The sequence below is a fragment of the Zootoca vivipara genome, chromosome 8 (genome assembly GCF_963506605.1).
Source record: "Zootoca vivipara chromosome 8, rZooViv1.1, whole genome shotgun sequence".
Lineage (NCBI taxonomy): Eukaryota > Metazoa > Chordata > Lepidosauria > Squamata > Lacertidae > Zootoca > Zootoca vivipara.
In genome coordinates this window covers 42,898,692-43,187,049 of record NC_083283.1, presented here as the reverse complement: position 1 = coordinate 43,187,049, position 288,358 = coordinate 42,898,692, and the positions used below count along the sequence as shown (strand labels likewise).

Here is a 288,358-nt window from a genome sequence, read left to right as displayed (position 1 = left end):
TTCAAGTTCCATAGGTGCTTTTGTAGCCTTATCAGCTACTAAGGGTCCTTTAAGTTGTGCCCAGGCAGGACAGAGATAGTCAATAATGACACCGGGGGCTGAACTCAGAGAAAGAATTTAATTTCTTATTAATAAGAGACTCAAGGTGAACAGCTCACGACAAGAGTAAAGAAACACAAATTGCAAAGCTTCTTATACACTTCTTGAGATCCTTTCCCCCTCCTCTGTAAATGTGTGCACGCAAGGGGGTCACAAGTACATCTAAGGAAGATCTGTGTCCAGTCCTGTGCATAAACACATGCTGACTCATGCTGCCCCGGTAGCATCTTCCAGCAGCCTTGAGTAAGACTATGTGTCAAGGATAGCAGCTTCCAGCGTCAAGCTGGACGTGCGTCCACTGATAAGCCTTTCTCTGTGATCCAGACAAGGTCAGCTCTTAGCCTTGATAGCAAGTCTCACTGTTACAATGCACTTTAACACACAGAGGCATAGAGGCAAAGAGGAAAGCATTTTTAAGAAGCATTTTAGGAGGAATATTGGGGGGGGCAATGCAAACTATAGGATCATATCTAGCTCAATAACACAATTGGCAAACCCCTCCCTTCATTTTGAGCTCAGATGATCTAATGCAGGCTTCCTCCACCTCGGCCCTCCAGATGTTTTGAGACTACAATTCCCATCATCCCTGATCACTGGTCCTGCTAGCTAGGGATCCTGGGAGTTGTAGGCCAAAAACATCTGGAGGGGCGAGTTTGAGGAAGCCTGGCCTAATGCAACCTTCTCTAACCCAGATGACATTGGACTACAACTCCCACTATCTCTGACTATTGCCATGCTGTCTGGGGCTGATGGGAGTTGTAGTCCAAAACTTTGAGAGGACAGCAGTTGGCAGATGGCTGCACTAATTAATGGCTATTTGTTTCCTAGCATTTGTGAGACATTTTAATTCAGCAGTCAGGAGTTTGCAACCTAGGTGCAAAGTGAGTCCAAATGGCAGGTGTGTGGGACTTTGTCCCTCCAGATGGGCCCATGTACTCACTCCCAGATCTTGATCTTCCCTGAGTTGCTTGAGGAAAGCCAGCATGTGGCTTCTGCAATATTTTTAGTGACTTCAGCATATCAGCAGTTAGTATGAGAACTGTGCACTTGACTCTGAGCATGAAACAAGCCAGTGTGATTGTAGATACTACAAAGTGGCATTTAATGTATGGCAGGCAATCACCATCAACAACTAGACTTGGAAAATCCTTAAACAACAACAACGACGACCCCAAATTATTAGTTTTCATCCCAAGATTTGTCAACCTTGTTTCTCACCTGCTGCTCTCCTTTCAAAACTGGACGGAAAAGAAAGGGTAATGCTGTTGCCAGAATTGTGAGGGGGGAAAGCACCTATCATTCATTCAGTCATGACATTTCCCCCCGTTGAGGATGATTGGCAAATGTTGGCACTTTCAAGTAGTTTACATCAAACAGACGATGAATGCGAAAGATGTACGATAAATAGGGCTGCTGTGAAATTTAATGGCTGTTTTTGAAGCTTCCATGTGTTTTTTTTTAATTGAAAAAAGGTCACCCATTGTCCTAGTGCACATGATTGATGTAAGCACTGGTATTTTTATGTAGTATATCCACAAAAGGAGCTTTGTAAGTGATGGTTTGTTCATCACTTCAGACCCTACCAAGGTCTCTAACTCCACATGAATCTTGATGTGTTGTTGTCTAGAAAAAGGGTCCACCCCCCCCCACCCCAAGCAGGCTTGTGTAGGCTGCCCTACTGGGAGATTGCTTAAACCTTGAAGCCTAAAATACACTCCTTACCCACTTCAGGACAATTTTCCCCAGCAGGATTGCTGGAATTCATGATCTGCACCCTCAGAGTACAAAGCAAATTGCTAAATCCATGCAACAATTCGTTACAAGCACTCACTGAATGTTAAACAGGTTTTTAAAAATCATTATGTTCTTGAAGACGCAGCAGCTTAATGGCATTGATGTAAATTGAAGGCACTGACTTATTCTTATTTTCCCACTTTCTCCGCTAGAATTGAGTGTAGAGGGGAGGGAATAACTATGTGTAGGTGCTGTTCCATAGAAAAGAAAATCAGTCACTGCACTCCTGAAACAACCATCTTAGCCCAGGTCTGCCTATCATGAAGTGTAATGTGGCCACAGACTGTATCTTTAACAGTCGCTGCTGCATTATAAACCCTATCAGCCCTATCAACTTGCCCCTTGTTTCCAGACACCAACCCTCACAGAATACAAGCAATACTTTGCAACTAGTTGGACACTCATCAGTCTCAACCCCTGCCCCCACCCCCAGTCATAGGTTGTTATCATGCATTGTGTTGACTTCAAAGTTGGGCAAGATGACTTCAGCCATCTTAAAAAGGCTTAACCGCCTCCTTGCCACTGTTGCTTTCCGTCACTTGTTGCTCTACCTCTTGAGTAGAGCAAGGGGAAGCAAGCAAGCTACTCTAACATTTGCTGCTGCTGCCCAGTCATTTCCCTGGCCTCTTTCTCTGAGGCAAAGCAGGGCAAGTCAGTGAGCAATTGGCTGTGGCTGATCCCTCATTTCTGTGCATTGGTTGGGGGGGGCAGGTGGCAGTGACTCCTCCTTCACCATGCTGAGATCAGCAGTTGTTCACACACTTGCCCTTTCCCTGGAGAGTGGGTGAACCAGATAGCCGTGAAAAAGTGGACCAGCAGTTGTTGCCACTCCTCAAACATCTCACCCAGTGGTAGAGGACAAGCAGATGGGGAGAAATGATGGCTGTTGCTCTTTTTCCACAGCTCTTTCAGCACTGATGAAGTACCTGGCCAGCTGCAATACTGAGATGGAGAATGCACACAATGCAGCTCAGGGCTTATATGACAAGGATAACCAATGTACTACCTCACAGATATTTGCCCCAGTCAACATGGCTAATGGTTGGGGATTATGGAAGTTGCAGTCCAATGACATTGGGCATAAACATGATGGTTATGTCCCTGCATTCTTCGAATGGTGGGGGGAAAGCACTTTCTAAACATTAAGGCTGTGCGCACACTATCCCTCTAAAGCACATTTGAAGCACATTCTTTGTCTCAAAGAATTTTGGGCACTGTAGTTTGCCAAGGGTTTCTGGGAATTGTAACTCTGTGAGGTGTAAACTACAGTGCCCAGAAATATTTGAGGGAAAGAATGTGCTTCAAATATGCTTTAAAAGTATAGTGTGTATGCAGCCTATGAGGTTCTTCAGAATCAAAGAGCAGCTGATTCTTCCATGCCACTTTGTGCTTAGGCTTTGTTCAGGGCCATATTTTGGGACAGATCAGGCAAAATAAAGGACAGGTTGGGGTGGGGATTGCAGGGGCACACACAGTCTCTCATCACACCAAATCCTCCTCCTCACCTTGGTGGAGGGGGCTTCCCTGCACTCCGCCTCCTGCCTCCCTCACTAAACTGGCCTGCTCTTTCCCCTGACTCATGTAGATGGGTAGGTGCCAGGGGTTGATGGTAAGCTCCCATGGATGACTTGAGCCACAGCTCCAGCCTCTCATCCATGCTGGTGTTGGAAGACACTTAAGTGCATAGGAGGAGGAAAGGTCAGGATGTGTGGCAGAGGGGGCCAAGCGGTGGCAGACCTGAACCATGTTAGACTGGTGGGCGGTGGCTGAGGAAGAGCACCAGCAAGAGGGAAGGAAGGAGGGAGGAGAGTGTAAAAGGAAGTTGCTCCTTTCCCCTTCTCTCTACAGTGGTACCTCGGTTTATGAACATAATTGGTTCCGGAAGTCTGTTCATAAACTGAAGCGTTCATAAACTGAAGCGAACTTTCCCATTGAAAGTAATGGAAAGTGGATTAATCTGTTCCAGGCGGTCCGCAGAGTACTTAAACTGAAGCGTTCATAAACTGAAGCGAACTTTCCCATTGAAAGTAATGGAAAGTGGATTAATCCATTCCAGACGGGTCCACGGAGTACTCAACCTGAAGCGTACTTTTAACCCGAAGCATGGGTGTAATTGGTTCCGGAAGTCTGTTCATAAACTGAAGCGAACTTTCCCATTGAAAGTAATGGAAAGTGGATTAATCCGTTCCAGACGGGTCCGCGGCGTTCATAAACCGAAAATTCATAAACCGAGGTGTTCATAAACCGAGGTTCCACTGTATTGTCACTTGCAGCAGGGTGGGTCACCAAAGCTCAAATCCGGGAGAAATGGTGTCCCATTTGAAGTCCAGGCAGGACAAGGGCCATTCCCACCCCCCAAAAAAATATGGCTATCACATTTTTCTAGGGATGGGTGGCAACCCAACTTTGACCAAACTAGAAGATGCAAATGCATTTTCACAGATAGGGAACAGACACAGCATTTAATCTTCTTCATACCCATAGTATCACTTGTGAATGGTGTGGGATGGAAGAAGATAGCAAAACCAAATGTATGTGTTAGCCAGTATAAGCTGCACATTTCCATTACAGACTGATTTAAGCCAAAGCTGATTTCAGTTTCACACAATATACCTTCAAGGGGCCTAACCTGATTTAAGTACTAGTATCCCAGTTTAAGTGGCTTAAACAGATGAAATTATGATGATTAGTGCCACTCAGCATGATAAAGAAGTGGGTTATTTGCCCACTTTCAAGTGGTTTTCAATCTTAATTCCTGAAAAGGTGCCTTCTGTTTAAAGCCCATTGGAATTCAGGATGTTCAGGATGCATAGACACATGCTGAAGGCAACTGTACCTAAACCTCCATTTACATTACTCAGCAATTTATTACTGACTCATAATTGGAACCAGCAGTTCCAACTGTTATGTCAGTTTGACACTGACATGCAAAACACAAACCAGGAGTAAACTTCATATATTTAGCACCATCCAGAAATGAACAAGGGCATGCCTATGTGACCTGACTACAACATTCTTTGCTGCTTCAAACACTGTTGAAGCCACTAGTCACATGTCCAGACTGAACCTTTGGAATGCTTATCGACTGAAATATTTAGGAGGAGTGGAATAATAACATCACACGCTTACACATCGACAGTAACAAGAAAGCAGAGGCATTAAGGTGAATGAAAAAGTCAAAAGGACCCATTTCACATTTGGCATGTGTAATAATTTGGCCTACGAATAAGAGTGTAGGTGTTTTTCTTCAGCACCCTAAGATCTGAAGTGATAAAGGCACCAGGGTGCTCATAGTTTCCTTTTGCTCTGCCATTTTGCCTCTGGCAACCCTCACTTTGGACTCTTGACACATTGTCCATGACATGCAGCCCCTAAAATGCTGCTCACAAGAGCCTGTGGGCCTCAGGCTGGAGAAGACTCCCCGCACTATGGCTCAGCAAACAGAGCCCTGAGTGCCAAATAGTCTTCCAAGTTACCAACTCAGGCAAACATTTCCCAATCCGGTATCCTCCAGATTTTTTGACTACAGCTCCCATCAGCCACAGCCATTATGGCAAAGTGATAGGGATGATGGACATCTGCAAGGTTGCTAGTTCTGAGCAAAGGAAATGAACACCATTGTGTTCTTGCTTTAAAATGATACAGATTGAAGTGCCTGCTCATTACCTGAGAGAGACCCTCTCAGGATATTGGTCGCTTAACAAGGCCATGTACAGACGGAGAGAGAGAGAGAGAGAGAGAGAGAGAGAGAGAGAGAGAGAGAGAGAGAGAGAGAGGACGGGACACAACAATATACGAACATTAAACGGCAAAGGAATGTCTTTCAGTAAACGAAAGCTTTTACCTAACATCCTGCAGGCTCTTAAAAATATACCTTCCATTAAAATGAGATTAGTTCCTATAGATGCAAAGTGCCACTGAATATGTATAGCATTTATTTATGTGATTTAGAGATATTAAGAGCCTGTCAGAATCAAATCAATCCTCCAGTAAGTAAAGTACATCAGTGATTGCCAGTTGATGAAACTAATATGGATTTTTTTTTAATGGTGGGAGAATGGGGGGGGGAAACAAAACAAACCCCATCATTATCATTTACCTTGAATTATTCAAGGAATACATTATTGATTATAGGTTCTGTATGAATGAAGAAGCAGGATCAGAGCTGAAAAGTGACTTATGGGTGTTTTTTTTTAAAAAAATAGATAAATAAATAAAAAGTAGCTGTGTGTTTTTGTAGGTAGGAAAGGCACTTTGCCTATGAAGGGAATACATTAAGATCTTCCCTTGGTAAGGAAGGAGATAGGATGCCATTAGTGATCCCATCTCAGTAACCAGCAGTATTCAGCATCAACGACACCACAAAACACACATAAATCTTGTCCTTCTTCCTTCTGCTTGCTTCACCCAGTTACTGCTGAATCAGAGCTCTAGGTACCATATCTGAATTTCCACTTCCTGTTTGGTCTAAATGAGGAAATTACAATAGTATTGTAATGCGACACATACATGACCATATTATCATACCACAGCAGGAGCCATTTCACTCACGGACAACAGTTGTCTCTCATACTAAATTTTCTTGCAAGAAAACTATACATTATTTTACACAAGTCACCAGATTATTATTATTATTTTGCAAAAGACAGTAAACACTATTTTGCAGTAAACAGAGCTCTGGAGCGCGTTCAATGATTTTTCCACTATTAAACCTTTTTTAAAGTCCACATGAAAATCCACATGTGCCTTGTCAGAAACTGCCATATTGACAAACATAATGTTGCACAGAGCATATCCTGAGCCAGATTATAATATTGACATTTTCCCTAGAACACATTTCTGAGGCTTAGGAGAATGACATGCAAACTGCTACTTGGAAGATTAAAGGTATATTGATTTAATATTTAGACATAATTACAAAAGCCCCTTGTTCTCAAATTCTGAAAACATTTTCAAAGCTCCTCTTGTTCTTCTTGCATAAATGCAAACCCAATGGGAATGTTGATACCACTTGCTGCAATTTTATATTTCAGGCGATATTAAGACTATTTGCCTTGATGAAGGCAAGCTGTACTGCACTGGTCAGGCAGCGAGAAGAAACCACCAGGTGACAAGCAAGGCCTGAAAGAGGCACATCTGGAATGGGAACTTTTTGTCACAGGTAAGAATAGATGGATCTGTCAATTTCCGTTCTACCAGTTTCTAATTTTTCCAGTCTTACATTCAGTTCTCCACATTCCTGCAGTAATTTACAATAAATAAAAAAATACACACGAAAATTTGTCACGTGTTTCAGCCTAATTTTTGTCTAATAAACATGTTTGTATATAGTGTTATGTTCACATTTTTGCAAGCAAACTCACCTAATAATATACATTTTTGTATGTTACCGTATATTGATATTTATTTATTCATTTATTTTCGTGCACTCTCCCCTAATATAAGCATTTTTGTATAAGGCAGCAACTGAGAGCAGGCTAGAACACAGCCAAAGCTCACAGGAAGCACAAAACGGCGCAAATAGACTCAGAGGGAGTACGTCAGATCAGGAAGAGGCTGGAGCTGATCCACTAAGTCCGAGGAGTCAGCAAATGGGATGGCTGTTAGATAGAAAGTGAAACAAGAAACGTAGAGGTCATAAGTTTGATATCTTCTGTCGCAGCCGGAAGGAGTCTTCAGAAGGGTCATCTTGAGTAATGATGCCAGAGGCTTTGTTCAAGTCGTCCGGAGCTATCTGTTTGTTTTTTTGCAAGAAATCCTCCTTTTTAATTACCAAGGCTTACTGTGTTATCAAGCTGAGATCCTGGACTCCTGACATGGCATGACCTAGCATACTCTTCTTAGGTTCTTATGGCTTGCCCATTGATAGGAGCAGAGGGTGGGAGGAGGTACTGGTAAGTTGGCTGTTTCATGCCCTGGAATATGAGCCATATGCATACTTGTTCAGTTGTCCTCTGACCTCCATAATTTCCATGTAATATCAACACACACTACACTACACTAGCAGTATCTTCCTCAGGATCAGAATGAAAAGACTTCTTTAAATGAAAGAAAGGAAAGAATATATATAATGAACATGACTAACTTAGGTCCATTCATTTTACTGGGTCTACACTGATTAAAGCTTAGTTTGTTGCAACCCATACAGTGTGAAGTCACAGATCTGGACAGTGCACTAAAACTCAGTTTCTTTTTATTAACCTCCCCTTTTTTGTTCCTACCTGGACAACTGCCATTCTTTAAATAGATGTTTTCCACAGTAATAAGTTAATTGGCACTCTCTTCCCCTCCAGTGTGCCTCAAAAGTGTGGTCAAAATTTCACAGCAGTCATTAAAATACAGCACAATAAGCCTACACCTCCTCATAACCGTACGAAAGCTTAGTTCCTGCGGACAGCATTATTAAAGAATTACATTCATTAGGTTTATTGTTGAATCTGGAGCATATGCCAAACAAAATGAATTGGTGCTTTTGTACTAGCTTGTAAAAGCCACACTTAGGAAACTGCCAGGCAGCTCGACTAAATCCTTTTTATCAGTATGGAATTTGAGATGATGGTAGTGCCAGTCAGAAAGCGAGCGAACACCTCCCCCCTGCTTTTGGTTTTTGTTTTGTTCCTGTTGCTCAGATTGCCAGTCGCAAGTTATCCAGCCCATTGCACCTGATCGCTCTCTGGGGTACAGGGTTTTGCGCTGAATGTGGGAAAGGAAAATAATAAAAATAATTAATGATCTGTCGATGCCTGCCAGTTTTGAAGAGGTTACTTAGCTGGTGCTTTCAAGCATTCCAAAATCATTTAACACTGCTGCCTGCACACTGCCAAACCTATGTTTTCATAAGCCTGCTCCGGACTGTGCAAATACATCCCAGGGTTCCCAATTGTTCACCAGCACAACCTGTCAAGGCAGATCTTCCACTCAATTTACAATATTCACAGATGTTCCTTAGGATTTAGCATTTGGTGTGCTACTTTCATAGGCCCCTAATCGCTTCCTCACAGGGTAAGATCCTGGCTCGGGTTTGTTGGCCCATGACACAGACAGCAGCAGTCAAACCACAGGATATTGTACTCATTTTTTTAAAGGATGGATTTTAATGGCTGTGGGGGGGAAATGAATTACTAAGGAGTGAATGCTTTACACAGCAAGCTGTTTTATTTTTACCCTTTGATGGAAGCGAATGTTCTTTGCTTGTCAGAAATGAACGGCAGAACAGCCACATGTTATTATCATCATCATTATTATGAATTGTTTCCTATGAGACCACTCCAAGCAATGTACAATAATAGTGGCACTTCTTAATTTTATAGATGAATTTTAATTTTAAAATAAATAAACTGAAACACAAGTTCCAAGTAAGAAGCCCCCACCCTCCACAAGCTTAATGGTCTATCTACTCTTATGGGCCTCACCACCAGAGCACCCCGCTCAACTATTATATGTAGGGCTGCCTCTGAAGACGGTTCAGAAACTTCAGCTGGTGCAGAATTCAGCAGCCAGGTTGCTCACCAGAGCTAGACAGTTTGAGCATATTACACCAATCCTGGTCCAACTGCACTGGCTTCCGATTAGTTTCCAGGCCCAATTCGAAGTGCTAGTTTTGACCTTAAACGGCTCATGACTGCAATACTTCAAGGACCGCCTCCTTTCATATAAACCTACCCAGTCCCTGAGATCATCTTCTGAGGCCCTTCTTCTTGTGCCCCCTCGAGAGGTTTGGAGGGTGGCAACACGAGAACGGGCCTTCTCTGCAGTGGCTCCCCATCTGTGAAATGCTCTCCCCAGGGACGTTCGCCTGGCACCTTCATTATATGTTCCTTTTTAACCATGCCTTTGGTTAATCCAATTATATCCTATGCTTTTTCAAAATGTGTTTTTTTTGTGGTGGGGGTATTGGGTTGCTGTTTTTATTTTTATTAGGTATTTTGTGGTTTTATATCTTGATTTTATTCTGTGAACCGCACTGAGACCCCTGGGTATAGGGCGGTATATAAAACAATAAATAATATTAATATTAATTCTAGACTACTGTTGACGTCTCGTGTATACTTCTGGTTCCCACTTGTCCATATGCCACTATAGGTAGTTCTGCTGCTTTATTATTTATTCATTTTATATCCTTCCTCCAAGGATCAAAAGCAGTTTACAATATGAAAACACAAAAATGCGAAACATAGTAACAAACCAAAACAATACCTCCCCACCCCTCCCCACCCCAATTTAAAAGGCCATAGATTGTTTTATTAGCTAAAGGCCTGGGAGAAAAGGAATGTTTTTGCCTGGTGCCTAAAGATTATGCACTCAGGGCACCAGGCCTTGTAATGTCTGTAAAGTTGTACCTAAAATATATGTAAAAAGGGAGAAAGTTTTATCCACACCTCTGCTTTTCAGGTAGGTGTGTCCTACCATCACAGAAAAGTCTGGGGTGGGCCACCTGTCTAATTGTTGATGCTTTCTTTGTTCCACTGTAGGAGGTGGTGGTATGTTGGGCATGATCTCCCCAGATTGTAACATTGGTGCTGTAGAATAACAAGCATATCTTCAATATTTTTTACGGTGGTCATTGGTCAGCTCTCCCCAGCCTAGTGTCCTCATGATGTTTCCCATCACCCCTGGTTAGTATAGTCAAGGATGGTGGGAGTTGTAGTCAACAACAGCTGGAGCGCACTAAGTTGGAGGAAGCTACCAAGGGGTTCCAAATGCCTAACTGTTGTGGAGAAGTATCTGTGTGCTATTGGTGTCCTGCTTCAGCTTTTATACTTGCCCTTGCTTGCATTTAGAAAATGAATCAAGCTCTGTCTGCTATCCTCGTTGGATTCACCTGCAACTGGGTGTATCTGTGAGATTGGAATTGCGATATTGGACCACTGAAGAAGAGAAGAGGGGGAGTTTGGACTTGATATCCCGCCTTTCACTCCCCTTAAGGAGTCTCAAAGCGGCTAACAGTCTCCTTTCCCTTCCTCCGCCACAACAAACACTCTGTGAGGTGAGTGAGGCTGAGAGACTTCAGAGAAGTGTGACTAGCCCAAGGTCACCCAGCAGCTGCATGTGAAGGAGCAGGGACACGAACCCGGTTCCCCAGATAATGAGTCTACCGCTCTTAACCACTACACCACACTGAAGACGGCCAACTGATGGCCAAACACCATTGGTGTTCATTACATACAAAATATTTTATGCTTGTTCATTCTAGTGATGCATCAAAGTGGTTTTTAGTGCTTCTAGCTGTAACATTTGTTTTAGAAAGTTGAAGGGTGCATGTTCATTTATTATTTAGACCAGTGTTTCCCAACCAGTGTGCCTCCAGATGTTTTGGGTCTACAACTCCCATCATACCTGACCACTGGTCTTGCTAGCTAGGGATGATGGGAGTTGTAGTCCCAAAACATCTGGAGGCACACTGGTTGGGAAACACTGATTTAGACACTGCGCACACTCCAACTCGATTGGTTCCTTCTGGGTTTTTTATGACCCCATCTATATTTTTAGTGTGCATGTTTGCTGATGTTTGGATATCTGAAGGAGTCCAAGAGAACTATTTGGTCTTGCTGTTTCAGTTTAAGGACAACTCAAATCTAGTTTAATCTTTTTTATGAATGCATTACAATTAGACATTGAGAGCTTTGTGTTGGACTGAATCAAGACTATTTTCTGCCCTAGGAAGGTTCCATAGGCAGAGTTTTGGGGAAACTGAGTGAGGAGACAGCTAAAAATAGTGCCTTTTGTCTTTCCTGAATTACGCACAGCCTTCCAGCATCATTAAGCAAATGAAGAAGAGTGTTGTTTTGGCAGGATATATTCAGTCAGTTTCTACTTCAGATTCAAGTGATCTATTGTTCCCATGGCTCTTTTTATGCTGCTGGTAAAATAATCATGCTGCATTAAACAATGGGTGAGCTTTGGATGCTAAGCCAATTTCTATTTGACATCATATCTAGTGTAATATAAGAAATGTGTCCTTCTTTTCCGTCTTGTCGGAGTAGCAAAATGAGCTGGGTTGCATTTCACTGAAGCCTGCTAGGATATCTCTACTATTCTATGCCACTGACTCTTTCTATGCTATGCTGCAGGTAATTTAATTTTAGACTCCTCATGATTTTTAAGATGTGAACCCTAATTCTGTACTTACGACAACACCGTAATGCTTAGCTGGTTTCTTTCTGAAATGACTGAAATTTTAAAAGATTTTCCTGAATGGATCTTTGTTAACTGTGACCCATTTTGCCATGAGTTGTATAATGTCTTTCCAACTCACTAGCTTCTCTCATGATTGCTGTGATACAGTGGTTGACACCCCATATTACAGAGGGAGTGAGGAACAATGTATTGGAAAGCTGCCAGTGTAGGAAAAGAAAGCTGCATTTCCTCATGTCAGCTAATGCTCAACTTCAGGTAAGCCCTACCCAGTCAGCCATAGAAGGTGAACTGGGAAACTCTCCCAAAGGTAGGATTCAATATGCAGAGTAGATTGAACTAGTTCATTAGCCTCCTCTAGAATTTTTCTTAGGATGACAAAAAAAAATCCTTCCAGTAGCACCTTAGAGACCAACTAAGTTTGTCATAGGTATGAGCTTTCGTGTGCATGCACACCTCTTCAGATACCCATTTTAATGGCTGTGGAAAAAATGAATTACTAAGGAGTGAATGAATTACTAAGGAGTGAATGCATAAGAAGGAATACATTCTTCAGAATGTATCTGAAGAAGTGTGCATGCACACGAAAGCTCATACCTATGACAAACTTAGTTCTTAGGATGACACACACACCAAGTCGCCCAAAGCAGCATCTGGGCTGGGACACTCCCTTTGTGTTTTCAGTAACTAAGAATTGATGTTATTATTATCTACGATGGATTATGTGTTGGTTGGTTTGCAGTCAGAGGTGACAATAATAGCTAGATCAGGGGTCACCAATTTGCCTACCGTCCGTCATGCCCTTAGGTTTCCTCCTCTTCCTGAATTAGGGTTGAAATAAGCAATCTATTGCATCCAATATAATCGGTTGCAGTGTATGCTTGAGTATACATGCGATGCCCATGACAGAGCCTCTGGTTTGCAAATGTGCCCACAGGTTCCAAATGTTTTTGTTTTGCATTTTAATACAAAATTCATTCTCTGGGGAACATCCCTCCTATCTGGTGGTTTTCAATTAGAATAGTGTATAGATAGTTTCAGGCAACCTGGTATCTGTGTTATACAGTGCCCAAATAATAACTTGTATTTTCAAGGTCTGAATAATGCCGCTGAAGTGTTTTATACTTCATATACTCCCAATCACCCATTTTAAAGAAAGCTCATTAAGCTCAGGTTTATCTTTATCTCATTTATATTAGTGGATTTGGACTAACAGATGAGGCAGCAAATTATGCTGCTTTGTTCTATCATTTTTTTTAAAAAATGGCAATTCACTGGGCCCTCAACTTTGCTGCCAGTGCGTTTGTTCTAATTATTTCTCTGTAGTATTCCAGTATTATTAACCAGGAGGAGGAGGAGGAGGAGGAAGATGCAAGACTCTCTCCAGTTGCAGTAGTCAAGGTGGAGAATGTCAGAAACCAGAGTTTTGTCCAAGATAGTATCCTTATCCACAGGCTCAAAGGAGGGCCTGTGGGATTGATTTGAAGCAGGGGTTCCACAAAAGGAGGTCAAAAACATTGAAGTGATCAATTCTGGTGTTGTATTGTGAAGAGGTGAAAACTTACAATGCAATGGCAGAGACCATATTGTCATTACAGACTGGGGTGAACACCAAAACAGCAAGTGTTCATCATTACTGTCTGCAAGAGGCTAATATGTTAAGTGTTAGTTATAAAATGAAATAAAAACTCAAGCTACGTAAACTGGCAACAATAGTCCAATTAACCACCCTTGGCTTAAAGGTCCATTGCCCACCTCCATCCATCTCTCAGATAAGCGAGTAGCTGACAGGAAGCCCTTGTGAGAAGCCTGCTCTCTCCCAACTAACTGAACCAAAACTAAGGCTTCCAAGCAAGAAGATAATCATATATGATCTCATTTTACAGGTCGCACCAATTAGTGCTGGGATTATCTTCAGTACCAGATGGCATTTACAGGCTTTCCGGGACATTTGCACCATTTGGTTCTACACAGATAGTTGAAGGGAAAGACTATAATTTACCCATGCTATATAGGATGTTGTCATTGAATTTCCTTCCTACTCTTCACCAAAAGGACACAGGGTAGGATAAAACAATATAAAAATATAACATTAAGATCAGTTTAAAAATATAATCAAAAGAATAGGATGGGTCTTATTTCTCAGGTGACAAAAGCCATGGTAAAGAGGTGTGTCTTTGGCATAAGGCAGAAGCTAGGTGCACCTTTGTGGGGAAGGGAATTATAGTCTTTGAGGGGCAGAGCTGGACCTACAGCTAGAACCTTCAGCAAGCAGAAGACACCTCTCTGCTATCAAGCAAAGGTGGAAGACCAGGCTCCTAGTAACCATAATAGGCCAAGCCAATTCATACTTGACATAGAACATAAGAAGTGCTCTGTTGGATTAGATCAGGGGGTTGAGGCCTAAACCAAGGGTGGGGGACCTCACCTCCAGGGGCCAAAGGCAGCGCTCCAGGCCTCCTTATCTAGTCACACCAGGGGCTGCCAGTGGAAGGATCAGAAGGTGAAGCCTTGTTGTATGAGTGGAAGTTCTTTCCACTTCCGAGAGGATACCATTAGGTTGCCATCCCAAATGCACTTTCCTCAGAGTAAGTTTCATTGAACTTCACTGGTAGGAAGGATACGACTCAGTTCTTTATGCTCAATCTGCCAGACTGCTAGGCAAGCTCTCCACTGAATATTTGGAGCATTATTCATTCACAAGCCACTTGATGTGGATGCACCCTTCAAATGTGCCTATCACAACAAAAATTCCCTGTATCATAGTCAACATCATTGTGCATCTGTCCTGATTTACCATATTTTTCTGCCAGTGGGTTCTGCGACAAATCAGGAATTACCACTTGTGCCATTATATTATAAGCAAGCATATATTAAAAATGTCATTTGGTTTAAAGTGTTAGTACAGTTGTACCTCGGGTTACGAACACCTCGGGTTACGAACTCCGCAAACCCGGAAGTATTTTCGCCGCACGCGTGGTCTACGTATGTGCAGAAGTGGCATGCGTGGTTTGCGCATGCGCAAAGCGCAAAAATCATGCTTTGCACATTGTCAAAATGGCGCTTCGGTTTACGACTGTTCCAGGTTACGAACTGCGTCCCAGAACGGATCGTGTTCATAACCCGAGGTACCACTGTACTCGGTATTAATAACGTTAATGCAATGGAAATCTATTACAAAAGAAGCATTACAAGAGGTTGTGACCAAAAGCAGTTAAAGTGCATTTTCTCCATTTTATTCAGTCAGTATCGGATAACCTAACACGGTTGTCAATACTAGGTGAGGAGGTTGGCCAGAATAATTCTTTTATCTTTAGAAAGTCTACTAACTGTATGGATAAAAGAGTTACAATCAATAATCCGTAAAGAAAAGAAAACATACTCTCTTGTAACTAAATGTCTACTTTGGGAATTTACAAAGTTAACGTCTTTGGAATCTTAACTGTGCAACAAGTCATGACAGTTAAACCTGCCACTTGCGTTATCAGGATGTCCAGCCTTTTCATAAGGACAGTGAATGACACCAATTGCCTGTCTAATCCAGCATCCTTTCTCCCCAACAACCAACCAGGTGTCTATGGTTAGAATACAAGCAGGACAAGAAGAGAAGCACTTTGAACATCAAACCAAATGGGAGAGCTTCCAATATCTTGCATGCATGCACGAACACACACACACACACACACACACACACACACACACACACGTTTTACAGCAATCCAATTATAGGTGGCAAATATAACCTGAAGAGTTCCAACTGTGGTATCTAAGTACCGTGTAGAACCAATGCATAGGAAGGACATCACAGGGTGAGGCTCTGCCTCAACCTACATGTGTTCATTTCAACATCTGAAATGAATCTAGATTCAGGTAGGTAGCTGTGTTGGTCTGACGCAGTAGAAATATATAAAAATAAATTCAAAAAATGGTCCAGTAGCACCTTAGAGACCCAGTAAGTTTGTTCTCGGTATGAGCTTTCATGTGCATGCATCTGAAGAAGTGTGCATGCACACGAAAGCTCATACCAAGAACAAACTTAGTTGGTCTCTGAGGTGCTACTGGACATTTCTTTTAATTTTTAAAATATATTTCATCTGAAATGTATGTTGACTTACTTTAGACATTGATACAAGTGCCTGCAACATGAGGGCAGAGCCTTCTCCTGTGATGTCCCCTCCATCCATGTTCCTTCTGTCTAGGTGGAACACCTAAAAACGATTATGGATGGCTCCTATGACAAGTACAGAAACTTGCTTTCTCAAGTATTATTTCCCATGCCACCAGTTCTGTACAATAGGAAGCTGCCATTGGGGAACGTGCTGAATGCTGTCTGTTCCAGGGTGACAAATTTTGTTTTTGTATTTTAAAAACTGACCACATGCACCTACATGTCACAGTTCAAAAGGTTTACTCGCTTGGGAGGTTGTGGACTCTCAGTCATTGGAGGTCTTTTAAGCAGTGGTTGGGTGACCATCTGTCACAGATGCTTGAGCTGTGATTTCAGCATTGCAGGGGTTGGACTAGATGACCCCCAGGGTCCCTCCCAACTCTACAATTGTATGATGCCTTACTGCTATGCTAAGCATCCGTTCTAATATGATGCACCAGGCATTTATGCAATGTATAGGAAGTTAAATTCTGTGGAGGTGTTTGCAGGCATATGGACAGAAGAATCCAGATGATTACATGGCTATAAAAGGCTATCAGATTGTACTTACGGGGCTGTGGAATGGCTTGCAGTATTATAGTTATTTTGCCTTTGCTTAACGATCTTTGCAAGCTTCCTGCCAGTTCCTAATTTTAAACCACTTCCTAACTACGCTTTCAGGAATATAAAGTACTTACTAACTAAAAAAAGCAGATGAAGCCATTTTCACCCTCTCAAACATTGCTGGAAAGACAACTTGCAATATATATGTATTGTGTACCTTGTACTCCTGCTTAATTAATTAATTTTAAAATTACATATTGTCCTTTATTATAAAAAAACCCCTCAGGGCAGTGTACAAGAGATATCAACACAACACATTAAAATCCAGAATTTCAATACATTAAAATTCAAAACTACAATGCCAGCAGAAAACAAATCAATACAGAAAGGTTCAGTAAAAAGCCTGATATTAAAAGTTGGCAAACGCTTGGGTGAACAAATTAGCTTTCTCTTTAAAAGATGTCAAAATGATGCCACAGATGGTGCCTACCTTCCCTTAGTAGGAATATTATTCCAAAGGCCACATGGCATGGCAGAAAAGGCCTTGCCCTTGGTTGCAGCAAGGGATCTGGAGAGGAACCTGAAGTTCTTGATCCACAAATTTCAGTGAAAGGGAAAAGGTATCCTCTTTTCTTGATTTAGATTGCTAGTCATGAGCAATACCTGACATACTGGTGTTTGCACCCATGGCCCTTTAAAGCATCTGCTGCAATTTTGATAATTGTAAGGCTGGGTTAAGGGATACGGGTGGCGCTGTGGATTAAACCACAGAGCCTAGGGCTTGCCAATGAGAAGGTCAGCGGTTCAAATCCCCGCGATGGGGTGAGCTCCCATTGTTCAATCCCAGCTCCTGCCAACCTATCAGTTTGAAAGCACACAAAAAAAAGTGCAAGTAGATAAATAGGTACCGCTCTGGAGGGAAGGTGAACTGTGTTTCCGTGCACTGCTCTAGTTCGCCAGAAGCGGCTTAGTCATGCTGGCCACATGACCCGGAAGTTGTACGCCAGCTCCCTCGGCCAGTAAAGCAAGATGAGCGCTGCAACCCCAGAATCGTCTGTGACTGGACCTAATGGTCAGGGGTCCCTTTACCTTTAAGGCTGGGTTAAAGCTGGTTCTCAGGAACCCTGGGAAATTTAGCTTCATTTGAGTGTTAGAGCTTTAATCCTAATCACAGACGGGGAATTTACAATTTTCATTGAAGAAGCTATAGCAGTAAAACAGGTTTAAATGTGTTGTGTAGACATGTACCTGATGAAGAATAGGTTAACAAGGTTTCTTTCGCCATGAGTTCTATCTTGGTCTAGTAAGCAACCATTTCTTCTATTTCCAAGGGTACATTACAGATTCAGAAGCAAGTAAGTTATGTCTCATCCTATGCTTGAAAGCATTCTCACACAGTTCAGGCATGAACTGCACGCCTTGCTCATAATGCCACTTCATGCTTGCTGAGTTTAAATTGCTTTGGCCGAGTGCCACAACAATATTACTTTGGTAGCTTGGGGTGGGGTAGACTGAACTGCAATTTATCATACATTAAAACATTTTTGAACACAACACCTTTCGTACCCGTTGTTTCTGTGTAATGCTTGCTGTCTCTGCCACATTCCCAAATCATTTAGTCAGAAGCAGGAAAAAACCCATAGTGATATATGAGTAACATTATCCACTTGGACCCTTCTTATATTATTACATACAATTTTGCAATTACTGCCATTTTTACAAACAGGGAACTGAAGGTGAAAGTCAAGCAGTTCTCCAAAACTGCCCTGGAATCCCTGATGTATCTAGTCCTGTAGCCTGTTGACTACAGTAGCTGTTGGAGAATAAACATTTCTGAATCTTTAGGAACAGATTCTTCCACATTTTCAACTTCCTAACTATGCTTCCTCCTCCTTTTCAATGAAACCACCAGTGCTTGGAATGAACTAGTTTGGTTTAACGAAGTTCACTGAATTCGTTCAAAAGTATCTAAGACTTCTTGAGTACATTTTATATTTTAGCACAGCTTTTGACAACATTCTGAAAGCTGATTTTTTTAAAATTCTTTTGCTGAGGATCAGTTGGATGAACTTGAATTGAATTGTGAACTGAACGCAAGCCAAACTAGTTTATTTTGAAAAGGGACAGATGGGAACCGGAACTAGTTCTGGGGCGTGGTGAACTTGGAAATAGAACTAGTTCCTTTTAAAATGAACTTTCCAAGCTCTGACAATGATGAGCACTGCCAGTGGTACCTGCAACAGAGTGCTGCAGTGTGAGCTGCGTCTCTTTCAGATTCCAGACATTGCAGGTAGAATTCAACATTGTTCAAAGATGAGTATCTTTTTGACTTGTCCCGCCAGAATGATTCTCCCTTTCCTCTTCCCGGGTGCTGCTCTGAGGGTTCTCCCAACTCCACCAGACCCAGTTTTTCAGGGGATGTGCAGAGGGAGGAGAGGGGGGTAAACCCCAGTACACAAACAGAGGTCCCTGCGCAGGGTTTCCACTGATGGGGCTCATTGGGTGAATCCCACCCTCCACTATCCCTTCCTTTGGTTTTTCCCTTTCCCCACAACCACATTCCACAGCCACTGCTCAGTCCTCATTGGAATTGATATTAGGAGGGAGGTTGCCCTTTGGGGTTTCTTTCTTCATGACGTTGTGTACTTCTGCCGACCTTGAGGTACAAATACCTCCTTATTGTGTGTTGATGGCTCACGAGAACTAGCACTTTGAGAACCAATTAGGATACACAGCTGCCATAATTCAGGCCAGCAACAGAATGCTTTCAATAGGCGGATCTTTCTGTATTTACTTCTCAATTAAAAGATGATAGCCTCTTCAAAAAAATTTCTCCAGGAGATATGAACGCCCCCTTAGTAAATACGCTGCCTTTGGCTACAATGTTTAATAAGCTTAATATGATTGCACAGGCTCATTAGGGATTACCTAGAATACAGTCACCTTTCCCGATATGGAAACACTTGCCTTTTAATTGGTCATTTAACACTATAATTTCTATTTCAATATATTTACTGCAGCACAGCTATCACAGTAAGTAAATACTGTTTTTTTTCTCCTCAATAACACCGGCACATGGTTTCATTAGTTGTCTGGCCACCGACAGCTTGATTGCAACCACCGAATCTGACTGCCTGCTGAGAAAGATATTGCTATTATGCATGTGATAAGTGTCAGAGAGATGGGGATTTTGACTCTGGAGCTGTCAAAGCAGCATTGCCTCCAAACCTCTGCTAGGAGACGGAGCCCTGTCTTAATGGCGACGGTACCTATTTAGGATTATGTGCCACGTTTAAACATTTCTGTTTTCCTTTAATCCCCCCCCCCCGAAATCTGCACAAATTTAATGTACTAATGGTGATTCCCACTTTCCTTCCTCATATATTTTGAGTCCTGGTAGGAGTGCCAGACTGACTACAGACACATGCCTGCATTTTTAAGTTCAAAAAATATACCCCTCAGGGGCTATTGCATTTGTGTGCATGACCTTTCAAAGCAGGCTGCTGTGTAAGAAAAGTATTGCCTTGGAGAACCTGGACAAGTGTCAGAGTTTTCCGTACAGAATGTGTTTCCCTTGTCAGCCTGCTTACAAATAATTATGTTCTTTTCCTGCACAAAGCCTGATGCGGGGAGGCAGGATCCAAAAATAGCACCCGTTGTTACAGAAGTAATTACTTAAGTGCAGTAATTACTGAGCCATTAATTGGACCTTATGCTGTTCTTCTCATACAGAGGCACAAACTATAAAAAAATATTCCTATAATTTACATTCAACATGTCAGGGTTGCAGTCTCCTCAGAATGCCATCTAAAATAGCCTTTCTCAACATATAAGCAGGGTCCCTGTTCCCAGCTTTTCTCCTGTCAACAGCTGCTTCCGTGTTTCACAGCTCAGGAAACATTTGGCACACTGAAGGCCAAACAATTCAGAAATGCTGCTTTGTACATACGTTGCTTTAGCATTTCCTCAACACCTGCGTGTGTCATATGCAGCTGAAGGCAAAGACCGTCTGTTTGATCAGATCGGCAAGCAATTCCAGCACAGAAGCTTCTAGAGGGGTTAGGGAGTGTCGTGTGACCCACCCTGTTACTATTGGTGCACCCATTGAGAGGGCCATGCTAGTGGAAGACCACTATAGCATTGAGCCAGTAGAAGTTACAAGAGGTTTCACTACCACAAGACAGTCCATTCTAAGACAGCACAGCTCCCTTGACTCTTCATCATTATCCATCACCCTTCTCATGAGAAGTAGAATTAATTTTGGAAGTAGAAATAGTATCTATTTATCTGCCAGGGCCTTCAAAACTTGTGAAGAAGCTCATCCAGCCAGAAAACAAAGTTCATACATGTAAAGGCATAAGAGAGTCGTTCAATGTTGCAATAAATAAGCAAAGAGAAAGCGGAACAGTTAAATGCCCCAGTTACGGTAATGGAATTGCACCAAACAGTTTATAGTTTGAAAACTGGTAAAGCTCCTGGCCCAGATGGACTAATGTCGATCCACTATTTTTTTAAAAAAAAAGGAAGATAACATAGTCCTACCTTTAAAAAATCTAATGAATAAAATATTGGAAGAAGGTAAAATTCCAATGTCATGGCAAAAAGCAAATATTGTATTAATTCATAAGCAAGGAACACCTAGAGAGCCAGTAAGTAACTACAGACCCATCTCACTACTAAACAACGATTATAAATTATTTGTGGGCATCCTGGCAAGCAGACTCAAATTAATACTGAAAAATACCATTAATTATGATCAATCGTGCTTTCTACCAAACAGACATAAGAAAACAAACACTAGACTGGTTTTCGATTTAATTGAATATTTTGAATTAAGGTTAGCACTCATTTCTGTGTCATTTGCAAATGAATTATTTCTTGAAACAAAAAACATGAAAATGCATGCCAAAGTTGTGCTACAATCCACTATTTTTCTGGATGTTGCTTTTACAGCATGTGAAAACTCAAATGCAGTTAATGCATTTGTTAATGCACAAATTAACAGCTGGGGAAGCATCAGGAAAATAAAATGAACTGCCATGCGAATGCAACCCAAGTCATACCAGATAACTGATGCATAGCTGCCAAGTTATCCCTTTTTTAAGGGATTTTCCCTTATGCTGAATAGGCTTCCTCGCGAGAGAAGGGAAAACTTGGCAGCTATGAACTGATGCTTACCTAGATGAACAGTCTCAATTCATTCTGCATCACCTGAAGCCACAGGATGGATAACACATTTAAGCATCGTTTTTTTAAAAAATATTCCTATAGTCAACAAGAACCCAGGAGATGAACCTCTGAGGTTACAAAATCGATACACTTCCCTGCAACAAACCATTCCTTTCTTCTACTGTATGGCAAAATTCATGAGAACCAGTTCTTCACTACTTAGATGCTCCCTGAATACATGCTATTAGTTTTACTTCTCTTTGGCTATTTACTTTTCAAATCTCTTTAACACCTGGGTTTTCTTCCCCCAAGAAAAAAACTTTATACTGTGGGTTCATCATGAATATTTTAATGTTCAGACAGTGCTTCTTAGTTTATGGCATTCATATCATAGCAATGCTGTGTTCCTTCCCCAACTGAATGTATATGTGAAAGAACTCGGAGCACAAATTCCAGTGCATGATGCAAATTCAAAAAGCAAGCCTCTGAGAATACTTGCAAATAAGAGAATGAGCCTCATTTTCTGCAAATATCATTTAATCCCCATTTCTTGAAAGTGCACCGAATGCTGGTTGACAGGTGTGTGGGAGTGTGGCCAAACATATTGCTTTAGGAAGTCGAACAAACATTGCAGTAATTGGCCCAGCTGTAAAATAAAAATACATGCCCAATACAAATGGCTGACTATGTTTTGGAAGAGTCATCAACCTGTGAAGAGCAGTAAAAAGCAACTATCACAGACAAGCCACGTCGCTTGGGAATACAGCCTTCATGCTATAGCCTGCAGCCATTATACTTCAGGCCGAGATCTTCTCAGATCTCAAGCTAAAAAGGGTCAGGCCTGGTTAACATTTGCAAGGGAAACATTTAATAAAATCCTGTTACTCCTGAAATTGGCACAGGTGCTTCCAGCAGGCAGCCTCTTTCTTCTGAATTGGTAATGAACCCATGTCCTTTTATAGTCTTCAGAGGCACCAAGTTGCCAAATCAGGAAATATTTTCTTCTTTATCATTATCTCCTTATAAAAAAACAACCCAAAAAGCTTGTTAACTAAACCTGTCCTCCACTGAACCTCAATTCAGGTGTGTGTGTCTTTGTGGATATATGTACTCCAAACCCCAAACCCCACCAACCTGGAAGTGATTTCCCATGGAAATCCATGGAGTGGGAAAGCTTAGTGCTGATGAGCAATTTGTGCCAATCGGTGCTATAAGCTATCTGGCTGCTGTTAAGTGGTAGCAGATGTAGGTATGTGTATACATCATCAGAAACATGGTGGATATAGCTCCCTGCTATATTCCAATGATGTATGCAGATGAAAATATGTAACTGTTGCATATACATATTAAGTTCTTAGATGTAAACATGAATGCTTTTAGATGCATACTTAAGTTGAGAAATTAAACACATTGGGTTGATTAGGTAGGCGAGTGGGATTCTAGGGATAGCTCAAATTGCATTGAATTGGGTTGACTGGGTCAGAGTAATCTGGGCCTGTCAGGGGATGTGGTGCCAGCAGGGCTATCTTAAGCATATGCAGCACTGGGGTGCAAAGACACACACCCCCAAGTTGCCCAGTCCCAGGCAAACAGGAGGGCATAGATGGCCAGCCACCTCAGCTTCTCATTGGCTTGGTCGCCCCCGAACGCGTGGCGCAAAGCCGCCCACAGCAGAAGAGCCCGATGCGGCGCTCTGACTGATGGACGGGCTCTTCCCCAGACTCAACTCTCGGGCCCCAGACTCTCAGCCTGGCACTCCTGAGAACCTGGCGCCCGAGTGCCCCACACCCCTAGCGCCCAGGGGCAAGACAGCCCTGGGTGTCAGGCGAGGCAGGGGACAAGGGAGGAGAAGAAGAAACCATGAAAAAGGAGTAGGAGGAACCTACCTGAGAAGCTGCTTCTTCCCAAAAGAAGGGGGCAGGGTAGATGCTTTGAATGTGGGGTACAGGCTTTCCTGCCCAAACTTTCCTTCATCTTCTACCTGCCCAATCCCAGACCCCTGAAACAGCATCACATATATTTCACCAAGCAAAGATTTTGACCCTGTGGGGTGCATATTGCTGTTCCTTGAAAGCCCTCACAAAGTAGCAGCACAGCAAATAATAATAATAATAATAATAATAATAATAATAATAATAATATAAATTTTATTTATACCCCGCCCTTCCCAATTTGGAAACCGGGCTCATGGCGGCTAACAGCAAATATGAAACATTGATTAAAAGCGACTTTAAAAACAGCTTAAAAACAGCATAAAATACAACATAAATGTAGCATCCATGTCAATAAAATTCAGGGTCATTTTTTTTTGGGGGGGGGAACCCAGTTCAGTAATCATCAAGTGATTGCCAGGGTTAACTGGCCAAGTTGGTCCTGCTAGGGCCAGCAAGGAGACCAGGGAAGAGTTTCAATGTGGGGTCCCAGAAGGGTTTCTTCATAGAAAAAGGAAAGGGAAAAGGGAATGGAGGATCAGGCTAATTCAAATTGAAGTCCAGGCAGAATAGCTCTGTCTTACAGGCCCTGCGGAAGGAGATAAAGTCTCGTGGGACAGAGCATTCCACCAGGTTGGAGCCATCACTGAAAAAGCCCTGGCAGAGGATAATCTGGCTTCTTTAGGGCCTGGGACCTGTAAGCTATTATTATTCATGGACCTTAGGGTGCTCTGCGAGACATACCATATGATAAAGCCCTCTTGCTCCTGGTCAGGAGAGCCGGGAAGGAGACACAGCATCTCCCTGTCCCCGACCCCTTGCCCCAAACTGGATGTTTCATTGAAGTTTTTAATACCCTACTTCAGCTCTAGCACACCATCTGAATTGACCTGGGAACAGATCACCGGTGAGAGGTCCCAAGGTCAGCACAGAAGCCCGGATTGAGGTCGCAGTGCCGGTCAGCAGGGAGCCCTCTATGTAGAGCCCTAGTGTATACTTTAAAATGTAGCATCTGAAGCACCTGTTAAAGGTAAAGGGATCCCTGACCATTAGGTCCAATCGTGACCGACTCTGGGGTTGCACGCTCATCTCACATTATTGGCCGAGGGAGCCAGCATATAGCTTCCAGGTCATGTGGCCAGCATGACAAAGCCGCTTCTGACAAACCAGAGCAGCACATGGAAATGCCGTTTACCTTCCCGCTGTAGCGGTTCCTATTTATCTACTTGCATTTTGACGTGCTTTCGAACTGCTAGGTTGGCAGGAGCTGGGACCGAGCAACGGGAGCTCACCCCGTCACAGGGATTCAAACCGCCGACCTTCTGATCAGCAAGCCCTCCTAGGCTCAGTGGTTTAACCACAGCGCCACCTGGTATGGCTATATTCTGAACTATATCCAAGTGTTAATTTTAAAGAAAAATAACACAAAACAAAAACATGAAGGCAACAGCAGCGGATGGACAAATAATCTGTCCATTTCAGTTTCCTCTCAATTTCTCTTCTTTCTGATCTTAAATTTAACTCTCTACATTTCTGCAGCAATTTGTTGTTGCTGTTTTTAAAAAAGAAAAGCTCAGCATTTCATCGTGAACTCCAAATAGACAATTTTTAATGTGTTTAAAAGAGCAAACCTGAGAGTCTAAGAAGAGCTCTGCGTATCAGGATAAAGACACCGTGGCCAACCAGAGACCTATAGGAAGCCCTGGGTGCAAGAGCGCTCTCTCCACTGAGGATTCTCAGCAACTGGTATACAGAAGCATACTGCCCTTGCCTGACTTTGGAGGTAGAAAAAGCATAGCCATCCTAGCTAGTAGCCATTAACAGTCTTTTCTTTCTGTGCATACTTCCATAATCAACCAAATGGGCAAAAAACACATAATAATAATAATAATAATAATAATAATAATAATAATAATAATAATTTATTTGTACCCCGCCCAGCTGGCTGAGTCTCCCCAGCCACTCTGGGAGGCTTCCAATCGAATATCAAAACAATACAGCAATAGCACAATTACAAAAGTCACAAACAATACATAAACCACATAAAAAAAATACACAACCGAATAGAAAACAATTTCGACATAAATCAAAATCTAAAACTAAGAATACATCCTTAATACAGTTTAAAATAACATAGGTAAAAAATAGCAGGAATTTTTATATAGCAAATGGCCTGTAAATCTAGATTACCAGTTGGCGACAGGATAACCGCCTTCCTTTACTCTAAAAACAATGCATAGACTATGAAAGAAAGAAGCAGAAATGGGGGGGGGGGTCATACCGAAAAATATGTGAGACAAAAGAGAAACATTAAGTCCTTTCCAAGGCTATGGGATAGAAACCCCTTAGCACATCACAGCTGGTGATGGCCTTACAATTGTGCTATAGATAGATCAATAGACTACAAGGTGATGATTGCTTTGCCATCAGGAATAAATGTTGTCACCAGAAGAAATACTGTCAGTGTTCTGTCCACAAAAAAGAGAAGTAATAGAGCAGCTGTGTCATTTTTGTTGTCACTGGGCTCGGCCTGATATATGTAGAGATTGACACTGTGAAATATTCCTGAGAAATTTCCCCTTAGCAGACTGGGAGAGTTTTCACATTTACCCTAAAAAAAAAAATGCTTACTGGGTCATTTGCACTCTGTGCCCTAAGATTTTCTGTCAGAAAAGAGGACACCTGGGAATTTGGGTCTAGGAAAACGTGACTCTGGGCTTTCCTTTTTTCCCTTTTGCTAACTAACTCAAGCTACTGACATGTTAGCATCCTTTAATAAAGCATACAGGTTGAAATGCAAAAATAAGAACCTACAAACAGCTGCAAATGCTCCTGTACACGTATATACATATAGGGGTGTGTGTGTGTACACAAACACACACACAGAGAGAGGGGGGAGTAAGAGGAAATATTGGGGGCATTTAGAATACTTTAACTATTAGTAGAATTTAGTATGCACAACCCCTTCTTGTTTCAAAAAATAATAATAAGTATTTTTATTGTTCACCATGATAAGGAATAGTCCACAAGGCATGATAATCATCTTGTCTTCTTAAGATTTCTCAATCAAATTAAAGTCACAGAACACAATAGAAGCTTGATATTCTATTTGCTAAATACCCTTGTACTTGTTTAGATTCCACTTATAAACAGGTAAATCTTGAGAGCTTATAGTTAACAGACAGAATAATCAAGGGCCACAGATGATCACTGGATCATTTTCAGTAGAGATGAGACTGCTTCCTAAAAAAGCATGAATGCCAAAGTCCATTGAAGAACAACAAACACAACCCTTAGTTGTATTTTGGCATCTGTTGAAGACTTAATTCATTAAGTCTTAAAAAACCATCTGCTGAGTGATATCTGACCTAATTTTCTACTGTGGATTGCTGTGTTTATTATTTTAATTTATTGTTCTTTTAATATATCACCATTTGATAATATAGGGTGATATAGAAATATGAAAATAATGGATATAAATAAAAGCATGAATGTGAACATGATCCATTCCAACTAAGTTTTCCAGGGGTGAGGAAACCAGAAACTCCTGTGACCGAGTGGGACTGAGCTATCAGGCATATATTAAGATGAGGTATGGTGCTTATTACAATGAAGTAACAAAAACCTGGCTGGAAGGAGAGTCCAGGGGTGCAGTAGATGATCAGTAGCCCCTCTAGTTTCATCCAAGTAGTATGGGTATTATTTTGCATATGGAGAAGACCCTTGGCAAGGAGTGTGTGAGGACTGGGTCACTGATGGTGAGGCTGAGACCATTGATTAAAGTGAGTAACAACAACAAGAGAGAGTTAATTGCTTTCCTGGGAACCCGAGCCTCTGCATCTGCCTTTCAAATTTCCACCACTGTTTCTGCAACTACCACTTCAACTGACTTGGGGCAAAGGGACTAAGCACAGGTGATTTAAACACCACCAACTTCAAAAGTTTGGATTAGACACATGCTCAATTGAATTCAAGCCACAGTCAGGACACTGGTCTACCTAACGTTGTGGTCTGCTTCCATTTACTGTAATACAGAAAAGACAGACAATACATTCACAAAATATATTCCAAATATAGTCATGACCTGGTAGCAGCTGTTCAGGGTTTTTGATAAGAGGCTTTTCCAGCCCATCTCTACCTGGATATGCTAGGGGTTGATGTGGGATGTTTTGCATGCACAGCATGTGCTCGGTCGCGTCCCATCTGCTAGTCCACTTATAGAAAGAGCTTCACTGAGAAGAACAAAATAGAGTTCAGAATGATTTGTGGCTATGTGTTGGGCTTGCCTACAGGTTGACTTTAAAAGCAAACTTACAGCCCCAGTCAGTGTGAAATTTTAAAGCAGTGTGTGAATTGGACTTAAATGCAAATAAGCAATTGCATGTTTCCCTACCCACAGGAGGTGACCCTATTTTTTCAAAAATTGTCATGATTCTGTAGAAAAGTATTGCTTTTCTTTTCTGTTTTACACCATAAAATGTGAGTAAGTGAATTTTATTGCTGACACCCAGAGGCAAAACAGGCGCAAAAAGGGTCTAAGGATACACAGCGAAGTTCTGCTGTGAAAGCTAAACACTGGGTCAAAACCTATACGGGAAATTTCCTGGGAACCCCATGGAAAAATGCTTTGCACCTAGTTAGATAAGTGTAGTAAATATATAAAACAAACTGAAGGGGCAATTGTATGGCCTCCATCTCTTCTTCTGACTCCTCTGTCATCAGACTGACCACTGGTTCACAGTCTTCTTGGAGGATCAGAAGGAGATATCCCAAACCTTGAAATCCCAGGGCCCAGGAAAATATAGCTTCTGCAGAGGAAGGCACTAGCTCCTTCAATGGTCGGTTGATGCATTGACAGAATGGGGTCTCCCACCAATTAATACCTAGTCCAGGGTATAAATCCTGTCAGTTCTTCCAGGACATTGCTGGGACAACATGCCCATTGGGCCTCATCTTGCAGGATTACTAGCCATGGTCCTGAAACCCACATCTTCAAGGGACTGATCCTGCTTTACCTTACTAGGTTGTATGTTAGTCCTCCTCCGAGAGGACCCATTAAAATGAATGGGCACGACTCACTTAGGTTCAAGTAAGTCTATACTCCAAGTAAAACTCAAGTTGGTTGCAACCATCTATGTACTTGGGACTACTGACCTCCCCCCCCACCCCCCCCGCTTGAGTCATCAGCTTTCCAAGGTGGTGGGCATCCTCATGAATCAGGGCAGTGGGCTGAAACACAAGTTCAGTGGTAATTCCCTTTGACATATGCTTTTATATGCTTTTATTACTTTAGTATAATGTTAAGACAATTTTATAATAAAGCACTAGTGTTAAAAAATGGATTGTTAAAGGCACGTCCAACTGAAATATATAGAATTCAAAGAGCAATCCCAACTATGATGTAAATCACAAATTTATACAACAGACCAGAAAGCCTCTCAGACTTTCATGCCACAAGTACCTATCTTTTCTTTTTAAATGGCTCATACACATTTATTCCTTTGTACTTCTGTGCTGCATTTTATTTCTTGGTACTTTTCCAAGGATTGGGAGCACAGTAGTTGTTGACTTCACAGGCACTTGCCAATAGGTGCCCTTGGCAGACCCCCCCCCCCCCCGACCGGGTAGAGTTCAAACTCAAGTATTCTGCAAAGTTGCAGAATTACTTTTTCAGAGCTGCCCCTCTGAGGAAAAAGAAAGTAACATTTGTAAGAAATACCTGTATGCTGAGATGCTTTGAAATTGGGGAAACACAGAAAATGCATCCAGCCCTATCTAAAAGAAAACATTCAGTTGAGATCTGAGCACAATATGTATTCTTCCACAAAACATATTTTACTATTAATTTTGCAAGCTGTAACCTTTCCCTTTCATTTGCATTTTATGGTAGCACAGCTGTATTAAAATGATTCACATGTTAATATACAGTCACACTCTCCCCTGTTGACAATCTAGTTAAAACATATCTTCTGCCCTTAAGGTAAGATATCTGTGATGCAAACAACCTGGTATTTCTGGTATCTGTTGAATAATTCTATGCTGCCTACGAGTTGCTCATCAATTTAATCACTGCCTCAATTGTGGTAACCTCTTCACTGCCAAAAGGCAGGAAATTCAAGGATGCATTCTCTTACAAAATGTTGCTGTTTATAAAGAAGGCAATCCAAACCACACACATACCAGATAACATTCATTGGGAAAATGGAAATGTACAGTCATATTCAGCACAGTAGCAGAAACGGTGTCTCCAAAAATTTTACACATCACTTGGGAAGACAGGCGAATTAATATCAGTGTACTGGAAGAAGCAAAGATCACCAGTGTTGAAGCAATGATTCTTCAACATCAACTTCGTTGGACTGGTCATGTTGTGCGGATGCCTGATGATCGTCTTCCAAAGCAACTACTCTATTCTGAACTTAAAAATGGAAAGCGTAATGCTGGTGGTCAACAAAAGAGGTTTAAAGACTGTCTCAAGGCAAATCTTTAAAAATGTAGTATAAACACTGACAACTGGGAAACAGTGGCCTGTGAGCGCTCCAGTTGGAGAACAGCCTTTACCAAAGGTGTCATGGGCTTTGAAGAAACTCGATCTCAGGACGCAAGGGAGAAACGTGCTAAGAGGAAGGCATGCTTGGCAAATCCACACCGTGATCAACTCCCGCCTGGAAACCAATGTCCCCACTGTGGAAGGATGTGTGGATCCAGAATTGGCCTCCACAGTCACTTACAGACCCATTGTTAAAACCGTGTTTATGGAAGACAATCTTACTTGGCTACGAGTGATCGCCAAAGAAGAAGAAGAAGCAGTAGCAGAAACTACATGTAATTGACCAGCACAGATAAGGGCACAATCCAAAGTCTTAAACCTCTATCTCTGAAATCAGTGGCCTTTAAAAAGTGCTTAATTTCAATTGGTCTGGTTGCAAGGTGTTTTAGTTCCTAAACCATGCAATAAATCTACACAAATATGACTAAAACCTGATGAGCAAAATGCAAAATTTGCTCTATTTCCAAAGCCTCCCCACCTCCACCTCCACCATGTGCTCTTTTTTTTGGAAGAATGGCTTATATGCTGGCTTCCGACTAGATTCTTGATGCAGATTTGAGAACACTGCAGTTCATGGACGTCTCGTGATGATCCTGACTACACCTTTGCATGCATACATTGACCCGGTTCACACATCATGGTAAACCATAGTTAATGGTTTTGCTAAGTAGTCCTCTCACTGCTTCTCTCGCACACTGCAAGAAAACTCAGCACGATTCCTGGCTTTGTGATACATACAATCTTTACCTTTTCTGATACCAGGCGATTGAGTAGGTCAGAGTTGTTTCACCTACGATGTTCTACTTATTTACTTATGCATCTTTAAAGTTTTATTTCTACCCATGCTTCATCCAATGAGACCCCCAGGTGGAATACAATGCCTGATAAATACAACAATAAAATGAAAAGCCAACATTAAAACTTGAAATGCAGCAGAAGGCTTCAGAAACTCCAAAACATTCTGGTATCTAAACATGGCTCTCACTTGTTCCATTTAAGTCTTTAGAGGTTCCTGGGAGCTTTTGTTTCAGTATTCAGTGCTAGCATAGAAGGCTGATGACCAAACATCTCAAGTGTCCAGAGGCTTGTTAGCAAAGGCTTGTCACTCCTAGAAATCTACGTGTCTCTGTACCAAGTCCTTGGGGCACTGATCCCGATTGTACAGCTGAACTCTGACGAGGGCTCCACATTGTCTAACATGACAAGGAGCTACATTCTCAGGCTAACAGGCAAAGAGTCACTTTCTCATTGGAATGGCAGCTTCCGTAATAGCAGGCGGGAGATAGGTATGTGTCCTACTCTCAGACAAATCTTCTTTGACTTCTCTCAGCAATGTCCAAGCTTATTTTTGGCAATGTTTTCTGACAGGGGTGGGATGGGCGGTGGAAGATGCCGTACTCCTCATGTCACTAGGAGCAGAATTATAGTTCCATATTTGATTCTGTGTTATATTTCCTGCACTGTTTCAGCACACAGCTTAAAAATCTTTGGGCAGATTCACCCATGCATTTAAAGCACATGATGTCCCCAAAGAATCTTGAGAACTGTTGTTTGTTAAGGGTAATGGGAACTGTAGCTCTGTGAGGGGAGGGGAAGTACAGCTCCCATAATTATGACCTTTAAACGTAGATTGGATGTACTTCAAAAGTAAGGTGTGGAACTGCCCACAACGTATGTGGAGTCGTGACATGCTGACTCTAAAGTCCCACTACAATCTTTCTCATGATTGCGGCTGCAATTCTAGTATACACACTTACCTAGGAGACTACTCTAACAGGACTGATCTTTCTAGTGCTGGGACCTGAGCTCCCTGCTAATGGTAGATACTTTTCTCTACCATGCAGATTAATTTCCCTATCACAACATGTGGGAGGGAGGCCCAAGCGAGCATTGCTCCTTGTCATGCCCCCACTTTGAAGGCCTTATGATGCCACACAGCATCATGGCCCTGGTGGTGATTGGTTCAAAAAGGTTCAATATCATGAAACTTTTCACCCCTCCCCAGTTTTCCTTATTTCGTGTGGAAAAGGTTAAGAAAATAACTTTCAGCTCACCTCTGGTAAAATGCAGCTTTCATTGTAATCTACCAGAGTAGTTATGCCACTTTGTACAATGCAACACTATAAATCAATGCATAAACAACTTTCAAGATATGAAAATTGTCCAAATGTCACTGCTTAGGCAAAGATAATTGTCCCTGCATGCATTTCTGGATTCTTTCTTTCTCCACGCTGAAAAGAGCTATCATTCAACCCATCTTTCAATGGTACTTATATAAAGCTGGCTTAGATTATTTTCTCTATATTGGTTTCATATTACTTCCTCAGCCAGCTCTTTATTTCTGCTAGTCTTTGTTGTTCTCTCTACTTCCCTCGGGACTTTGCTTTTAATTTGCATGATACCCATCACATCAGTTTGCTCTTCATTTTCACTACAACTTATTATCACCTTTCCATGATAAATGCAGAAGTCTACAATGTGTCACCCACATTAATAAGTGCCTACAAAACAAAATGCAAAACTATAACCCTAACCGAGATGCTGAGACAAGGGGTTACATTAAGGGAATGAAAACAATGGGGCAGGGAAACAGTCACAAATCCAGATTAATAGGCTGATAATCATTGCTTTAGTTAGGCACATTCCATGGTATATATTAATGTACAGATAGAGAGGAAAATTAGTCATTCCAAATTTTCTGAATATGACTTTCTCGTCTGGACTTAGCTCAATTTGAACCCAGATAAATGACGTCTGTTGATCCTATCACAAAAGCACAAACCCATGGGGTGGTGTTCAATGTTAGTCCTACTCAGAGGAAATTAATAAATGTGACTAAGTTAGGTTCATTAATTTCAGGGGTCTACTCTAAGTAAAACTTAGATGAAACCCATAGTCATGATTCAAGTATAGCCATTGCATTTGGGTATAGCTTACATTCCTGCCAACCTAGCAGTTCGAAAGCACATCAAAGTGCAAGTAGATAAATAGGGACCGCTCCGGCGGGAAGGTAAACAGCATTTCCGTGTGCTGCTCTGGTTCGCCAGAAGCGGCTTTGTCATGCTGGCCACATGACCCGGAAGCTGTCTGCGGACAAACGCCGGCTCCCTCGGCCTATAGAGCAAGATGAGCGCCGCAACCCCAGAGTCGGACACGACTGGACCTGATGGTCAGGGGCCCCTTTACCTTTATAGCTTACATTATGGGACACAGGTGGCGCTGTGGTCTAAACCAATGAGCCTCTTGTGCTTGCCGATCAGAAGGTCGGTGGTTCGAATCCCTGTGACGGGGTGAGCTCCAATTGCTCGGTCCCAGCTCCTGCCAACCAGTTTGAAAGCACACCCAAAAGTGCAAATAGATAAATAGGAACTGTTCCAGCAGGAAGGTAAATGGTGTTTCCGTGTGCTGCTCTGATTTGCCAGAAGCAGCTTAGTCATGCTGGCCACATGACCCAGAAGCTGTCTGCGAACAAACGCCGGCTCCCTCGGCCTGTAAAGCAAGGTGAGCGCCACAACCCCAGAGTTGTCTGCTACTGGACTTAACGGTCAGGGGTCCTTTACCTTTTTTATAGCTTACATTTCTCTTTCTGGTTCTTCTTTTATTTACTTATTTATTTAAAAACATTTCTAAATGGCTTAATTTAAAAAAAAAAATCTGTGTACAAAAATAATATTAAAACAATAGAATGGTATTGTAACAACAACATTATGTTGTTGTTTAGTCGTTTAGTCGTGTCCGACTCTTTGTGATCCCATGGACCATAGCACGCCAGGCACTCCTGTCTTCTACTGCCTCCCGCAGTTTGGTCAAACTCATGTTTGTAGCTTCGAGAACACTGTCCAACCATCTTGTCCTCTGTCGTCCCCTTCTCCTTGTGCCCTCCATCTTTCCCCACATCAGGGTCTTTTCCAAGGATTCTTCTCTTCTCATGAGGTGGCCAAAGTATTGGAGCCTCAGCTTCAAGATCCGTCCTTCCAGTGAGCACTCAGGGCTGATTTCCTTCAGAATGGATAGGTTTGATCTTCTTGCAGTCCATGGGACTCTCAAGATTCTCCTCCAGCACCATAATTCAAAAGCATCAATTCTTAGGCGATCAGCCTTCTTTATGGTCCAGCTCTGATTTCCATACATCACTACTGGGAAAACCATAACTTTAATCACTGCCTTGTCGTGGCGAAGGGGCTGAAATAACTTAAAGAAGTTATGTTTTGACCAAAAGTGATCCACCTGGAGGAGGAACCGGCAAGCCACTCCAGTATCCCTGCCAAGAAAACTCCATGAACAACATTATATAAAGAGCTTAAAAGGGGGAATTCAAAAGTAAGAGTCCAAACTTATGGGTCAGGAAAAGCCTGGATCAAAATATGTGTTTTCACAAGATGTCTGAAGCCACTGATGGATGATACTTTTCATACAGCAGAGGATAGGGCATTCCAAAGTGTAAGAACAATGGGAGAAAATGGTCACCTCCTTGTCATATGCTGTGCCACCTTGAAGGGCAAATGGGCAGGTAGAAAATGTGTGCTGAATACATGCAGTGCAGAGCTGGGTTTCGGCATTGCAAAGCCTTGGTTTTGCCAGCTTGAAGTCCTACCCATGCCATCATTGCAAAGCTGCTCAATGGTGGTAGAATGCTGAGATGAACAGAATTGTCATGTGGGTGTATACAGAACCAGCACCTACCCAGGTTGAAGAGAGTAAATGTTACATTCATTGGGTCTGACATTTCTTCCAAATCACCACTTGAACAGCTCACAAGACCGTTGAGAAGAAAGAAGCAGCAGAATCTGCCCTCACCATCCCAGTGGGCCAATCAGGAGACAGCAGGAGGATGAGCCATTGATTTAATACCAGTTGCTGCTGATGGAAGTTGGAGTCCAACAACTTATGGAGGGCCACAGGTTCCTCATCCTTGACCTAAATCATGCCTTCTGGTGCACCCCAAGGTAGGCATTCTAATCTCTGCTCGAAATACATGAAGTCAAGAATTTCTCCAATATCCCTAGATTACTTCTCCATATAATTCTAACCGAAAATGCTTAGGTAATCTAAATCTCATTTTCTGTACTTTTCAGCCTTTGGTTTCTTGTTCTTCCTGCGATGTCAGAGCTACAAGGGAGATTAGTTGGACACACAGCCTAAGTTAGGGATGGGTAGACCTGCAGTGCTCCAGATCTTGTTGGAACCCAACTCCCATCCACCCAGCCAGCAGAGCCAATGATCAGGGGTGATGGTAATTGTGGCCCAACAATATCTAGAGAGCCATAGGGTCCCCATTCCTGACCAAATCACACCATCTACATCAGTCAACAGGTGCTTCCTGTGCCTAGCAGCCACTTGGAAGCTGACTACTTATACAGAGTATGACCTCCAGTTCAGTAATGTCTACACAGACTGGCAGGGTTTCAAACTGGTGTTTCTCCCAGCCCTACCTGGAGATTTCGGGGATGGAAACGGAGACTCCCTGTTTGCAAAACAGATGCTCTGCCATTGAACTGCTGCTCTTTCCCCAGGAGCAGTGCATTCTTCAGAAAGTTTATGCTAATAGTAAGCTTCAGTAGAATTGGGCAGATTTTAAGGCAGGCCCAGCCCATGGCATGTACGTATATGTCAACTTGGAAAGTAACAACAGCAACAATCCTGGTCTTGCAGCAATAGGGATAAGTGTGATGAACAACCATCCTCTCCTCCTTTAGATACCTGATCCTTTGTAGGACTCAGTAAACATAGCTTGATCCTTCACAGCACATGTCAAGCTGAAGTTGTGCCTTCCCTATGAGAAAAAAAAATACTATTTCTCTGGCAGTGCATTCTTCTTGATAACAGAGAAAGTTGAGACTAGTTCATTTGCGTCTGTGCGAGTTGCATGTAGGGGCGAGTTGCATCATTAAAACTTTGCTTGGGTTAGGAATATCTTTGATAATTGGAGGTTAGCACTGCTGTGTGCTTGCTGCTCAGCAAAAATATTAAAAGCTCCTAAAAATCTTTGATCTAGGTATTGCGTGTACTCTTCTTCTTCTTCTTCTTCTTCTTCTTCTTCTTCTTCTTCTTCTTCTTCTTCTTCTTCTTCTTCTTCTTCTTCTTCTTCTTCTTCTTCTTCTTCTTCTCTAACATTCTCTGGCCATCTAGCAAGTGATAGTTTACAGATAATAGTTTTCCTTTTGACTTTTCCTTTCATGTGTGCTAACAGAGAAGATCAAACTCTGTCTGCCTACTTTGGTAAATTCTTTGACATTCTTTCCCTCCTCCCTCCAGTGTAGCTCTCTTCAGTGCTTGTACCCATCAATACAATAACCATTTCCCTTAATTATTCCTTAATCACACTTACCATGCGATAGTTCTCCATAATTTATGGATTTTATTTATTTGTTTATTGTCAATGTTCCCATGCTTCTTCTTCCTATATTTAGTCACTATTTTATTGCAGAGAAAGCATATTTGTTTATATAAATCACTAAGCAATAAAATCTTCCTAAGTAGTTTAAAGCATTAATAACAACAAAAAGACTTTCCATTTGCAAACCTGTGGTTATCAGGCTCACAGGTGTAGAAGCCCCCTAAGTCCAGTTGGAAATTCATCCATCCCCTAATGTGGTTAGAATGGGGCCTTTCCCATCCATCATAAGGGAGCCAGTGTGGTGTAGTGGTTAAGAGCGGTAGACTCGTAATCTGGGGAACCGGGTTCGCGTCTCCACTCCTCCACATGCAGCTGCTGGGTGACCTTGGGCTAGTCACACTTCTTTGAAGTCTCTCAGCCTCACTCACCTCACAGAGTGTTTGTTGTGGGGGAGGAAGGGAAAGGAGAATGTTAGCCGCTTTGAGACTCCTTTGGGTAGTGATAAAGCGGGATATCAAATCCAAACTCCTCTTCTTCTTCTTCTTCTTCTTCTTCTTCTTCTTCTTCTTCTTCTTCTTCTTCTTCATAAACTTGTGTCCAGCCCTGCCACTCCTTAATCATTGAAGGATCAGCAGCAGCAGGGATTCTAAATAACATGGGGAGCCTCTATAAGTGCAGCCTTTCTGGTGTATGACTGAATGGGCCTTGGGGTGCAAAAGAGAGGGAAGGCCCAACAGTATTTCAGTGATGCCATTCCAATCAAATGGGGAATCCAATAGGACTTCAGACTGTAGAATAGAGGCCAGCCTATAAGCTTCCTGTACTTTATTCTTCCAGCTGATTTTTTTCTCACTGTTGTTCCAAAGTCTTCAAAGCATAGACATCATTTTTGACATCTCAGGTGCCAGCATGAAGACAGAGGATAGATGGAGGCAGGAAATGGATGCAGTGGGTGGTGCAGCAAGCCTGTTAAAAGTGTTGGCCCGAGCCTGGGGAGAGGAGCATTTGTGTTCTGCTCCTGCAGCAAAATGTCTTGACATGTCACAGAGTCAAGTTACACACTCATCTACTTGGAATAATTCCATTTTTTCTTCTTGAAAAGCACGTGCAGTGACAGAGTGTACAGAGTGTGCAGGCAAAACTTAGCCATCTTCATAACTGGATTTCATAATTTATAACTTGATTGATGGTTGGGGTGCAATTTTCAATGCTTAAAAAAACAAGTATTGAGGATTTCAGTATTACTGTCCCTTTAATTAATTACTGTCACTCCATTCATTCACTTTATTTTAAGTTAGCTAATTAGTTACGTGGTTCACATGCTGTAGCCATGAGAGCAGTGGGTTGACTTTAATTGGTCAGTTATTATTCCAGAAGAGGAGGAGGATTATTAGTTTCCTATTTGCAGGCAAATAGGGATGCAGGTGGTCCTGTGGGTTAAACAACAGAGCATAGGGCTTGCTGATCAGGAGGTTGGCAGTTCGAATCCCCGTGACTGGGTGAGCTCCCATTGCTCGGTCCCAGCTCCTGCCCACCTAGCAGTTTGAAAGCACGTCAAAGTGCAAGTAGATAAATAGGTAAGGGGGAAGGTAAACAGCATTTCTGTGCGCTGCTCTGGTTCGCCAGAAGCGGCTTTGTCATGCTGGCCACATGACCTGGAAGCTGTACGCTGGCTCCCTCAGCCAATAACGCTAGATGAGCGCCACAACCCCAGAGTCAGTCACGACTGGACCTAATGGTCAGGGGTCCCTTTACCTATTTGCAGGCAATTATTTCCATTTCTTAAAAGTATTATTATTAATAGTAGTATTAATGCAATGTCATTCCAAGGATCTTATTAGACGTTACTTCAAATGTAGGGCAGTGGAAACACGGAGGTCCACACAAAAAACAATATGTTTGCCAAGCTCTGGTTGGCTATTACATCCAATTCATGGCTGGGTGTTGTGTTATCAATACAAACCAAATATACCCCCTACTCCTGCATATACAGGAATGACAATGGGTTGCATTACCACTTGTTGCTAGATATGTTCAGGAAAAACTGGAACAGCTCTTCCATGCCATCTAGAACATAATGGATGAAATATTATTCAATCCAAGGCTATTGCTGATTGCTGGAAAAATGCCTTGACTGCATCAAGACTAGGTGACTGTGATGCACTTTATGTGGGTCTCCCTTCAAAGCACATCTGGAAACTTCAACTGGTTCAGAATGCAGTGTGCAGACATTTAACAGCATATTATTTCTGCATTATAGCAACTTCACTATTTGTTGCAAGAGTCACCAGTGTGGCATCTGCAGGGACATATGGACTCATTGGTGCTTTTCCTGGTGCTCACATGGTCCCTTGCACCTCCATCTGTTTAGCCAAAATTAGGCTTGAAAGAAGCATTCTGTTGTAGATAGTATAATTGGTCATGGTGTGTGTTTGGTGTGTGTGTGCCCACAACAGTTTCGCCAGTTTGCAAATGTGCCCACCGCCCCCAAAAGGTTGGTAACCCTTGGTCTACTGGTTCATTTGCACAATTCAAAGTGATCCTTACCTTTAAAGGCTAAACTATTTGGGACCATGGTGCTTAATGGTAATCTCTTTCCATTTAGCCTGTCCATCTGCTGTGCTCCTCTGTCTGTCCCATCAGTATCTGAGTCACAGCAGGTGAGAATGAAGGAACAGGCATTTTCTGTGGCAGTCCCAAGAATGTGGAACTGCTTGCACCAAGAGATTTAGCTCACCTCTTTTTATGATCTTCTGCCAGGATTTAAGACTTTGTTTAGTCAGGGTATCAGTATGGTATTTTGATATGTCTCTCTCTGGTATATTATGGGGCAATCATAACAATGTAGGTAAAGGTAGAGGTAAAGGGACCCCTGACCACTAGGTCCAGTCGTGACCGACTCTGGGGTTGCGGCGCTCATCTCGCGTTATTGGCTGAGGGAGCCGGCGTACAGCTTCTAGGTCATGTGGCCAACATGACAAAGCCGCTTCTGGTGAACCAGAGCAGCACACGGAAACACCGTTTACCTTCCCGCTTGGAGCGGTACCTATTTATCTACTTGCACTTTGACGTGCTTTCAAACTGCTAGGTTGGCAGGAGCTGGGACCAAGCAACGGGAGCTCACCCCACCGCAGGGATTTGAACTGCTGACCTTCTGATCAGCAAGCCCCAGGCTCTGTGGTTTAACCCACAGCGCCACCTGCGTCCCATCAACAATGCATGTACATCTCACCAAATTCAACAAGGCATCTGCCCAAGTAGGTGGAGTTAGGATTGCAGCTTTAGGATTGTATTCAATGGACTTCAGTAACTTAGTTCCATTAATTTTAGTGGGTCTACTCTGAGTAGGAGTTAGTTGGACACAAGCCTTCATTTGCAATGCTCCACTGGAGTGGAAAGGGTGGATGAAAAATGCTGAAATCAATGAACAGATGATTTATTTATTTAAAAAAATTCATTTAGGCTATCACGTGATAGCTGCAGCTATCCTGTAAGGAAGTAGCTATTTTAGAGGACTCTCCCTTAGAATACAAAATAAAACAGTATAAATAAATAATAATAATGCTCTGCATTATAGAAGATTCACCCTTCATTAACCAAAGCAATATGTGGAACCTCAGTCTCTCCAAGCAACAGCTTTCTGTCATGTCAGTAATCAGCAGTATGAGCAGAATTGCAGAGAAAATTGCCAGAACATCTACAGCTCCCCCAGTTCTCTCCTCAGTTCCCTGAAGTCATACTTCATGCTATCAAGTACTAAACGTAGGGTGACGTTTAATTTACAGAGCAGATTATCCATCATTCCCAAACAGTGCTATACAACTTCAGGACGTTGCTACCTAACAGTTTGATGGCCAGTTATTGAGAGGAGACTCTATAAACTGCAATCTGGCCAATTTGAAATAATAAATTAAAATGTAGCTCAGGTTCTTCCATCTGCTCCCAAGCTTCCTTATCGTTTTCAGGGCTTTACAATTACCTCCTCAGCTGCCTTCCCTGCTTTCAAATGCATCTCCCTTTTCCCATTTCAGTAAAAGAAAACCAAATAATGAACCCAGGAACTGCTATATTGGGTCAGAGAAATAGTTCATCAAGCTGTCTCAGGAAGTGGCCAGATTCAGATATTTTGTGTAGTTTTAAATGAGCAAGGTTACTTGACTAAACATGGGGGAAATAATGAAAGTGACTGCTAGCCGATTCCACAACTACTTTCCTAAGGAAAAGGGTGTGTTGCCACCAGATGAACCTGCCAATTTTGGTTTCTCTCATTTTTTCATTTTTCGAATCTTAAATTTCTTCAGCAATTTCTGGTTGTTGTTTTTTTAAACTCTCATGCAAATTCACCTGCATTTGCATGCAAATTTCTCATGATATAAGCAATTTATGGTATCCGCATCTCTGCAAGCAATTTCCCCTAATATAATCCATTTTTACGCAATTCCCCCCAGTGTATGATGAGAACTCAATTGCAAAACTAAGAGTTGTGCAAATATGAAAGAACAATTGTGTTTCATTTAGCTAGCAGATTTAATGTTGTTGTGTCCTTACAGGGTAGGTGGACGCACCTTGCTCTTCCTATTTGGCTACACTGCATTGCTCCCCTCCTCTAGAAAAGGAAAGGAAAGAACAGGAAGTTGCTGCTAGTTACAACATTGGATTTACCTAAGGTAAATTGCAGCCTTCCTCTCTGAAACACGAGTCTCACCCCCCCCCCCAAATCATACACAAGCTAGTTTTGGAGGCCAGATTTTTTTTCCCCTCCCCCAAACAGACCATTTCAGTCAACTGGATTGCATACTAGTCAAGTGTCAATATTAAATTTACATACATTTAAATAATTCAAAATAAATGAGGAAAGACCATTTTAAAAAAATACATCTGAGGCATAAAACTGGAACTAACTCCACAAATGCGGTATGAACAAGCCAACCGTTTCAGTTTAGAGATGCACACATATTTTAGGGAATAAAGTTTGCTTAAAATGCCTTGGTAAACGGAAATATCTTGAAAGGAAAGCATTTGTTGACTTAACCTGCATGAAAGATTCATGCAGAAATCTTCACAGTCACAGTGGTAGGATATTTACCTTACACTATGAAAATAATGTAAGAAGGCAGGTGTGTGTTGTTGCTTTTTAGGGGGGGATACATTTCTTTAAAAATAGCATTGCCCAATAAATAAACAATGTTGTACACGTGTGTGTGTGTGTGTGTGTGTTGGGGAGATATTTCTGCATCAGAAAGCTCTGTAGTACAATGAAAATAAGGGTTAAACTCAGAAGCACAATGGGCCAACCATGTGTAGAATTGTAAATAAAATGAAAGAGACCTTTTGTGCCACTGACAACATGGTATGCAAAGTCACAGGGCATAATATTTTAAGAGGATTACAGCTAAAGCTCTGGAGACTTTGAAATGGCCCAGCCAACCTTGTGCGCTTTTCAGTTTAAATGGGTGCACAGGACACAACACAGCTTTGCTAGTCATTCGGAATTCAGCTGCACTGGCCAAGAGGGGAAAAGAGATGGAGAAAATCTCGGGGTATGATTGAAAGTTAAGAACTTTCAAGGGCCGTTGGTTTCCATACGAGAGAGGTAAAATACATGCTTAAGTTCCCTATTGGGCTAGGCACTAAAAAGTGCTTAAGTTCGGCAGAATTGTGCCTTGAAGGTTTCTCTGTGTCTCTCTTTTTCCCTGTAATCTTCCTTTGGAGAAAGTGAAATCAAAAAAGATTGTTACTAATCCAATGCTAATGTTTTTCTCATTGCCTTCCAACTCCAGGGAGGTGACTATCCGCAGCAGTGATTGTCTACAGTGGGGAGATTTTTGTATTCACAGGCACTTTCTGTGCATTTTAGAATCCATATTCTTCAGAGTTCTGAAATATGGGGAGCCTCTCCAGGTACAAAAATCACTTTCCTGGAGTTGGAAGGTGATGAGAATATTAACCAGTGGGCTTGTACAGCAGCTGCTCACAGATGAGCAGCTGAAAGAGTGCGTGTAAAGGAACCAGAAAGAAAAGAGCAAGACTCTATGGTGACTAGGGATGACGGTGAGCAAATGAGGCCACTGACATGTTCTTAGTTTACAGTGGTACCTCAGGTTACAGACGCTTCAGGTTACAGACTCCGCTAACCCAGAAATAGTACTTCAGGTTAAGAACTTTGCTTCCTACAGAAATTGTGCGGCGGTGCGGGGGCAGCGGGTGGCCCCATTAGCTAAAGTGATACCTCAGGTTAAGAACAGTTTCAGGTTATGAACGGACCTCCAGAATGAATTAAGGTACCATTGTACAGTGGTACCTTGGTTCACGAATGGCTTAGTTGTCAAACAAATCAACTCCCAAACACTGCAAACCAGGAAGCAAGTGTTCCGGTTTGTGAACATTTTTTGGAAGCCAAACATCCGACGCAGCGCTTGAGTGCAGGAAGCTCCTGCAGTCAATTGGAAGTTGTGCCTTTGTTTTTAAATGATTTCAGGAGTCGAACGGACTACCGGAACGGATTAAGTTCGAGAACCAAGGTACCACTGTATTGTATGGGGACTCTTGATCTCAAGGGCAAATCTACTACGAAACTAATGAAGCTTGAACCCATGTCTCCCAGATCCTAGTTTGACACTAACCACCAGGCCACCTGGATGCAGGTAATGGAGGCTTATATAGGAATATAAGGAAGAGTGTGAGATGGGTTAGAAGCAACATAGCTTCAGCTACATGGTGTTAGTCCTAGCAAAACATATTGTGAAATGTACTTCCCCAAATGTTTTTATGAACTTAATGGTATTAACATAAAAGGCCCGTGCTTTTGTGTTGGTCCACACACACACACACACACACACAATCCACCTAGGCATAGGGAAAGTAAATAATGGTTGAATGGATATTTGATGGCTGTGTGTTTAATCCAAAAAACACTCAGGCTGGTTGCTTCCAGTTCTCCTTGGTCTTTCCTGTCATGTCCTTTTAGCTTACCAGTGGCTAGCATTTACTCAGACTAATGAAGTTCATGGGGAGATAAAGCCTTGGGTTGACAAAATGGAAAACGAGCTATAAAAGTAACACATTCTCACCATCACCACTGCCATGTCCTCAAAGATTGCATTTTAAAGCAGGTTGTGGCTTCTTCCGAAGACATAATTCACTGCCGAGAAACACAAGAGGAGGAGAACCCTCTCCTTAAAGGATCGTTCCCTGATACGCAGTGCCAAGCAACTCTCTGTGCATTTCATTTGAATAAGAGACACAGTGACGGCTAAAAGCAGAGCTGAAACAATCTGTCACTGGAGGCATGTAGATTTCTCCAGATACAGTTCATTACGTTGCACGGCTACTTCCATTTCCTCATGAGTTCAAAACAGGACAAGGAAGACAGTACATGCAGCAGAGACCCATTCCGGCTGAACTGCTAACAGCAGGAATCTTTTGAATTGGATTTAGAACACATGCCTGAAAGATATGTAACAAACCTCAATGAAGAGACGAGTTCTTCTGCAAAATTAAGTTGAATTGTTATTAATTATTGCAATTATCAACCTTTCCTCCAAGGAGCTCAGTCAAGGTGGCATGCATGATTTCCCCCCTCTTTATTTAATCCCCACAATGACCCTATGAGGTAGGTAGGGCCGAGAGTCAGTGACTGGCCCAAGGTCACCCAATGAGCTTCATGACCATGCAGGGATTCACACTCTGGGCTCCCAGGTCTGGATCTTCTCATTGGTCCAGTGCTTGAGCCCAAGCTCCACTGGTGATGTCTGTATCCCAAAAGAGTTGCCCATTAAACCTGAGATGGTGAGTCCCATGGTCCCAAAATTGCCCTTCTGGAAATGGCTTCCTCTTCTGCTTCATGTGTGTGCACAAGAGGAGGAAAAGGGATGGGGAAATAGCAAGCTGCCATATACTAGTTTGAACCATTGGTACATCTAGCTCAGTATTGTTCATTAGCAGCAGATCCCCAGGGTTCCAGAGATGGTACTCTCCCAGCCCTACCTGGTGATGCTGGGGATTCAAGCTGGGACTTTTGCATGGAAAGCAGATGCTCTACTGAGCTATAGCTCTTCCACAGAAAGTTGTAGCCCCTTTGGCTCCACCTTCTGTCAGTTCTAGCTCCACCCACCACTGGCTGCAACCCACAGTAGACTGCTCCCATGGGTCTGCACCCCTGCATTAAGCACACCAACCACTTTGGGCACTGCAAATCTCCATTTCCTCCCACCCCCCAAAGAGGTGGGATAGCTCAAACACTGTTAAAACGAGAGATATTTCTAAAACAGCATGCAAAACTGTCAAATAGAAAGAGAGAACCATTATATTGTGCCTTTTATAAACCCCATTATAGATTCCTCTTAATTTAGCAACACTTGGAAGTCTAATCAAGAAGTGCTCACCTCTCATGGGTTTCTTTCAACAGCATCTTTTATGTGTCAACAAAGTGCATTTTTCTTGCTTAAACCTCATGGCATCAATATAATAGCACCTAACAAAATGCTTTGAGAAGAGTAAGAAAATTAGCTTCTCTGGGTTTGGAAGTGTATTATGGGTAGCAATTAGGAAATCTATGCATCAACCATAATCCAAATTGGAAGTTTTAGTGCACCTCTGAAATGAATGAGTCTATGTGTAAAATTAAGGTAGAAATGCTTCCTAGGAATTGATCTCCACTTGTGCAGAACAGGAATGTATTAATTTCTCAAAGCACCAGAGGGAGCTTCTTCTCAGTTTAGGACATAGCTAAGATGGACATAATGGTGGCACATCCTCTGCCGCTTCAGCTTTTGAAAAGCAGGCAAAAGAGGCCACAGATCTGCATAGAATTGGAATAGATGAAAAATTGGAAATAATTGCTATTATTTAAATAGAAATGCATTGCTGTCTTGAAGTGCAGTTTCAAGGCCCCTTTATTTTGAAACCAGACTTGGACTTGACAGCCCTTCAAATAAAGGACACTGGACTGTCCTCTGACAGCTCTTCTGAAGTAGGACTGTAAAGACTCTGTAGAGTGGGACACAAGGCCACCCTTCTGGTGGTGGTATAAGGGCCAAACCAGCACTGCATTATGAGGATTCAGTTGAGAGCTTTTGAGTGATCGTTGTGGTCAGAAATCTCAACTCATCTTTCTTTTTTCCCATTATCTCACCCCTCTTTAGTCAGTATCAGGGCCCTTTCCCCATTAACCCCCCTTATTCCTTTCCTTTCCCTACCCAACCTCACCACATCCACATGACATTCACCTAGAAATCTTGTTAATTTCATCTGCTAATTTATTTCAGCAGAAGCTAAATCTGGCTCCATCACAACCCCATCTCAAAGTTCTGTTCCTTTTTTGCACACTTCCGAATTTATACTGGTATGTGGGCGCACAGGTACAAAGCTAGTGATTTCTTAAAATAAATGTGCAATGAATTGCAACAAGGATGCCCAAATGTCCCTTTTCTCCATTTTGCCCTGTTAGCTCTATTAGTTTGACTTTTCTGCGTTGTGAGGATCAAATGAAGAAATACACAGAAAAGTAATGCTGCCTGCCACCCCAAACTCTGAGCTGTGTGAGATTCTAGGGTTCAGTTTCCTTGGAATGAGGGACCACAGAGACTGTGGTGTCTTTGTGATATATGGTTTACCTGAGCCTATGGTGGAGGGGTTCACAGCATTAACACAACATGAGGGTCTTGTTTCTCCTGTAGTCACAGCATTTGGATTCAAACAAACATCAAACATGGTTCTGCCTCTCTGTCTTCACCCAGACTGCTGCTCTGTCCCACATCACTGCAACTTTTAACTCTAAATTCTGACCATACCTGCCAAGTCTCCCGCTGAAAAATGCGGGATCAGCAGCGGCGCAGTACCGGAAGTTGCGTAGAACAGCGGGAAATGGGGGTTTCCCGCGAAAAACTGGATACTTGGCAGCTAAGAAAGACAAGCTAAGATACTTGGCTCTGTCTTTCTCACTACCCAGAGTTGAGGGAGGGGCTCTCACCCATTTGCCATCTCCCACAGAGCCCCTTCCTTTGTTCTCCTTATACCTCACCAGGAAGCTGGCCTGGCTGTTCCAGGAACACTCACTGGATCCCGTGATTAAAAGGGTCTGGCATACATCTTAATACCCCCACCCATACTCATAAAAGTAACATAGTTTCAAGGGCCTGATACTGGCCATTTCAGGGGCAAATTACGCATCATATCTAATGCATAACTCATCTGCAGTCATCTGTTTTGGATGTTGAAGGTTCCTGGTTCAATCCCTAGCCCCTTTAGGTAGGGCTGGGAGGGACCCCTGTCTGAAATCCAGGAAACCCGCTGCCAGTCAGTTTAGATATTACTGAGTTAGTAGGAGCAATGGTCCAATTCATTAGATAGCAGCTTCCTATGTCCCAGAAACATCTCTTGTTATCTCAAATAAATTATGGCCATGAAGGAACAGTTATGATCAGAATCACAGCTGCATGTGAGAAGGTTTATATTTCCCCTTCACAGCTGTGTTCCCCTTATTATGCCCCCCCAAAAAATATCAACTTTCCTCCTTTGGCTACAAAGTTCAAAAAATAGTTTCCTTTGCTTCCAGTTGTGATGCATAGCTGCACGGGCTAAGTGGGGGGGGGGGTGTAATTAGGTGGAAGCCTCCTCTCCCCGACTCACATGCTATCATCCCAACACCACGAGTGCATTAATTAATTAATTTAATTAAAATAAATTTAAGAAAAACATATTCAACACGATGTGTGGCTTGACCCACAGACAGAACCCTTCCCAATAATAAAGAAAAGAGGACATTTACAAGAAGAGCTGTCATGATGGTGCCGCTGTATAAAACACCAGTTTAGAAATAAGCATTGGTGCTCCCACACACACACACTCCCCATTCTCTTGTTGTAATTTCCCTTTCTTGCTCATCGAAGCTATTTTGAGCTCTGCCCACATTTCAGAATCCCCAACACTGCAGACTTAGCCACACACAGCTTTTCCAGAGCACCAACACCTTATTGCTTAGTGTTAATAATGGGCTGGCCTAGGCCAGATGTCCATGCAATGTGAAGAGATTTGGCCCAGGTCACTTGGGGGCATTCTGCATAAGCAAAACCCCAGCACTTATCAGCCATGTCACTCTCCAGCTTGGGGTGGTTTGATGTATTTTTCAGCAGCAGTAAGAATAATACATATAACAATCAACTTTGCCATTTGGCCTAATGGTTTAGCCAAATGGTTTGGAAAGGCACAACACTCTTTCAAACAAACACAGAAATATTTAATAACTTTCTTAAAAGTCACACTTTAACCTTGCCTCGGAATACCGGTAGGATATGGGTGGCACTGTGGTCAAAACCACTGAGCCTAGGGCTTGCTGATCAAAAGGTCAGTGGTTTGAATCCCTGCGACAGGGTGAGCTCCCTTTGCTCAGTCCCAGCTCCTGCCAACCTAGCAATTCAAAAGCATGCCAAAAAGTACACGTAGATTAATAGCTACCACTCCAGCAGGAAGGTAAACAGCATCTCCGTGCACTGCTCTGGTGTTGGTGTTCCGTTGCGGCAGAAGCGTCTTAATCATGCTGGCCACATGACCTGGAAAAACTGTCTGTGGAGCGGACAAACACCGGCTCCCTCGGCCTGTAAAGCGAGATGAGCACCACAACCCCAGAGTCGTTCGTGACTGGACTTAACTGTAAGGGGTCCCTTTAAGGTAAAGGTAAAGAGACCCCTGACCATTAGGTCCAGTCGCAGACGACTCTGGGGTTGCGGCGCTCATCTCGCTTCACTGGCCGAGGGAGCCGGCGTACAGTGGTCATGTGGCCAGCATAACTAAGCCGCTTCTGGCAAATCAGAGCAGCGCACGGAAACACCGTTTACCTTCCCGCCGGAGCAGTACCTATTAATCTACTTGCACTTTGATGTGCTTTTGAACCGCTAGGTTGGCATGAGTAGGGCAACCGAGCAATGGGAGCTCACTCTGTCGCGGGGATTTGAACCACCGACCTTCCGATAGGCAAGCCCTAGGCTCAGTGGTTTAGACAACAGCGCCACCCGCGTCCCCAGGGGTCCCTTTACCTTTACCTTTACCTAAATAGACTAAATAGACTTAGAATGGATATTGATCTTACATTACCAAACAAAAAACAAAAAAAACACCACTCCCAGACTCTTCTGGGATTTCCCCTCTCCCAGCTGGGAAACAATCTGGGTTGCCCTGCCTAGCTAACCCCTGACTCAGCCATAGCCAGGCTCTAAACGTATAAGCACTTTCCAAGCCCTAACTCACTGACAGACAAGCCCTATCTGAGTTCTCACACACAGTCAAGCCCTATCTGACAGTCTTAACTGTCAGGTTCTAACTTTTAATTCCCTACTCTCTCCTGATTAGATGACACTCCACCCAGCCCTGATTGGTTTCTGGGTCACCAGGAGGCTGACCCAAGGTCTATCTGCCACAGATGCCTTCTGACACCCCTAGACAGAAGCCAAGCTTATTATGAAACTACATGAAGCAGTCCCTCTAGGCAATGTCTGGGTAGCAGGCTTGCTATTTTCTTCTCTCTAATCTTCATCTGTGTCATTGTTTGCTGAATAAATCAGTTTAACCCAGAGTGGAAAGGTGTAATTTTAACTTTGGGCTCAGGTATAAAAATTTCTACAGTCACTACTGAATCAAGCATTATATGAAGGGTAATAAAAATTGAACTAAGACTTAACACCCTGGCCTATCATCAAGGTTCCTAAAACAGATCAGATCAGATGCATGCAGAAATGCACCAGGAGTGGATCTGGCACATTGCAGTGGGATGGCGAAGGAGAGAGAGCTCTCATGATGCTCTTGTTAAAATCCAAACCTTTTATATCATGGAAAATATGTAGATAGTCCTTTCCTTCTGAAACAAGCTTCTCTCATAGCTGCCAAGTTTTTCATTTTCTCGCGAGGAAGCCTATTCAGCATAAGGGAATTTCCCTTAAAAAAAGGGAGAACTTGGCAGCTATGGCTTCTCTCTCTCTCTCTCTCTCTCTCTCTCTCCCTCTCTCTCCCTCTCTCTCTCTCTCTCTCTGCATGTTGCCAAATTATCACTGCCAAAAAAGCACCTTTTATCTCCAGGGCTCCACAAAGCTCTTCTGAAGTATGTATTTGCCTTGGTAATGAAACAGATTGCATTTGGTGCAACTTATTAAAAATGTTTTCTGGAATGAACTGGTTGGAATGGATGGATTAATATGAATGTTTAAATTAAGAAGCTCCAAATTTGCCATTTTCTTTTGAGGGGGGATTGCAAAATGATATAAAGTCCTAGCCGGCTTCAACCCAACGTAATTGAAGGAATGTGTTCTTTCACAATGTATTTCTTGCATTCCTCCATGTTTTGAGATTTAGAAGTGACATTTTACCTTATTGAAAATTTCAAATGATAGAGAGCACATGGGAAGGGAGAAGGATCATTGCAGTCGGCCTGCCTGCAACCTACCCATCTTCCATTGAAATGTCTGTGTATGCAACATATGTGTATGTGCAGAGGTTTCTGTGTGGAATCAGAAAAGTGCAGTCCACAACTACAGAGAGAGGACCCAAAACATATACAGTTGTACATTCATAAGCTCCATAGCGGATCTTCAACCAGTGTACACATGTCCCCCCCCCCCCTTATGTGCACTTGCTTAATGTGATTTGAATGACTGCACAGGTTTTGGTTTAGGACAGGCATCCCCAAACTCGGCCCTCCAGATGTTTTGGGACTACAATTCCCATCATCCATGACCACTGGTCTCGTTAGCTAGGGATGATGGGAGTTGTAGTCCCAAGACATCTGGAGGGCCGAGTTTGGGGGTGCCTGGTTTAGGATGAGGGATCCTTCGGGATTAGGGATCTTCTAGTGCAGCTGTGAGGAACCTTTGGTCAGATGTTGCTGAACTGCAGCTCCCACCATCCCTGGCCATTGACAATGCTGGCTGGGGCTGGTGGGAATTGTAGTTCAGAAACATTGGAAGGGTCGAAGCTTCTCCACAGCTGTTTGGGTGCTTAGAGCCAAGCTTTTCCAACTTGCCATAAATCTCCAGTAAAGAAATAAGCAATGAACTGGCTGCCTATTACCTTACTTTTCGGCTGAGTAAACAGACGTGTAAGCCTGTTTGTTTCCTTTTAAACTTCATTGTAATTTTAAATTGTTCCAAACCACTGTGAGGCCAGGACAGACATTGTATATAATACTTGAACTAAAGGAAGCCAGGGATGATGGGGGCTGTGGGCCAAAACATATGTCAATTTTGGTTCTCTCGGTTTCTTATTTTTCCAGTCTTAAATTTCATTCTTTATATTTCTGCATCAGTTTTTTGTGGGGTTTTTTTTAAGTCCTCATGAAAATTCATCAGCATTTTAGTATGATAAACTGCATATATAATGTGTTTATTAGGAGAAATTACTAAGGCATACATTTTTGCAAGCAATTTCCCCTGATGTGATGCATTCTTGTACGTTGCTTAACATATTCATTGGTAAGCACACTTTCCCCTAACTCAGCCTTCCTTAACCTGTTGCATTCGAGATGTTTTAGACCACAACTCCAGTGCTGGCTGGGGATGATGGGAGTTTTAGTTCAAAACATCTGGAAGGCAACTGGTTGGGGGAAAGGCTGTCCTTATGATGCATTTTCATAAACATCGGCTGGTGAACTTGGGCTTCCAAGCCCATTTAATAGGAAGTGTGAATCACTTGTGCTCATCACATGCTCCTGCATGGAAGTATGAATCAAATCTATGCGAGATCCAATGTGAAGCTGTTTTAAATAACATTGCAGTCAAAGGCTGTGTGCTGATCCGACTGGGCAGAAAGGCATATCATGCCACTTTTTATTTATGTTTGCCTTTTGTTTTCCACTGTTTTGCCAAGGACCCTGCAGCAGAGTTCAATGATAGCTGGTAGTGTTTGAGAGAATGGGTAAAGGATGTCAAAATGAGTACGCAAGAAGGAAAGCCCTGGCCTTGACTACCGGCTTGCCTGCTTGGCCTGAAAGTTAATTCAATGATACAAGCTTTCAATCAACTGCTCCAGTGCAAGTATGAGAATATACTCTCCGGCCTGTCTCTTTCCCTACACATGCAGTGGAGGCCTTAGGCACCTGCTCAAATGTCTCCCCCTTTTTGCTGCTGTGAAGAAAGAGCTTCTTACCTGTTGGAAACAGGAAGTCAGAAACCATGGGTCATGCTAATGGCTTGTGAAAGAGGTCCCTGGCTCTTCCTTATAGGATTCTGCTCTTTGTTTTTTATCATGCTCTCAGAAGCATCGGCTTGGATGGCTTCCCCACACCCAAATGTTGCTGAGCTATTCTACAGTTTCCAGCAATTACTGTGAATGCTTCACGGTATGGCGCAGGTTACAGAGGGAGGGGAGTGCTGAGAAGATAAGGCTTTGCTGCTTCCATTCCCTGCACCAATGCCAGACTCTCCAAATGTCCCTATTTTCCAGGGACAGTCCCAGATTTCCCAGTCCCAGAAGCCGTCCTGGTTTCTAATTTGATCCCAGAATGCCATGCCTTTCCTTAGGAAGTTCCTATTTTCATCCGAGAAATGTTAGAAGGTATGGAGTTTTGCTAGGGCAAACCAATCAGATGGGGAGGGTATAAAAAATAAAATTGTTGTTGTTGTTGTTGAATAGGATGTCCCTGTTTTCATCAGAGAAATGTTGGAATATGCAATTTAAGCAATTCCTTTCCTTTTATTTTGCTTCCTCTCTTCATTTACCAGGGTCCTGCCATTGATGCCTTCAGAGCTGTGGTGCTTGATGCCAGATAATTAAGGCAAAGAAGCAAGGCAATTAGCCATTATTACACATTGTTCCTTCCCTTTCTGTGTTAAACCTCGCTGCTCCTACAACACTTCACTTCCTGCCTGTGGTTTGGAATCTCACATTATGGCTGCGCTTGAGCCGGGGTGAACTCCTGTTGTTTGGTCCCAGCTCCTGCCAACCTAGCAGTTCGAAAGCACGTCAAGTGCAAGTAGGTAAATAGGTACCACTCTGGCGGGAAGGTAAATGGCATTTCCGTGCACTGCTCTGGTTCGCCAGAAGCAGTTTAGTCATGTGGCCACATGACCTGGAAGCCGTCTGCGGACAAATGCCGGCTCCCTCGGCCTATAGAGCAAGATGAGTGCCGCAACCCCAGAGTTGTCCGCAACTGGACCTAATGGTCAGGGGTAAAGGTAAAGGGACCCCTGACCATTAGGTCCAGTTGTGACCGACTCTGGGGTTGCGGCACTCATCTCGCATTATTGGCCGAGGGAGCCGGCGTAAAGCTTCCAGGTCATGTGGCCAGCATGACAGAGCCGCTTCTGGCGAACCAGAGCAGCACACGGAAACATCGTTTACCTTCCCGCTGTAGCGGTACCAATTTATCTACTTACACTTTGACATGCTTTCAAACTGCTAGGTTGGCAGGAGCTGGGACCGAGCAACGGGAGCTCACCCCGTCGCGGGGATTCGAACCGCCGACCTTCTGATCGGCAAGCCCTAGGCTCTGTAGTTTAACCCACAGCGCCACCAGCGTCCCATGGTCAGGGGTACCTTTACTAAATTCTGAAGTGCCAAAGGTATTGCCCAAACAGATCAATAGAGAACTATCGTTCGATGAGCAGGTGCTGAGAAAGCCAGGGAATTTGGGGGTGAGGGATACATAGAAATTCATCTTCATCTTCCTATTGCTCGCTGTCAGTGCTTTGTTTTATGTTCCTCCCTTTAGCTACATGGAGGAACCACTTCTAGATGCAAGAATTCTTTCCTAAAGGAATGGGAAGAAACAAGCTGAACCAATGACAAGGCTGAGTAAAAAACCAAAACAGAAAGCAAAGTGTTACTGTGCTGCCCTCTAATGGTCAGCATTTTTGCATTCATTCAAGGACAGAGAAGCTTAAGGTTACCGCTAACAATGAGGCAAAGCATCATTTTCAGCCTGCCGCTGGTCACAGAAAATTGGAAAATCAGGATTTGACACTAAACCCCTTGTCACCCTTGTTAGAGGAAGTCTGCTCACAGTGGAGGCATCAACTGATGTGTGCTCTGCTTCCATAATCCAATTGTGGGGAAAGGGGTGTATTTTTTTTTGTTTTGTTTATAGTGTGCTCTAACTAAATCATAACCCATTGGAGGAGCACCGATGGACTCAGAGCCAGACATAGCTTAGCATAAGAAGGCTTTGGTGCCTTGAAGTGCTAGTCATTGCAATCTCTGTCCTGTTATAGCTTGCAGAGCTCCATTAAACATGATTGCTTCATCTTTTGTCAGGAACTACCTTATGCTGGATTTATTATCCTCATCAATCTTCTTTCCAGTGTAACTGTCTCAGACCCAGAATCCTGGCCATCTGAGTGCTGTGCTTTCAGACAGCCACATGCACACTTTTAACAAACAGCAGTGACTCAGCAAATTATTCGGATCCTGAATTTTTTATTTTATTTTTCAAATAAAAAGTTCCCCAGACTTGGTCTCTGATGTGAAAATCCTAGTACGGTAACAGGTGCTCCCCCTGGGGAGGGTGGAGTAGGAGGAGGGGGACTTTGCACCCAGGAGCACAAGAACAATGCAAGGGAACAATGCAGAGGAAACAGGCAGCAGACTCTATCCAACAGTTGATCCACGCATTCAAAGCTGACAGTGTGGTCCTTTGTTAGGTGGTGGAGATGTGGGAGGATGCTCAACTTCAAAATTGGACTTGCTGACTCAAGACTTCAAAACTCGGACTTTGGCTAATGTGGGTGATGAATTTCCATGTTTTTGAGTGCCACAGCATCAGGGTTAGCCAAACGTTGTAACCTCCATCCCGATGTTGCTGGACTACAACTCCCATCACCCATGGACATAGGCCATGCTGACTGCGGATGATGGGAGCTTTAGTCCAATAACACCTGGAGAGCCCTGGGTTGACTGTTCCTCAGGCACGGAGTCTTTCAGATCCACATTTCTTAGCTTATATTTAAAGTCTCCTGAAATTCAGAACTAAAAGCCTCATCAATACTCACTAGAGAACGGAGGTTTAAAACCTCAGTCAATTAAAGCCACATAGAGGAGTAATAAGAATTTGAAAAATGGCTTCCAACACAGCAAAAGGCAGGACTTGGCAGCACAGGCTTTTTAAAGCAATTATATTTTTAGTTACATAACAATACATCTCCAGACCTCTAATTGCTCCAAATCTCTCACCTAAGGAGTCATTACATTCAATTTTAACCCCTCTCCGAAATCATAATCTAATGTAGTAATTGAACTGTGTTCCCACTGTTCTCAGTTCAAAGATATTAGAATTACCTTTAAAAACAAAAAAAAACAAAACCCTAACCCTGCGATTTCCCTCTTCTTCCACAGCATTTCTCTGTATCTAAATGAGTGAAATGTTACTCACACAAAAGTCACTATATCCTCTTACCTGCAGCAATTTGCCTCATGTAGATAAAGACAGAAACATGTTCCTGGCATTTCTAATAGCAGCTAACACTGGTTATTAAATATAGTGAAGGTGAGTAGCAAAAACAAGATTCTATCATTTTAAACCTCAAAATTTAGTACCTTATAAGAATGGTGTCTTTGCCACAAATAATTTAAAACTTGGCACACATGATCTACTGATGAGTTCTGCAAATGGTCCAAATTTCAAATAGATTAAATGAAATTTGCCACAGATGCAGCACAAAAAAAGTGATGAAAAATGACTCCTTGACCCTTTTTTCAATTTTTGGGAAGAAATTCCATATATTTCATTCTAATTTTGGCGAGAACCTGTTATGTATTTTATTCAGATTTTGTTGCAGAACAAACACTTTCATTAGCTTGGTGAACTTTTGATCAGTGGTTCAAAAGGTAGTAGAGTTTTCCTGCCCCATTAAAGTCTATGGAAAGTTCTGGCAAAACTGTGTTGTGTCTGACTGAACACAAAAGTGAAGCTAAATTTTTGCCAGGAACACAGAGGTAGCCAGATAGTGGATTATTTGTGCTATCCCTATTCCTTTAGTTATAAAGTATCGCAGTGGAGTGGAGTGGTTAGATGAGGGCTTGTCAACTTTTGGGGGCCCATGAACACATATGTACACTTGAGAAACTCTTATGGTAGACGTCACACTACACAACCATGCATGCACCCCCCACACAACCACACACATACTTCCCAGTGCTGAACCTCTCCCCACAACCACTGCATCCCACCTTGGAATATTCACCCACAATAAATACTACCCTCCACACTGAAAGAAGGCTTTTTTTCAGTTGGATGGTGGTTATTCTCTTTAATCTCAGAACAACCCAGCGAGGTTGGCCATCTGCAGAGATAACAACATGGTCAATGTATCCCTACAAGATGCATGCAACTTATTGAGCCAATGACACACACACCCCAGACGATGCTAGCACCATTGAATTCAATGAGACTTGCTTCCGAGTAGAGTGTGCTGAAAGAGATTTAATTTGACACTCAAGTCGTTGCTGTTGTTGTCATTACTTCATCTATGAATCACTTCCTACAAGGCGTCTCAAAGCAATTTCACAACACAATGAACACATCTAAAACAATTGCATATATATATATAAAATTTCAAATCCCACCGAGATAGTAACTGGGATAAAAAAAAAATTCCACTTAGAAGGCTTGGTGAAAGAGCAAAGTCTTCAACAGGCACCCAAAAATGACAATAGAAACTGTCTGTATGCATGTGAGGGAATTCCAGAGAGCAGGTGCTTCCACAGTCCCCACACTGCAAGGCAGACCTCCTGATAAGATGGAATCTGCAGGATGCCATCTCCTACAAAGCACAGTGATTGGTTGGGTGCATAAGGGATGAGATGCTTGATCTTTTGGGTATCTTGTCCCAGGCTGTGTAGGGCTTTATCACCCTACAAGGTACCAGCACCTTGAATGTAGCCTGGTAGCTAACTAGTAGCCAGTGCATGTTTTTTTTTCAACAGCAGCACAATATCATGGTGATTTTCTGTCCCAGTGAGCAACTGGTCACCTTATTCCACAGGAGCTGCAACTTCAAGGGAAGCCCTGTACAGAGTGCACTGCAGTAGTCTAGATTTCAAGAGTGAATATGGATATGGTGTCTGCCCAGGCTCTCATGCCTTTCTGAGCAGGCTATGCATACAGTAAATTTATCCCAGTTAGGAGCCCAAAGGCACAAATCACACCCCAAAGGCAGAGAGAAGGGACAGTGCAGCCATTGTGACAGCCCCGAGATTGAAACACAGAAACGCTTTCTGCTCCAGTGTTTCAAGTAAAAAGGAAATGAGAGAGAGAAATGTTTCCTTCCAGAATCCAGGATTGTGCAGCACTTCATGTCAAAAACTGGAGAAAAATAAATGGGGCCTTTTTTTAAACATACTTTTTATTAATTTTACAGAATACAAAAAAAACAAAAAAAAACGGTACATACATAAACACCTTTTCCACCTCCTTCCTACCCACCCACATGGGTCCTCCCCTGCCACAGAAGTATCCCATGTATGTGAACAGTCAGAGATGTTCCATTTTATGCTTGGATTTCTGTCCTCCTCCCCCTCCCCTGACCCCAAAGCCCCCCCCTGCCACCAGGGAGCTCCAGCAAACCAGGGCAGTACGCAGGAGGCCATCCATCCAACCATCTATTGTCATACCAAAAAAAAGAGAGAAAAATAGAAATAGGAAAAAAGAAAAAAAAGAAAGGGCAGAAAAAGAGAAAAAAACAATACAAAACAGAAAATTTTTTCTTACATTCATGATTGTAAAACCATATTTTGTGGGCTTCCCCTCCCCCCCCTTCCCCGGTTTTCATCCCTTTTTTATCATCTGCAACAGTTTCTTACTTTATAGAAATACACCTTTGTATCTTATACAACTTCAAATCACTGAAAAATCAAACTCCCATTTTATCTTCCCGTGCCTAATTTTTTCTCCCTCTATAAGCCTCCATATTTTCACATTTTCCAAAATCCATTCACTTTTAAAACTATAACTATTCTCAATTTAACCTTACATCCCCGATTACCGGCTCCACCCCCCCAATCCAGCAAATTCCATAATCAGCAGACCAGTTATAAACCTGTTAATCCATCCATGTAATCACAACATCACTTTCCCTTCACCCCACCCCCTGTTTACAGTCTTTTGCCATCCAGGCCACCATACAGGGCCCCTGAATTTCTTCTCTTCTCTGCATATTTTTTCCTTCTTCCCTGTGGGCGTTCTGGAGTTCCAATAATACCAATCGTGCCCCCCTCAAAAGCGGGGCACTCCATCCAACTTTTTGTAGAGTAAAGTCATCATTTTTTTCGTGGTGTGCTTCATTTTGTGTTGAATCATCACAGTCCTCATCTTCATCTTTTCCTTCCAAATCACAGTCATCATCATTGTCATTCTCACATTCATCTTTTTCAGTGTCAAAAGCTTCATCTCCTAAAAAATCATATTCTGCCATCACCATCTGAAATTGTTGCTGTAACTCTTGCCGTCGTGTCTCCTCTTGACATAGCTCTATTCTTGTTTCCCACATTAAGGTCAAAACAGACCGCTGGAACTCAGGGGAACACTTTTTTGTTGACATAATTCAATCCTGCCAAGGTCAAAACTTGTCACGTGGGGTGGAATATGATCACAGTTTATTTTCTCGACTCCATTTTAACAAGCTGGCTGCATTCTTCAAGTCTTATTAACAATAAAGTTCGAACTCACATTTCACAAACATTTAAACCAGAAAAGAAATTCCACAAAGTCCAGAAATACAAAATGAAATAAAAATTGACTCATAAATCCTGATCAACTCACTGGGTTGCCTGGGCTGCCGGCTCCCGAGGAAAAGAAAGATTTTTCTCAGTCTTTACCTCTTGCTGCAGGGCAGTCATAAACCACAGTCTCTCTCCCCTTCTCACCCTGCATCAAAGGGGAGATTCTCTTTGATGCCTTTGAGGGATCCTTTGAATTGCAAATCTTCTGTTTATGGCTTCGGGTTTCTATTTACTGTCTCTTTTGTTGCCGTGGGGGGGGGGTGGCTTCCTCTTTTCTCCCCTCTCTCCCAGATCCAAATTGTTTTATAATCCAAATCGTGAAGTTACTTACAATCTTTTCCAATCGTTTTATTTTCGGAAGAATCCAGCGCTCTCCGCCTTCGGCTTGAAGCTTCTCCCTGCTAGAATAACGTTGCCGCTCAAAATGGCCCCCGCGACTTCTACCCTCCTCGCTCCGGAGCTCTTATTAGAGCTAACCGAAGAGTTGGGGAGTCCGGATTTGGGCTGTGCCGAGCAAATTGCCCCCGGGACGCCCTTCCTGAGGTTCTAAGGGGCGCAGCGTCGCTCTCGCTGCCCTCCCCACTCCTAGCAGGGACGGGCCGTCTCGGAGACGAGACGAGACCCCGCCGATCGGCGCTGGCGCTGAACCCGGAAGCCGAAAAATAAATGGGGCCTTATCATGGAAGGAAAGTGAATGATGACAGGAGCGGCATCATACTGCCCCCAGATCACAAATGGTCTGTGAATGGAGCTTTCCTCTCCCACGTTGGCCAGAGGGAAATCCACATCCTTGGTTTTGTATTAAGTGTAGGAAGGATATTCACAGCAGAGTGGTGAAGAAACGATGGCAAAATGTGTATTTCCCAACCATCCAGAAAAAGCAGCTGTTTTTACATTTACGAGTAAAAAATGGACTAGTTGGGCACAGAGAAATGGTGAGAGGAACCGGCAAGGGAAGAGGGCTCAGAGCCCAGGGACTGGTGGTGGGATGATGGTGAGTGACCAGAGGGAGAAAAGGGAGCAGACTGGGAGCAGAAGGTGTCGGAAGCTGAAGAGGTAACAGGGTTTAGTGAGTGTGGGGAGTCTGTGGCAGAGAGCAGTCCGGAATCAGAGCTAGAAGCTGCAGCAGGAGAGGGGGATGAGGGAGGCCAAAAGGCAGAGGTGAGTCAGGCTCTTAAAGAGAAAAGGGTGGTCATTCCCTCCTGCTGAGACAAGCTCCCCTCCCTCCTCGTCTCCCAGGACCTGGAGAGGCGGGAAGCAGGGGGAGCAAAGACAAGCACACTGTTTTTATGAAGTTCAACCCAGATTGCAAACTACAAAAAGGTGGGTTGCACAGCTCCCCCCTCCCCCAAAAAAGTCCCTGTGAAGCATGGTCAGCATTGTGCCAATCTATATTAATGCATTTTGGAGTGTGTGTCACAGAGACCTCCTTACTGGGCAGAGCTAATGGCAAATATCTCACCCTACCTCTTCAAAACAGTCTTGGAATTTTTTGTGAAGTGGTGAGATGGTTTATATTTGTGTGTGTTTTTAAGTAAAACTGAAAGATATGAAATGATAGAACTATAAAAAAAACATATGAACTATTTTTAAAAGGGAGAGAGATAGAAAGAGTGAACAAGTTTTCCTTTAGGAGGGAATATTTCAGATGCAATCACATGCGATGTGCAATCTCACCACTGCCTTGGCTCGTATGGTTCATGAAGTAGCAGCAGAAGCAACTGGGAAGCTGAGAAAATAGACTTTCTTTTCTCTAGCACAGATCTCCCATCTTCTCCTATTACCTTTATACATTGTTGATGCTAGAAGCATGATAGATAGATAACAAAATAGGAAGAACTCATTCCCCACTGCTTCTCCGAAATAACCATCTGTATACAGTCTTTTTTTTCTCTTTCCCTTCCAATGAGTGGGGGCAATCTGAATAAAATAAAATAAAGTTTCATACATTATTCTGGCAAGAAACAATGTCTCAAGGTTATTGACAGGTTATGCTAGGATAAATATTTTGTTATTCATGCAAATAAGAAATATTAAAGGCAGTAGTCTTTTTAAAGCTCAAACTAGATTATATGTTTTCTTCACTGTAGGGTAATTGTTAGTAGTTGGTAATGCATCCTCAGTTGCAACAGTGTAATTAAGATTCCATTCCCATCAGCATTTCTGTTTTAAATCCAGCCATAACAATTTGCTCAGAGATGCAGCTTGGCATACAAGGTCTCATCACACTAGTCATTTTTATGTGTCCTGTTTTATATCTCAGAAAGTTCATTCGGCCATTTTATAGCAGAGAAAAATAAAATCAAAATAAGACTCTTCCAGATGCTTCGTTCCACTTCTATTCAAACAGTGGTAGCCTGTGGTGTTTAGAGAAAACAAAATAGTAGTTTGAATTTTGCAATAGACATATTATAACTCAGTTTTGAAGCAATAGGGAATGTGTAAATACCCTCACTGAGCTCTGCCAATTCATCTCTTCCTCCCCCCCCTTTTTTTTGAAGATGAACAACCATTACTATGTCTTCTGTAACAAGTGCCTCTGTATAGATAGTGTACCATATACATCTATGTATACTTTCCTGGAGTATTGTTGATGTCCTTTTTATTCAGTATCAATATTTGGATATCAATCCCTGATATCCAAACCTGAAGAACTAATGCTATCTAGTGTGGTTTACAATTTCAGAACAATGGCTTAGATCCTAAGAAAATTAATAGGAACAATATTTTCCTCATCCCCCTGCACCCTGCAGCCACCTACGCCTCTCTCCCTGAAAAGCCTCTCTATGTGGTTGGAAGCGCTTCTGAGCAATACTGGATGAGGAACAGGGAGCTGGTGAGAAGTAAACAGGAAACATCACATATTAAGACCTTATTTTAACTAATCTTTGGATCCAAGCCATTGTATAAACCACACTAGATTGCTTAGTTTTTCAAATTTGGATAATGAAGACTAATAGCCAACTAAACTCCCCTCTCTTCTAGAAGTCTCTGAGACCTCAACCCACATTGTTCAGAAGAGCTCTCTGATCTCCCTGAGAGGCTTTTGTGAGGAGACGCCAATGACGGGTGTGTAGAAAAGCATGGGATTTTCCCTCTATGAACTTCCTTTAGTTAATTTATTTTAATCTCAGTGAAACAAAATGAATCCATCTCAGTATGGAAGGACACCCATTTTTAACTTGGGTGGCAAATATACAAAACTTGCCAAAGAGAACTTCATCCAGTACCCAAGCATTTGTGTGAGGAGTTTCTAGACACATGGGCTTCTGAAGAACCTTCTTCCTACTGCAGTTGCCAAACGCTTCAGACATTTCTCTCAAAATCAATGATTATGATAAGAAGGACCAGGCCAAAGATCTATCAAGTTCAGTGTCTTATTTCCCATAGTGGCCCAACCAGATGCTTCTGAGAGGCCCACAACTAGTGCATGAAAGGAGGAGGCCTCCGCTATTATTGTTGTTGTTGTTTAGTCGTTTAGTTGTGTCCGACTCTTCGTGACCCCATGGACCACAGCACACCAGGCACTCCTGTCTTCCACTGCCTCCCGCAGTTTGGTCAATCTCATGTTCGTAGCTTCGAGAACATTGTCCAACCATCTTGTCCTCTGTCGTCCCCTTCTCCTAGTGCCCTCAATCTTTCCCAACATCAGGGTCTTTTCCAAGGATTCTTCTCTTCTCATGAGGTGGCCAAAGTATTGGAGCCTCAGCTTCACGATCTGTCCTTCCAGGGAGCACTCAGGGCTGATTTCCTTAAGAATGGATAGGTTTGATCTTCTTACAGTCCATGGGACTCTCAAGAGTCTCCTCCAGCACCATAATTCAAAAGCATCAATTCTTCGGCGATCAGCCTTCTTTATGGTCCAGCTCTCACTTCCATACATCGCTACTGGGAAAACCATAGCTTTAACTATACGGACCTTTGTCGGCAAGGTGATGTCTCTGCTTTTTAAGATGCTGTCTAGGTTTGTCATTGCTTTTCTCCCAAGAAGCAGGCGTCTTTTAATTTCGTGACTGCTGTCACCATCTGCAGTGATCAAGGAGCCCAAGAAAGTAAAATCTCTCACTGCCTCCATTTCTTCCCCTTCTATTTCCAGGAGGTGATGGGACCAGTGGCCATGATCTTGTTTTTTTTGATGTTGAGCTTCAGACCATATTTTGCGCTCTCCTCTTTCACCCTCATTAAAAGGTTCTTTAATTCCTCCTCGCTTTCTGCCATCAAGGTTGTGTCATCTGCATATCTGAGGTTGTTGATATTTCTTCCGGCAATCTTAATTCCGGCTTGGGATTCATCTAGTCCAGCCTTTCGCATGATGAATTCTGCATATAAGTTAAATAAGCAGGGAGACAATATACAACCTTGTCGTACTCCTTTCCCAATTTTGAACCAATCAGTTGTTCCATATCCAGTTCTAACTGTAGCTTCTTGTCCCACATAGAGATTTCTCAGGAGACAGATGAGGTGATCAGGCACTCCCATTTCTTTAAGAACTTGCCAAAGTTTGCTGTGGTCGACACAGTCAAAGGCTTTTGCATAGTCAATGAAGCAGAAGTAGACGTTTTTCTGGAACTCTCTAGCTTTCTCCATAATCCAGCGCATGTTTGCTATTTGGTCTCTGGTTCCTCTGCCCTTTCGAAATCCAGCTTGCACTTCTGGGAGTTCTCGGTCCACATACTGCCTAAGCCTGCCTTGTAGAATTTTAAGCATAACCTTGCTAGCGTGTGAAATGAGCGCAATTGTGCGGTAGTTGGAGCATTCTTTGGCACTGCCCTTCTTTGGAATTGGGATGTAACAATAGCGGAATTGGAATTGGAATCCAAAGATTCCAATTCCAATTCCAATTCCGCTATTGTTACCTTCCATTAAAAGTGATTTATTGGCATTTTCCTCTCAATCCAGATATAGTCATCGTGACTACTAACCACTGAGGGAAATGAAATAAAATAAAAACCTAGTGAATTCAGCTACGGCCACCGTGGTCCAAACTAAAGCCAGGAATAACTGCTGCTGAACCAATGCTGAGTTTGTGCAGAGGTCTGTTCATGTGTTACATGGCAACACAGGACCGATACCTTTGCCTCATAAAGCTGGCTTCTCAACTTGCTTAGCTAGACCTGGTGAAGCAAGGCAATATTCCCAGGTAAGGTTACCAGATTTTTTTCAATGAATCTGGGGACACTTTTCAACTTCCTACTAAATAGATGGATTTTGTCAGGGAACTGATTTGTAAATCCGGGGACTGTTCCCGGGAAACGGAGACGTCTGGTAACCTCACTAAGGCTCACTTTATATGAGTAGCAGCCTTCAGCGAAGGCCTCTTTGAGATACAAGTAGGGAATTGAGCAATATGCTATTTACCACTGCGAATAAACTAAAGCACCAATTTTATTGTTTCTTTTCTATCACTTTTCTCTGCACCACAGACGTAATTACCAGAGCATACTCCACTATGCACACCGTCCATTTAAATAAAGGCTGTTGTTTATTCAGCTCTTCTTTCCAAATGAGCAAATTGCAAATGCGTTTGTATCCTGCTAAAATTTCATCCCACAGAAACCTTCACATTAGCTGCTTACATGTCTTAAAGGAGTTAATTTCCATTTTGACTGTCTTATTACGAGTCTACAAACATTTGAAGGGAACTAAGGAAGTGCTTCGAGAATATGCTTAATTGTGCAGCCTTAGAAATTGTGAAGGTGCCCTATTCAGGGCTTGTAAAATACTTGACTACTGTTGAGCTGCGTTTCCAACTGGAAACAAACAAAAGCCCTCTCTTTTTTAAAGGAAACCTAGCTCACTGTTTCAGAAATTCTGGAATAGGGTTGCCTTGTTGCTCTTTAGATAGATCCTTAATGCGGTGAACCGAATATTGACAATGATTTGGAGCTAATTGGCATTACTGTACATGTAAAGTTCCCATAATGCACCAGGGGTGTTGAAAGGAAAAAATCAAATTTTGTTTGGAATATCCAGGATCCTTTCCATTCTGTTGGGGAGACTGGGGAAGACCAATTGCCTGGGAACCATGCGGAATATTTCCCAGTCTCTTCATAGGAGCGATGAAATATTCGTTTTATTTATTTGTTCATTTAAAATACTTATATCCCACCTTTCTAGCAGATAAACAGAAGGCGGGTAATAAAACAACTCTAAACCATAAATATATAAAAATGTCAATAAATTGAGCATCCTTTATGGCTAAGTGTGTCATTTCTTATTCTAATTTCTGTTATAGTTGTCACTATTGGTTATTATTGGTTATATTATGCCCTATGAATGAACCTATCCTTCCTTTATGCCATAATTAAAATTGCTATCATTTTTTTTGTTAAGCGCTTACTCTGGTGTATTTAAGTCGGTGACCTACAGGGGAAAACTTAGCCATGCATTCTGTTAACCAATGCAAAGTATCACCAGCCTTCCCTTGACTCAACTTTTTAATATTTTCTTCGTGACTGCACAATCAGCTTAACTCCCTCCTAAACCTCCTTTTATTAGAAGATCACAGTAAAATGGCCCAGTTCAAACTTCTTTGGGTAGCCAACATAATGAGCTTGTGTGCTGCAGTGTTTAACAAGTCGGTCATTCATTATTATGGTAAGAACATCATAGTCACAAAAAGTGAGTTTACATGAAGCCAAGTCATAAAAGAAAAGGGAGGCAGGAAGAAAACGGTCAGAGAATCGTTGTTATTTTTAGTTCATGTTTTGAAGGGCAATACAGAATGGCAACCAAAACAGCAAGAATTGCTTTTTAAGAAGACTTTAATTTCATGTCATATTCTCATAGAAAGAGCAACCATAATATGGATGGCTGGGAGCCAGGAACATTGGATATAATTAAGAGAAAGAAAAACATGCTTGGATTATATTCAGTGTTTAGAACGGGGCTGAAGCTACAGAATGCAAGCTGGAAGAATAGGAAGGCTGGAACCTATTTTAGATGGAATGCCACACTTAGTGATTTCTCTTTTTTATGAAATGCATTTCCTGCCCAAATAAACATTACCCAGGGAAGTTTGCAGGTGCCAGCTAGTCTGCTGAAATGTGGAATTTTAAGTTACTTGGATGGGAAAGGGAATGTTTCAGTATCTTTATGTCGTTCAGTAAAGTACCATATGCATAGATATCCCTGTATAAAATGTGCTCATCTCTGAATGATGAGAAGTCCTGGCACAACACTGCCTGGGTTCAATTTCTTCTGAATGGCAGAGCACTAGACGTGCATTACAGTTTTGTATATTTATATTATTTACAAATATACCAGGAAAGCAAGGAAGCAGAAACACACATATTCAAGCCGCAGAACTATTATTCCACATCAGATCCCGAGAGAAAAGATATATACCTACAAGCAGTTTCCATTCTTCAACCAACTCATAGCTCTCTGACTCTGTGGGGCAGTGGTACATGCAACCCCATTGAATATGTGGAGGGGCTCCCTGGGGCCCATCACTCAGCCCATCACCCAAATACTTCCCCAAGGAAAATCAACTTGATGTTCATCAGAAAGACTTCTTCTTTACAAAATACTCACTGAGTTGTTTACTGGGCAATGCTCATCAGTCAAACAATTATGGGAAACAGACTTAAACACTGAAATTGGCAAGGCTGATTCGAACAATATATGGGGTGAGGGTGGGGACACCGTTTAAAGTCCATGTAATCCCATATAAGAGAAAATTATTTGAAGTTAATTTATAGAAGGCATTTAACACCTTTAAGATATAGCTACATATAGACAAAACATCCTCACCAAGGTGCAAGAGTAGATGCAAGACAGTTGGTGCAACATTCCACATGTGCACAGTCATGTTAACTTGTACAGTCATTTTGGGAAAGAGTATGTACAATGTATTCCAATTCTGGATTTAACAACAATATTTAAAGAAGATCAGCTCAATCTACAATATAAGGAATTTATCGCTTTATGTCCTGGTAGCTACATGACTACTCAGAGCACCAAACTGAAACAGATTGAACACCTACATATCACACGATGGTGACAGAACATATGGGCAAGGGCCTTATCTTTAAAACCTACCAAAAACAAAGAGTGCATGCTTTGAACTGTGCAAATGATGCATGTTGTGTCGTGAGTGTGATTTCAGCTCTTCGTGAAGTCAGCTCAGAATAGTGATTCAGCATACTATCAAGGAACTACTAGGAGTCAAGTATAACAAGAACAGTCTTCTTTATTGCAGTGGGAATCTTGACTGGACTGGAGGGAAAGGGTGAGCTCCTTTTATACTCTCAGGAGCAGGGGTTGGGGAAAGGATACATTTAGATTTTGGCGGGAACCTATCAGAGTGAGGATCCAAATTGTGCTAACAAGTTAACCAATAGCAACTGTCACCGCACCCATTTGAATTGCCCAGGAGCGGGAAAGGTAGTTACAGGACTAGCAGAGAAACTCATGTACACAAATTAAACCAATACATAACAATGCAGATGATTTTGTTGAAATATGGTACCCTTTTATAAGACATTCAAATGAACATCCAGATGACTGGCATCCACTGAACTCGCAAACAAGCTTGTGGCAAAATCTGGGAAACTGGAGGAGGGGGAAACTGTGTTTTTGTTGAAAATCAGTTTTTAAATCCACTGAAAAGAAGAAAGCGATTCTTTGTGGAATGCATACACAGAAAAGATTCTGTGCATGCATTCCACAAAGAATCGCTTTCTTCTTTTCAGTGGATTTAAAAATTGATTTTCAACAAAAACACAGATTCTGTGTATGCTTGTGAAGAGATTCTGCATGTGAGAAGGGACTTTGGCCAATTGAGATTCCTTCTCATGTATGGAGAACATGGAGCAGATATACATCAGGGGACACAGCAGTGGTAGAGGTGGCTAAGTTACACACCCTCCTCTACTCAGCCACTAGTGTGGAGACAAACAGATATATACAAACACTCTTCAAATACCTGTTGGATATTTTATCCAACAAGAGAGTTATCTCCAACTATCTCCTAACCATTTGCTGCCCATATGCAGTCAGGCTGGGGTCAAGATTGTACAAATTTACAAAGCCCTTAAAAACTTAGGTCCTGAATACCTTAGGAATCACCTGATTCCTTATATCTCTACTTGATCACTGAGTTCTTTCACAGAGTCACTGATAGTGAGGCCCCCTGGCTTGGCTTGGATGTGCAGCCATGCCATGTTCAGTAGATGTGTGCATGCACGTGAAAGCTCATACCAATGACAAACGTAGTTGGTCTCTAAGGTGCTACTGGAAGGAATTTTTTTTATTTTGTTCCGATGTTCAGTATTGTGAGCTCCATTTTATGGAACTCTCTTTCAGTAGAGATTAGACAGGCTCCCTCCCTGCTAAACTTCCGCTGGCTACTGAAGACTTCTTTGTTCCAGTGGGCTTTTCAAGTCATTTCCAATTTTATGTTTATTGTTGAGTATCAAACTCGCAGACAATTGTGATGAAGCAGTATATAAATTGTCTGATTAAATAAATTTGCTCCCATCAGCTGATTCATTCTGTTCTATTAATTAGCAATCTGCTTAAGGATTGCTTAGCTAGCACAACATAGCTGCTGCTAGTAATAATATCGAAACTAAACTGGACTGAATCTGCAGAAGGAACATTCAGGCCTTGTGACAGTAATGTTTCTCACACCCCAAGTTACGTTTCTTTCCATCATGCCACTCCTTTTCCATTCACCCTCTTATGGTCTGCTCCTTTTTCAGTCTCCCAGGAAAGGTTTATTTCCCCCCCCCCAAATATGGCATTTTAATGAGTTTAGGTGGGAATCTGGGCTGCAGTCCTATGCATATTTTCTTGTGAGTAAGCCTCATTAAACTCAGTGGGACTTAACTTCAGCATACAAATGGATTAATCTGTCAATTTTGGTTCCCCTGAAGCTCCTCATTTTTTCCAAGCTCTAATTCAGTTTTCCAGATATCTGCAGTAATTTCTGATGTCTCTCCCTCACTCACTTTATCCTCATCAAAATTCATCAGCATATTAGTGCAAATACCTGCTAATGAATGGATGCAGTTTTATTAACATATACATTTTGAAAGCAATTCCCCCCTAATATAATGCTTCTTTAAAAATGTTCTTTTCATTTGTATGTACACTTTCCCCTCATGTATGCAGTTTTTACACATGGTTTCAATGGAGAACTGCAACCCAAAATCCAGAGAACTGTGATGGACAGTTTGTGTGTTGGTTTGAGAAGTACAAATTAAGTATTTCCTCATTTAAATGCAACTCCCTTCCTCAGATTTCTCCCCGGTCCCTACAGAGTACACCTGTTTAGGGTTGCACCATTAGTATCAGTATTCTGCCTCCAATGATAACCTCCACCCAATCTAGTTTTTCCTTTGATTTTGACCTTCTGTATGCTTTCCTGCTTATCAAAGCACTCATTCAAAGCAAAGCTTCATTTCAAAGCCTGTAGCAGAAAACAAGCCATATAGGGTCATTGTGCTTTTTAATTCTATTTATAAAATCTCAGACAGCGCTGAAAGTTGCTTATATCCATGTATGGTAAAATGCTTGTTCTAGACCCAAATAGTACATTTCCCAAAGGAGGCGCTATCAACAATTAGAGACCCACATGTTAGCCTTTGTTAGCCTCCAAATCCTAATCAGAATGTCTTCATAAATTAAGGACTCATCCACACTTCCTCTTATTTCTCTGCTTTTCCTCAAGGGAGAGCTGCTCTTTTGCACTCTATCTGAGCAAACAGCAATTCGAGTTTTCTCCAAATTGACATTTGCTCCAATTTAGCACTAAAGAGTGGGTTTTCCCTGGGAAAGGAGTAGGACAAGGGGAAGGGGGGAAATAGGACAAGTGGAACTGTGGAGGAGCCCTAAGTCAAGGACATATATGGAATCCTGTGAAGGGGGAAAAAATGACCATTTGTGAACCTATTCAATAATTACCTGAATATGTGAAACTATTTAAAGAGATCATTGTTTCTTATCATCTCAAAATGTTATTTAACAACAGGAAACAAGCAGGGATGTGGTAGGACTATGCATGGATCCCATCCCCTTAAAACTTTATCCCTGCTAGCAACAGCTGATGAATCAAATGCAATTCTGGAAACTAGGAAGCACATTTTGCATGTTCACCTAGCTGGTGTGTAGTGCAATCTTTAACATCTCTGCCCAAAAGTACATCTCAATAGAGCTAAGGGTTTATAGTAATGCAGCTTTAAACCATTTCTTTCCATTTTAGTGCCATGCATATTATTAATAGAATAGGAAAAGAGAAGTTTTTAACTGAATGTAGGTTCTGCATAATTCAAAGTATGCTTTGAATTAGCATTATGGGCCATTCATTGCAAGCAAAAAGCAGTTTAAGCTTCATGTCTTAAAATTACCCTGGACAGGTCAGGAATCAGAGCCTCAACCAGATTGTTCAGGATTCACTTTTTCCATCACAGAAATGTATTAGCCAGAGGCAACCATCGTGATTTGCGCTTAGTAGTTTCTGCCAAGCCTGAAAAGTAGCTGCCACTCATGCTGACCAGACATCCATCAGCCACTGTCATCTGCCTCCCTCACTGTGCCCAATGAGAACTGAGATACAGTACAAACATGGAATAAATAAGAAACTCTGCTAGTCCTCAGTGGGTTGGCTGAAAACAGAATCTTGCTCCACAGTCTCCCTTACTGTGGGAGCTGCATATTGCATAATGCTTTCTGTTTTAAAAAAGGCACCAAGTGAACTGACCTGGTCCCCAGCTAATTTTTCACCAGAAAATGTGAGCCCAGCCTGTTTGCCCTTTTGAATGCAGAATGGTCTGCAAAAATCAGAAGGCAATGCTAGTTTACAATATGGAACATTATTTCCAATTCCTGGCTGCAGAGCAAACTGCTGTTAAAGGCACATTAGGAGGACCACATGAAAATGGTAGGAATCTAATGCTGAAGCCATGATAAAGAGCCACCTTTTGACAACTTGCTGGTCCAGCACCCTGTTCTCACATTTGCCAACTGGATGCTTAAGGGAAGCCTCAAAGCAATACATGAGTGCAACCTTCCTGCAGGTTTCAGCAGCTGGTGTTTAGAGGGATAACAGCAGAGATAAAACATAGACCTAGTGGCTAGTAGCCATTGATAACCTTATCCTCCATGAATTCTTCTAACCCTCTTCCAAAGCCATCACATTGGTGGCCATCACTACTTCCTGTGAGAGTAAAATACATCGTTTATCTATATGCTATGTACTCTTTGGTCTGTTCCAATCTTCTAATGTTCACCTTCATCTTATATTCCCGAGTTCTAAAAACAGGTAAAGGTAAAGGACATTAAAATGCCCAAATGGGGGAAATGAATAAATACTACAGCTTCATTTTAAAATAAATTATCTTAAGTGCATCTTAAGCTGAAAGAAAATGAACCTGAATTTTAGTAATTTTCCGCTCCTTGAGCCATCTTGGTGATTGATTCTGGACCAGCATGTGAATATTTGAAGTTTTTCTAGTAAAGGTAAAGAACCCATGGACGGTTAAATCCAGTCAAAGGCGACTATGGGGTTGCGGCACTCATCTCGCTTTCAGGCCGAGGGAGCCAGCATTTGTCCACAGACAGCTTTCCGGGTCATGTGGCCAGCATGACCAAACTGCTTCTGGCACAACGGAACACCGTGATGCAAACCAGAGCGCATGGAAACACTGTTTACCTTCCTACCGCCACAGCGGTCCCTATTTATCTACTTGCACTGTCATGCTTTTGAACTACTAGGTTGGCAGGAGCTGGGACAGAGCAACGGAAGCTCACTCCATTGTGGGAATTCGATCCGCCGACCTTCTGATCGGCAAGCCCAAGAGGCTCAGTTGTTTAGACCACAGTGCCATCTGCACCCCTGAGTTCTAGTGTTATGAGAGAGCTTAAGTTCAGCTTGATGTTCCCTTCCTCAGAATGCCTCAGAATCAGGGCCGGTGCTAGGGTTTTTTGTGCCCTAGGCAAGATCACCTTCTGGCGCCTCCCCCCCCCCACAAAAAAAATTCCCAGAGTTGTTGACCTTTTTTAGAAAAAAAATAAAAGTGGAATAAAAAATTAAATAAATAAAAATAGAAAATAGAAAAAGTAGAAATAAATAAAAATGAAATAAAAAAACAGCTGAGAGGCGCGATGAGGTGGCCCCAGGCTCGCGCTCCCCGCGTGCCTCCGGAGCTTCGCGCGGGGAGTGCGAGCCTGGGGCTGCCTCCACTGTGCCTGTCAGCTGTTGAGCGGCTTCAGGCCACTCTCCGGGGGCACGCGCGCCTCAGGATGGCAGCCTGAAGCCGCTCAACAGCTGACAGGTGCAGTGGAGGCGGCCCCAGGCAGCACCGGGGTGGGCGGGCCGCGGGCAGGCTGGCCGGCCAGCGCCCCCTCCATTTTGGCACCCTAGGCAGCTGCCTAGTTTGCCTTAATGGACGCACCAGCCCTGCTCAGAGTCTATAGGGATTCAGCCTGTTTTGGATAGGGTGTCACTTCTCTTAAAAAATCAAGTACTTTTGTTGGGTATTTTGATTGGGAAATCAAGATCACTAGGTGACTAGAGAGCTCCTGGAGGTTGAAGCCTGCCTGAACCCTGAAGTCAGAGGAACAGGCTGTCAAGGCTGGCAGAAGGGCTGAGGAGGCCCTCAATAAAATGCCTTCCTAGCATTCCCTCCTCCCTCCCCCTCCATGAAATGAAGATTGTCACAGCTATTGCCGCTTCTCCTAGCCCTCCTTTTCTCAGCACCAGGCTTAGAGTCACCTGTCCCCAACACTGTTGCCTGCCCACCAATCTCCCCCAGTCTCCCCATCAGCTTACCAGGTCAGGCCACAACACTCAGGCCACCACCAAGAAGCACCAGGTGAGGCTGTCACCACCACCACCTTTATTTTCCCAGAATGCCTCTCACCACTGTGCCCTTAAAAAGCTTTTGTGAGTGTGGTTGTGGTTTTTTTTAATGAAGTAAACGAATGTAGGATATCAACATCAGTCCCACTGGGATTTCCGGAGTCCATTGGTTCCAGCATTGTACAACCATTCTGGGTGCTGACACTGGGCCTCCGGGCCCTTCTCTATGCCCCATCACAGGGCAAGGTAAATTGTGGAGCTCCCTGCCCCAAGAGATTCAACTCTTCCCTTCCCTATGTTTATATGTCCTCAAGTGAAAACTCTTTTTTGTTTTGTTTAGGCAAGCTTTTGGCTTTCCCTCTTGTTTTCTTGTTTTCCTTAGTCTTATTATGGCTTGCTCCCCCCCCCCCCCGGGGTGTGTGATTTTTGCTCTCTTGTGTCTTATTATACCATTTTTAATTTTTTAAAGTATACCAGCATTTATGTTTATTGCTTTTGGATATTATAAACCATCTTTAATTGCCACAGGAGTAAAAAACTGGAATTTAAACCCCATAAACAAACAATTAAAAATATGCTCTCATCTTCTGTACCCTTGCTGTTTTCTGTGTAATCCTATACATCTTTACTGAAAAGGAAGTTCCATTTAATTCAGTGGGGCTTACTTACAGTTAAGTGCTGTAGGATTGCAGCCTTAGAGGGGAATATATATTCTTATGGGCTGCAGTTTGCTGCTGGACAACCCGTGATGTCCCATGAAGCAAAACTATGCCAAAACGGAAACCCCTAGTGCTAGCGAAGATGCATCCTCAGGTGGTGAAAATAAGAAACAGCTCAACATCTTAATGAAACTGATCCGAGCTGAAAATCTAGATGACATACAACATCTTGATCATTGGACAGATGGATAATTTAACACTCTATTACCAGAATAAATTACCTTTTAGATAATAGTAGCAGATGGAGCTAGGACTAAAAGGACATTTTGGGAGGGTCAGACCCTACTAAATTTACTTGTAGCTGGAAAGGGAAGTAAATACTTGGCACGACATCAAGAAAATTCCTTCTGCTTACTTTCACAGTATACCGGGTTTAATTACAGCACCTGTTTGCTGCTCTGTGCCAACACAAGGCTGCAGGCAGCCAAAGCAGAGCCAAACTTGAGTACCTGCAAGACCAAGTGCCAGGAAGCTCCAGGAATCCATGCTCCAAGATGGTACAGAAAGGAGCTGTCCAAAACTGAGCTTTTTCCCTCTGCAAGTGGGAGGAGGGAGAGAGAGCAAACAAACAAGGGGCGCAAGCAGTCCACACCATACTTCTAAAGCACTTTCATCCCATTTAACCATCATGGCTTCCCCCAAAGAATCTTGGGAACTGTAGGTGGTTAAGGGTGTTGACCTCACAGAGCTACCATTCCCATCAAACCACAGTCCCCAGGACTATTCATGACTGTTAAAGTGGTATAAGGATGCTCTAGGTGTATGGTGCAGATGTGACCATTTGTTGTTTAGTCATGTCCGATTCTTTGTGACCCCATGGACCAGAGCACGCCAGGCACTCCTGTCTTTCACTGCCTCCCGCAGTTTGGTCAAACTCATGTTTGTAGCTTCGAGAACACTGTCCAACCATCTCGTCCTCTGTTGTCCTCTTCTCCTTGTGCCCTCCATCTTTCCCAACATCAGGGTCTTTTCCAGGGAGTCTTCTCTTCTCATGAGGTGGCCAAAGTATTGGAGCCTCAGCTGCAGGAACTGTCTTTCCAGTGAGCACTCAGGGCTGATACAAAGCCTAAACGTTTCTCAGGAAAAGACACAGAATCATTTATAACTAGGCCAGGTCGAGTCGTCTCAGTAGGACGACTGGGTGGAGCCATGCTGGAACTTCTCTTTGCTCCTGCCACTCTGCAATTACAAGGCGCACCAAGCAAGCAAATCAGATCCACAATGGTCACGTTCTACCTCCACTGCTTAAACAATATGCCTCTGAATACTAGGGAAGAGTAATGTTGCACCAAAGGCCAGCTTTGGGCAAGTCAAAACTGATCTCCTCTAGGCCAGTGGTGAGTGTGAACTGTACCATGGGTGGTCGTTTTTTCATCCCAATGACTCCAAAATGCCCCACCCAGAGCAAAATGGCTATAGCTCAGTGGTAGAGGATATGTTCTGAATATAGACAGTCCCAGGTTCGATCTCTGGCATCTCTAGTTAAGGATGGGAAAATCTCGTGTGAAATTCTGGAGAGCCCCTTCCAGTCAGTGTAGACAATACTGAACTAGATGGACCAATGACCAGATTTGGTATATTAGAGCCTTCTGTGTTCCTAGCTCAGTGAATTACTTCTCATGCCACTTAAAAGTACCTTCCATTTCATGTTAGAATTTGCCACCCAGACACAAACACATTTTTATTTTTGTCCTTTGCTTTGTGTTAGAAGTTCTGGCAACGCCTCTATGACTGCAGCTCCTTGAAAATCATGCAAAACGCGAGGTGCTTGAGTTAAAGTCCCAAGCAATTGATTTAGCCCCCCCCCATTTAGCTTAAATTATATATTAAAAAAGACAAAGGGTGCTATCGACATGGTGCAGCACCTGTGGCCAATTTCCAAAGAGACTAGAGAGTAGAGATGTCTCTTTTTCTGTTTGAAGCCTTTGCTGGAGGAATAAGAGGAAGCCAGTTGGAGGGAGAGATGTAGCAACTTGTGGAATACCGTACCAGCAGTGGCTTTATGAATGATGCATGAAATGAAATCTCTCGCTGCCTTGTGCACAGAGGGAATATCAGACAGTGCTAGGAGATTACTGCTGTGCAGGCATGTTTGATGTAATATTCTGTGCAGAAAGTCTCAGGGAAGCCCACCAAGCCCAAAACTCTCAAAGTAAATGCATCAAAAAGAACTGGGGAGATTATATATATATATATATATATATATATATATATATATATATATATATATATAATGTGTGTGTGTGTGTGTGTAAACAGCTTTAAGATAGTGCCCTGGGTTTTTCTCCTCCTCCTTTTCTGCTGGATTCCAGCCACACACAGCCATTCCAAGGTGAGAGGCCCTCTAGGGCAGATGACTCATTTAAAAGAAACATATTAAAGATGTGGGTGGCTTTGAACTTTTCACTTGCAGGCTTCCCACCGGCATCTGATCCCCCACTGTGAAAACAGGGTCCCAGACTAAAAGGGGCACTAGCTGGATTCTTATGTCCTCACTCTTAAACCACCAAAAGCAGAATGGGGGGGGGCATGTGGGAACTCAGTGTGGCTCCTGCCTCAAGCCCCAACACTTTCCCATTGATTTTTATTTTAAAATAAAGTTCAAAAGCACAAACAAAAAGCACTCTTAACAATACAGCATGTTCCCCAAAATTAACAATAATTTAGGCTGCAATCCTAGACACACTAATCTGGGAGCAAGCCCTGTTGAAAACAGTGGGATTTTGTTCCAAGTAAACAGGCTGCTACTATATAATAGATATGCTTGCAAGACAATGTGATATAAGCAGTCCAGGGAATTTTATCTGTTATTTTTATTGCTTGATGGTTGTTTTTAATGTTTTACATTGAATTTTCTTTAAATATATATGCTTGCATATTAATATTTTGTAGGCTGCCATGAAAATTGATTGGATTATGAGTGTGTAAAATGGACCAAATAATATTTTATAATAAGTATTTTAGAAGAAGAAATGGTTTAAGAAGAAGAGAGCACTATATTAGTCATTAATAGAAACGTGGGGGGGGGAGGAGGAAGTCGACAGAATAATATTGTTATAGAAATATTTTTTTCTTTTGCTTACTTTTTTGGTTTTTCGCTGTTTGTGATTTTTGTATTTCTTTTTTGTATACCCTCCTTTTTTGTACCCTTTATAAAATTAATAAAAATATATTTTAAAAAAGAAAATAAAATTGATTGGATTATAAAGCAGGATATAAACCAGTCTGATGTTCAGGCACAGAGAGCCAGTTTGCTGTGTTCCAGTTGCTGTTGGCCTCTGAGTCCCATCAGCCCCAGCCAGCATGGCCAATGGTCAGAGATGATAGAAGCTGTCATCCTGTAACAATATCTAGAAGCCATCACATTAGCTACTCCTGAGGACCAAAGCATTGGCTCCTACATTCTTCCCCAAACTTCTGTTGCAAACAAATTCTCTGGCTAACTGATAAGAGAGTAGAAGAGACCTCCTTAGGATGTTAGATTCTATTATGTTGTGTGCATTATTATCTTTTGGTGTTCAAGATTATGTCAAGATCTTTCTTTGACTTTAGCAAAACATAAACGAATATTTATGACTGGTCTCTGTTGTTGTAATTTATTACAAATAACTTGAATTTTGGCTGGTGTGTGTGCATTTTTTCTTTCAGTGTTATTGGTTACATTCTGCCAGTATCATCCAACTGTGGTCTGGATTGCTTTGAGGAGAAGAAGTCACAAGTTATAAAGAGATGGAACTTTTAGAACAAGAATACTGGCATCTCAGCCTTGACGGCATCCTATGCGTTCATGAGTTATCATCACATGTGGCTGGGGAGGGGGGGAGGTTGGATTTCCAACAAGACAGAGAGCACGTGCACAAGATCAGTTAACTGGAAGGATCTCATCTATGAATGGATCTATCTAGAGCTGTCAGAATCTAGGAGTGCATGAGTAAAAAAGATCCAGTAAGAGGCATTAGCTGTCAGAGGTGAAGAGTCTTCTTCGGCGATCACTTGTAGCCGAGTAAGATTGTCTTCCATAAGCATGGTTTTAACAATGAGTCCGTAAGTGACTGTGGAGGCCAATTCTAGATCCACACGTCCTTCCACAGTGGGGACATTAGTTTCTGGGTAGGAGTTGATCACGGTGTAGATTTGCCAAGCATGCCTTCCTCTTAGCACGTTTCTCCCTTGCATCCTGAGTTCGAATGTCTTCAAAGCCCATGACACCTTTGGTAAAGGCTGTTCTCCAATTGGAGCGCTCGCAGGCAAGTGTTTCCCAATTGTTGGTGTTTATACTACATTTTTGAAAATTTGCCTTGAGACAGTCTTTAAACCTCTTTTGTTGACCACCAGCATTACGCTTTCCATTTTTAAATTCAGAATAGAGTAGTTGCTTTGGAAGACGATCATCAGGCATCCTCACAACATGACCAGTCCAACGAAGTTGATGTTGAAGAATCATTGCTTCAACACTGGTGATCTTTGCTTCTTCCAGTACACTGATATTAGTTCACCTGTCTTCCCAAGTGATGTGTAAAAAATTTCAGAGACACCGTTTCTGCTACTGTGCTGAATATCACTGTACATTTCCATTTTCCCAACGAATGTATCTGGTATGTGTGTGGTTTGGATTGGCTTCTTTATAAACAGGAACATTTTGTAAGAGAAAAGGTGAGGCTGAACATCAAGGGGGACCATAGCTGAAAGAAAGCAGGAGCAATTAAACTCTGACCAATAATATAATGCATTATAGTCATCACCATTAACTACAGCAGCCCCAGCAGGGCTACATTTTATGCACATATATAAATCTTGTATGATTCACTTTTCATGCTTTGCACTCTGTGTTGAATACCCTCTCTTAGTCTGTGCAGAACCCACTTTACTTTAAAAGCCTAGTCAAGCTAAGGTCATAATGGAAAACACAAATATTTCATCCACATAAAGCTAGGGAAAGATAGATTAGATTGCATGAAAATAATAATAGTAACTATATATTGGCAGAGAGCATCTATTTGCCAGCCAATATTTACAAGCCAATATTGACCCAGGTGGCACTGTGGGTTAAACCACTGAGCCTAGGGCTTGCTGATCAGAAGGTCGGCGGTTCGAATCCCTGTGACGGGTTGAGCTCCCATTGCTTGGTCCCAGCTCCTGCTAACCTAGCAGTTCGAAAGCACGTCAAAATGCAAGTAGATAAATAGGAACCGCTACAGCGGGAAGGTAAACGGCATTTCCATGTGCTGCTCTGGTTCGCCAGGAGCGGCTTTGTCATGCTGGCCACAATAATGTGAGATGAGCGCGCAACCCCAGAGTCGGTCACGACTGGACCTAATGGTCAGGGGTCCCTTTACCCTTTACCTTTATTTGTGCCATGTGCTGATAGATAGATGACAACACTGTGGCTGGAACTAGGATTCATCTTCTTTTCCTGGCTTTGTTGTCGGTCCTCTTAATAACCTCAGACAAGCTGAAGTCATACGTGCTATATAGTCATACATGAAATAGAAACCATGACACTAAAACACTTTCAATAGTACTTCTGCAATAATTTAGTGAGCTATTTAGGCAGCTCTTATTTATGTGTGATGGCAAATAATGTATTTTGGCTATTATTTAAAAAAGAAAAGCAAATCTGCAGTCCTCAAGATCTGAGATATATATGTGATGATAACATTATGCCTGAAAAAGCTTGAGATTCCTAGAAGACAATCCCATCTCTGACTGATTGGTTTTGCTTAAACAGTTGCCTAGCATTAAAAGTGTGCTGATGTGCTAACTGTTGATGGCTGTTCTGGAGAGGACACCAAGTAGCCCCAACAGGAAGTAGATGCTCTGCAGTCATTTTGATGAAGAAACCAAGATACAATCACATTGCTCCAGGTCCCATCTGTGTTGTTTATCTTCAGATCCACAGCATATTTCTCAACTCTGCAAGTAGCTTGAGTGTCCCAGTTTGATAAGAACTCCAGCCTGCTTCTAATTTAACAGAATTAATTGGACTCCGATTATTAAATTCTCAGCAATCCTCATTTGCACTTCGTAAACCTTTTTCTTCTTTATTAAATCTGAATTTGAGATCTAACATCACATGCCAGATTTTGCAGCATGCTCAAATGACAAAGCAGGGGAGATATGCAAACCATTTCAGAGATTACAGACAGGCAACTGAGTTGCTTTCTTTTCATGCTGGCAAATTGTGCTGGCAAAGATGCTTAAAGGCGGTTTGAAATCTCTCATTGTCTAGCTCCTTTTATAATAAAAAAGTATTTTCTGACAGTTTGCATCTTTCAAACATCCTGTTGGTTAATGCCGTTAAAAGGGGGGGGGAAATGGGGGAAAAGTGACACTTCATTTCCACTTTCCCCCTGAAATGCATAGTGAAAGGTGATGAAATATATCGTAAATTCATAATCCTAAGCTTCCTGCAAGAAATCAGCTTTAACATTATAAAACCTTTCCACTCCTTGCACACAAAAATTCTGAAGGTGTGATCAGCAGAGCAGGTTACAGTCAAAAGAGACTTTGTTTGAATAGAATGTGGAAAGTATTATGCCAAGCTGTTTTTTTTTCTTTTACTTCCTTGGAATACCTTGACATCTGGTTATACTAGCACTTCGTAGTATACTGTAAACCTTCCAAGTTTGAAAAGATATGCAGTGTCACCTAGAAAACAGCACACTCTTTCACAGGACAGAGATATTTTCAGACATTACTTCCGTGATTGATAAATGTATGTAGGTGTAGGGAGCGGAATTGCAGTGGTCTGGCCCATAGCTGCCAAGTTTTCCCTTTTCTCGCGAGGAATCCTATTCAGCATAAGGGAAAATCCCTTAAAAAAAGGGATAACTTGGCAGCTATGGTCTGGCCTGTCTTCAGCATGGCTTTTTATTTGAAGGGTGGGGTAGAGCAGGGCTGAGAACCTCAGGTCCGGGGTGAATGTGGCCCTCCAAGACTCTCTTCCTGGCCCTCCAGGTCTTTCTCCAGGCCACTGTCCATCCACAGGCTGTGCCCATCACTGTCCCTGTTCCATGACACCTTTGAAGGTTTTTGCCTGGCTGCATTGTGTCATCTGCTTCTTGCTTGCCTGGATAGGAAATGGAGAGGTGCTTTGTGTTTAGAGACCCTTAATTGTTTGCACAGCTGGAATGTGGCAAAGGTAAAAGTCGCATCCATTGCACTGGTCCTGCCCATCACTAGCATGCAGCACACAAACAGTTTCCCACAAGAGAATAGGCCCTTGCAGACCCTCCAAGTGTCCCTAATTTCCAGGGACAGTCCTAGATTTACAGAAGCCATGCCAGTTTCTGATCTGATCCTGGAATGTCCCACTTTTCCTTAGGACATCCCTATTTTCATCAGAGAAATGTTGTAGGATATGGAGTTATATGACCCCCCCTCCCCCGAGCCAAGGAAATAAATAACTACAGTATACAACCTTTCGAGGACATCTGAAGGCAGCCTTGTATAGGGAAGGTTTTTTAAAACATTTTTATTATGTTTTTATGTATATTGGTAGCCACCCAAAGTGGCTGGGGCAACTCAGTCAGAGGGGCGGGGTATAAATAAAATTATTATTATCATTATTATTATTATTATTATTATTATTATTATTATTATTATTATGGAATAGGACCAGTGCCAGATTTATGTATAAGCTAAACAAGCTATAGTTTAGGGCCCCACTCTCTTGCACCCCCCAATATACTTCTTTTAAATTGTATTTCAGTATTAATATACTTCTTCTTAACTGTATTTCAGTTCAACCATTACTTTGATAAAATACATATTTTGTTATGTGCAAATGGCTTTAGATACCTATTAGGTGTTGGGTTAGGCTAAGCAGAAAAGGAAACAGACTATAGCTGACTGAAGCCAGTAAGTTAAGGATTTTATCAGCACACAAGTGCGCTGCATCTGCCGAAGTGCTTGAAATGTAAAGCAAACACATGGAAAACTACTGAAGGCATTGAATTAAATAATTTAATACACATTTATGCAAAATGCATTTTTTTAAAAAATAAAAAACAACCAAAAAGCAAAGCTGAGCACACACTGTGTAGGGTAACAGGATTACCATAATTTACTCATATCGGGAGAGGGAAGAGTGCACCAAATTAATGTGTTCATCAGAAGAGCAGGGAACTGTTGTTTTCCCCAGCAAAGGCAAAGAGTGCATGTGGTCTCCTCACTTCAAGGGATGTGGAACTTTTGATCGCTATGAGACGGATTATCAAAGGTGCTTCATAGGTATGGCACAAACACCCAGCAGAAGGACTGGTTTGCAGCAGAATGCTGGGTGAGATTTCAGAAGGCAACTGTAGCGATCAGCAACGAGTTAGTCCGGGTTAGTAAGGGTTAACAAAATAGAACAGTTAGAACCCAAGGGGGTGGGCTCTGGCTGGGTATAAAAAGGCAGTTGGAGTAGTCGGTCGGTTTGGGGAGTCGGTTGGTTGTTGGTTGTTAGTTGGGAGTTAGAGATTGAGCTGGTTTAAATACTGAGGGGAGGCATAGGTGGTGAGTTATTGAGAAGTCAGGATAGAGAGTTTGAGTGCTTTTATTTACAGAGACATTTAGTTGACTTTAGCGGTATTAGGCCTGTAATATTTATAATTAGCGGTAATAGGCCAGTATAGGAAACATCTGTTATTTGGAACGTTAATAAGAATATTACTGAAACCATTACACATATGTACCTACAATAAAGCAACATATTTTTTATTTCAAACAACATCCTGGTCTGAAGTGATTAACAAGTGCCAGTTAGAATACTGGTTGGTGGCAGCAGGTATTCCACTTGTCATTGGCGCAGTCATCAATAGGCCGTTAAATGTCCAGGGTCAGTGACCGCGACAGCAACACAGGGACAAAGTTACAGGGGAAGCCTGAGGATTCAAGAACAATCCAAGGTAGTGGTACTGAACCACAGCTGCAGCTCAGTGGGAGAACATCTGGTTTGTGTTCAGAAGGTTCCAGGTTCAATCCTTGGCATCTCCAGGTCAAGAACCCTGTCAGAAGTCCTGGAGAGCCACTGCCCGTCAGTACAATACTAAGCTAGGTAGACTAATGGTATGTCTTCGTATACCATGGCTTCCATTGTTAACAAAGTTTTACACAGTTAGACAACCCATTTCCCCAAAAGGGTCTGAGATGGCCCAATTATTTATTGGCATGTGCATATCAACGGGTAACAGTTTCTCTCTTCATGATGAGAAAACCTTTGCTTGTTAACTGTAATCTCTATGCCCCTAGCCCCAGAAAGCCATAGAAAGTTGGCATTCTTAATAGACTACTGTATGCAGATTGGGGACCAGTTTTCAATGAAGTAGTAAACCCCTATCTCTAATGCGCAATGCAGAAATATACCCTCCATTAAAAAAATTGCTTTCAAGGATAAGGAACTTTGCCTTTCCCCAGATCTATTAGTTTTCTATGTGTGCAGGCAATTTCTATAAAGAGGATCACATACAACAATACGAGTCCATAGTGTGAAGTGACACAGGTTTAACTGCTCTACCACTGGCCTATGGGCCCTGGTAGTTTTTATTTATTTGGTTGCTTCTACACCACTCTTCCTCCCAAAGTAAGCATGCAAGGTATAAGGAAATTGAGGCAAAACATGAATGCAGCCTCTCTGAAGGATACTTGCTGGTAAACAAATCATGTTTTAACATATACACATTTTACGCCTAGGTTGAAATGAACATTTTAATATCTAGCTCAGAGGACAAGAAAGTCTGGACACAGTTTGAATGGCCATGAAACAGCCCCCTCCCCAAAGTCCTTTCCCTGTACACAATACTCCTCTGTGCATGTTATCTCCACACAAAAGCCATTGTGTGGCAGGCAATGACAATGGCAAATTCAAAACACTTCTTTCTCCTCTAGACTTTAGTGATTTGTCCTTGTAGCAGTTACCTTGGTGTGTGTTTTTATACAGCTCTGGCTGTTCTGTGATAGAAAGAATTGCATTTTGCAAAAGTAATGGTATAAACTAGATTTACCCTATAAATGTTTCCAAGATGAATTGCAGACTCACTTAGGTAACAAAGCAAACAATGTCTTTAGAGTTCCCTTCTGTATCAATATTAGTACTGTTGAGGCATTGCTCTTCTTTCTTGATTAATTTTGTTTAATTAATAAATAAGTGGAATCAACATGATGGTTCTACACAGCACATAATTTAATACTCTATTATTCAGCAGTGCCTATCTCCATAGCAAAAGATCCTACAATAATATTTATTTGGAAGAAAGTTCCATTCAGCATAGGTCCCCCACAACTGTCCCATAAATTTAAAGCTTTCTTCTTATGAACTTGGCCCCTATGACTTCCTCTTGTTCGATTGGGACACTGCATTATTACATTGCCCCTTAACTGACTCCAAATATGTCAGTTCCTGTTCCCTGCTGGCAGAGAGAAGGCTTTATTTACTGTTTTGAGAGAAATTGTTTTGTTTGTTTGTTTTACAATGGCAACTGCAATATTGTAACTTACCATAGCTATTTTTATTATTGCTGTTTTAAAATTGCAAAACAGCAATAAAAAAATAAGCTATTGCTCTGGAAACAGTGGTTTATACAAAAATTAATACCCAAGGTCTAAGGACACATGAGGTCACATCCTTGCTGAAGTGAAGCAGACCTGGGTCTGGTCAATTTCTGGATGGATGACCATCTGAAAAGCAAACATATATGTGGCTCTCATTTCCACTTCCATAAAAGTGAGAGTTGGACCATAAGGAAGGCTGATCGCTGAAGAATTGATGCTTTTGAATTATGGTGCTGGATGGGACTCTTGAGAGTCCCGTGGACTGCAAGAAGGAAGTCTGAAGGAAATCAGCCCTGAGTGCTCACTGGAAGGACAGAACCTGCAGCTGAGGCTCCAATACTTTGGCCACCTCATGAGAAGAGAAGACTCCCTGGAAAAGACCCTGATATTGGGAAAGATGGAGGGCACAAGGAGAAGGGGACGACAGAGGTGGTTGGACAGTGTTCTCGAAGCCACCAACATGAGTCTGACCAAACTGCGGGAGGCAGTGGAAGACAGGAGTGCCTGGCGTGCTCTGGTCCATGGGGTCATGAAGAGTCGGACGCGACTGAACGACTAAACAACAACAACAATGTGGCTCTCATACAGTAGTATTTGGTCACAGCAATCTTTTTATCCATCATGTACTACTAACTATAACTGCTGCAAGAAACAGTACATGAGCTGCTACACTAGGGATTTCCTCCTGCGTGCATCCCCCACCCCATCTTTTAAATCTGTTTGGCGACTTTATCCTCCTGCATATTTGGATTAAAATCTTCATCAGCCCTGTCAAGGTGTTGTCAGGATGAATTAATGTTTGAACAGCTCCTTGAAGATGCCAAGTGCTAAATGAATAGTTACTATTCCTACCGCTGTCAGTTTCACGCTCCTTTCCCCCATATTGTGATTACTTGGATATGCTCCTCTAAATATCAAATATTTGTTAATTTTTTTAAAAGCATATTGTTTAATGCAAACCTGTGTTTTAAATGTCATTTACTAAATTTATTCTTACAATTCATTAGACACCTTTTATGTTCATTTCCTAAATTGTTAAGCCTCTGTTTTTAAAAGTAATGTTTATTTGCATTTTCTATAGATAGATCAATGGGTTCAATCTATATATAAACCAGTAATTTTCTTGTTTATTTCTTCTTTTAATACATTTTTATCCCTCTTTCCTATAAATTGTCCAAGGCGGCTTACATTTTTTACACGTAAAACAACTTGAAAGCAATCCAAATCACCATCCAGGAAAACAGCAATAAAACTAGCAGCAGTAAAAGCCAGAGCAATAAAAGCAATAAAAGCAGCAGGAAACTCAAACAGGGAAAGTAACTGAAGGCCGGGTTGTCACAAATGGGAAATATCCAGCTTCAGTGGATGAAGAGAGACAAAGACAGAGAGAGAAGAGAGCACCTCACTGACTGCAAAAAGATATTCCAAATCTAGGAGGTTAGAACCATCAAACTGCCCATTGTCCATTAGTGGAGCAGAGATTCCAGATGTCTCTGCCCTGCTACAGCCCCCACTGAGGACTCAGTGATTGTCTAGAATAGCATTTAGTACAGCAGCCATTCTGGTGCCATTAGGAGCTGCTGGGAGTTGTAGTCCAAAATAGCTGGAGGGCACCAGATTGGCTGCAGAGTGGATGCCTGGCAGGGATGGGAACAGGTAAAGATGAGCGAGATATTTGTACAAGCCAGTGTCCCACTGGAATCAAGCAGAGAATCATCCCGATCTAGCAAAGGAGTCTGTTTCTCCTAAGCAGCCGTCAGTACACTTTGCTGATGGGATATATGTCTTACTATGCAGACAAGTTGGCGTGCTCATGTGTTCCCCATGGAACTAACTTCTTTTGATGCAAATTGGGTGTGCTTGTAGAGTCACTGGTTCTTAGGTGTGACTCATTTCCCACAACTGCAGACAGAGGACATTGTATCTAGAGGTAAACCAACTTGTTTCAGTACTGTACTGACAGCAATTTACTGTATTACAATGTGCTTTACCTTTAAAAAAAAGAGAGAGAGAGAGAGAGAGAGAGCTAATAAATTGTTTCATTAAAATCAATGGTTTCAATCTTCGCTGGGTGATTTAAATAATAAACTCTGATGCTATGCTTTCCAGACAATACATTCCTAGCCTGACATGCTACTGGGAAGAGCTGTTCAGAACTACTATTAATAATGAATACGAGCTGTTGGTGGCCCTGGACAATATACAGTGGTACCTCATGTTGCATACAGGATCCATTCCAGAGCCCCATATGCAACATGAGCAGTACGCAACATGAAGTGCCACATCTGCGCATGTGCACGATGCGATTCGGTGCTTCTGCACATCCACATAACATAATTCGTCGTGTCTGCGCATGCGCAAACTGCCGAACCCGGAAGTAACCTGTTCCAGTACTTCCGGGTTCAGCATGTATGTATCCCGTGTCATACTCAACCAGCAGCATTTGTAACAAGAGGTATGGCTGTATGATGTCTTTAGGAATGGCAGCAGAACAAATCAGATACATATTTATATGCAGAGGCGTACCTGGAGGTTAGCAAAACCAACTCCCTTTGGGGAAGCAGGCCCAGGGGGAACAGGCCAAAGGCCTATTTAATGCACTATCCTGTTTTGAGAGTGGCCAACAACCAGATGCCTATAGGAAGCTCATAAGCAGGACTCGAGTGCAACAACGCTCAACTCCATTTGAAATTCCCAGCCTACTGCCTCTGACAATGGAGGTAGAACATAGCCAAAGCTGTAGCTTCTCTTTTTTGTTCCTTTTCAAACATCTAGGTTACATCATCACCATGCTTAGTTGGAGAGGTGGAGGGTGGGAGGAAAGCATGTTCCCTTTCAGGAGTGTCCAAGTATTTCCTAGCTATTCAGAAAGCATCTGAGCCACAGTTTTCCTAAGAAAGGGAAGGTACCGCCAGGTCTGGCTGGCAGGTATGACTAGGTAGGGTGACATTTAGCAGCCCAGGGCTCAATCATCCTTTGAGTTCAAGCCCCCCACCCCCAACTCTCAGCATGAGGTTCTGGATGCAAAATTCACACATGCATTCACAAAAATAATGCACTCCAAACTGTAAGCATAATGTTAGCTTTAACGCAAGTCAGTCCTGTTGCAGATATTAATATTGGAAGCATAAGAACTGACTCCTTTTTGGAAGAAATCATTGTTCAGGCTCATAAAGATATTATTCAAACTTTTACTTGTAGAACTTTCTTCATAACAGAACAGAATACAGAAAATAATACATCCAATACAGCCAAAACAATGTCTTGTGCTGTCCAGCACAGGCTCAGCATCTTACAAAGTATGAAGTAATTCCAACAGACCTAGAAGCAGAAGGTCTGTCTCTTCCCGCAGCATCCATTTTAGTCTGGAGCTGTTTTTCCCCCTCTCAGAGAGGGTCTTTTACATGCCCTTACTTCACAGAGCCATGAGACAAAAGACACAAAGGTAACTCCCTTAAAAAGGGGATTTGTAACCCAATACGTTCATCACATGATCTAAGCTTACAACACTCACATGTTTACTACCAGAGAACAACAATCAGTTAGTTAATTATCAGCAAGAGCTCAGAGCGCTCACCTTGGCTTTAATATAGCCCTGTGGAAAATCCCCATGTTAAACCTTCAGCAATACACATTTAGCCATTTTTCATTTTATAACTTCGTTAATACACATACACTTTCCATTTCTGTGTCAATTAAATCTATTATATGTAACAGGTTCTGCACAGAGTAGACCTACTGAAAGCAATGGACTTGGGTTAATAATGAATACCATTTACTGCTCAAGGTTTCAATATTCACCTACCTATCAATGTTTCATGTTTTCCTAACAATTTCAATGCAATTTCTATTTAATGTAGAAGCAGCTTTAACTACAAAGAAAGTGATGGGGCTTTTTAAAAGAAAGTTGCTTGTGCTGTCCCCATATTCAGTCGAAATGTCTATCACCATCTATAGGGGGGCAATTATCAGTGACCTTTGTATTACCTTGAGCTTCTTTTCATCCAGCTGCTTGATGAAAAACAAAATCACTTTTTCATTGTCAGCTTTGCCAACATCTAGCTGTGAAGAAAACTCAATTTATAGACCTGTAATTTTTACAGCCAGGGAGTGTGCATTTTGGCCTGTTGTTCCCACATCGTTCACAATGGAAACCTTAGAACAACATCCGATGATGTGAAGCAAGTTTATCTGCCCATAGAAATCTTGGTAAAACAAATTGTTAAAATATTTGTCAAGGGAGAAAGCATCTGAAGTGATAAAAGTTAAACTATGCTCTACAGCAGGGATGGGAAAACTCTAATCCGCCAGAGGTTGTTGTATTCCAACTCCCAACAGTCCTAGCCAAATGGTCAATGATCAGGGATGGTGGGAGGTGGGGTGTAACAAAATCTTGAAGCTCACAGATTCCCTATCACTGGGCTATGGTTTCACTTAAAGCTGTGCATCTCATGAAATAAGCAATTCTGGATAGCATCAACATCACTTCAGAAGAGTCCTAGGAATTGACCAGAAGTATATTTCACTCTGGTTTCAGGAAGTTGGTTCATCAAGGTAGCATTCTGTATTCTCAGTGTGTAATGATTTCCTGTTTCCTTCCTAATTTGTCTAGGCAGAATACAGTAATGATACATTTCCAGAGGGGGGACAAGTTAGTTTGCAGCAGCAAAAAACCAAAAGAAAGGGCATTTTCACATGGCAGTGTATTATGAGCTTGGTAGTGCTCATGCATCCACAGATCGCTGTCCTCATCAAAAAGCTGCCCCTTATTATTTCCCCACTTAATCTGTATTTGCCACTTCCATGGAAAATCCCATAAGGTGAAAACCCTATAGAAATGATACCTGGACAGTTCAGTTGGTTGAAGCATGGTGCTGATAATACCAATATTGCAGGTTTGGTCCCTGTATGGGAAAGCTGCATATTCCTGCATTCCAGGGGGCTGAACTAAATGATCCTCAGGGTCCCTCCCAACTCTAAAATTCTATGATTCCTCTATGATACATCTGGATTATGGGTGTGTACAGGATGGCATTTTGATGAAGACAACATTGTGAAGATGCTGAGAAAAACTTGACTGCTTGAGCACAAAGTATCTTGTGACACACCTTAAATAGACTAAATATTCCAAACATTAGGGTTGTGTCTTCCTAATACTCCCAGCAGAGCCATTAGAAACAGTAAACATAAACAACTAAAATCCATTGATTTCAATGGGTGTGTTCTGAGTATAGGTCTTTAAGGTGCCGCATACTGTGATAAATAATGTTATGAACAATGTTTATGGATCCAGCTATTCTACCCTTCACAAAAACCCACAAGCTAAGGGCTTATAATATGGGAAGGTGTGTGTATACAATCATACCTTGGTTTAAGTATGCCTCGGTTTGAGTATTTTCAGTTTAAGTACTCCGCGGACCTGTCTGGAAAGAATAAATCCACTTTCCATTACTTTCAGTGGGAAAGTTTGCTTCAGGTTAAGTTCGCTTCAGGTTAAGTACGGACTTCCGGAATCAGGTTGAGTACTCCGCGGACCCAACTGCAACAGATTAATCCACTTTCCATTACTTTCAATGGGAAAGTTCGCTTCAGGTTAAGTACGCTTCAGTTTAAGTACTCCACGGACCGTCTGGAATGGATTAATCCACTTTCCATTACTTTCAATGGGAAAGTTCACTTCAGATTAAGTACACTTCAGGTTAAGTACAGACTTCCGGAACCAATTGTGTTTGTAAACCGAGGTACCACTGTACTGTTTTGCTTTAGATTAAACAGGAGAGCACGAGAGGAGGTAATTAATTGCTTATGTTTTGCATTTCTTACCTAACAGGCATTAATATCTAAATGATCAGCATGGAAGTGAACAACCAACATATTAAGATATGTGTGTTTGCAGATCTTGTGGTTTCATTGTTTTAGCCCATCGCTTTGCAAACCCTACTGAATATCACACAGTGGAGATTTCTTAGCAACTGCAAGCTAAACTACTTCCTTTCTAACATGGTTGAGATCACAGCTTGTGGGAAAATCCTAAATCTACTCTTTTTCTCCAAGTCCAGGGATTTATTTACTATATGCAACCACCAGCCAATCACAAAAGTCCATGTTAATCCTGAATTTGCTGTTGTGGTGTTGTAAATGTGTGTGTGTATGTGTGCGTGTTAAAGATATTATGATTATTCAGGTCTCTGTGGTTTAATACTAAATGTCAGCCTGTCGGAAGAAGTTGAAGGAGGTGCAAAGTCGATAATGACATGCCATAATGAAAATTCTTCAAGGTGTTGCCACTCTGGAAAGGACAGAAGTAATTAAGAGATAATTGTGAATAGAATAGAAGTGTCTCACAAGAAGGTGGTCTCCTGCTAATAAGAGAATCTCTAGAGAGCCTGGGACATTAATGGAAAATAAATGCTATGACAAGGCCAAGACTTTTGCTTTCAGATAGCTGAACAGCGCACTGATCCTGTGCTCTATTATTCTGAGCCATCAATGGCAATTTGATATTTGATACTTTCACCACTCATGCTTACTGTACCATGGTAAGGTTGCTGCATGTTCAAGGTCTCAAAAAAGACTAACTCTGTGACTCTTTGGTCTGCTTCTGAAATACATCCAACATTTATATGTACACTAACCCCTCCCCCCCATACAAAGAAAGGAGGTAATCTAGTTGTACTTGGCCTGTTGAACTCTAGGGGTTAATTTAGTTATGACAAATTTAAGTCCCCTTGAATTCAGTAGGATCTAAGTATACTTAACTTCCTCTGGACTGAGGATACAAGTGTTGAACAGCCATTTGTAGGTTGTTTCAGAGACACACTTCAACTGCATCAAAGTTCTTCAGGAATTTTTCTCATTCACTCAAAGACACAGTTTGAACTACAATAACCTATTCAGATTTTTACCCTAAGAATGGGGAGGACATTTGGAATTTCCAAACGTTCCTCTGAAATTAAAAACTAGGATGGGGGGGGAGAGAGAGAGAGGATGTGTGGTGACTAAACTCAGCTCATTTTTTCAATGTGCCTTTGAGTATGACTTAGTCGGATATTACTCTATGTTTTTGAATTCATCTCACTGGAAGGAAATAGCTATTCTAGAAAGAAAGAGTATCTCAGAAAGCACTCCTATATGTGTGTGTACTGCACTATAGAAATATGAGCAAAGCTGATCAGCCGTATGACATGACTGGCACCCTTTCATATTTAAATTATGTTGGCAAGAAGTGATGGCCTTTCATGAGTGCTACCCTGTATTCAAAACATTTTTCTTTGCTTCAAAATAAATTATCATCGTCCCTTCGTGCCCATTCACATTTTGACTGTCAGCAACTGGCTAAGAAACCATGATGCATAATAACTGGCAAGACATACTACTGTATCTGTCCTGCAAAGAGCTTGTGCTTTAACTTGCTGAAGAACAAGGAATAAACTTCTCAGGCTGCTCCATGTTACAAGGGCAGCAGTGACCATATTACACAATATAGAGAGCACTGAACAATGTTAGATTTAAGAAAAGTAATGGAGCCAGAGTGACTGGACAATTGAGAGTCAATCCGATACAGTGGTTAGAGTTGAGGACTAAGACTGGAAAGATCCAGGTTCAAATCCCTGATCAGTTATCACAATGACTGGAGGACATTGGCCTCGCTACAATCTCTCAGTTTAATCTACTCCATAGGGTATTTTTAAAGGATAAAGTGTGGCACCACCTTGAGATCCTTAGGGGAAAAAATCCCTTCCCATCCTCAAAGATGGCAGGCAGCCAAACCTAGATCCAAAGAATGATGCCCATTCACTGGAAATTGCAGGGTAGAAAACCAAATCAATAATGCATTTTCCCTAGTGTGCCTGCCCACATGTTAGTCAGTTTCAGCATTTTTTCCGTGTGTGCACAGATACCTGGTTAAGGAGGCAGACCCTGCTCTATATGGATAGCAGTACCAGAGATGGAAAGCTCTACTTTTTCTGTGTACCGTGGTCTATATTTAGCCTTTGAATTATAGCTTTCTATGATCTGTGGCCAATTCAGCTATAGCAAGTATCTTTACAAGCATCAGGGATCCCTGTCCATCAATGCTAGCTTGTCTGACAGTTTCTTATCCCATTATTTATGTTTACTGCAATTGTTTGGCCATCTGAGGTTGTCATGCTCCATCACAAATGACAGTGGCCCGTAACTCCTCTTGGGAGATTTTAGCATTCTAGAAGAGCGGATGTATCTGAAATTTCAGAGCTGTAGTCCATCATTCCGTAGCCAAGGGACAGTCAGTCTGAGACCCTTATGCAGCTTCTTCCCCATTATCAAGCTGTTTGATATTCCAGCCTTGGACTAGCACTAGTTGCCAGCTTTCAACATGGCATTTAACTACTGAGACAAATTGATGACTGAAACAATTCAAACTGAATTGAGACAAGAATGAAATAATGATGATCAGCAGGTCTTCTGAGGTGTCTGTGAGTTTATGGAAGGGTAGGGCCATTTTGTACCAAAGGTACACTTCTCTAGTCACTCAGGCTCACAGCAATAGCTGTGAGGATTCATATCTCTGTGTTGTGTGAGCTGGTATATTTACCATACAAGACTTAAACCACTGGAAATGAAGATTTGAACTGGTGTGGTCTATCACAGCTGTTCTACATGAGTGTGCATTCAAACCACACATTCACCATGTGACAGACTTACTTTGTGACAGTTGCATAGCGTGGGAGGACACAGGGGCAGTTGCCCTGGGCCCAAAATTGTTAGGGACACAAAATTTCAACACCTAGTGCTGCCTCAATACAGCCATGCGCTTCCGTTGCTGAGCTCCATTGAAAATGGCCTCTCCATGTGAACCAGGAAGTGACTTCTCTAGACAACAGAACAACTCTTCTTTTGTTATCTCTGTGGCTGCAATCTCCTAGGTCAGGCATGTCAAACCTGCAGCCCTCCAGATGTTTTGGACTACAATTCCCATCTTCCCCAACCACTGGTCCTGCTAGCTAGGGATCATGGGAGTTGTAGGCCAAAACATCTGGAGGGCCGCAGGTTTGACATGCCTGTCCTAGGTGATGCAGATACCATTGGGCAGTTGAATGTGCATGCGTACTGCATCCATTTCCCTCTTTCTGTGAGGCTCTGGGCACTGGCAATCCACACTATGCCACTGCTTTGTGGTCATTCTGCCATGTCAACAGTTAATCTGTGAAGCCATCCTGATGTGCCAAAGAAAGAGCAGAGTGACTCCAAATGTAAGCACCGTTTCTAAGAAGGCATTCAGTCATGTTCTGGTCCTTAGAAGTTACGATCTTCCTGAAAATATCTCATGCCTCTGCATATGTGAGTGATCTCACCTTGCTTGCTTGAATTGGGGTTGCCACATTTTGAAGAGCAAAAAAGAGGACACATTTGTTGACTTAACTATTGATCACTATGACCACTCTACCCATGAAAAAGATGACGTGCCCCGGACAAAGAGGACATATGGCAACCCTCTGGTTTTGCTTTCTCACTGACACATAAGGCTTCCTTGTGGAGGGAGAATTTGACATAGGACACATTCAGACATGAGCCCTTCACTACTACAGTGCAGGTAGCACTGACCCAGGGCACCAGCCTAGGTCAGCCTAGAATGAGCACCTGGAATGGCAGAAAGCTGGGGACATGCTATGTCCCCCTGGACTCAGGCACGGGCACAACCCCCTCACAGGGTTGACCAAACCATCAAGTCCCTGGATTCCTTTAATGGAATACCCCTTCACATAGAGCGTTCCCCCACCCCTATCACCTGAACCAACCTTACAAGTTGTGACTATTTGCTACGCGGCAGGCGAAACCCAAGTGGCACCAGCCAATCAGCCAAGCAGGGAAAATTCCTGCCATGCCCCTGCCCCAATGCCAGACGACACACAACAGCATAGCAAGGTCAAGCACACAAGCCCTAAAAATAGGGAGAGGTGGGCGGGTGTTCTGATGCACTGACCAAAAGAGGAAGCTCTGGGTCACGTGCATGCGCATATATAGGTCCCTTGATCCGTTTGGCTAGTGTCCCATTGGCCTGATTCAACCCAGCATCAAGGGACACCAATAGGGTGTTGTGGCTATCCAATCGTACCCACCCACAGCACAGGGTTCAGTTGCCAGGTCGCACCGCAGCACATGCCCTCTTTGAGGGACGACACAATTTGCCAGCCTGATGTTCTCTACTTCAACTCCCATCAGTCCCAGCCAGTATAGCCATGCTGCTCAGTGCTGGTGGGAGTTGTAGTCCAAAACATTTGGAGGGCATCAGGTCAGTAAAAGAGACATGAACACCTGCCTGTTTGAATCAGTGCTTCCGAATGCTAAGCAGCTGGTGAGACAATTACTTGAGCTAACAGCAGCTGAGGATGGAGGATATTCATCAAGACCAGGTAAGAGATGAAAGGGTACTGTGTACCTGTGTACTGTGGTCCCAATTACCGTACTTGTGTGTGTGTGTGTGCATATACACACGCCTTTTATTAACTATTTTTTAGAAGCAGATGCATCAACAAGTGATGTGTTTATTTGCTCTCACATCTAGCCTGGCCATTAGCAGATGCCATTCTCAAGCTGCTTCAGAGATGTCACCCTGCAACTTCTAATCTACAAGACTGTTTAGCTCCCTGTTTATATTTGTCAATATTTCTGCTTCACCTTCCACTTGCTACTTGTTTTCTGCAAACGGGAACTCCTTCAAACACTACAGCTTGCATTTCACTTCGGCTCCATTAATAAACCACAGCCTAATACTGTCATTGTAACTGGTATAGTCTCTAAAAGGCTCCTTTGCTTCTCGCAGGCCTCACTAAGCACAGATTGCCAATGATTCACTGGAAACTCCTAGCTTTAGAAGTACTGCCGAGGAAGTCTACAGAAGACAGAGGCAATGAGTTGCAAGAATGCCAGAGCCCCTTCCTCCATCTTGCCTGATGTTTGCAAAAGTGGGACTGAACCAGGCATTTCCTGGCTGCTCTCTGTGTCAGTTTACTGGGAAATGAGCTGGTGTTTATAGAACCATGTCAATGCCACAGGGATTGCACAAAATCAGCTATAACAAAATCAACTGAAACCTCTCCCACAGACCATGTATGTCAGGCTCACAGCTTCAAGCTGATTGATAAGAGTTTTAACTCTAAGAAGTAATACTTTTAAGCTGAGTATTTCATGCCAATGGTAGATGCTGGGGAAGAAGAAAGTGTATGTGTGGCAGGGTGCGGAAAGGGGTTTACTTTTCTACAGAAGTTTTATTAAAAAGAAAGAAAAAAGAAATTCCATCAATACTTGATGTATATGTTAATGGAAGGGAGTGGGATGGATGAATTCCTCCCCATTTTCTTCTAAAACAAAAGCAATCTTATTACATCTTGCATTATTTCTTTTCCTGCATGCAGAAAAACCCAAGTAGGAAAAAAACACCCACTCATTTCTCATTCTGCAGTTTGTGTGTGTGTGTAGATGTATATGTGAACATTAAAGGTAATCAAAAGACCTTATTAACAGTGCTACTCATTCAGTGACACCAGTGAGTTTTATGCAGCTGTACAAAGAATATTATTTCTGCTTAATCAACTGATAACCTCATCCAAAGTGTGGCTAAGTTGGATCCAACACATACCCGTCAAATTCCAGAATGATGGCTCCGTGCTTGTTTATGCTGAAGAATGTATCATGAGCCAGGTGGCCATTACTAATTTAACTAGTTGCATGCGCTTATAATCAACACAGATTGTACATAAGTTGCATTGCTGCAGATGTAACGCTGTACCTAGTGGACATGTTGTATAACTTCTGTTATTCACTCAGTGGTTCGTAGCGCATTTCATTTTTAGAGAAGCATTACTGGTTTTGCTGGAGGATGGAGAAATTCCGTCTCCATGCGATTTACAAATCAGCTGAAAATATCCTAAAATCATGGAACAATTTCTTGGCCAGGAGAGGAGCAAAAGTAATAAAACAGGACATCATCATGATAAAGTCAAGTATGTTTGATTCCCATTGCTTTCAGGTGGATAGTTAACCACATCAATCTCCCACTGATATCAATACACCTTTAATAGTGGCTGGATTATGCCCAGAATAAAACTGTGTAAGTGGATTTATGCTGTTGGGCATGTTTTCAAACAAAAGCCACTGCCGCAGCTCAAACCTGTATCCTTAGTTAGATAAGGCTGGATACCACTGGTCATTGGAAAAAAAGCAACTAGGGGGGGGGGGAATAAACCCAGTCTTCTGTTCCCTAACAAAGCCAATATGGTGGCAGTATTTAACGTATCTAAATTTATACTACAGGCTTCTTGGGAGTTGGACCTTTCTTTAGCTTATTTTACTTTTAACTGGCAACATTATGCTTAATGACTAATAAAACGGCATTTATAAAATAGATCAATAATATCCATACATACAATTCAAGTCATTTCTTTGTGATGCCGTCATTTCTTTGTGAGACGCTTCTTATCATCCCTCCAGAAGACCAGAAATTGGGTAAGAATGCCCCCTGTGATTATCCCTACCCAGATGATGATAATGGTGGTTTTATTTTCTTAATACAAGGGACTGCACCCCTACTCACTTTGCACATGCACATCAAACCAGCCTGCCCACTGCCAATCCCCCTCACCAATATTCTCCCCCTCCTTTTACACCACATCAAACACCTGGCCAATCCCACCTGCAACCCTTCCACCCATTTGGACCTTGCCCTATCTTCAGTGGCAGAGCAAGAAAAGACAGTGTTGTGAGGCATAGAATGTCTCAGAAGTTTTTGAATGCTGAAAACCCAGAAGTAACTGCTTCGGTTTTCGAACGATTTTCGGAAGCCAAACGTGCTACGTGGCTTCCGTTTTGAGTTTCCCTACTGTATACACGCACACACACACACACACACACACACACACACACACACACACACTATATGTATATACTGTATGTAATTGAAGGTTCAAGCTGCACATCATGGGTTAATCAACTGCCAAAATCACGGAGACAAAGGAAGGCCCAAGCTCAAAATGCAGAAAATATCACAAGGTTTTGAGAGGGGTGGGGAGCGAAGCAACAAGACAAACAGAATTTCCACTATTGCCAGCTCACACAGGTGACCTGCCACAATCAGGTGCCCTGCTGGTCTTCTTTAAAGGTCAAATAAAATTGCATTGAAAGCCACATGGAGATCATTTAAAGTAGTGATTTAAACTAGCAGGGTTCCTTTGGGAGGCAGTGCCCTGACAATGTTTCACTGTGGTTTTTAATCAGCCTTAATTTGTTTAATGCTAGTATTTGGAATGACTCTGCTTGGAAGCTTTAATAGTGAAATGTTCTGCTATTCATGGTTTACTCCATTTTTGTGGTAAGGGCTGATTTCTTATCAGTGATGCCAATACAAGGAAAATTCTATATACCCAGCTTCTTCATTGTGTGTGTGTGTGTGTGTGTGTGTGTGTGTGTGTGTGTGTGTGTGTAGTTAAAGGGACTCCTGACCATTAGGTCCAGTCGCGGACGACTCTGGGGTTGCGGCACTCATCTCGCTTTACTGGCCGAGGGAGCTGGCATACAGCTTCCGGGTCATGTGGTCAGCATGACTAAGCCGCTTCTGGTGAACCAGAGCAGCAGACGGAAATTCCGTTTACCTTCCCGCCGGAGCAGTACCTATTTATCTACTTGCACTTTGACGGTCTTTCGAACTGCTAGGTTTGCAGGAGCTGGGACCGAGCAACGGGAGCTCACCCTGTCGCAGGAATTCAAACTGCCAACCTTCTGATCGGCAAGCCCTAGGCTCTGTGGTTTAGACCACAGCAGCAGCACCTGTGTGTGTGTGTGTATGCATGCCTTTTAAAAAGACAGTTACAGATTTTTAGACCATTCTGCAGTGTGGGGTGGAAGACAGAGAAGTTCTCTGTCTTAACAGTCTATGTATTCTCAGAACCAAACCTAACCACAGTAGATATCCATGTGGCAAAACAAATTGAACTGAAAAGACAGAACCTATTCATTCCTTAGTATGAAAGACCTCCGCTTCAACAGAATGGAAGGTCTTCCACTACAGCATAATAAAAGAATGCAACCTGACCTTTTTCAATGACTGTTTTTTGTTGTGTGACTGGAAGTGGCCTCTCTGAAGCTTCTGCAGCAGGAACATCATCACATCTGCTCTTAACAAAACTCCAGCCAAGAACTAAGAGGACTAACAGCCAGGAATGGCACATCACATTAATTAGCCAGAATTGTAGCCAGCTGAACAAAACCCTGCACCTTTTCACAATGAAGCCCTTTCAATACATTTCATTCAGCATCCCCCTAGCCAGCATTTTCTCTGCTGTCATGGCTGACAATGTTTTCCTTCATTGGCTTTAGTCAACATAAGGCTGACTCACCCACAAGCGCCATGTTGGGAAGCCTGATCAAAGTGCAGATGTTCTCTATTGGCTCACAACGGGACAAATAAGGGCTACATACTGTGGGCTCAAACACTCATCGAATATCCCATTTACCTTGAAATGAAGGAGGATTCTTCCTATACCAAGACCCCCGAAGCACATTGCCTCTGCCTTGGCTGACCCATCTCACACCGTAAGTGACTACATGGAGGTAAAGTTAGAGGCCAGTGTCTGGAAAGGTTGGTGAGCTCGGAGGCAGGAAGAAGGAAGTTTTTGTACCATTAGCAATGGCCTGTTTTCTTTCCAGCTCCAATAGAACAGAGTACTGCTCAGGAACCTGATGCCACTGAGGCAGCCCAATTGGTCAGAGACAAGGCAAAATGAACACAAAGACCAACAACCTTGCTAAGCAGATGCAATCCTAGTAACAACCCCAGCCATAGTTTCTTATTAAGTGATTCCTGTAAGGACCAGAGCCAGTTGTTAATAGAGGGTAGAACTCATTAAACTATAATCTGAGGCCGGCCCTACCATTAGGCAGAGTGAAGTTATCACCTAAAGAGTTTAGATGCCATTGAAAGGCAGCAAATGGATAGCTACTTAATATTTTTATTGTTGGTACTTTTACTGCCAGGGGAGAGGCAAGGCACTTGTGAGATTTTCTGCCTCAAGGGCCACAATTGCTTGGCCGGCCTTTGGTACGATGGGAACCTTGACTTGGAGGCAGGTGGGCTGCCATTTCTTGTAAAGAAGCTAGTAAAATGTGGGCTAGACAATGCTACCATTAAATGGATTTGTAACTGGCTGGCTGACCGAACCCAAAAGGTGCTCATCAATGGCTCCTCTTCATCCTGGAGAGGAGTGACTAGTGGGGTGCCACAGGGTTCTGTCTTGGGCCCAGTCTTATTCAACATCTTTATCAATGACTTGGATGATGGGCTTGAGGGCATCCTGAGCAAGTTTGCAGATGACACCAAATTGGGAGGGGTGGCTAATACCCCAGAGGACAGGATCACACTTCAAAATGACCTTCACAGATTAGACAACTGGGCCAAAGCAAACAAGATGAATTTTAAGAAGGAGAAATGTAAAGTACTACACTTGGGGGGGGAATGAAAGGCACAAATACAGGACTACACTTGGGGGTGGGAAATGAAAGGCACAAATACAGGACTCCTAGCTTGAGAGCAGTGTATGTGAAAAGGATCTAGGAGACTTGGTAGACCACAAACTTGACACGAGTCAACAGTGTGATGTAGCAGCTAAAAAAGCCAATGCAATTCTGGGCTGCATCAATAGGAGTATAGCATCTAGATCAAGGGAAGTAATAGTACCACTGTATTCTGCTCTGGTCAGACCTCACCTGGAGTACTGTGTCCAGTTCTGGGCACCACAGTTAAAGAAGAATACTGACAAGCTAGAACGTGTCCAGAGGAGGGCAAACAAAATGGTCAAAGGCCTGGAAACGATGCCTTATGAGGAATGGCTTAGGGAGCTGGGCATATTTAGCCTGGAGAAAAGAAGGTTAAGGGGGTGATATGATAGCCATGTTCAAATATATTAAAGGATGTCATATAGAGGAGGGAGAAAGGTTGTTTTCTGCTGCTCCAGAGAAGCGGACACAGAGCAATGGATTCAAGCTACAAGAAAGAAGATTCCACCTAAACATTAGGAAGAACTTCCTGACAGTAAGAGCTGTTCGACAGTGGAATTTACTGCCAAGGAGTATGGTGGAGTCTCCTTCTTTGGAGGTCTTTATGGTCTTGGCAGCCATCTGTCAGGAATGCTTTGATGGTGTTTCCTGCTTGGCAGTGGGTTGGACTGGATGGCCCTTGTGGTCTCTTCCAACTCTATGGTTCTATGATTTGCTGCTTTGCCTCAGGGAGCACAATGTATTGGGACAGCCCTGATATTGTCATATGATAGGGAAAAATATAGGCAGTGACACAAATGAGGTTTTTTTTATTTTAAAAAATTGCACCCCCCCTTGTTTTTACTATCGGGATAAATACAGCCCCAGGGTCTCCTCTAGGACAGTTGTATCCCAACTGACAAACTCAAAAGGTTTTGGGTTATAAATGCCATCACCCCTGATCGTGCTCATGCTGTTTGGGGCTGATAGGAGTTTTGGAGTCCAAATCATTTGGCTGGAACCAACCTGAAGTGCCTCCCAGGTCACCAGGGCCAAGTGGCTGTCTGGCTAAATCTTGATCCTTTGTATCTACTATATTATAGTCTTCCAAATGAGAATAGGTGTGCTCATTTCAGAAGGCCTTGAAGTGATGCTGTGCAGCACTTGAATTAGATGGAGGCACTCGGCATCCTTTCATTAGCTACCAGCAGATAAAAGTAGCACAGCAATATTAAAGGCTGAGATTAGAAGCTCGACTACCCTTAAAGGTACAAATGATTCTCTCCCCCCTGAAAAAGTAGGTCCTTTGGGGAACATTCTAATCTGTTCTGCCGAGTATTCAAAATGTTCCTCAGCTTTCACAAAGTTATTACTGTATTCCCATTATTAGCTGGGAAATTTAATTTATTCTGTGAAACAAGTTTGTCTTTCTTCTCTCTTTTTGCCCCAGAATTGTTTGTAGTCTGAATGGTGCCCTGCAATTCAGGCGATTATTATGTTCTGCTTAGTGACATACTTCTTAGCCCAGTATCAGAACTTGCGTGCTAAAAGAGAGAGTGGCACAATCTAAGCAAAAGCCTTGAATGAAGTTTCAACCATGTTTCCCCTAGTAGTTCTACATCATTTAAGTTTGTCAGCAGCAGACTTAAAAGATTAAAAGCAATTTTGCGGATATTTTATTCAGCGCTGTTTATCCTGATTCTGCCTATTCAGTTTGCTTTATCAATACTTAAAATCTAAGGAGTGCTATTCTTTCAGGTCATACATGGCTTTGCTTATATCTTTTTGCATGTATACATATATTAAATGTAAATTGCTAGTACCCAGTTTGGAAAGGTGTTCTGCTTTCAACACTGATAGAAGCCACACTTACCAAACTTTTCTGTGCTGTACAGAGCAACTCTGCTGTTTCTGAAGGAAGAGCAGGACACAAGTCGAATAAATAAAAGGACGGTGTTATTCAATTCAGTTTTACACAGAGTAGATCCATTCATTTCAATAGGGCTACTCTGAGTAAATGCTGAATACCGCCTATGGGGACAACAGCCAGCAATTCTGTGTGCTTAGTGATAAATACAGGGCCAGCTCTAACATGAGGTAGAATGAGGAGGTGGCCTCAGGCAGCTAATTTTGGATGTCATGAAATGGCAGCAATGTATTGGTTATTTAATTTATTGTTATTATATTTTTACTGTCATGGAGTGTGGAGAATTACTTCTGAGATTTTCTGCCTCATATACCAAAATCACCTGGCTGGCCTATGGTACTATTTACTTTGACGAGGGTAGATGGGGAGGACCAATTGATGCTCTGTCCCTAGAAGCAAAATGCCTTGAGCCATTTCTATATACACGTTATTATCTATAGTTGGGATGTCCAGTGGAATGTCCCACATAACAGAAGGGAGATGCTTAATGAGCATGTTAAATGTTATTAAAGATGCTGTTGAAAATGTGTAGATGCCAAGTAGATTTCACTGGGGAGAATTGTGTGTAGACTAAGAAGAAAAATGCCTCTAGGACAGAAGTAAATTGGGGATCAAGAATGTGAGGTGACAGTGAATAGTTACTGATGACAAGAATCCACTGTTAGAACTTAGTATGTGGCCAAATTTTCAGTTGTCTGACATTTCTGGCATTCAATTCCACAGTTTTTGCTGAATAATCTGGAGGCAGGAGAGAGAGAAAGAGAGAGATTTCACTGTGGTATTTCACTTACGTTATACAAAGCCCATGCCAAACATATTCACACTTTGAAAATGTAATTGAAAGCTTGCCAACTATTTAATTCCCATAGAGAAGTGTGGTCCTTTTGGCAAGATCATAGAAACATAGAATTGTAGAGTTGGAAGGGACCACAGTAGTCAAGTAGTTCAACTAGTCCAACCCCCTGCAATGCAGGAATCTTTCGCCCAGCGTGGAGCTCAAACCCACAACCCTTAGATTAAAAGTCTCCTGCTCTACTAACTGAGCCATGATGACAGCAAAGTGTGTGCATGGATATCACAACATGCCACTTTGGTAGTAAGAAACCAAAGTTCATTGTCAGTCAGGCTGAATCCTTGTGATGGCAATAATTCATGCAATTTAGCTAGGTGTGAGGAGTAAAGAACAGTCAACCAGTCAAGAAAAAAACAGTTTTTAATCACATGGTTATCAGCGCAGCTAAAATTGGAAGTATAAAGAAAAAGAAAGTATCGCTATAACAACGTCCACATTACAATGCAGCTAGACTAGAATCCAATTTATTTATTTCTTATGAGGAAAGCACTGCTCTGAAATCATCCATATGTTTATGTAAATGTTTACATGGGTTAACAAGTAAATATACGATGTATTTTTCTGCAGCAAAGCAGCGAGATTAAATTGTACAACGTTGCTATAGGTATCTATTTGACCCTAATAGAAATAAATAGAAGAACATGAAACTCAGCACGTCCAAGGCATTAAATGTCTAAATTATCTCCAAACATGGCGAAAGCTCACATTTAACAAGAAAACTGCCTTATGCTCATGCAGCAGTTAAGCTAAGGAGGTATTAACCCTTCAGTATTGATTTTTTGTTCATAGCTCCAGGAGATTTTTATACAGGGGGAAAATAGATATATATCATCAGCCTATTAAACCCCATGTAAAAATCAGCACTGGACTCATTACAGATCTTAGCTACCTCCCTGATATATTTGTATTCCTGTACTGTAAACAGCAATCCACTTTTTTTTAAAAAAAATTGAATTCATAATCAACTACATTAAGTGCCTATTTTTAAAACAGTGGCATGACTGGTGTGTTTCTGACCCCAATACCAGATTAGTGAAGTCTTTTTTCCAGTGTGGGAGGCTTAATGTTTACTCGTAAGGGAAAGAGTGTCAGAAGAGAAGCATGAAAAGAAGCAGAGAAATACTGTAGCCTGGTTTGCTAAAGCCTAAAGAGAAAAGCTCTATGTATGGAAAATTAATAAAATGAACCCCTGTCAATGTGAAACATTTCCACCCACCCCCCAAAAGGTCCTCATCCCACCAACTGGTGAACCCTTGATTTATTTCCATAAGAAGTTGTAGTGAGGAAGAAAAATAGAATAATTTTGTTGGTTGAACAGATCGGGAGGTTGTATCTATGCTTCTTTCTTAATCAGCTGTAGTGTGGCCTATTGGGGGAAACTGTTAAACATGACCTGATACTAGCAAGTCTTTCAGATGGGTCCCAAACTAAATAAAATTTGAGACAGATAGCATTAGAATTCCCTCCTTGTTCACATTACCCACCAATTTTGGGTGACCTTCTTATCCCCCCCTCCTTTAGTTTATGGTGATTGATTTCTGCTGTAAGCTGTTTTGGGATGCTTTGTATGAAGGACATTATATATATATATATATATATATATATATATATATATATATATATATAGCCTGGAAATAACTCTCTAGCTATTCCCTCCCCTTCAACTCACACTGTTCAGTGTGAACAGCAAGTCAAATGACCTATTTGCTATCATAAAGGTTAACAGAAAGGGCAAGGAAAGTGTTTCCATCCCAATACAATTCATGATGTTCTTTCAAAACACAATTTGCTTCCTTATCCTCCAGTTTGCAGGGGGGAAAGCACTTGGACGGATGACGCTTTTGCATAATACACAGGCTGCAGAAATTGTTTCATTTCTAAATATGGAGTCAATTTGTATTGCTTCTGGCAGGCCACCATCACTGGGGAAAACCGAGAAAGAGAGCGAGAGAGAGGAGGGGAATCTAGGAAATTAGCCTTTGCTTAAAATATTGGGGGTGGCGAGTTACACGTAGGCTCTCACCGGTGCGCAGAGAATATTACTTTCCCCTTTGTAAATCTCAAGATACCCAATTAAAGTAAACTTCCAACATGCAAACAGTCGTCCTGCTAAATTTGCCAGAGATAAAGTGTCACATCATCAGCCAGGATAACTTTGTACCAGGCGGCAGAAGACTGTGACAAAACCTCTAATTATCTGATTAGGCTGCAAGAAAGAAGAGCACTCCTCTGCTCTGTTGAATTTAGCACACGGCTGATGTAGTGCCTGCAATATTGGATGGCCTGTATTCCTCCCTCCCTCCCTCCCTCTCATAAATAGGAGAGGGGAAGCAGACGGGCAAGAGATGGGCTTATCAATTATTAATGCCCACCCCACCCCAATAATACGGATGCTTTCATTATGGTACTCTAAATAAAAACATGCCGCAGATTGCACAGGGGCGTGTGAAGGCACGATGGACGTCTTTCTCTGCCCTGGTCTTCTGACACGCTTTGAAGTCTCAGCACTCTCCACCCCCCCACCCCCCCACCCTATTTCAGATCAGTGAAAAAAAGGAGAGTTAGGGAAATTCATCAGAGAATGATAGGATGCGGAAAGAGATGCCATGCATAATTTTATAAACCTGAAAGAAAGTGGAAAAGAATGAGAAAGTCAGGAAATGTGGAAAGTACCTGAAGATTAATGAGCTTCCATCTGGGGAGAGGAGATAGCTGTGCCAAAGAAAAGCTGAAGTAGCGAAGGAGTGTGTATCTTGGACGCAGTGTAGCTTCGAGTACCCAGAGCAGAATAGGGGATTATTCCCCCCCCCCAAGTTACGAGCGCTCTTTTGGACCTAAGGACACAAGAAGAGCCTGCTGGCTCAAGCTAATGACCCATCTGGTCCAACATCCTATGCTTCACAATGGTCAGCCAGGTGCCTGTGAGAAACTACAAAAAGACACTGAGCATAAGAGCACTCTGCCCTCCTGGGTTTTCTAGCAACTGCTATTCAGAAACATTGGTGGAGACAAAGCATAGCCACCATGGGCCTTCAATAGCCTTATCCTCCAAGAATCTGTCTGATCCTCTTTTCAAGCCGTCTAAGTTGGTGGCCCTTACTGCCTCCTGTGAGAATGAGTCCCACAGTTTAACTATGTGCTGTGTCACATTTAGATCTTCTTTTCCTGAAGGTTCGGGGTTTGTTACATTATTTTAAAAGACAAGAGCATATCTTAGATGCACAGCTGCCAAACCCAAATCATAGAATTTCAGTGCTTTTATGTCAAACCCAGGTTTCCTCCAACTATTCAAAGGCATAATAAACCTCTGGAGAGGAGGGGGAATTATGGTTTTGTTTGGTTCTTGTTTTTATTATGTCTTTTGTGTTTTTAATCTTGTATTTTCATGCTGTGGACTGCCCTGAGATCTACAGTATGGAGGAAGGGCTGTATACAAATTTAATAAACCAATCAAACAAACAAATACATAAATTCCAAGCCAATCTCACAGCTTAATTTGTATTTTCTCTGCCATAGGGGGACCTGACTTGCTTCTCATACACTGCTCCTTACGGTACCTAGACCAGACAGCCAGAGGGTAGTCAATGTCTGCCATCACCATGCAGTGACTGGGTGGTGACCTTACTTACTGACAGCGGAGGCAGTGGCAGTGCAGGCAGCAGCACTCTGTAAGCATAATAATAATAATAATAATAATAATAATAATAATAATTTATTATTTATACCCCGCCCATCTGGCTGGGTTCCCCCAGTCACTCTGGGCGGCTTCCAACAAAATATTAAAATACAGAAATGTATTCCAGCCAGCATGGAATCATGCAAGATGCATGAGCACGGGTTGACGATATTATCGGCCAATGCTGGAAACTGATAGCCATTCAACAGCAGTAGCACTGCCTGTGTTGCACCCCCTTCCTCTTGCCTCTTGGCTGCTGCGCACTTCTTGTAGCCTAACTTCTCGTTGTCTCCGAAGGCTCTCTTATAGAGCCAAGAGTCACACAGTCCAACAGCTGGGAGTTGGATTGCTGGGTTTGTCTCTGACGTTTGCCTAAGTCATGTCTTTTTCTTTTTTCTTTTTCAAATAATATTTATTGATTTTCAAACATTTCAACACAAAAACAAAAAAACAAAAATAATAATAAAACATAATCAAAAAAGAAAAGAGGGAAAAATATATCCATTCTTACATTAACTTGACATTGTGGACTTTCTCAATTCCCCCCACACTGGGTCCATTTTCAAATCTAAATTAAGAAATTTTCTTTATCATCTTAAACCATTCTAATGCATTTTTTTCATTATTTCACAACCAATTCTAATCTACACAAAGAAAAAAAATCGACTATCCTCAACTTATAATTCATTAATTAATCCACATCTAAATTTATTTTCTCATCCATCTCTAATTCTTCCTTTAGCCTCACAATTTATACCCCAATTTTTTTCATACATTCAAATATTATTTCTTCTATCATAATAACCTTTAACCACTTTTATCTAATTCTACCCCCCCTTCCCCTGGACTCCGGATCTCCCAGATGCATCAACCAGCTCCATAAAACGTTCCAGTTTCAGTCCATCTTAATCAATCAGAAAATATCCCATTGTTGCTCCTCACCCTATTCCCACTCTTTCGCCACCTATCCACCACTCTCCCTTCTTTGTCCCCTGCTGCCCCCCCCAATTTTCTAACTGTAGCACAGTACCAGCCAGCTATGTTTCCACTTTTCAGCCCTATCTCAATTTTGAAGTTTGCCTCAGTCATGTCTTGTCTATAAACCGAGAGCTCAGAGTGGCTGGCTAAGGTACAAGTCCTTGGCACGAAGAGATGATGTGTATCCTCTCTCCAAGAAGCAAGGTCTCCCTGGCAGCCTCAGAGTAGGGAGCGATGCTGCTTTCAAATTATGAATATGCATATTGCACACGCTGAATTAGCTCATGCCTCATTTGTGCAGGTATTTAAATCTTACAGGTGATATTACAGTAGAATTCACATCCAATCCTGTTCCTCGGAAGCCATTACAATCCAAATTCGACACTTCTTTTTCTACTTGATTTGGGGCTATTTTATATGTGCAGCTGTGTGTCTACACACAAGCACACACATAGACATACAGTACACATGCAGCAGGGTAGGAGACATTTATCAGAAATGGAAAATACAAAAAACCTGACAGCCTAATTTTCTTACTAGAGTTAGAAAAAGGCCAGTCAATAATACTTTCAGTCCATCTGGTACTGTGCATGCAAAAGACAATAATGGAAAAGCACTCTACGTCTTGCCACAAACTGTAATCAAGGGGGGGGGGGAATAGAGACTTTGTCAATGGCAATTTCAGTGAGAGCTTTCCCTGATTGGGTCGCTATAGTACTGTGCATTTATCTCCACTGCAGGAACAACAGAGTCAAGGTTCAGTGCAAATTCTCTTACAGTGCGAGGTGCCCCATCATTAAGCACAAATTTGGCCCTAAAGGGACTATCCCTTCCAGAAGGGAGAGGCAATTTAGTGTCAATAATATATCAGGCTCCAATTAGTAGAGCAGCCATCAATTGTGTTGAATTATGTATCATATGGATGCAAAATGTTGACCACCAGGGAACAGGATGACATTAACAATCTTGTTTCGCCAAGGGCCTCAGGCCCAGCTCCTTCATAAAGAGACAATACTGAATCTTCTAGTTCCAAACCATCTGCTTCCAAAATTGTCCATTACATACTGTTGCTGTCATGTGTATATATTTTGGCAAATTGTGTTACTAAATGGAAGCAACACTCCCTTCATACAGTTCTTCAGCTAATTATCAGCTTAAAAACGAAGTAGTTAGGAATTAGTATGCAACTTCTAAATCTACAGTAATGGGAGTTTCTTGGAGAGGGATACACATCCAATGTGTTTCCAGGCAGTAATGTCAGTATATAACATAACTATCCTATTTTTTCAGGATCATTATCACCCTGCAAATAGCCTTCTATAAGATTATGGTAGGGGAAGAAAAAAATCTGCTGCAGAGTCCTTTGTTAAATACAGGATGAAATCCATTTTTCGTGCTGCTGGTATTGAAGTAGTCATTTATGATACATTGCTTGGCTTAATGATCCCCTTTCATGCAAAGCAGGAGAGCTTGCAGAGGTGGAGCAGCTGTTCCCAGCATACAAGCGTAGCCTTTGTTGCTCTGTGTAATAAGGATCAAGCAAACAAGTGATAGGCCACACCTCATGCCCATTGCCTACATTTTCATCTCATCCCTCAACGATTGGAATTCAACACAACAGGACTAGGTAGATGGTGCAGAACTGCAAAACTAGTGGTATCTCAACTGCAGTAGCTGCAAGTGCTTCGTAAAAAATGTTACAGCTAGTCTCCGAGTGCTCAATTTGACTATTTTGTGGGGCAAGACTCTGAACCACTCGAAGAAGATTGCCTAGATCAGGAGTAGTCAACCTGGACCCTACCGCCCACTAGTGGGCATTTCAAGATTCTAGGTAGGCGGTAGGGGGTTCTACGGCACAATCAGAATCCTCCTTCCATCGAGCACTGGTGGGCGGTAAGGAAATTTTACCATCAAGAAAGATGCATTAGTGGGCGGTAGGTATAAAAAGGTTGACTACCCCTGGCCTAGATGGAACTGTGCAGACACATGGTTGATAAAGAAGTGTCGCTTTGCTTTCTTCCCTGCACATTAGGCTCGATGGTGAGCTCTTATGTTTGGTCAGATTCAAAGCCAGTCTCCCACAACTTGTGTTCAAGCTGTCTCCCTGCCAAATGGGTACCAGCAGGAGAGCACCTGCTACATCCAAGGACCTCAAGGCTGGCAGCATATGTGGTCTTCCCATCTTATTCTCACAACAACCTGAGAAAGGTTAAGCTGAAGTCACCTGGGGGGTCTTTGTGGCTGTGGGTGTTGCATTTGGGGCTCTCCATCCTTAAGACAACACCCTAACAAACTATAGCATACTAGCTCCCAACATTACAAAGGCAGCAGATCATTCCAGGTCTTCCACAGCCTGGCAAGAGTCTCCCATTGCAAGAGAGAGGAGTAAAGACTTAATACTAAACTTGCAATATTAGTAAAACCAACAAAAATATCAACAACTATATTTGAAGAATATAATTTTTCTGGATAAAATACTCGTGGGTATAAAGTCTTTTTTTCTGGTGGGCATCCAAAAAAAAAAAAAAAAAAGCTCACTGCTAGCTATTCAGCAGAAATTCACTTATCCAAACTAGTTCCTTGTTAGGAATGTGCTTCCTGCTGCTAATTATATAAGGTGCCCTGTGAAATTTCTTTTCCAAACACTTCCATACACTTGTGGACCAATGGTATGCACCCCAATATTCTTATTTACAAGAAATCTGTACTTCATGAAAACACAAAATTTTTGTGATTCTGGACCAGATCCACAGAAGTGAAGATATGTTCATGCAGGACAAGCCCTTTCTCTCTGTGCTCTTCTAGTCTAATGCAATTCTTTTTACCCAACCAGCCTACAACTATTTGTTTCTCCTGCCCTGCTCCATCCCAAATAATTAATGTTCTTCAACCAGAATGTATTTTTGTTGTTGTTATCTCGCCATTACTTTTGATTTATAGAGCAGGGAGGCAGCTGGACTTTTTTAGAAGCTCACTCTGCAGTACTGAAGATAACAAATGTAATATAATAATCTAACTTCTCAAAGATAGCAGACTGAAGAAAGAGAGTCCTATAGATTTCTCTATCTATAGACACACATGGCACATTAAGGAATTTTTATCTTTGGGTGCAGGCAGGACTCCAAGAATACTTTTCAAAATTCAACCATTCATTAATCATATTTAGAGGATTCTTCCTTCCCTACACACACACACACAGAGAGAGAGAGAGAGAGAGAGGAAAGAGAGAGAGAGAGGGGGGGGCATGCTTCATATTCATGGGTGGAATGCTATTGTTTAGTAACTTGAAGGTAGTTTCATTCAATCTTACTAAATTATACAAACGTGAGTTTATTATAGCATAATTTTATAAAAATACACTCTTGGCAAGAATATTACTGTAGATATGAAGAAATCAAATGTGAAGTAATTTAAAAAAAAAATCCCAGTGAGTAAGTGCCAGTGTAATGGGAGGGTGAGCGTTTAATTGAAACTTGAAATAATGTTACATCTGAAAGAGTAAAGCCTATAAATCAGTTGTATTAAAACAGTGACACTTCTTTTATGTTTATATAAGGCTGCTCCAAGATCTGAGCCCTATAAAGCAAATCTTCATAAACATACAGCAAGAAGAGAAAACAAAAATATAGCCAGGCTTGGTGAGAAAAGATAAGAGCAACATAAAAAGGCACAATATGGGAAAGAATATATTTAAACAGAAAGAGAAAGATTGGGCTTTTTTTTTTGGTCAAATATAAAGATAAATTTATCTGAATTTTCCATAACTGAAAATGCATTCTCTCTCTCTCTCCACACAAACCACCACCATATTTTGACAACATAAATGAAGTATAGCTGGATCAGAGGAAAGAAAGTAAGTTTGGATAGAATCGTAAGTGGGAGAAGTTAGACTAGACAAGCAGGGACCAGGATTTAAAGTAAGTTTCTGCATTTAGGCAGGAAGAACCAGCTGTATGAATATAAGATGGGGAACACCTGACTTACTGGTAGTACATGTGAAAAGGATCTAGGGGTTTTAGTAACATGAATCAATGGTGTGATGCAGCAGCAAAAAAAAGCTAATGCTATTCTAAGCTGCCTCAACTGAAGTATAGTGCCCAGATCAAGGGAAGTAATAGTATCACTCCATCCCGCCTTGTTCAGACCACACCTGGAGCACTGTTTCCAGTTCTGGGCACCACAATTTAAGAAGGATATTGACAAGCTGGAACATGTGCAGAGGAGGGTGACCAAGATGCTCAAGGGTCTGGAGACCAAGTCTTATGAGAAACAGTTGAGGGAGTTGGGTATGTTTTACCTGGAGAAGAGGAGAGGAGATATGATAGCCATCTTCAAATACTGAAAGGACATGAACTGGAGCGTTGGACTCAAACCAATGGAGTCAAGTTAAAAGAAAGGAGATTTTGATTAAACATCAGGAAGAACTTTCCGACAGGAAGAGCTGCTTGACAGTGAAAAGGGCTCTTTTGGGAGGTTGTGGGCTCTTCTTCCTTGGTAGTTTTAAAGCAAAGGTTGGATGGCCACCTGTTATAGATGCCTTAGCTGCAATCCCTGCATTGCAGGGGGTTGGACTAGATGACCTTTGGGGTCCCTTACAACTCTACATTTCCATGATTCAATGATTCTAAGACAAACAGCAAGCGTGAAGAGACTAGGAAGAGAGAAATAAAGGTCTGGAGCATTGACACTTGCATAAGAGACAACATGACCGAGGTATTTAGATACATACAAGCTAATGATCAGCCTGACAGCAACTTCTTCCTGTTTATATGTGAACCTCTAGGATAGTGGTACGGATCCATTTTCAAACTGAGGACCACCCATTGTCTGGTTGTTGGGCACTTCCCACTGATGTTCTACTCTTCCTACTCTCCTTCCTCCTGCGTGGCCTTGCACCTTTAGCTATTAAGGGCAGTTTCCAAATGACATGGAAATGTGCAGTGATAAACACAACAACTCTAGACTTCACCCCACAGATCCTACTCAACATGGGGTATGAACAAGCCAAAAAAAACCCCATCAAACAGGCAGGTCCCTGAAATGTTTAATCCGTGAAACCAGAAGACACCTTACCTCCCAGATGCCATATATAACCAGTGCTTTTCTTTAAAAAAATGTTCATGGCCACTCATATTGAAATACTGCCCCTCAGTGAGGCCAAACTTAAGATTCACAAAATGTTTAGCGGTATGCGTACCCCTGCTTCCCCCCATAAAAAAGCACTGTATACATAGCAAACCCTGAAAATCCGAAACAGCGAAGGGCTTTCCCTCTGGCCCGCTGCCAGGCCCTCCCTTCATCTATCCAGGAAGGCCGCTGTAGGAAGACACCGTACGAGGAGAGGAAATGCCGATGTGGCTCTGGACAACTGGAAACAACAGAATTTGTCCTTTTTCACTGCCAATACTATACAGATATACGAACTATGTTCATCTTGCCTATACTACAAAAATGCCCAGGTTGCACAGAGCAGCTTTATACCTCCCTGCTACTTCAAGATGAAAACCCACATGTTACATACTCAGTTGCTAGATTTTGCACTGCCATGACGGATATTCGTTGAAGGATGGTTTGCCCAAAATGCAAGACCTTTGCTCTTTCACACTCCCTCCCTTGTAGTCGCTTTTAACAATTTGTTGTTGTTGTTGTTTAGTCGTGTCCGACTCTTCGTGACCCCATGGACCATAGCACGCCAGGCACTCCTGTCTTGCACTGCCTCCCGCAGTTTGGTCAAACTCATGTTCGTAGCTTCGAGAACACTGTCCAACCATCTTGTCCTCTGTCGTCCCCTTCTCCTAGTGCCCTCAATCTTTCCCAACATCAGGGTCTTTTCCAAGGATTCTTCTCTTCTCATGAGGTGGCCAAAGTATTGGAGCCTCAGCTTCACGATCTGTCCTTCCAGTGAGCACTCAGGGCTGATTTCCTTAAGAATGGATAGGTTTGATCTTCTTGCAGTCCATGGGACTCTCAAGAGTCTCCTCCAGCACCATTTGTCCTTGTTTAAAGTGTTTATGATATAATCACCTTTTAATTACTAGTTTTTATCCCTTACCTGTTTTAAGTCTTATGTGTTCAGTTTATCCATATGCTTTATCTTATGCTGGTCTGTGACTGAAATAAAGTTTTGATACTGGTACTGTACTCTTTTCTGTTGGGAAGTGCCCCCAAGCTAGACAGTAGGGGGTTGAATTTTCACTGTGGAACAAATAGAGAGGCAAAAGCACAACACGGGAAGGAGAACCATTGGGCATGTTCAGTCAAGTGCACCTTCTCTCACCACCTGTAGGGAGAATTCATCCTTCTCAACCACAAGGCTGGCAGTTGCGATGCTGTATGAGAAGCCTGTTCTTTGCTTTCCTCTAGGCTGATTTCTCAAAGCTTCCAGAGGTGTATTACTGACATGTTTTTTTGGCAGCCACTTCCTCCTTTCTGGACATCACACAGGTTTCCTTCTTGCTGCAAATATGTGTTCCTGCTTGAACAGGCCTGCTGGGTGAGTTCAGGTGGAACACATTATGTGGAAGGTTCTTACTTTGCAAGAAGATAGGTGCAAATGAAATCAGGTCTCCTTCCAAGTTAGGAGGAAGATAACTCATTAGCTATGGTGAAATGTTTTTGAAGAAGCAACTTCTGACAAGAGAAGATAGAAGATCATGAAGATTTGAGGATGCAGTTGTTGATTCTGATCAGTATGAAGAGTATTTGGAATAAATACATAATAGGTACGGGCAAATATGAATGCCACCTTTCCCAGGGATATATGTGATTTTGTGCACAGCAGATATACTATGGTACTTTCTAAACAGGTACTCTCTTTCTCTATTATGCTGCTGGAGGGACCATTAGAACTCCTTGGGAAGAGTGCGTGGTTATCTTAGTGGATAAAAAATTATGGCTTCGGTTAATGCTCTTCCCAACAGCATCCATAAATGTCCTCTGTGACATAATTTGTAAATAAATGGTAGTGAAAATCAGCACATACAGCGTTTGGAGAACTGAAGAAGGACCTGAATATAGCAGGGGAAAGGAATAATTGGGCTAGCAGCTTCTGAGAGACCATAAGATTAATTCTGGCAGTAATTGTCATGTGAATCTATTCACCATCTTCAGCAGATCAAAGAACAACTCTAGATTCGAGCCTCAATTCATCAACTTGAGGAACGAAAGACATTTCTTTTGGTGGGAATTTGACAGATGCATTAGAGTCCTTGCTGAACCGAGACCTTCACAAAAAGCGAAAGGATCAAAAATGAAATCCACCTGACCGAAGCACTCTTTGCTTATTAAGCTATAGCAACTTTCATTGACAAAGAAGTCTTTCAAGGACTACGAAGAGAGGCCCTGTTCAAAGCCATCAGGTGAGATAGCCAGAGATGATGGGTGGATAGAAAGGCAATTTGGCAATGTTTGCTAAATTTGTCAGGTGGATGAATTCTGTAGAATTGGAAGGGACCACAAGGATCTTCTAGTCCAACCCCCTGCAATGCAGGAGTCTTTTTGCTCAACATAGGGATCAAACCCATGACCCTGAGATTAAGAGTCTCATGCTCTACCAACTGAGCCATCCCAGGGATTTGGCTTGCTTCATTCCCCACAAGGTTTTCTATACATCAAAGACTACTATCATTGCTTAGCCCTGTTGGAATCTCTTAAATCTACTGAGCATGCAACACTTACTGTTATCTATTAACATGATTTTATTGAAGCCTGCTAAATCTAGATAACAAGCTGTCTTATATTCCATGTGGAAGAGCTAACAATGTAGAATCTTCTGGTGAATAAATCCAAGCAGCAGAAAGAAGCCATGATAAAAATGCCAAAACAAATTGGGGGGGGGGGCTTTTCACCCTCATCCTACTCACAAGCCTGCAATAGTTGAAACTATGGAAACAGTGGGCTATGCAATGGCCACCAGCCTATCTGGTTCCAGTATTGTGTTGCCACCATCCAGTGCAATGCAACACTGCCTCTAACTTTGGGCCAGATCATTGATAAAAGGAGAACCACAAATTAGAGGTTTTGGACATAATCTAATTATTGTGACATATGAAGAAGCATTGTAGGATGACCCATAGCTCAGTGGTGTACATGCTTCCCATGGATAAAGGTCCCAGATTCAGTTCCCAGCACCTGTAGCTATAAGAGTGACAGCTACTAGGTCACTGACACTCTGGTGGGGCAGCACTGGGCTAGAGCAGCGTTTCTCAACCGCTGTTCCGCGACACACTAGTGTGCCGCGAGACGCTGGCTGGTGTGCCGTGACGTGTGGCGACGAGAAGGGCGATTTGCATTGTCACGTGCCTGGCGGCCGCCAATAACCAACACTGGCCCACCGGAAAGGAAGCCGGCCGGGTCACGACGCGGGGCGAGCGCAGCTCTCAACAGCCACCACCACGGGAGGGTGGTTTTAGACAAACTTAAAGAAGCTGGCTGGATGAGCTCAACCTGAAACTTGCTGAGCAAAGGATTGTGCTGGCAGAGAAATCAGCGGCTTGTGAAGCCTTATTACAGGAGATTGCAACCAACACAGCAATTGGCAAGTGTTTCTTACAGTCATAATTATATAGTCAATATAGGGCGGCACAGAGTTAAATTTTTTAACTTTTTTTAATGGTGGTGTGCCTCGTCATTTTTTTCATGGAACAAGTGTGCCTTGGCCCAAAAAAGGTTGAGAAACACTGGGCTAGAGGATAGTTGGTCTGTCTTGGCATCACCACCTTGGCATCACCACCACCACCACCAAATTTACTTATATCCATCTGACTGGGTTTTTCATGCTTTTGTCAAACCAGGGTACTTGGTGCAATAAAAGTGACCAAGTCATTGCTTCTGATAATAAATATTTATACAACAACACATTAATTGTACCACAGATATGGATTAATGACCAAGTATTATTCGGTAAGATCACTTTTAGGAAGAGTTACAGGACACCACACACAAATTGTATTTTTGTTTGATGGCTACTTTGGTGCAGTATGCTTTGAATGTTTCTCAGGAAGTGAGAGGAGTCTGTGATACAAATACTTTTTATAATGCATTTGTGCAGTCACTAAACACTGAACAACATTCAATTCTAAATGTGTCAATGTCAGAATCAGGGCTTTTGCTTACTTAACAGCCAGTTTCCCCTTTGCAATATGCAACGAGGTAAGGTTTAAATCTCCCCTTCTCCGATTATTGCAGAAATTCCCACAGCAATTAGTGTTGGCAAGTGGGGGGTCCACTCCTAATGGGACCACTTTCCCCATCACTAATTACCATGTGGGAGAAGGGGATTTTCATTGAGATCATGGCTGGAGCAGGAGGAGAAAAGCCTCCCACTTTGTATTATGTGGTCCTGGTAAAAATTAGGATCCCTGACTGCCAATGGCTATTAAATAAATGAATGCTATGGCCATGATTGGCAGCTGCACATTTAGCATCACATGTAGTTAGGACATGCAGTCCTATCCTCTTTCATGCTTTACTGATGGGCTAATTCCACTTGCCATCCAGCCTACATAGCAAGAGTTATTCTTCCAATCTGGAGAAAAGGCTACCCAATTTGTCAAGATTCGTGCTTTGCCTCATTTCCCACGTTTCCAGTTTAGTGCGAAAGCATGCAACTGAGACGGTGGGGTTGGAAGCACTCTTTTGGATGTATTGTTGCTTGCTCATCTGTTACTTTTCTCACCTGACAGGTTTGACAACCAATAAAGAAAACCAGCAACACATTTTTTAGACGATGTGGAGTTCTTTACTGCTTTCCCCTTTTTACAAAGGAGAAGCATTTTGGATCTTTGGTTATAAACAGAGGAGCCTCCTGCGCGGCAGTAGGCTGGATTTCAGATGTCTTTAATCAAAATGCAACACTGCAGCAGTGGAACCGAAACATGAAAATAATAACCTGAAGCAGCTGTCTAAAGTGCTTTCGTTCACAATTAGAGCAGCTTGTCCTTCTCCCAAACTGATGCAATCTCAACTTTAAATTAAACATATTTCCATTTAAAAATTTAAAGGAGACTATAAACCTTTTATAAAGCAGACTGAAGATAAGGAAAGACAAAGGAATGGAGCATGTGTGCATGCGGCTGTGTGCGCACATACAGAGCAGCTCAAGATGGAACATTTTAATACTTCTCTGAAGTTAGCTTCAGAGCTAAGCCCGTATTAGCAGAGCTGTGGCAGATCTAGATTTGCTTCCCAGCAGCCACCATTCATCTGTACGTCATCTGTTTTGAGGCAGGTGGTAAGATAATACTGTGTGGAAGCGGACAGGAGTGGTTCGGCCCTTCATCTTTCCCTGCATGGCTCAGTCCAAAAACAGGATGGTCAAGTCTCCTGTAAAATATCCTCTATGCCTATGAAGTAGCTCCCACAGATTCAGGAAAAGTGACAGTAGAAGATGTTCCCCAATTCCTCCCCATGTTATGGGGGAAATAGAAACAAATCAATGCAATGGTTTCCTGGAAGATGAAAACTGAAACATCGGTTTCCTGGGATTCCCCTCACTGCCCGCCAAACAAACAAAACATTAGCAGGAGACAAATGTTGGTGCTTCACCAAGCACTGTTACTGGATAACCTCTGCATGTTTTAACACATCTTCCTCAAGTCTCCGTGAAACAAATACAACCGTCCACAGTAGCAATGTTTTGGTAGATTTCACCGAATTCACTTTATTTAACATGAAGCATCTACTGTCTGCGGTACTTTTTGTTAATTCTGAAAGAGCACACGCGCTAATAACTTGGTAACTGTTAAGATCATCTGTAGTTTGTGTAAGGGTCATCACAGACATATCACCACTGAGCTTCCACATCATCTCACATCGCCCAATGCACACAGCTCAGATTTAAAGAAATCAAGGGACATGCAGATATGGGTGAATCAGGGCTATGTTGCAACTTATTCTTGAATGCTCTGAGACTCCTTAATGTAACTCCCTTCCTTGATTGATCTCCTACCTAATCTTCTGGTGTTGACAACATTAATTTAACGAGGTGGCAAATTTTAGATAAAGGTGCAGGAACTAACACCTTACTCTATAACAGTTTCAGAGCATTTCTTTTCATTCCAAAGTGGACCACTTGCTTGCTTATTTGCCACCAATTTCTCTACCACATTAACACTTGCTAAAGCTGCTGTCTATCCTGTCCATATTTTCTAATCCAGTGAGTAGTCACTGAATAATGTTCACTCTCCACCCGTCCATTCATAAAAATTAGGAAATCATAATGCGATTACACACATCCTTGGGATCAATTCTGTTCCATTTACAAGGTATTTAATGGATGGTAAAGTCTTTTTCTGTGTGCGAGTTTTCTTTCCCACCCAATGCAGATACTGTTTTTTTGGTGACAATCCCATTTTGTTGCTATTTAGAAAAAGCAGCAATAAAAGGAACCATTACTGCAAAACACATTTCTGCATTAATTTGCAAACGCACCACACACTTGCACAATTTACAAAGCGACCTATCATCACCCTGGATAATTTGCATTTATTAAAGCCAATTCCTTCCACTATCATGGCTCTCCTCTCTTGCCCATGTGCAATTCTATTTTCAATCTCTTGCTTTAAACTGTGCCTCAACCACCCCACTTCATACTTCACTTATATATGATTAGCCTTTTTCATCAAACCAAGAATACTTTCCTCAACCTCTGTCTGCAATATTCAGCATACTTGGAATAATTCATTTAGAGCTCAGTGCAGCTTACTTCAAAATAAACATTATTATTTTTTTAAAAAAAAAGATTAGAGGCATTCAGACCTACTAGAAATTAAGTATATGTCTCATACACACGAACACCCACACATGTATGGCATATACACACACACACACAAATGGAAGTTCTGCTGCCCCACAGCTATGTAGGCCTTGTGAGTAATTGTAATTAATGCAATACAAATGAATGAGGAAGACCCCAATGATCCATTTATAGGGCTGGGATACAAATAGGTTAATAAAGAATTCTATTTTAAAAACCACATTTTCTCCTGTAATTCTGAACTGAAGGGAAACTAGAGAAATTAAGTCCAATTAAATCCACTATTTCTAGTGATATAACTGACAAGAGCTGAAGAGAAAATGAGCCTCCAATAATAGCGAATTAAAATGAAGTCATAAACCTTTCCCAAATCTGTAACTTTGACAAGGCATGGGAGTGTCCGGCGTGAAGCCAAATTAGTTCTGCCAGGGGTTTTAATTGGGCCCAAAGGGTTGTCTCTCCCCCCCCCAGCCATGCCCATGTTCCCCACATTTATGATACACGTAAAGCTGCAACTGCAAAAGAATGATCAGGAACATTAGAATGTGCTCCCCCATTGGGTACCATTCAGCATTTTCTAATATGGGGCCCAATGCAGGATCTGCTTGGATCCGCTCCACCAATGAGTTTCCACTTGGGTTTGCATTGGGTGATGAATTTCAATTCAGTGCTGAATGCAAAGCCCAACTGGGCCTTTGCAGACGTGGCTCAGTTGAACTGGTGCCTGCAGTCAGGCAAGCTGCAAAGGAAAAGGTGGAGCTTCCAACCATGTCATGACAACAAAGGAGGAAAAGAAACAATGGGGGGGGGGAATAAACCTTGATTCTTTCCCTTTAAGTTACCTGATGTCATGCTGACAACCAACTGATTGGCAGGGGGCAACATTTGGGATCTGTCCCCCTCCCACTACCCTCTGACATAGACCCACTGATTGGCACACTAATTCCCACTTCCCAAACTCATTCCATTATCATATTGTATCTGTTCATTCACCAACAATATGTCAGAATTCTGGGCTAATTTAGGGAGGCCTGCCAAAAATTTCAGTTTCCCACTTTCATGGAATCCTCCCTTTGGAGGTCTCTAAACAGGCTTTACACCCAAGTTTTAGCTCCCATGATACCATGCACTTGTGTTTTTATATACATTTCACATTCATTCCAATGGGGCTTATTTAAGAGACGTGGCCTAATCTTCACATCACTGTAACCGTAGCTCAGTACCTCATCTGCTCAGAGATGCACGCTTCTCTACTCAATGCAATGATAAGAGACATTTTGGTGCTTGCAAAAAATTTCTGTGCAGAAATGCTCCCTTCACTGTAGTAAATAAGAAGAAGACCGTGTCATGATGTGACCCCTCTGTCTATTGATTGGTGTCCTCACTTCAACAAGGGATTTGCTGGCTCAAAAGACAAGGAAGTATTAAAATATTTTTGCTAGCCTTCTGAATGAAATGTTAAGGCTTTTCTGTTAGTGTTTCCTGTTTTTTTTATTTAAAAAAAATCCAATTCATGCTCTTCAAGTGGAAAGAAGTTCAATCCAGTCACAAGATCCAAAATTAGCATTTTATTCAGAACATTGGGGTCAGGGGTGTATCATTTATATTCTGGTACATAATACAGAGGCAAAGCTGTTGTCAGACGTCTCTCTGGTTTAAAAGCTCTTTTTAACATACTGTGTAATTGCTTGAGCCATCAGTATCAGGCTATCCCTTGAGTTTAATCTCTCTGTCTTCATTTTGTTTGCTTGTTTTTGGTACAAATTATGTAAAACATTTGTGCTAAGAACTTTTCTCCCTCCCCAAACAAATAAAAACGAAAACAAAATAATTAAAAAAAAAAACCCCAAACCTTGAGTACTCTAACTACAGCTCAACAATTGAATCAATGTCACTTGTTTGCAACCTGTTTGTAAATACTTTATCCATAACAAAAGATATAAACATGCAAAAACCTGAATCCATAGTCCAAATAATACATACACATGTTCGGAAGTCTCTGCACTTCTCCATAGACTATGCCAATAAAACATTATGTACACATACCATTTTTTTTACAGTGAAGTGGGAAAAAAAGTATTGTAAAATGCTTTAAAAAATGTGTATATGGATTAAGACCAAAATGTGTCTAACATTCTATCATAAGAAAAGAAAATCAGTTCTGCTACAAACTGGTGATATGAAAACTCCCTTTATTTGCAACCAGCTGCATAAGTTTTAGAATTTTAGTGAAAAACCCTATCATCTAAAACTAGAAGTATTGTACATTTTTTTTTCATTTTCATGGCCTTCTCCCCCCCTCCCCCAAATAACAAAATTTCCCCATGAGGTTTTTTTTCCTTTTTCCAATTTCCTTATTTTAATAAAAGCAATGCAATGTAACAAAAGCATGTTGAAGCATATTGGTGATTGAACTTTCTCCCCACCCCAATGTGGTTTATCTCATCTTTTCATAAATCAGTACCATTTAAAGCCTTAAACATAAAACTAATCCCAATCTGAAAAAGGTACAAAAAGGCACATAAAATCCCAGTGCTTCTGTACTGTAAAATTCAAGTGTAACTGAGCTCAATTGTTTGTTTTCCTTTTTTTTCCAAACAGCATTGGATGACTGATATTCCCAGTGAGCCCAAATAGGTTTGCAGCCTATGCCAAAGCCTTCAGCAAGCACTTGTGCTAGTAGACTACAAAGTTAAAGCCTAGCTTCTGTACGCTTGTTGGGAATACCAGTGGAAAGGTTTGTACTTGTCCAAACGCAACATCCAGCCATCGCCTCCTCCGCTCGCCGTGTTCAGTCATCGCCTCCTCCGTACATGTCGGCAAGTTTCTTGAAACGTGGGCCCCAATCGTTTAGGTAGTCATAGTCTTGCTCACCACCACTACTCGAAGAGTTGAGGGAGCTCAGTGACCCAGCTGTGGAGCCACTGCCCTCGTAGTCAAAGACTAGAAGGGAGTCGTAAGGAGGGGCTGTAGGGTCATTGTCTGCTGCTTTAAGTCCCTGTAATGAAAGACAGAAAGGAGGGGAAATAATGAAGTGGGGAGAGCACCCCTAGGTCACTTCTACACCTGCATTTGAAGGGAAATGGGACCTCCAGGGAATGCCATTTCCCTGAACTTGGCTGCCCTCCTTGATGAAGAAGAGGAAAATGGAGGCCTTTTTTGGACTATCTGAAAAATCACTACGGTCAAATGAAATTGTGGGCAGGATTCGAAATAGGAGCAGCAGAAGAAGAATCGCATTAGAGGGATTTCTGTAACAGGTAAGAGCTTGATATATAATGCTGTAGAAAAGGGTTTGAACAAAAACACTGTGGAGGTGTGGGTGGGAAGTAAATCCACGAAACAATGTAACTTTAATTTGAAGTCAATTTGTAAAAATTGGCAAATTCAATAAAAATTATATTACGAAGAAGAGGAGGAAGGGGGGGAAGCAACTGCAGGTATTAACAAGTTTGTGAACAGCTGGAAGTGTCACCAGGTAACGCGAAACCCTTTGCTTTTGATCATGTAAACACAGCCACAAATACGCCAGCCAACATCAGTAACACAAGCACAAATCCCGGCAGCTCTCAAATTATGCTAATTCAAGCAGCCCGGATCTAGAGATCAAGCAAAACCTATCAAATGTTGCGAAGCTCCCATGGTCACCTATTAAATGAAACTGTCAGAAGAATCGTAACGGGCACGCCCAGGCATTCAAATGAACCTGATCAAATGCTACATCCAAAGACATGCACAGGAGCAGAAATTTGACAGGCTGGTGCTATTGTGTTGGTTCAGCACCAGCGGCAGATGTGAGAAGATGAGCTCAGGGGAGAGCAGGCTGGGTCAGCAGCAGTCCTAGCACTGATTGAAGTGTTGGAAAGAGCCTCTGTTATTTGCCTCCCGCCCCCTCCTTCCCCCACCTCCTGTAATCATTGGCATTTATGCGAAGGAAATGCAGTAGAGGCAGAAGACCATCTCCATCTGCACAGATAGGATTAGGCATCCACTTTCCGTGAGTCTAGATGAAAGGTGCTGGCAAATAAATAGCCCTACATTTGTATAATGCCATATGGATGACATCAACTCAAAACATTTCCTGGAACTAATTCATTAGTTTATGCTGTTTAATGAACTGCAATTATATGCATTTTTTTCCTGCATCTATTGTTCCTGATCTCCCCCCCCCCCCCTATAAACTGAAGCAACGTCAAACAAGGGAGAACTCACGTTTGTAAGGCACAAACTGAGAAGTGGACAAGGTCATCTGGCTAAAGCTCCGAAAGCAAACAGAGAGGCCAACCTCTCTGGCACATTTGTTTTTGAAAGCAAATCACAAATGCAAATCACAAAAAGCATTATAGTAGCCTCCTCCAACCCCGTGACCTACAGAACTTTTTACTACAGTTCCCATCAGCCGCAAACGGCATTATTCTGGGGGTCTGTACAACTTGTAATTGAAATCACATTGAAGGGCATCAGGTTGGGGAAGAACCGCATGATAGCAACCTTGTGAATATGCACTGCTGTGCTGGCCTGCAGTGCAAGGTCTCATTCAGTCCTGCTGCCATCACTACCAGTAAAGCCAGCTTACCTGGCTCGAGGATGGGCGTTTAAGGCTTCAGCAGGCAAATGTATCTTTTCTAAGGTAGCAAGAGCACTGTTGTGTGTCAGCCATCTACATCAACAACGGACAGAGCAATCTTCTTAAGTCCTTTCAAGCTGGGAGTTAGATTCTCTTAGTTCAGCATCTACCGCTAGCAGATGATGATATAAAACTGCTGGTGCTATAGAGTTTATAGGATAAAACTGCAATGAAAAATTCAATGTTCCAGAGGCTGCACTTAATGTGCAAACTGCCTGGTGGAAGAAGAGGCCTCTGAAAGGTAGTTTTACAGAGGCTCTGCTGAAGTTGCCTCAAATTTGCATTTACAGCAAAACAAGCATTTCATATTCTAAACAGTGTAAATTGGTACCTAGATTTAACACTGGAGCACTGGAAAAGGACAGCTTAATTTTTCATAAACTCTGATCCATAAAGTAAAAAAAAAAGGGGGGGGCAAATAACCATCTGAGAAATAGGTTTTTTTTTACAGTACTTTGTTGTAACCAGAACAATCTTGAACATACAGCCTAAAGGCTTTACATTTCATACCTAAATACAGAATATAATTTGGAAATGAAGACCAATTGAATAATTTGAGCTGTCTACTTCAGTTGCTATGAGTGACACAAAGTTCCATCTTATACTGTCAAACATAGCTGCCAAGTTTTCCCTTTTCTCGCGAGGAAGCCTATTCAGCATAAGGGAAAATCCCTTTAAAAAAGGGATAACTTGGCAGCTATGCTGTCAAAAAGATACAGGTAGGGTGATTGGATTTCCCATTTGCAGTCTGGGAGGCAGAGAACATGCATCTAAAACCCCAAAATCTAGCTGAACTCTCTTGAATCACATTCAGCTCTTTGCTCTTAAAGCACTTGTATGCAGTGCACCTGGTTCTCTGCCTGCAGTTTAATTTTGTATCTGTGAAGAAATGCCCAGTCTGCTTGCCTGCTCTCTTTGTAGGCTTGCTTGCAGTGACCTTCCCTAACATCATGGTTTTTAATATGATGACATTTGTTCCAATATGATTTAGCCAGCTTCCCTCTTCCTCAGCATTTGATATTACATGTCTGCTAACTAAGTGCTGCTGAAATGTCTATTCACTTTACCTTCTGTCTTACTGATTCACTGCTGAGGTGATTATGTTAGCCATTAACCACCATTAACGTTCATTGTTTTGTTGTTAACTCTCCTCTCACACTTTTTTTGCTCCCTGTGACTTAGCCAAACACACACAGAAAGCATAGCCACTGTTTACATCTTAATGTGAATTTATGGTATTTATTAATGTAACAAAAAAAAATGGGCATGACTTGTATTTTGCGAACGTTAAAAGGTGAGCATTTGATGCATCTATTTTTGTAATAACATTTTATCATTTATTATAAAATGATCGGTTAATTTTTTCTATCACCCTGTTTGTACTGGGGCCTGAATTAATAATGCAAACTGCTCATTTTTTCCCCTTCTGGACAAAGTGTGTGTGTGGGTTGAGCAGTGTGTGCAAAATCATTAGCACACCCTACAAGCTATGCCTTGAACAATGTGAATTGGATTTTTTTGGGATGTCTTGAGTTGTGGGGAATCATAAACACAGTGCCCTGAAATTTGTCCCATTCTAGAACTAAGTGGTCTATTTGGTGGGGTGGGGGTGAAATCCCACCCCAAACCTGTCCTTGCCCCAGTCAGCACCCCTATAAAATTCATTTTATCTCCATCTCCACCTCCTTCACCACCACAACCCATTTATCACCAGTTCCTCTTCAAAGTCAATGTGATTTACACTTCTGGGAAGGACTCTCCTCAAACAAAAAGCATTTTATGTAGAAATCCAACTAACATTAATGACAAAGGCCAGTAACTACAGGGGGTGAAGTGGCTCAATGAGTTTTCAGCCTGATTTGAAATGTCATTAAAGACGTAAACAATGTTATTTTCAAAAAGTTAAAGTACTGGCTTGGGAATAGTTAAAATTTGTTATGTGCAAATGTGTTGAATTGCAATCGGAACCAATATCAAGGATCAGATTGCATCCCTACCAGAGAGAGGAGATTCAGTTGCATTTCAGCCTTGCACACACACACACACACACACACACACACACACACACACACACACCCCTCTGGGACATGGCCAGGAAAGCCCAGCACCATGGTCATGTCAGTTGCACTTCAGTGATGAGACTTCCCATCACCAGAAAGGTTTCTCTCCATTCTGTCATGAGCTGAAGCCTGGGTGAACAGGAGTAACCGAGTGGGCTTGAGTTGGACCCAGGAAATCTTGGCAGGTGCCAAGGTCCTCCAACTGGCAGAGCAAGTTTGCTGAAGTACTTGGTTGGTACCATGGAGGTCAGGTGTGTAGCATACAGCTGATGGGAACTAAATTCTGGTAACAGCAGCTTCATATTGTCTAATCACTCGAGTCATTTTGTTTAGTCAAAGGCAAACCTTGGCAATGGGCTACTTCTGTAGCCCGGTTTCCAAGAATAAGTGACATAAACGCAACACAAGACTACCTAACTGTGATCCTATACTTAAAACTTCTTCATATTTATGTTGCTTTCCTACAGTATTCACTTTCATTTGCATTAAAGTTCTTATTCAATGTTACGTTGCTCATTCATGTATTCAATAACAGAAATGCAGGGCACTGTCTATGACAACCCAACATTTTTATGTTTTAATTTATATTCAGATTACTTCTTCTGTTCAATATTATTATAGTTTCCAAAGCACTATGCACAAAGGACAGATCAAAGCCTAGTTCCCTAAATCGCATTCAAGGAGGCATTTTCACACACCATAAAATTTGGTCAATGGCAAAAGTAACATAAAAAAGCACAAGAAACACTGGTAATCCTACATAGCATTGCCTGTATAGAGATATATCCTGGCTATGTATTAATGCACAAAGGCACTTAAAGCTCCACAGCAAGGCAAGTGTTTAAAGCATTTATGTAACATTAATTTTGCTATCCTCACATTAATCTTATTTGATGGAACTCTTTTGGTCTTTGTAGAAGTACTGAATTTCCTGTTTTTGGAATTCAAAGGGTGATGTGTGAGGAAAATAAAATTGAACTTCCTGTGTTATGAATTGGAATTAATACATGAATGTAGGCTAAGCTATCACTTTGCTAGTCTATTTATTATGTGGAACCCAGTGAATAATCCCTCTTGGATATATTGTGGTTAAGACTGATAACATATTATGAATGTAATTAATAACAGCACACAAAAGTTAATTGATGCATTTCCCTTTTTCAGTTTGAATGATTTAATTAAATTTCCACGTGCTTAAAAAGAACCATATTTATGTCTACCAAACCAGATAATTTTCATTGTATAAGCAACTTAAAAAAAAATATTCTTCAAATGTAAAAGCTATTATTCATTGTCTGCACAGATGGTGTCTAATAGGTGCTAAAATGAATTTTTGTTTCTTCTCCTCTCCTTATTTTACCTCGTTAATGAAGTCTCCAATGTCCCCAGGATGAGGAGCTGCTGATCTGACCGGATATTGAGGTTCTGCATGGATAGGTCTTTCATCAAGTCGTCTTATTCCGACAGGTTTGATGGCATCTGGTTCTATAGTGTCTGGTTGCTGGAGCTGACTTAAGTCATAGTCCTGTGAAAGTAATAGGCAATCATAGTGTTTTGAGAATTTAGCAAGGGAAATTCCATTCCTACAAAAGTACACACATATTGAGAATTATAAAACCAATTCAGAATGTTTCTTGAATTTATCTTGATCACACACACATCCATTTAGAGCGAAACAGAATGCTTATTGCCTCCATAGTGTCCCTGTCTCCATTTACAATGTCATTCCAGTTGGCTGCTCTCTGCTACACCTCATCCATTTTCTACTCTGAAACAGATTCAGAAGTAGCATTCATCTGTGACTAAACAATTTGCCTAGTAAAATGCCTATTTAATATATGCAGAAAGTTGCCAATATTGACTCCCCTGTAACACAAATAAAATGCTAGACATATTCATTCTGAAACACAAACAAGGACAGAACTGTGCAGATTTGGATAACACATTTGGAGAATGGCAAAGTCCTGTGTCTGTAGATGCTTTTGGACGACATGTTACATCAGCTCCAACCTACACTGGTAATGGTTAGGGATGATGTGAGTTTGTGGGGTTTGTTTGTTTTTTAAAGGGAAAACATTCAGCCATGTGATATATCATATGCAATGCAAGCTCATAAAGTCCACGAATAGCTTTTTACCATGTCATCTGCTGTTTGTGTGGGCTACCTTTTAGATGTAAGATGGAGAGGAACTGTCAAGATAGCTTTTCATCAACACCAAACTGGATGACATCCTGTGCAACCACAAATAATCTTCAGGCGAAAGTGCCCATCTGATATTCAGCCACCATTTTAATTAAAAATAAATGGTTCTAGAAATGCTAGGTCCTCTGGAGAGATTATTAAATATCTGGAACTTCATTTTAGGAGATGTTCTAGATTTCATTATTTTACCTTTAGTATGTGTCAGCATAGGGTAAGGATTAGGAAAAACCAGACCTGTAAATCCACATCCTCATCCTATGTTTATCTTTTCCACCACCAGTGGACCCAAAGAAGCAAATAATATATTTAACAACTGCCACATCCTTCTCAGTTCTCAGGAGAGAAAAGGCACAGCCCCCAGGCATAAGGTAGAACTCGGTAGAACATTAGGACTCCTGTGTTTTGTTTTGTTTTGCACAGCAGGCTGGCCCATACCACCCCACCTCCCAGAAAGGATCAATGTGTCAAATGAGACAGTGCAGAGCAAAAAGGATGCGAAATGTTCTGCAATGTATTAACTAAGAATTTACAGATGGCTGTTGAAGTCAAATCTGTTCTCCTAGTTTAATCAATATACTGTATACTATTCCTTGCTTGTTGTGATAAAAGTAACCGGAGTTATAAATGTAGCAAGTTAAAACATTTTGGTGAAAGCTCTGGCAGAGGTTGAGATCCTTTTGAACTGAAACTGTGGTAGCTGATTTTCCAAGAAGGGAGTCATTCTGAGTGACCAGCTTTCATAAAGGCCTAGACTGGGGTAGGCAACCTGATGCCCTCCAGATGTTATGAACTACAACTCCCATCAGCCTCAGCCAAGCATGGCCAATGGTCAGTAATGATGGCAGTCCAGAATGATGGAGGGCACCAGGTTACATACCTCTGGTGTAAACAGTGCCAGTGGTTGTTTTAGAGCAGGCATAGGCAAACTCCAGCCCTCCCATCATCCCTAGCTAACAGGACCAGTGGTCAGGGATGATGGGAATTGTAGTCCCAAACATCTGGAGTACCGGAGTTTTCCTATGCCTGTTTTAGAGCCACACAAAGGAAGGGAGTATTGGGACTCCCAAGTTTGTGTTGGGACTCCAAGGGATTATGCCTGAACAACTCTCATGTGGCTCTCAAGAAGATAGCATGCATACTCCATGGCTCAAAATAATGAATCCATCTATGTGTACTTTGCAGAATGTATTGAATGGAGGTGGTTTCTGCAGTGCTAACTCTGGTTACCCTGAGATCAGCTGTCCCTGTGGAAAACTGCTTAATGCTTCTGACAAGTGAGCACAGTTGTAGACACTTTTTTGCCTCTCTAAATAAGGTGACAACCTATGCATGGAGAGCCCTGCTTGCACACTGTGAAGAAGCATGCCAGTAATGTTTTGTGCCCCAATATAAACCACAGAGGTTGCATGCAGGGCCTGGGCCAGAGTTCTTAGAGGCTGAGAGCAATTGTAGAGAATTGCTAGCAGAAAATGAAGGAAAGGGACCCAAGTCATCCCCTGTCTTGAATTTTGATCTGTGCTGTTTTTGTACTGCCTGAATTCTCTCCCCTTTAGCTTTTAGGTGCCTTGCTGGTCCTTTTGATATAACTCAAAACCCAAATGGTCAGTCTCTCTCTTTCTGCCCAAGGCTGGTAACATGACTGACACTCTGTGGCCTTCCATGTATTGACCCTGGCTTCCCAGCAGCATCAAGGCCTTTTCTCCAAGAGGGAAGCCTGTGTCTTCCACAATGGCCTCTGTGGGCCCTTTGTGTGAAAACCCTGGCAGATCAGTTATCTTACAGCACTATGCTTCTTGCCAAGGCAGATGACATAGACATTGCCTTTGGTGGATGAAACTTTCTTTCCAGACTACTGGCACTTCCTGAAAGTAAATGCTGCACCACATATATAGTGAATGTTCGTGTGTGTGGTTGTTTTTTTAAATGTTGTAGTGTCTTTAGCAAAGCTTCTTGTCAGGCCTGACACTTTTGGGGAGATGCACCAGCTGAAATTCATACTGATAAAATCATTAAAATTCATCTACTTATAGGTACAGGGTCACAGAGTGAAAAGTTAAACAAAGATAATTAAAAATATTTCTATTTAGTATACTGTTATACATTCCACACAGAATATTTTTTTTTACTCTTAAGGATTCTGTTGCAATGCTCAGAAAACAAAAAGAAATCACATTTCTCAAACTGCGTATAGCCAATTATTTTACTCTTTAAAATATCTGTTGTGGTCTAAATGTTTTGAGAACTGAAGCATGAACCTTAATGAATAGCTTTCAGTAATTAAAATACTCACTCTTCGTCTCTGCTTATATGTTACTGCACAAACTCCATTAAGCCCCCCCCCTTTATATTTTACACTAATACTTCTCCAAAAGAACTATTCAGATTTAATCTTAAGGGCAAATATGATCTGTAGATATTAAAGCATCCAATGGTCTCTGATAGGGTATAGATTCCAACACTATGTTCTTCACTCTGAAATGAATTATTCCATTATCTAAAGCTGCTACACTTAGCCTATAATGCAAAACTGAACACTTTTCAACCCAGAACCTGACCCATAACATTGATGGGATCATGGACCAAATACCATGAGTTTATAAGTCCTTTGGTCTCTATTATTTGCTAGAGATGTATCATTATTTGCGAGAGATGCTCAGGGGAAGAGAATGATAGAAGGAAAAGCTGGCTTCCTCCCACTGCTATGACTCATTTTCAGATTCGTCATTCAGCACACACATTATACTAAGTGCTGGTAGAAGCCTCAATTTAAAGGCAAAAAGCATCGTTTCTGCTAGTGACCATCTTCCCATGTGGTTTTCATGGCTCTGTACCATCTCTGAAAACAAGCACCTTTGCCTGTGATTATGCTAGTGAAGGATAGGAGGTGAAGTGAGCTTATTATCCCCATTTAGTACTCCCAAGTGTTCTGCAGCCAACTTTAATTGTTATTTAATGATTATGTCTGCCTCCAGAAGGATCAAATGGAAGTTGGGGAAAGCTCATGGAAGCAATCAATAACCCTGCCTTCTCCTTACAAAGGAAAGAATTAGCCTCTTTTGATGCTCTGGGCTGCTGCTTCCAAACACATAGAAATGTGTAAAATGTGATGTTCTGTCTTGCATCTGGAATGAATCTGAAATAAGTTGAGAGCCCCAGTTTTGGATAGTGGGAAAGTATTGGGAAGAAATGTCAATATTTAGGTCCAGAACAAATCTTGTTGCTGGTCTCAGTATATGCACACAAACACTTTTCTGGATTATTTCTAAGACTTTCTATATCCTCCACCCCATCCCAGTTTCCTGCTGTTTTCTCATTGTGCTATTAGTAACTATGAGCCCATTTGTCACCTGGTCTTCTTCTCCACCACCTTCTTCGTCATATTTCAGGATATTGTCTCTTACATCATCTTCAGGGTCAATGAGCAGCTGTTTGGCCTGACGTTCCTTATCACGACGTTTCATCCAAACAACAAATAGCAGAACCATAACTATAGGAGGTGGAGAAGAACAATAGAAGATGATATTAGCTGGTTTTCAGATTACTACTGTTTTAAAAACAAGTGGGGACCCTGTGGTCCTTCACAATTTCATTCATCCCTGATCGCTGGCCATGAGGCTGATAGGAGCTGGAGTACAGTAATATCTGGAGGGCCAAAGGTTCTCAATCTGTTTTAGAAGATGCATGAAATTTGCACATTCAATACTAATGGCTGATTTGCATTTTAAAGATATCAAGTAGGGGAAGGAGAAGAAAACTACTGGATGCACATGTCTTTGTAAAGTCTAAATGGTCAAATGCAAATCTGACATATACTATATGTTGGTGACTCGTAAAAGTCAGTTGATAAGTCACCACACTCAACTAGTGTGATTTATCAGCAGAGTATGAGGAACCCCAGGAAAGTCTTCAGAGATTTCCTACTCCCAGCAGAATAGTTTCTTCCTGAGTCTCTGGTTAAGGGAACAACTTCTCTCCCCCACACATCAAAGCAGCACACGGTTTATTGTGTCCAGCCACAAGACAAAGCTAAACACTACTATCTATGATATACACTCCTTCTGGTCTTTGAAGTAAAGATACATATATACAGAGAGATGTACTAACACTATCACCATGGTCTATATAGACTCCAGTTAATTCTGAATCTGATCCCTTGTGAAGATAACTTTCAAAAAGAGGCCATGAACTGAAACTCTACCATGAAAAGATCAACTGCTCACCATTTCCAAATGCAAAGAAATCACCTTACAGTTGTGATGAAAGCAGTTCAGAAGCTACAATGAGTGTGGAAAAGCAAACTAGTGTATCACTATAGACAGTAAGGCATTGGCTTCGTGTTACAATTTTTACTCCATACCTTTAGCATGCAAATGCTGTCAAGATGGATCAGGGTGGTGGTTGTTGTTTTTAAACCACCCTAAAACAATACAGTCATACCTTGGAAGCTGAATGCCTTGGCACTCGTACGTTTTGGCTCCTAAACACCGCAAACCCGGAAGCGAGTGTTCTGGTTTGTAAACATTCTTTGGAAGCCAAATGTCTTGGACATGTACTTTACAAGGCACTACATATCACTGGCCACGTGGCCCCAAGACTTACCAAGTAGTATGATGATGCAGAGGAGAATTGCAATGATGGCGCCTGTGCCAAGCCCTGCACCTACAATCCTGTCGGCATCAGTGCAGTCTCCATTTAAATCACACTGGCAAACTTTCACCTTCAAAATAGACGTGCTGGACTTGGGAGGATTTCCAGAATCTGTTATTATTATTGGAACGTCATAGATGCCAGCCTCAATGTACTTGATCCTCAAAGCCAGTTGGGCTCGGTCACCTGGACAAGAAAACAAACTATGTAAATATGCTTTATGTGGGCATGAAATGGCTGGAGAAATGTCTGTTCTAGGACCTCTTTCAGAACTGCATCTGAAGTTACTTTTAAGTACACTTCTACCTAAACATAGGTAGTGGCACTCAGTTTTCCACTAAGACTCAGGGGTGAGCAAAGTTTTTCAACAGGGGGCCAGTCCACTGTCCCTCAGACCTTGTGGGGGGGCCGGACTATATTTTGAAAAAAAAATATGAACAAATTCCTATGCCCCACAAATAACCCAGAGATGCATTTTAAATAAAAGCACACATTCTACTCATGTAAAAACATGCTGATTCCTGGACCATCCGCGGGCCGGATTTAGAAGGCGATTGGGCCGCATCCGGTCCCCGGGCCTTAGTTTGGGGATCTCTGCACTAAGTTATAGACATGTAAGAAAACCAGAGTATGTGGGTTCTAACCTTTTAAGTCAGTCTCCCTGATGCCACAAACAGAATTAGGGAGCAATCATAAGTATGGGGAGCCAGTGTTAAGCCGGCATAATGAACACCAGTTCCAAACTCTGTTCACAATCTGGGCAACTGCTGGCTAAGCCAGCCTAAGCCAGGTAGAAGGAAAACAAACCTTTAAAAGAGAGTTTGACTTACACCACCCTTTTTGTTTGAATTAAATTACATTGAGTTCCCAGGTCACGTGCCCAAGCAGATGGGGAACTAGCTACTGAACATAAACCCCAAAAGATGCAAATATTCATTTTTCAAAAAATCAATGCACATTACCACTAATACGAATAATGGTCCAGTTATTCCTAACACTGGAAGGATGATGTGGCAGTTCAAAGGCAAAGGGCCCGGCATTTGGATCAATATCATCGTCTATGGCTGTGATGTTTGTTGCATTGGGTTGCAGCGTTTGACAAGTTGTGGCTTCTTGAGGATCCACTCGGGGAGCATTATCATTGATGTCGAGGAGATAGATTTGAAGTGTGCCAGTCCCACTCATTGGAGGGATTCCTTATAGAACAAGGAAAAGTAACATTAGCCTGCTTTCTATTAAAAAGGGGTTACATTATTCATTGCACATATACAAACACATGAATTATGAGTGCGTATGATAATATTAATTATATAGATTTGTTGCAAAGCGTAACTTTGCTCTGCAAAATTAGGGTTGTGTTGAAACTAGGAAAGGGGATGGGAACTCTTTACAAAAGATTTTCACCTCACTGCAAAAAAATACTTTGTGGAATCATATAATCGTCAAGTTGGAAGTAACCCTGAAGATCATCTAGTTCAACCCCCTGCAATGCAGGAATATTCAGCTGCCCTACACAGGGACTGAACCTTCTACCTTGGTGTTATCAACACCACACTCTAGCCAACTGAGCTATCCAGGCTTCCAACATCGACAATTTTTCCAGAGTGGGAGCAAACAAGTGTGCTAATTCAGAATGAAGGCAAGTGAGCACAAAAATAAAATGGAAGCTTGGTATCTCTGATAATGAAAAAAAGCAGCTGGCTGGCACTGAAAAAACAATGAAAGCAACATCTGCCTATGAACAGGAAATAGCAAGCAAGCAGTTCAGACTGCTGCTGGATGGGCCACACTATTAGGTTGCAATGGTGAAGTCCTATGCAGCACGGGAAGGTAAGGAGACATCTAAAGTGTGGGGAGAATGATTGAAGAAGAGGCTTTAGGTGGTAAATCAAAATAAAGAACAAGTATCAACAAAGGTGGACAACCATTTTGCCCTCAAGGGTCATATGTGGAGGTGAACAGGTGGTTGGGGGATGTGTTGATGGCACTGGCTATAGGTGTGGCGTGTTACACAAAAGTCCTCCACCATGTTCTTATGCTGCCTCACTCATCTTTATGCACTTTTCCAAACAGAGATCGGCACCACCGGTGCAAGGGCCTTGGAAACATACTTAGAGCTGAAGCTGCTGCAAATGTTAGCCAATAGAGTTCTGCACACTGAGGATATGCAGTTAAGGGTGAGGAAGGTGGCCAAGGGATATGCAGAGGGACAGGGAGGCCCGGGAGGCCGCAGGTTGCTCGCAACTGATCTCTATAACATCTGTACAGAAGGAGTCTTTTGTGTGCTACACTCTATTACGATGCTATACTTTAGTGCATATTTATATCAATATTTAAACGTGCCCCTCTCTGGGGGAAAAATGGTACTAGAACAAGCAAACAAACCTTTGACATTAGGTACATACCATTATCTGAGGCAAGGAAAGTAGCATTATACATGTTGTTTTTCACATGTGGTGACTCTCTGTCCAGAACACCAATTGTTGTTATCTGACCATTAATGGAATCAATCTTTAGCCAATTAGCAGGATCTGAGAGTTTTGAGTACCTGCAGAAATTTAACAAAAACACACACATCACATTGATTTCCAATGTGTTTTATAAAATGAAGAGGAAAAAAAGGGCTGGTCTCAAGACGATATGGTTGTTAAGGATTTATACAAGATTTTGCTGATGAAGAGTCTGCTATTTTTTGCATTCTTAGGTATATACACTGGGTGAATGCTGTATAATATTTAAAAGACTTGCCTTGAAAGCATTATATAACTATTTTACATAAATGTTACATCACTGGCTAGCTCTGATTAATTATTAAACTACATAATTTGGTTGTTTTGCAAATGCAAAGCCACTGCATTGTGATATAAATACCAGCTGCTTGGGACTGGGTTAAGGGTTAGTGGGGCTCCAATCCACAAAGTTTTTTAAAGCCCTCATTTACAGATAACCTTTCTGCTCCACTGAAACACATTCAACCCTAGACTGAACCCAACTGAAAGGCAGCGTGGTGTTTCAAGCAGCGCTAATGCTTCAAGCAGGTTCCTGGCAAGGAAAGGTGAAACTAGAATATGGAAGGAGGGAAAGGTGACAAACAAACAAAATTAGAGAAAGATGGGCTAATGGAAGAGAAGTACCTAGCTCTTAATGTGCTTCTTTGTAATCATGGCAAGTTTCTCAAATGGTATGCAAGTTTCCCCTATTCAGGGGAACATGTGCAAACATACATCCAATCTTATCCCATGGTTCACATATCAGTCTGACCTGATAAACCACTGTGTGGCTGCTACAGTATGTTCGATTGGGTGCAAGAATTCCAGCACCTATATACAGGGTAACAGAGCAGATGCTGGCCGTGTTGCCTACCCTCTAAGTCTTGCAACAGAACAGGCATGTCACGCTAGGGCTACTTCACCGGTAGGGAAACCAGAAGGCAGCATTTCCTCTGACCCTGTTGCACAATTTCTTATGAAGCATGCTAAGCGTTCAACTGCACAGTCTAAGCAGCTGTTGGAAATGGCTGGAGATAATGAGGACATTCATGTATCTGTCCTAGAATTCCAACTCAGCTGGCTGTTAGGTATTTAAGCAGAAGGCAGCCTAATTAGCATGACGGCTAACCTGTTTAAAGTTAATCCATTTTGAGGCTTGCTATGCTATCAAGGCCCAAGATGACACAGGGGGGCATGGAAAGAAAAGACTTCAGCACCGAGCCTTGCTATTTCCAGCCCCCCACGTTTTCTGCAATTCTACCCAGGGTTTGTGCAGGTGGGCACACTGGACTAAATGCAATGGGGGCAAATGTTGCCTTTTAACTGCCTGGTTCTGGCTGTGCTACAAGGTTCATGCATAAAGATTTTTACACGTAAGGTTCTCATGTACAGAGATTTATAAAGGTATAAGGCCGTTGCAGGCCCTACTGTACCTTAGAGTAGTCTGCTGCATGTAACGATCAGGGTCCTGAGCAGTGAAGGACGTTAAGACCTTGCCAGCAAGTAGCCCTTCCTCCTGACGCACGAGCTTTGTGACTGGGACAAAAATTGGGCTCTCATTCACATCAATAACTGTAATGGATACAGTCGCCGTTGATTGAGGAGGATGCTGAATTCCTTTTGCCAAAGGCACTTGGTTTTCTGCAGCTACTGTCAGTACAAACATCCTATTGGTCTCGAAATCAATAGGCTGGCAAAAGCAAAAGGAGAACTATGTTAGTGGTTGCAATTGTCATGGGGCTGCAGAATTTTTCAACATTTTAAGCAGTTTATCAGACATGTTGGGGGTGAAAACATTTATTTATGGCCTATAAGGAAACTATTACTTGCAGCTTCTTGAAGGAATTTCTGTCTTTAGGGAATTGTAATTGAAAGCACAGGGGCTATGGGCTATGAGCACTGGTCTCAAACTTGCGCCTGAAAATTAAACAGCCTCTTCCATTGTGTTGTGTCCTCTTTCAGGGTTGCGCTTCCCTGGGGGGAAAATGCTTGCCCTTAGATCTGCACTAATTTTGATGGACCCTGGGTATTAAATATTCTGCTATGTCTAGGGGTGTAACAAATTATCATTAATATTTGCCTTTTTCAGACAATGGGATTTGCAAAATGAAACATTAAAAGCAACCAAAATATACCTAAAACAAATTTAACTGCTTCAGAATCCTGTAAGTTTCTTTTAGATTATAACTACATAATGACACCTTGAGCTAAAGAACGGCTGAATATATTTTCTCCCTACACAGCTTACCGGTATGCTGCTGAAATCAAGGCATGGAAATTTTTCATGGAAACTGGCAAAGGATTGCTTACTACAATACATCTCCATCAGGAATCATTAAACTGGATTAGAGCTAATAAGGGCTTAGCACTTCTCTTGGGAGATTCCAGAACATTTATTTACCTAATTTTACCCCTTTTTTTTGCCTCTATTCTGACAGTTTTAAAATAAAGAATTTAATTTGAAACAAACTGAGCTGCTGCAAGCAGATTATACTCTGGAGGCTTTAATTTGATTCTCTTTGGTTTGATTTCAGTGTCTCTGTTCTGTTTTCCATTTCAGAACATTCTAGTTTGGAACTGTGAGTACATCATTTAAGTACGAATACAAAACACATCATCATGTGCTTCTTGGAAATGTGCAGCTATGGAGTCTAGAAACGTGTGGAACAATGGCTGTGGCTCTCTTAGAACATAATTCACATTCCACTAAAAAAGTATTCAATTTTAATGGTTCAAAAATGTATATTCTATTGCATAGCTGCCAAGTCTTCCGTTTTTCGCGGGAAACCCCCGTATTTTAAACAGTTTCCCGCTGGCAGCCTGGATTGGAAAAAATCCTGTAAATCCCCCGGATTTCCCACCTGCCAGGGAGGCTCCATTTTGGGTCCTTGCGCTGCCCGATTTCCGGTGCCCAGACATGGGTAGTGCGGCACCGGAAGTCTCTTCTACACATGTCCGGACATGCATAGAAGTGACTTCCGGTGCCGCTCCGCCCATGCCTGGGCACCGGAAATCGGGCAGAGTGGCACCGGAAGTTGCTTCTACGCATGTCCAGACATGTGTAGAAGAGACTTCCAGTGCCGCGCTGCTGCTGATCCCCGCATTTTTCAGCGGGAGACTTGGCAGCTATGCTATTGAAAATAATAAGAATGCCCATAATCTCCTAGTTATTTGTTATGTTCAATGCTTGAATGCTGGCATGAGCCATAAGAGTCCATGTTGAGACGATAATTTAGGTGCATGGAAATACAGAAGGTCAGAGGACTGTTCCCACTATCATACACAGACATGTATAGATGATATCACCACCACCACCACCACCACACACACAAGCAGTTGTGGCGTTGTGTTTTGCCTGCTGCTTTTTAGCACCTGAGCATGTACAAATGCAAATGTAGCCTTTAAATACTGGGCTGTAGCCTTTTAACCATTGATCTTCAGAGGCTCCTACTACACATGATAGTGGTAGACTGGCTTGTTAAATTGGTGAGTCTAATTTTAAGAGCAAAATCAGCTCTCAGGCAGAGAGGGCTGTTGGTTTTCCTCTCCAATCTCTGTCATCCAGACTCCTCCGTGCCTTCTATAACACTCTGCTAGCGGAAGGAGACACTGGTAGGGCCAAAGAAAAAAAGAAAGAAAGAAAGAAACCCTGGAGAGAAGGACTGCGGTGCATTCCTCTCGCTAAAGCATCAATTTTGCTCTTTAACTGTCATCGGGACAGACTTGGGTTGAAACAAGCGCGCACACACGTTGTTTGATCTTAAGCAGCATACCTTTGCATGCAATTAACTTCAAGCAAGTGCAAAATCTGAGTCACAGAATCATAAATGTTTACAAAGGGCCAGAAACACATCAATCCTATACTTTTGTTCAAAATCAAGGCCCTGATTACATCAGCCTCTTAGAAGTGAAACTTTATAATCCAATTTATAATTGCTTGAGAGCACAGCAAGAGAGGACAGGAGTGCCTGCCGTGCTCTGGTCCATAGAGTCATGAAGAATCGGACATGACTAAACGACTAAACAACAACACACAGCAAGAGCAAAGTAGGAGCAGCTCACATAACCTACGATTGCTTGGCCTATATGTCCCTGATATATCAGTTAGACTTCTTTAATGCAAGAAGTAATACTAAAATACCTTCTTCATTTGGAGATGGTAATATATGCTATTGGAAACAGTTTGGGTATATACATTTTAAAGTTTAATTTAACTCAGCCTGAACATTCCATTTAGCAACAGTGCAGTTGTTAAAATTCAAAAACTACTCTAACTGATATATAGGTCTGCTATGAGATCATTTAATCTACTTTCTGCCCTTTGAGACTGGTAATGAAATCCACCATCTACAAAACTTTCTGAGCTGGGGGTGAAGACTGGTGGAGCTTAAAAAGTTTTGGTCTCCTGCAAATAAAAATGGATAACATGCTCCTTTGAACAGTCTAGTTAGGTTCTTAAAAAAAAATAAGCTAGAATGACACAACGTGTATACCTAGGGAAGCTTCCAGAAGATGAATGCCACCCTCACTAGAGACAGGATATACATATATTTTAATATCTACTCCTAATCTGCCTTTTGGGTTTAACAGCCGGAGCTGTTTCATACTCAGCACTCTGCCATTTATCTGCATCTGCTTAATTTGGTCGATGGCATAACTTACCTTCACAACAGTTACCAACCCATCATTGCTGTTTGGATCAGTGTTGATAGTAAACCGGCCTGTGGGATCGCCACCAGTCATTCGGTACATGGCATTCCAAGCAGGAGTGTGTGGCTGATCCTTATCGGTCACCGTTAGATTAGCCACTGTAACATCCACTCTGTTTTCAGGGACTTCACCATAGAACTGCAATCATAAGGCACACGGAATGACATGCATGTCATTGGGCACAGGGCCATCATGCAATCTTTTCCATATCGCTGCTACTCAGCAACACTGAGGGTCCCCAATTTCCAACTTAATTCACTCTGGTTTGAACGGTTTTCAGTTTGTATGGACTGGGGTCAGCCCTTCTGTACAGGGGAAAAACCTGACAGTCAGCTTCTATCAAGTGGCAATGTGAACATATCATTCTCATATATATATAGAGAGAGAGGGGGGGGGAGGTAGGTAGGTTTTGTTTTACACTTAAATGCTGTGCTTTGGGCTGCATTTACTATGCTCTAAGAAGTAGCTATGGCCTCAGTTAAACCACTGAAATCTACTGGGGGACCCAATAAGTCACAAACATATTAAATCCATTTGGCTGAATCAGCAAGAATCTTTCTTAAGTAAAGGCTATTCGTACACTTCATCCCCTTTATCACAGACTTACAATCATGGCAGTGAACTCTGGAGGATTGTCATTGACATCTGTCACCGTGATGACAGCAGTTGCTGTGTTTGAAAGACCATATGTTGGATTTCCTTCCATGTCTGTAGCTTGAATTATTAATGTATACTGTTGTACTTTCTAAAAAACACAAAATGACACCACCAGGAGTTACAGACAGAGCTAACACTCTGAGAGGACAGCAGGTGTTCAATAAATTGTGCTTTGCTATGCAACGAGCTTATTACGCTGCTCATTCTAGTTAACATCACTTGAACTGGGGGGTTGCTGGGTTTCCAACAAGGGATTGCATCTAACCACATTCAGCTCCATGAATTTTTGTTTTGGGTGATATATAACTGCAACAAACCACAGTCTTCTCAACTAGCAAGCAATCACCACCCTGTTCCTGTTTGGGAACACAAAGTTTTGATTCTGGATTAACATTTAAAGAATACAAATGCTTCTGTAGCAAATTCAAACCTAATCAGGGATGGGCACTTGAAAAGGTTCAGGAGTGCTGAGGCTGGGAGGGCACATTCTTGGGCAAATGATTCAAACTGCCAAGGCTTTGTTGTGGGGGAACTTGAGGGTAATGTAGCGGCAAACTTCTCAGCATCACTATGGAAACCAGCACAGGCAGGGCTAACAGAAACAAGTTACTGGAAGAGAAACCCAAATCCAAATTATTTCCACAAACATTCAACATTAGGAACTAGATAGTCCTTCTTCTTCAACAGCACCACCAGCTTCAATTGCTTTTTGTTTTGTTAAAAACAGCCTTTGGTATTAAGAAAGCTTATTCTTACATTATTGTTGGGATTAAGCCAGGGCCTGGGGCTCAGCCTCACCCTGAAGCGAAGGAATTGCTAGATGTCTCTCTCTTTAGGGATTATACTTTTTGTTTCTCAATATATTTTTAAAAATCATTTTTTATAGTATTTCCTTGAGAGACTCTGATAATTCATTTGGTTTTTGCTGATACTGTATACTGCTAAATGTAAATAAACATTACTTCCCCCACCATTTCTGATTTGGGATTCAGCACTTTAATGCTTCTCAGATTGGTGGAGTGATATTATTGCAGAGCGTTCACTTCATCTTCCAAGCAGAAAACTGGTAAACGATAAGGCATTTTGTTATTACTCTTGAACTGTTACTGTCTCGAGTGCTTTACTGATGGAGCAAAAGAGATTTTTGTGAAAATGAACGTATTTAGAAAAAAATAAATGTCTTTCATTGAAAATGATTTTCTCTCTCTACTCCCTGCACCAAAAACCTTTTAAATGTTATTTCTTGATAGAATGAAGTTGATATTTTCATTTGTCGGCGTGATAATAAAACAACAAACTTTTTCCCTGCCCTATAGAGAGGCATGCATTAGCAAGGGTTGCCAAGTTACTTCGAAACTTCCCTTTGCTTCCAAGTCTTAGGTTGCTTATTCTATGAAGTGTCCGTTCTCTAGGCACGCTTGGAAGCACATTTACTGGTACCTTCCAAGCAAAAATAAAGACAGAATAAAATGAAACAGGATTTAATGCATACAGAATTTTAGAAGCTGCTATAAAAAGAAACAAACCATAACGAGAAAAAGAAAGTGATAAATATCTGCACTTTTGCCTTTCAAGGCCGTTCATTTCCAGGTGACCTAATTGGGTGCAGCTAGGCTGGACTGTGGCTGAAAGAGGTTTGGCTTGCATATTTTCCACAAGTACACAGAAGGTTGTGCACTGGATTCGGCCCACAACTAAATCCTGAATGGAGTTGGATGGCCTCAGACAATTTGGGTACACAAAGCTATGGATTGCTGTGAGTCACTGGATGAGCACAGAACAATCTGTGGCATCAGGTTGGAAGGAGAGGCAGGCAGGGAAAACCACGGGGAAAGAGCATTTTTCCAGAAGATAGGCACATCTCTCTTTTCTGCCTGACAGCCTGCATCTAGTGGAGTGCAGGTGTTGCTTTGCAAGAGACTTTACTGCAGTAAAGCCACTTGCAAAGCAGCACTGCACAGGATCAGATCCCCCTGTATACTAGCTGATGAACGAGTGGATTTGATCCTGCACAATACTAGTACATTCCTTTGTGTGCAGGGAAACCGCTTGTGAAGGAGCAACTGCTAGCACTGCACAGGATCAGATCCTTCTGCTTAACAGCTGTTAAGTGGGAGCATCTGATCCTGTATGGTGCAGAGTCCTTGATTCTGCCCCTGTCCAGGGAAAGTGTTGTTGTTAAAGGAGGAAAACACAAGACATGTTTCATCAATTCAACACAGTTGACATCAGGACTGTCTTCACCCCATAGCTGCCAAGTTATCCCTTTTTTTAAGGGATTTTCCCTTATGCTGAATAGGCTTCCTCGCGAGAAAAGGGAAAACTTGGCAGCTATGCTTCACCCGCATGAAAATGAATTAAGCCACACACTGAAGGGAAGGCAAAACTTCTGTAGGCTTCTTTAGCAGGTGGCCTTGTATTCAACCTGGCTATTAAGTAGGATATGTAAGTTGCATCCTTCAACTCAGTTGCACATCATTGGTTCCCAAGCTCCCCCCGCTCCCCAATGAACCACTTAAAAATTGCTGAGTGTTTTGTGGAGCACTTAACAATTTTTCTGCCTGTTGCAGCAACTGTCATGTGCTGAGCTGATATTTACAGTGGTACCTCGGGTTAAGAACTTAATTCATTCTGGAGGTCCGTTCTTAACCTGAAACTATTCTTAACCCGAGGTACCACTTTAGCTAATGGGGCCTCCTGCTGCCGCCGCATGATTTCTGTTCTCATCCTGAAGCAAAGTTCTTAACCCGAGGTACTATTTCTGGGTTTGCGGAGTCTGTAACCTGAAGCATCTGTAACCTGAAGTGTCTGTAACCCGAGGTACCACTGTAATTGTATTTTCATTGCTTCTTTTATTTCTTATATTTTATTTCATTGCATGATATTCAACAGAATTCAAATTGAAACACAATAAAATAAAATGTAAGCAAGAGAAATAAAATTAAAAATCAATATGGGTATTTACTGCAGGCATGCCATGGATCACCTAAATGAAGCTCATGGATGACTTTTAGATCACAGTTTGGAAATCCCTGCTCTAGGAGATTGACAATACAGCCTCAAATGGTCGCAACCAGTGTTAGTCCTACCCAGTGTAGACCCACTGAAATGAATGCACATGACGAACTTAGGCCCATTAATTTCACAGGGTCTACTCTGAATAAAACGTAGTTGTATATAATGCAATCTTTGCTCCTGTATTATGTTGTTTACTAGCTCCACTGGGGCAGTTTTGGTTGAGCCAGTGATGGTTTCTTTAGCATTTCTTTCTCAGGTCACAGGCAAACAAAACCTTAAGAGTTGCAGATGCTTAGAAATAAATGCAACGAACATTTCTTTAAATGCAGGAGTGCAGCAACATGTATGCTGCTATTATTACCAACCTCCTCCCTACAAACCAACTTCAAAAGACTTTTGCGTTTAGCTTCAAAGTCAAATGTTTATTGCTGACAACTGAAAGATCCTTCAGAGGTATATTAACCTCCATGTTGTGCCAAGGTATTAAAACCAAGGCAGAATTCTGGTACAGGATAATATTCTTTCATGAATAAAATTAAGAAGTGAGCAAACAAACCGATTAAGTAAATTTAGTAATAATAAACAGTGTTCCAATTTAATAACCCGAAGTGAGGGAAGAAATTAGCACTTCCATCATTTCTCAAGGAGCTTTCAAGACAGAAGTCCCACAGCAGCCTTAACTCCAGCAAGCCAGATGTTAATTAGAACTTTGCAAAAATCACATGCATTAAGTTTCTACATGGGCATGTAATATTGGTAGCCATATATTATGATGAGGCAATACGGTTAAACATTTGCAAACATAAGACCCATCTTACCTCTCTGTCAAGGCCAGCAGCAACTGTGATAATGTCGCCAGTTTCATTGTTAATTGTAAACATGCTTGGGGAGGGTGTGCTTGGCGCTTGTGACAAGATTCGATATCTCAGCATTCCATTCAACTGATTAGGGTCATCAGCATCAATAGCAGTGACCGTCATTACATAGGTTCCTAACGAAAGAACAAATCATCTTCAGGGTTAAATAAACAGATTACATGGGTCACCCAGAAGCTCCTAACTTGGGTCTAAACATTTACTTCCTCTGACAAAACATTTCACATTCCTTCTTTTATTAAAACCACACACTTTCCCCAAAGGCTCGTGATTAAGAAGGGACAGACTGAGATAGAATCACATGTGCTTATTTAATACCCTAGTTCACTTATTGCGGATTATCATCTCCCAGCAGTCAGGTTCTCCAAAATTTTAAATGAAGATGTGGACATTTAAATAGCTATTTCCCTGACTCAGCTCAAATGAATAGCATCGTGCATAAACAAGTGTTTTTAATTTCCAGTGTGGGATAAATGATTTTGCAGAAAGTTGACGCTTGTCAGCTCAGTATACAAGCTTGAGCAAAGAAAGGGCATTTCTAGTTACCATTTACTTCCCTTTATAAAGCTGACTTTTAAAACAGTGATGATTGTTGGCATGTGATAGTGGTACATTCTGTTCTGCAAGAGCATGAAAGGCCATGTCAATGGGCTGCAATGGGAAATTAAGAGAGGGAGCAACCTCTTATTATATGCACAAAAACAAATCTGATCATACTCCAAGACTGAGGATGATCAGTTTGGGAAGTGAACATGCAGGACCGCCTTAAGCATATCTGGTGCCATGGTGCAAAGATCCCTCCGGCACACACACACACACCATTTCCCAGAGTTGTTGACCTTTTAAAGGGGGGGGACCCCAAAGTTGTTGACCTTTTTAAGGAAAAGTTCCCCAGAGTTGTTGACCTGAACTTGGGAATTCCACAGATTTCACTACAGGGAAGGAGAGGCAAGAGCTGGGGGTTGGGGGAACCTACCCCTTCCTTTACTGGATGAAAAGAGAAAAAGTGGGACAGAGGAAAGCAGAAAGGAGAGGGCATTTAACCCACCGACGGAGAGGAGAGGAGGGTGGTGGTTGGGAAGCTGAGCTGGGGTAGAAATAGCGTCGCTCCTCCCGACCACACAGGCTTTGCAGCCAAGAAGGAAGGACAGCAGGAGGACAGCAACCCCGGTTGCTCCCTGATCCCCTCAAAGTAAGTGGGTGGGTGCGTGTGGCGGGACAGCAGCAGATTGTCCTCGCCCATGACCACACACGCAAAGTATGGAGTGTGTGTGTGTGCAGCCCACTGCATTTCGCAACGCTACTTAAAGGGAGAAATAAAAGTGCACTTGGGCACAGCTAAGGACGGGCTTGCTTCCCTTCTGCCTGCTGGGAAGCCGCCACACCGAAAAGGGAGAGACGGGGTCCTTGCTTGCTGGTGGGGAGCTTTGACGGAGCTGCTGGGAGAGGCTCCAGCATCCCCATTGAAACCATTCCCACCCGCCTCTTCGGGGCTCCCCTCCCGCACTCCTGCCATGCACAGGAGGCTTGGGAGGCAAGCTGCATGCCTGGGCCACACGACTGAGCAAAGGAGAGCGCAGCTAGGGAAGAGGGAGGAGCAGGAGGGCAAAAGTAATTAGCTATGTAATTGGGGAGGGGGTGATCAAATATATTTTAACATTTTGAAGTTAAAACATATATTCAACATATAATATATAAAAATATAATATACATAATACATTGCTTAGAAAATTCCAGTGATTTACCTGGCTTTGATCCTTCAGGTACTGAACCATTCCAAACCTGGTGTAAGAACTCAGGCCTATTGTCATTCATATCAATGACGTTAACAACGATGTCAATGGGATTTTCCACCTGGTTTCCATTTACATCCACGGCATGTGCCCTCAGCTGCAAAAGTCATTAGTAATTGAGAAAACTTGCAAAACATGTCATCAGGCATGGCAATTAGTGTTGCTGACAGGACATTTTAAATGGAACTCAGTTCACTTGATTTATTTCAGCATCTTCTTTTGTAACCCTCTCTCTTTTAGTCATTTTGGCACCACTTCCAGGCCATCTTTGTTTACAGAAAATCTTTTATTATCTAATTTACTGAGAATTTAGGGTCGCTTTAAAGATTGCTCAGTCCACATTTTTCTCCATTAGAATCAATCTTAGACAGAACAGTTTTCTATTAGGAGGGAACAGGTTTGTGGATCATTGTAGAAGACGTAGTTGACACCCCCCCCCCAAAAAAAACATGTGGATTTACAATGTTCAGAATAATGTTGGAAGTTTCCATGTTTTCCCCCCTTTATATTACATTTAATCCTATATCCGTTGTACTTTGGTGTTATCAATTTATTTAGTTTTAAAAATCATATTCTGCTTTTCACTATCTACATCTGAAAGTGGCTTACAGCGATAAAAAAAATGAAATTTTAAACATAAATCAAACCTCAAAAATAAAACTTAAAAAACTACCAAATCCCAGAGCCCTCCAAGATCTGAGGCCCTATAATGCCTAGAGGTAGATAAACAAGTCATTAATGCAGAGTAAACAAATGGTTCCTTTAATAATTATTTTTCTTCTTTTACTTTTTAGCAGGCATCCCCAAACTGCGGCCCTCCAGATGTTTTGGCCTACAACTCCCATGATCCCTAGCTAACAGGACCAGTGGTCAGGGATGATGGGAATTGTAGTCCAAAACATCTGGAGGGCCGAAGTTTGGGGATGCCTGCTTTTTAGTTTAGACAAAAGTAATTAAGAGGGAATATGGTTGAGGTTTCCAAAACTGAAGGAGCTCAAGTCCTTCAACAAAAACTGATTGGAAGGAGATTCAGGATAGAAAAAAGGAGGCACTTCTTCATCCATGTATTTTTCATTTGTGGAATTTATTGCTACGGAGTGTGGTGATGTCTACTGGCTTAGAAGAGATTAGACAACTGCATGGAGTACAAGTCAATCAATGGCTACGAGTCATGATTATATGGAAGCTCTAGCTTCATAGGTCATGTCACTGAATACCAGTTGTCAAGGAGTTACAACAGGAGGGAACTGTTGCCTTCATACTCTGCTTGCAGCGAGACTAGATAGATCTTTCATCTGATGCTGCAGGGGTCTTCTTATGTTCAGAAGACTTTTCTTTTTAGCATTAGTCAAATATGGAATTTTGTATTCTAATAGTCTTGCTGAGAAATCTTTCTATCCACCCAACTTAATGTCATTCTTACTGGCTTTAATTTACGCTTAGGCTGCCCTACCAACAAGATGACATTCAGGCCCCAAGAGAAGTTGCTGGTACAGCTGCAGAAAGGTCTGCAGGTCCAAATCTCTGCTGGGAGTGGGGGTGGGAAGGCCAGGATGGCCTTGGTTCCAAAGGTCCTCCTCCCCGCACCCCAACCTATTTGCAACCAAATGTGAAAAAAGCGCAAAATACAAAATGCCACATTCCTATTTTGCTTTATTTCTTTTGTCCAATACATTAAATCAGGTTGAAGATGCTCAACCTTGTCAGCAGCATGCTCTTAATATGTATGAAAAGGAACAATGTGTAGAAATGCAGAGCCAGTACCAATTCTTTAAATCTCCCTACTATGACATGTGTGCCCTTCAAAGTCAAAGCAGATGGTAAGATCTTTGATTTAAAACTCTGGCTAAGAACTTACGTGAAAAGAAGCTATTTGCTCCCGATCTAGTGGTTTTGTCACTGAAAGTTGACCTGAGATTGGATTGATGATGAAGATGCCTGTTGGAGGCTGGTCAGCTCCTGGCCCAGTAACACTGTATCGCAGGGAAAGGCTTTTATCACGATCAGATCTGATCTATGTAGCAAGAAAATGATGGTTTTGTTAACACACACAAGTAATCAGAAGTGCTAGCTCTAAAAATACAAAAACATATCCACTCTTTTGTTATTTTTAATCTTGTTTATTTGCTCATTGCAAAAAGCAAAACAAAAAGCAGCCCAAGTTAGTTAACTTGTCATTGGTAAACTTTACTTTGGCATTTCCCCAAAACTTGCTTTGAGTTTACTCGGGACAGTCAACTTCCTTAGCAGCCACATAATGTTCCAGCAAAGGGTTGCCTCAGGCACATTTGGTATATCTGTAAAGAGTTCCTCTCTGATCAACATTGCATCTGAATAGGTGGTTGGAACAATTAATTATTTAAGGTAGAAAAGCAGTAGCAATTATCCCAGTCTTTGGCTTGGAATGAAACTGTGTCCATAGATCAACCATCTCAGTAACACAGAATTTGGTCCGGAGTATCCTTATGGCAGCATGCTATTTGTGACATAATAATCTATATATAAAAAAAATGTAAAAATTCCATGTTTGTGTTTTATGACCTTTCTCCGCAACCGCTTGACTGATTGCGTTGAAATTTGGACACAACACATGTGAATATCCGAGGGTTTGCATACCGTTTGCGTAGACAGATGTCACACCTACGGCAGGTAAAGCAGGTAAAACCCACTGTTTCCAAACACAAAACTCAGACAGCCGGGGATGCTGGGAGTACAGGAGAGGTCGTACAACAGCGGCCTCTACCAGTGGGTACACTGGTACTGCAGGTAGGAAAACTTCCCTCTCCACAACATATTGGCTCGACTTTGCAGACAAGGCCGAGTAGAGGTAGGGTCAGCAATCTTTTTGGATTTGTGGCAATGTTTTGAATTCTGAGAGACTGCTGGTGGTGCCTGTCACAATGTGGCATAATGTAAAATGGCTGCTATATGAAGTGGGGAACAACAGAAAATTAGAGACAACCACCCCTGACAACCTCATACTTACCATGGGACGTCAGCTATGTCCTGATGGTCCTGATTATGGACCCACTCAGACACACACTGATGCTGTTGCTGTCTAACAAGAGCAGGGAGCATTCCTCAGCACAGTCAAACCTCAGTTGTTGAACGTAATCTGTTCCAGAAGACCGTTCGACTTCTGAAACGCTGGACAACAGAGGCACGGCTTCCGATTGGTTGCAAGAGCTTCTTGCCCTCAAGAGGAAGCCACATCGGACGTTCTGAAAAACGTTTGAAAACCGAGGTTTGACTGTACCAGGAAAAATATACGAGCTACCAATACCTCACTCATTTCACATAAATTGCTTAGAAGGTATTTGCATATTTGGCCCCATAGCTTCCTTTTCTAGGAGGTCTAGAGGCTTACTTAAAAAGAAGAAAGCTCAAAGGCTGTGGGGCATCCACCCACTAGAAGCCTTCACAGGCACCTTGGTACCCATGACTGCCAGGATGGCAAACTGGTTTACCTTGCCTATATTCACACAAGGGCTTTTCTGAGTAGGTTGAGGAACTTAAGCCGAATCTGAAGTTTCTCGATAGAGGAACAGTCACCTGTGCAACAACCTACCAAAACCACCAACTGGTGAAACTCCTCCTGACTCCTCTTGCTGGCTAGTCATTATATTCCCTAAATGACCAGCCTCATCTTTCTCCTGGCTGCCTTCGTAATTTCCTAAGAACAGCGAGCCCTTGCAGTGTGTGGTATTAGAATGTCTCCACTCATGTAAATACTATCTCATGCACCACGGCTTTTATTTTTACTCCTAATAACTACTGTGGCGCTCAGACATGTAAGTACACCAGACAAGTGGTTTGCCAACAATGTTATAATTACTTTCAAAACACTCCCCCTCCACAGCTGTGTATATGAGACCTTTGCCATAGCAGGGCAGAGTCTGGCTGCACACCACTAGCTAATTTGTCTGAGATACTCTGAACTCATAAAGCAAAGCATTTTGATGCGCAGCACCAAACAGTACGCACAAACCTCAAGTTTCTCCTTATGATTTAAGTTCAGAAGGCATTAAGCACTTTATTTAACCACTTAGCTACACCCCTATCCCTGTCTGTGAAATTTGCTTTGAACCCTAGCATAAAAAGGTGAACAATTAATGGGTTTTCAGTTATATTAAGTTTGTTTTTTGGCCGGGGGGGGGGGGAGAACAAAAGCTTTTTTTTGCATTTGAAGCTGAAAATGCCTTTTCTCATAGTTTCACTGGTATTTCAGAACAGGATGCACGTGTAGAGAAAAAATCTCATTTAAAATCACGTATATGAAAAATCATTTTCTCCCACACTTACTTTCAGGTTTAAGTAACCAATTTTGCATTTATCGGAGGCTAATCAAAGGATATTACAACCACAGGATATGCTTTCAATCCCACCAACTACCGCAGGGGAAACATAGAACTTTCAAACTAAACCTTAGCTAACAAGTAAAGAAAAAAGAGATTTAGTGCCAACCATGTTTCATTTGTTCTACGGTGGAATTTGCCATATATTTGTCATAGGCATTCCTCTCTTCTCAGTCTTACCCTAACTAATTCCTGAGGAAAGGGCCCTCTGGAGTTTTCTGGCAAGTTGATTGGAGGGATGACCCAGTCTCTCTTCTGTCTTCGCAGATGGCCAATGTGCTTATTTTGGTGTCTTGGAAATACAATGTCTTCCATTTTCTTTTGCTCCTTTCCATGATAGATAATGAAAGCAAACAGGAATTAGAACCTGAATTGGTTAGCTAATTTTTCATTGTGTGCTTTTTTATGTGTTAAAAACGTTGTGTTAAAAACCGTTAACAATATTCGCGGCATGACACAGTATAAAAATTATATGCAATACATTTCTTTTCCTGTAAAATACTATCAGCCTCTTTGTTTTTTAGCAAGTTGCTGCTAGAAAGAAGATGGAGTTTTAAACAATTTATTATACCTTGGTGCTGTGTAAACTACCTTATACTCTTTATAGTCCAGCTGGAGACTAGTTAATACTGTGCAGAATTTAATAGCATGCCTTTAGATATTTCTCATTAGTTGGAGCTACAGTTCAGGTAATGTGCTACTGTACATTAAATTTAGATCTGGGTGTGCTAAAATATAATTTGAGTTCCAAGGGAAGTTTAATACATAGTAGTAAGGAATGTCTCAAATATTTATGACCCTATTAAATCCCATAGAATTAATGTTGTAATTATTTTAAACCTATGTCAGCCATGATGGATGCTGTAGATGACCCACTTTGCACAGTGGGCATTAATCTCTGCAGGGTGTCAACAATTCTCTGCATTTGTAAGCGTTCTGGCTTTTAGCTCTTGTTGCCTGTGTGCATGCAAACATGCTAACTCACTTCTGCATATGGAGAAACAAAGGAGATTGTCCTACTTTGAACCTTTAGGGAAAATATTGTGTACACTCAGTTAATTGTGCTGAAGAACGAAATAATGGATATTTAACGTTACGGAAGCCAGATGTTTTAAACTATAATGCATAAGTAATCCCGACTCTTCCACACAAAGCATCCTAATTGGGCTGGCTAAGAAGGCTAAAGTTGCACTACTAAGCTCATTTATTGGGAAACAAGGGCAACTGAACTCAGTGGGACTTACATCTGAAAAAAGTGCTTAGGATCTGGCTGTAAATTAAGTAATGGAATAATTCCAGTGGCAGGGTGCATGTAGAGAACTGGCTTAGAGCAGGATTGAAGAACTGGTGACTCACCAAACAAAACACATTTCACCAGCTATGTATTGTGGTCAATATGGTAACAGTATCTACACCCGATCTGTGCAGTCCCAGGAAGGAAGGAAGGAAGGAAGGAAGGAAGGAAGGAAGGAAGGAAGGAAGGAAGGAAGGAAGGAAGATCTTGGCGGGCTCAGAAGGATACCTTCTGCTATGGTGTAATGCCTTTTTTACTGCTTGGGAGGCATGCACTTGGATACAAAAGATATTTAAAAGTTATCAGGTTGCATAGATGCCTCCAGAACTCAAGGAGTCATGAACATCCTGCAATTAGCAATGCAAGTGCAAAGAGAAGGTCTTGCAACTGTGGGAAAAGCCCCTATGGTGCAGGTGATAGTATTCAAGGACTAACCTGCAATAGCTGGGAAAAAAAAACCTCATGCCAGTGGGAGGAGGCAGTGTGCAGCATTGGTGCAAGGGAGCTGGTCAGTAAGAGGGCTACTAGCATTAAGGTTTTATATACCAGCATTTTGTTGGGTTTCTTGAATAATCAAAGTTGCTTTTGAGCTGGTTAGTTTAAAGTCTCTTCCGAGTCAGTTTTTTCCCCTGTTAAATAAAGCCAACCTTTTGTTTTTCTTCTGTATACTTTAAACAGGTAAACTGCTAGTCAGGGGTTTTATGCTAGGTTGGTCTTTAAACTCTTGGTGGTGTACTTTAGCCAAGTCAACTTCTGTTTGCGTATTTTGTTTTTCTATAAACTCTGCGTGAAGCGTACTTTGAAGGGCCACTGGGAAACTGGGGTATATGATTTATGTTAGTACTCTTAATACCCAGTTTCCCCCAATATTATTTCATAATACATTTGCCCAAGCTCAGGATGTCTGCAGGTTATTTAAGGGTGAAATCATGAGCTGTTTCATGATGGTTCTAGAGAGCTACAGTTTCCCTTGAATCGGTTAAATCCATCTGTTTTTAAGAGTACACTCTTTTAAGTCTTACACCTGTGGTTGTTAAATGTTATTTTGGCTGTATATATCAACATAAAATGTCCTAAATTATAAGATGATAGAGCAGCTCAAAGGAATAGGGTAAGTACCATAAGTCATGCATATTTGTTTCCTACTGGCAGCAAGGCTGAGCAACGCCTTCCTGCAGCTTAGCCTGGAACAATTTCCACAAGCGGGAGACTCTTCTCCTAGCAAGTGGCACTGGAGACACAATGAATGATTCACACCCCACCCCCACCCCCACTTTGATTATGGAGGGCCAAGGCGAAGCCAATATTCCCTGCCAGAATCTCTTTCCTGCTTCTGCTGTAAATCTGTAGTTCCAGCGTAATAAATTTGATTGATGGATCAGAGAAGAGAATTGTTTATTTTGTGGGTTTATTTAACTGCTTAAATAAATACTGTAATACTTTCAGGGGGTTTAAAATAGAAGAATGGTCTCTTCCAATTTAAATTTGGGTATAAATATATAAACAACCCTGTTCAACCAACAAAGCTCAAATGTAAATAATTTTAGCATTCTTAAGGACTACAGTTTCCCAGTTAAAAAAGATTAAGGAATGTTATTTTTAATCTTAACAATTACCATATGTTAGTTACCTATTAACCAAGATGTTTGGATAAAATATTAAACCAATGAAACTTCAAAGACCTATTAGCCAGCTTCTTACCTTCACTGAATCCTCAGACTCAAGAGCTAGTTTCACAGCCACTTGCCACTTTTCCTGGGTTTCCTTGTCATTAGCGTATAAGAGGAATTCAGTAAGTCCTGGAGAAAGCTGAAAGCTTCTAGCTGCATAAACCACGCCATCTTCACTCACTCTAAACTCTGATGGTGCACTGCTTTCAAAATTGACTTTTCTGCTTTCTTCACAGCTTCTAAACCTTACTGCAAACACACAAAACACAAGATCAAGGGTCAAACTGGTGTAAAAAACACACACCCCAGTTGAAAACTGGTGTAAAAAAACACACATCCCAGTTTAACCTGGATTATTTGCTGCAATTTGTCTAAAAACAACCAATTATCCCATATTTAAATTCTGTTTCCAAGGACAAAATAAAAACTTGCCACCTTTTAGCATTATAAAACAAGTTCCCCGCTGTTAATTTACCAGCATAAATAAGTGAGTAAGAAAGGAACTAAAAAACGAACTTCAATTTCCCATTAATGCATTATCTATGAGCCACAATCTCCTAGAAGGGTGTCAAATGCAAGACTTGTTGAATTAATGAGAACTTTTGGTTGGACTTTGTTGGCAAAGTCCCAAATTGTAGTTGCCAATTCCAACCCCAACATTTCCAGCTTCCTCCCTCCTTTTCTGTTCGAAAGCATGAAAAGGGCTAGAAAAAAGAGACATTGCACATACTTTTGTAAACCAAGAAATCTTTAATAAAAAATATGTTTCTTTTTTTAAAAAAAGGAAAGGGTAGCAGGTTTTAAAAAACTGGTTTGGCCCCAGCAAAACAATCCCCATCTTCCCTCTCAATTCAAAGCTGGGAAGTTTACTGAGAAACTGTTTGGATGATACCCACCCACTGCTGTTGGGAGGAAGTGTGGAATTATTCAAACCTAGGAACTTATGCTTTTCAGTATTTATGAGAGAGAGAGAGAGAGAGAGAGAGAGAGAGAGAGAGAGAGAGAGAGAGATGCTTCTGTGGAGTTGTGTCCTTTAAATATACTGATGCCAGAATAAATGCTGAACAATTCTCTCTAATAATGAAATCAAACAATGATGAAATCCACTGAGTGAGTGCTTACTCCTACACAACTTCAGGATGGACATCTACGGTATCTAAAACACATGAGTGGCTTTGTAAGCAACCACTGAAAAACTCATACAACAAATTTAAGCAAAAGTACAGAAAAAATGTGGCAGCTAGAGAGCTTATGGCCTTAAAAACATCCACCTCAAAGAGAAATCTTAATTCACTATCAAGTGTCCATCATTTTGCTGAGTGTTTTGGAAGGGGAATATTCTAACTGGATGGTTCTAATGTCATAGAGGGAGTCTTCTAATACATGGATTTGCGGTTGGGTTGTTGTTTTTTTAGTCCATATATCAATATAGCTGAATAACTAAAAAATGAAGCTGGTACCTTCCTCATTGATATTCTTCCTTCAGGCAACTAAATGCTATGAAATTCAATGAAAATGGTTCTCTTTTGACAGTCCCTTGCTGAAAATGTATAAAATTGTCAGTGCCCTGGCAGAATAATTCTCTTCTGCAAAGAGTACACATTAACAAATTATACTGATATGTATAACTACCGGTAGCCATAATTAAATTATATATTGTGCTGTGGACAGCTTTTGCTCCCCCGTATGCCTATATTTAGATCAGTAACCTTAATATGTTACAGCATTCAGCAAGAAAGAATAATTATCATTTTTCAATTTGTATTAGTGGTCAGATAAGAAACATTTTCCTCTGTAGAAATAAACTTTATTAATGCTAATGTTTTCCTGAACTAAATTGAAAGGGGTGTGCATGTTAGTCACAGCACTATAACATATAGCAACTATCTTAAAATAAATGGTTTTCCAAACATTCCTCCAAAATATTTATTTATTTGGTGTGCTGTGATCACTGAAGCATAAAAATCACCAAGGTGATGTTATATACAGTACCCAAATAAATTATCAGCTGCAAACGGATTCTAGATACTATTTGAAACATTGTTTGTAAATGCTTTGCAATTACTTCCCTGATAAGGGCTCCTCTCTAAATATAGTACCTCAAAGCACTGTGGTTCATTCAGCAAGCTCAAGCTTTGATATGATTACTTATTAATCGCCATAATAGCATTCGTTCAAAGGGTTTCATCTACAGTACATTATGTTAGTAATAATTACAACAGCCCTGTAAAGCAGTCCAAGAGGAGGGATGTCATGGGCTGTAAAGAATTGTAGCCTGAACTTGTGCTTTTAGGTGAAATTTGACTCTGCCATAACTCTATTAGGCAGTCAATTATTTAAGAATAGGAATAGTCAAAGATGAGTGGCAAAGAATGAAAAATAGCATAAAATAAAAAACCTTATTATTCAGACAACTGGAGACCTGTAATAAAATGATGCAGTGCATTACCAGAACCTAACAAGTGTTCTGTTTAAAGGATTGCACTAGATACTTTTTCTTTCCCGTTGTGCTATACTGTACAAGTATAAAAAGTATATATACAAGTATAAAAAGACCCTGGCCTAAACCTGAGCACTATTGGGTTGAGGGATGGAAGTATAACACGGGGTAGAACATGATGGAAGTATAACATGAGGTTTTCATTTTCTTTTTAACTTCAGGATGTACATCCTCCTCACCTGAACCCTAACCTGTAGCATACACTACACTGACAGGGCCTCAAAAAGGTCTCCCTCCCTCCCTCCCTCCCTCCTTCCTTCCTTCCTTCCTTCCTTCCTTCCAACTCAAAGGTGGAGAACCTGTGGCACTCCATCTACTGCTGAAATCCATCTCCTATTATTGCTTGCCCTACATGGTCTATGGTGGCTAGGGCTGATGGGACTCAGTGTCCAACAACACTTCTATTTAAAGTGATACTTTTAACCTGCATAGCTCAATAGTCTTCAGCCACAGACTAAATTTGCTGACTCACACAATCTGTCTGGGTTTCTTTTCTTTTCTTTCTTTAGCCTCACTCTAACCTCCAATAAAACTATGGGCTAAGTGTCAGGGCTATTCCCTCCTGTAACCGAAAAATGGAGATACTGTAGTGGGTTGCAGTGCCATTCACAATGTGTTTCTTAAATAAGACCAGAGTTAAGGGGGGGGGATGCCAACTCTTGTTTGTGGATGGGGCACGCTGATGCCCCATCACAGCTATTGTTTTATGTGAGAACTCTCACTTCTTCCCTGGGAGAAAATAGCATTCACTATGAACTCTGAAGCTCCCTCTCCAGAAAATAAGTAACTTCCCTAGGAATTTTCTCATCTTTGGGTCCTCAAGATACCATAGGTTCCAGAAGTTCACAAAGTCATCCCTCCCTCTTTTTAATTAATATACAAGCAGATATACTTCTGCATACCTAGAGAATCCCCCGAGTATGAAATCAGCATATTATTTTTGGGTGACCCTGTTTCACTTCCACAATGAATTCTTTTCATTGTGGAATAATGATGTTTTAAAAGAAGATAGATGAAAAGCCAGCAATTTTTTTAAAGAGGCTTCAGGGAGGATTGCAGAGAAGTCAGAGTGGCCTCATTTTTCACTGGCCTTCCATGTATGCCCAGAAATATATTTAAGTTCAATGGCACTTACAGAGTGAGAATACCTAGGACTGCAGCCTAGGTGTGCTCACTTAATGGGGGAACATCTATTATGTAGGCATAATAATCCACAAAATAGGATAGTTCTTTTGAAAATGGGGATAGAGTGGTCTACGTTTCTTAATTCCATCTCTCTGGGGTGTGTATGTATTTTCTACCTCTGCGCTTGCCCTGGTCACTCCCACAAGTCACTCCAACTTTCCTTCTTTGTGTGATCACAGTTGGGGATCAAGAGCTGGGTGTACAGATGAAGTCCATTTGGGTGACAGCCATGGGCGTAGGCAGGGGGGCAGTTGCCCCCCCCCTAGAAGCAGGGCCGCTGGCCAGCCTACCCCGCTGCCGCTCCTTTTCTTTTACGCACCCCACAGCCAGCCGGGGAGAAGGGAGACATTCCTTCTAGCAGGCTGGCTGTGAGGTGGGCGGAGGGAAAGCCCCAGAGCCGCGCACAGCATTTGGCCAACTTTCCCTCTGCCCACCCCACCACAGCCAACCAGCTAGAAGGGACATCTCCCTTCTCCCTGGCTGGCTGTGGGGCGGGTGGAGGGAAATCACCAGAGCCGCACAAAGCTGGCTGGCTTTCCCTCCACCTGCCCCACAGCCAGCCAAGGAGAAGGGAGACGTCCCTTCTAGCCGGCTGGCTGTGGGGCAGGTGGAAGGAAAGCCAGCCAGCTTTGTGCGCTGTGGGGTGGGTGGAAGGAAAGCTAGCCAAACGTTTACCCTCCACCCGCCCCGGCGATCGCGGATGGGGAGGAGGGGATCGGAACAGCCCGATTTTGGGCTGATCCTGGCGCCCCCTCGCCCCTGCCGATCGAGAAGGGGGAGGAGTAGCTCGATTTTGGGCTGATCCTGGCGCCCCCCTCACCCCTTAGCGACCATGGCTTGCCTTGCCCCCCCTAGTTTTCATCCTGGGTACGCCCCTGGTGACAGCAGATGTATTTTGTTCTGGTCATATGGATGATCCTAGTCACCAGAGACAATTCTAAAAATCAAGTTTCCGTAAGTTAACCGTTCACAAAGTCAACCCACCATGCCCATAAATCTAAATGGTAGAATTTTATGTTCTGCTGTAACTTTTCCACAAAATCTTTCTGTACTCTACCTTGGCTCAACAGTAGTTAGCATCACTAGTACCCAACTAAATAAAAAAGGCTTCCCAAATACAAGGAAGGAATTGAACCTTTTAAGGCAACGGCTTCCGTCACATGAACTCCCTGGAGAAGGATTTGGCTCAAACATAGTAAGTAAATAAAAATAAGCCCTACGTAGTCAGGTTAAGTAGTCAATGTTCATTCATGTTCTTGATAGGCCATTAATACAACTATTTCACTATGAACATCACTAAATGTAGCTGTCAGCTTAGATAGAAGATGGCATGTACCTAAAAGGCTGTGTTAATTGCTTCTCAGCAAATATTCAACAAAAATCAGGCCATGCTGTTTGGGTCATACAATATAAAAACAAAACTCTGTGGGTTGGATCTGCCCCATCTGATCTCTCACACTTATAACTCAAAGGGCATGTGTTCACATTATCTAATGACACTGACAGAAAGTTACCCAACAGTGGGGAAAAATCAAACTAATTTATTCAGCGACACAAAGGTAACTATGTTTCTGAGTCTTATGGCATTAAACAGGGTTCTCTTGTGAAACCTTATGTACTGAGGTGTACAATACAAAACCCAAAGTACTAAGCAGGCAATCTCATTTAGATTACACCAGAGAACTAAACCATTTACACATATCTAATGATATGAATAATTCATAGCAGTTGTAAAATTGGTCTCTAATCTCATGTACCTTACTAGTATAATCTTCAATTAACCAGCTTCATTTATCAGGCAATTAAAGTGTATGTTCAGCAATAATAATCACGTTGCATCTCAAGTGCATATATTACTCTTTTTTTGGACAAGCCAAGAAATTTCTTTTCTTTGACCCACAACCCCAATAGCACAACAAAAATACTTGTCTAATTTTGGAAAACTTCTGTTTAAGGGAAGGTGGTGATGGGGAAACCTATATGTGAGTTTCTCTGTACTGCAGTCAACAACAAACTAGGACAACATCAAATCTGGTGTTCTGCTTGCTAGGAGATCTACTGATGGACATGTATGGGTTTGTGCTACTGAAAATACCAAGGTACCGTTGTCCCTGAAATCTATTACGGACTATAAAATTAGGTAGGTAGAGAACACTGGGAACATGATGGACACAAGACTGAGAATAATTCAGCAAAGTGCTATCCTAAATACATCTCTCACCATGGAAACAGCAAGGCTAGTGCAATCCTAAATGTCAAAGTTTTGGTGGTAATCTTTTATAATGAGATTATACTGCAGGAGAGATTTGTCCAGGCTGTCAAATGCAGGATGCTACGGTAACAGCACTGGGGCAAGCATTGTTGCAGCTATGTATATTGGTGGTACTGTGATACCATAAGCACTGGAGATCCAAACAGATAGAAGGGAGACACACAAAAATTTTAATGTAAGGTTTCTGAACTAATACACTGCAAATAAGTAATAGATGATAAAGGGAAATGATCTGCAGTCAATGACTCCATGGTGATGAGATGAGATGAGAGACGTTGAAGCAGCAGGATTTGGCAATGGCCTGGATGCAACAGGAGAAGGTAAAGAAGGTGTTTAAGCACCACATATTACATTGAAAAGAGGTTTGACACTGTGTGCTTCTTTTTAAACCGTAAACAGAAGCTGATGTGGGGCATATCAAGATCAGAGATTTAACCCTTTCTTCTAGATTATCCCATGCTGCTGTTTGACACAGCACGGAAGCAGCCACTGTCACAAGTTACAGCTGCCCTCCCATGCAAACAGCAATGTCAGGGAAGGGAGAATTTTAGTTAGGACTGTGCTGTGAAAACAAAGGGTTTGCCCTTTCCCATGTGCTATGCTTCTCATTAGTCCTCCTGCCAGTTATGATTTTTTTCAAACCAACCAACCAACCAAACAAACAAACAGATACAGTATAAAACTATATGTTTAATGTAATGCAGTTTGGTAGTAGGGACGAAGGACAATTTTGGTTCAGATTGCATTTTTATAAGAACTGGTCTAATTCACTTCCCAAAACAATATGCAAACTGAGATAAAGGTAGCTTCTGAAATTTGCACTCCTCCAAATTCTGTGATGCCATTTTCCAACTAAAAAGTTATGTACAAAATGGCAAGTCTCCATAAAAATGCAATATTGCAAGACATTTTAAAAAATCAAAATGCATTATATTCATCGGATTCCCTATGGGGTTGGACTAGATGATCCTTTGAGTAAAGATTCCAACTTTACAATTCTATGATTCTATGAAATGTATGGTGTGGATGTGAGCATATATAACAACTAATGTACCATTCTGTTCCCTTGAAAAAAAAGATTATTTTGGCCTCCTAGCACTAAGAATTGTTTGATGCAACTATTTCAAATGTGGTTCTGAGAACTTAGCAGATAAAGAACTACCGTATCTTCCTGAGAATAGAGATTAAATAATTTCCCCTCCCCTGCAAATGGGATATTTTTTATATATATATATATATATATATATATATATATATATATATATATATATATATATATATAAAACTGCATTGGGCAAAAAAAAAGTTGAAAGACATGAACTACTATTTAGCTTAGAATTACATCATATTTTGATACACTCGGGAAACCTTTGCCCCAATTTTTCAAATTTGGCATGATTTCTTATGGCAAAATGTCAAAGAATAAGTTAGATCAATTTCACAAATCATGTTACTACAATTTTGTGACATTTTCCTAAAGAGATTGCACTGTAACAAATGTTTAAAGATTGGCACATGAAAGCAATACACAGATTAAGTTTATTTTAAAAGTGCAATAAAATCAGTACATGGGAATAAATGCACTCTTTCAATCAGCTAGGGGAGGGGTAGATAACTCAGTACCTCTGGATGTCATGGTGCCAGTGAGGAATTCTAGAGATGCCCCTGGGCAGGTACCCCAGACTTTGAGCTATCTTTTTTTTTCAAAAAGTAAAGTCTGTAGCCATCTTAGAAAGAAAGTTATGTGGCAAAATGTGGAGGTACCTTCTAAGTGATTTACCGTATATGAAATGAGAGTGGTGTGGTTACTTTCTATATTTTTCTGGTAACTGAGGAATGATGCTACCTGTGAGAAGGACGGGGAAGGGAGAGGGAGAGAGATATTGATAATTAGAACATAGCTTACTTACATGGTAAGCATAGAGTTTTTGTGGGTGGTTGTGTCTCTAATTTTGTGTGATGTGACGCTCCTCAGGGCAACCATTTTGTGTTATACCACCACCCACAGCAGCCATTATATATTATGCCGCTTCTGCTCCAAGGAAGCAAGTTTCAAAATCTGCCCATTAGTCCAAAAAGGCTTGATATTCCTGAGCTGCAGTATCTAGGTATTTGTACAGGAGGGGAAGAGTTAAAATCTGTAGTTTTATTTTTCAAAAGAGCATTTTCAAGAATATCTTTTCTTTTTGTGACGATAAGAGATGTGGAATCTTGATGTTATACCATGCCTTGCAGCCACTTTTTAAAATGACATTTTATATTCTATGTGTCTCCCTCCCCACCTTAGCTAATTAAATTAAGATTAATGGACTATTTTTTAAAGCTACCTGAAAGGGGAAAATTATCCTAAGAATGTTCAGTCCTCATTTCCACAATGAAAGTCATTTACACATCTTTACTCAAACATCCCACCTAGTTTCACTTCCCATAATCCTTTTTGCTCATTGAACAAAGTCATCATAGGCACGCCAGAAAGAAAACAGGGATAAAGTTCTTTCTGTTTGATAGAAATGCCTATGCAGCTTTTCGGGGAGGAAAAAAAAGGAATAGTGGCCGTCAGCAAAACACAGATTTGGTATCTCAAACATAACCCAAATTACATCTGATTCACTGATCCTTTTCAATTCTTGCCCCTACCACATACTGACACAAAATCTTCCTGAACACTGACATTTCTTTTGTCTTCATTTTAGCGGAAAAATGTAAGAGAAAGGAGCAAGCATCTTAGGGGAAAACAATAATGCTTGTATTTAGATGACTGCTTTTGTTTTCTAATGCAGACAAAGTATAGAGATTCAAGTCTCTCTTGTGCTCAGATAACAAACAGATGGCAAGTATAAGTCTGTATATACTCATGTGGAACTTTTTCTAAGCTTGTGAAATTGAAAGAAGAGGGGAATAATAAATGCAATTTCAGTACAAAGAAGCACCAATACAAACAAATACACATATCCAAACATATGATTCTGGACAATAAAAGCAGCTTTAAATATGAATGCCACGTAGTTGTTAATTTTAGTAAATTAAGAGAACCACTTAGAGGATGATCTCGCATGTGGAGAGTTTTTTTGCCAATTCCTCTCTGCCCCTGATGCCTCCAGCACCACCTCTTAGCCTACACTGTTCTGGGACTTGGGTGGGGACTCTGTGTCCGACTCTGAGGTTGCGGTGCTCATCTCGCTTTACTGGCCAAGGGAGCCAGCGTACAGCTTCCAGGTCATGTAGCCAGCATGACAAAGCTGCTTCTGGCGAACCAGAGCAGCACACGGAAATGCTGCTTACCTTCCCGCCGGAGCGGTACCTATTTATCTGATTGCACTTTGACGTGCTTTGGAACTGCTAGGTTGGCAGGAGTTGGGACCGAGCAACGGGAACTCACCCCATCGTGCAGATTCAAAACAGTTGGGGTACTATCACCTAAAAGGTTCTCACCAACTGTGCTTTGGATACAGCAAGGACCCAAATGAGAACCTCTTCAGCTGATTTGAAAGGAGGAGACAATCCGGATATACCCTAGCCCAGGGGTCCCCAAACTAAGGCCCGGGGGCTGGATGTGGCCCAATCGCCTTCTAAATCCGGCCCGTGGATGGTCTGGGAATCAGCATGTTTTTACATGAGTAGAATGTGTCCTTTTATTTAAAATGCATCTCTGGGTTATTTGTGGGGCATAGGAATTCGTTAAAAAAAAAAATCAAACTATAGTCCGGCCCCCCACAAGGTCTGAGGGACAGTGGACCGGCCCCCTGCTGAAAAAGTTTGCTGACCCCTGCCCTAGCCTATATACAATTATCCATCATCTTTACAAGCTTTCAAAACATGGAGACGAGGATAATAATAGTAGTAATAGCAATGTAATAGTACTATTACTTCACTTGACCAGGACACTATACATGTGTTGATGCAGCCTAAAATACCATTCACATCCATGACAAGGAACAGCTAGTGAGCACTCTTTGGGTTTGTTCAGTCAGCGAGCTATAAACCACTGTTATAGGAATTCTAAGGTCTCAAATATAGAATAAATGTTGATAATTGCACAAGGTAAACATACTTACATAAGTATATAAACCACATGTCTAAAATAGTATAGGATAGCAATCCAAAAGCCATATTGGCTCTCCTAAAGACTTAATATTTCCTCTGTCTCCTTAATCCCCCTTGCCTGAGAACACGTAGGCAGTAGGCAGATAGCAGTCGGTGGAAGTTCCTGAAGGGATTCCTCTCCCATATCTATGAGCCTACTTTGTATTAATTGTCATTGTTTGCCCAGAGGCTCTGCATTTAGGGATGTCTGATGGGCATCCTGATTGTCTTATCAAATGCTAATGTTTTGTGTAAATTGTGTCTGGAACTATGTAAACTTGCTAAATCCTCAGGAATATCACACCTTGGCCTGCCTGAGCCACAGTAACCCCACCTTATGTGTGATGTAATTTCTTACTGTAGAGGGGATATTCTTCTCTACCCAAAATGCAAACCCTTAAAAGAGATGTTTCTTCTCTCTTGCCTCCTTGCTAGGAGGAAAGAGAACTCTGTTGTAACAGAAAAATAAAGATTTGCCTTGCTTTCACTGCATCCTGTCTCCATCAAATAATCTCTGACCGATCATGGATTTAGGAGACTCAGTCCCTTGGGGAGGTCGGCAGCAAAAGCCAACCACCCCTATTTTTCTTTATCACCACCTAACAGTTACCTCATCCTGTCCACATTTTACCAGCTTCTCCACAAGAATATAATGGGAGCACTTTGTAAAAAGCCTTACATCAAGATAAACTATGCCCACAGCATTCCCCTGATCCATCAAGCTTGTAACTCTATCAATGAAATAAGGAGATTAGTCTGGCATGGCTTGTTGTTGAGAAACCCATGCTGGGTCTTAGTAATCACAGCATCCTTTTCTAAGTGCTCAGAGACTTAATTATCTGTTCTAGGACCTTGCCTGGTATTGTTGTCAAGCTTATCAGTTGGTAGTTGCCTGGGTCTTCTCCCCCACCTTCCAAACACAGGGGCAACATTTGCCCACCTCCAGTCTGCAGAGACCTCACCTGTTCTCCAAGGACTGAGGCTGAGGCTCTGAGGTTATACCCACAAGCTCCTTTAGTACCCTTGGCCGCAGTTCATTGTGCCCTTACCATCTCTTTTCCTATTTTGGGCATGAAGGTTGGAAGAGCCTTATGAATGATGTGGGATGGGGTAAGGAGGGCTGCTTGGGGAAGCACACCGGTGGAGGCAAGACTGATTGAGCTGTGTAGGGGGGTACCGGGGTGGGGGGTGGGGTGGGGGAAGGGGGGCTTCAATGATAAAAAGGACTGCTTCTCCTCTCCTACTGCACTTGGGGATTCTCTGGTGGCAGGGGGGCCCTGGGATGGTAGTGGGGGGAGGGGTAGGATATAAAATGAAAGAATATAATGAAGAGGAATTGCCAAAGATGATTAAAAATTGAAAATCAGAAAGGGGGGGAGGGGAAGTCCATAAGACAACAATCAGAAAAATGGATGTTTAAAATTAGATTTGTTTTGTTTGCCTTCTTTTTTGTTAGTTATATGTTATATTGTATGGTTTTTTAATGTTTATTCTGTTAAAATGGAAAATTAAATAAAAATTATTTACAAAAAAAAGAAAGACTGATTGAGCTGTGCAAAGGCACCAGCGGGATAAAAGGCAGAGTCAATTCTGCAGACTCAGCCATGAACCAGCACCAGAGATGGATTCAGGGAACTGGATGTGGAGCCTTGGGGGCAAGGGGTGCCACAACTATGATGTAGACTGGAAGGTGAGAGGTGCCAAATTATGATCTCGTAGAGGACACTGCTGAAATTTGCACTGGCCTCAATCTACTTCAGTTTATAACCACCCATATCCAAGTCAGCCAGCAGGGAGGAGGGATGGGCTCAATTAGAAAGCTATATTTGCATGCTCCCCTACATCTTATTAGAGAGTGACCACAGTTTAGGCATGTTCTCTACCCTCGTACAGATAATCTTTTCAGCCGAAAGAAGACTAAAAATCCAAAGCAGAAAACTATAAAGCAGAACATGTGTCAAATCAAATGTACAAAATTTATTCTATTTTTATTTAGCAAGGGTTTTAATTTCATACGTGACTAGGTAAACTATGGCAACTGTAGCGTTCTACGAGAACAGCATGAATAGCATAGATACGGTATATTTACAGCACTATACCAGAAGAGATATAAATAAAAAATAATAAAGTCTGAAGAATATTTTATCAGTTCATTGACTTGTATTATAAAAAGTGGCTGAAGTGTCAGCTTCATCGTATCTGGACAACCTTTAGAAATTTTCATTATTTTTCAGATATCTGCCCTTGCAATCAAATATTGTCTAGTAAATTCATGCATGTGAATGCAGTAGACGTCACACTGAAAAACCCTTTCAAAAGTTCCAGGCTTGGATATGTTAATATATGGTACTTGAAAATAAGGGCAAAAGTACAAGTGCATGCAGCTCTAGAGTCTGTAGCTAGATTTAACAGTATTTTGAATTGGTGACAGCTACAGTGGAACCTTGTGTTACATACCGTCCTCCTTGCGAACACTTTGGGTTATGAGCTCCGCTAACCCGGAAGTAGATGCTCCCGGTTGCGAACTTTGCCCCGGGATGCGAGCGGAAGTCGCACGCCGGCGGCGCAGCAGCAGTGGGAGGCGGCATTAGCGAAAGTGCGCCTCATGTTAAGAACGGTTTTGGCTTAAGAACAGACCTCCGGAACGAATTACGTTCGTAACTGGAGGTACCACTGTACCTGCAATAGTCCTGTGACAACAGAATAAAATAAATAACAGATTGCCAGTGGAATGCACAATTTGCAGATCATCAAATAAATAAATAAATAAATAGGGGATGTGTGCAAAAATATAGTAATTGCGCTAATTTTTAAATATTATTCTCTACAGCTGTTGGAATAAATTTCTTAGATTATTTATTCTGTGGCAAAAACAAAAATATTTTGACTGCAAGCCTCAGTCCACTAAACAAAGACTGTAGATTACCAATGTAAATGTGAGGGACAGGGGATATCGCGAAGTCCCTCCCCTCCTGAGTTCAAGCCCATCACCGACCACAGGGGGAAGCAGAGGGAGCTCCGATTCCAGTGGGGAAGCAGGAAGTCGGGTCCGAGGCTCAGGCAAGGTAGCGGAGCCAGGGTCCCAGGTGGGACAGGAAGGGGGAAGTAAGGGGGGGAGACCCATCCCCCCAACTCCAGAATTACGCCGGAAGAGGAGGGGAAAGAGGATGGGGCTTCCAAGACTTTTGTGCTGGGGAAAGACGCGCCAAAAGTCACTTGGAGGTTCTGAAACCGACTGACCACATCACTCCGTGTAAATAGCATGACTTCAGCACTGTAAATACGCAGCACCAATAAAAGAATAAAAATGCAGAGCTGCGTAGCGTCGTTACTCTGAAGTAGTCCACTCCGGCCACTGTGACAGCAACCTCCAAGTCTTTTTTGGGCTACTTTGGAGTTGCCGGGATGAGCGTGTCAGAGGCGGAGAGATGGCGGCAGATCGCGGAGCAAGCCCAGCAAGAACTGCAGCAGCTGTCGCTGCAGGCGCAGGGGGAATGGAAGGCAGCTAAAGAAGAGACTAAGAAGGTCCAGGACGACCGGCTACAACTGGCGGAACAGGTGAGAGCACTACAGGAAAGAGAGCAGGAATTAAGGGCGGTGGCGGTAGACCTCCAAAACAAGCTGGATGCAGAGAAAAACAAGGCGGGAGGGGCACCCCAAGTCCAAGTGCTGCCAGGAAGGAGAGCCGGGACCCTAGTGAGCAAGTTCAATGGAGACCCGAAGGAATATCAGGGCTTTGAGACTGAGATGGTGTATGCTCTTGAGCTACACCACGCTGAGTTCCCTGATGATGAGCACAGAGTAGCGTTTATTGTGGAGCACCTTACCGGGGCAGCCAGGGAATGGCTAAGACCGTTAATCGCAACAAAGAATCCTTGCATGAAGGATGTCAAACTATTTCTAGAAGGTTTGAGAACGATGTATTCGTCCGATAGTCATATGGACCAGACTAAGGAGGAACTTCATAATTTACGCCAAGGAAATATGACAGTTCGCGCGTACTGGGCGAAATTCACCATGCTGGTGCACAGATTGGGGTGGGAATTAGGGTCACCCCCAATGCAAGCGGCGTTCTACTTGGGGTTGCATGAGGACGTGAAGGATGAGCTCTCGAGAGGTCCAAAGCCCAGTGATATGGATCAGCTGAGCAAAGCGGCTCTGGCGGTGGGGGTGAGACAGGAATCCCGGTGGAGCGACAAACAAGCAACGCGCGCAAAGCGGGCTTGGTTCCCACGGTCGCAGGAGAAACCACTCCCCCAACAACCCTTTCAAGCCACGCCTGGGGCCAGCCAGGACCAGGAACCCATGCAGATTGATAGCGCGCGCGCGCGGGCTTTTCAAACCCCAGCGGCGCCAAGACGCAAGGAGGGAAAGGGCGGGAATTGCTTTCTCTGCAACTCCCCCCAGCATCTCGTCAGAGACTGCCCACATCGCAGGGAGTGGCAAGGAAGGGCGGGAACGGTGGTGCCCTCCCCCACTGACGCAGCACCACAGCAGGGAAACGGGAAAGCCTGGCTGCAGGAGACAAGGGGCAGCAGCCAGGCACAGTCAGCAGAGAACAGCCCCAGCCCGCCCACCCGCACAGAGAGGAGCAGAGCCAGCCCACCCCTCCCAGAGCAGGAGTGGTTCTAGAAGTCACGCTAACGCTCCCAAATGGCTATCCCCTGACAGTCCTTGCCTTAATTGACAGTGGTGCCTCAGCGAACTTCTTCTCGAGAAACTTTGCAGAAGAGCACCAGATCCAGCTTCTGCAGCTGGATTTTCCCCTTCACGTGGCAACCATTGACGGCAGAGAGCTGCTGGGGGGGGCCATCACTCATCAACCCCCCCCCATGAGAATGACGGTGGGAAGGCACTCAGAGACACTGGCATTCAACGTCACCACCATCTCAGACCCCCCCATCGTCTTGGGCATGAGCTGGCTGGCGCGCCACGACCCCTCCATCAGTTGGCACCAGAGATGCATCACTTTTGGATCGGACTTTTGCCTGGAACATTGCATGCAGCACCAACCAGGGGAGGGGCCTCCGATAGCCACGGTGGCCACCATGCACGTCAAAGGGGGTGAGGCGATACCCAAGCCGTACTGGGACCTGCAGGAGGTCTTCAGCGAAGCGGAGTCCGACCACCTACCCCCACACAGGCCTTTTGACTGCCAGATCAACCTGGTGCCCGGGGCAACTATACCCCCAGCCAAGCTGTACGCCATGTCAGACCAGGAACTGGAGGATCTGCGCGCTTTCATCGACAAGAACCTCAAGCGGGGGTTCATCAGAGAAAGCAAGGCAGCAGGGGGCAGCCCGGTCTTCTGGGTGGACAAGAAAGACACACAACAGCGCCGCCTGGTGGTGGATTTCAGACGGCTGAACAGCATGACGGAACCGGTGGCTTTCCCTATGCCCAGAGTGGATGATCTGCTGACAGCAGCACGCAGGGGCAAGATCTTCACCAAGCTCGACCTGAGGGGGGCGTACAACTTGATCAGGATCCGGGAAGGCGATGAGTGGAAGACCACGATGTTCACGCCTCTGGGCTCTTTTGAATATCTGGTGATGCCCTTCGGGTTGCAAGGGGGCTCAGCATGCTTCCAGGCCTTCATGCACCACGTCCTGGGGTCCCTACTCTTCAAGAACTGCTTGGTCTTCCTAGATGACATCCTTATCTATTCCAATGACCCAGTGCAGCATGTGAAAGATGTCAGGGAAGTGTTGCAGCGCCTGAAGGAGAACCACCTGTATGTGAAGCTGGAGAAGTGCAAGTTTCACACCAAGGAGGTGGACTTCCTGGGCTACAAGCTGTCAGACAAGGGGCTGGCGATGGACAAGGACAAGGTGCAGGCCATCCTGGACTGGCACAGCCCCAGGACGCGCAAAGATGCCCAACGCCTACTAGGCTTCGCCAACTTCTACAGGAAGTTCATCAAGAACTTCTCTCGCGTTACGGCTCCCATCACTGACTGCCTGAGAGGCAAGCAGAAGTTCAGGTGGACACCAGAGGCGCAAGCAGCGTTCGAAAGCCTCAAGAGGGTGTTCGCCTCGGACCAGAACCTGTTCCACGTGGTCCAGGACGCGCCCCTACGCATTGAGACAGATGCTTCTGAGAAAGCTGTGGGCGCCATTTTGTTGCAACTGGACGCCAACAGGGAGTGGAGACCCTGTGCCTTCTTCTCCAGGAAGTTGACACAGCCCGAGCGCAACTACACGGTGTTTGACAAAGAACTTCTTGCGATCCACGCTGCGTTCAAACATTGGAGACACTTCCTGGTGGGCGCCAAGCACCCCATCCAGGTGTGCACAGACCACAGGAACCTGGAGTTCTGGAGAACGGCCAGGGTGCTCAACCAGCGGCAGATACGGTGGGCAGAGTTCTTCTCGAACTTCAACTTCTCCATACACTACATCCCGGGGGAGCAGAATGTCAGGGCGGATGCCCTCTCCCGCAAGCCAGAGTACATGGAGGAGGAGGCGCCACCAGCACCAAGGCACATTTTCCCCCCGTCAGCATGGTCCTGCGGAGCAGCAGTGGTGAGCGAGGCAGAACTCACAGCACTGACGGCAGCGGATGAATTTGCCAACCACATCTTCAGAGAACTGAGAGGGGGGAGGGAGCAGGCAAAGGACTTTGCAGAACGCAGGGGGCTGCTTTTCTACAAGGGTGCACTGTACCTGCCCACCACCCAGCTTAGACGTACGGTCCTCAAGCAGATGCACGACAACCCAACGGCGGGTCATTTTGGAAGGGACAAAACCGCTCACCTAGTCATGAGACACTTCTGGTGGCCAGGGGTGAGGGAAGATGTTCGAGACTATGTACGGGGCTGTGACACCTGCCAGCGGGCAAAGGTGGTCAGAGCAGCGCCAGCAGGATTGCTGGAGCCCTTAGCCACGCCACACAGGCCGTGGGAAGTGGTGTCCATGGACTTCATCACAGATCTGCCTTCTTCCAGGGGCAAGACCGCAGTGTTGGTGGTGGTGGACCTCATGTCCAAAATGTGCCACTTTATACCGTGTGCCAGGGCGGTCTCTGCAGAAGAGACAGCCAAACTGTTTGTTGATCACGTATTCAGACTGCATGGATTACCTTTAAGGGTTATTTCGGATCGTGGCCGCCAATTTGTTTCCAGGTTCTGGCGGCGGCTCATGAACCTCCTGCAGGTGGAGGTCAGCTTGTCGACGGCTAGACACCCGCAGACCAATGGACAGGCGGAGAGGGTCAACGCCATTCTGCAGCAGTACCTGAGATGCTACGTCAGCCAGCGGCAAACGGACTGGGTGGATCGCCTGCCACTGGCAGAATTTGCCTACAACAATGCAGTGCACGTCTCCACAGGGGTGTCGCCCTTTAAGGCCAATTACGGGCGCGACCTCAGATCTTTCCCAGAGAGGGAGGGGGAGGAGGAGGAGGAGGGCCCACAGGCTGAGGATTGGGCAGAGGAACTGGAGACGGTGCACCAGCAGCTCAGAGAACACTTGGAGAGGGCCAAGGAAGCGTACAAAAAGGGGGCGGATCGCCACAGGCGACTAGGGGAGGTCATCAGGGTGGGGGACAAGGTTTGGTTGTCCTCGGAGGGCCTTCCCACCAGAGGGAGGTGCAAAAAGCTGGCACCCAGACGGCTGGGCCCCTTCACGGTCACGCAACAGGTCAACCCGGTGGCATACAGGCTGGCACTGCCAGAGGATATGAGGGTGCATCCAGTGTTTCATAGATCGCTGCTGTCGCCGTACAGGGAAAGCAGCAGGCTCCGAGACAGCGAACAAACCCCCGAGGGAGGGGGGGAGAGGGGAGGCAGGGAGCAACTCAATGAGGCCACGGCCATCCTTGATTCACGGAGAGGGGTGGGGGGCCTGGAGTACCTCATGGCATGGGAGGATGCTCCACCGTCCCAGAATGAATGGGTCCCAGCCACTCAGATACAGGAGGAATTCTTGGTGGAAGAATTTCACGCCCTCTATCCCCACAGACCCAAGCCCTGGCACATGGAAAGGGAGGGGGAGGAGGAGGAGGCACGGGAGAGCAGCTCACCATGGCGCTGGGAAGCGGAGTTTGAGGACTCGGGAGACGAGATATGGGTGTCACCGAGATCCACACAGTCAGAGGCAGAAGCAGATTGGCAGCACATTTTTACCCCCACCAGCTCGGACGCCACGGAATTTTTGGGATTCCAGTCCTCCCAGGCGGAAGGGGGAGCCTCGCAGGACTGGGGGGAGGTGTTCACACCAACGGGCTCGGAAAGCACTGAGTTCTTAGGCTTCCAGTCGTCACCGACACCTGGGGGGGACCTGGGGAGGGGAGAAGGGGAGCTTGGAAGGGGGGTGGATGTGAGGGACAGGGGATATCGCGAAGTCCCTCCCCTCCTGAGTTCAAGCCCATCACCGACCACAGGGGGAAGCAGAGGGAGCTCCGATTCCAGTGGGGAAGCAGGAAGTCGGGTCCGAGGCTCAGGCAAGGTAGCGGAGCCAGGGTCCCAGGTGGGACAGGAAGGGGGAAGTAAGGGGGGGAGACCCATCCCCCCAACTCCAGAATTACGCCGGAAGAGGAGGGGAAAGAGGATGGGGCTTCCAAGACTTTTGTGCTGGGGAAAGACGCGCCAAAAGTCACTTGGAGGTTCTGAAACCGACTGACCACATCACTCCGTGTAAATAGCATGACTTCAGCACTGTAAATACGCAGCACCAATAAAAGAATAAAAATGCAGAGCTGCGTAGCGTCGTTACTCTGAAGTAGTCCACTCCGGCCACTGTGACAGTAAACAATGAAACCAACTATTCTGGGTGAATTCCCCCCTCCTGCACAGTCAGAAACAGGCAGCAATCAACTTAAACTATAAATACTGTCTTTACTTTTTAAAAAAGCATTATACCTACTAGTGGTGAGTCTCAGTCAAATAGGAAAACAAAAATGGAAGGCACATACTAAAGGCAATGCTTCTTACAAGAAAGGGCAAGAAACATAAATGGGAGGTTGTCATCGCAATTGCCTATTCCAGTGATGGCAAACCTTTTAGAGACCGAGTGCCCAAACTGCAACCCAAAACCCACTTATTTATCGCAAAGTGCCAACACGGCCAGGCCCGTCTTAACCACACTGAGCGCCGTGGTGCAAAGGTCCCTCCGCCGTCCCCCCGACTCACCACGGATGCAGGGGAGGGACATGGCACGGGCAGGCCGGGCTGCCTGGTCGTCCTCCTCCTCTGGCACGGAGGCCTCTGCTGGGGGGGCCGGTGCCGCACAGCGCCCGGCCTCTCATCCTCCTCATGCCCCCCCAACCCGACCTGCCAGGCCGAGGCCGGGACTTGAACTCACGGTGGGCAGGAGGCAAGGAGCAGGGCGAGCGGGAGGGCAGCCGGGCGGGCGGCGGCGCCTTAGGGGCAGCCCACTGAGAGGCACGCCAGAGACCCCGTCGCGAAGGGCGACACCGCCACGCAGCCAATCGCCACGCCCAGCACGGGAGGGGCGGGGCCAGGCCGGGAGAGAGAAAGGGCACTCTGCGCAAGCTCAGGAACCCCCTTGCCCGCCCCGGTGCATGCCCGGCTTGCCGCTGCCAAGCCGTGGCCCCCGGACCACTTCCCTGGCGCCCTCCAGCACCCTGCGCCGTGGATCACCACACTACTAGCCGCTATGGCTAGGACGGGCCTGAACACGGCAATGTAACATGTATATCTCATTTTTTTCTATGTGCTTCACGTTTCTTCTTTATGACTGCTGTTGTAATAAATAATCCTTCATAAAAGTTATTGCATTACATTCTTCATTAAATTATCTTTCCATCGACAAATAATTTTACGGTATAACTCGGTGCTTTTTTCCCCTAAAAAATGTTTAGGGGTACTCTCATATTGACTCAAGAAAATCACCACCGGGGAAAAATAAATACAGTTCAAATCAGGAAAAATAAATACAGTGAACTTCTTCTCCCGTTAAATTCACAAAATGTTTAGGCGTATGCATCCCCCTGCATCCCCACAGGAAAAAAGCACTGGTATTACTCCAAAACAAAGTAGTGTTATGAGCCATAGGAAATTCATTTTTTTCCAGAAGGTTCCACAATTTTGGCCACTAGTGTACACTGGAGGGCTGTACTAAGAGCCACCCTCTCCCAATTTTTAATATGAGATAATGATTGTCTGCATGTGCACATACAAATAAAAACAAACAAACAAACCCAGCCATTATATATATATATATATATATATATATATATATATATATATATATATAATTACTATTTTGCCATTTCTTCGGCTGCCATTTCTTCGCAGCCTCCACAGAATGAACTTCTCTGTTAGCTTTCGCGGGAAAGCCCAGCGAACATGTAAACCCAACAGCCCCTTCTTAGGTTGCTGTCTTTATACGCTTTACTGATCTGAGAGTTAAGCCCTGCTGAACTCAAGGCGGCTTACTCCCGAGTAGGGAAAACAGACTGGCAGGAGGCCCTGGCACAACAAAAGCCAATGCCTGCTCAGCCCCTCGCTCGCTCGCCAGGTCCTGGTGCTGCAGGATTTGGACGGCGCGAGCTCTCCTCTCCTCCTCCCCCAGCACGGAAGCTATGGCCCTGCTGGGGCGGCGGTGCGTGTGCCCTCTCTGGCATGCGTCCATAGGTTCACCACCACTGCCCTATTCTACACAACTTGCTTGATGTTGGGTAGAAAAGTCACATTTTCTAGCTAGTGGGAGGGAGTAGCACCAAGCTGAACAGAAAAGTCCTTCGATTTACCCGCAGCACAATCACTGAACACTCTGACAATCCTGAACTAGACACAACTTTCCCCTCTTTAATTAGAGGCCCTTGATTGTTAACTTTACGGAGCTTTGTACGTGTCACATTAAGATAGTATGCTTTTGAAAGAAACATCAATCTCACCAATATATCAGTCAATCCTTCTCTTCCAACCAGGCCCGAACTGAAAGAAATACTTTGCTTGCACAAAACTGGTGAAATGTTTGCTGTTTACTTCTTTGAACAGATGATCCCTCCTACGCACCCCATCCCTGCTGTAATGGCATATCACACATTGCTTTTTAATCTTTCCTCAATTCCAAAATCAGATTTATTTCAATTATTTTTAGCTTGCCTTTGGATAAAAGTTCTTTCGAGACAGCTTACAGCAAATATCAAATTACTTTAAGATGTGTGTCCGCACACTCACATGCAATAAGCAATGTCAACATATAAATGTGATCAGGATCCTTCCCACAGGACAGATGTTGGAAGATCACTCTGTGGTAGGCAAGAGAAAGTCCAACTGGACCAGGCCCTGGGGTGGTCTATGCCTTCATCTCTCGGAAAAGGTCTAATTCATGTTGTTTGGGAGGAAAATAAAACATAGGTTGAAATCCTATACAGTACATGCTTACCTGGAAATGTCCCATTAAACTCAGTGGGAATTACTTCAGAGTAAACATGCACAGTGTAGCTTCTGTGGACTCATGGAAATACTTCCACCATTCTTTCTATCATGGGGCAAAACTAATGTCCACTCAGAAATTGGGCAGCCTGGAAGAGGCCAGGCTGGATTGGCAGCCTGAAAGAGGCCATTTTCTCTGCAATTATGAAATTCATTTCCCACAAGAAGTGGATCTGGCGCTATCATTGCATAGCTTTCATTATATGTTGAAGACACACCTCCTTTGGATATCTGAAATTATTATTCTTAGGACTCATCCTATTGTTTTGATATAAATGATGTTACCTGATATTTTAATCTTGTGTTTTTATATTGTTGTAATCTGTCCTGGGACATTATGGTATAGAGCAGTGGTGACGAAGAACCTTTTAGAGACCAAGTGCCCAAACTGCAAACCAAAACCCACTTATTTATCACAAAGTGCCCAAAAAAAAATTGACCTTTTTTTTGGAGGGGGGTTCCTCAAAGATGTTGAGTTTTTTTTGGGGGGGGGGGGACAGAACAGAAAAATCCCTGCAGATTTCCCCATCTCCTTCCCTCTTCCCCCTCCCACCCCGCACGCCAGGGCACGCTCCCCAGCTGGCTGGCTGGCTGGCTCTCGAGCTGCTGCGATGGGGAGGACGGAGCAGTCCTGAGGCCAGGTGAGTGGCGGTGGCCAGGAGAAGAGGCAGAGCCCCCCCCCCTGCTCAACAGCTGCGTCTGCCTGCCTGCCTGTTCCCCATCCGCTATCCCTTCCCCATCTTACTCCCTCCCTCCAGCAACGTCGCCGCGGCAAAGGGGTGAAACTGGGTTGGCCCAGGTGCGCAGGGAGGCGGCGGGCACAAGTGCCCTCCTAGCCCAGGCAGGTCGGGCCTGTGGGAGGCGAGGGGCGAGGCCTGGCTTGGAGGGAGGAGCTGGGAACTACCACGCAGCACCGAAAAAAGCGCAGAAAAAAATCACAAAGAGGGTCAAATAACGAACGCTGTTGTGCCCAATCAGAAACAGCCACTGCCACTGCCAATTGAAAAACAGACCAATTGCTGAACACAATTGGCGGCTACAGAAAGAAAGAAAAGGTTCCGGGTTTAAGCAGTAGATGCACGCAGTAGCGTGGGGAGGAACGGAAGCACAAATGGAAAAAACAACAAAACAGTGTGGATGGAGTTTGCCACTTCTGGTATAGGGTGAGCAAGAAATCCTAATCCTAATCACCATCATTCAATTTGAAAGAAGCAAGCTTTTTCAGTTGAGATTATATTCCTGTAAGAAAGGGTGAAAGAATCTACATTGGAAAAATAATGTTTAGGAGCATGGTATTTTGAGTCTGATCTGTTTCTGCTAGACATATTTTAGGTGTCTTGTCAGAATATAAAAAGCGGAAAACCTAAATTAAAACAAAAATATGTTCTGGCAATCAAAGTATTGGATAGAACTACCTTCTTGTTGAAATACACATGAGTACAAAAGCTACACAGCACAAATACATATGATAATGCAAGAGGGGAGGAAGATGTCTGGAGTTGAAGTACAAATAGATGAAAAAAAGATGCAAATGTTATAGCATTCAGCTAAGGAGCCTCTCATGTTACAATGTCAGCACAAATTTAGACATATTTTAAAACACAGTGCCAAAACAGTGCTGTGCAAATTTATGCAATGTGTTCCAGATAGCACCCTACTTAGGAAACAGGCTTCTGTAGTCCTGACTGAATCACTTTAATTCAACCATCAAATTTTAGTATAGCACTGAAGGAGGAGAAAAAAAGGAAATGAGCAGACAGTTTGATATATAGGTATATTTGTTTCCTGTGATAAATCAAGCAAGTTTTTTTGCCCGGGACTTTCCAGTAGTCCTGGCTAAATGAAAAATACAAAATACTACACTTGATATTCAACCTGTGCTAGATTGAGATAACGGGGGAAATGGCAAGAGGCTTGATTGATTATAGTAGAATGAAAATTCTACTTTTAGAAAAGCCTTAAGGGCAAGAGTAGAATATTACCTTTGAGGAATCCATTGCAGAGAGAACAAATTACATGAATTTGGAGATCACTGAATATAATACGTACATGGACTACAATGAGGGCCTCCAATATGATGCGACTCTAAATAGATTTCATTAATGCATTCAGAAACAATCCAGAGTTAACTTTACAACCACTAACTGCTGAATGTCCTCAGTCACAAGCCATGACATATGCTTCACACCTCACAACATCAAATAATGTTTCTCAGCAAAATCTCTTATTTTAGCTATGGAAAGAACCAGAAACCCGTTTGCTTCCCACATTACATTATGATACACAGCTTATAATAGTGTTCTCCAAAACCAGCAAGCTCCCAGAAAGGTGGGAAGTGGCATATCCTTCTTGCAACCTAAATTCAGCCCAGTTAATACTGTAGTTCCTCCTCAAGCTCCCAAAAGGATGTTTGCTTTCCTTGTTCTTCCTTCCCTCTATTAGGATGCCATGTGACAATTTTAAGGATCTGTTCCAGCCTTTTTCTTCTGCCTCGCTGGGACCTGCTCACCTTCATATCTCTCTGCCTCCCGCTCCCTTGTTTTTTATTCTCTCCTGGATTCCAATTGTTGCTCACATCTGGAGGAGGCCTCCACACCATTGCCAGCGTTTGCCATGGTGCCACTGGCTGGAGGACATAGAGAGAAAGTCCCTCTTTCTTCTCCACTGGCCAAAGCAGGTGCTGCCTCTTGCAGCTAGAAGACTCCTTGGAATTCTGGCTCCCCTCCCCAACAACAGGTCATTTGGAAGGGGAGTGAAAATTATGGGCAATTTAAGGTAATTTTGACTGTACACAAACTATGTCTTACTACCCACTGACTTTAGAACCTATTCCCTGTGTAAGATGTGTTCCATTGTCTCTCAAGACAGATGGATGCTAACAATATCACATTTCTAATACTGTCAGAGAGAAGGGAGAACAGTGCCTCACTTGGCTTTTCTGTGCAGCACAGGGGTGAATTCATTCAATACACAGCTCTTTTCCTCACTGTCCCCAACTCAGTTACCCTCTCAGCACACTAACATACTGAGTAGAGCTTGGACATCATTCTCCTAACAAAACTAAGTGTTTATTGAATTACATAGTGTGCAGCAATGTTTCTTGTTTTCCCCTTAACAATTATAAGGAGCAATGCCTTCTCAGTAAGAAATAGGTTATCATGTGCATGCAATTATTTAAGGAGAAACAATGTACAGTACTGTATTTTTCTGTTTATAAGACAAGCCCCCCCCAGTTTTTTAAATTTAAAAACGTGGGTCGCCTTATACATGGAATATGGCAATCAAATATATAAATAAATACGTTATTTGCTGCCGTACATGCTCAGACAGTTGCAGCTCCTCGCAGTGGCGAGCCCCGAGGCCTCCGTAGTCTGCTCGCCTCCTCCCACACTCAGCCCGCCCTACAGCTGGGAGGGAGGCTGAAGGCAATCTGTTTGTGTCGCGCGGAGTTCAGGTGGTGGCTCCATGCGATCGGCGCCGCCGCTGCAGTTGGCTGCAGTGATCGAAGATATCTAACCCCTCCACGCCTTTTCCTTGGGGCCTCCTTAGTCTGCTTGCCTCCTCCCACTGAGCCTGTCCTACAGCTGGTGGTGAAGCTGAAGGCGGTCTGTTTGTGCCACGCGGAGTCTGCGGCTGGCTACACATGAGTGTTGCTGCCGCTTCAGTTAGTAATATCAAAGTAATATCACTTCTCCATGCTTTTCCTGTCATAGAAACCTCACACCTTCTGCCCTTCCTGGGTAATGGTGCCTCCCCTCCCCAAAAAGCTCAACAACTCTGGGCCTCCCCCCCCAAAAAAAAGCTCAGCGATTGTCTGACACTGCCTGCGAGGGAACAACTGATAGGCGGCTTGTTAGAGGCACGTGTCTGTAAGCATTGGTCCGGCGGGTGAGCGATTTTCGTCAACAATTCAGGTCAATCTTCCCCCATTTTCTTAATTTGGAGTCCCCCAAAATAAGGGTCAAGCTATACATGGGGGCGTCTTATAGACAGAAAAGTACAGCTGTGTATTAATTGAACATCTAGTTTTTGCCCTGTGGTACCAACAGATAATACTGTAAAATATAGTCATTTTCTGTATAGCAGGGCATTCAGATTTACTTATTAGAAATACATGCTTTAAAAAGAAATGCATGCTTTTCTATATGTAAATAACAAAACTGAGAACATGGCTCTTGACCATTTTGCTGCAACAGAACCCTGCAAACATTTACAAACTCTAATTGTTTACAGTAGGAGTTGGAAACCTTTTGCTCTCCAGATGTTGCTGAAGTATGGCTTCTGTCAACCCTAGCAAGCATGGCCAATGGCCAGAGATGGTGAGAGTTGTGATTCAGCAACACAGACTCATAGAATTGTAGAGTTGGAAGGGACCTTGAAGGTCATCTGGTCCAACCCACTGCAATGCAGGAAATGTTTGCCCAACCTTTCTCTTTGGCGGCAATATAAACCTTTCTCTTTGGCGGCAATTATTACCATCTTGTATCCAGCAGTCTAAATGTAGCATCTGGGAAAACTAGACTCAGGAAGGAGTTTCATAATGTATATTTATAACTTTTAAAATTATTCATGTTAGAATTTTCTTATCCAATGCATGAAGTGTTGTCCAGTTTCTAACAAGATGCATTTTATATGCATACAGAACACTTTCTGGAAGACAGAATAAACTAAGTCACTGAAACAATATACAGAATTGCAGCTTAGAACAAAACTGCAAAGCATGAAATGACAACCTGCTATCAGCCACTGAGAGCCTGAAATTCAGCACTGGCAGCTAAAACAACTGAACTCTTCCACCACCATTTCAGCAAATTGATGATACCATCTGCATGGCAGTTAGAATACAAGCCATGCCAATCTACTTACTAAAAGCCAAGCCTATGTTTAAACTTATGAGATGCTGTTTCACTTTATTCCGTTCTTTTAAAGAGACACTGCATTCTGATTCTGAGTTTTTAAAGTGACACTTGGTGGATAATGAATATACGAAAATGAACACTGATTTTACAGTTGGAAAATTAGGCTGCACTCATAATATTCCTTTTCTTCCCAGCCTCTTTCCCCTTGTGTGTTGTGGGGGGTTTTTTTTAATTGAAAGTCTGGATTGTCTTCTTTTTAATTGATTGTATGTACCGGTAAGCTGCTATGGGAACCTTTTTTTGCTGAAGAGCTGGGTAAAAATGCTCTAAATAAACAGGATGATAATAATAATAATAATAATAATAATAATAATAATAATAATAATAATGGTTTGCCAGTGTGAGGACAATTCAAAATAACACAAACTATTCAAAGGCAAAGAAAATACATATAGATCACTTGAGATATATTACCAAGGTATTTCTGCTTTTTATTTTCCTTTTCCCTTCATTTCCTCATTTTTAACTTAGCTAGCTACCCAAGAACAATGTCAGATCTATCAATGGAGACATTTAAATCTGCTTAGCTTCCTTGCAAGATCAATGTGTAACTGTTAACCTCATTAATGGAATATTAATAGAATGGTAATGCCCATCCACTTTATTGGGGTGACCAAAGGCTGGGAGGAAGGCGGCGAGGCGGTGGCGAGGTTGTGTGGCGGAAACCTGCTATAAGAAGCCACACTACCTCATCCCTCTTCAGCCACCCCAATGACGTTGATGGGAATTACCATTCAAATGGTATGTGTGAACAACATCTTGTGATTGATTATGCAGGCTGGGGCTCACCTGGGTCCCCCCCCCCAAAAAAAATCTTAATTCAAGTTGGCACCCCTGTCTCCCAATATATAGCACTGACTCAACTGGAAGGGGGTCAGGGGAGTGGTGGAGCCCAGCATGCTGTCCACTAGTACCACTGATACAGCTAGATTCTCCTCTCTCCTAGTGCTCAAGGTATTTGCAATGCACCAATCTCAGCTCTTCCCATCCCAGTATGCAGCAGCGTAAGGTGTATACATGTAAATATAATGTGTGATATTCAACTCAATGTTATTAGTACAGACCTATTGAAATAATGAATATGACCAATTTCTATAGGTTTACTCTGAATAAAACTGAGTTGAATACTACTCTGTGGGGAGGAGGACAAGCCGAGGAGGAAGGGGGGCTATTCTTCCTGCTTTCTAATGCAGCTTTGATAGTACTTGCTATGAGCCAGACTCACACCTTGTGTGAAGAACCTCTTTAAACACCACAGCCAGCATGCAATAACAGCCTTCATTTAATATCGGCACACAAATGCTAAGTATTTTATATCTACTTATATTCCGTTAAATGAAAAAGGATTTAATTATTCATACATTCACATGCAAACCCAGCAGGAAATGTCTTACGGTGGTGCATGGCAATACCTGCATACAACAATTCATCACAGTTGTCATAAACATATGCCATATGGGCAACAAAACAAGACAACATGGAAAATACAAGTAAGCAAGCTGCAGCCTGAAAAAAGCGTAGGCATCAACGGAGTGTGGGACTGCAAAAGCAAAGGGCAGCAGCAGAAATAAAACGTAATTTATCTAAAGTACATAGCTGATCTAAAATTAGCCGTGTTTGAAGACCGGCTATTGGAAATAAAATGGTTGGTTTGCCAACAGTGGATGTTTTTCCCCCCTTTAGAAAGCACTGTGACTCGGCTGAAGGTTTACTTATAGGCTGGTTGAAATATCATCAAGTGAATGATATATTTAATGTTGATAAGAGGAAGGTTGGTTTTGAAAATAAAAAAAATCAAGATTTCAAATCAATCTGTTGGAAAGCAGAAGTAAAATATTATCCAAGATGTATAATTTGTTGTTAGAATGGTTTACTAAAGATGAGGAAGTGAAAGAAGTTATGATAAAATGGGCATTAGACTCTGGGTATAATATTGAGTTTGATTTATGAATAAGATTGTGGAATGAAAATCTGAAATTTACGGCGTGTATGGCATTAAAAGAAAATGTAATGAAGATGATGTACAGATGGTATTTGACACCAGTAAAGTTCGCTAAAATGTATAGAACGAGAGATGAAACATGCTGGAAATGTAAAGAATCAAACAGCAACTTTTACCATATGTGGTGGACCTGTGATAAAGTAAAAACATTCTGGGAATTGATCTATAATGAATTTAAAAAGATGTTTAGGCATACCTTCTCCCAAAAAACGGAAGCATTTTTGCTAGGTTTGATGGGAAAGGAAATCGCGAAGATAGATCAAAGATTGTTTATGTATGCCACAGTTGCAGTGAGAATTTTACTGGCCCCAAAGTGGAAGTTATAGGAAGTACCTACCATTGCAGAGGCAGGCGAAGATGGACTTCACAGAACTGGCGAGACTGACTTGCAGGATTCGAGACCAGGATGATCAGAAATTCCAAAGCAACTGGAGTAAATTTATTGTATATTTGAATGATAATTGCAAAAATGTGAACACACTATCAGGATTGAAATAAATCCTACAAGGTGGATAATAGGTTAAAGATTTAAATTGTGCGAGTGGATTTGAAATGGAATACCTGCTGAAGGGAATGAGGGAAGTTCTATGCTTGGCAGAGCAGAGAGTTTTTGTGTTTGGTATTGTAATGTTGAAATGTTGAAAATGTTGTTTAAGGAGGAAAATAATAATAATAAATATTATATACTAGCTGGCCCGGCCACGCATTGCTGTGGCTCATCTCTGTGATTGCCCCCACCCTGTCCTGATCCATGATATATTCCGCCCCCTCCTCCCCCCAGGTGAGTCCCCACTTCCATTCAGCCTAGTCTGTAAAGACGAGCAGAGGTGCTGTGGGGAGGGAAGGTTTTGTAGCTGCAGTACCAGTGTAGCTGCCGCTAGAGGGCGAAGGTTTTGTAGCTGCAGTACCAGTGTAGCCGCCGCTAGAGGGCGATGTTTTGTAACCTAGTTCTTTTCCCAGCATGCTCGACAAGGTCTCCTGGCTGACTTTTTAGGTCCTAAAAACGGGGTTTTAGCTTGTGCAGGTGTGACATTTGTATACTCCATGTACCTAGGAACACTCACATAGTGGCATGTGACGTTGTGTCCAAATTTCATCGCTATCGCTCAAGGGGTTTTGGTGAAAAGTGGAAACCAACGGACTTGGCCAGTTTACATACATACATACATATGTGTGTGTTTGTGTGTGTTTTGATAAGCCAACACTTAGTCATTTCATTAACAAGAACTTGCTTTTCCAAGGAAAGTAGGGAAAAAAATCTTGAACATGCAACCATCATGCACTTTATGACAGGGGAATGGGACTTTTTTTGCTCCACTGGCCAGATCCTTATGAGGATCTGCCTCATGGGCCAAATGTGACGGCTGGCCCTCTTCCTTTTAGAAGCATGCTGCTTCCTGCAACTTCAGGACTCCATATTCCAGCAAAACTACACACATTTGGGTATGCAAAAGAGTTTTCAGCAGCAAGCTCTCTCACACAGACATGCACACCCCCAATAAATTAATCTCCCTTTGCACTACTAAACTCTCTTCCCCGCCCTCTTTTCCACCACTGCTCTTTGAATCATGAGCAGCCAAAGCAAGCACCCCAATTTCCCCCAAGCAAGGGGAAGCTGTTGAGGGAGAAGACTAAAGTTCTCGCTTCCCCTCGCCTCTTACTTGGGAGGGGCTGACTGCTTTGGCTGCATATCTGTGCTCCCAAGAGGGAATAGGCATTGGCAGCTAAACTGAGGCCTTTGCAAACTGCTCCACATCAGTTAGTTAAATATTTTTATTTATTTCCTTGATTCAGGGAGGCAGCTGTCCTCTATGCTTCTGGCTATGCCCATGGGCTTACGGGGCTGTTTCAAAGACCTGTGCCGGGAGGGGGAAGCAGTTTACATTGACTGGAATCCACCTCTACCTCCTTAAGCAAGGTTTGTTTCTGCTACCCATCAGCTGATGCACAGGGTGGGTGCACTGTGCCTTGCTCCTGTGAAGAAACCATCAAGAGCCTTCCCCAAACCCCTAAGCACTTCTGGAACAACTGCCATAGGCGCCCTGGGGGAATTGCATCTCCCAAGGATGCAATTCTCATAAACCTCCACAATGACTATATTTGGCCATTATTATTCATGCCTCGTACAGATATATAACAAGACACCCACTTGAGGGCAAAAGCAGCCATTCCATTCTTGAGCAAACACAAGCCATATGGTCTACTCCAGCAATGTAACATTATTGTTTAGGTAGCTGGCAAAGGGAATGGAACTCTTACCCAGCATTTGCACAACTCCGTTTTTCAAAAGCCAAGCCACGGACTCCTTACTTCTGAAAAAACTGATATTTCTATGGTGGTTTTTGTTATGTGAATGGTGGCACAGACCTCTTGCGTGGGTTTCGTGGAACCCCTGGGGTCTGCAGACCACCAATAGGGAACTACTGCTCTAAGTCAAAATGTACAAGCTTCTGGAGAGGAGCTTGCGGTGGCTTTGCTCTTCCCTGGTTCTTTTCTGCTGCACCATGAAGAGATATGGCAAGGTTTGTCATCTGAACCTCATTGCTATGCTCTCTGCAGACTAGCCACAAATTGTGACCAAAAACATGCCTTGGTTACAGCTCCATGGCTAGTCTGGAGAACGAACCGAGGTTTGGACAACATGTGAAGTCAAGCCTTGGCTTAGTTCAGAACAGCAGCTAAAATGGCTGGTGGAAGCCCAAGGTGGCTGTAAGCTCCTTTCCAGGATACCCGATGTTTGCATTGAGCCAAGGTTTGACTTAGTGCGGTGAGTGAATAATAATAATAATAATAATAATAATAATAATAATAATAATATATTTATATGCTGTCCATCTGACTGGGTTGCCCCAGCCACTATGGGCAGCTTCCAACAAATTAAACACATTAGGCAGAATAACTCTCCTGGAAGCAGCTGTTTGCACAAGTTGCAAATATTCAACACTATTTCTGAAAAGTTATAGTAATAATAATAATAATATTGTATTGTAACAAATTCAAGGCATTCTGTTTGTGTGTTTTGATAAAAGCTGTAAACAGTAGTTGTATATGGAGTTAAATATTTGCTATTGGTATCTCTGCCACTTCCCAATTTCATGAAAATGGGACACTTAAGTGTCCAGAGAATTTTTTTTTACTACTTAGCATAGACAATTACGGTCATTCACTAGATTACAGAAAAATATTTTCTTTAAAGTATCTGATTTCTTTATTTAATACTTTTTAAAAAAATACTCAAAATGTATTTATCAGTGACAATGCAAAGTACCTACTGGGAACAGGAAACAATGTGGGGAAATACAAATGACTCAAAAGCAATCCAACCTGCTGCAGGGCTGAGCTGAGGCTGAGCTGTTTTGCCTAGGGTAGCAAAACATCTGGAGCAGCAAGCTGTTTAATGCTTGTTTTTTTTTTGCCTTTTAACTAAGAGCAAAGCATTCATCTCAGGATGCTAACATTTCTAGGTGTATTCCTCTTTGGAGTAGCTAGACAAACTGGAAGAGGAGAATTTTGGATTGCCTACTTAGTGTATCTCCAGTCAAACAGTTTATTTTTTCATTTACCACAGATACAATACTAAGACATATAATGGGAAGTACTGGAAACTCCCTCACTTCTACCTGATTTTTTATGCATTCACAGATTTTATTCTTCCAAAGGAACGGCATTTGAGCCTATCTGTATGAAACAATGTTAGATTTAAAAACACACACACACCCTGAATATTTATAAGGCAACTTCAAAGTAAGTTTGAAAAACATGAAGAGTAGTAATGTTTTAAAATTGGAATGCCCTTAAGTGGAACTACATTAAATACCAATTCCAAAGTAACAACACTAAAGACTGATTTTGTCATTATCAAGTTATTATTGTAAATGCAATTCCTGTCTGAATCACAGTTACTCTCCAAGTGAAACATCACAGTGCAGCTGACTGACTCCAGCTATAAAGGCTGCTCATGACGCCTAGGAGCCATCAGGGTGGGCTTTAGTTTAGCGGTTGCTGGGGAAAACATTTAGTTTTTTAAGATAATGCATTATTTTCCCTGCTATTTGGATTGTGTTCTTGTAGGATATGCCTTATTATGAATTAGTTAATAGTTTGATCTTGTTGTATATTTATTAAGATAAGATATTTTGATTAGCCTATTAACATCTGTATGACTATTGAGATTTGCTATGCCTTGTAATTGGTGCATTATACTTGAATGCTATGTTTTATTATGCACATTGTTTTCTAATGCTGTGAGCTGCTTTGAGCATGGTTTACCATGGAAAAGTGGCCTACAAATAAGCAATGGTGATTATGATGATGCTAAGGCAAACATTTCAGTACTGTACTGGCCTGGAGAGTTTATTTCATCTTTGCTTCTCTCAAATACGGTATCTGCAACACAGCTATTCTTATGAAATTAACATAAATAAAGAGGCAGACCACAAATCACTGTTTTTCTTTGAAGGCGGGAAAGGTGTCTAATAAACGTGTGCATTTAAAAGGGAAGGAGGAAAAATACCCAGGCTTTCAAATTGAAAATGTTGCCTTGATCTCAAACAGAAACAGTACATCAAAAGTCATAAACTGTTAGAGCCTATTACACTCATGCAACAACATCTCTGTGAAGAAGACTAAATTGTGTAGCTGTGTCAACGAAGGAAAATGAAAACTAATGATAGTCTCAAGGTCTTCATAACTGCGGGGACTTGATGCATAACACATTTGGTAAGCCACCAGAAACAGAGGACACACATGAAACAAGTGATTTATTGTGCAATTGAACAGCTAATGTAGGGCAGCAACATTATTAGTGTGAAATTATGCAAAGGCTGATGGAAATGCTTGTTCTAAACAGAATCAACTAACTGTAGCCTGTTAGTACATGCCATAGAGGCAGGCTTCAATTCACTAAAAGCAAACTTTTCTCCTGAACCTGTCAAAAAGTTATAAACCTCAAGAACTATGTGTCTGATAGATCAGACTGCTTGACCCAAATATGTGTTGTTTTATTTCCCCTCAGTCTCTTCTTGACAGTGAAAAAAAATCGATCTATTAAAAGACTTCTTTGCATCAGGTTTTTATAGATGTAGCTATCGGAAATAAATGCTTTAGGAGGCAAATTCTTGATCCACAGCACCACTCTAGCACACACACAGGATTCTGGCACCCATTTTCCTTACCCTGGGCTAAGGGAACAGCAGTAAATGGAAAGTCTACGTAGAGCTCCTGCACCTGGGATGGAGCTGCTATATTGTGATGAATCTATCTGCCACAGTGATCCTCAAATAAGCATGCAGATGTATATTGCTGGAGCAATGTAAATCCATGAGGTTAAATAAGCATGCAGATGTTGGACCAGCTTTAACTGTATATTGCTGGAGCAATGTAAATCCATGAGTTTAGTACAAGTGATTTGGTGTGGTGGAAGCACATGATGGAACTATTATGTGCTGGAACTATTTGTAGAAGGCATGAAAATATCTTTTCAGAAATCCTCTTGCTCATATGAAGTCTGAGCACACAACACGGTTCCTGAAATGTCATTTACCAGAGTTTCCGTTATCAGTATCACTCCAATAGTTGCTGTTAGCTGTCTAGAGTCTAACTGGCAGAAGCCTTAGGAGCCCTTACAAAAGGGGGGGCGGGGATGAAGTCAACCCTTATAAAATGCAAAAAAGTAGTCAGAGATATGCATGGTCATGCTCACACCCACAAATATGATGGACTATCTTATCCAATGTTGAGAGCCCTAAAGCTTCATTAGCACATTTTAATAAAAAAAGCTTTCCTTTTCACACATTCCTTTCATCCACATGCAAAAAGGAACCCTGATACTCCAAGAAAGAAGAATGACATTTTCACATAGTGATGATCAGGACCATGGCACAGATAAATAAAATGAGCCTAAACAGATTTCAGAGTAATATTTCACTATGCAGCAACGCATTGTTAGTACAGTACATGTGAAACATCATATTTTTCAGACTGGTGGCATTGGCAATGCTGGCCACAGAATTTCAGTATATTGCTTCTTTCTGAATGTTTCAACATCAGCAGGTTGTATTTGTTCTGCCTCCCTTTAAATTGTCCACAGTATCTATTTTAATATGCATTTGTTCCCTGGATCTTACAGGTGGGAAACAGGATTTCTTTTAAAAGCTACTTAGCGACAATGCACTATAGGAATCTTATTACTTGAGCTCTACAGCACATTGTTCTTGCAATCCCCCGAGAAGCCCCTGTCATCAGTTTCAGAAGATGCCATTCGAAAGGACCCACAACACACGATTTTACATTTATAAGAGAATTTAACGAATAATATTCAATAAGCAACTGAGAACGTCATATCAGGCAGGGCCAAGTAGTCATAGTTATCAAATGAGACGCCCTGTACTGTCTGTGAACCACCTTCAGATATACAGATATAGGGTGGTATACAAATTTAATGAATAAAATAAGATACTCCTAAGACACAGATATTTAGCTAAGGGTTGGGACCCACAAGTGCACAACATTTTCACCTAAGGTGGGTAACAGAAATGGCAGTGCCACAATTCCTTTTTTTAACTAAGAAAAAAAGCTAGTGACAATCTAAGCCAGGCATCCCCAAACTGCGGCCCTCCAGATGTTTTGGCCTACAGCTCCCATGATCCCTAGCTAACAGGACCAGTGGTTGGGGAAGATGGGAACTGTAGTCCAAAACATCTGGAGGGCCGAAGTTTGGGGATGCCTGATCTAAGTGGTCAGAAGTAAAGAAAGAAGGGTTCTGAACTTTTCAGAAGTATGTATTGGGAGGACTTTTAGCAGATGCAGCTAGGGTTGCCAGACTCAATAGAGGACAGGACTTCTGTGCCTTAAATTGCCCTGCTCTCTTTTGAGTCTGGAAACCTTAAAGAGAAACCAGCAGACCCTTTGTTTAATTTACAAGCAAAGGGTCTGCTGGTTTCTCTTTAAGGTTTCCAGACTCAAAAGAGAGAAGGGCAATTAAAGGCACAGAAGTCCTGTCCTCTACTGAGTCTGGCAACCCTAGATGAATCTTTTCTCACCTCTGCATAACAAGCTGCATTTACCAAAATTCCCTCATCTGTGCAATTGCTAAAAGGAACAGGAGCCCCATTTTCTCATTACACCTGGCCACCCTAGCGAGATCAGGAAGATGGTCATACCTTGGTTTATGAACTTAATCCATTCCGGAAGTCCGCTCTTAAACCAAAGCGTTCTTAAACCAAGTGGTGCTTTCTCATAGCAGCGGGGGACTCAATTTACAAATGGAACACACTCAGGAAGTGGAACATGTTCTGCTTCCAAGACAAAGTTCAAAAACCAAAACACCTACCAGTACTTCCAGATTTGCAGCGTTCTTAATCCAAGTTGTTCATAAACTAAGCTGTTCTTAAACCAAGGGTACAACTGTATATGATTAGTCAGAATCATGCCCCATTGCTATATTTATAGTTAAGGGAAGTTCCAGTGTTTAAGAAAGTAGGAATGCACTGCTGATTACATTTAGAGAGGGTTTTTATCTGCATTGTCGTCAACTTATTTGCTTTTATGGTCATCTGCTCTTTCCCACACTTTATATCTGCTGCATTTCTTTTTCCTACAATGTCCCATGCCAAGGATACATCAGAGGAAGTGAGCTGATCTTAAGATGTCAATGTAAGTTTATATTAGCACACCCTTATTCCCTCATTGTCAAAACAACAAATGCAAAACAGAGCAGCTTTGACATTAGCCACTTGCAGGTTAGTAACAGTATATTTTGACCACTATTTCCCAAGACCAACATTTCCATAAGAATGTAAGAAGCTATTTGCTGGACTAGGCCTGTGGCCCATTTAGTCCAGCATCCTGTTCTCACAGTGGCCAGCCAGATGCCTGCATGAAGCCTGCAAGCAAGGCTTGAGCACAAGAGCACCCAGAGTTTCCAACAAATAGTATGTAGAGGTATGCTGCCTTCAACCACACAACCAAATCATTTGCATGAGCCGGTGTGTAAAATGTTTTGTGCATTTTTAAAAACATTATATGCAAGGCAGGAAAAACAAACAAACCAGAATGAAGATTAAGAAACAGGCAAAGGAGGAGAACAGAATGCCATCAACTTCACCTTCAGCTGACAAACATTAAAGCAGCGTCTAGCAGAGCAAACAACAAATATTTGGTTTTATTCTAAATTAAGAGTGTAACTTGACCCCTCTTCAGTCAGGGATATAGGATGGAAGAAATATCTCAAAAATCTTAAAAGATCTAGCATCAAATTTACAAACACCTAGCCACATATGACCACTTATAAATCATAAGAGTCCAACTGAGTTTAATGCACATTCCACTAGGTCAAATCCTACAAGTTTTGGTTCCTACGTATGCGAAAGATGATCTCCCTTCTTCCCATTCCTTATCACAATCTTATGAGGAAACATTTTCTTATCCATTTGCACCGCTCTTGCTATCATGGAATTCCTTCCCCTTGAAGACATGACAGATCCTAAGTGCTTTAAGGACTTTTATCTGCTTTCATTGCAGGCGTGTATGACTCCAGTTACTCAAAGGGCCAGACTAACTTAATGGTTTATTTTTAACTCATGATTTGCTGAGCTTGTTTTCTCAGTATTCCATAGAGCAAAGGTGAGCAGACTTTGAGATGGCAGAACCAACGTACTGTAAGTTTTTTACTTCAATAGTAAGATCGTGAACAGTAAGATCAGGCATCCCCAAACTGTGGCCCTCCAGATGTTTTGGTCTACAACTCGCATGATCCCTAGCTAACAGGACCAGTGGTCAGGGATGATGGGAATTGTAGTCCAAAACATCTGGAGGGCCAAAGTTTGGGGGTGCCTGAGTAAGATCCACCAATGGCAGTCAGGTGCAAAACAGAGGTGTGGGTGGGTGGTCCTTTTTTGTTGCCACAATTGGCACAACAATTGGGAGCAAAAAAGCCCATTTTACCAGAAGCTCCTGACCTACCTTCTGTTCACTCTTGCCATAATGCACATTCTCCTTGGTCTCTGCCACTTACAAGGGTCCTGAAATTGAACGCTACTCTCCATAAAGCCTCTTTCTCTTATTTCCGTATCTAATAGAAAGAATGTTTTTTCTGTTCTGCCACTGGCTTGCACCCCCATTTTTCAAATGCCTCCCCCACCCCTTGTATAGCTCCTTTCTTCTCAGCAGTTCCATAAACTTCTTTTTTTTTCTTTGGCACTTCCTTTCCTTACACAACTGGGAGTCTCTCTACATCCCATTTGCAAACCTTCCATTCTTCTCTGCTTCCCACCCCTACCAATCTCTTCATTTATTCCTCTCATGTTTAGTGCCTTCCCCTTTTAAAAACTCAAGGTGGCTAAGAACCCACCCCCAAAATTACAAACACTATATTTCTAAAAAAACAAAAACAAAACAAAAAGCAATTGGAGATTTTATTAGGCTGCCTTATCTGTTTTAAAATGCTTTTACAGCACAATCTTATATATCTTGACTCAAAAGCTGGTACCTCTGAGACCCCTTTGAGTTTAATGGGGCTCATTTCCTGATGAGTACACTCCAAGGGAGGAGCTGCCCATCTAGATAAATCATGGGTAGGCAAACTAAGGCCCGGGGGCTGGATGCGGCCCAATCGCATTCTAAATCCGGCCCGCAGACGGTCCAGGAATCAGCATGTTTTTACATGAGTAGAATATGTCCTTTTATTTAAAATGCATCTCTGGGTTATTTGTGGGGCCTGCCTGGTGTTTTTACACGAGTAGAATGTGTCCTTTTATTTAAAATGCATCTCTGGGTTATTTGTGGGGCATAGGAATTTGTTCATATTTTTTTCAAAATATAGTCCGGCCCCTCACAAGGTCTGAGGGACAGTGGACCAACTCCCTGCTGAAAAAGTTTGCTGACCCCTCAGATAAATATGGTCACAATCCTATCCAAATTTACTCTGGAGTAAGACCCATTGAACTCAGTACGGTTTACTTCTAAGGTAACATGCACAGGATTGCACTGAAAGAAAACTGTGCAATTCTGAAAGTGAAATAGGCCTCTACCAAAAACAGTTCAGAGTTGTTGTTTTTTATAAAATTCAAATATCCAATGTTTTCCAAGAAAATATGCACTGGAAAATTTGAAATGGAGCAATAAGCAGCACTATAAACAAAAATTCACTAGACGCAGAAGAGATAGTAATAATTATACTATGAATAAACACTTTCTTTTTCTTGTATTATCCTTGAATACAAGCCAGATAGATAAAAAAAAAGCCAGCAAAGCCGTATAAATCTCCTACTTTTTTATAAAAAAAACCTGGACAAATGTTGATTACTGGCTGCCTGTATAAGGAGACATCAACAATCTGAAGGAAAAGCCTTTGAGAGACTGAAATTAGAAAGCCTTTTAGATGCTGTTGTCTAGGAGACACCCAAATCTACTGTATTGGTGACAAAAGAAAGAAAGGGCCGAGTGCAACTGCTAAGGCTTTCAGCCTACTCTCTTTCATGTTCAGTTTGTTGAGAAGGGGGATGGTTCTGTGACAAATGCTGCTAAGATGAATAGCTGATTAAAGCAGAATTTAGCATTCATTTTACAAGTTAGCTGAAGAGGATTCATGGCACCATTGCATCTTGGAAAAAACATAATAGGCACGGATCTATAAAGAGAGAGAGCGAAGCTGGCTTATTTGGAGAGTTAGATTTCACATATGCCTGTTTAGACACAGAAATAAAATGACTCAAAATGAAATGCCATCAGCATTAATAAGGCACATTTGCAGATTATCAGAAGAGGAATCACATAAAAACATTTCCCCAGAACATTTGCATTTATAGCTATAGAAGTGTTTGTAGAAACTAAAGTAAGAGCAACACACCATTGTTGGTTTTTACAGGAAACTTATTATTTAAAAATAAAATAAAAGGTGGTTCAGAGACCGAAGACAACTCCCTGGGAAAAGTCATAATTACACCTTGCATCCGACAATGTGTGCTTAAGCCCATAAAAGACTTATGGTTGGTTTTGCTGCAACTTCTACCCCCTCTGGAAACCTTGAAGGCTTTCACCATAAGCCAGTGAACTGTTACTTCTTTAAAACCACAGGGAAATTTATATAAAAGTAATTTTTTAAAAATTAAACAACTGTGCTTGAAGTCTGAGTGGGATGGCTTCTGCAGTTAGAACCACGGAGCTAAGGCTCCATTCCATAATGGGTAACTCCTTCGCCAATCTACTCAATGAATGAGTATATTGTACCTTCAAATGTTTTAACTTGATTGTGTGAGGGGGAGTGCTATACAAACAATTATTGTGCATACTTCTAACAGCCAGGAAATACTAAGGCAATAAACCAGCATTCAATTTGACTCAATTGCCTGGGCGTTCATAGCTTCTGAGAGGCTTAACATGAGCATCTAAATGCAAAGAACCTTGCCTCAGTCACTTCTTTTATTATTATTAAACAGCAAAATCATTTGAAAATGGAGTATGTCTGTAAACAAACTAAGATTTTGAAAATAAATTTTGGATCACAGCGACCAACTATTGCTACTTTAGCATGGAGATTGTGACTGGACTTTTCTACGGAGCTTCTTCCCATTCATATCTATGTGTAAGGGCCAAGCAACAAAACACAACAATTCAGCAGAGCCTGATGCAAAACCCTACAAAAGGGCTTGATTAACTGCATCACCTTTTCATTCATTACACCAGACTGGAGGGATCTTTGCAACTCAGGCACCGCTGGAATTCATGCTCCCTCACAAGTCACAGGAAATCAAGGTTCAAAAATAATGCATGAAGTTACCCCAATTCACAAAACATTGTCAGCAGCACATGTCCGCAGCAGAATTTGGAGGTGGCCTCAAATCCCAAGCCGAAATTAACATTGCCGGAAGAAATATCAACAACCTCAGATATGCTGATGATACAACCTTGATGGCAGAAAGTGAGGAGGAATTAAAGAACCTTTTTAATGAGGGTGAAATAGGAGAGCGCAAAATATGGTCTGAAGCTCAACATCAAAAAAACTAAGATCATGGCCACTGGTAACATCACCTCCTGGAAAATAGAAGGGAAAGAAATGGAGGCAGTGAGAGATTTTACTTTATTGGGTTCCATGATCACTGCAGATGGTGACAGCAGTCACGAAATTAAAAGACGTCTGCTTCTTGGGAGAAAAGCAAAGACAAATGTAGACACCATCTTAAAAAGCAGAGACATCACCTTGCCGACAAAGGTCCGTATAGTTAAAGCTATGGTTTTCCCAGTAGTGATGTATGGAAGTGAGAGCTGGACCATAAAGAAGGCTGATCGCCAAAGAATTGATGCTTTTGAATTATGGTGCTGGAGGAGACTCTTGAGAGTCCCATGGACTGCAAGAAGATCAAACCTATCCATTCTGAAGGAAATCAGCCCTGAGTGCTCACTGGAAGGACAGATCGTGAAGCTGAGGCTCCAATACTTTGGCCACCTCTTGAGAAGAGAAGACTCCCTGGAAAAGACCCTGATGTTGGGGAAAGATTGAGGGCACAAGGAGAAGGGGATGACAGAGGATGAGATGGTTGGACAGTGTTCTCGAAGCTACGAACATGAGTTCGACAAAGCTGTGGGAGGTAGTGGAAGACAGGAGTGCCTGGCGTGCTCTGGTCCATGGGGTCACAAAGAGTTGGACACGACTAAACAAACAAACACAAATATATGCAGGTATTAGATAGATCCTCTGACATGAACTGCCAAGACATCAAAGTGCTTTGTAGTAGCCAAAGCATGGACCAGGCTGATTAAACTCATAACCAGCCTTAGATAGTTAACAAAAGGGAAACACCACCTTTAATTATACAATTGCCATTCTGGCTGTCTTGGCATTCTCTGTATTCTAAATTTCCCCCACATGTTCAGTGATTTAAATAATGCTGCAGTTAAAATGTATTCTTCTATCTCTGATTATACTCAGATGCCATTAAAATGTGAGTATTTGTCTAATGCTTGTTGAATTACTCCACTGCTACCCAAGCTATGCTATATACAACTAATTTCACTGTGGTTAGTGAAAAAAGAGGGATCTTTGGGATACCTAAATATTTATCATTTCTGTTTTCACAGTTTGAAATACAGAATGTCATCATTTTAAGTATTTATCAGACTGCTCAATTTTATTTATTTGTAAGGTTCTCTTCTACATGTGGCAAAGCTATACAGAATGCCTAATTTTGAAGTTCTTATTCGGCCACCTACAAAGCTCCACTTAAACCAAACCAAAACAATTTAAGGAAAACAAAAACAAAACATGGCATAATTATAACAACTGGAATCAGGAAAGTATTTTCTCTTTTCTTTCTCTTTGCACATAAGAGAATGAAGCTCTGTGAGCAAATTAACATTTAGATTACAAGACTCTGCATGCTTTCTGTAACAGCAGTAATCAGTTAGCCAATTTGCCAAATCTTCCAAAAAGTGGTGAGTAAAATAAATATTTGCAAACGTATGTCTAAGGACTTCTATTACCCAGAGTAAAATAAGTGCTCTTGTTCATTGCAGTATAATCCATCACTTTTTGTTACATACTTAAAGGGAATCCCTGCCTCTAACCAATATTTTGCATTTTTTTCCCCTGTGAAAAGTTCACAGCTAGCACATTTCCTGGGAACACATCAATGTTGCTGTCTATTGCAATGACCTTGTTCACAAACTGATAATTGTGGCATTGTGTTTCTGCTATATATTAAAAAAAAACAGCATTCCAAATATTGCCCAAATTGAGACACACATATGTGGCAGATATAAAGAAAAAAAAATGATAATCTGCACTACAGGGAAAGAGGAGACTTTTCTGAAGTGTTTATATAGCTGAACACAACAAGTCATTATGATACTCACAGCCCAATCCTATTGTACCTTCTTAAAATAAAGGCCAAGCAAAGGTGTGTATCCTATTATAATGGAACAGGGAAGTAATTTATTACTTTTGCAAGAATCTGACATGTATTATCCATATTGTGTGTATGGTGATGTTTCTTGGACATGATGAAGCATTACTGAAGATTCTTAACAAAATAATGAAATTCATTTGTTGTTATTGTTTTTATATGTTATGTTCTGTAACTATACTGGAAGAGAAGACACAAAACCAAGGGTCATAACAGGCTCAGCCACCAACCGAGAAAAGGCATACAGCTCTCCTCCCCACAGTATCGGGGACTTCATGGCTCTGATGTACAAACCACAGGGGGAGGTTGCTTAGTACATGGGGAGTAGAATTCTGCACTGACCACAGCCAGTCCTATCTCTCCTATCCCACGACTGTGGAAGTGCTGTGTGGTAAAATAATGCTGTCCTTTGTCTACTCATTTGTAAAGTTCATCCAATCCTTGTTCTGTTTGCTTTGGCACAGATGCAGTTCGCTGTGGTTAGAAAACAGAGGAGGAGGAAGAGGTCGTCTTCTTTTGCCTGCTGCCACACCTGCTTCAGGATGCTAACTGGTAGAGCAAGAGCTCACTTCCTTCAGAGGCAAAGCACTGTTGATAAAGGTATCTCACTAAAACAGGTGATGGTTTCATTTGAACTGCAGATTTGTTAAAATAATCTCTGCAGACCCTTCTTTGGTTGCCCCCTGCTTTGAAGACTTACTTGGGGGCAGCTGGAGTTAGGGCCTTCTCTGTGGTAGTGATCTAGCTGCAGAACAGCCTCTGGAGAAGCTCATAATCTATTCTGCTGAGCTTTAGGTGGCAGGTCCACCGTGGGTGTTTTTTGTTTGTTTGTTTGTTTGTCTTGGCCTTTAGCTAACAACTACATTTTATTTGTTATTGATATATACCATGTTTTCTGATGTTTCACTGACTTTGAATTTTATACATTATAACAATTTGCTCACTTTTTGTTGCAATTGGAACCTACTTTCTGAATTTCTTAGGTAGCGAGTTATAAATAAAAGTATTTAATTAGGCTGGTTACGCATGAAAAATTCCCACTACATTTAAGATTAAGGGACTGGGCTGCATCTAAGTCCACATTGCACCCCAAGCATGGAATCAGAAAGGACACATTTATTCGCCAAACAAAGTGTGACAGTAAATCAGTGCAGCATGCTTGCTTCTCATTTGATGTTCCGGCTTAATGTGATTTCTTCAGAGCAGCTACAAACACAATGGCAATAAGGTATTAAAATGAATACAGAACAATTACACTGATCAGTGATTTCTTCTAGCAGGCTTTCTATCCATAGCAAAGTACAAACATCAACATAATTAATAAGCACATTGGGTCCCAACAGTGCTGTTAGGCTTGAGCGCCAGACTTCTACTTGCATGATGGAACTTCCCCTCTCCTCTTCCCTTGAGCCCCACATGCACCCTCTGAGTAGATTTTGGGGTCACATAAGGAGAAGAGAGAAAGGGCAAGTCCTGTGGTATGAATGGAACTCTGCTTGTGAAGCACAGGATAAAACTCATAGAAATTATCCAGAGGAAATTCTAGGCTCAATTTAAGCAAGTCTTTAATTTTTTATTTTCAATCCTCATTTGGAATGAAAAATGCTTACATTTTATTCCCCTCAAACTATACTCTGTCTTTTAACAGGTTCCCATGAGTGAGAAGATTTCCAAAATATAGTCATACCTATGGAATTTCTATCAAAATGAAAGATTTTAATAAAATGTTGCTGTTGAAAAAAACACACAACAACAAGTTTCCTGTGATAAAATTGCCCAAGGAGTTGACTTCATGTCAGGGATGAGCCAGTGGTTTCCAGTTCCCTGGAGGGGGACCAGGGGGAGGGAGATGATGAAGGAAGCCAGGAAGCTCACAGAAGCAGCAAGGGTTAAGCTCGAGCTCAGAATTGGGGCGGGAGGGGGTTTGCCCCAGCTATCACGGAGACATGCAGAAAAGAGGAGGGTTGAAAGGCGAGGCGCAAGACTTTGTGATTTTGGGGGGTTTCTGTAAGGGTGAGCGCAGGCCTCAGCAGAGATCTGAACTGAGTGACTGATGAGTGATTATTACGCGCTAATGACTTGTTGTAAATACTGTAAATAAAGCCAGAAAAATGCCAGAAAAGTGATTGCTGTGAAGAGAGGAAGCCCGTCAACCCTGACACTTGATTTTCATTCTCTGGGCGTGCAAGCAGATCATTTCTTCCACACATGCGATTTCTAAATATAGCGCTCAGGAGAAAAATCAGCATCTCTTTAACCTCTCTGGTACTCTGATGTCTCTAGGAAAATGCATGTTTTCCCTCTTTTTTGTTCTATAGCTTTAGATGTTTACATTTTTCCATGTTTGAATTCATTTTATTTTTGAGGAAGAGTAAACTTAGCATAGAAAGGAAACCAAGTTTTGATAATTTTATTCCCTTAGAATCATAAAATTGTAGTGTTGGAAGGGACCCCAAGGATCATCTAGCCCTACTCCCTGCAATGTAGGAATCACAGCTAAAGAATACCTAAGAGAGGACCACACAACCTCTGTTTAGCAACCTCCAACAAAGGAGAATCCACTACACCTTCTGAGGTAGTACATTCCACAGCCGAACAGCACTTACAATCAGAAAGTTCTTTCTAATATTTAGTCAGAATCTCCTTTCTCGTAATTTGAATCTATTGGTTCGGGCCCAACCCTCTGGAACAGCAGAAAACAAACTTGATCCATCTTCCATGTGATAGCCACTCAGATATTTGAAGATGGCTATCTTAGTCTTCTATATAAATATACCTACCCCCCCCCCCCACTGTTCCTCATAAGGCTTGGCTTCCAGACCCTTGATCATCTTGGTCAACCTCCTCTACATATGTTCCATCTTGTCAATATCCTTCTTAAACTGTGGTACCCAGAACTGCACACAATACTGCCATTTGGGATCTGACCAAGGGAGCTTTTATTTCCCTTGATCTGGACATCATAGATCTGTTGATAAAAGCTAGAATTGTCTTAGGTGTTTTTGTGTTTCCCCCCCCTGCTGCTGCAGTCACACTATCGACTCACGTTAAGCTTATGGTCTACTATGGTCTACTAAGGACCCCCCCCCCAGGTCCTTTCCATCTGTATTGCTGTCAAGACGGCTAGAGCGTCGGTGGCGGAAAACTCATTCTGAATCAGACCGGACATGGGCTAGAGCAGGCATGTCAAACCTGCGGCCCTCCAGATGTTTTGGCCTACAACTCCCATGATCCCTAGCTAGCAGGACCAGTGGTTGAGGAAGATGGGAATTGTAGTCCAAAACATCTGGAGGGCCGCAGGTTTGACATGCCTGGGCTAGAGCTCAACTTCGAACCTACCAAGTGGCAATGGCGATGGCAAAGAGGACCTTCTTCACCATTTCTATCGCATCTGCAGAAAACGGCAGGAGGAGACTGTTCCAGGTGGTTCGCAATCTTTCCAAACCACCTTCGTCATCGGGGCCTGGTAGAGACCCCAATATCTCCTGCAATGCTTTTGCAAAGTTTTTTGCAGATAAAGTCGCTCAGATTCGGAGGGAGGTAGACTCCACCGTGGGAGCAGGGCTGGGGCGGGAGAGTGCGGGAGCCCTATCTAGTCATGTTTCATGGGATCAATTTCAATCTGTTACCTCCGAGGATGTGGACAGGCTGCTTGGACGAGTGAAACCTGTCTCCTTGATCCTTGCCCATCCTGGCAAATAAAAGTGAGCCGGGAAGGGCTGGGCGATGGGCTCCGTGGGGTGGTAAATGCTTCCCTCTATGAGGGAGTATTCCCAGACCCGCTGAAAGAGGCGGTCATTAAACCACTTCTTTAAAAAACATCTTTAGATGCGCCTAATATGGCCAACTATCGCCCAGTCTCAAATCTTCCATTCTTGGGCAAGGTGATTGAGCGAGTGGTTGCTGAACAACTCCAAGCACGCCTCGAGGATGCGGACCATTTGGATCCCTTCCAAACGGGATTCAGGCCTCATCATGGGACTGAAACTGCCTTGGTTGCGCTGGTGATGATCTCCGGCAGGCTAGGGACAAAGGTGAGAGCTGTTTCCTAGTTCTGTTGGATCTCTCAGTGGCTTTTGATACAATCGACCATAACATCCTTCTGGACCGTCTAGAGGGGTTGGGAGCTGGGGGCACTGTCATACAGTGGTTCCGCTCCTTCCTCCTGGGCCGTGTTCAGAAAGTGGGGGGGGGTGAGTGTTCAGACCCCTGGGCTCTCACTTGTGGGGTGCCTCAGGGTTCCGTCCTCTCCCCCATGCTTTTTAACATCTATATGAAGCCGCTGGGAGAGATCATCAGGGGGTTTGGGCTGGGTGTTCATCAGTATGCGGATGACACCCAACTCTATTTCTCTTTTAAATCAGAACCAGTGAAGGCGGTGAAGGTCCTGTGTGAGTGACTGGAGGCGGTTGGAGGATGGATGGCGGCTAACAGATTGAGGTTGAATCCTGACAAGACAGAAGTACTGTTTTGGGGGACAGGGGGCGGGCGGGTGTGGGGGACTCCCTGGTCCTGAATGGGGTCACTGTGCCCCTGAAGGACCAGGTGCGCAGCCTGGGAATCATTCTGGACTCACAGCTGTCCATGGAGGTTAATTCTGTGTCCAGGGCGGCTGTCTATCAGCTCCATCTGGTATGCAGGCTGAGACCCTACCTGCCTGCAGACTGTCTCACCAGAGTGGTGCATGCTCTAGTTATCTCCCGCTTGGACTACTGCAATGCGCTCTACGTGGGGCTACCTTTGAAGGTGACTCGGAAACTACAACTAATCCAGAATGCGGCAGCTAGACTGGTGACTGGGAGTGGCCGCCGAGACCACATAACACCGGTCCTAAGAGACCTACATTGGCTCCCAGTATGTTTCCGAGCACAATTCAAAGTGTTGGTGCTGACCTTTAAAGCCCTAAACGGCCTCGGTCCTGTATACCTGAAGGAGCATCTCCACCCCCATCATTTAGCCCGGACACTGAGATCCGGCGCCGAGGGCCTTCTGGCAGTTCCCTCACTGCAAGAAGCAAAGCTACAGGGAACCAGGCAGAGGGCCTTTTCGGTAGTGGCGCCCGCCCTGTGGAACACCCTCCCATCAGAGGTCAAGGAGATAAACAACTACCTGTACCTGACATTTAGAAAACACCTAAAGGCAGCTCTGTTTAGGGAAGTTTTTAATCTGTGATGTTTTAATGTATTTTAATCTCTGTTGGAAGCCGCCCAGAGTGGTGGGGGAAACCCAGCCAGATGGGAGGGTTATAAATAATAAATAATAATAAAAAAGTCAGGTGTCTCCCCATTCTGGTGCATCTATATATTCCTGCTAAAATGTTTGACCATAAAATTTTATATGGAGGAAAATGCTGCTTTGCTTTAGAATTGCACAATCTAAAAATAGGAAGGTGGTTCTAAAAAGTGAATGCAAGCTAGATGATAAAACCACAGGGTGGGAAAGAGCCAGAAGGTGAATATCCTAAAATATGAGTCTCTACCTTTGATTAATCCGCATAGTCCAGGTCACAAACACGCAAACTTGCAACAGTTTCATCTCTCAAGTTTTAAACAAAACACAGTTTTAATTCTGTTTTTAAAAATAAACTGTCATTTGCATTCAAAAGAATATGAGATGTATCTCTTTCTAGTAAGCTAGTACTTTATTTTCAAGCATATTGGAAGTGTGTAATCATCACAATAAACTCAATTTTCAGCTCTGTAAATAATCCACTTTCACAAATACAGTTGTTTATTTTCATTAGTCTCTATGAAGAATACAGTAAAAACTCAAAATGCTTTCATATTCCCTACAGCAAGCTAAGCTGCTCCAACTACTATTGCCTAGCCACTGATGGCTGTATTATAAAATCATAGAACTCCAGAGTTGGAAGGGACCATGAGGGTCATCTAGTCCAACCCGCTGCAATACAGGAAACTTTTGCACCAAATGGGACTTGAACCCACAACCATGAAATTAAGAGTCTCATGCTCTATCGACTGAGCTATCCCAGCTCAGCTTGTATTTAAAATGGGCAGGATAAAGACATTTACACAATTAGTTATTTGCACCCAGAATTGCCTTGGTTCTGTACTTCTCAAACAGTAACTTTCATTTCCACAATGTAAACAACTTTGGAACGGAGAGAGCCTTCCACAGCAGTTTGTGATATGTCCTGGAATATCTGTCAGTGATGTAGGGTGGGGAAAAAAAGAGGGGTCTGAAAGCTGTAATTTACTTTTTTGAGGGGACTACTCTATGAAGCTTATTCCTCTCCCTATCTCTCACACAGTGCCATTGTAAACAGAAAGCAAACTAAAATATAAAATATGGATATTTTCAGAATGTTAAATTAGATTCCAACTAATTAAGGACATTGGGGGTTTTTTCTGTTAAATGTGCATCAAAGTCTGCTGCTAAAGGGATAAATAATCAATGAACATTCCTAAACTGGCTCTTTGGATTCCAGACCGTATCACAGTAAATTGACTCAAATCATTCAACAACTACTCATATCCTGCTAGGGAGTTTTTAATCTTCTCCAATGATTACTCATAACTGGGGTAGATTTACCCCAAATCTAAGAAAATAAGTTGAAATGAAAGTCAAAAGTTGTCACTCTGATAATAGGAGTGAGCCTGTGGTAAGATTAGAGCAGCTTTATATTTATTCCTACTTAAGGTAGTCTGTAAGTACACTGGTAGAAGAGTATGAAGCTGACAACTGCTACATGGTACCGATCACATTTTAATGTATTTAATTTAGTGATCATGTATATCTTTTGTAATGAGAAATATATTTTGAAAGCAGAATTGTTAGAAAACCCTCTCTCTCTTTTTTCCTCCTCTTGAAGGTTTGCCATAATGCTTTCTGTCAACTCCGTTTTATTTGCAGACTGCTGCATTTACTGGAACATGGAACTGTCATTCATGCTTTTGTAACCTGGGAGTACCGATTATCACAATGAAGACTACATAAGAATATGGTAGAAGATGGTTCAGAAACTTCTGAAAGCCTGCTGCATCCTGTGCTATCCATTGATGAGGGCAGGGAGATGGAAGCACATACGCACATTCGGCAGGGAAATGGAAGCACATACGTACATTCATTATCAGCCAGCTGCACCAGTGCTGGCCAATGGTCTAATGAAGTCCTTCATAGGCCTTTGTAGGAATACCTTAAGAACTAGCTCCCCATATACGCCCTCACATCCTTTAAGATCACCTCTAGTCTTTCTTCTCATTTTCATATGGGAAAGTGAAATGAAATACATGTGTGAAATGTCAATACTACAATGTCAGAATGATGCCTAGTTTTGAAGGGCTTTCAAATACTTAATTGAAAACGAAATAGCAAGGTCACATTTTGAAGACTTTGGCCCTATTCATGTATCCATAAGGGATGGGGAGGGTGGGCACAAGAACACTAGCTCCATACCCCTCTATAAGTTGCATGGTGACTGTCTGCTTTGGGGAAGCCTCCTAGACTTGGTAAGAATCTCCAGACATTTTAGAAACTTCATTTCATAGGGATCCTTGCATGAGTTGAGGAAGTCTCCCAGCTTCAGTCACTCTCCAACTTGTGAATAGTGACTAGGATGGTGAGAGGGGTTTCAGTTGTCATAATTAATGCCTGAATAAGGATTGAATCATCTTGGGTATCACACCATATATTTAAGCCACATTTAAAGCACACAGCTTTCCCCCCAATACCTGTAATTTACCTCCCACAGGACTACAAATCCCACCACTCTTAGCAAACCACAATTCCCAGGATTCTTTGGGTGGAGCCATGCCCTTTAAATGTACAGTACTGGTGTGACTTGAATCACTCCTTGGCCTGAACAGCACATGAAATTTGTCTAGAAGTTACTGCTTCAAGCAAATTATGCCCCCTCTGTTCTGTACTTGTATGCTGAAATGAGGGCTTCGTAATATTCTTCTACTTTTTTAAATCAGTCTTTACATGTAAACGTCTGCTTCCGCCTTGCATGCTGTCATACATTGCAACTGGCCAGCAAAGCATCTATTTTACTTTGAAGTGTATCTGCAGGAGGAGAGCTAACAGTTTGATTCAAAAGGGAGCTCTCCGCTTCAATCGGCCTTGTGGCACTCAGCAGTGCTGCTGAAGCCACTGAGAAGCTTTTAAGGTGTGAATTCTATTATACAAACCTCAATTAAGGAGGTGGTTTAAGGTTTAAGGTTCCCAATTCTTTTTGATGGAATCTGGAGTAGAAAGGGGATGCATGGAGAGAAGGGGCCAAGTTTGGCACTGGCAGATAAAACAAAATCCATTGTTCTTCTCTTTCAATTCTCCACTCTTTTGCTTTCAGGAATCAAAAATGGTCGCACCTGAGGTGATACGGGCCTGAATGACAGAGCTAAGAAAAGTTTGTCTTAAGGAGGCTTAGCCAGGTTCTAACTTCATGATTGGGAGATGGTATTTCAGAGGAACATGGGAAGTTGCCTTATACTAGCTCAGAGTAATTGTCCCATCAATTCCATTATTCTATCCTGACTGGCAGGGGAGGTGTGTGCTTTTTATTGTATTGCATGATGGAAAAGTTCAATAATAATTAATGGTAAATAATAATTATCATCCAGTGGGACACAGGTGTCGCTGTGGGTTAAACCACAGAGCCTAGGGCTTGCCGATCAGAAGGTCAGCGGTTCGAATTCCCGCGACGGGGTGAGCTCCCGTTGCTCGGTCCCAGCTCCTGCCAACCTAGCAGTTCGAAAGCACGTCAAAATGCAAGTAGATAAATAGGTACTGCTACAGCGGGAAGGTAAACGGTGTTTCCATGTGCTGCTCTGGTTCGCCAGAAGCAGCTTTGTCATGCTGGCCACATGACCTGGAAGCTGTATGCCGGCTCCCTCGGCCAATAATGCGAGATGAGCGTGCAACCCCAGAGTTGGTCACGACTGGACCCGTCAGGGGTCCCTTTTCTTTTACCTTTATCCTGACTGGCAGCGGCTCTCCATGGTCTCCGATACAGATCCTTCCTATCCTCTCCTACCTCAGGGATGAAGAAACTGTGGTCCTCCTGGTGTTGCTAGACTACAACTGCCATCAGTCCCACCCAGGCTGCCCAGTTGTCCAGCAACTTCTGAAGGGCCATGCTTCTCTATTTCTGTGGTACACAATCCTTTTAACTGGTGACACCATGGACTTCCACATGGAAAGTTTGCACTCTATCAGTGAGCTATGCCCTCTCTCTTATTCCTCTGCAGTTGAGGTTGCTAGTAACAACAACATACAGGTCTGGAAAAATATTGGAAAACAGAGTGGGTGGGCCAGAGGAAATGTGAAAAACTGTGAAAAGAAATTTTCTCATTTCTTTCACAGCCATTTGAGAAACCCAAATTACCAAATAATATTGAAATACATTTTTGCTGTTCTTCGGATGTCTGCTCCCCAGCCTTGCTAAACAATTATTTAAATGATAGTGTTGGCCTCTACTTAAAATTGATAGCATTAACATGGAAAAGCAACAACAAAATTAAGACTCTGGCTGAAGTGCAAGCAAGCCGAAAAGCTCATCTCTACCTGTGTAAATCTTTGTTTTTCAAACTATTCATTAAGAATTGCAATCAAGATATATATTTATGTATGGCACTCGAAGAACTGAGTAATGCTTGTTCTGGCATCAACAGGCTCTCCTGAGCAGCAGGCTTGCTGGTTCTTCTGCTTTACAGCAGCAGATCTACTTTAGCAGATCCTTGACTGGAAGAATTAAATGAATGGCCCATTTTCTAAAGATTATGTTCTTCTCCTTCTGGAAAGTCTGCCCCTGATTCAGTGGTGGCTAGCGAGCTGGGGCAGAGTAGTAGTAAGCAGCCACTGTCCTCAAGCAGGAACTCGGGGCAAGAGGGTGCCAAAGTGGTGAGCAATGCCTGAGCTTGGAGCTGTTGGCTATTTATTTATTTATTTATTGCATGCATGCTGCATGTTTTTGTCTAAACCAGCCCTGCCTCTGCTTCTACTAAAGTACAATAAAACATCATACTCAGCAGCTGCTTTAATGTAATCTGTCTACACCATCTTAACAGTCATTGCTGTCACAATTAGCAACTAACACCACAATTGTAAACATGCCTATTCAGAAGCAGGAAAGAAGTAGGAAGCGAAGGAATGGTGAGCAGTGTGGCAGACAGACCAAAGGATTTTGGTGCCTCCACTCCTTCAGCTCTTCCACCCATTAGCTTAATTTAAAATGATGAACTTGCACCTAAGTTTGCTCAATTCTTCTTCCTCCCCACTCCATTTCCCTTTTGTGCCATGCCTTTTTACGTTGTAAGCCTAAAAGGAAGAACCGTCTGCTTAAAGAAGTGATCTGTAAGGAGCTCTGGGGACCTTTACTGACTGAAGAGGGAGATAAAATGTCAACAGCAGCAGCGACAGCAGCTTCCCTGTCAACGGGCTAATTTTCATTCGAGCTAAGAAAAGGGCAACACACCACGCATGTAAGTAGACAATTGCCAAGAAAGCCCAGCAGAGTCACATTTGACTTCAAAAGAGGAAACTTCTCAGAAATAAGGAAACTGTTAAAAAGGAAGCTGAGAGACAACGTCAAGAGGGTCAACTCTCTCCAGAACTCTTAGAGGCTATTAAAAACCACAAAATTGAAACTGACCTCGGATATTACCCACAGTTCAGGAAAGCTTTTGCCCAAAGGAGAACCAACAAGCAACACACTCTGGCTCTGCCAGATCCCCTTTTATAGGGGAGGGAGGAAAGTTTCCTTAGGGGAGCCACTTTGGCCTAGAAGTCCCCTGTTTTGAGCTAAACCAATTCCTCATCCCCTCTTCAACTCCCCCCTTCCTTTCTTGAGAAGAGAGAGGAAGTGTAGTGAACTCTAATGCCATCACTGCTCCTGAGAAGAGGACACTCCTTCACACCCATTGAATTCATCAGGCCCTCCTGATAATTCCCCCCCAGTGTGCTGTGAGGGGCCCATATCTGGCTTGGATGTGCTTTTTTGAGAGAGGAGGGAGGTCAAAGAAGTCTTTCTTTGTTCAAGTTACAAGGCAGAAGGAAGCTTCCTTAATTTTAAAATACTGTTAAACCTCTGATACTTGGCTGCTGGCAGAACAAGTATGGGAAAGAATTGGACCCCTCCCCAGAGGAGCCAGGCAGCAAGATGGTTGTGCCTCCCAATCTGGTGGGAGGTGCTATCCCAGAGGATAGTGGCCTGCCCTCCTGCCCCTTCTCAAGAGAAAAAACGTACAATGTACGTACAATACTTAAAACTCCAAACAAACACACACTGTTTATGATTGCTCAAGTTCACCAGTGCCTTACAGTTCTGTCCCTGGCTGGCTATGTTCTCATCTAATTAGAATTTCCATGTCCTCTGGGCTTGCCGAATTCCAGTTACCTTCTTTTGTGTTAAGAGACTAAATATGTTAATTTACATCTAATTAATGGAACCTGAGTCATAACGAGTTCTTTTCTTTTCCGCATGCTTTGAATATTGAGTGTCCAAAACAACCAATAGGGTGAGTTTTTTTAGTCCTTCTTCATCCTAACTTTTTACAGCACAATGCTCTGATTCAAGCTTTCTACTTTGCATATAGTCAAAGGGTTGGAGGTTATCCACATTGTGGAATTCTTAAGAGGGAGTGTACAAAGGGATTTAGCAGCATGCCACCAGCTTTAATATTTCAGCAAAGCAGCCATGTTGAAACAGGAGGGCTCAGTGACTCGTCCCTTGGAATGTGTCAAATCCCCCTCCACCTTTGAAATGGTATCCTTTTACCAGTTACTGAATTTGATAGCATTCTTTATGAGGCATCCATTTCCATGCAAAAAGAGACAAAGGGCAGGATGAAAGGCAACTCAGAAGCAGAGCACACAGAGAGACTATGAAATTGTGAAACAAAAAGCATTATACAGTAATGCAGTTCTATCACTTGTCCATGTAATGTTAGACTGTAAATACAAGATCACTATTTTTTTTAATGGAAGTGTCAACAGCTGCATTGCATGCAGAAATCCAACAGATGCAGAATTTTTGAATCACATCCTACATTAAGCTTTAATTTCTGAGCTTTTGGATTTAATATAATGATACAGTCCATGTGAAGAAAAAATGCCAACCCTAGTAAGAACTTGGTTCAATGCTTTAAATGAAAAGTTCAGTATTAAATACCAGTATCAGGCTGAAGATTTAAAACAGCTTATAATGATTATTTTTTATTATTATTCAAAAAAACCATTTTGTGCTGAAATAAATCCATAATAAAATGAAAGCCACTCATTATTTTGGTATACAGTATTTGTTTTTCTGATACTTTTTTCAAAATATATTTCTAATTTGAGTGTGAGGGCGAGAAGGTTTCGATTTTTAAAAATGTACGGTATTCTGCAACTGCAAAAGTACTTTGCATGGGCAAAACAAAACTGCAACATAAAACAGTGTGTTGAATTTTCCCAATTGGCTCTACATATCAACTGACATATCAAACACTTTTGCCAAAATGGTAGGCGGAACTCCAACTTATCATTATAATACTGTATTGCTGATGGGTGGGTGTGTTTAAATAGAGCTTTTTTGTTTTGAGTCTCAATGAAATTCTATGTTTGCTTGCTTGGAGGGAGTATGCTTCTGAACACCAAAGGAAAGGAGAGAATACTCTTGCGCTCAAGTATTACTTCTGGGCTGCCCAGAGGCAGCTGGTTGGCCAATGTTAGAACAGGATGCTGAACTAGATAGGTGATCTGCCTGATCCAACAGACTTTTCTTATTATCTTATGTCCCCACTGCAAACTGACTTGCATTCCAAAGCAAAACCACCCAATTCACAGCTCCCAAAGTAGCATGCATGCCAGAACATGGTAAACCCTAGAATCCATACTCCCATCAAATAGGAACACGTTGTCCGACAACTGCCTCCATTTTTTAAAAAAAGAATCTGCCCCTTTTACTGTTTCTTCAGAGTGGGTACGAAGTGTGATGCTTGTTGTACACATTTAAAATGTATGTGCCTGAAAATGTCCCTGGTAGGGTTGGGGTGTCATGATGTGCTGTGCCTCCCAGGGGACAGAGCCAGTAAAAAAAATTGGTTCCCACATGTACCAGAGGAACACAGCAATCCTGTTTTCCATACAATGTCCTAATAGTTAACGAAAGCAAGAAGAATAAAAAGCAGTCCCCAGATCATCTTGCTAGATTAATTATTTAAAAAAGCACACATCCTAGAGACCATTTTGTGTGGATCTGAAAATAGGACCCAGCATAATTTCAGTCAGTAACATGCAACGTAGGCACAGAGTGCATTAATACTGTTCCATGAAGCCCCAAGTGTGCACAGGATTGCTGGTTTATTTGTGGTTTTATTTGTACACTGCTTTGAACTCTGGGGAAGGCAATATAAAATCATGTATATAAATAGAATGGTATTAATTTATCAAGCACTTCTAAAAATACAGTAATGTGGTCATGTGCACACAAGCTGTTCACTGCCAAACACTGAACATGCCGAACTAGAAAAGACTTTAAGATCCTTTTATAAGTTCTCTTCCTTAAAGTGTTTACACAGTGTTAGAACCAGATTTTTAAAATCTGAAGTCTTTTAAATAACTGAACATACTGAAATGCAAGGAACTGGGGACTATATCCAGAAGTATTTCTACTAGTCATTACAAACAGCCACCAGTAATAAATTTGATTCTAGATTTTTATGATGATGATTGATTAGCTCCTAGAAATGATTTACTCCTAGAAATGACTCAATGTGACTTACAAACAGAATAGAAAAGCCAATTACAATAAACACAATCAAGAAAAATAAAAGACAAGTCTAGCAGATCCTGTCCCACCAACAAAGGCCCCCAAACTCTTCAAATTAAGGGTTAAAAGCCTGGTTAATAGGAAAAGCTTTTGCCTGGCCTGGCACCTAAAACTAGATAAAGTTGGTGCCAGGCAAGCCTCCCTGGAGAAGGCACTATGAAAAGGGCCATTCTCATGTTGCCATCTTCCATTAACCCTTGTGGAACACAGAGAAGGGCCTCACTCAGGTGACAATTGCAGGGTCTGGGTTGGTTCTTGTGGGGTGAAGTGGTCCTTGAAACAGTACGTTTCCGAGCACAATTCAAAGTGTTGGTGCTGACCTTTAAAGCCTTAAATGGCCTCGGTCCAGTATACCTGAAGGAGCGTCTCCACCTCCATCATTCTGCCCGGACACTGAGGTCCAGCACCGAGGGCCTTCTGGCGGTTCCCTCGTTACGAGAAGCCAAGTTGCAGGGAACTAGGCAGAGGGCCTTCTCGGTGGTGGCGCCTCCCCTGTGGAACGCCCTCCCAACAGATGTCAAAAAGGAAAACAACTACCAGACTTTTAGAAGACATCTGAAGGCAGCCCTGTTCAGGGAGGCGTTTAATGTTTAATAGATTATTGTGTTTTATTTTTCTGTTGGAAGCCGCCCAGAGTGGCTGGGGAGACCCGGCCAGATGGGTGGGGTATAAATAATTTTATTATTATTATTATTATTATTATTATTATTATTATTATTATTATTATTATTATTATTATTGGGATCCTAAGCCAAATAAGGATTTATAGGTCAAAACCACACTTTGAACTGAGTCAGTTGGGCCAGGATTGATGTTATGTGCTCAAGACTGTCTTTCTGCAGTGAATTCTGCACCACTGAATTCTGCACCAGCTGAAGTTTCCAAACCATCTTCAAAGGCAGCCCCACATACAATACATTGTAGGAACATTCCCTCATGGACAAAAATCTGGGGCTGCATGCCAGTGGTGAAAAGTGGACACAGCAGTGGATGGGGCTGTTACTTTTGTACAGTACACTACATTCCAGTCATGCAAATCCGAAGTTTCTACACCAACCACACCCATACATCTCTCTAGCCAACCAACCAAGCAAATAGCTTTAAAGTACTGCAGTTTAAGGAAACATTTTAGCCACTAGAAGAGGGGTGAAGCCTGGCCTAGGGGCTAGACAGAATGACCTGGAGGGCCATGTCCTGTCCCTAGATCTGAGGTTCCACACTCCTGCCATATTTCTTAGGTGTTTTGTGCATATGTTTGCAAATAGTCTCAAGACACAGCATACTATAGCTAAACTTGATTTTCAGGAGTTAAAGCTAGCATTTTGGTGCAAGAGCCAGGTATTTATAGAAAACACATTCTAGAACAGCAGATATGCTAATTATTCAGAAGAGGGAAAGAGTGGAGGAATTTAAGCAGATTTCTTCTCAGAACAAAATGCAGGGCAGAAAGAGCAAGTAGTTTCAGGCTAAAAACGTGCTCTTGATCAGCCTCCTTACAGAACTTGGTGGAATATGCAATTTTTACTTTGTGGAGTTTTGCTTTTCATCTCCAACTGAAGCAGAAGTGAAAGGACAACATGGGATTTGTAGGTCGTATGACTGAGCAAAGTAACAGCTGTCTGATGATCTTTGGTTCAAAAATGTTGTACGTTAACCAGCAATACTAAAGTAAAAAATTATTCTAATTCTACATTCTACAACAGGGTGGCTGACCTGTGGCCTTCCGGATGTTGCTGGACTCTCAACTCCCATCAGTCCCAACCAGCATGGCCAATGGTCAGGGATAAAGGGAACTGATGTCCAACAATGTTTGATGGACCACACATTAGTCACCCTGTTCCAAAGGGACAAAGGTTAAAATGTCACATATACAGGCACAAAACTGGCAGGTGTTTCTTCTGTCAGTTATTTGATTATCTATTTATCCCTGTTTAGGGAAGCTTTTAATGTTTAATAGATTATTGTATTTTAATATTCTGTTGGAAGCCACCCATAGTGCATAGTGGCTGGGGAAACCCAGCCAGATGGGCAGGGTATAAATAATTTATTATTATTATTATTATTATTATTATTATTATTATTATTATTATTATTCTAGCAATTCTACTCCTAACTGGGGATAGGCCCAACCAACTTTAATGGGGCTTATTTCCAAGTGGACTTGGACAAAGTTGTACGGTTAGTCTGTTAACCTGAGAGTGCATTCCTTGCTTGTAATAATCTTTTGGAAACATCTGTCAAATGGGACTCATTCTCAAGACAAGGCTGATTTGCTTTCATCATTTTTTTAAACTCTAGACTTGAAGGACTTCGTACTTACTTGTATGACCTAAAACAAGGGGAAATAGTATATCTCTGTTAATCAATGCAGCTGTGGTGAAAATTAGTTAGTAAAACACACACACACACACTCCCTTCCTTGCTTCAGTACAACTCAGATGTGGCCCTTGAAGGGGTCACTGGTCAGGCTGGTCTTGGCTTTGGTGCCCACCTGCCAGCGTTTAAGCCAGAGCTGCCTGTACACGGCCACATCTGCTGCCATGGCTCTTGCTGCAAATTGCAAGGCATCTGATGAGGCATCAGACACATAGGCACTGAGGCATCTGGTGGTACCTCAGTCACCCAGATGTAGGCCGCCCTGACCATGAAAGAAGCTGCAGCTGAGATTCTAATGGCTAATGCAGTTGAGATTCTAATGGCTAATTCATGTGACCTGTGCAACAAAACCTCTACCCTTTTATCCTCAGAGTTCCTGGGATAATCCTGTCCATCTCTGGAAACCATGGAACCATGTGCAAGGGAACATATAGGGGGCATCTACGAGAAGAACATCAGATGCCTGTAAGAAGTGTGCAAGCAGCAGTGTGTAGACTATCACACTAAATTTTCTGGTGATTGGGAATGGAAGGCATGCATGGGGTCACTGGGAGCAATAAGGCTAAGGAAGTTTAATGTTCCATGGCTGCATGGAAAAATTATAATCATGGGATTATAATTAGCTCCTTTGGAGCAGCGAGGAGTAGGATTAGGTGAAGACTAACCAATTAGCAGCTTCTAGAACAATGTGTTGTCCAACAAAGCATCTTTCTTAAAGCTATTGACTAAAGTTCTATCCTAAAGGAACTGCTGGTTCACAATAGGAATAATTTTCTCCAGAGCACACATGCAATCAACCCCACAATTCTCCCCCCCCCAAAAAAAGTAATGATAGGATTCTTGCTTTGCTGACCTCAGTGATTCTCCCTCTAGGACAATGAGAGGCTGTAGCTGGAGACACAAGAACTAGTCAGTTGGGGCTAAAATAACTGGTGTATGAGATAAAAGTATATGGCTAACTTTGCGGCACTTTCCCAACAATAGAAGATGCATTATGAAATATCTACCAAACAAAGAAACAGCCCAACACACTGTAAATTTAAATCTCTTTAGCATATGCCTTCATTAACTTTTTCCTCTCATTGTAATCAGTGAGTGGAATTTTTAGCCATGGGAGAAAGACAAACCATTGAGTATCCAGCTAAACAACTCCAGCTGTCAAGATAGTAAACAGATGAAATTCAATCCTGCACACTTGGGACAGCACCAGTTCGAAGGTATCTTGATAGGCTGCTGCTCAGTTTTTAATCAAACAGCTGCTGCCAGACTATTCAGAGCCTATTATAAGAGTCAACCTCAACAGCACACCAAACACAAGGGATTATCAACATCAAGTTTGTTCTAAACATTTTACATCTAAGGGCTGCTTGCTGTTCTCGAATCACAACCGCGCCTTGGGTCTGGCAATCCACAGCAACATTCTTTATCAACAATTCAGTGACATATCTGTGCCAGACAATACATTAGGATAAGGCAGATTCACTTGCCCTGTTTCCCTTCCAGGATTTCTGGTTGACATTTTGTGCATTCATGAATGCAATCTAAACTGGCAAGACTCCGATTTGCCTTAATGCTTCCTCAAACAGGTTTAATAAACACATATTATTTGTAATCATTTCAGTGTAACGTCTCACAAATTAATACCCCTCTCCACACTTGAGCTGTTCCCCCCTACCACCGAAAATAAATGCTGCTCGTCAGTGCAACCAAAAAACATATTTCTATGAAAGCTCATGCAGTAATTTTGGGCACAAATCAGGTAAAGTGAAGTGCTTTTAAGTTCAACTGACCTCACTGAGCTTAAGGGCAGAGCTTGCTGTAACAGAAACATGAGGCTGCACTGTAAATGTCATGTTCCCACTACACCGTAATATCAAGTAAGTACAAATGTGACACAACATCATCTTGGTTCAAGATTCCCCAACCCTTCTTCATTTCAATAGCTGCCTTTCCCTAAAAACCACAAACTGATGTGGAAATGTGGAGAACTAAAGTTGAGATTGGAGAAATGATAAACTGAGAGAAACCAAAATTGGCTTATTCACCCATTCACCCTACTTACTAATGGCTGGAAGTGAGGGCAATAGAGGAAATTTCTCCAGCAGTCTTATAAATGATGAGCAGAACAGAAGTTCAAGTGTGTTTCATAAATTTTCAAGTATGTTTCAAAACTGGCTTATTTATGCCAGAGTAGTTCCTGGTATGTTGTGGCCAATGAGATGCTGTTAACAAAAGGTTTGTAACAAAAGACACCTTTATGTATGAGAGGAGTATATTGAACTGAAGTGTTTTACACTGTACTGTACTGCACTGTATTGAAATACTTCAAGTACTTAGGAAAACTTGTATATATTACTACTACTACCCTGTTTCTCATATTTTAAGACATACCCATAAAATAAGCCATAGCAGGATTTTTAAGCATTCAAGGAATATAAGCCATACCCCGAAAATAAGACATAGTGATAGGCGCAGCAGCAATGCCGGCCGCGGCAGGAGGAGGAGGAAAAAAATAAGACATCCCTTGAAAATAAGCCATAGTGTGTTTTTTTGAGGAAAAAATAAATATAAGACGTGTCTTATAATATGAGAAACACGGTAGTAGTAAAAATGATTCTATCATTGTAAATAATAAGGGGAGGGGCTTCTGGGAGAGGAAGATGGCAAACTGGATGTCTTCTGTTGACAGTCCATCAACAGAGATACCGTAATTATGTGGTGATTAATGATAGCCAAGCCATAAATCTTGGTTATCACATTCCATCTGGGAAGACGGGATTAACCTATGATGCTCTGAAAATGCTGCTTTCCATGCCAGGAGACTGAGAGGTTTTGAGAGCCTCAGAGCTGGGTAAGTGACCTAGAGCAGAGGGATGTCAATTGTGCCCAAACACCACATAACAGTTCTGAGGGAAAATGAATGAACTTGAGATGTCTGGGTCTGAAGACTGGGAAAATATCATCTAGCAGGAGGAGGAACAGCTGGATATCATCCTGCAGTTATTTCTTTGAATATGTGTGTGTGGGGGGGGGTGTATGTGGGTGTGGATGTCCCCTCTACTCTGGGTTACACACATGAAGGTGATAGCTGGCTGGTAAAAGACCCTGTGTGAGAGGCAGGGAAGTGAAGATCTGCCAGGGTGGGAGGCTGGAAGAAGAAAGGGAAGCTCCCAGGTGAAAGCTGGGAGTGTACACACCCTTCTGTGTGCAAGAAGGATTAAGATATACCTTTGAGAGAGGGCTTTGCATTTACTTCACTCTTTTCCCCCTCTTTTTTAAGATTAGTTAGCTTTTTATTGTATTGCATGATGGAAAAGTTCAATAATAATTAATGGTAAATAATAATTATCATCCAGTGGGCCACAGGTGTCGCTGTGGGTTAAACCACTGAGCCTAGGGCTTGCTGATCAGAAGGTTGGTGGTTTGAATCCCAGCGACGGGGTGAGCGACGGTTCCTCGGTCCCAGCTCCTGCCAACCTAGCAGTTCGAAAGAACGTCAAAGTGCAAGTAGATAAATAGGGACCGCTACTACGGGAATGGAAACACCGTTTCCGTGTGCTGCTCTGGTTCGCCAGAAGCGGCTTTGTCATGCTGGCCACATGACCCAGAAGCTGTACGCCGGCTCCCTCGGCCAATAACGCGAGATGAGTGCCGCAACCCCAGAGTCGGTCACGACTGGACCTAATGGTCAGGGGTCCCTTTACCTTTATTATTATATACAGAATGTCTAGTCATAATTGAAGGTAGCAAGTGAGAAGGTAACAGTATCTATATTGTACGTATATGGATGTTGGAGGGAATGTATACAAGGAAGTGTATCAAACAAACAGATTTGGGGTCTAAAAGAAGCTGGATAAAAGAATTAGGTTTCTATAGGAGAAGCATGCTGTAGTGAACAAATTCAAGTTATCACCATTCAAAAAACAAAGGTGTTTCTCAGCCTCAGTAAAATCCATTACTCTCCCAACACAGGACAGTTCTATTAACAGCTAATGTCATCAAATAAGGCTTCAACAGAGCTCATGGGAAGTCCCAAGAAAATTACTTGTCCTCTGAGCAAGGCTAGAGGAGATGAAACTGAGGACCTAAAACATATTTCTAGGTGTCTCTTCCTCTCTCCTGGTTGATCACAATACCCATCTGCTTGATAGCTGCTTTTTTCATCTAGGTGTATGGCTTATATTGACATTATGAGAAAACAGTGTACCCCAGGCTAAGATTACTACAAGGCTGACTCTACAAATGCCAAAAAGTGAAATGAGAAAGAGAATAAACAGCATACAACTTCTTACTTAACCCTGCAATCTTGTTCAGAAAATGACTAACCCCTTGAGTTACATGCCGAAAGCATATTCTGAAGTTATGCCCACAAATATTTAACCAACTAGACAATTACAGCTTTAGGAGACAACAAAAGCAAACCTAAAACCTAAGCCAAGGAGCTTAAAAGGAACTCTGATTGTTAAATGAAGGAGATAGCATCCCATTTGAACCTTTTCCGCATCTGTAATCATGGCACAGTTGTTCTTACTGTTATTATGACAAAAAGCAGACATCCACAAATACATTCACCAGGTATCTAGGGGGAAATCTTAGAAAAGGCTTGTGTAGGAGAACAGACCTCCCCTCACCCCAGAAAAGAAACTTCAACAACATCACTCAATGGCACTGCAGCTGCTTTGGTATCTTAAAATGTGGATTTGCAGTACCACATTTGCTGGCAAAAAAATTTTTTTTTAGTGAAGTGTAATGGTGGTTCCCACTGATGGGGCTCACTGAGGGAGATGTGAGTATGAGGCATCTAGGCTTTCTTGTGCTCCAGAGTATGAAAGGATCTTAGACTAGAATGGGAATGAAACTGCACTTTAAAATGATGGTTTTTAAATGACCACTGGATATTTGCAGAAATTGCAAAATTGCACAATTTTGAATTGGGCTGGGGAGAGTCACCTAACACTACATTCCACATTTTACTGAACCTAATAGCAAAACTCTCTACCATTTGTAAGACTCTGGAGCAGGGGTCAGCAAGCTTTTTCAGCAGGGGGCCGATCTACTGTCCTTCAGAGCTTGTGGGGTCCGGACTATATTTTGAAAAAATAACAATGAACGAATTCCTATGCCCCACAAATGACCCAGAGATGCATTTTAAATAAAAGCACACATTCTAGTCATGTAAAAACACTAGGCAGGCCCCACAAATAAGCCAGAGATGCGTTTTAAATAAAAGGACGCATTCTACTCATGTAAAAACATGCTAATTCCCGGACCGTCCCTGGGCCAGATTTAGAAGGCAATTGGGCTGGATCTTAGTTTGCCTATCCATGCTCTGGAGTGACTAACCCTTGGCTTGCAGTATGTTGCTGGAAAACAACTTGTATCTTTCCTGACTATAATGGGAGCTGTAGTCACAAGAACAGCTGGAGGGCCACAGGTTGTTCTTATTTAGAACTATTTATACACCATTTACTCATCAAAAACTCTAAGCAATTATTCATCCTTGCAAAAGATTGTACCCTAAGAAAAGTTGCTTGACCCTCATCCAGTAAGACGTTAATGTTTTTATTAATTAATTAATAATTAGCATGTCTGCTTTATACAGTGCCTTATATGGATTCTTTTAAGTTTCAGCCAAGCTATTTTATTTTTTAAACATATTTAGTGTTGCCTTCCTGCGAAAATGCCCTGCCAAAGTGGTTTACCATTAAAATAAAAGTAAAAAATAAATAGTACAAAATTAAAAACTTGACAAATATTTTGACATACTTTAAAAATTATATAATTATCATTTTATCATCACCATCATCATCATATTACCAGCAGTATCTTATTCCTTATGTCAATATTTTTATTTAGTATAGCACAGGCACGTCCAACAGGTAGATCGTGATCTACCGGTAGATCACTAGACTTCTGTGGTAGATCACTGGCTTCCCCCAAAGAAGCTCAACAACTTTGGCAGTGCCCCAAAAGGCTTAAAATTTTAGCTTTCCACCCCCCCAAAAATGGGGTTTTCCTCCTGCTCTCCAAAAAAGCTCGACAACTTTGACCTGAACCCCTAAAAAAAGGGGGTAGATCACTGTCAGTTTTTAACTCTGTGAGTAGATCAGTCTCTTGGGAGTTGGCCACCCCTGGCAGAATGTCTATGAGCTGCAAAATTGCAGGAACTGCCCTAGTTTCTCACTTTTATAGGCTTTTCCAACACCAAATGTGAAGCAAAATATATGGGGAAACACTGGGAATTATTTAAATTAAGGTTAGATTTCACTTTCTAGTCTTTTAACAAATATCAAATCCAGGTAACAGCAACAGATGAGGAAAGACGACAAACAAATAAAGCACCCCCTCCTCTAGTTTTTAAACCAATTGGTGCATCTTAGTATCTAATGAGAATTATTTAATGGCACTAGAAGTGTTCTCTATCACTCAAGTTTTATTTCTAGCCTTTTCTCAGCAGTTCACCATATGGAATACAAAACTGGAATATTATGCTTTTGATTATAACTTTTGGTTTCTTGTAATGAGGCTCATTGAGTAGGAAATGGTTACAGATGGCTGAATCGTATGCTGTTCTCAACTGCTGACAGATTTGGAAAAATATACTCTACTAACCGTTGGATTTAATAGTTCTAGGAACATCAACAGTTAGTAGCTATACCACTGTCAGAGTGCAGCTGTCAGTAGTTACACTAAGTAACTGCCTGCTTAATAATAATAATTTATTTACACCCCGCCCATCTGGCTGGGTTTCCCCAGCAACTCTGGGCGGCTTCCAACAAAATATTAATATACAACAATTTATTAAACATTAAAAGCTTCCCTAAACAGGGCTGCCTTCAGATGTCCTCTAAAAGTCTGGTAGTTGTTTTTCTCTTTGACATCTGGTGGGAGGGCGTTCCACAGGGCAGGTGCCACTACCGAGAAGGCCCTCTGCCTGGTTCCCTGTAACTTGGCTTCTCGCAGCGAGGGAACCGCCAGAAGGCTCTCAGCACTGGACCTCAGTGTCCGGGCAGAACGATGGGGGTGGAGACACTCCTTCAGGTATACTGGACCGAGGCCGTTTAGGGCAGGCAACCCCAAACTTCGGCCCTCCAGATGTTTTGGACTACAATTCCCATCATCCCTGACCACTGACTGGTCCTCTTAGCTAGGGATCATGGGAGTTGTAGGCCAAAACATCTGGAGGGCCGCAGTTTGGGCATGCCTGGTTTAGGGTTTTAAAGGTCAGCACCAACATGACCCAGAAGCTGTACGCTGGCTCCCTCAGCCAGTAAAGCGAGATGAGCGCCACAACCCCAGAGTCGTCCGCGACTGGGCCTAACGGTCAGGGGTCCCTTTACCTTTATGGTCAATATGCATTTTATCCCTGCACTGTCCATCATAGGCAATTGCTCTAATCTGACACTGTAACTTTCCAGCTTTCCTTATCCTCTCCCCAATTATGCAACCACAAACCCATCCTGTGAACGTACAAACTAGAACCATTTTATACCTTGATTAGAAACTGACATTTGTCTGAAGAACTCCACAAGGTGAATTTTAATCAGTAAGAATAACTAATATGTCAGCTAGGATAGTTGAGTCAGGATGACCAATAGAAAAGGTTAAGGACCCCTGGACAGGTAAGTCAAGGGAGCAGGCATTTCTGTTGTGCCAGAAGTGGTTTAGTCATTCTGGCCACATGACCTGGAAAGTTGTCTGTGGACAAACGCCAGCTCCCTCGGCCTGAAAGCTAGATGAGCGCTGCAACCCCATATTCGCCTTTGACTGGACTCAACTGTCCAGGGGTTCTTTACCTTTACTAGAAAAACTTCAAATATTCACATGCTGGTCCAGAATTAAACATCAAGATGGCTCAAGGAGCGGAAAATTACTAAAATTCAGGTTCATTTTCTTTCAGCTTAAGATGCACTTAAGATAATTTATTTTAAAATGAAGCTGTAGTATTTATTCATTTCCCCCATTTGGGCATTTTAATGTTTAGCTATAAAGCTGCAAACATAAATTTAGTTTCTGAAATTTGCCAAATTTAAAATTCATGCAGTATTTGGGCGATAAAAATTTAAGAATATCTAGAGATTGCAAATAATTATTTATCCTAAGTTCTTTTCCTTTTAAGACTTTCCAGAGAGTTCCACTTCGATCCTAAGGTGCTACTGAATGAGTAAAAGACACTATTGCTTGAGGAGGAGAGATTTCTGGCAATTCCCTTCTTGCTGCACTACATGTTATTATGTACCTAAAGGTCCCCCAACCCCCAGAAGCAGATTTTAAAGTGGTTCAGGAGGAAAGTGGAAAGGTGCACTGAACGGGTGCTGGATTCAAGCCTTTTAAGCATCAATGTTGGCTACTGCTGGTTGTGGCATGCATAGCTATTGAGCACCATGTGGGGTGGGGTGGAATTTTCTTCCAGATTTCACTGGATACTGTAAATCTGTAGCATAAACTATCACAAAACTGTTTTGAGTGTATTAATCAATATACCTTCTGCACTGCTTTCAAATCTGGCATTAGCGCACTCTTCTCTCTCATATAGCCTATCATGGAATGTTTGGCAGGACCTCATGACATGCCCAAAGAGTGAGGATAGGTTAAACGAAAGTAGGAACTGCTTTTGGAATACCTTGTATCAGTAGTGGATTAATTCTTTCCTAGTTCGTGCAAAAAAATTAAAATAATGCCTCTACTTGTGTACATGAAAGAGAAAGGCGGAACAAGAAAACCAGTGGGGAGATCAGTTTCTCTACCCTCTCCAAGATAATGATACTTAAAAGCAAATGGTTTTCGGGAGAAGCAAAAAGGCAAAGTGTCACACTGCTGCTCCATCCAGAGCATTAGTTAGGAGCCAGGATCTGTTGCAGGACCTGAGATAGTTTGCTCCCTTGGTCCCACCAAGCTTCATCTTCCCTGCTTCTATCATAGAGCCATGCTTTAATGTCTAGACTAGAGTATGGCTGTTCTACCTCCCTCCCCAGCCCACCCAATTACTTCTGGAGGTCCCCTAGCTGCTCTATTGTTTTGTTCTGACTACTTAGAAGTATGGCTGTCACAAGAGAATCTAGTCCCTCTTGGCTGTGTGGCCACTGTGTCAACTTGTGGGCCATGACACATTAGCGGGGTGGGTGAAGTGGCACCACGATAATCCAGTGGGAGGCTGGGGCTGGCAGCTGGCCAGACACATGATCCATTATACATGAAGCTAAAGAGAGGGAGAATTGCAGAAAGATGAACCTAAGGATGCATTTGCAGCACATCATGTCTCATCCTCCAATTACTCAACACTGATTGAAAGGTTCGGAGTTCATCACATGAATTGCCTGCACACAGAGAAGAGCATTGTGAACTATGCTAAGTTATATTACCGGTATCTCTCCCTGAAATGTTTCATTACCCAGGCTAGCTAGAACAAGAGATTACAATGATCAAATGAACATGCATGTGTGAACTCAGCTTTCGTGATGCTGTGTGTTCTAAGGTGTTAGACAGCTTTAGCAGATGGGTTGATATTTCCATACTTAATGGGCCTCATTCCAACCTAAACGTAAGTAGGAGTGGCTGGAAGTGATAACCAGAAGATACAAAACTCCCTGTCAACAGCACTCCAGTTCTTCTTGCAAATATCCTTAAAGATGGGCTTATTTGAAAATGATATAAAAGTATTTACATGGCACTTTGACTCCGGTTCCAAAAGAGGAATACAGTCTTGTGTGTGATACAAGGCATTTTAAAGTATGGATGTGTGGATGGTAGAATTAATTCCAAGTTCAGTTTTCACTTTTGTGCTGACTAAAGACTACAGGGCCCAGTCACTAATGAGCTCTTACAATTTTCTGCAGTGTCTAGGATTCTAAGAAGTTAAAACCAAAATAGTGCTCCTAACGAAAGCTAAGCAATATAACCTAATGGATATTGATGGATTGTATTATTATGTAGCTGATCAACCTTATTCATTCACGCCACCATTTGCTGCAACCTGCAAGAAACATCAAATTATTTGGACCTTTAGTGAAATAATTTACTGTACAGTACAGCAATTTACCAACATAGCGTTACACCACCCCAAATCTCTTCCAAGCGGTAGCAAGATTCCAGGGAGTTCTAGCTGTGCACCCAAAATCAATGCAGAGCAGAGACTAGTGTATTTAAGAAATGTGGTTTCTTTTACATATATTTAAAGCTAAAGCCTTTAATGGAGGGGGTGTAGAACATTACACCTGAAGAGCATCCCTTGTTGCTCCTCTCATAATAACTTCAGCAAGTTTGGTCTTAAGCAGCCATCAGTTATGACCCCTAGCTTCTGAGTCTAAAGGAGTACACACAGGTGCATGTCTCAGTGAGGGCTAGGTCAGTGAGAGATTCCTCTTTCAGATGGTATGGATAATACAGTTCAGTGAGTGAGGGAATTCAAGGATTTATGCAGAACACATCAGAAGCAGCCTCTGGAATATCCTTTCCCATAACTAGATAACCTGCATACACAAAAATTTTCTGCACTACAGGCGGCGACCATTTTAAGCACATCCAGTTAACACGCAATGGCTGACATGTGGGTTCCTTTGGACCCAGAAAAAGGCAGAATGGGGGTGTAACGGGGGCAGGGAAAAATGGAGAGCACTTATACGTGTTCTGCCGATGGCCAGGAATGAAACCCCCATGTGAAATGGTCAGTGGCCTGTACAAAAATGAATGATCTTTTCTGAATAATGCAAAGAGAAGCAACAGTGTTTTCCTGTATCTAACTAAATTCACAGAGAGGAGATTCACTGCTGGCCACATGACCCAGAAAGCTGTCTGTGGATAAACGCCGGCTCCCTTGGCCTGAAAAGCAAGATGAGCACCGTACAGCATAGTCACTTTTGACTGGACTTAACCGTCCAAGGGTCCTTTACCTTATTTACCTTTACCTATAAACAAGCCCCTAATGGAACTGCTCTAGTTTGCCAGAAGCGGCTTTGTCATGCTGGCCACATGACCTGGAAGCTATACGCCGGCTCCCTCGGCCAATAATGCGAGATGAGCGCGCAACCCCAGAGTCGGTCACGACTGGACCTAATGGTCAGGGGTCCCTTTACCTTTACCTTTAATGGAACAGTCAGCGATAGGGATAACATCCCTGCCCTGGAATCCCAGCATATGCCACATTTGCATTCCTTCTGTAAAGTGTATTAGGAAGAGACACAGCAACTGCCCCAAGGCCACCAAATGAATTCCACGACACTCTTCATGTAGATTAGATAAAATCATGGAAGTTAAGGCTACCAGTGGCTAATAGCTATGTTCTACTTCCAGTGAGGGAGGCAGCATGCCTCTAAATACAAGTTGCTAGGACTCAGAATCTAAGGGGAGAGTGCTACTGCACTCATGTCCAGCTTCCAGGCTTCCCACAGGCAACTGGTTGGTCGCTACGAAAACAGGATCCTGTACTCAATTGACTTTTGGCCCAATATTCTTATTTTCACTGGCTTCCTCAATTAGCATAAATGATGCTATGCAAAAGAAAACCTTCGGATTCAGCCTTGAAAGGGAAATTATCACTCATGCTAGCGAGCATCATTAGAACTTTGTACATGGTCTAGTCCAATGTACCTGAAAAAAACACATTCCCTTTCCAGCTCCAGGTAACACCCCACTTTTAATTAGGTTACATCTGCTAGGACACAGTGTAGGACATTTTTCATTGTGATTCCACAACCACGGAACTCCATTGCCCAGAAGTGCCATAGAATGATGAATGACAGCATTGAGGAGGCAGGAGTAAAACATGCTGTTTTCACAGGCATTTACTATGGTTTCTTTTGAAATGTTTTGGCTATACTTTGAAATTCTTGGCTAATCTTGGTCTTTTTTATAGCCCATGTCTTTCATTGTCATTTCTACTTTATCACCATTATCGGTGCTGACTTTGATTTATTGTAAGCTGTCTTGAGTTGTATAGAAAAGTGAAGTATCAATAAAATATATGACAAATGTTAGAAACTAAAACTTGAAACACCAAACCCTGAACTTAGAATTGCTTCCTTATTGTTTGCAAGAACTTTACAATACTGTGCTGATTTTATGAGAACAGGAAGACAAAAGGCAGACAGAGGCACTGAATTCAAATGAGAAACAGTTTTAAGTATAAATGTCAGGGAACTGTTTATTCTCTGTTTATAGAGTTTCGAATTTTCAATTCACGTATTTAAGCCAGAACACTGTCAATTTGGGGGGGGGGGGTGGAGAGAGGAGAGAGAAAATAAATAGATGTCACATTAAATTAATGTTTGTTTCCATCACTGGAAACATTATTTAAATAATCAGTTTAGGAAATTAAAACTATTGGCAGTAGCAACAGTGTATAGAGAGATGACCCCTCTAGCCACAGATGTCAGCTTTGGCTTTGGGATCAGAAACTGCCTATGGGCTCTCTGAAAGCTTATAGCCAACAGGTTTATTACAAGTCAAGGACAAATTAAAATAACAACAAACCAAATGCTTCACCCAACAGTAGAAAGAAACTATTGAACACCTCTTTTGAGCATTTGAATGGTGCTTCTGCACATCCATTCCCAGAAAATTACATTATTTCACTAAGCTGAAAATTTGGGAGGAACTGAAAGTGAACGTAGGTTAAACATTGCCACATATCAAAACAAGAAAGAACACACATGACTTATCTGATGAGAAAAGGTTTTAGGATGAAATACTTAAAAGCAACTGTTTATTTATTTATTTTTACTTTGTGTAAGCATTTGTAGAGTGTCAAAACAGCTCTATGTTTAAAAGGCCAGAAATGCAATGACTCATCAGAAAATTGCCAGAAAATTGTTAAGCGCTACTGAAGAAACTTTAAAAAAGGAACTTGCTTGTGCTAAGAGGGCCCGCAGAAGAATGTGAATTTTTTGGCTTAGCAGTGGCTTTCCCCAAACCAGTGAGATACTTCTCAAAAAGGATTTTTATGAGTTCAGCAGGCTTTTTGCTCACTTTGGCCAACAGCAGCTTCCTTGCACAGCATCACAAGGTTCCATGTGCTGTTTCTTATGATGTCCACCTGGCATGTGCTATTCTGTGCAGTGTCAGCCTGTATTTTGAATAGAACCAAACTCCTGATTCTAGATCACACAGGCAAATAAATGCCTTAATTTTCCTCAATGCATTATGACTCCAGTCATCACGCTCATATTCCTTGCACTATCACACAAACATGTAACGTTAATAGTAAATGCCTTATTCACAAAGCCTTAATGATTACTTTTGTTAAGCACGTGAGATTAGAAGGTGCTTTTGATTTGACTTACCAATAACAACAGAGAGAATCAGACACACTCTGTATCATATACAGAGCCTAAGGTGGACCTAAAACACTATAAACCATTATGCCAAATAGAAATATTCTTCCTCTATGTCATTAATGTCATGCAAATTAGTATGGCTAGATTACAGAATATTAGCGTGTTGGACTATAACTGCAATTACACTCACAAGGTTAGAAAAAAAAGGAGAGTTGAAATTAAATGTGGCTTTCTTGTATTTCATACCACGTGTTAATTAACTGTCAAACAGCAGTGACATATGCATTTATTATAGTGTAACAATAGAGGGAAGTACATCTTGTTAGCATATTAGGTGACCATCTCAACACTGTTGCATATTCATATGGCAATAAAATGAACACTCCTTTCTGTAAGAGGCAGCAAGGTAATTTCATACTGAATTATCACATAAAACCTTTCTTTAAGTCCAACCAGCCTATTGTCACACACTTCTCAGGTATCTTCCAGGGTCTTCTATAATAAATTTTACATTGACATGTGAGCTCCAGGAACAATAATTCTTTGCATTTTAAAAGGATTTGGAAAGCATAGTTTCCTTTGTAATAAATGAAAGTGATGCACTTGGATTCTCTCGATCCAAATATCCATGGGGACGTAAAACCCTTCCGCAGACACAGGTGGGCATGTAGTACACAGAGAGGTCAGAAAACAAGTTGAAAAAGAAGAATGAAGGCCCCTGTCATGACCTGAGAACCACCAGCAATCATGACCTGGAGTCAGAGGCTGTAGAATAACCAGCTGAGGAGCCAAATTGGGTAACTGAGCCTGGGATTGAAAACCAGATGCCCCTAAATCTGGGGCAGGAACACCCTGAGCCAGATCCCAAGGTCCATATAGCCAGAGTTGAGACCCTCACAGTCACCTTCTCCTGGGCGAGGGTCTCCATGCCTCCTAACAGATCCTATCTGTTCAAGACATGGATCCAAAAGTTAATTGGATCCCTGAAGTAACAACCACCAGTTTATTATGACTGCTTTTCCTGAAATAAGGTCAAAGGAAAAACAATCTTAACAATGCTACAGTTAGGACTGAACTCCAGATTAATAGAGTGGACCTCAGGTTACAAACACTTCCGAGTTACAGACTCCGCTAACCGGAAGTAGTATCTCGGGTTAAGAACTTTAGCTCAGGATGAGAACAGAAATCGCGCGGCAGCTGAGGCCCCATTAGCTAAAGTGGTACCTCGGGTTAAGAACGGTTTCAGGTTGAGACCTCCGGAACGAATTAAGTTCGTAACCAGAGGTACCACTGTATTTTACCTTTAAATTAGGCATTGGCTCCATTGCATTGCAACAGCTACTGAAGCTCATCTTACAAACTTTACATCAAAAACATGCCTAGAATATGGGGTTATATTAAAAGTCAATGTTCTTCCCTCAAGTATGCATTTTAATTTCAAAATGGGTTTTTCAAAAAGGATTTATAATACACCGTCAACATACCAAAGGCAAGAAGTCTGAAGCAGGTAGGATTTCATGGGCTTACATGGAAAGGCATGCATGGATCTTGCAAAAGAAAAGTCATAAAAATGAAAGTTCATTTCCTAGGGCACTTCCAAGTCCATTCAGGGGATTTCTAAAACTGGAGAATAAGAAAAATAAAAAGTGCAGTCCAATCCTTATATAATACAAGAAATATTCGCTATGTTTGCTGTACTTTATAACACAGAAACAGACGCCTTCCTATCCCCTGCAGTGATCCTTAGCAGGGAATTGGAGCACAGACTTCATTACATCGCATCGATCTTCCTAAACAAAGGGATCTGAATTTATTGATCTAGTCCAACTAAACCCTGAACTGTTTGCCAGATCATGCATGATATGCAGTTCTGGCTTACTCAACAAGAAAGTAACACAACACTTTTTTCTTTCTTTTGCCCTTAGTCAAACCCCAGTGAGGTTTTTTTTTTTTTTTTTAATATAAAGTCTGGGAAAGATGGAGTGCATCATTAAAAAACCGTGCTGGCCTAAGCTCAGGCTTTAATTTAATAAAATGCCTACATTCTTCCCCTTTCTCTTCAGTCTATATATCCATTGTGGTGGCTTACAAGAAGAGAATTACATAAGTCAAGAAAATGTGGTGGTCTACAATGAACATGAAAACCAGAATACTGTAGTGGTTCACAACACAACATAAAATTAAAGAGAGCTGTTAGAAATTAACTAGTATTGCTTTTCAGATGGGAGAGAAGTCAAATCTCACTTACAGCATGATAATGAATGCATTGTTGCATGCCACCCAACTCTGGGTGGTACGAGATTTCAGGGGTTCCAGACACTTACTCAAGAGTTCGGTTTACTCATAGTGAAGGACAGTGGAGAATTCTTTCTTTCTTTCTTTCTTTCTTTCTTTCTTCCTCTTTCTTTTTCTTTCTTTCTCTCTCTCTCTCTCTCTCTCTCTCTCTCTCTCTCTCTCTCTCTCTCTCTCTTGCCACCCTTGGGCCAGTCCACTTAATCTCCTGCCCCAAGATGCTAATCATATTCCGACCACAAGTCTCTATATTGGAGCACTTTTTCCACAACCATCTGGCCCAGTTCACCCAAAAAGATGATTATTCCGAATACACCTCATGGGCCTGAACAAATACAAGTAACCGTCCCAGTGGCTCTTGCCCCCAAAACTCATGGGACTCTGAGCTGCTGGGGCCTGCTTAAGGGATGAACCTAGTATAGGGACACGAAAGGCAATTGCTGGGTTTTATTTCACTCAACTCAGCAGATGCTGGCTGCCCCCCTGGTGCATGATCTCCAGCTTTTCCTTTGTGTTTTCCTCTGCCACCATCTCACATGGAGTCATGCTTTCCTCTCCACAGAGGCTTCTCATCCACTCAACTTGAGGCTGCTCTATTTTATCAAACTGCGGGCTCAGCTGAAGCTCCTAGGATATTATGGATTGATATGGAAAGCCATGTATATATCCTGCAAAATAAAATGTCATAAAAATGGGCAAACCTCTACCCTCCCCTTATATGCTGCTACTGATCTTAAGACAACTTAATACCAGGTAAGATAAGGTTCAGTAAGTTACAGCAGTTGGGTGGGGGGTGGCGGGGAAATTGCTGGAGGGGAGGCCTTGTGGTGATGGGGAGGACAAATGACAAATGGCCCTGCAAATATGAGGGATAATGAGTCCAGTAATAATTCATGTGAACAGGCTTAACTTCTGTCTTCCTTACAGTCTGTATCAACATGAGAATACTCCTTATCTGTACCCAACCATCCATTAACCATCCCTGGTTGCATTCTACCCTTGTTTAAGAATTAAGATGGTTTACAATAACACATATATTGGTGATACACAAAGATGAGCTATGTTCAGAACAATGAAGTCAAGTCGATTAGCACAAACTGAATGACATCCAATGTTTTAACACAGTATTATTTAATTTAATGGATTCATTATGTTTTTAGTTACTGCTAGAATTTGGTTTTATTTTTGTATTATAATGTTCTGGATTTCTAGACACGTTATTTTTTTTTCAGCAGGAAGTTCTAGTAATTTCTGTGTCTTCTGATGTTAAAGGATGACAAGTCAATAAAAGATCCCATTGTAAATCTAAATGATAGAACTGAACATATAATTATATACAAAATGTGAAAACCAACAGTTTTACACAGAAATTTTGTGAACACATACCCTGGCTCTTCTACATTTTTGCTAAGAATATAATAAGCCAGTGATTCTTGAAAAAAATCTGCATATTTAAATAAAAGATTTTATTTTTAAAGCCACTGTTCACAAGAGATTATGCCCCGAAATGGAAATTAGGCATTCCGTTTTGGCAACTATAACCCTGGTTTAAGGAACCATTTGGCGCCTGGTTTAAGGAACCATTTGGCGCCTAGCTTATATAACTGAATTTCTAACACTGCATATCATAGAACGCTACTGTTTCCCATTTTAGAAATGCTTTTAAATTAAAAACTTCGCAAGCAACTCATATTGATATAAAGCAATTAGAAGATTATTAATTGTCAACTCATCTGAATGAAACTCAAAAAATCAGTGATGTCTGTCTGCTTTCACAACACAAATCCACTTGGACCACTGGATTTTTCTCTTCTTTCCTCCCCAGTCCCATAAAATCTGCTCTAGAGGGTCCCCCAATCATCTGGAACAGATCTAGGGGTGGGAAGTGGACTCTAAAGGGGTAGAGATAAAGGAGAAGTACTGTTGAATTGAGTGGACACCCACTCACACTATGTGGAATCTTACGCTATAGCAACTTTTCTAGTATGCTAAAAAAAAAAAAGCATCACAATAAACCACAGAGCCTAGGGCTTGCCAATCAGAAGGTCGGTGGTTCGAATCCTTGCGATGGGGTGAGCTCCCGTTCCTCGGTCCTGCCAACCTAGCAGTTTGAAAGCACGTCAAAGTGCAAGTAGATAAATAGGTACCACTACAGCGGGAAGATAAACGGCGTTTCCGTGTGCTGCTCTGGTTCGCCAGAAGTGGCTTTGTCGAGCTGGTCACATGACCTGGAAGCTGTACGCCGGCCCCCTCGACCAATAACGCAAGATGAGTGCCGCAACCCCAGAGTCGGTCACGACTGGACCTAATGGTCAGGGGTCCCTTTACCTTTACCTTTAAGCAATATGTATGGCAAATATTTGCAGAGCCACAGTTGTATCAAGGGTAAGCATGATGTTATAATTTTATTAATTGAAAGGACTGTACAAAAGCATATCAGACTCTACTATATATACTACCCAAGATAGCCATTGGAACTGATGCAAGATTTCTGTGCAGGAATTCTTCATTGCACTGTATAGAACAGGCATCCCCAAACTGCGGCCCTCCAGATGTTTTGGCCTACAACTCCCATGATCCCTAGCTAACAGGACCAGTGGTCAGGGATGATGGGAATTGTAGTCCAAAACATCTGGAGGGCCGAAGTTTGGGGGTGCCTGGTATAGAATGTGGTGTTGAAATGGAAATCTTATTCAACCTTGGGATACTTTTAGAACAATAAAACTGCATTAATTCCTAGCATACCACAAGAGTCGTGGGGGGGGGGGGGAGGAATGCAACAGGTTAAATGTGCTTGTGGAGCCCAGAGCAGCATAGTAGCCTACATACAAGACTATAACACAGTTTTCTATCAGCAATGAGAAAGCTGTCCTAAGCTATACTTTGATGAGGCAAACTTCCAGGCCTGATCATATGCTGCAGAAGTGATAAGAGCTGGAAAAAACCACTCCTGACCACCAACAGGGCGTTGAGTAAAATTCCTTTCCCAAACAGGGTGATCAGTTAGATGCTTAGAATGCCAGAAAGCCCACCAGTAAAGTACCTAAGATAATAATTTTGATAGCACTTCACTATCAGGAAATCAGTTTTTCTAATGTCCATCTCCTTAACTTTCATTTATTGCTTTGCAAATTTCAATTTTATCCCAAAATGGAAGATCACTATACTTCTGTAGTAATTTTCAATGTACCTTATATTCAACACACTTTTTGTTTAATTTTGAAGGACCCATACAAAATCTGAAAACAAATTATCTTTAATTTAAAACATACTATTAAAAACATAGAAAGATTTATCAGAAACTAAAAAATCACAAGGAGCAGCATAAAAACAAGAGACCTCATGTAGACAACACAGATAAATTGAATTAAAGGTTCTAAGAAAGTTCTTTTTCTGATGAAAAAATGACATTGGAGTAGGCACCAAGCAAGTCACCCTGGAGAAAGCGTCCTACTTTTGGGGCACCACCACCGAGAAGGTTGCTTCCCTGGCAGGCACCTGCTGTACGTACCTCAGATGGGAAAGGAATGTGGATAAAGGACTTCAATGAGGATCTTAGTGTAAGGACAGACACACATGGATATAGGCAATCCTTCAAGGAACTGGCCCCAAAGTGTAAGGGGCTTTGGAGTACCTATACCAGACCTTGCAAATGAATCCAGAAATGAAACATAAGCCAGTGCAGCTTATGAAGGTCATGTGAGGATTGTAAGTAGATGTGAACCATAAACTATCAGTCATACCTAATCAAATATAGATATGCAGACTTAAAACTCACAGATTCATTATTAAACAAAAAAAGATGGTTTTAGAGGTAAAATATCTGAGAACAAGCTACCAAGTCAAAAGCACAATGCTTAAAAGCCCAAGTATGTGTACTGAGAAGTAAGTCCCAACTTCAACTCTACTGAAATGCCTTAGGATCAGGATGTGAGTAGACCATAGCTGTCAAGTTCTCCCCTTTTTTAAGGGAAATTCCCATATGAATAGGCTTCCTCACGAGAAAAGGGAAAACTTGACAGCTATGGAGTAGACTATAGAATCATTGCCCATTTTGTGTTTTCTAAATAGCAGCACATTTGAAAAAGAAGTTGTAAGCCTGAGAGAGGGGCTTGTCTTATTTTTGCTTTATGTAAAAGCAAAGTATGTCCTGGTAGGCAATACAAATAATAATAATAATAATATGGAAGGCTGACATACGAGAAATAGGCAGAGTAATCCTTGTGTGTTTGGTGAAAGGGGATTGGAAATTGTGGTCACCAGATTTCTATTTTTCTGCCCCTACTGGCAAGCCACTCGGAATTGCAGTAAAGTTTGAAACAGCTGTATTATTTTTTCACCTTCCAGCAACACCCCATCCACCAAGGAAATATATTGATTTTCCCCCACCGTGGCATAACAGTCTGGCCTACATCTTTGCTTAAGCAACAGCCAGATTCTGGCTCTGTCTAAGAGTCTGCCTATATTCTATTCTTGCTGTCTATTTTTTTCTCTCTGCCTATCTAGGCCTCCTGTAAAAGTTGCCACAGACCTGCTTTCTTTCGACAAATTATCTAACACTTACATGAGATGCTGTCTGGTAGATTTCTTTGGGGTGTATTTTCTGTAACTGTTGCACTGCAACAGAGAACTGGGATTTGTGCACCCGTAAACTGAATTAATGTGCAACCCTATACATTTCTCAGAAGGACTTACCATCAGGTAAGTGCGTATAGGTTTGCAGCTGTATTGAGGAGACATGCAAAAGCAGTATCTGGCACAGATCTCTGACATTTCACAGTGCAAGTATAACCTTAAAGAGTTTCCATTTTCAAGGGAAAAAAATTAGTGTTTCCTAATGTGTTAAAATTCAACAAGAAGAACACAAAACAAATGAAAAAAGTTTGGTCACTTTGTGAGTCTCTTGCCTCAGTCGCTGTATTTTAATGCTGGCTAAGAGGATAATAAAACCTCTATACCTCAGGCAACTGACAGTATAGTTTTTTAAAAAATCTCTTTAAAAAGCTTCAACCCTCACAGAAAATCCATAACAATTAAAGTGCAGAATTCAGATCCTGAGCTGGCGTAAATCTGGATGTACGCCAACAATATCAATGGAAATACAGGGTTCCGAATCTGGCCCACAGAGCTTTTCACCCTTGAAAGGGAGGGAGCACAACACAAAGCATGCTTAACTTCTATTGTCACATGCATCTAGTTTAATAACCAGAAAATGGGCTTTTGACAACAATAGTACTTCAAAATGACAGTGTAATTAAATTTTAAGTCAAAGCCATACAATGATGGCCTGTACATTTATGTAAAACCAGCAAATGATATGCTTTCAAGCATGTCAGTACTTTCAAGAGAATTAACCATTAAAATAATTTGACTAAGGAAGTTGTAGTGAACAAAACAAACAAACATGATGCCCCAGGAAGTTGTTTTTTAAAAAACTAATACACACTGATTCAAATAAAAAAAGGAATTAAAAACTGTCTTGTAATATTCACTTTCTGTATATTGCAACTGAGTTCCTGTATTGTTTAGTGGTTGATATATGCTCAGGGTAGACTTAACTGACTTTAAAGAGTATAACCCAATTAGATAAAATACAGTAAAATGCACCGCTGTAATCCACTAACCCAGGGTGGTCCAATTTCTCAGACCAAGCGAGTCGGAAGAGTACTTTGACTTTCTGACAAAACCGAAGCACAACAGTTTGTTGCTGCCACTAGTGGTGGTAGTCATTAACGGGGGGGGGGTAGCAATGGCCATCTCAAAGGCCTCAAGGGCCGCATGTGACCCGTAGTCTATGTGTTGGACCACTCTGCACTCGCCAGTTATTTAAGGGCATTTGGCTTTCAGGCCAAATGGTTCCACTGCAAAATAAACTTAGATTTATAGTAAATTATAGTAAATTAATCCACCAGCATGTATTGTAACTAGTTTGTAAAGTCCTGTGTTGGGTTATTTGATAATGCAGAAGGTTGTGTGTATTTGGTGTCTACGTGTTTGGGGCGGGGGGGAAACTGAGCCAAACTTTGGTTCGTTGAAAGCTGAGGTTTATGGCTAAATTTCAATACCCCATGTTCTCATATAGCTAACTGCTTATTAGGTAACAAAAAATTTATAGCAACCTTCCTTCTGGATGCTGGTACCACAAAACTCAAGAACACCCTCCCTGCATTCCACACAATTCATGACCTGGGCTTGTCACATGGACATCACACAATCAGAGTTCTGGAAGAGACCAGCCTCCTGGGGCATTGGATTTGTTAGGGACATTGGGAAATGTCTCTGAAGGAAAAAGAATAAAACATTTTCTGCCTCATAGCTTTTTTACATGCCCCCCTCCGCCTGCCACTTCTGCTGTTGCACAGCATAGTTAAGATTAATCCAATTTGTACATGCTAAAACAGGTATGAAAGCTTCCAAACCCCTCATAGCTTCACTGGAGGAAAGCGAGAAGGGTGTGAATCTAAGGCTTCTTCTTGCAAATCATGGTTTAGTGTTATATGAAACCATGGTTTTGTTTGCTAAGCTAAACATGATCCCTATGGTGTGTATAAGAAGACACCAGTGAAGCTTGCAGCAGAAGACCTAGAAAAGTATCCAGCAGAGAACTTGGGAGAGGCAAGAGATCTCAATTAACCAAAGTTTGCTCAGTACAGATTAGCCATAGTTATACAAACCATGGTATCCCAGCCCCCTTCAAACTATGGCTTCACATTCTGGGTTGTGGCCAATAGTTACTTAGCCATGGTTATGCATGCAGATATAGCGATTAATGTTAAGCTTTATGTCTGTATAATAATATAATATTAACTATTGCATGAGTAGCATATTGTGATTGTTTCCCCCTCTTTTTTATTTAAATTGGGATATTTCATTATTTGTCTTTACAATGTTGTTATACCGTATATTAAAAGAATTACCAAACATATTGTAATTGAACTCCCTTGGGATGAAGTGGAAATAATCTCTAAATTCTTCTTGAAACAAAGATTTCACTTTATCTGCAGTTCCTTTGTTCAGATCTTTCACAAACACTTTTCTCCACAGGGCAAGTAGGAATACCTCGAGAAGACTTGGAAGAGAAACTTTACCAAAGTGACTGCTCTTTTCTTTTAGGTAACAAATTACTAGCAGAAGTGTGTGGTACTTTTTTGTGAACTAGTTACTTTTGTGGGCAAATTGTCTGCAAGCCTTCTTACGAGGGAGGATTATTTTATACTTACTCATATATACGAATGTGAACAAAATCATCAGGAGTCATTCTTTTGAAAACAAGGAAGAAACTGCTGTTTTGACTAGTATGACAGGTGTGAATTGCAGCTAATTGCACTACCAAATCATGAACATTACTTGATATGAACTCTAGCAATTCATAGTTAAAGATAAAAACCGCAACACAACTCCAATATCAAGAAACTAGTTTTGAAGAATATTCCAAGTTGTCTTATCATTTTTGAAACCTACTTATTAGTGAACCAAATATATGGAATTTATTTCCTTGCTTTAAATGAATCAGGGAAGTACTTTATTAAAGTCAGGATTTAATAATCTAAAACCAATAAATTCCTCTTGCATTTGGGATTCAATTATTGTTATGAAAGCACTAGGAAGGTCTGTAAAAATATAATTATGAGCAGACAGTGTTGAATAGAATACGTTAAATACAGAAGAAAGCTTTTGTTTCAAGAATCAGTTTGATTTGTGGCTCCATTTTAAAAAAAAATCTTTTTCATTTATGTTAATGCCTTGATCTATGCAGCAATATTTGTAGAAGAAAGAAACAATGGATAGAATCAAATTAGTTTTTATTTAAGATAGATTTGAAACTCACTGAAACTAATCCTCTTGATCAGCGCCATAATTTCTAAATTAGCTGCAAAGTAATTTCTATGATATTCACAGCTTATAAAACAACAAAATTAATACATTTTTCTTACTCTGAGGCCCTCTACTGACAATTAAAATTCTCTCTCTCTCTTTGTATAGAGAAATCTGTCTAGCTGTAAAGTATTAGCAGTATATTTCACACAATATAAGTTTCTCACAGAACAGAAATAAATAAACAATTTTAATATTTTTTGTGTTTCTTGAGATTTCTACCAGCTTCTATGGCATTGAAGGCTGAAGAAATGGGAACTGCATATCTTTTTGTTCTCATTCTGGTTATGATGCCATTTGGGGGGGGGGAAGGATAGAGGGGATTTTTTAAAAAGTAGGTAGCTTTCACAAATCATATGACAGCTTGGTAAAAGGCTTTCACATGTACAAAAAACACTCAGAATGAGATATTATACTATTTTATCCTTCTATGAATACTACCCCTGCCACATAGCAAGCAAATTTTGGTACAGGGTGGGAACTGATTTGGGGACAATATTTTTCTGTAATAAAATTTCAGTTCCTATTTAGGATAAGAAAGGTCCTTGTTATAATTCACAAAAATCGAGAATGACCTTATCAAGAGGGCTAAGAGAAAAGTATTGCAATGAAGCCATCTCACAATGAGTTCTGTGGAAAAGTACTCTGGAAGAGGCATTTCAATGGCAAACCTTTGGTCAGCCATTTCTATCTAACTGAATCCCAAAACTACATCTGGTAGTATATATCTGGTATATAACTGAAGTAAAAGAGGATTCTTGTGTTATTTATGGAATCCAAACAATGTACCTTAGAATTAATGTATGCACAAGAGATAAGAAACTAAATGCCACATGCAACCGTACCATTTAGAAGAGGCTGTCCTTCGTGTACTCCTCTGGATATGACTGCATTGTAAACGTCTTCAGGAAACCCAGTCTTGCATAATGTGCCTTCTTCACAAGTTGCCTTTATAGGTGCCTGAAATGCAAGACAAAATTTATGTAATACTCGGAACCCCCATTCAATTGAAAAGCATTGCACTTGGCATAAACCCCGATTTTGCTACTATCTTGTACAAACAACCTCTTTGTTTCTAAATGGCTGCAATTAGAATTCTGGGGGCAAAGGGTTAATCTTTTTGATAACTGGGATGGAAGGAACAAATCCCACTTGTCTAGTAAGATTTAAATAATACACAATCTTGATTCTTTATATAACGGAATGTTTCAACTAAAACAGTCATTCAGGCTGAAGTAGAATTGTTGGGGGGGGGAACAAATTCATTTCTTCAAATAAAAATAAACATTACGCAAAACTGATTATCAAGTTTGTCAGATATGAATTTGAGGCATTCAGGAGATATAATGGCCAATTCAAAACATGTTCACTAAACCTGTCAATACATTTCAGGCTCTGCTCAACTCTGAATTCGTCTGATTGGATAAATGCAGTAATATGAAATCTCTATATACATTTGCAAATAAATGTTTTTAATACAATCGTTGTTGCTATAAAGTTACTGAAGAATAGTTACTCAGTTCACAAAGAAAGCCTGATTTGTTGTCTTTATGAAAATGTTATCCCTTAATTGGGGGGGGGGGTGTTTTCATGCAGCATTCTCACTACTGGGAGCAAATAGTACTCTAAGTTAAACAGTAAAAAAAAACAACCTCCTGTGTCATCTTACAGCACAACTTAAACAATTCCAATCTAAGCAGGTTTCTACAGCCAGACATTTAAAATTTAAATAGTCCTTTGAACTATCACTAGTAAGCCATTTACACTGTTTGTAGCTAATACCATCAATTGGAGGCTTTCTTTAATATAGCTGATCTACCTAAATGCCAAGTATGACATTAATAACCATGCTGTCTCCTGCTCTTACCTCATTAAAACATACAGCATTGTACAATTTAACAACCCACTTCTGTTGTGAAAGAAGGCCAAATAAAAGATGTACGTGACCAGAGTCAAAAACTATACTAAGGTGGTATTGTACATTTTATTACCGTAAACACTTTGAATCAGAGGACTTCCACTTCCCAAGTATTTTGGTGCCATGTGAACATTAAGCTGCACACAAGATTTGACTGCAATTATCTTAGGCACCTATAGACAAATGACTGTGCGAAAGAAAATGTACATGATTTCTGAATTATAAGAGAATTCTTCTGGAAAATGCTAAGTACTGCTTTTAAACAACAGCAACCGTAGTAAACCCTGAAAATCAGAGCAGGAGGCGGTTCTTCAACCCAAGATGCTGTCAGATTCCATAATTTAATAAGCAAACTCAATGTAACTAACAGGGGGGGGGCAGACATTCTAACTACCCTTGAAACAAATAAATCCTGGGTGGGCAGCTGAGTAGATAACAGGATTTTAACAAGCCTGCACTGATGTGCATGGGAATCAGTCAGCCTTTCCAGCACGCTATATCTGCTAAAACAACTCTTATAAACTGAAACAATGCCCAATGAAACAAAGACTTGGGGACATGAATAAAGAGGCCTCTTTATGCTTTCGTTTGCAACCTCTCAATTTCTCCCAGAGACAAAAGACAGCACTCCGTTCCCAAAAGCAAGTCTATTGTAAAGATTTTGTGGCCATAAACACATGAGAGGAATCAGAGATTCAAACGCTGACAATGCCTTAGCCTCTCGTGTTTTGCATTTTGAATTAAATAAAACTGAATCTCGAATCACAACACAATCTGGGTCGTTTCAAGTTCAGTTGAAGAGTATGAAGCATCACAGCATACATTTCTTTTTTACGTTTTTATTTAATGACACAGCAAAACAATTCAAAGCCAAACATTGTAATCTTCATAATACTGTAGAAAGGAAGCTGAAGTGTGTAAGAACACCACTCCTTTCTGACTAGGGTGCAGGCTTCTCCCCTGAATATGCAATAATGAAGAACGCTGAAATCATAAAAACAATTCCCCCTTCCCCCTTGGGAAAACTATTCATAAAATGTTCTTTCTAGTAAAGATACGTCTATAGAGATCTATAAGAATCAAAGTAGTTTTTCATGGGAATTCTGCAGTTTTAAGATATGGCCACCATTTTTGAAAAGTCTGTTTATACATGCCTGGCAAAATTATAAAAACAAGAGTAAGGTGTTGTTTTTCAATTACTGAGCCATGGACCATTGCCAAACTAAGAGTGCTTCTTCCCGCCAGTCCTCTGCTAGAGATTTGGCTCAGCTGCTGCTGCTGGGTGTGAAATCTCTGTTTTCTTCTTTCTGCAGAAGCAAATCAAACCAAACTTTGCCCTCCTCTCAGCAAGAAGATAAAGGCAACTGCACACCTTACACTTGCTATAGAGAGGCTGTTTTAAATCATCTCACATAACAGATGTCATATTATGATGAAACATTTGTTTATAAAGAGAGGCTTGTGGACCATTCTTCTTGGACAGTTGTAAAAGCATGAATTGCAAGATGCGGGTGATGAACTACGACACAGCAACAGTTCAACAGTAATAAACCCTGTGAAGCAATTTAAATGGGCTCTACACAGCAACTATAACTTGCAAAGGGGCCAGAGATTTAAAAGCAGCAAAAACTCACTTCACTAGATCCTTGAGTTCTCTAATAATCAGTAGTGGGAAGCACTGATATAAGGACCTAGGCCAAAACCCATCATAATTCTGCTCAACGGGCCTGGCTAGTCAAACATTATATTTCCTATAGTCACGGAAATGTCCATGAAAAGAATAAAATACCGGGTTTTGTTGTCTATTGACGGGACTAATGAAATAGCTTAAAATGAGGCCAACATAAATGTGACACGAATGGCCTCTGAAATGCATGTCAGAATACAATCTACAGCGCCCTGTTGAAAGTGGAAGGGCAACATCAGCACTACTGCACAAGTTCTAGACCAGGCATCCCCAAACTGCGGCCCTCCAGATGTTTTGGCCTACAACTCCCATGATCCCTAGCTAACAGGACCAGTGGTCAGGGATGATGGGAATTGTAGTCCAAAACATCTGGAGGGCCGAAGTTTGGGGATGCCTGTTCTAGACCATGAAAAAAAAAACCAAATGCCACCTTTATGAGGCACAGAAAATACTGCTAATATAGAGCTAAAATCTATTGTCTCTGTTCTTAAAGAATTAAATATACTAGCTTAATGACCGGCATATATCCGGGGGTCTCTCTGAAGGTGTGCCAAGGGACTGAGTAGGCTTATATTGCTGCAGATCCATGGTCCCACCGACCTGTGACACACCATGTCCATGCCTCCACAGAGCTCTGAGTACAGATGGAGAGTAACCTGCAATGGCTAACCTTTCCATAGTTTTACTAGGAAACCTTGCACTGTATACCTCCCTCTCAAACTGTGGTGAGAGAGATCTGCAGGATGCAGCAGCCTGTCATCTGCTCTTCCTGGGACCTTTGGGATTGCTCAAGTAGGCATCAGTTCTGGAAAAGTTTAAGCAACTTTAAGCAGGAAACCTACTCAAATGTGCAGGATAGGCAGGTCTTTTAGTCGGTGAAATGCTATTACGGGAAAAGAACTGAAACAAGCTGGCCTGCAAACCACCTGCAGGAAATATGTCACTTAATTGGTTTTTATTGAAATCAACAGAAATAAACTCTAAGTAGATGGTAATTAAATTGCAGCTAGACAAAATATATCGCATGTCACTAAAATGCCATTTTGCTTGGCTTAAAGAACATTTCAACTTTCACTCAAAACAATGAGAAAAGCAAAACACATATTCTGAATCTCTGCCACTTTAGTATCAAGGTTGAAAACCTAATTATAATCTGGGTTTACAACTGAACTTTTTAAATAATCATTTTTATCAACCTTGTGCCAACAGTCTACTAATTACTTTTTAAATATTAGAAAACTGCTAGCCCATCACTGTAGATCAATCCAACTAGGCAGGGGGCAGAGCGAAATTCCAGTTGAGGAAAAAATCTCAGTGGTCACTCAGCTGGATGCAAATAACTGATTCCTCAGTTAAAATACTTATTCTATCTACATTATAGTGTGTTATCTCACTAAAACAGATTGTTTCAAAATATATCAGTGCTTGGACCAGTAAACGAGCTTCCTTAGGCTGAAAATAATCGCATCTAAAGTGACAATATTTGTTCATTTTTAAAAAGAATTATTGTTCGCTTGTAATTAGTAACTCATCCGGTTGATTGTGACAGTCATAAGCAGCCACACCACTAAGGCAGAGAGCATAGATACAGATTGGTTTTAATTTTGCTTCTAATTGTATTTCACAGCTTTTAAATTTGTTGACCACTCAGAGAACGTGGTTAATTGGGCAATATGTAAATGCTGAAAAATAAATGGGTAAATGGCAAGGCTCAAACCCTCCACAGCCCTCAAATCTGCAGTCTCCTAGGGAGAATAGTAAGGGGAACAGGACCCCACCCCTAGCAGATCTCCAAGCAACCAGAAATCCTGATGAGCCATCTTCCCTACTCAAAGATCAGAGAACTACACACCAATTGCATAGCTTCCTGGCCTTGGACCCTGTCATCTACCTAGGAGAACAAACGGCAAGCCCAGTAGGAGTTTCAGGGCTGTGGATGAAGCACCCAGCCAGCTTGAGGTTATTCAGGGAAAGAAGGATGTGTGTATAACCAGCCAACCAGATCCAGGCCTGGTTGAACTAGGAAAGGGAGCCTCCCATTCCCATATAAGCTCTCATTATGGAATGATTCATTGCTGAAGCAACAGCACCCTTAGAGGTCCAAGCATTCCTGAACAGGTGAAACAGACAATACCATTAAGCAGACATTAACATTAATTATTCTCTTCACCTTCTGCTCTAAAAGAGAGATTCGTATAGGGAAAAAATAGGTCTTGTCGCTGCATTTGTAGTCTTCTGCGAGAGAGAGAGAGGGAAACAGAGAACATAGACTGGGATAGTCAAGTACATCCCTAGATCCCTATGAGCCTTCCAGCTTTGAGGCCAAATGCAAAAAAACACTCACTCCTTTGGTATCACCAAGTAATAGCACTAAGGTGGGATCCACCCCAATTTAGGACAAAAGATGTGGAAGAGCTATAACAGCTACACTGCAGGAGAAGGTACTGAAGGAGGGGCAAACATTAAACAGGGTTGAGGAAGGAGATAGTAACCTCTCCCCAATATATTATTTGTAACACTGCTACCTTCTGATCATAATCTGATCGGAAGATAAACAAACTGTTCCCATTTCTGTTCTTTCTGTTCAACATTAGAAGCTTCATTTGTCTCTCCAGAGTACGAGACTGTAAAATGAGCAGGAGGTCTTTTTGCTGCAAGTACAGCTAATCTCTTCTCATAAATCATTACATCTTCCAGGGATGTTCGGGGTCATCGGCAAATAAAAAATTAAATACTAGATAAGGCGGAAATGTTTGAAGGTGTAAGTTTCAACAGAATTGTACAGCCTCAGTATTACATTTAAAAATCCCATTACAACTACCATGTCCCATCACTTGTAATATTGGTGTAAAAATACTATCTAGACCAGAGGTAGTCAATCTTTTTATACCTACCGCCCACTAATTCATCTTTCTTGATGGTAACATTTCCTTACCGCCCACCAGTGCTCGATGGAAGGAGGATTCAGCTTGTCCATGGAACCCCCTACCACCCACCTAGAATCCTGAAACGCCCACTAGTGGGTGGTAGGGACCAGGCTGACAACCCCTGGTCTAGAACTTAAATAGCCTAAATCACAGAACAACTGTTTCACTAGCTTTCACTGAACAGCTCTGATGTGCAGATCATACTGGCCAATCTGTAATCAAATGGTTTTTATATGATGTATCAGCAAACAACTAAGCAGACATGAAAAAAGAGTGAGTATTGAAACTTTATGAACTTTAATTCATCATGCTAGGCAGTTTACCGTATATTTTCGTCTATAAGACAAGGTTTTTTTACCCAATTTTTAAGGTCTAAAAACGTAGGTCGTCTTATCCACGGAATATAGCAATTAAATATATAAATAAATGCAGAACTTGCTCTAGCAGTCACAGCTCCTGGCAGTGGCGAGCCGCAGGGCCTCTGTAGTCTGTTTGCCTCCTCGCACTCTGCCTGCCCTACAGGCAGAGGCTGCGTGTGAGCTGTTTTTTTCTGTGCAGCGTCTTTGTGCGGTTCCAATTGTGTGCGGACGGCACAACGTTACACAGGAGGAGCACAAGGCGCGATGTTTTGCTGATGTTAAAGGTGCACAGGGGGGATATTACTTCAATTGCCATGTTCCTCCTGTGCAACGTTGCACAAATGGAGCCGCACGAAGAAACCACAGGGCAAAAACTGACTGCCTACAGCCTCCCCTCCCCCCCCCAGCTGTAGGGTGGGCAGAGTGGGAGGAGGCAAGCAGAATACTGTACGGAGGCTCCACGGGAAAGGCGAAAAGTGCTAAACGTTATTGGAAAAAAGCTTCACCACTCCCCCCCCCAAGCTCAGCGATTGCCGGCGGAGGAACAGCTGACAGGTGGCCTGTTATACGTGTGGGCTGTTAGCCTTGGGCAATCCTCCCCTCCCCCCCCAAAATTCAACAAGTCAGGGAAATTTCCCTCCATTTTCATAATTTGGGGTCCCCAAAAATAGGCGGCGTCCTATACACGAAAAAATACAGTAATAATCATTCTGTCCCACAGATTTGGGGTCGGGCAACCAAATTATCCAGCACTCTCTGCTGTGATCATTATAAATAAAAATTTATTATTTGTACCCCGCCCATCCGGCTGGGTTTCCCCAGCCACTCTGGGCGGCTTCCAACAAAGATTAAAATACATTAATATTGGAAGGAGAAACATAAGTGAGCTGAAATAGATATTTTTCCATCCCCAACTCTTGCCATCTTTGAGGCCTCACACATTCTTCTGAATACCTCTACCGGGATTGGGGGGGTAACATCTACCCTTAAATGTTTGAATAGGACTATAACATTTCACAATGCACACAGGGAAATGTGACCTAGAGCCACAAAGGGTTGTTTCCAAGATAGTTACACAGAGTAGACCCAAATAAGTTAATGGACCCAAATCAGTCATGTCCATTAATTTACATGGGTTTACTCTGAATAGGACCAAATTTGAATAGAACACATCATCCTACACATGGAAAACTCACAAGTCAGGGAGGTTTCTAGTTGATCTTCTGATTATCTTTACACCTGCAAATGTATGTTTCTCCTCACTTATTTTGAGAAAATGCATACCATTTGTTGTTTAGTTGTTTAGTCGTGTCCGACTCTTCGTGACCCCATGGACCATAGCACGCCAGGCACTCCTGTCTTCCACTGCCTCCCGCAGTCTGGTCAAACTCATGTTCGTAGCTTCGAGAACACTGTCCAACCATCTCATCCTCTGTTGTCCCCTTCTCCTTGTGCCCTCCATCTTTCCCAGCATCAGGGTCTTTTCCAGGGACAAAAACTAGAACACCCCCCTCCCCCAGTTTAACAGGCCGTAAGATTGTTTAATTAGCCTAAGAAGAGAAGTGTTTTTGCCTGGTACCTAAAGATGTATAACGAAGGTGCCAGACAAAACCTCATTGGGGAGAGCGTTTCACAAATGGGGAGCCATCACAGAAAGTGCCCATTCTCGTGTTGCTGCACACAAGCATGGGCCTCAGATGATGATTGCAGGATTCGGGTCAGTTCATCTGGGAAAAGGCAGTCCTTGAAGTATTGCAGTCATGAGCTGTTTAAGGTTTTCTAGGTCAAAACCAGCACTTTGAACTGGGCCCAGAAACTAGAGTTGGCCCAGGATTGGCATTATATGCTCAAACCGTCTTGCCCAGGTGAGCAACCTGGCTGATGAATTCTCCACCAGCTGAAGTTTCTGAAACGTCTTCAGAAGCAGCCCCACATATAACATGTTGCAGTAATCTAACCTAGAGGCTACCAGAGCACAGATGCCTGAAGTTAGGCTATCCCTGTCCATACAGGGGGACGGCTGGGCCACCAGCTGAAGCTGATAGAAGGCACCACCGAGGCCACCTGAGGCTTAAGTGACAGCAATGGATCCAGAGGTACCCCCAAGCCTTCAGAGGGAGTGTAACCCCATCAAGAGCAGTGCTTCAGTCTTATCTCAATTGAGCTTCAGTTTATTGGCTCTCATCTACTCCATTATTGAGGAAGGCAACAGCCCAGCACATACACTATCACACTGCTGGGTTGCCTACATACACTGTATAAAAGGATGGAGAGGTCCTTTCTCTGTACTAAACCTTTTACTTGTCTCATATTTTCCTATGTGATTTTTCCCTTCGAGGTTTTTTTTTTTATAGTGATATAAATAGCCTAGCTTGAACAACACTGTGAGTAGTAACCTTTATAATAATGAATGCCAATGGAAGTGTGGGCACTTCCATCTCTCCTAAAATTAAGTAAAAATACTAACCTCTGTTGAGCCACAGGTTTGTATGATGCATTTCCCTAGTGTGCACTGAAACTCTGACCCCAGTTTTGACGTTCTTGCACACTATAGCAATTTTAAATATTGAGTTCTCTTAACTAAATTAAATGCAGCTCTTGTGTTCCTTAATGCTTCAAAGCTCTTGGAAGTCAGTGGAGGAGCCCATCAGTGCGAATGTGTTGTGGTTAGGGCAGCCAATTTTAAACTGTGAAGTTTGTCAAAACACATCCCTTAGACATAGAGATGAACTGATTTCACAACGGCAGAAGAGAAACTCTTACAGTTAAATTGACTGGTCAGCTTTGCGAAGATGAAGTGGTGTGTCCTACTCCTTGGTTTATTTCATTTGACAACAGCACTTTCAGAGCCCAGGTTTGCAAAGGCAGTTGTGCATGCTTAAGAGTTATGGTTATAAAAGCCCACTGGAATTAACTGTATCCGTAGGTAGTAATTTCCAAGGCTTAAACCTTGGTATGCTACCAAACAGAACTAGTTTCTTCATCTATGTTTAGGGGGGGAAAGGACAAAAACATGCTAATGACAAAACATATTCCTAAAGGTTACACAAAAAGGGTAAATGCATCCTCATGGGGGAGCCTTTTCAAGACTATTTAAAGAAAAAACTTTGTTCAGTCCACAGAATACTTACAAAGTAAAAAACAAAAGGATATTCTAAAAACCATCGTTAATTCACTACTGTTTCTGTTCCCTAGCAGAACATAAGATATATAGCTGTGCTTCACACTGGGACAGTACAGCAATAATTTGGTTCAAACATAAATTATATTGCAAGCTGTATTGTATCTTAGGCCTCAACCCTTTATCTCTAGGTATACATTAAGGCAAAGTAACAAGATTTCACATGGGCCAAAATTTCATAAAGCATTTTCAGCTACTTTTCTTTTCTTTTCTTTGTTTTAACTATTCTCAGCATTAGACTGCTATGGCCTGAAAGGCCTAGAAAACCTTTTGTTTCCTGTTACATTTTGTTAGGGTATCATTAACACTGAATGACTGAAGGGGGGGAAAGGTAATGTGCCAAATACAGGACTCTGGAGCAAACCTTTATTATATAGCCCCTTGTTTAATTTAATTAATTAATCTAAATTATTTTTAGGCTGCTTTTCTGGGCAAATGTCCCTGTAGCTTACACAATACAATACAATGCAGTACAATACAGTACAATGCAATTATGAAAAGAACACATATTTTTTTTTTCAACAGAGCAAAATGACACCCAACCCTAATTCCACTAGACCATCGCACATCTAATAAGCATCATGCCTAGAAGGCCAAATGAAAAAGACAAGTTTCAGGGCCTTCCAAAAATTCCACAATGTATAAATTTGATACAGGTCCAATGGAAAGGAATTCCATAGCCATCAGGCTACCGCAGAGAAAGATTTGTTTCCTTGCGGTCACCCACCATACCAACTGTGGGGAGAGAAGGCACATTAGAAAAGTCTCCAAAGCAGATCAAAGTCAGCAACAGATCGCATGATGGGGTGGTGGTACTCAACTGGCCATGGTTGGTTGTGCTGCTGCTTGTTGCAGAAAATAGAGGGAAAGGGTTGAAGGCAGTTGCGAGGTGCAAATGGACTGACAGGAGCATCTGACTGGCTCCACTGGTGCATTTGCACAGCACCCATCTCACCGATGCCCTGTCTCTCCCGCTCTACCTCCTGGTAAGCAGTAGTAATGTGACCAACCAGAGGTCAGGTGAGCATCATTGCCATTCCACCACACTGCCTGCTGCAGCTTAAAGTGTGGTCAGATAGTATGTCTGCAGGTGCTCAATAAATAGCTTGCACCCAAACGGTTCCAAGGTGTGTTAGGTCGGACATTGTTGGCCAGTGATGAAATATCACCCTGGAAATTATTTCTTCCTTTCCATTTGTATTAATCATTGTCTAACACTGAGAATGGTTAATACAAGTGAAAGCCAAAAAAATCATAACTTTGAACATATACTAATGGGGCCTGAACTGACCAGGAAAGAGAACTTGGGACCATAGTGGATAGCTTGCTGAAAATGATGACTCTGTGTGCAGAGGTTGTGAAAAAGGTGGAGTCATGTTATGGATCATTAGGAAACTGCTGATATCACAGCACCATTATACAAAGCTGTGGTGTAACCACACTTGGAATATTGTGTACAGTTCTGTTCACCGCACCTCAAAATAATATTGCAGAGCTGAAAAGATGCAGAAAAACACAGCCAAAATGATCAAGGGACTGTAGTAATTCCCCTATAAGGAAAGGTTACAACATTTGGCTACTTTTAGTTTATGAAAAAAGGTGAGTAAAGGGGAAATATGATAGAAGTATACAGAATTATGCATAATTCCAACTCTATAATTCTATGATTCTCTTATTCAACTAAGTTTTAGTCAGCGTAGACCCACTGAAATTAATGAACAAGACTAACTTGTTGACTAACAATATTTTCAGTGGGTCTGCTCTTAGTAAAACCTAGCTGAATACAACCCCAGGAATTTCTACCCCACAACCATTGTTAAAGCAGCATAGCCATTGTACTGATCTTGCATCCATTTGAGCTTTGCATAGGAATGTTATACTGAACCGCTTGCATTTACTCTCCAAATTATAGATATATCCATATGGGCAAAATGAGATAATGTTCTGTGTACCTGATGAAGTGGGAACAAGTTTTTGAAGTCTTAAATAAAAATAAGCATTAGTCTGCAATCCTAACCCCACGTATCTGGGATTCAGCCCAGCTGAATTTAATAGGATTTACTTTTGAGTATACATGGTTAGAATTGTGTTGTTAAGTCTTTGAAGATCCACAAGGCTTCGGAGAGACACAAGAAGCTGTGTTTTACCAAGCCAGACCACTGATCTACCTATTTCAGTACTGTTACATTGACTGGTAGAGACTCTCTCCAGGGTTTGAGGTAGGGGTTTTTCACAGCCCTACCTAGAGACACTAGGGATTGAACCAGGGCATAGCTGTCAAGTTCTTCCTTTTTTTTAAAGGGAAATTCCTTTATGCTGAATAGGCTTCCTCGCGAGAAAAGGAAAAACTTGCAGCTATGAACCAGGGATCTTCTGCATGAAACTCAAGATGTTCTACCTCTGAGCTACAACCCTTCTCCAAACTTCTGGTTGTTTAGATAACCCCTTTTATATTCTCAAAAAGGAAAGAAAGGGAAGTTCAGAAATCTTCATCTATTTAAAATTTTAAGGAACTTAAAAGCAGATGCTGTGAGCAATCCACTCTCTTAAATAAGGAATTGGGGGGGTGGGGAGAGAGAGAGAACGCACAAGTCAAGGAAAGAACCAAGCATGAGTCACTCTGAATGGTCATCATCACTTAATAAAAATAGCTTTTCTCAATTTTATAGTGTACAGTACACAATTGGCGTCTGTAGTAAAAAGAATCTGAATGTTTTTACCCTTTCTATTATTAGATTGTTGGGTGAGTTTGAGCATCTTTCTCTAGCCATCTTATTTCACAAGACTTGGCTTCTGCTGGCGTTACTGGGAGTTTCCTATTCTACTCACAGGGTAGCTGAACATGCCCAATAATGGGTTCCAACTCACCAGCTGGGGGGAAAAGTGGAGTAGATATTGACTTGTACACTGGAGTGAGATAAAAACTGCAGACACCAACGGAGGAAAAAACTGCTTATATAAACTTGAATAAAAGTATTTGCTCACAGGATGCAATAAGTTCACCTTAGCCGAGAAAAGGAAATCTGTATTATGTTTTATCTTCTACTTCTATACTCTAATTTTTATACTGGTTTATTTTTTATTATTTTATTTTCAGCTGGAGTTGGTTTTAACTAAAAACTGTTTCAAGGATGAAGTTCCTAAAAAAAAGTGGGGTAAATATTTTTAAACAAATCAGAGAACAAGATAAATGATCCTCCCAGTTGATGCTTCAGCAATATGTTTTGAAAACAAACACTGTGGTTCAAATACTGTATCATTCTGCTGCCACCAAAAACTTAATAGGAATTACTGAGTCTTGCATGATAGCGAATCAGAATGTGAAATGGAATGGGGAGAAGACTTTTAAAATAATGTCAATAGATTGAAAATATCTTATTATAAATGTGCCTAAAAGATTTATTTGAAACGCTGATATTTAGTATAATGAAAATGTCTCCTAAAATGTTAATGTATTCAACATTTAAAGGCACACCATCTTGACTTTAAACTAGATAAAACAGGTATACAATGTGCATTTTGTCAAATAATTGTATTGCTCCCAAAGTCAGTTTCTGTCTTGTTTCAGAAACATATTTTAAATGCATCTGTTAGGTTAATATGTATATAAAACATTTCCTTAAAAAGAATGGCTTCTTCCACCCATCTGTCAAAACAACAGTTCAGTCTTTCCCCAGAAAATGATGGTGACATCATCAATAAAAGAAAAGCTATTTGAAGTTTGAACTGTATTTTATACTGTTTTATTTTGGTTGGTGGCACTGCATGCCTTTTATTATTTTGTATGCCGCTTTGAGTTTTTTTATGTTTAAGCAATCTAGAAATATTTATAAGAACAAAAGAAATATCAATAAAGATTGTGCCTTTTGGGTTTGTCACAGATTTGAATTATGTCACTGATACACAAGAAACTAGAATTCCAAAATATGGATTATTTTCCAATAATCAGAAATGAAAATTACTCATAATAAACATCTGCAATGTTTTCCAAAAATGTGAAACATAACCTTGGGAAAGAAAGCTAAAATATTGACAAATTCTAATTTAATACCAAAAAAAACCCACATTTCAAAACGAATTCCAGATATCTGGGATATAGCATCATAGTCTAGAAGTTTCCACTGATAAAACATGATTTGTAGAGGCAGAAGAATCACAAGTAGCCTCAAGATTCTTCATATTAACCTACTGAAGTGCTTTGCCACTTATTCTTATTAATTAGGACTAACCTACCTATGTAGTTCCATATCCCAAACAACATGGGATAGGATGCCGTTGCACCATGCACCTCCCTACCCTAGCTTCACATCGTTGGCTGGCAGAGACAGGAAGATGCACCACAAAATAATGCCATGTCACACCGTGTTAATATTACATTAAAAGGAAAAAGCTACAGAGTGCCTCTCCGTGTCTCTTATAAATGGCTAGTTTGGCCCCTAGTGCTAACCCCCATAGCGAAGCTGGAAAGATAACGAATCTGCACACAACTTCAAAAACTGGGGTAAAGGCAACAAAAATAGTAGTAACACTCATAAATTAATAATAAAGGGGGAACCACATAAGTTTTGGTGCCAATCACTGGGACACGAATGTGTATCTGCTTTGCTACTACTCAGTTTTAACACAACTAAAATCCATTTCCCATAATCAATTTTCAATACTCATATTACCTATTCAGAACATTATCTTAGCCATACTCAGAAATCATACAATGAAAGAAACTAGAATTAATAATTAGGATTGAAAATTTAACTGAGGCTTTTCCTAAGAACTATTGCCTCTCTGGATGTCATTCAAAGTACTATGTGATGTTTTGCCTCATTTTCCCACATAGACTTCCTCTTTCCCCAATTCAGAAGCACTGATGGTTTCTGATGTTAAAGTATGTGTGTTTGTGTCACACACATGCATGCACGCACGCACACACACACACCTTTCAAACTTTCCCCTTTTCCTTCAGAGTGCCAGGCTTTTGCATAACAACCACAGATTTTACCTAAAGTAAATAATCAATGAAGTGAGTGTTTAATCTTCAGTTACCAGTATGTTCCTAAATGCTGCATTATTCCAAACATTGACTAAACCTATACTGAAGAAGTTGTTTGCTCTGCTGTGCAAATGATGAGTGATGAATTCATAAAAAAATACTCAAGGAAATATCTGACAAACACTGAAAGCAATATAAATCAATTTAAATAAAACCTAGCCAAGATATAGATCCTAAAACAATATTAATTTCCTATAACTGAAATTCTCTTGCAATAGCAATGTACGCAATATAAAAGTTTTAAATAATTTCTGACTTGCAAGAGAGAGAGAAAAGCCAGGCAACAGTTAAAAATCAAAAACCACTTTCCAGACACAGGTTTAGAAAACTGATTTCATACCTAACTTTCAGTGTTGTTACAGCCTGTTAAAAAGAGAGTCCTAACCTGATTTAATGTGTACCCAAACAAGGAGGAAATTGGATTTTCCAACCATGACATGCCACTGGAACTCTCTGATTCACAAAAGCAATAAAGACAGTTCCTGTCCATAATTCATAGATCGCTTTAATTTAAAAACAGTACATATAGGGGGGAAAGCACACAGTGAAGTAAGAGTTTAGCAGAGAACTCAAGTTTTAGAATTTACCAAATAACATTTGGAGATAAAAAAAAAGTAGAGGCATCGTAAAAAGAGAAAATGAGCCTGACAAAGAAATTGTGTCATGGGGGGGGGGAGTAGAATCTACCTTAAAAATTTGTAGAAAAGCAACCCAGACTCAGGCTATAAACATACCCTGAAAACAATAATCCTAGCTAAAAAGTTAAAACAATACTCACAAAAAGGGAGGCAGGGTTTGAAGGAAAGACAAAGAAGGTGCAACATTGACACTTTCCCATCAGGGCAATCTAACCTCCTATTAAACCAGTGAAAAATCCCCCCAGCTGTTTAGGATCAATGTTTCAGCACCTCGACTGCCTGATGCAGCCATCAGAGCTACAGAAAAGGCGTATTGGCTGTACAGGAAAAAAGCAGTAATTTGAAGGGAGCTTTGCAACATGCCAAGTCTGTGTTTACTACGTTTCAGAAGCAGGGATTCAGTTCACAGCCAGAGAGTAATCTGAGCTCTGCACCATGGACAGTGACTGCTGCAGCTACTGCAGCTGCCTCCCTGTACCAGGATCACTCAACCCCTGCAGGATTAAAACCGGATGTCACCCACTGCCGAAAGCCAGCCCACTCACACAGCCCACTGCTCAAATACCCCTTTCCCCAGAGTCCCTTGCCCGTCCTCGACGATATGCTCCAGCCACAAATGCCATTAAGAGGCAATGAGCTGCACCATCTGTCCCTGAGATTTACTCCTGCTTGCCCTTTGCACTAGGAAGAAGACTGACTTTCACTGACCAAAGTGCCAGCATCCATCCTGTGCACATCCTCTGTCCCCTGCCTTATTGGAACTCACTTTAGGAAAATCCCAGGTCATCCCTTCCCTTCCCCCCCCAAAAAACCCCACTCAACCCTACACACTTCCATTTCAAATGCACATCTAATACCGTATCAAATACAGTTCATCCATTACTCCAGAGAACCTTTCACAAACTATTTCCAGAGGCGTAGTCATGTTAGTCTGTTGCAGCAAAACCAGTGGAGTCCGGTGGCCATGCAAAGAGTACACTCCCCATTCCAACAGGGTAAGCCCCAAAATGCAGGATAATCACTTAATTGAATTTTCATCAGCATATGTCAAGTGGTATCTGCTTCATGAGAGACAGCCCTAATGCTGATATCTTTCTATACAAGCTGTCCCACATTACAGATACATTCCTTACACAGTCGATATTCACTGAAGAAGCCATGGCAATGCTCTACCTTCAGATGCACAAAAACACTCCAGGAAAATCCAAGTAATTTACCAATTCCTGCCCAGACAAATCAAATCCTTACTCTGGAGACCTGGGCCCACCCTAATTCAGCTCTTTCAGCACAGATGGACTACTGTCCACTCCTAGTGCAGAATCACAAATTATCAGGCAAGACATCCAGCTTCCTGGTAGAGAATCTGATTTGCATGCAGAAACTCTCAGGTTCAATCCCCAACAACTTTAGGTAGGGCTGGCAATGTCCTGTCTGAAACCCTGCAGAGCTGCTGTCAGTCAGTGTGGACAGTGCTGAGCTGGGTGACCAATGGTCTGAGACAGTATAAGGCAGATTCCTATCTGTCTCCCAACATAATGGTACAGTCTAACCCCCTTACCCATCCTACGCAGTTCCAGGTCACCAGTGTCCACCAAATGCAGAAACACCAGCAGTGCTCCCCAGGCGGATCCCTACTTCGCAAAAGTGTAAACAAACCAGTCTTAAGCCTTAGCCAAGGCTTGCAAACCTCTCGCCTTGTAAAAGCATACAGCCTTCCCTTGTCCAAGTCAGCTCACTCTCACTCAGCAAAGGTCCAAATCCTATCTCTGAAATATTAATTCCTGACTTGGGTGAAAGTCAACTCACCCCTTGCCAGCAAGCACCACAGTGGCATGGACCCTGTCAACTTTGGGTAGATCTCCAAGGATGGCGGATCTTTCAATCCCTACATGTATAGTCTCAAATATCGGGGTGCATGGACATGCCTCCCAATTGCCTTCGCCTGGCTTCCCGCAGCGCCCCCTGTTGGGCGAGGGAGTTGGCAAAGCTTTATTGGGAGAAAGAGTTCGCCCCAATGGAAATTCCCGTTAGCTGTTGCGGGGGGGGGGGGGCGGCGACACAGCAGGACACCAGCGGGGGAGGAGGTGAGCGAGGCTGCCGGGCGGAGGCGGAGGCTGATTAAATTCTTCCCGGGAAGGGATTAAGGAGCCGAGCAGAGGGGCGAGGCAGCGGCTCCGCGGGCTCCTCTGTACCGGACCGGAGGCCACGGAAGAGGGCGTTCCGGACACGCTTGGCTCCACTAACCCCGGGGTCCGTGCCCAGGGTGGCTGCTCAGGCAGCAGCTCTCGCCGGATTCGTTAAACAGGGGCAAAAGTGAAGTACACGCCGTTGCCTTAAGACTCTGTGCCGGTTAATCCGAAATAGCCGACCGGCGCCCTGATTCTGGGGTCACAAATACTACTAAACACAGATTAAAATCCCACGCGATTCACAAACAGGCCCTGCGGTGTGTTACATATGCTCGCTTTAACCTTCCCGATTGTATACAAGGGGGAGGGGGGATGTGCAATGCTTTTAAAAAACAATAACTCATCAATTCAATGTGATCTATGGAGTTTGCACTTCGTGGTTGTGTAACTGCGAGATCCGAGTGGGCTGGCAATCTGGCACCAGGAAGGCGAAGTAGAAAGAGCGCGCGGGTTGAAGAGGACGACGACAGGGAGAGAGGGTCTGGTGGCCCCTGCCATGGGAAAGAAATCCCACTCCAGCCTTCTATTTGGGAAGCAGGTGTCTCAACAGACACCGGCCCCCACTCTGCTTATCCAGGGTGACTTCCATCCTCAGAGAAGTCTGCTCTTCAAGAAGGAGTGTGCGCATCTCCGCCTTGCCAGAAAGGAGCAAAGAAGCCCTGCTCCCATCCCAAGGGAAAAGGTGGGTGGCGTCCACTCCTTTCCCACGCTCCCTCTCCAAGGAAGAGATGGCGCCAAGTCCCTGCCCCACTTTTGCTCGTCCCCAGGTCGCAGGGATCCCCGCTCCCCATTTCAACTCCCCATCCACACGCCCCGCGGTGCCTTTATTTACAATCGCCGGTCTCATCCTTCTAGTCCCTCAGGCCGACTTTTGTTTGACCCCACCCATCAGATCCAACGCCAGTGCAAGGAGTCACTGGGTCCTAACTTTCCGCCGTAACGCTTTTGCACCCCCGGTCTTTCTTCCCTACGCAGGCAGATGCATCTCTCCAGTATTAGTCTTCTTACTAACGCCGAAGCGAGCACCTGCTCCTTTCCGCCGTGGGAAATGCGAGTCCCTAACTCGCGTTCCCGAGGAAGCTCCAGCCTCCCCTCTGCAACTCCTCTCCCGTCCCCCTTCGCTACACCCCATCTTCGTCCCCCAACATCTTCCTGGATCAAGGGGGTCGCTTCCCCCCAAGCCCCCTCCCAGCCCCACCGCTGCCGCCCCAGCTTCGCAATCCTGTTCCAAGCAGGCCCAGCTTAGCCTCCGGGGCAGCGCGGGGAGCCCGGGCTTCTTCGCCCGCGGCCCCGGCGGCGGCATCCTCTCGCCAGCCCCGCCACCGCCCTTCGACGGGAACAAAGAGCCCCCAGCCCCGCTGCTGCGGCTCTCCTCTGTCTGTGTGTCTGCCTTCCTTCCTTCCCCTCGCTCGCTCGCTCGCCCGGCTCTTTACCTGCTGCAGGGCCGCCAGCACCATCAACAGCAGCGGCGGCAGGATCCGCGGCGGCGCTCCCGCTATCCGGCACATGGAGGCGAAGCGGTGGCGGGGGGAGGCGTGCACGGCAGGGCGAAAAGTCCGCGGATGGGGGCCCCGCGGCGGCGCGGGCCAAGGCGGGATGGGCGGCAGGGGGCGGCGGAGGATCCGCGGCGCTCGCCTAGGAGGAATTGGCGACGGAGCTCCCGGTCCGGCTGCCGCGTCCGGGGTGTCGGGGATGGGCGACTCGCACAAAAGGCAGCGGGCGAAGGAGTCTCTTCGTGAGGGGCGCTGCCGAGAGGGGGGGCTGGCGGCGTTAGCGGTTCCCGCGGGCTTCCCCCGGGCACATAGCCCGTCTTCTTCGCTCCTGCGGCGGCGGCTGCTGCTTGCTTGTCCTTCTCGCCGGCCGGCTTGAGGCAGCCTCCCTCCCTCCTCCTCCTCAGCGCGTCGCCAAGTGCGCCCTGGCAGCGCCGCTCCGACGCCGGCTTTGCCGCTGCTGCATGCTCGCCGCGGGTCCTTCGCCTCCTTCACTTTCTTGCCTCGCTTCGTCTCCCCGCCGGCCAGCAGTCAGTAGCGGCGGCGGCAGCAGCAGCAACAACAACCCCCTCCGCTTGCACACACGAGGATAACAATACCACAGCAGCCTCTGCCTCGCTCGCGCGGCGTGCCTGTGTGCGCCTGTATGTGTGTGTGCGCGCGCGCTCGCGTATATGTGTGTGTGTATGCCTTCACTTGCGCTTGGCTGCTGCTGGCGGCAGCTTCACCTCCTCCTCCTCCTCTCCTTCCCCCCTCCTCCCCGGCTCTCCCTGCCGGCCGCACGGCCAATGGGAAGCAACCGGCTCCAGCTCAGCTCAGCCCTTGCCCGGGCCAAGCAACCGCCCACAGCTACCCCGAGCGAAAGGTTGAGCTGCTGCTGCTGCTGCTGCTTCAGCCAGAGAGAGGTACGCAGAGGAAGCCGAGGGATGCAAGTTGTGGGCACTTTACCCGTCAGCCAGCACCACGGGCCGGGCGTGTCTGGTCTACACATACGCACACACGCACACACACAATGGGGATTTTAGGCGAGATGGTAGGGAGACCAGAGAGACTCGAGGTAACGTTCCGACACGACCGTGAGAAAGCCTCGCGCTTTTATTATGAGCCGGGTGAGAGGACTCTCTCCGGCGAACGTGAGAAATGCCTGTGCAAAACAAAGAGCCGAGGCAAGCCAAGGCGGGCGACGCCAGGGAACGCTGCTCTTGCCCCCATTGTCTGGAGGCGTTTTGCGACGAAGCCACCTGCTGGGAAAAGCGGCTTAGTTGAGGAGGCGGCTGCGTCGCCTTTTGTTTTTGCTCCTCTCCCGCCATCGCCGAGGAGCCTGGAATGGGACCAGCGCGCCAATTAGGAAGTTTTCGGTCCCTGCGGTTCGTGGGTTGGCGGACCTTTTTTGTCCCCGCGGGCGCCCCTTCTCGAGATTTTGCTACCTGCTTCGTTACTTGCCAAATGTGCAATTAAATATTGCACACACTGTATATGTAATTGCTTTTTTTAAAAAAAAAAAACTTTGCTTGCTGCTGCTGGGCAGCGCTCCAGCCTGCATACCCAAAAAATGTCAGGCTGCATAACGGAAATTAGGAAGGTTGCTGAGTGCACAGGAAACCTCGAGGATTAGTGCTGGGTCATTTGCAGAGCTGGCAAGGATTTTTCCCTCACCCTACAGGTCACTGAGCAAACTTGCTTTGTGTCCATGCATCAAAGCCTCCTGCCGGAGAGAAAGAGCAGAAAACAAAAACAAAAATGGAGGGGCGTGGAGAGGAGAAGTTGCAAGCGCTGGCCCCCAGTGTCCTAGAAGCGACTAGGCTCTGGATTCAGGATCGAGCAGTTCGTTTGGGATTCTGCTTGCACGGAGGGCTGAAAAACATTGAATCTGGAAACGGTGCAAACTGCTGTGCAGGTCTTTTCAGGCCAATGCTGGCTTTGCAATAACACACTGTAGTAAGTAATAAGGGAAAACAGACAGCCTTTTCTCCGTTATTAGCGCCATCATGAAGATATAAGGCTTCATAATCGATCACATTGCAAGCCCATCTTACCTCTTGGTTGTGGTGAATAAAAACCGAAACGGGCTGGCTGCACAATCTAACTATTTACTTCGCAGCTGAACTGCTCCAGAGCAAATCTATGGCCATTGGTGATGGCAGGACAGAACTTGGGGGCAGGTGTCCAGGCCTCGTTTTTAGAATGAGCAGGGGCTCCCTAAAATGCTTGCCACCTTGTGAAGAAAGTGAAGTAATCAATATTACCATCTGAAGGTGGGGAAGCAAGAGTGTGGCATAAGATAGTGAGAGCAGAGCCTAAAATTATATAACTACAACCAGCATGGTGGTACTGTACTTTGCAACATTTTTAAAATTATATTGCTACACCCAGGCATCAATATAATAATTTACTCCACATTTTACTCTGAATATGAGTTGTGTAGATGGCGACGATGCTAACCTATTGTATTGTATTAAAACTATATAAAAGTTTTGGTGTTTCTTTTACTAAAATTTGGCATTTATCTATGGCCCTTGAGGTAGTATAGTAGTGGACAGATGGTTAGGCATGTTAAACGGCCTCAAAAACCCTATGAATATTGAATAATTTGCTATCTCACAACCTAATCAACCTCAAAATGTACTTCCTTGAGCCCCTTGGAGGAAAAGTGGGATACAAATGTGATAAATACTTTAAAAAAATAAATAAATCCCAGTGTGGATTTCAGTGCTGAAGACGTTACACTCCCTGGGGGTTGTTATTGTCCCAGATCTTTTGCACTCAAGCTCAAATATCCAGCCCATTCTCACTTTTATAAACCAATTATCCCCCCAACCCTGTTTTTGCCTTCAGGGTGCTTGGTGTGCTGCAAAGCACAGTGTTAGTGATATCATGGCTACTCACCATCCTAATTTGCTAAAGGCAAAGGGACTCCTGACCATTAGGTCCAGTCGCAGACGAGACGACTCTGGGTTTGCGGCTCTCATCTTGCTTTACTGGCCGAGAGAGCCGGCGTACAGCTTCCAGGTCATGTGGCCAGCATGGCTAAGCTGCTTCTGGCAAACCACAGCAGCGCTCGGAAACACCGTTTACCTTCCTGCCGGAGCAGTACCTATTTATCTACTTGCACTTTGACATGCTTTTGAACTGCTAGGTTGGCAGAAGCAGGGACCGAGCAATGGGAGCTCACCCCATTGCGGAAATTCGAACCACCTACCTTCTGATCTGCAAGCCCTAGGCTCTGTGGCTTAACCCGTATCCCTTAATTTGCCCAAAGGTGCTTATATATACCAAATTTCTTGCACAGTGCAATGTCCATTAAGCTTGCAATCCTACCAGTACACTTGCATTTACATGCTAATAAGCCTCATTGACTTAACATTGACAGGGACTTAAGGTGGCACAGGGACTTAAGGTGGCGCTGTGGTTAAACCACTGAGCCTAGGGCTTGCCGATCAGAAGGTCGGCGGTTCGAATCCCTGTGACGGGGTGAGCTCCCGTTGCTTGGTCCCAGCTCCTGCCAACCTAGCAGTTCGAAAGCATGTCAAAATGCAAGTAGATAAATAGGAACCGCTACAGCGGGAAGGTAAACGGTGTTTCCGTGTGCTGCTCTGGTTTGCCAGAAGCGGCTTTGTCATGCTGGCCACATGACCTGGAAGCTATACGCCGGCTCCCTCGGCCAATAATGCAAGATGAGCGCGCAACCCCAGAGTCGGTCACGACTGGACCTAATGGTCAGGGTTCCCTTTACCTTTACCTTTTAAGCCTCATTGAACACAATGGGTTATATAACATAGGATTGAGCTGTAAATTGTAAACATGTTTTAATAGTCCAAAAATAGTTTAAAGGATTTAAAAGATGCATCTCCCCTGTAATTGTAAGATTTATGGAATAGTCTCCCAGGAAGGCCCTCCTGCTGCCAACTTTGTCATCGTTTTGGTGCCAGGCCAAAGTGCTTTTATATTTTCACAGGCATTTGAGCTGCACGAGTAGCGTGATACTGTACTGTTAAACCTACGGTATTTTAAATACATTTTATGTGATTTTATCATTGCCTTTTTTCCCTTGGTTGTAAATCGCTTATACGTACTTTTCTTTTATTGGAAGCTATGTATAAAATTAATTAAACCTACCACAGGTTAATTACCCCACAGTTACATAAATTTATGAGAACTTTCTGACAATTTGTATGGCCAATGCTTAAAACAATAAAACTAGTGTGGCTTAACAGTTAGTGTTAGTCTAGGACCTGGGAGATCAGGGCTTGAATCTCCGTTCAGCCAGTCAGTGTCCCTCATCATAGCCTACCTCACAGGGTTGTGGGTGAGGATAAAATGAGGGGAGAACCATGCATACCACGTTGACCTCCCTGAAAGAAAAAGTGGTATATATAAATGTAATAAATGTATTAAAATAAATATAATAAAATTGGACTGAAAGGGTTGGAAAACTGTCCTGCCCAACAAATAAGTGGATGTTATGTTAACCTTTTTTAGGTAATCTTGAACCTGAGACCTTCTATATGCAAACTTGTGCCCTACCACCGAGTTAATACTAATAATATTTACTGTAGAATTTGCTAGTGCAAGAGGTCAGAAAGGAAAATGGAAATGATGTCAGGAGGGGAAAAAATGGGTTGAGGGAATTAATTTTTTTAATGAAACTTAAGTTCCAAGGGTATCTTGGCAGTGCTAGTTTTGGGAGACAAGAAAAGCTCAGCACTGCAGGTAAAGTCAATAATCATTTCTGCAAGGGGGAGGGGGAAAACCCAACCTCTTTGCTTGCAGAAAGCAGCTCTCATTGGATTCGCTCCAAATCTCAAAGACTCACTGATGCCTTGATCGTGCATCATCATCGACTGGGATTTGGACAGCCTTATTGCCTTGTTCTTCTAGATATGGATTGGACCGAGTGTGACTCATGACCCAGCTAGTGAAGCCTTTAGTCACCTTGAGTAACCATTTCCTTTTAGGAAGACCACTTGAGTTCAGATGTTAGAAAAAGCGAGTCAATCAAAAGGAAATGTATCACCATCTCTGTTATCTAAATAAGGCTTAAGTAGGGCTTAATTAAGTGTCTGAAATTGCCTTTTGTGCTGGTGTGAATTTCACCGTACATTAATTTTAACTAGGAAGATTGCAGGCTAATAAATCTGATCACTAAAAATTCATACTGTCCAGGGTCCAATAGCCAAAAACAGCCATAGGGGTGCTAACTTAGAGATACCGATCACCAACTTCCTAACACCAGCATCTGTCAGGGAGCCTGAAGCTACTATATATTTAGTAGCACAAGCCATGCAACAGCAGAAGCTCTCTCCTTATATGTCCAGGAAGCCAACGTCCCATTTAGCAAACACAGAACCAACTCTGAAAGCTAATATCTTGCCCAAGGTCACCTAGGGGAGCCTGAGTCAAAAACCGCATGCTAGATAGTTGGCTAGCCCCCAAATCTGACGCTTAAGTGAGCAGATTATACCGTAGCTGGCCCTTAAATATCATAAGGGGGCATTAATAAAATAGGAAGGTCTAAGGGTAATGATAATCAACAGAAATTAGATGTGGCATTATAGCAGGAGGCTAGCAAAGTTCTGATTTTCAGCAGTTCTGACTACTAAATAAGATAGTAACATAATTTCTTTACATATCATAGATTCTGGAGAACCTATGGCTGAGCTAGATTTGAATACAGTATGACTAATGCTGAAGGCAGTTTATCTGTTAGATGACACTGGCTAATGCTTTATGTACACAGCTGATAATCTGCTCCAAAGAACAGATGCCCCTTATTTCACAACAGCTCAACTCTCTGATGCATTCTGTAAATCAAATCTTACACTTCTTCATAGGTGTTGCACAAGGCTATGCATGCTTACTCAGGAAGTTGTCTAGAGGAAAGCATTCTGTATGGCAGGATGGCTTACCCATGGTTCTCCAGATGTTGTTGGACTCCCAACTCTCATCTGCTTCAGCCAGCTTGGCCCAGGATCAGAGATAACGGGAAATGTAGTCCTTCCTTCTGGAAGGTTACCCATCCTGCTGGCACTAAAAGCAAGATTTAGTACAAAGCCCTGGTAAGCGTTGGCCACAATTAAGATGCGCTGGCAGCACTAGTAGTGATTTATGTAAAATTCAGAATGTCATCTCATTGGTTTTAAATTGATCTGACTGGTTTTCCAGCCAAGTGCCCATATTTATTGTTTTATTCTTACCACACCCTTAACTGCAGAGAATGAAAACATTGGATGTTTGCATATATTTACATGAATTAACATATGCAGTTGAGCAATGATCATTCCACTTTGAAAAGTGGCCTGTGTGGTGCCCTTTACTACTAAATACTCCCATACCAGTTATAGCAGAGTGACATTTGAAATGGTAGCTAGGAAAACTGTTTTCTGGATGCCGAGATGAGACGATTAAAAACTGCTGACACGAAGATAAACAATTAACATTTTCGGAAACATTTCTTTTGGTCTTGACATTTGCAAAAGCAAAATATTTTCTAGTGTTTTCCCTGTAACAAAATGTGGTGAAGTGTATTAAAAAAAATCAACTAATTTTCAAATTAAAAAACACTTTCTGCTCCCAAACTGATTCAACATATTTATGTTTTTATATTTGGTAAACTGCTTTAAGATTTTCTGTTTTTATGAAATGTGGTTAATAATTTTCCACATTTCATAATAATTTCATGAAATGTGGTTAATAAATAAAATATTTTCAGAGCTCTTCTGATTTGGGTTTTTTTTAAAAGCATATTTATATGGATCAGGAATATTTTTTGACCAATATTTTTATTGTTTCTAAATAATTTGAAACAATAATTTGAAAACACTTATAAAAGGTGTGCAACTGGTACGGTGTTTGCTACCCATTCCAAGGAAAATCAGTCAATAGTTGTTCTGTAATAAGCCTGTTCTGTTCTTCATTTTTAAAATCTGCAAGCATTTTTCAGAATATAAAGCTCAAAAATATAGGGGAGTCCATTTGGATATTAAATAATTTATACCACAGTTATTTTTCACAGAGCAAGTCCTGGACTCTCATATTCCTGGATCCAATCTATCATTAAAAGCCAGAAAATGAAATAGTCCAAAATAAAACAAGCAGCACGCAAAGGCACCAAATTCAATCCAGTTTCAATCAAGTATTATTAATCCAAAGAGAAAACAATAAGAGAACCATATACAAGTGCTGACACAAGAGCCAAAATCAAACGTTAAACAGATAGCATGTACAAATTAAAGGCAAACCAGTCTTTATAGTCTTTGAGGCTATCTAGCGGTCAGCAAGTGGCAGCAGGTCGAACGAGGTGTCAATGGTAGTAGACAGGCTGCCGGCGTTTTTTTGCCTGTTTCGCCCATATGACGGGCTTCTTCAGTAGTTCTCCTTGTACTTTTATGTTTAGTGCATTCACTGGTGGTATAAACCAGGTCTTATTAGTATTCGAATTAAGACACTAATATACATATAAACAGAACAAATATCAAAAACAGTACTTACAATTTGTATGAAACCACTTATCTTGGCTTAGGCCACAATGCTCAGGTGTTTTTTCAAAAGGTTCTCTCATTTACATATTCACTGGTAATACAAATCAAATTCTAATTATTGTTTGAAATAATACAGTAATACAATTTCTAAAATACATGTACACAAAAAGAGATACTTACATTTCTTGTATTCAGAGTATTTTTGGTTTGAGCATGTATTGACTAAGCAAATATCCTGTGTTTGGAGCACACTTATATACAAAAAGTTGGTTCACAGGTGATAATAATTAAAGATGACAATTAGGAGGGGGCAGAAGAATGTGAGTACTGATAACACTTACAGTATCTCTATGATTACTGTATGTTATACTGCTAGTGTGTTCGTTTAAATGAATACAGAAAGGTCAAGATCTGAGTTTAAACCGTCCGGTTGTAATGTCTTAAACATAAAAATCAATTTAGTTTCTTGTTGTCTCAATATTTTTAGGATATCCTGCTTGTGGTATTTCTTGGGTGTGTACTGCCATAAGCCAAAAAACATTAAATCGGAGTCACTGTGTTTCATTTGTAAAAAATGAGGTGTAAGAGGGGCTTCCATCACTTTATTGCGGATGCGTGATCTGTGTTCTCCTATACGTACCTTTAGTGCCCGCGTGGTGCTGCCTATATACAGTTTGTTGCAAGGGCACCGTATGCAATAAACTACGTTCTTGGAGTTGCATGTGGTCATGGAGTTGATTTTAAAAGTGAACTGCATATGTTCACTTTTTATTTCTTTTACTTGTAAACTGTAGGGGCACATATTGCATGAGCCGCATCTATAGTGGCCTTTAGTGACAATGGATGGTGATTCCAAACAATCAGCTTTGACCAATTGATTGCGCAAAGTTCCTTTCTTCCTCAACCCTAAAAGGGGGGGATCTTTACAGCCAGGTATGTCTTCCACAATATGCCAATGTTTATATATAATATTTCTAATGTGGCTGGCCAGGGGTGTGAAATCCATCCCCATGACCAGGCGGCTGGGTTTTCTGTTTTTAATGCTATCAGACCGTGTTTCAAGCAAATTTTTTCGATTGCGACCGTCTACACGTCTGTATGCGTCCTGTATGATACAATTAGGGTAGCCCCGGTTAACGAGAGCTTTTTCTAGCTGATGAGCCGCATTTCTATAGTCTCTCTTGTCTGTAGCATTCCTTTTCAGTCTGATTAACTGTCCGTATGGTAAATTTCTTTTTAAATGAGAAGGGTGACTTGAAGAGTAATGGAGTAGGGAGTAACAATCCGTTAATTTCTTATATGGTTTGAATGCCAAGGTGTTTCTATTTGAAATGTAGACCACTACATCCAAAAATGGAATTTCTTTTTTGTGATACTGACAAGTAAATTTTAGATGGGAATCCAATGTGTTCACCCATTCTTGGAATGCAATACATGTTGCTTCAGATTTAAAAATTATGAGCAAATCATCAATGTATCTTTTAATCAGAATGATGTCATTTGTAAAGGGGTTAGATTCAGAAAAAAAATGTTTGTTTTCAAAGTCAATCATGTGAATGTTTGCTACCGATGGGGCCAATGCCGCGCCCATAGCAACCCCCTTGGTTTGGATGTAGAAGTCATTTTTATACCTGAAGAAATTATTTTCAAAAACAATATCCAGTAATTGGATTAAAAAATAATAAGGAGGGGTTTGTTCTTGTCTGGAACGTAGTAAATTTTCAATGGTCCCTCTTATGGTCTCTAGTGGGATATTAGTGTAGAGAGAACCTACATCGAGTGTTGCCAGGATCGCTCCTCTAGGCACGGGAAGGTCTTCCAGTTTAGCAATAAGATCTTTAGTGTCTCGGATATATGTGGTGGTGGCAGTGGAGTATTCAAATATAAATGAGTCTAGGTACTTGGATAAGGGTTCAGTGAGTGAACCAACAGCTGAGACAATAGGACGGCCCGGGGGTGGTGTGATATTTTTATGGATCTTGGGGAGAGTGTAAAAGATAGGGACCCGTGGATTTTTACAAAGTAGGAACTCGGCGGTTTGTATAGAAATATAATCTAGCGCTAGAGCCTCATTGACCGTGATACGAATAAGGTTAGAAACTTTCTGAGTGGGATCATAACTAAGAGGTAAATAATATCTTCTGTCGGCCAATTGCCTGTTTATTTCCCGTTCATAAGTGACTGTGTCCATTAAGACAATAGCCCCTCCTTTGTCCGCAGGTTTAATTGTGATGGAGCGGTCATTCGCCAAGTTATGAATTAGCTCTTGTTGTTCTCTAGTTATATTATGTCTAGTAGGGATATGACGTTTTTCCAATCTGTCTAAGTCTTTTATAATTTCATGATGAAAAGCTTCTATCCTAAAATCCTGGTTATGGGGGATGAAGGTTGATTTGGTTTTAAAAGGAGTACTAGTGTCCAAGGTATCAGTGTTGGACTGAAATAATAATTTTAGTTTCAGTTGACGAATCATTTTATACACATCAATGCGAGTGCTTAGGGCTGAATATTTTTGGGTGGGAGCAAAATTTAAGCCTAAACTGAGTACTCTCAACTCATCCGAGGAGAGTATCCGGCTTGACAGATTAACGACAGTTATCTGTTCTTCCCTCTGCCCCTGCGCCTGTGAGGGTCATACTGTGTATGTTGTCTGGGTCTTAATTGTCTAAACTCAGATGTTGATTCTGATGATCCTCTGCTAGAAATGCTACTGTTCTCATCTGGAATAGTAGTGTCGTTTTTTGTTTGTGGATATTTGGTTTTTCTGTCAAAAAACCTATTGTTTCTATTTTCATATTTAGACCAATTGTACACTCTATTGTTTGCATAATCATCTTTATCTCTATTGAATTTTTTCCTTTTGTATAATTTTAACTCTTTACTAAATTCATTAATAGAATCTTCAAAATTTTTTATTTCTCTATCAAATGTGGTTTTGTCACTTTCCTTCTTGAAATCTTTTTTAATCCTCTCTATTTCATGGTCAAATTTGTTCATTTCGGACTTAGATTTTTCGATGATTAGTAACATTAAATCAATGGCGCATCTATTGAGTATACCAGTCCATTTCATGACAAATTCTTCATCTCCTTTGTAAAGACTGGGTTGTTTAAGAACCCTTAATCCCCTTGGAATCATATTGGATCTAACATATTCCGAGAGCGTAGATGCATGTGAATATGCTCTAGTAGAAAATGAAATAGGCTTTATAGCATACCTGGAAGATGACCAGACTATTGCTTTGGCTGTCAGTCTACATGGTGCAGTTTCAACTGCTACGAGTAACCAAATTATTAACAGGAATAGCAAAAAATTGCTTTCACAGCAGCTTTCAGCTGACACGCAGGGTCATATTCTGCTTTTAGCTATACATTTGTAACTAAGAGAAGCATCTGGCTTGTGGCATTAGCCTGTTACCATGATGGTTGTAGTACGTGCTTCACTAAATGACCCACTGCAGCGCTGCTCTGAATGCCTTCAGTTGACAATTTGAGTAGAAATATTCAGAAATAAATGAATAGGATTGTTTGTTCTCACAAAAACAAGAAGGTGATAGGCAAATCACTTAGATGGCTTAAATCGTATCGTAGAATTGCAGTTGGAAGGGACCCCAAAAGTCATCTACTCCAACCTTTTGCTGGTCTTTGACCGTATTAAAGTTTTACTTACTTACTTACTCCAACCCCCTGCAATGCAGGTATCTCAGCTAAAGCATCAATGACAGATGGCCATCCAACCCATAGCTGTCACGTTCTCCCCTATTTTTAAGGGAAATTCCCTTATGCTGAATAGGCTTCCGCACGAGAAAAGGGAAAACTTGACAGCTATGATCCAACCTCTGCTTAAAAACCTTCAAGGAAGGAGAGTCCACCATGGTCCAAGGGAGACCATTCCACTGTCAAACAGCTCTTACTCTCAGAAATCCCCCCCCCCCGATGTTTAGTTGGAATCTCCTTTCTTGTAACATGAATCTATTTGTTCGAGTCCTACCTTCCAGAGCAGGAGAAAACAAGCTAGCTCATCTTGAGATATTTGAAGATGGCTATCAAAGATGGCTAAACATACCCAGCACCTTTAACTGTTCCTCATAATCCTTGGTTTTATTTATTTAAAAAAACCAGTAAAGGTAGCATATAGTGAAATTCAACTCAGCCTATGACAACCTATCCCACAGGAACTTTCTCCAGGTCACAGATGTGAACATGGCTTTTAGATCTATGAGATGATCACCTACCAGTACAGTACTATCATTTGTATTGTTTTAGTATATAGAGCCAATATGCACTGCACAGGGGATCCTAATGGAGTTTGTGATTAATATAATATCTGACAATTCTTAATTCATCACATCTTGTGGGATCATAAGCAAGTAAGTGAAGAATCCAGAGAGGATTCCTTGTCTTGTATTGGAATGTGTATTGTCTAGTTATCTTTGAACATGGTCTTTTTCTAAGATACAAAGGTATATTCAGCATTGCTTGGTGTTCCGTTAAAAAAGACTCTACAGCTGGCAGAAATAAAAAATAAAATAAAATATGAGCTGTTCCAAAAGGTCACACACTGTGATGATTTTGACAAATGTAATGTTCACGGTTTTTGATAAAGATTTGGCCTGAAAAGATTCTTTTATGCTTCCCTCTATAACCCAATAATGCTGGCTTTATGACAAGATGCACTATACCATTTTTGATGAACTTCTAGGATGAACTTTCTTGCAGTTAAAAAAAAAACCAACCACAGTTGCCAAGTAGCGTAGGAAAATTAGTCACCAATTCTGCCTTCATATGGGCAGTTCTAAAAACTGAACCCTGACCTTTGAATGCAAGAATCTTGTCCTTAGACCCACAAGCCATACTTGCTTAAAAGCTTGGAGCCATCTCCTCCAGAGCTACAAACAGAAGTCTGTGAATTCCAGTGCTTTTATAAACAATGACTATGCATCTTGCTCAGATTCCAGGAAGCAATCTTATCTAAAGTGTTATGACATCCTTTATTTCTATTTAAGAGATACTCACAATTGGAAGGGTGGTTTTGAAATTTTCTTTTCTGGTGCCTGTATATATTAGATAGGAGAACATGAACTATTTGGTATAAGAGAGAAGAAGAAGAAGAAGAAGAAGAAGAAGAAGAAGAAGAAGAAGAAGAAGAAGAAGAAGAAGAAGAAGAAGAAGAAGAAGAAGAAGAAGAAGAAGAAGAAGAAGAAGAAGAAGAAGAAGAAGAAGAAGAACATTGAACAGACTGATTAATGACTGTGGCACTTGCCACAGATTGCCTCTACCCACAGCAACCTAACAACAACAACAACAACAACAACAACAACAACAACAACAACAACAACATTGAACAGACTGATTAATGACTGTGGCACTTGCCACAGATTGCCTCTACCCACAGCAACCTACCAATGCTCAAAATTTTGGTTAAAAAACCAAGCAAAGTGCAGTTAATAACTGCTCCCCACAGAGGATGCTGATGTTTTGTCCAAAGGCCATAGGTATCCCTTATGGCCATAATACTTAAGATGTCTTAAACTCTGTAAGCACAACACACAAACACTGTGATTATAATACAATGCATGCATTCCCCCCCAAAAAAATTAAAAATGCAAGGTGTGCATAATACACATGCTTAATTTCAGTGGAGAAATTCACTTCTGGAGACTTGGTACCTGTCATTGTTTCGGTCAGTGAAAAGAAGTATCTTCCCTTTATCAGCAGAATTGGCACTACTATAGGTGCCACATAATGCCCATTCCACATGTGTTTCGGGTGGCAGCATCCGCACTTTGGAACTCCCTGCCTATTGAGTTCAAGCAGCACCTTCATAGAGTTCTTTTCGGTGCCTACTAAAACATCCTTGCTTAGACAAGCCCCCCGAGATGTTTAGAAAGTTGAGGTAATGTTAATCTGTTTTAGTATTTTGACTTTTGTCCATGGTTGTGAATCATAGAGTTGGAAGAGACCACAAGGGCCATCCAGTCCAACCCCCTGCCATTCTCTGGAGCAGCAGAAAACAACCTTTCTCCCTTCCTCTATATGAGAAAATCCACAACCATGTACAAAAGTCAAAAGGCAACCATATATATATTCAAGTGCTGTATATATTTTTAAATAAATAAAATATATATGCTGATTTCGTCCTATTTTCCAGACTCAGCTCAAAGGGCTGATCTTGACCTAAAGGGCCTTTAATTTCTCAGTCCATATTGTACGGTTATGAGCATGAAAGGGCTTATTGATATGGCTATCAGGTGTTCATGGTCTTAGCCAGACATCCCCAAACTCGGCCCTCCAGATGTTTTGGGATTACAATTCCCATCATCCCTGACCACTGGTCCTGTTAGCTAGGGATGATGGGAGTTGTAGTCCCAAAACATCTGGAGGGCCGAGTTTGGGGATGCCTGGTCTTAGCTAAAGGACAAGAATGTGGTCTAGTACTGTATTTTGTATGTGGTTGCCAGAGGCTCAGGAGACAGCTAGAGAATGTTTGAGTTGTGAGTTTTTAGCTGAAGATGGCTAAAATTCTGTTGCTTTTCCTCTTTGGGAATTTAAATCAAGTTTACTGGTTATGCAATGTTTGCTTCCAATATGCAGTTTTACTCGGAAATTGGTCCCATTGTGATCAATGGAACTTACTTCCTACTTTATTTAGGATTATAGCCACAGAGGTATTATTTTGGGCAGCTTTGAGGCCAATACTAACCATAATGCATCTATTTATCTACCATAATGGACCACAGCACAGTGAAGATTTCACTAGAGAAGTGAACTGAACAGTCATCCTTGACTGAAGACGTTTTTTAATTGTTCCAGTGTTTACAAGAGAAGAAGTTATTCTAGCCATGCGAATTCAGCTCCAATATTCATTCATTCCTTCAGTTTCTATACTATCCTTCCTTCCTCCCAAACGAGAGCTTGGAACAGTACAAGATAATTAATATATCACTACAAAATGTTCCGATAACAATCAAAAACTAAGAACAAACAATTTTAATATTAGTCTGCCTCATGTAAGAAAAACTCTAAACATCCATCATGCTGTAGGTAAAAAGAAGGGTTTTTTGTTTCAAATGTGCTTGTTTGGAACCACAAAGAAATCACGCAACAACACTTAAATCATCTTCCATCTAAATATTAAACAAATCAGGCCCAGGGTTGTTGTTGTTTGCTTCTTTTTTTTAGGGAAAGCAACCCAACTGCTAGACTTGTCCATCCCTGCATTTTTACAGTATTTTTATGAGACAATGTGTTTCATAAATGCAAATATAAGGCATAATGCTTGCATTTAAAAGCAATGGTGTGTGTTTTTCTTTCCTTCCTTTGAACAACCTCATTTTGTAATTTTAACAGATGCTCACTTTATAGCAAAGTTTATAGGAAAATAAAACTCTCCAAAAAAAAGTATATATGCACAATTCTTCTGCTTTAAACTCAACATTGGATTACCAAACTAGAGGTCTGGGACAAAACAACAACAACAACAACAACAACAACCGTAGTGTGAAACAGGATGAGTCTGTGGTGAAATTGCAAACAAAGGAGTCCACCTGTGCCTCATTCATGGGGCTGCTTTTCAGTCGGAGTAACCTAGACATCAACACTTCAGATAAATTGGAACTGCTGGTAGCACCCCATTCTCTCCCCACCCACTCTTGGCATTATCCTGGGTGTGTTGCAGCATGCCTTAATGTGAACTAAGAGGCCATTGTTGGCTTCACATGGTGGTGGGGTCAGTGAGATGGTGCCCTTGGAAGAAAGAGGCTGCCACTGCTAAGATGGTGGACAGGCCCAGAACCTTGTTTGTGGGCATCACAAAGGCAGAAGCAGAGGGATGGGGCCTGCTAGGTTGGTGTACTATAGGTGTGCACCTGCTGGCTAACTTGCTATCAATGTGGACCATGGATATCAGAGGAACTTGCACAGTGAGGACGTATCAGTCCCCAAGCATCCATTGCTGCCTTGTGGCACCAAGTCCTTCTGCCCTTTGTGCTTGCCATAGCAGAAGCCTCTCAGACCTATGAAGGTGTTGAATACTGAGTCAGATCCTTGATCCATCTAGTCTAGCCCTGGAAGCCTCTCTAAGGTCTCAGATGGAGCTCCTTTCCATCTCTGCCGCCTCAGGCCTTGTAGCTGATATCCTGGTAAATTAACTCAGCCATGCCATTAGGTGATTTCAGACCAGACTTCCCCAGCTTGGTGTCCTTCAAGCCTTTTGCATGGTGGATAGGAGTTGCATTCCAAAACCTCTGATGGACACCAGGCTGAGAGACGCTGCTTTAAACTTTGAGTGATGGTCTTACAGGGAGAAGACCCTTTAGAAAGTAATCTGCATTACTTTAGGCCTATCTATTTCAAAATATGATAATCCAGTTCCTAATGTGCTTAGGAGTCCTCATGCTCATTCTGCTGAGAGACACCCTGGCTTTTTGCCCCAACATCTTGCCCTGACGCTACCACTGACTAAATCTGGGATCTATATCATGCATAGCCACTGAGCTATGGCTCCCCGTTTTACTTCACAAGGTACCACATCATCACTGCCGGCTGGCTCTGGTTCTTCTTCCCCCCAGGCCACAGCACTGAGGTAACTTTTAATCTTTGTGAGAGTACAAAACAGCATTTGCTTAAGCTCAGATCATCCAAATCTCTCAACTATTTATCTCGCACAACATAAGCATCACCACTAATATATTACCACAATTGCCAACTATAGCTAATACAGCCAATGACAAATAAAAATATTTTGCTTTGTATGGGAGGCTATTTCCGCAACTGATAACAAAAAGTGTAGAGCTCTGACATAGAATAATGAGATTAATTTTAAAAGCAGGCTCAGCTTTAGACATCATGTCCAAAGGCAATGACATGATTATTGTTATTGTCTTGAAAGAAAATTAAAAGTTTGGGTTGATGGAAAACAAACCTGCTTGAGACACTCCAGTGACTTTGGCGATTAAGCAAATGGAAGAATTGTGTATAAAACTGATGGGTGAAACAATATGGGGCATGTTTTAAGAGGATTTTCTAGAGATCGGATAAATGGCTAATATTGATTTTATTGAGATTCCTGCTGTTAAAACATTGCACAGTGAGCCCAGAATTTCCCAGAGCTTGGCTGCTTGGGAATCTGAGTTGACTTTGCCTGTCAAGCAAGCTGAAGGACACTGAGCAGTTAAAACTATTTTAATCTTATGTTCTACCTTAAATTTAGGATGAAGCTAAGGCATTAGGCCTGCTGAGAATTTCCTGTGCAATAGAGTGCATTCCCACTTTTTAATCTTTTTCTTTTTATGCATTATAACAGGATTTGCATCACATGAGCACACAGCTTGGCAGTACCATACACTGTTTCGAACACATGCAATGAGCAACCACAATGACAGATGTCAACAGCTTTTTTTGTTGGGTTTCTGAATTTTCTGGGTTTTCCACAACATAAACGTCAACTTCAAATTGTGTTAAAAGGCAGAAAACTTCAGCAGTTTTATTTTATAGTGAGATGGGTTTATCTTTCCTAGAAATATAGTCTAGGAATAATATAATAAGCTGGGCTGACCTAAAAATATGCACGATTTGAGAGGTGGCAACTTTAGCACGATATTAGAAGCATACATTCATTCTGGTGAAGTCCTCATTGGAATTCATCTGTAGGATTGTACAGTGACGAATTCAAATAATTTACTGCTTATGTTGTACAGTATTAGATAACTTATGAATTATGCTATGTATAACGGCTCTAAAAACCGGAAGATATGGCAACAAACTCTATGTGTTCCAGAAGCCACACATGAAATACTACTCCTTGTTATATGAGATACCATAGCCCTGACTCTATGGTATGCCACATAGATGATTTTTAAAGTTTGACCCAAAAGTGGCTTTTCCATTTGTAGTCTATTGAATGAGTAAAGGCAGCATTACAATTTTTTTAAAAAAATACTGAACTTTAAATGCTCATTGTCTAATATGGGTGAAGGATGATGCACCATTTAATGACTGCAGATGTTGTTTCCCTGAAATCCACCCCCTCCCCTCACACACACGACAAGCATTCTTAATGCCATTTTAATGGCAACTTTGTGTGTCAGATGCTTTTTCTTTGCCGCAGAATGCTGACAGAAAATTCTATCAAATTAATATAGGAAAAACCACAGAAAAGTTGTTTCATCTTCTTCCAACGTACACATTTTAAATACCAATTTAAGACAGCAACATTCATTCCCTCTAAGTACTGTTTACACCGTTCATGGCCTTGCCGTTTCATCTTTGATTACTTACAATCTTTTTCTCTTTCCTGATTACTGGCACTTCTACCGGGGGCCTATGCCTACCTTTTGTTAGCAAAACACAATACATACTGTACTAGCATACAGATTAAAGGTCATTGATTGTGTTGTTTCACATCCGTATATGTACACAAGCTAGCTGCAGGACTGATTTCATCAGATGCATTCAGCTAAGGAGGAAGCTTGGGTTGAAGAGACAGACAGATGAGGTGAAGAATGGGCAAAAAGTATCTTCCACCTCAACCCTATGCATATTAATAATAATAATTTATTTATACCCCACCCATCTGGCTGAGTTTCCCCAGCCACTCTGGGCGAATCCCAATCCAGTGTTAATACAGCATTAAATATTAAAAACAGGGCTGCCTTCAGAAGTCTTTTAAAAATAGGATAGCTGCTTATTTCCTTGACATCTGCTGGGAGGGCGTTCCACAGGGTGGGCGCCAATACCGAGAAGGTCTTCTGTCTGGTTCTTTGAAACCTCACTTCTCACAATGAGGGAACTGCCAGAAGGCCCTCGGTGCTGGATCTCAGTGTCCGGGCTGAATGAAATATGGGGGGGGGGCGCTCCTTCAGGTATACAGGACCGAGGCTGTTTACTCATAAGTAAGCCCTCTGTGTTCAATGAAGCTCACTCACAAGAAAGTGTAGGTTTAGGATTGCAGCCTTCATAAAATAAAAAAAGATGATAGATATTAGATAAGTATGTGGGCCTACAAGAAAATATATGCTAATCCATGGGGAGGGGGAAAGGGACCCAAAGCCTAGGTTGAAGTAGTGGAAGAAAGAATCTGGGCTGCACGTTTTCTTATATGTTCAGACAACTTCACCCAGTTCTTATTCCTTGCATAAGTGCATGAGCTTTCCGCTCCTTCCTCTTCCTATTATATTCATCTCGACCATTCTTAGTTTTTCTTGCAGAAGCATCAAAAGGATAGATGTGGCTATTCAGGTTCCAGAGAAACTTCAGTATATTTAAAGTTAAATATCCCAGTTTTTGGATAAACTCTAATGACTCGGAAAGCCTTTATGATTTCATAGTCATTTCCCTTGAGGTAACATTTACGGCAGCTGATATATCACAATTTATAGCTGGTCATTCAAAGCTTTTGTAGATGAGAAGCACCGCTGTGAGGAATATACCAATTCCTCTCCACTTTCCCCTGGTCCTAGCCAAGAGAGGTAGACATGGTCTCGGAATTTTGCAAGAATAGGTGGGCACAAGTTCCTCACTGCTGATATATGCCAGGAGCTGATTTTCATAACCAGTTTTTTTTTTTTTAAAGTTAAAAAAAGACTTTATTTCGGAATTCAAAATATACAACAAAAGAAATAACAAACTTAAATAAGATAAAATTCATCATATACATAAATACGACCCCCCTCTACCCACCCTTTCCCTCCCCCTCCCCTCTGTACTTCCCTCCGCACTATTTCGACTTCCTTTTTCCCTTCTTGTATTCACTCGTGCATTACTTCCAATATAATTCCACTTTGCTATTAAATTTCTAATTAATTATTTTTGTTTTTATTCTCTTCATATCCCTAGTCTACACATATTAACATATCTTCTTTCGAACAATGTTTCCTCATATACTCATCGAAACTATCCCACTCTTTTTTTAATTTCTGCTTCGACTGGTCCCTTACAGCTGCTGTTAACCTTGCCAACAATAAGTACTCGCTCAATTTATTTATCCAATCCTCTACTGATGGTATCCTAGGAGACTTCCAATTTGCTGCTATAAGCATTCTTGCTGCCGTACTTGCATATAGGAAAACTTTTATATTTTCTTTGGGGATTTCCTCATTTAGCAATCCTAATAAATACATATCTGGTTTTTTTGATATTGATCGTTTCATCATTTTTTTCATTTCTTCGTGTATATTATTCCAAAATTTCGCTATCTCCTCACATTCCCACCATATATGAATAAAAGTTCCCGTTTTTTTACTACATCTCCAGCACAAATTGGATTTGATTTTATAGATCTTTGCAAGTTTCACTGGTGTTAAATACCATCTATAGTAGATTTTCAAGAAATTTTCTTTTAAGTTGTTAGCAGCTGTAAATTTGATGTCCTGACCCCACAACTTATCCCATTGTTCGATGGTAATTGTATGGCCAAGATCTTTTGACCATTTTATCATTGCCTCTTTCGTACTCTCTTCCATTAGATCCCAATTTAAGAGTAAACTATATGTTTTAGATAATACTTTCTTTTTGTTTTGGATGACCTCTAATTCAAATTTGGTACTTTCTTTTGCAAAACCTAATTTTTTATCTTTTTGGAAAACACTAATTAACTGTATATACTGCCAATTGCTGATTCCTAACCTTTTTAACTCTTCGTATTCCTTCAATTTATAATTACCTTGTTCTTCTTTTATTAGGTCTCTATACCTTGGCCAATTGTTTTCATTGTATAGTCTTTTAATGGCGTATGCCTCAATTGGTGAAATCCACCAAGGCGTCAGCGGTTCCGCAAATCTCTTATATCTCCTCCACACTTTATATAATGCCCCTCTTAATATATGATTTAAAAACTCTTTATTTACTTTCTCTTTTTCATAATTTAAGTACGCGTGCCAGCCGAATCTGCAATTGTAGCTTTCCAGATCTAAAATTCTATTTTCACCCAATTTGATCCAATCTTTTATCCAAATTAGACATTCTGCCTCATAATATAGCTTCAAATTTGGCAATGAGAACCCTCCCCTATCCCTTCTTTCTGTTAATAATTTATATTTGATTCGTGGTCTTTTTCCTTGCCAAATGAAATTCGTTATATCCTTTCGCCAGACTTCGAAACATCCTTCCTCTATAATTATGGGGATTGTTTGGAATAAATACAGCATCCTTGGCAAAATGTTCATTTTAATTATTGAGACCCTCCCTAATATTGATAATTGCAATTTGTCCCACTTTTGTAAATCCCTTCTAATTTCGCCCCAGACTTTCTCATAATTATTTTTATATAAATTTATATTTTTCATCGTTATATTTATACCTAAATATTTAGCTTTGTTCACAATTTTTAATCCTATTTTGATTTCTAATTCCTTTTGCTCTTTTTCTTGCATATTTTTTACTAATAACTTTGTTTTTTCTTTATTTAATTTGAACCCTGATACTGCCCCGAATTCATTAATTATCTCCAATGCCTTACTTATACTTGTCTCAGGGTCTTCCATCGTTATTATAACATCATCTGCGAAGGCTCTCGTTTTGAAAATTTCCTTTCCCACCTTTATACCTTTGATTTCTTCCTCTTCTCTTATTTTATTAAGTAATATCTCAAGTATAAATATAAATAGCAGCGGAGATAGCGGGCAGCCCTGCCTCGTGCCCCTCTCAACTTGGAACCAGTCTGTCCTATCCCCGTTGACTACTATATTGGCCCTTTGTCTCTCATATATAGCATTTATCGCCCTGCAGAAGTCCGTCCCCATATTGGCCTTCTCTAAAGCTTTGTTTAAAAAACATCTGGAAATACTATCAAAAGCCTTTTCGGCGTCCACTAGCATAAAACCTGCTTTTTTGCCCGGCTGGAGGTCTAAATATTCAATCAAATCTATAATTAATCTCATATTTGTTTTAATGTGTCTATCTGGCAAAAATCCTGTTTGGTCTTCGTTTAGGATATCCTTCAACACTCCTTTTAATCTATTGGCCAGAATGCCCGCATAAATTTTATAATCGTTATTCAAAAGAGAAATGGGCCTATAATTTTGTACTAACTCTCTATCCGTATCTTGTTTATGAATCAATGATATTGTTGCTTCTTGCCAGGAATCTGGTATTTTACCATCTTTCATTATTTCATTCATTAAACGTTTTAGTGGTGCTGCCAAAGATTCCTCTAATTTTTTATAATGTATTGCTGCCAGACCATCCGGCCCAGGTGCTTTACCGATCTTCATCTTATTAATTGCTTGATGCACCTCCATCATTGTGATTGGATCGTTTAGTCTTTTGATGTGGCTTTCACTTACCCTGGGGATGTTTTTCCCTTTGAGATAATTTTCTACATCCTTTTCCGTCTCCAAACCTTTTGTATATAAATTCTTAAAATAACTGAGAAATTCTACTTTTATATCCTCTTCTGTCTCTAATACTTTCCCTTGGTGTTTTATTCTATTTACATACCTTTCTTTCTGTCGCTTTTTGATTTGCCACGCCAAAATCCTCCCTGTTTTATTTCCCCATTCAAATGCTTTTTGCTTAGTCCATTTTAATTTATTTTCCAATTCTTCAGCTAGTAATGTAGATAATTGTGCTTGAAGCAATTTGATTTTATGGCTTAATGTCTTATCTTTTGGTGATTTTATTAACAATTTTTCATTTTCTTCTATTTCTTTTTGTATTTTCTTTAATTTAGCTTCTCTCAATTTTCTCTGGGTTGCATTCTGCTGTATATAGAAACCTCTTATATATGCTTTTCCCGCATCCCAGACAGTTCTAATATCTATCCCATCTCTCATATTTAAATCAAAGAATTCTTTCATTGCTTTTTGTGCTTCTTTAATTATTTTCTCATCATTTAGCAGCCATTCATTCATTCGCCAGCCTTTGTTTTTCTGTTTAGTCTCTTTAATTTCCATTCTCACTGGGTTGTGGTCGGTTATTGATTTTGTCATGATTTTTATTTCCGCTACTTTTGTTATTAATTGTCTCGAGACCCATATAGCATCTATCCTACTGAAAGATTTGTTAGAATCCGAATAGAACGTGAATTGTTCCTCACTATCGTTTTTATCCCTCCATGCGTCCACTAAATCAAATTCTTCTATAAACTCAAAGAAGATTTTTGGTAATCTGCCCGATTTTAATCTTTTCTTTCCTTTTGATCTGTCTTTTTCCACCGATACCACTCCGTTCCAATCTCCCATTAGCACCATATCATCATTTATGTAGTCTAATAATATCGCTTGTAATTTTTTAAAAAAGGATCCTTGATTATCATTTGGGGCATAAATGCCCACTAACAGGAGTTTTCTATTATTTTTAACTATTTGCACCCCCAATATTCTTCCCTCTGCATCCCTGAATTTAATTTCGGTCTCATACTTGGGGTTAATGTACATTACTATTCCCCTCTTCTTTACTCTGTCAGACGCAATGAATTCATTCCCTAATCTCTTATTTATTAGCACACGCTCATGTTTTTGGGCGATGTGCGTCTCTTGCAGGCAAATCACGTCCCATCTATTTTTCTTTAAGATATGCTCTATTTTATTTCTTTTTTTCTTATCATTAAGTCCATTTATATTCCATGAAATTATATTCAAATTCATTTTAGTGATTGAAAACAAAATTATTCAACAAAGTTTATTAATATCCTTACAAAATCATCTGCAAAAATTCATAAAATTAAAATAACAATTCTACTTTCCTTCAGCTAGCAATACTACCCTCCTCCTCCTCCTGTTCTTCCTCCCTGTCCAGGTTCCCCTCGCCTCCCAGTTCCTTTCTATAAGTCCTTCTACATTTATCCATTTCGTCTACCGTCCTGATAAACTTCTTCCTATCTTTAATTGTGAACGTCAGGCCTTCAGGGAAAAGCCACTTGAATCTAATGTTCTTCAATTTTAGGGCATCAGTTAATTCCTTATACTTTTCCCTTTTTTTCAGAATTCTTTTGGGTATTTCTTTATACACAAACACATTATGTCCCTCCATAGTCATTCTCCTTTTCTGCACTATCTTATCTCTCAACAATCTCGAATTAAAATAAACTAAACAATCTCCGGGACCTTTGAACTGCTTTTTTGGGTCGGGTCTTACTCTGAACACCTTATCTACATCTAGCAACAGATCTTCCTCTTGTACATCTAGACCATCAGCTAATTCCTTAACTAATTTTTCTGTTATATTCTCTCCCGGTGTCTCAGGGACGCCGCGGAATCTCAAAACCATTTCTTTTTGATACATTTCTAATACAGCAATTTGGTCTAACATCTCCTCATGTGCCTTTTCGATTTTACTCATCTGTGCACTTGAACTTTCCTGGGATTTCTTAAAGTCTCTGTTCTCTTGTTGCAATTTTTTCGTCATTTCTTTCAATGTTTCTTCTTGTTTGATCACTCTGGTGTCCAGTTCTGTCACTGTCTTTTCTATTGTCATATTCTTTATTGTTAAGTCCTTCATTTGACCCGACAACTCTTGGATCATCTTTGAATTCTGCTCTATCTTCAGGCCCATATTATCTAATTTTTCGTTGATTGTTTTGTTCATATTTACTATTAGCTCCCGAAGATCTGCATTGGGGTCCAATTCAGCCGTTGACTGTCTTCTTCCTGTCAATGTCGCTGTAATTGTTGTCTGAGATGGAGTTTTCTTTGTAGATGTCATTTTTCTTATTCTATTTTTGCAATATAAAGAATTAATAAATTGCTGTCCCAGTGTATAATCAGTCTTTCCTGCCGATATTCCCAACATTTAACAATAGCGGAAAAGGAAACACCCAATTTATCTATTGAAATACCTCACAGTCAATGTTAACCTTATTTAGAATTCATATCCCTAATTCATCAATTTTACACTTTTAAAATTTTAAATATCCAATAATTTGCTATAACCGCTTCTTCTTAATTAATAATTCTTAATTATTTCTAAACAATCAGCTATATATTAAAAAAGAATTAATTATGCGGAAAGAATCAATTATACAAAGAGAAATTCATTATAACAAAAAAGAGAGAATAAATAATAGCCAAAACACTCTACTGCCCCCCTTTCTGAATTCCTGTTTTTTTTATCAGGCTTTATTTTAACTCAACCTCCCCCATTAAACCTGGGAGTACATGGGGAAATTGGAGTTGTCTTAATTCATCACTTTAGTTCCCATTCCATGTGTTATCCTATCCTCTAAGAAAGTTTATAATCAACCTGATTATCCCGATCCAAAAACACAAGAAGTCTTCTCTATATATATATCTCGCTGCTTCCTTCAATTCCTGTCTCTATGAGGGTTACAGTTGGAATCAGAGAGGCTGCAGCCCGTTGTACCTTAGCCTATTTCTGCTTCAACCAGGAGGTGTCGCTCTCCCTTATCCTTTGCTTAGCGTTTTCTCGCGCGACTTTGTAATTTTCCCCCGATGAAGAAGGCGGAAGGTGATTCAGCTTTTATCTGTCGCCATTTTTAAATCCGCTCTTAAGGCTTTTAAAAGGCTTTTAAAATGCTGGATTTTAAAAAATCCTCAAGATCCCTGTAGTCTTTTCCACGTTGCGCTCTCCCTCGATTTCCTGCTTCCTCCTGTTCTCTTCTCTTCTCCCGCTTCTCCCTCTGCCTTTGCTCGCTGTATTCCTCCTCCTCCTCTCCTCGTTCTCCCCCTCCACTTTCTGCGTATATTTGGGCTCGTTTTTCTCAGTCCTTCTCGGTCTTTCACAACTAGTAACCTCCTTTCACAATCCTTTTAAGGCAATTCCTCGCCGCCCGCCGGTGGTTAGCTCTTTTGCTTTTCAGCTGGGGATGGTGGTGGGATTTTACTGCCCCTCCTCTCTCCCCAATCTTCGCAGATCCTCCAGCGGTTCCTTTTATAGTAGTCTTGGCTCTCGAGTTCCCCCTCCCTAGAATTGCTCAGGGTATGAAGCTCTCACTGCACTCGACACGTCGATCTTGCGCGGAGCCCCGGCGTCTAGATAGTTTATGGATATGCCGCTGTTGGTTCTTTTATCATTCTCCTCCTCCTGCCCCCCCCTTCTCGTTGCGATCGTATTATATCTGATTCTTAATCCTTGCGCTTTTTCTTGTTTGCTTCTCTAAGAGTTCTTTATCTCAAATTTGCAAAGTCCATATGTTTAAGGGGGCAGGGAAGCGGCTTTAGTATCAGGGAATTTGGCACCACTCACCAGGTTCTTGCGGCGTCTCTCAGCTAAGATGGCGCTTTTCTTCTGTGCGCTGGGGATCTCTCCCTTCTTCCTCCACTTTTCAGTGCTGGAAGCCTCAGAGACCCCCGTTCCGCGCTGCTTGGTCACCTCAGGTCTAAACTGTCCTCTTAGACCTTTTATGAGGGGTCAAATCGCCTTTTCGACCCCCCCTTCACTCTCGGCTGAGAGCGGACGATCCGTCCCTGACCTGCTTCGTGAGAGTGCTTCACCGGAAGTTTTGACCTGATGAAATGTAGTAAACTCACCACTGGCTTTGTATATTCTCACATGAACTGACTTTGAAGCTGCCCATTGGCAATTAGCACCTGGAGAGCACACAGGTCATCTGAGTACAGACCTCCCCACCATTGTATTTATTTATAAATTTGCATCTAGAAATATAAATTGGAATATGCAATTTGTATTCAAGCTGTGTCCTCTTTCACCCTTTTTGGGGGGATGGGTAAGTGGCCGCCTGAGGGAGACAGGCAAACTTGCTACAGAGCCCCAGAATAAGGCCCTTTTCAGGAAAGTGTGTAAGCAAACAGTCTCCAGGCTTTTTCGTATAATACAGTTGTACCTTGGATCCTGAACGCCTTGCTACTCAGATGTTTTGGCTCCCTAACGCCGCAAACCTGGAAGTGAGTGTTCTGGTGTGCGAGCATTCTTTGGAACCCGAACATCCAACAAGGCCTTCCGTGGCTTCCGATTGGTTGCAGGACCTTCCTGGAGCCAATCAGAAGCCACGCTTTGGTTTCTGAATGTTTTGGAACGTTTTGGACTTCCGGAACGGATTCCGTTCAACTTCCAAGGTACGACTGTATAGGTACAACACTTTATAACCTATACTGTATAGATCTCTTGTTAAATAAAAGTGGTTTATTATGGAGACAAAGCAGACTCAAGTAACGTGAAAAATAGTGAAGAAGCAGAAGTAATAATAACAGGTGCTTCTTCATTAGTTCATTAAGGTCTGGGTACCAATCAGGGATCAAAACTGAAAGTCTTTTTGTTCAAGCCACTTTACACAAAGTCTGCATGGTCTGCGGACTCTCCAGTTATGAAGCAGATCACCTACTTCATATTAAGTTGTCAGGCAGAATCAAGGGGAGCGGATTGATTCCTGGACTTGCCTCTTTGTATAAAGCCTACCTTTCAGGATTGGGCAAAAGGCGTATATCTAGCCCCGGCAATGTGAGCCAATCAATATCTTACAAGTCAAAGAGAACGGACAAAGACTGCTAGAGGTAGTGCTTATAAAAAGCCAATTAAGAACCGAGCATGCCATGAGAGATGTCAGGCACCAAAGCTAGGTGAGGGCAGCTCTGCCCGGCAACAAGGTGGATGGGATTGAACCCGAATCTCCATAAGGTCACATGGGTGGGGTAGCAATTCCTGGAAAAGCTTTCTAAGGGTAAATGGTGGGAGAACACATCACATTGGGGGGTGGGATTGAAATACATGGAGAAAATACACAGAACTGGCTACTTTGCAAGTTGTTCTGGCTCTCCAAAATGGAGTTTGGGCTGCTATTTTTTTTTAAGAAACAACATTAGACATGCCAAGCAAATGACAGTGTATGCCATGATCCATGTATTAGTGCCTCAAGACTCTGTTTTAACTGCTCTTAGTCATTACTGGAGCTTTCTGTTCTTTCTTGGGCTGTTTTACTGAGTCTCAGCACAACCATCCAGTACTACAAACAGATGGACATTCAGCCGCCACCTCCTGGACCAATTAAAGAAACTATAAAAACTGGGCTTATGGGATGTCAGAGTAGAACTCAAAATATCCAGCCGCAACTGGCTATGCCCCTTTAGGGAGGTCTGCTTCATATTTTGAGAGCCATGATTAGTGGGCTATCAGTTCACTTCGAAAAATTATTTGTCTCCAGTTACAAGCGCCCTTTGGTTCAACCATTTAACTTTCTGTCAAAACTCCTCTTGTATCTCCTTTTGATTATGAAGATTGGAGTACAAAATTCTAGAACCTTCTCTAGGTCGGAAGTGTGGGGAACGGAGGGGGGATATTGCCTGCAAGGTGACAAGGAGTCTGAAGAGCAGCTTTAGAGGCATTTTTGCCCACTTTATTGGAGTTTCTCTTTCACTCTGCCATCATTTATCTTCGATGGAGAACACAAAGCATTAGGCAACAAAGTACAAACAAGGGCACTTTTAAATCTGCTAGGAGAGAATAAAGTGCCAGTAATTTCAAGAGCACTTTAGAGAGTGTTTGTCTGATCCATGTCTAAAATCCTCTTATACACCTGTGTCTAATTTAAAACAAATAATTATATAGGCAATTGCGCAGTGGCTGCAGTTCAATTAAGATCCATCCATTCCTCCTATATGTTAGATTCTTCCATTTCCTTTTCATGTGCATTTTTATTATCATATTACATATGCTTTCAAACGGTAATTCTGATCATCATTTAGCAAGCATAGCTTTTTCAGAAGCTCGATTTAAGCCAATCTAGCTTTGAACAGCAGAAGTGACTGGACAATTTTTGCTTCTGGACTGCTTTAAACTTCATGCAGCACATGATATGGGGGTGCTGTGTGGGGCATATCTTGTGTACATTAATAATACATTTTAAATTTAGAAATAATACCCATTGCCACTTTTAGCTGCAATGTTTTTTGCCAATGAACTGAAACCCTTTACGGTAGGGAACAAAAGAAATAAGATTCAGTGTTCTGCATGATGCTTGGGACCTGCAACAAAATGTTGCCCTGCATCTTCAGCCCTTCAGTATAACATTTCCACTTTTGGATGCTTCCTTAATTTCATTCTTCATCTCAAGATTTCCCTGAGCATTGATTAGTGGGAGATAGCACATCCCTTGGACTAAATTAACTTTTTTTTAAAAAAACAACAACAAAAGTTTAATACTTTTGCATGAACTGTGGCTCACATAGCCACGCTGAAAGCTACCTCTCTTTTTTGTGCGGTGCAGTACCTCCATTCAGCACTTATCACCTGAGTTGGCCGTTTGATGATTAGGAAAGTGAAAGAAAATGAAGCTACATTTCGTGACGATATTTATTTAGATTTGTATTCTGCTTTTCAACCTGATGGACTTCAAAGTGGCTTTGGGCATCAAAGCACCAGCAGTAAAATATAGTCCATAAAAGGGGGGAAAGCCCTGAGGAGCCAGCTATATCAATCAACCACATACTGCAAAATAGATAAATAAAGAGCTAAGACAACACGCAAAATGCCTCAAGGCCAATGAGAAAAGGGTCAAATTAAACAGCCTTTACAAGTAGGACAGACAGCCTGTATTGCAAGGGTTATATGAACCTACAGGTGGCAGGAATTCCACAACCCAAATGCCATGGCCTGGGCTGTAGTTTGCTAAGAGTGCTGGGAACTGTAGCTCTGTGAGGGATAGACTAAAGTTCTTGGAATTCTTTGGGGGAAGACGTGTGATTTAAGTGAATGGATATACACAGCCACTATTCTGAACCACCACTAATCTCATGGACACAGGGCAAAGGCTCAGTCGATGGCCTCTGTGGGTGGTGGCAGTGGCGGACGAAGACTTTTCGTGGCCCGGGGCAGCACCGGGGGCATGCATCCAGGGGTGGGGCATCACCCCATGCAGCGTGCATGTGTCGTGTGTGCACGACGCATGGACAGGAAGCGCGTGATGCATGTGCCGTGCATGGTGGTTCTGCGCATGTGTGCTGCACGGCGGAGCTGCCGGCGGACCTCGGCACCGTGCGGGGATGCTGCCGCCCAGGATCCTCCGCTTGCGGCTGCAGCGGCTTCATCCCCGCGTGGGGCTGGGGATGTTTGCTGGCGGCTCCGCTGCGTAGTGGCCTCTCCGCGATGGCAGTCGCACTGCGGCAGCAGCGGCCATCGTCTGTGGAGGTGGGGAGAGGGTGCTGCCCCCCCCAGAGTGGAGCCCGGGGCACCCTGCCCCATCGCCCCTCCTTTTGCTATGCCCCTGGGTAGTGGTGACACTTGGAATACAAAATGCAAACCCTTAGCCTTGTCTCAAAAAAGCCTGTGGTAGAACTAGAGGAAATGCTAAAGGGCAACTAAAATGATCAGAATTTGAGGGGAGAACAACATTGCAATGCTGTGCACATCTAAACCGAAATAAGCCTTGTTGAGTGGCACTTACTCCCGTGTAATAGGATTGCAGTCTATGAAACAGATGAACTTTAATGTTTTTTGTGTGGTGGGGGGGGGATCAAGGTTGAAGATAATGCCTTATAAGTGAGAAGAGAGTGAGCAGAGATAAATGGTTCTCTTTCAAAATGCTAGAACTCCAGGCCAACAGGAAATTATTTTCAGTAACTATCATTCCTCATTTGTAAACGGTCCAGAGCATCTGGCTGGCCATAGTTTAGAGTCAGAATGCTCATCAAAATGGACATAGGCCTAATCTAGCAAGACTATTTTTTTCCCATTCTCTGAAAATACTACAAAAAGCCAAAGTTTATTGTATTCCAAGGCACATGGTGAATTATTCTTATCAAACTGTAATTCAAGCACTCAGCCATATTGCTGATCTCTTGACTTTAAAGTACTTCAGTATGATCATCTGGGGGACAAAATGCTGGAAAAGAATCTCATATCCTTCAACATTTTTCTGATGGAAGTAGGGACATTGTATTCCAAAATCATCATGAAGATGATGATTTTATACCCCACCCATCTGACTGAGTTGCCCCAGCCACTCTGGGCAGCTTCCAACTTACATAAAAACATAATAAAAAATTTAAAAAATGTCCTTATACAGGGCTGTCTTCAGATGTCTTCTAAAGGTTGTATAGTTACTTATCTCCTTGGCTCGGGGGGGGGGGGGGTCACATAACTCCATATCCTCCATCATCCCTCCGATGAAAATAGGGAGATCCTACCATACCCTCTAACATTTCTCTGATGAAAATAGGGAAAAGAGAGACATTCCGGGATCAAATCAGAAACCGGAATGGCTTCTGTAAACCTGGGACTGTCCCTGGAAAATAGGGACACTTAGAGGGTCTGGAATAGCTACCAGGTGTGCATACATGGGAAGGCTGGAAAAGTCAGTCTCAACTTTTCATCTCTAGATGGTCCTCTCAGCTTGTTGTTCTGAGAATGATTAATAAAGCTGGTAAAATCCACTGCATGCTAAGCATGGACAATAAGCAAATACTGTACTTGCTAAAATACTGCTTTAGAAAGCATTATTCAACCTTCAACTCTGAAGGAGAGAATGCTTTGAAAACAGAAGTGTGAGGCTAACTGTGCAACCCTATGATGTCTACTCAGAAATATACCCTACTGAGTTCAATGGGGCTTACTTCTGAGTAGATTGCACTGTTAGGAAGTGCAAAAGAGAAGGCACACATTTACTCCACTGGTTATCCAACAAGGCCGAACTCCTACGCAGACTAGAATCTCGCATTTTGATACTCCGATCCTGGATGGTTCCTCTGCTCCTTATTTATCAAAGGAAAGCTAATCATAGTGCCTCTCAGGTATGGGTGTGCTGCCTCGTTTAAAGGTGTCGCTGTGCATGCAAATGAGAATAACAGCTCATGGAGATGAGTCAAATGAATTAATTTCCTGTATCTTTTGAAAACATGTGTTCAGAGACAAAGCAGGTACATGGACTGAACCAATATTTCTTGTGGAGCCGTAGCAGACACTTGAAAAGAATAGCCTAAACTAGGAGAGAAAATTGATCTGCCTTGTGTTGCATCCTGTTCTGGTCAGAGGGCAGGCACCTCCCTCCCCCACCTGACATGCCGGCACAGAGCTAAGTCACAAAGGAGGAGGTATTCTGCATAATACTATTACCTTCCTATAACTGTCATGATGGTGTTGCCACTTGGACCAGCATAACAACCTGGCTGCAAGTGAACAATTTTTTAATTTTTTTTTTTTAAAAAGAGAGTCAGAGATATAATTACCCATGGTTTGTTCACACGTTAATTTTCTTCTCACTGTCAGTTCCAGTCAGACAAATTTTGTGGGGATTACACTGCAGAAACCTGCAGACACTTAAGAACTGATAGAATCAGACCTCGGAGCCTTTTGAGAATACATTGAGGGCATGGTGTACTATGCGGAGAAGACTATAGCTCTCATTAGCAGAGTTTATCATGTAAAAGGCATGGATTTCAATCTTTTACATGTCCAGGGAGGGTTCGGAGAACTTCTACCTGAAGCCCTGGGAAGCCATTGCAAATCAATATAGACAGGACTGAGCTAGATGAACCAATGGTCTTTCTCAGTGTAAAAGAGCTTCCTTGTATCTGAAGCAGAGGCCACAAGAATCCCAACAGCAGGCATATATCTGAAAGGGAGCATTTCCATCAGAAAGGAAAAGCACTATACACATATTCAGAGGCACTAGGCTATTTAGGGGTGTGGGTGTGTGGGTGTGGGTGTGTATTCTAAGGCGAAAGAAACTGCATACTCTCAGAGGTAATCAGTCCAAGAAGCCTGTCTTTTTAAAAACCAAAGATAACACACCTAATTTTAAACTTTCATTCTTAAACATAATGCCTTCTTGAATGTGGATTTAGATGCTGGATAGTATAGTGAGGGATGCGGGTGGCGCTGTAGGTTAAAGCACAGAGACTAGGGCTTGCCGATCAGAAGGTCGGCGGTTCAAATCCCCGCGATGGGGGGGAGCTCACATTGTTTGGTCCGAGCTCCTGCCAACCTAGCAGTTTGAAAGCACATTAAAGTGTAAGTAGATAAATGGGTACCACTCCAGCCAGAAGGTAAACGGCATTTCTGTGTGCTGCTCTGGTTCACCAGAAGCGGCTTAGTCATGCTGGCCACATGACCTGGAAGCTGTATGCCGGCTCCCTCGGCCAGTAAAGCGAGATGAGCGTCGTAATCCCAGAGTCGTCCGCAACTGGACCTAATGGTCAGGGGTCCCTTTACTAGTATTTTCCAACGTATCAGTCGTAAGGATGGTGGTTAGGAAAGAGTAGGCAGGCTTCCTACTCAGGGACCTCTGCAGTAACAAGCTGAAATCCACGGGGAGGTTTTCAAGCTGTGGGTTGTGGGTATGTTGCTAGTGTTCTCTATAGCCTTTCTATATAGTTTGTAGGTACACTTATGATCTGGATCACACATAATACTAAGCCAAACTATGGCTTAGGGATCTATCAACAGTTTGTTTTGGAAAATTTGGTCCAGGGCCTTACAAGGGCGTACCCACCGCGGGGCAGGGAGGGGCCGCTGCCCTACTCTAGAGGCAGGGCCGGTCGGGCAGCTGCGGGCAAGAGTGGCGCTGCCGGCGGGGCTGGTGGGCAGAGGCGGAGGACAGCCCAGCGGAGCGCGAGTTCGGCGCCCGCAGCAGTCTCTTGCGCCCGAGCCGTGCGGAGTCCACACAGCCGCGCTGTGTGGGAGGGGGCAAGGGCTGACGCTCCCGACGTTCGGGAGACCTTTGCGCATGCGCAAAGCGGGGCGCATGCGCACAGCGCGGCTGTGGACTCCGGCGGCCGCCGTGCAGGGCGCATGCGCACAGCGCGGCTGTGCTCAAAGGTCTCCCGAACGTCGGGAGTCGTTCAGCGCCTGCCAGACTGCTGCAGCAACGGAGCCTCGGATAGCTTCGCGGAGGCCAGGGCTTTGCTCCAGACCTCCGCGGAGGCCCCGATCCAAGCCTGGTTCCCTTCTCTCCCCCCCCCCCCGCCCACCCCCAGACTTCCCTCTTCTCCTCTAGGCGGCCGCTGGTTTTCTCCCCTTCGCCGCCGTCGCTTCAGGTTTATTTTGATTTCACCTGGGCTCTGTAGCCCCGCCCACATTCCCACTTTGTGGCCCCTCCCCTCCCGTGCCTTGGCCCCGCCCCTTGCCCCCCCCTAGTTTTGATCCTGGGTACGCCCCTGCGGCCTTATTGTTTACCCCACACTCAAGTACCACTCTATGCAATATAAAGAGTAGGTTGGCCAATTAAAGTCCACTCTTCAATTCTCTTTAAAGCCAAGCCAACCTAAATTTTAAAGGAAGGATCTGTGGTCTTGATGATGGATGGTCAGTAATATATATTAAGCAGTAAAAGGACACCCTGTTAGTTCAGAGCCTGGTTGAGCTTCCTAAGTAGACTGAGATAAAAAGGCAGTTAAATAAAGGCTCTGTCTGATTTGTAAACTGAGCAGATTTAATCTGGAAGTCACTGAGGAGAAATAAAAGATGGATGTCATTTTTATGGTGTCATTTTTCTGACCAGAGTTACACTTTAACAGTTTCACTGACATAAAATAGGCTCTAAGAAGTACCTCATGTATCATTAGGTAGAATCTAGTGCTATTCTAAAACAAAACAAAACCTTACAGACGCTAAGATAGAAAACAATTAGTATTATTTAATTTCTTGAAACAGAGAAGTTAATTTGTCAGGTATTTTTTTAAAAATAATAATAATGCCATGATTAGTTCGCTGTTTTCCCAGATATGCCTGGTATACAAATAGAGGTTGGATTTCCATAAGCACTAATAAGAACTGAACACTAAGAGTTTCCTTAGCATCATCCTGAATTAAATTTGTAAGAGGAGTTCACTGCACAAACGAGTAAGGTTCTTCTAGGGTTGAGTGAGCCATGTTTAGCTGTTGCTGTTTCTAACAGCAAACTCAGGTAGCGAGTGCCAACATTATTCAAGCGGAAACATGGAAACAAGAGGGAGGTCAACATGTTTGAGGAAACCTTAAAGTTTCCAGAAGTACAAAAACACACACCACCCACTTTCAAGAACCTAAGAATGTAACCCACCCCCACCCCACCCTCCAAAAAGCAGGTCATTGAGGACTGAACGTGTTCAGTATTTTTGGAATGCTGAGTGTCAGTTTGAAAAAGAAAGAAACAGCAAATGGGTAAGAATAGAGCGCCCATCTTCAGTTATTTGTAGCAT

At 42.0% G+C, this 288,358-nt stretch overlaps 2 protein-coding genes across 2 annotated transcripts; both read right to left on the bottom strand.

Annotated features, from left to right (window-relative positions):
* Positions 1-119,729: 119,729 nt before the first annotated feature.
* On the bottom strand, positions 119,730-254,550 carry CDH2 (cadherin 2). Its single transcript, XM_035125225.2, has 16 exons — positions 253,802-254,550; positions 235,268-235,382; positions 152,606-152,823; positions 149,791-149,937; positions 147,114-147,269; positions 145,208-145,352; positions 143,406-143,578; positions 139,520-139,657; positions 138,865-139,050; positions 135,636-135,892; positions 134,119-134,261; positions 132,676-132,909; positions 131,666-131,899; positions 130,414-130,553; positions 126,224-126,388; positions 119,730-121,174 (listed from the first exon to the last, which is right to left on the bottom strand). Exons 1-16 carry the CDS (start codon positions 253,874-253,876, stop codon positions 120,968-120,970), a joined length of 2,733 nt encoding a protein of 910 aa, XP_034981116.1. The 5' UTR covers positions 253,877-254,550; the 3' UTR covers positions 119,730-120,967.
* Positions 254,551-260,939: 6,389 nt separating this feature from the next.
* On the bottom strand, positions 260,940-263,809 carry LOC132592547 (uncharacterized). The gene is made up of 2 exons (XM_060277864.1): positions 261,347-263,809; positions 260,940-261,259 (listed from the first exon to the last, which is right to left on the bottom strand). The coding sequence occupies exon 1, from the start codon at positions 263,807-263,809 to the stop codon at positions 261,722-261,724; it is 2,088 nt and encodes a 695-aa protein (XP_060133847.1). The 3' UTR covers positions 260,940-261,259; positions 261,347-261,721.
* Between the last annotated feature and the right edge of the window lie 24,549 nt (positions 263,810-288,358).

Bases quoted from the DNA above. Each gene is read 5' to 3' on its own strand.
- CDH2 (XM_035125225.2), bottom strand. From the start codon at position 253,876: ATGTGCCGGATAGCGGGAGCGCCGCCGCGGATCCTGCCGCCGCTGCTG. The intron at 131,900-132,675 runs GTAATGTGCATT...TTTCTTGTCCAG, and splicing joins GACCATTATTCGTATTAGTG to GTGACCGAGCCCAACTGGCT. The intron at 126,389-130,413 runs GTGACAAATGGG...TTACTTTCACAG, and splicing joins GTGGTGGAGAAGAAGACCAG to GACTATGACTTAAGTCAGCT.
- LOC132592547 (XM_060277864.1), bottom strand. From the start codon at position 263,809: ATGATTCGTCAACTGAAACTAAAATTATTATTTCAGTCCAACACTGAT.